Source organism: Aphelocoma coerulescens, chromosome 11, assembly GCF_041296385.1.
Source record: "Aphelocoma coerulescens isolate FSJ_1873_10779 chromosome 11, UR_Acoe_1.0, whole genome shotgun sequence".
NCBI lineage: Eukaryota > Metazoa > Chordata > Aves > Passeriformes > Corvidae > Aphelocoma > Aphelocoma coerulescens.
The window spans coordinates 5,215,313-5,449,252 of NC_091025.1; the positions used below are offsets into that span (position 1 = coordinate 5,215,313).

At 40.1% G+C, this 233,940-nt stretch overlaps 1 long non-coding RNA gene across 13 annotated transcripts; it reads left to right on the forward strand.

The window, feature by feature from the left end:
- Nucleotides 1–22,220: 22,220 nt before the first annotated feature.
- Nucleotides 22,221–219,426, forward strand: LOC138116896 (uncharacterized). 13 transcript variants are annotated; one of them, XR_011154378.1, is made up of 16 exons: nucleotides 22,221–22,287; nucleotides 158,929–159,003; nucleotides 164,908–165,147; nucleotides 166,037–166,233; nucleotides 166,485–166,554; nucleotides 166,653–166,733; nucleotides 167,715–168,031; nucleotides 170,266–170,909; nucleotides 173,402–173,591; nucleotides 174,062–174,204; nucleotides 187,448–187,571; nucleotides 190,300–190,361; nucleotides 198,175–198,325; nucleotides 200,541–200,653; nucleotides 202,905–203,010; nucleotides 219,233–219,426. It is a non-coding gene; the product is annotated as an uncharacterized lncRNA (long non-coding RNA). The 13 variants fall into 13 exon arrangements; XR_011154381.1 differs by lacking the exons at nucleotides 202,905–203,010; nucleotides 219,233–219,426 and adding an exon at nucleotides 191,495–191,558 and having other exon boundaries at nucleotides 200,541–200,891; XR_011154377.1 differs by lacking the exons at nucleotides 202,905–203,010; nucleotides 219,233–219,426 and having other exon boundaries at nucleotides 200,541–200,891.
- Nucleotides 219,427–233,940: the final 14,514 nt, after the last annotated feature.

The following is a 233,940-nucleotide window of genomic DNA, read 5'->3' on the forward strand; positions in this document are numbered from 1 at the left end:
AACCTGGCCACTGAGTAACTCTCATGGGAGAATATCTTTGTATTTTGACCCAATACAAATTCTTATCAGGACAGCACACTGTTTACTGTAGAAAAGATCTGTGGTTTTCCTCCAAAAGTAGGTGGTCACAACCCACCAACTGTAAATATTCTCCCTGGACTCTCTTAGGCAGCAGGAATCAAACAGATGAAATTCTGCCTACTTCAAGCTTTAATGAATGTCTGAGCAATATTAAGCCAGTAATTGAGTTGTACTGTAGGTCAATGAAGAAGTGAAATCCACAGTTAATGTCTCTGAACGTGTCTTGCTGGAAGCCTGCACCAGGCCAGGATGCTCAGTGGAGGCTCTGCTATCATTGAGCAGCCACCAAAAATAAGCAGTTTCATTCATTTTAATATGACTACATTGCTGTGGACACACAAACAACATCTGGCAAATGGTGCCTGAGCAGTTACACGGATGACAGCCCATTTAGTATTTGGTACCTAATAAAACATTGAGAAAATATCTGTACAGATCAGTATCTCTCCTAGCGGGGCTCATCCTAAGTTTAATCTAAGGCCTTGTTAATAGATGTAAAATGGTGGTTTGGATCCTCTGTTACAAAAGGTGTAAATTCCTGGCTTGATGTACTGTGGATGCTTCTTTCAACCCTAACAACACCAGAATTGTTTGTGGCTCACGTCAAGACACTTGCTTCTCCATCTAGTAGAAGACATCAATGACACCAGTTATCTGGCTGATGCATTGATCCCACTGAAGTTCACTGTCTATGTGTTATACAATAGTCTACATTCAGAGCTGTGTCAAGATAAGTTGACCTCTTTTTTGCCTTGGGATTCTATTTCTTTCACTGCTTCCTTTCCAGAGTCCTTTTGGTCCTGTTGCTTCTTTCTGTTCCATCTTCTTTCTGGGCAAGAGAAGTAGTGGACATCAGGAAATGGTTCCTACGTGTTATTTGTTCAGTGCTGCACTTATGGCTCAAATTAGACCTCTGAGACCTTGGCTTCAGGGAATTAGAGCAACAGGGACCTTTCTTCCTAGTGCTACAGTGGGAACAGCCCTTGTATTGAACTTGAGCAGAACGTAGGGTTTGCATTCAAATGCATGTTAAAAATTGACCTCTGTTTTAATTGTAGTAATTCTGAGAAACACCGCTAAGGAATTCTGGTTTCCTACAGATCCTCAAGGAGCAGAAGTTCTCTCTCTGTTCAGAAACATTCTCATCTCCTTTGTGCTGTAGTAAATTGAGGGCAGTGGTGGAAGATGTGTTTATAGAGGAGCATCTGTGGAGAGATTCTGGCTCATCAAATGCTTAAAACTCTTGCAATATTTGGATGTTGTCTGCATAAGCAAAGAGTTTTTGAAAGATCCACATCTGGAACACACCTGTTTTTGCCAAGCTGGCTAAATCTCTTTCCCAGGGATTTTATACTGGCATTTCAGCTGACTGTTTGTCTCTATTTCAGTCACTTCATTTTCTGCCTCATGCTTGAGGAGACAGGATTCTGTCATTTCAGTTCACCTTCTCTTCTGATCTCCGAAAATGAGTTTTCCAAACCAGTTATCCTTGAATGCAGACGATCATGGTGCTGCTTCCGTATTGTCCTGGCCATCTGTCTCTTCTCTGTGACACTTTTCCAGGCAAGAAGATGCTCTTTTTGCATATCCATGGAGCAGAAGAGTCCTGACACGAGAGGGAACCACGTGGCTTGTGCCTATGGACACATTTCCTGGTCAGAGCTGAAGGTTCATGACACTTACTGTGATTCATTCAGATCCGTGCTCACGTGACAATGTCCAAGTGATTTTGCAAGCGTGTTAATTGCATACACAAGCAGAGAATTAGATGTGCATTCCTGACCAGATATCAAGCTGTTAATGCCCAGCTTATAAATTTTAAATATTTGCAACTAGCAGCTCCCAAGTAACTACAGATCAAAGAACTATCTGTAGGAGGTATTTGGGAAATAATTTTAAATAGTGAATACTGCTAAGATGGTCATGATCTACTTGCCAATGACACTTGCAGACAAGTGTAACTGCAATGAATTATTCATCCAATTCTATTCAAAATTATATATTTTTCTTAGAACTATAATTAATGATCCATAACAGTAAGTATGAGACACACTAACAAAGGTCTATTCTGTGCTACTTATGAAAGATTAAAATGAAAAGCCGTTAGTTTGGAAACCACAGACCTTGTTTCAGAATTGTCGTCTGCTCTGTTTACTGACAGTGACTTTTGCTGCTTGTTTACTGCAATTTACTTAGTTACAGCATAAGTTACACATGATTATCTTCTAAATATGATGCTAAGCTGACATCCGTCAAGTTTAAAAGCCATAATGGGTGCTATTAGTCATTGAGATGATCCAAAGGCATAAGGATTGGTATGACAACAAACCTGCATAGTCTTTTTTAAAGATGTAACAATTCATAAGGAGAATTTTGGGTGGGTTCTACCTGCTCAGAAGTGAGATGATTTTAGTGCCTTAAAGGCTGGAATAAGCAGAAGTCAGGCAGAAGAGTACAGCTGGTGGTCATGGAAACAGTTATCAGAATAATATCAATTAACCAAGCAAAATACATTGCTTCTGTCCTTCTTTGTTTGCTGCAAAGGAGCAGTAAGTTTAGGCTCTCTGCTATTTGTGTCAGAAACCTCATTTCTCATGGGCTTATAAAGCAGTCCCAAGCCATACCAAGCTGCTGTTGCCTTGCAAGTCATCATCTCTAATGCTAATTAATATTCCTCTAACTTCCTTTTCATTTTTAAAAGAGTTCAAAATAAAATTTCTTGGATGTCTCAGATGCTTTTTAAATTTTAATTTAAGGAAAAAGCACATGCTTAAGAGCCTTGTTTTCAAGCCATTAAGGCTTGAGGCAGCTCCTAATGAAGTCAGAGACCAAATATTCTCTGAGTTTAATGAGTAGATGTCAGCAAGCCACCGACTTGCTGACTTGGTGTCCTGGACATCTGCGGGCAAGGAGGGAGTCACTGCAGTTACATTTGAAGCACAGTGTCTGTCCACAGCTTTTGGGAGTGTGGTCAGCCACCCTGCTCACACCTGGCTTTGCTTAGTGATGTCCTGAGTGCAGCCTCTGTCACCACATGGATGGTTACACTTCCAGGGGAACCTTCTGCAGCTTCAGAAGGCTGGACATTGTTTCAGAAGATAACCCTGGTCAGAGGCAGTGACTTTTCCTGCTGGAATGAGCTGTGGGCTGGAGTTATGTTCTTAATGGATATTAATGGCTTTATTTTTGAAGTCTGTGATAAAGGAATTAGTTGAAAAGGATTTAGTTGATGTACTGACAATTACCTATTCTATATTTATAGTGTATTCCTGCATGGAGATTTTTTATCTTCTTTTCCCCTTTTCTCACACTCTGCTATGTGGCTAAACCTGTAAATGGCCAAAATCAAATGATCTAAAAAAGCCAGAAAGGAAAATCTGAACTAAATGCACCAAAGTACTGTAGCAAGAAAAAAAAGAATGTAATAATGAGAGTGATCAGTCAAGTTAAAAGGGTCGAAATGGACAACCCAGCCAATAATTGAAGAGACCATAAACACAGGAAGGGAAATACATCTAGTCTGGATGGTGTAGAAAGAGAAGTCATGAACATTTACCTTAGAACAGTGATTGCAGATTTAATAATTCAGATTCATGGATGGAAATATGGCCAGCATTGAAGTATGTATTTTTCTTTGTGGAGTTATAAGAACTCCTCCACTCCATCATCAAATCATTGTTAAATCAGTAATTTGTAGTCTAGAATTAAGAATAATGGCTTTTAAAAGATTTTAACTGAATTTATTCATCATGAGGTCTTTCCATTTCTTCACCGAATGTGTAAAATCATTCAAAAATAATTTAGAGCAATTACTTCCAGTGACAGGCCACTGTGTGTTCTCCTAGGCCGAGAGTGAGTATGTGAAGATAAATTTACTTTAATATCCTGCTGAGATAATTTGTGCCGTTGGAAAAGAGCTGTAGGTACAAACTTTTTGTAACAGGAGTGGTAACACACAAACACACGTGTAATGATGATGTAGAAGAGTTTTAACACATCTGGCTGGACTAAACTGAAGGTACAGAATTAAATCAGGAATGGTTTTTACCATAAAACTTCAAGTTCAAAATTTGGTCAGGTTTTCAAAACCTCAGAGAAAAATGCTAAAACAGATTCAAAAACTTGGTCTTTAAGATCATGTAGGTGCTTTCGAAAACTAATTGTGGCTCATATTACGAGTGTCTTCAGAACAGTACAGCACTGATCTGGTATTAGTGGGTCCAGTTCAGCAACACGATTTTAACTCAGTTAAAATTTTTAGTGCTGCTAAATAATGAGATATTAAAAGATAATCTGGGTGTACAGTGCAAGGAAGCAAGGGTGGGACTAAGGGTCTAGTGAGGTGGAGGTAACATGTTGCAAGGGTTAGATCTGGAAATCTGGGATATGGGAGTAGCAAGGAGATAAGACCCTAGCACAGAGTGATGTTTGTAGATGATCACATCTACAATATGTACTGCTCATGTTTAGTAATTCTGCACTGAACAATAACCTGCATTGTTGCGATTTTCTGTGGTAACTTATGTTGGGACATGTTTTTGAACTCATAGTTTATATAACTATGAGTAAACTGGTTTTACACCATAGTCATGGGAACTCTCAGTCTTCAAGCACTTTGTGTAATGAATAATATATTACAAGAATATTCACAAAGATTTCTTGTGTGCTGTAATATTAACAATTTCCCACATGTGGGATTCATATTTATCCCTCTGTATATTGAAGGATAGCGTAAGAAGATGATATCTATTGTGCAGCAAACGCACATAATCTGATGTAGTATTTGTTAAAATTATTTCCAGAGCATGTGGAATACAAGCCATAAAAAAAATCTCCTAATCTCCTAACATTAATGAAAAAAAGTAGTGTTATTCATTACTTGCTGGGAGAACTTATAAATAAACTCCACATTTAATTCCATAATGGCAGCACATGCAAGTCTGCACCCAGAGGCTGACAGGGGTGGGCGCCAAGGTTGGCCATAGCCTGCCTTGTGCTGTGTTTGGAGAGCGTGGTGCAAGAAGCTTTGAGTGGCAGACAGGCCCCAAAATATCCTGTAGGCAGGACTGGGCACCAGCACCTGCAGTCTCTGTTTCTCGGGTACATTTTCAACTCCCAGCTTGCCAAAGTATTAATTTCTGATCACGATAATGTAGTGCACAGCCCTTGAGTTTAACGTGCAGAAGTAATTGTTTCTGCAGCAGACAGCTGAATCCCCAGCTCACCGAGTGGGTGTGCAAGGGGGCAAGGTGCATCCGACGTGTGGTTCCATGCTGAGTGAGGGATGAGGTCTGGGCTGGTTAACTTCAAATCCAGACCCTCGTGGTGTTGAATCAGGAGCAGTGTCTGTTCCATGAATGTTCAGCTGTGCTCAAGGATGGAGCTGGTGTGGGAACCGAGCAAGGTACGTGGGCGAGCGACCCTTGCAAACCAACCGACAGTCAGTTGGTGCTGTGGGTGCAGGAAAGTGAAATGAGTTTTCCCAGTTCTTGAGAGGGCAATACAGGATTTATTCACCTCTCACTTCTTAACACACTCAGCTCCTCTCCAATTTATTGCCCATACTGAGGCCTTATGGGGAAGGGCTACATTAGCAGAGCTTTACTGGGGCATGGTGGATCAACCCACACCTTCTCAAATAATAGAATTCTGAGAAGTCAGAATGCAGAAGCATAACTGGAGAAAGACTCTACTGCAAAGTGTTATGTTGGGCTTCTCCTCATACAATTTTAGAGTCAGTTTTTATGCCTTTTATGTTACTTGAAGCATGCCCCTCCATGCTTCAGGTAACAGCACATAAACATTCATTTATTTCTCTGAATTGAGGATGACTGCAAAGGGTCCTGGACTTTTTAAGAAAATCTTTTGGAAGTTTATTGTTGGATGGGATACAGCTCATGAATGACTAACAGATTATGTTGATGTCTGTTGATAATAACTTTTGTAGATCTGTAAATCACTATGACTTTTATAATGCCTCCTACCTCTGTTGTAAATTTGTTCCTGTAGATACTTTACCCTGACTGCATTTTCGAAAGCTGGCGTTGCTTTCAGTGCTGTCATAAAGGAATATAATCCATGCAGTGTGTGCGGGTACATGTGTGTTTCCATTATATGTACTCTAAAATATCCCACAGATAAAGATTCCCATTAAGTTATGCTTGTCTGTGCCTTATACTGACATTATTCAAACACATCATGAAGTTGGGCTGCAGAAAAAGCCACACAAACCCGACCCTGCTTGTTTTACAGCAGCTTCCGTGGATGCAGGACTTCCATGTAGATGCTCTCAATGAAAGGCTGTGCAAGAATGGGGGTTTTTGGTTTGATTGGGCCATTTATATGGGACAGAAGCGATAAGTAATCAAGATCTATGTGAAAGTCAATTTCCACAGCTCATATTGGCGAGGGTTTCTTGTGCTGTTGATGCACATGTTCACAGCTCTGTCACCACTGAGAAAGTCACACCACCAGTCACACCTCATTCAAATTACACTAGTTGGGAATTTCCTGGTTTTGATGTGGCAGAGGGGAGCATTTTTCCATTAATGGTTTGGCATTCTTTGAAGATTAACAATGCAATTACACCACAAAATGGGTTTTCATATGGGAATGTCTGAAGAACAGGAATGGATTGCATTTGTAAGACACGTTTCCGTGCACAGATCTGTTTCTGTGCATTACAAATGTGCTCCCGATGTCAGCAGTTGTGCATAGATGATATCACTGGCTTATGAAAAACAAGGTCTGTTTGGCACAGGTAGATAAATGACCTTGCAAATATAGCAGTGCTGATCCAAAGAGGAGGCTCTGAGCATGCAGTTGTACTCCCTTGCTTAAACAGCTCTTTACCAGGAGAGCAACGTCAGGCATTTTCTGTCCTGCTAAGAAATCTTGCCATGGGGAAATCAGTCATAGCTCAGATGAGACCAATTACTTCATTGCAGAGATTAATCCTGAGTGCACAAATGTTGGGGAATGGAGGGTGGGATGATGCTTTCTGCTTAAAGTTGGGTGCAACTGACTGTCAGGAATAGAGGAAGGAATGGCAGTTTTGTGGTTTTATTGCAGGGTTTGGGTTGCTGCAATGTGCTGTTTGGGAGTCAAAAGAAGAAAACGGACTTTGAAGGCTTTTGGGATGCTGTGTATGTCATAGTGGATGGCAAGTGAGCTCATTTAGAGAGCAGCAGCATTTTCCTGCTGATTTCCTGATCTGAAGGACACGGAGCACAGTGAAGGCTGTTCAGCTGCCTGCCATCTAATGGCCAGAGCAGAGAGCAAACCAACCTGGCTTCAGCTGGGGGCTCCCTGTGGCTGGGGATTCTTGAGCTAAACACACGTAAAATTCAAAGGAAATGCAAGCTTTTGCTCACAGATTTACGTGTGTTACACTGGGGCTTTTGTTACCATCAAAAAATGGTGTGATTCCACAGTAGAAAACTGCTAAAAACTAAGAAAGAAATCCCACCTTTGCCTGCAATATATTTTTTATAAGCATTGTATATCTGACAGCAAATATCAGTCTGTACATGAATGAAAATGCATACTTTGAGATGTTTTTAATTTTCCTTTATTTACTTATTGAGCAATAATTCTGTTCTTTTTTCTTTTCTCATGTTCTCCATTCCACTGACACTTCCCCCCCCTTCCTTCCCCCCCATTCTTTTATTATAATGAGCAATATATAAGATCTCTCACTGCTGGGGAGTGTTAACACACCGATGCCTCTTCCTCCCGGGCAGACCACGGTGGCACCTGCAATAACTGACACCAGCTCCCCAGCATGGAGAAAGTGCTCGAGGTAAATCTCTGCTGGAATAACAAAGAAGAGATGGGGAGATGTTCCGCTTTAATATCCGCTCCATCTTTCTTATCTATATTAGAAACGTCTGTCAATAAGGGTGTCTGAGTAGAGCTGAAATTATGAAGGACCTTCTAGATTCCTTTATCTCCTGGAGCAACATTAATACTTATAAGTATTAAAGGATGCTGGGTGAAGGAAAGACCATCATTTGTTTGAGCTGGTGTGTTTGTTTAGGAAATGTGCCTTCTAGTTTCTTAATGTTATTTGAAATGTCTTCCTCTGCTCTAAGAAAACATCCACTTTTGTTGTTCTTTGTGAAACAGAAGCTGAAAATTGCAAGCTTACTCACAAAAGCCCTGATTTGAATATGCTAATGTTAATTTAAGCAGTTGTCAAATTTTCATATAAGGATATTTTTTGTAGTGTGCACATTTAATATTTGTATTTCCATTATTCCCCGTGCTTATCTGATCCACAGGCAGTGAGTAAATATTGTCTTTGAGTTTGATCTATAGAAGTCAAAAAGGACACTGTAAAATGGAACTCTTTCTAAATATGGATCTCCTTTTTCCTCTTTCTCTGGAAATTCCAGGAAACTACTTCCATACACAAGGGTCCTACAAATTTTTGAGAGGAATTTGCCACTTTCAATCTAAGTACCACAAATCATAGCAATTTCTAACACGGAATCTGGTGGAAGTAATGATGTGTGTGAATAAATTCCTCTCCCCTTGTAGCTCTGCTTGTTTTGAATGCAAATGGTGCAAGTAAACATTACCTCCTTCAGCAGGAAAAGGTGACCAGTGGAACATTTAAAAATAAATTTCTGAGTAATAAAACTGTGACAATAGGAAAAAAATCATGCCCTTATCTTACAGAACATCAGCAGGGGAGGGAAACTGGGTGAAAAGCTTAACTAGAAGTCGCTGAAATCAAGATCTGATGTCTTTAAAATGCACTTTCTGATGTTCTAACCCAAAGCAGAAGGTGAAATGTGCTGAGACACTGTGGGTGTGAGGTACACGGAAACCTGTTAAACATCAGAAAGAGAAATCTATCCATTAGCTACCTACCATAGTGCTGACTTCACTGAGGCTGCAATGTATGAAATTTTGCAAATCATGGGTATATCAGTGCTGCTTAGTCTTTTCAGCAGTCCAGTGGCTTCACAGCTGCCCTTTTTAAAACCCACAGCCTTTTTCATATCCTATCTCTGAAATGAACCTACAGCTAAGGGGGAATTTCTTGTATTACTGCATCAGCATGGGCACCTCTGCAACAAATTAGGGAAACTCCTACTGCAGGTAGGCAAGGGAGAGTTAGAGAGCTCTTATTAATGGATTGCAGTCAGGTAAATAAGTAGAAAATTTCTGTAGTTGCTCTGTTTCCCTCAAGGAAAGGAGTAAAACTGCTTGCAAAAAGGCACCGATATTGTGTGGGCACTAAATTTTCCTGACTATAACTTCTCCTGTTTTGTGGTTTGCTGAACCATGAGCATTTATTTTATTTCTCAAAGTCTTCCAAAGTGGAACACACAAGGGGAAAGTAAATCATGTATGAATGCAGAATAATTTCATTTAAGTCTGTGAAGTTATTCTGCTGAAACACTGGCAGAAGGGAGAAAACTGGCCCTGCAGACTGTCAGCCCCTAAGGCCAAGGATGGTTTTGTCGTGTGAGATGGACTATGGCAAGGATATTGGGAACGCTCCTGGAATGCTACACTGGGAAAATCCCCTTAGAATATTCTACAATTAACAAAAATCTGGAATTGTAAAGATGGTGGATTAGTTGGTCTCTTTTTTCCCTCTGGATTATTGTTTAGCTATAAAGTCCTTTAAACAAAGTAAAATAAAGCAAAAAAATCTCTGCTTAACCAGGACCAATTTTCCCTTTTCCATCTAGCTCCATTCTTTCACTTACTTAGAGACAAGAGCATTTCCAGTTTCTTCTTCACAATCCTGACATATGTCATGGCAATCCTGAAGTTGGCTAATATTCAGCTGTGGACTTACAGCTGTGGGATTTTTTTCAGAGAAAAATAATTCTCCTGATGGGCACTGGCACTTATAAATCACTCATTGGCATATTAGAAGGAAACGTGCAGCTTTGCTCACCTGAAAGTAAAAATTCCTTACAGAAATGGTACAGCTTTGTTACTAATTTATATGTCCCACATTATTTATTATCTCTATTTGACTTTACTGCTCTGGGGTTCAGCCTGAACCAGACCGTGAGATACTTCAAGTCACATACAGCTCAGAAGTCCTCATTCAGAGGTGACCATGAGATTTCAACCTGATTTTAGAAGAAGAATATGTTTAAGTACTTAGCTCAGCAGCAAGGGTTGCATGGTAGGAACTGTGGTTTAATGTGGAAGAAGCAGACATTGCTCCTGGGACCAGAATCTGAGGTAGCCTCAGGCAAAATTAGCAAGTTTGACAAACAGATGGGTTTCTCCAACAAATACATATTCCCCTTGGGACAAGGGGCAAGAGGAGGAAGGAATCATTTAATGGATCTTAGAGTTTTCCTCCCATGTTTGAAAAGTCACTTTACATTGTTTCAGTGGTGCTAATGGATGCATCCTTTGTCCTTCTTTGCAGTCATCTTCATTGACTGAACTGTGGAGTTTGTGTGTATATATATAGTGTATATATATATATATAAAAATACCAAAAAAGCTGAACCTTTGTTTCCCTTTCTGTCATATCTGAGATGCTTCAGTACAACATTCTTCTCTGCATTCCTATAGTGCTTTGAAAATGCAAAGAGCCAGTGAGTGCTATTTTTTTAAAAATTATGAATCATATTATAGTAAACTTTCTTGGCCTGGACTGCTGTTTTCCTACTTTGCTGCTTGCAATCATGGCCTTTGTACAATCCTTAGTAAACCTATTGCCAGCTGGTAACTCATGTTGACTGCCCATCTTCACCAAGTGGTCCAGTGCAGTTGCTGTCTTGCAGAGTGTCTCTTAAAACAAGGAAGTGAAAGGATGTCAGGATTTCTTCCTGAACCAGCTGGCTTTGACTCAAGGTGATGTATCTTTCCTGCATTATTTTAATTGCTGTAGATAGAAGGAATTTCACTGAAATCAATGGTGCAGATGATTGCAGGGCAACTACAAGGGTGCTCAGGTCAAAGGCAGGCATACAATTTTGGAAAAGAAGGAGAATAGTCCTTACCACAGCATCATCCAAAACAAGCTGCAGAGCTGAGAGCTGCAGCTGTCTGAAGCAGGACATGGGCAGGTACAACCCACACCCTCTTGTTCATTCACTTTGGAGAATTTTGACTTTAATCAGTGTTGCTCTTAAAAATAGTGTATCCTGGTCAATGTAGCTGTAGAAAATTCTTCAGAAATAAATTCTGAATACTTTCTTTATTATTTAAGGATAATTTGCAGAGATGGCAAAAATTGTGTGTGTTTGGACTGGCTGATTTTCTTCTTGGTTGCATCCTGAAGGAGAATTAACCTTTTTCTCTCAAATTGTCTGCAAAGATCAAGGAATCATCAGATATCCCTGTGGCCTTTACTTTCCTGCTAGTTGCTTCTATTTTTTATAGGGGTCTGTTTCTAGTCCTACCAAGTCCTACCTTCCATCCCCAAAGATGAATGTCCTGAAATTCAGAGAGTTTCAAATCAGTGCCATGATCTGAACAAATGTATGATGCATCTCTGCTGTTAGGCTTAATTAACTTAGGACATTCTAAGCTTTCTCTCCAAGCATCAGTCTTCCTTTCTCCCATGGATACTGTGAAGTCCTGCAGTGAACCTTGTTGTTATGACCTAAATTTTCTACAAACTGAGAGATTGAATTTGTTTGGGTGCCAGGCAAAAGGAACACAAACTTGGAATTCTCCTGGCTATTCTAATTTAGCTGCCAGAGATTTGGAAAAAAGAATCAATAGGGGAATTATCTTGCCGTCTCTAGATTGCAACTTAAAAATTAAAGCATTATTAAAAGGATGACATGAGTCTATTCGGCAAAACTGGCTTTTTCTGTGGGTCTGCCCTAGGACTTGTGTCTTGCTGAGTTGAGATAGTGGAGCTGGGATTGACTGCTCTTCTTAGAGAAACCCTCTGGTTTTGAAAGTGCTGCTGTCACTATTTCCAAAACAAACTCAATAACTCTTGAAAATAACATTAATTCCTAGCTGCATTTTCAGATTATTTTTGATATTTTATCAGTCTATTTTTATTAGGTTCATTATTATCAACACTTACCTTCAGGTAGTTTCTTCAGAGAAGCCAGTGAGATCCAAAAAACCTCTCAGGAAGTTAACAGTAATTATATAGACATGCCTTATATACATATATGCAACTATATATGCCCACCATGCATGTAATACTGATGTCTACAAAGCCTTGTGTCATCAGTAAATCTGAGGAACTTCTCACTGGAGTTGTGTTAGCAAGTACAATTAATATATGACAAAGTACAGAGACTGATGGATGATTCATTCATTGGCAGTAGGGGAATTTCATACTTAACATCTTAATGAATACTGTCCACTTGAGTCCATTTTGACTTAATATTTTAATACTACCTTTCTCACCATTACATTCTCTTCTAAGAATTCTGTCGCAAGAGTGCCCTTACCAGACCTGACAAAATGCAAATATAGAGACAAAAATATAAATTCATGCACATCTGCTCAAGTGACAAATAATTAGCAGTTCATTATCTGACCCATGCTTTATCACTTGCAAGGTTTGTGAATCACTCTAATTGTATTCCACTGTTATATTCAATGAAATAATGTACAAACCTAAGACCCACAGATCTACATAAATCTTGAAAGTATATCTGGAAAAGACACCATTTGATACTTCCATATACATTGTGTAAAATGGATTAAATGATAACTGTATGTCTAAAAACCCAAACAACTTCAGATAAAGCCAAGTGCAGTGAATGTGCATTAATTGAAATATTGAAAAGTATTTAACTGGCAGATGAGGAAAATACAGAAAGAACAACTGCCTTGACTGAATCAGCTGTTGTCCAACAAGGGACCATGCATTTTGAAAAATATGTTAAGGAAAATCCAAAAGGCTTTATTTCTAAAGCTCCCCATGAACTTTCTGTTTTAATTTATTTTGAGGACTCCAAATGCATGACAGTGACATTATTTATTCCTTGGCAGGTTGCCCTACTGGCATGTTCCAGCTCAATCCAGGCACTGCTGTTCAATGAACAACAGCCATTCCTGCCATTCTCAACATTCCCTTGATAAAATGTTCATCTATGAAAATAATCTCTTTCATGCTACTTTTTTCCTCAATGTCCCCCCACTTAATTGCTAACTATTAAAGTCTCTGCTGGTTTACATAAATGACAGCTTAAATGACTTGGTGTAACACTTTCATGGGTTTCAAATAACTTAGAAATTTATTTTCCTGTATTCTGTCTGGACAATTCCATTCCTTTTCAGGGGGTCACCTTTGTTCAGATCAATGTGCTGACTAAGGGTTTCCACTGGGACTATTTAGAGACTGGACTATTGTTACTTCCATTTTCCACTGAAAGACCTAAATGAGAAGTTTACACATGTTCAGCTTGCTTTTGCTAACAGAGAATAGGAACAAATTACCAGGGAATGAAATGGACTATTTCAATTTCTGCTCCCTAGTGAAGATGTTGCCAAAATTGTATAATGCTGCAGTGCTTTCAAGGAAACCCGATTAGAGCCGGCCCTGCAAGAGGAGCTGGCAGCAGCACAGCTGAGCCCGTGTGTTTGCAGAGCCTTTGTTGCTGCACACATCATTATAAAGGGGCCAAACTTTGCCCTCTTATCTGCATCTACACGTCTCATAGGAACGGGGAAAGGAACTCATTTGTGAGCAGTGTTTGACCCTTGGAGAACTACACACATCTGCTTCGGGCCATTTTTCCACACAAAGACCACTTTTCAGTAAGATGATTTAACATGTGTTTAATTTTAATGATCTGGCTAAAGAGTCTTTTTGAGGGCTTTATCAAGCTACAGCAATCATGAGCTGTTTAATAAATATTGGATTTAAGTCTGTAGAGGGAACAAACACGTATCAGAAAGACAAAAATGAGAGGACACTGCCAGATACCAAGCCTTTCTCTTTACAAGGCACTACCGTGTTCTTGGGGCTGAAGGACATTTTTCAGTGATTCTGGAAATTGCAACAGCAATATTATTTTTGACAACAGAAAAGTGTAACAGGGGCTGCAATTCTGGCAGTTTTCTGAACTTACACAGTGAAACCTCCACTGAATTGAATGCTGCTAGAAAAAAACACAGAAACAAAATAATTAGCCCCAAATATACATTAAAAATAGTTGAAATTCAGCAGCAGTTTTGGGTATGTGCTGAAATGAAAAATCTGGGCTTTGAGTTGGTAGGCGTTTGATGTGCCAGGATATTAATAGGATAAATAAATGCATCATAATGCAGGTTGAATTTTTAAAATAATCACAATAGAAGCAGAGAAGATAACAAATAAACCTTATTTTTTTTAAAACGTTGCCACACGCTGATATATTGGTTCATTACAAACAATTCAATATGGTTGTTTCACAATGCACAATTAAAAATCCCTCCACTGGTAAGGAAATTCTTCTGGCACAGCCGTGACTGCAGTAAGTGCCACTCATACTATCCTGTTGATTTACATATCCTTACAATTCTGAATAGCCCAGCCCAGCTGGATTGCTGGGCTCAATTTCCATCACACTGGACCTCTGTGGCTTTGGGTTCACTTCCTCTCACTCTGGTGCTGAATCTTCTGTGGTCCCCACTGCCCGCACTGGGCCTGGGATTTGTGTGCCAGCCTTTGATATATGAATGCTCAGGAACTTGCAGCTCCCAGGAACAGGACCAGCTCTCCCAGCTTGTCCAGTGAAATACAGCTTTTCCAAACTACTCAGCTAAGTCAGAGCAAACAGTCAGATTTTAAAAAAATACCACCAGACTTTGATACTCCCCTTTGTGTAAGTTTTGAGTGATACATAACATGGTCCTAATAGGAAATTGCTGACTCCATCTCCACCGAGACTTTCAGTGATTTATCAGTTTCATAACCCCAGACACAATTCATATGATGTACAGGATTCAGCAGATTCATTTTTGCTTTCATCCTCATAGCTGCCTCACATATTTGGTGTTCTCCTTCCTACACATGGTAAAAAAAACTCTTCTTGCAAACAACTGAAGGCAGTCTGAAGCTTAAAAGTAATTAATAAAATTTATATATAATCTACATAACCAGAGAAGATTTGTAGTACAATTATGACTGGATATTTTTTTTCAAGCACAGATCTGGGGTCAGATCCAACTCCCTCCACTTTGACATTGTTTCTGCGCATCATCAGGTGCAAAGCTCAATATCCAGTCCATCATTACTGACGTGAATGTCACTTGTGTTCTTTGGTTTGTGTAACTGTGGTTGCTCTGGTTTATAGGGACACATTCAGAGATGTGTGTATATACTTCCCAGGACGTTTGATTTTTCCTCAAACAAATGTAAGATTTGTAAAGGGGATCATTTAATTCAGAATAGCTTGATTATCCATTAAAGAGAGTTCTAAGCATTTTGCTTTTCTACTGCTCTTCTAAATATCAAGATACACAAACAGTATTTGAATATATGCATTAAGATTTTCTCTAAAACAAACTGATACTACCAAAGCAGGGAGCTCTAAATTAGAAACATGTCAGTCATGACAGTTACACTTTATGTAAAATTACCTAATGCTGTGTTTGATGTTAGATATCAACAGGTAATATTGGCTCAACAAGTAGAACCACATCACAGTTTCTAAAGATATTACCATAATAGGACTATTCACATGTGTTCTGATAAACAGGAAACATGCCTTAGCTGAAAAAAGATATAAAAATGTTTAGTTAAAATATTTTATTTTATTTTCTGATCAATAATCTTTATTCATCCCCTCTCAAACTTTTAATTTGTTTAAAAATGTAAACAAAAGTAATGGCATTTGTATCTATCTATATGTCTACATATATATATACATATATCTCAAACATTTAGAAAATGGAAGAACTTCATATAAAACCTGAGACTACAGAAAAATAAATCTGTATAAAGCCTAACTATACCATATTTAAGCTCTTTTAGTAAGAAGCAGATTTGCTTTTAAGCAGTTATAATGATATTTAAACAAGATGAAAAAAAGTCACAAGAGAAACACCTGGAAGCCAGCGCTTGATACAATAAAAAACTTTTGACATCTGCAGACACTTCGGCAGGTGCAGAGAACTTCTTTCAGATCACTAACTAGTTTATTCAAAATGGAGAACCCCATTTAGACACTAAAAAAGCAGAAAAGATTTGAATAGACTTCTACTATGAATAAATTCTAAGCATGCCAGATTTCGCCTACTAATTCTAAAAGCCTGGGGAAGTTTTGGAAACAATTCAGTTGGAAGCTATTTCACGTTGTCTGTTTTAAATGAAACATTTTGTGAAAGTATCCAGTGAATTTAGTAGGGGCATATCTGCTTTGGAGAGTTAAGAAGCTGCACTCCTGTATTGTCATTTTTATCCAAAAGCCACTTAATTTAAATCACAGGTGGTTCATTTGCCACCTCCTAGTAAGTAAAATACAATCGAGCCTTTGAACAACTGATCTCCCTTTAGCAAAAAGGCTTCACATTTTACACCACTTATATTCAGGTCAGTGTGCTTTAATCGTTGCTAGTCAAAAAGTCGCCTCTAAAAATAAGTGAAGGGCAAATGCAAAATGAGAATCAAGTGCATCCATTTAAATGAATGAGCAAAAAACATGATTTAAAATAATGCATTAGCTTTATACTCCAAAGTAGAAACTAAACTAAAAAATTAATCTTCATTTCAGCTGATGACTAATGTTAACATTTAAGGACAGTGCCAGACTTCTGTCACACACACTGGTTTCATAGCAACATGATAGATAATTCCAGGGAGGTATCACACACATAGTGCACCACCTCTGCTCTGGCATCAAGACTTTGGAAGATGAGGAGATATCCAAATTTTCCTTTTCATTCTGTTTGCCTTCTGTATCCCAGTTTGCTGGTGCAGACTCTGAGTTCTCAACCCAAACCAGTCATTTCCACTTTGCCTGATTCACCTTGTACTGGTCCCTGGCCACAGCTTCACCACAGTTCATCCTCCCTTGTTATCTATTTTAGAGACACAACTAAAAAGTTAGCATTTATTTGTATTAAACAGGAATGAAAACCAGGTTGTTTTAAGGAAAGCAACCCTGCTTGTTTTCAGGAAAGTAATTACAGTTACTATGCAGTGATAATACTGCACATCTGTGACCCAATCCCACCCAGGACTAGGAAATCATAAGAGCACACCAAGTAAAAATAATGATAATAAAAAATAAGTTTTTTGCATCTGTTTGGAGCTAAAATGGATTTGCACATTTCACTACTTGAGATGTATATTTGTCTAGTTTTCCTTTGTGGGAACCCATGGAAAACAGAACATTATTCAGATCTAGACTTGTTTGGTTGTCTCCAGGTTTGAATACTGTAAACCCTCTACTGTTAAAATCCAGACACATGGTGAATATATGATTTTATTTTCATATACTTATTTTCAAAGTGCATTTTCTGTGGTATTATTGAAGAATAAAAGAAACTCTAAAGGACATACAATTTTACTGTTATTGAAACAGAAATATTGACTGGAGTAACATAATTTCATGTTTCTTTGATATGATCCTAAGACAGGTTAGATCATTCTGAGGATCAGTACCTTTTACTGTGCTCCTTGTTTTCATGGGGAGCTGATGAAGAACATTTGAATACTGAACTGCTGTAGACTTATCAAGAGTTGCACTTATTGAAATGCTTGTAAATAAATAATTTTCTAATAATCATTCAGTTAAGCTGAATATTCTTCATATGCAGCAGATTCTAAGTGGAAAATCAATGCTTTGTTCTTTTCTGTTGTATTGATTTCAGGTATCTATATGTTTTAAATTATAATTTACATGAATCAGTGGCAATTAAACATTGAACGCCTTAATGAAACTTCTGAAAAGATCCTAATGACTGTTTCAGGCTCTTTAATCCTATGAAATTCCATTGTGCAGTACTTAGCCAGTTGTCTTGGTTTGAGACAAATTAGGTGGAAATGTCCTGAGATGAACATGTGGAGAAGGAGAAGGAGAAGGAGAAGGAGAAGGAGAAGGAGAAGGAGAAGGAGAAGGAGAAGGAGAAGGAGAAGGAGAAGGAGGAGAAGAATTGCCTCTGCTAACAGGTTAGCTAAAAGCCCTCGGCTCTGCAGCAGTGAGAACGCACGGGAGCGTGTGAATCCTTGAACGCAAACCGCGCTGAAGATTTTGGCTGGTTTCTCTTCCCCCTCTTCTGGACCCAGGTTAAAGCTGTGGGACCCATTTCTGGGCAATAAGCAAACAACAGGGAAATACAGCATTATCATAAAATCACCCCAAGACACCAGTTGTGGTGCTTCACCAGTTTAAACACCATCACTGAATTTGTAGCCTGGCTGCAAGAATCGAACTCACACTTTCACTGTAGCATTTGGCACATGCAGGGATAGAAATTACACATTCCCAGGAAATACCAAGAGCAATCAAAGAGCAGACGTGGTGTGTTTACACTTGGCGAGGAAAACCACCCTTGGAACAATCCCTTCCAGTCAGTGGCCAAATATTGACAATTGGTGGTACACAGTGTATTGATCCCAGCTATTAAAACATGACCACATAAGTCAAGATTAATTCTTGATAATTTAATGAATCATTGCTTATCAATGATTTGTTAAATCATGCTTTTTATATTAATAGGCTATTGGGTGAAACTAAAACCAGGGTTCACAGTAATCCTACAAGTGTAAAACTGTTTAGCATTAATAAGCTTGTTTCACTAATAAAAAATTTATTTGACCTAGTAACAAAGACAATAGATTACAAGCTGGCAAGGCAATTTTCTCTTTGCATACACTTGTATTGTGTCTTCCAGATGGACAGGACAGGAATACAAAAATAGAATAACACGATTTAAGTTGAAGGGTCTGATTATGAAAAGAGAACCCACATGCAAAAATGGGGAATGCCAGGTAAAGAATTAGAGGCAAAGGAGTAAAAGAAATGAAAGAACCACCTCAGATATTAGACTATTCAATAACTTTCCTAGTCATTTGAATTACGTAAAATCTGTGTCATCACTTGAAAAATAATTCTGCATTGTGTAGTGTGGGGAAGTGTACAGAATGACCCACTACATCCTTTGTGTCTAATGTTTATTACACAGAGATTGAAACTGATGTTTTATGGAAACAAACAGGTGTTCCCAAGCACTGCATTAGCATAAGAATATCTATATAATCACAGCATTAAACAGTGAGTCACTGAAGAGCAGGGATGAATTAATGTCAAGTTTATATGACCTTGTGTCTAAATGATTGCTTCAACAAATATAGCACTTTCAATGAAAATGGTAAATGTTAAATGATCCTCCAGTGTCTAATAATTACATGAAAATGAGTTGACACTAGTGACATCCTTAGATTAAAGCTGAGTTATGCTTACTTTAGGACAAATTCTCTTTGCCTTTGCCACCCAAATTAGAGAAAGGCAAATAAATCCTTCATTAGAAATGCTGTGTTGTGATCCTTCTCAACTGTGAGAGATAGCAGCAGTTTATGAGATTTTCCAAATAAACAAGGTACCCTGAGCAGAGTGTTTCAATGAACAAATCAACTTTGAGCATTAAAGCAAAAAACTGGCAATGTTTCTATCAGGAATCTTTCATTTGCTTGTTCACCTGCACAGTATTACACCTACGCTATTACAAAAAATCTCAATAAAAGACAGCTGTTTATGTTAGTGAAGAACAGAGGGTTTCATCTATTCAGGGAACCTAAACAGCATAATAAACCTCACTTCTGCACCACTGGTTTGACTGTTTTTCTGTGATTAATTTGTACACTTGTTTGAAATGCTTCATACAGAAATTACACTAAATTTTCTCCAGAAAGACTTGAAGTAATTGGCTTGACTGGTGCTACTTATGGATATTTTGAGATCTAACAAAAACTTTTGACTACACATTTTGAGGTTTTGTTTGTGGAATCCAGCTCTTTGGCACCTTGAATGCAACCTCACAGCTATAGACTCCCTTGTATTCACATCTGGCATCTGGTGTTGAAACATTTCTAAATGATCAACTAAACCCAAAACTCCTGCACTAATCTTGTCCATGCGTGTCACTTGGGTCACATGTTCTAGTTTTGAGGATGAGGAAGTCTGAACAGGACATGGGGGCACTTGATACCTTGATACCTGTGAACAGTCTAATGTGAGGAAAAGCGGAATGTTTTTCCTACTATGAAATTCAAAACTGAGACAGAAAGAATCCAAACCAGCTTTTGTAAGCAGCACATTGTTGTCTTATCTCTGCACAGCTGTTCCTGAGCTTTCCCTCAGTACAATAGCATGGTCCCAGGTAAAGATGGACTGCAGCTCTACACCCGAGTGGGAAGGCACACATGACCAATATTGTGCCAAGAAGGAAACAGTTCTGAGTAACAGAACATAAGAAAATAGGGTTATTTTTTTTTTGTTAGATTACAGTGGTTGTTTTGCCTTGAGAAATGTATCAGTCTGCAAGCTCAAAAAAGATCATTTGTATTATCTAAGTGCTGGATTTTGTTCACTTCTCATCTGCAGCTTATTCCAAGTGTTCATTGGATCAAGACACATTCTATTTACTACAACAGAATACAGAAATGGCCGAAACTGTGCTTGTTCTGAAACCAGACTGCATTTCAGCTTAGTGAACAGCCATATCTCGACATGAGCAAGTGCAGGCACAAAGCAGCTTTTCAGTTTCCATTTGCCAGGCTACATGCTTCCCTCTTGACCTGCATCATCTATTCTGTGAACAAAGGCACATTTTACTTAAGATGCCTAGGCATAGGAGTGAAATTGTCCACAATTTCTAAAGACTAAATAACATTTAGGTTTCCTTCTTGGTGTTGTTGCCTCCCATTGCTAAACTGTTGCTGGTGCAATAGATTTTTTGGGGATTGGAAAAGCGAAGGAGGTCAACTAAATTATGGGCAAGGGAAATTTCATGAAGTTGTCTCCTTTGTAAATGAAAGATTAAAAGAGATTAACCTGTGAAACCTGGCTTCGGTAAACTGATTCTGTGACCAGTTTCACTTTTGGCTGGCAATTGGCAGGCTCAAAGCCAAAGATGGCCTGATGGGAAACTTGGTCTTCCTCCTACAACAACACACCATGACACAATTTTGTGAATATTTAGCAGGGCCAAGGAAGATCAACACTGCTTAGTAGGTGTTATTGTCTGGTATTTTTTTTCTATCATAACTTTTCAGAGAAAGAGGTGGGGAGTGAATTGCTAGTGATTGTTTTTGTGTATATGAAGAATTTTGGACAAAGAGTGCCTGAAAAAGCAATGGCTCAGTGCCACACATTTTCCTTCTCTATAATGAGATGTTCAAGATCTGGTTCTGAGATAAATATTTTAGTTAAACAAGGGGGATAGGCACCAATATGGGACTCCTTAAGTTAAATGAATATTATGATACTTGTCCTTATTTCTTCAGTGAAGACATATCAAGGCTCTGCTGTCCAGTTTTCTTGCTTTCCATTAACTTGAATGAAAAAACTACATCACGTGGAGAGCTTCAAGGAATGGCCACAAACCAAATGTTCATGTCTTCAGATGACACAGGTGTTCTTGAAATTTGCAGTGCCTTCATGAACAGTCATGGGTGGGTGTGATAGCAGCTCACACTGCAACTTTGTGCTCAGGAGTTATTACACTCGTTGCTGCTACCAAGGGGGATACTTGGAGAGAGCAGAGGATGTTTTACCCCTGGTGCTCATGACTACAGGTGTGACAATCCCTCTGTGGGGTTTTGTGAGGAGAGGGGACATAAGAGGACACCACAGTGTCCTGTGAGGATGCCCAATGGCCCTGTGAGGAGGCTGCAGGGATGCCATGTCCGAGAGCAACCTTGGGGCTCTTCCTTGTGCCCCCCCATGGCCCCATCCCCTGTCCTGTTGTTGGGGAGTAGGTGGTTTCATCTCCACTGCCATGTCCCAGCTGCTGCTGCTCTGTCCTTGCTGTGGAGCAGCACAAGTGATACCCTGGGATCCACAACTCATGGCCAGGAATAGCCAGGACAGACACCCTGAGGGGCTGAGGGGAGGTGGGATAACAGAGCCCAGAGACTCAAGGCAGCCCCAGGTGGGATTGGGTTGGGCTGATCTGGGCTGGGCTTGGCTTGGCTGGGCTGGGCAGGGCAGGGAGGGATTATTAATTAGTGCCCTTGAGGGGCCCACAGCTCTTGGTGTGGTTTTGGCTGTGGGAAGTTTGTTGCTGAGTTCTGCTGAGGGATTCTGAGGTGTGGTAAGACCAATTTAAGATGCCTTAGTTGTTGTAGCAGAGGGGTTTTCTAGTTAGTTTATGTAAAGCTGAGGCTGATACTACAAGATACCAGTTGAGATACTGCTGTTAGAAATAAGTCTTTGTCTTTTCCCTGCATGTAAGTGTTTTCTGGTCTGCTGTCTGTTTGTCCCCAGGTGTTATGTGTTGTGTGGGTGTGCAGAGCCTGGCTTGCAGCAGCTTTCCAGTCTTGATGTACTGTGATCATTATGTATAGATGTAAATCACCTTCAGAAGAAATCTAGACTTCTTCTGTTGGTGTAGATTGCTTTTACAATGCTGTGGTATAAGCAATTTACCCATGCATTTCTGTTCTCTTTTGCCAAAACAGGAGGGGAAAAAATTTTGTGTGAGACATGTGAAGAACTCTTGCCCCATTCCCAGTAAATAGCACTGATGTGTTCAAAAGACTGTTATTTGTCTTTTTAAGAGAAGGAGATTATTATTAAAGTTGTATCTGAAGATTCTTGGGTTTTTGTCACTGAGTTGACTTCTAGTTACTCTGCTCTGCAGTTGGCAAGTTTGGGAAACCACCAGCACTTTTTTTTTTTTTTTTTTTTTTTTCTTAAGGTAGCTATTTTAAGATTAATTTAACAAGCTAGTTATGTATCTGTATCCCTTTAAGGACACAATTGTATTTAAAACCACAACTCTATATCAGCACATAATTTAATGCAGTTGCTGGCCCTGTGTTGGAGAGAAAATAACTTCAGTGTGTGGGATTGCCTTATCTATTGCAACAATATTATTTCAGCCATTTATTAAGTTTCAGACTGGCAGGGGCCAGCATAAATCATACGTTGAAGTTGCTGTGTTCAGATAAGTGTGCAGCTGAATTGAAAATCTGGTTTATGAGGAAAGGGAGAAATTATCAGGAAAAACAGTATCTTTATTTCAAAAGCTACCATTTTAGAAGCTAATCCAGCATCCCATGCCATGGAAGGCAATCAAGAACACTATGCCTAGAGCTGACCCTCATCTGTGTGAGTTGTTTCACCTGTGACCAGCTTAGCCAGTGCATTGCTTCACCTGTGCAGCTCAGTTGCAGTGAGAAGTGTGGTGGTCTGGATTTTTGGAAATGAGGTAACTTTACTTACAGGTAGTTTTTCATGTTTTTGAACAATTGGAAGCACTGGTGTGTGATTATTGAATCTGCCTGGAACATCTGCTGGGCAATTTTGTTTCAATACAGCCTGTAGATGCTCTTAAATGAAAACTTATAGATTATACAATATAAACCTGGTCCTACTGCTGGTGTTAGTGACTTGCTATTACAGTCCAATTAAAGTAAGCACATAGTGTAAGGGATAGTGGTGATCCTATCCTCAGTAATTGGACTGGCAATTCCAGGGATTTAGAAAAATGAAAAGGACAAGTTTTTATACTTTGCTGCACTGTTACTATTTCTTAATTTTCAAGGCTTCTTTCAAGACCACTGCTTTCCCTCATAGATGCAAGATACCTATATGTCTTTTTAAAACCAATAAAAATATCAGCTCAGCTTTGCAGAAAATACTGAGCTGGAGCCAAAATGACAGCTAGCATGATGCAGGTCTATTCTTGGAAGCATTATTTATGCTCAGCATGAAAGACTGAAACCCACAGACTTTTACAGATATGCAGATAGGATTTGTATCAGAGCTAGACACTTAAAAAAATAAAATCCTTTCTTGGTTACTTCAAAATTAACTGAGAATTCAGATTCCAAACAATGTAATTATTCTTTCAATATAGGGTAGTGAATCCAGTATTAGGAAGAAAGTGCTAATTCTTGAGAAATAGAAATCCGTCTTAGTCTAGGACTGGAATCTTGCAAATACTTATCTGTGCAATTAAGTATTTGCTGGGAAAGTAAAAAGTGAGAAGCTTAAACTTCAGGTGCCTACATTTGACTGTTTAAACAAATTTCTGCATTTATAGTTAAGACTAAGGAAAAACCAATCAACTGAAAGATGGAAAACACTCAAAAGTATTAGCTTTTTTCCTTTTTTTCCGCCCCTCAAGCGATGATAGATATGTAATTCTCTACGTGGAAACTAGGAAGAGGATTTTGCTGGTAAGTACATGAAACTTTCTTTTGTTCCTTGCTGCTTGAACCTGTGTAACAAGGAAGAGGCAGGAAGGGAGTGAAGCACACTGAGGGACACACTGAAGGACTTGAGCTATGCTGAAGTGCTGTAAACAATCCTTATTTGCTGCCAGCTGTTATCAAATGGAACAGATCAATTCAATTCAGGAAGAACTTTGCTTTTTGTGAGGAGTAATCTTGATTACAACTAACTGTAAAGGTCTGCCACCTATTACAAGGGCTCCTATACCAATGCCACAGGGTATCTCCAAAAGTTTTAGGTTTTGTTGGCCTGTAAAGTGGAATCAACTCATCCATGACCAACTTTAATGCTGCTGATGACCAGACAGCTGGTCTTTCTTTTCCCTCTATGCTTTTATTTCTATCCCAGCAGTCTCCAAGGAAATTGGGTGGAAGCAGATAATTTGGTATTAAATGATTATTTTGACACAATACTGACAGATACACATTGTATTCAGGTGTACAAAAGTTTGAATTTTTAATGCAGAGCTGTCACTGTATATCATGCTGCTGGTCAGTCACGTACCCAGCAACCAACAGGAGCTACAGTTTGGATTTTTTGCCTGCAAACTCTGTGGAGTAGTCACACCATGAATATTCTCAATTCCCAGTCTTTCAGCATCTGGGAAACTAACTCAGAATTTTATAAAAGCAACAGGGATGGAACTTTTCTATCCCAGAAGGCTTCAGGAGCAAAAGTGTTCTTTTGTGTCTGTAGCAAAATTAAATTATTGGGGAAGAGTGTGCCAAGCTGAAAGTACTCAAAGTGATGTTTGGGGTGTCCAGGGGCTCCAGGGCTGTGCCTGTCCATATCTTCATCCTTTGATAGTTCTGCAGTGAGCAATCAGTTGTCAGCACATCCTTGTGTGAAATAAAATAAAAACCATAATCTCTGTTATTCTGTTAAAAACCTCTTTCCTTTTCCTGTTTGAAATTTGGCCTTGGTTTTACTCAGATAAAAAGGTGAAAATTAAGGAAACAGAACAAAGTTAGTTATCCTTGTAAGATTATAAACAAAACTCTAGGGAAGGACTTGCCTTCTTCTCCTGAAAAACATCTTGTAGCAAGCACGTGACTTGGAAGGGAGGAGATTGGGAAATATCTTAGACTGGTGTTAAAGTATTATTTGTTATTCTCTTCTGTTACCTCCACAAAGCCTAATATTATAAATACTTTCTTTTGTGTGGATTGTTTTTTTTTTCACGAGTTTTGAGTGCAGTTTCCCATTTATTTGCCCATTGTGTGAGGAATTTCCAGCTCGAATCCTCTAGATGGTGCCACAGCCCCAGCACACGGAGGTGACTCAACGTCAGTTTTGTGTCTCACTTGTTAAAATCTCATGTCACTGAAGTCAGGTGCTGACTGAAAGGATTAATGACTTGAACAGCAATAAAGTTTGTAGGTCTGTGTAGGGAGGAATCAGCATAGGTGGATGACTTATCCTCAGCTAAGTAAAAATAGTTTTTTGTTATGTTTGGGGTTTTTTTTAATAAATACAGAAACCTTGTATTGACTGTTGTGTGGTCAAGTTGCCCCCTCCTCTCTTGAGGCCTTACCTTGAGTGGTGCCAAGGACAGGGGTGACCAGCTGTGGCCTATGGTGCTGGTTAAGTGACACCAGTGAACCTCTTGAAGCACCTAGCAGATGTTTCTGCTTTTCTGTGCTAATAGGAACTTCACAAACCAGTTTCTCTTCCTTCTAAGAGCAGATGTAAGTACATGAAAATGGCTTTCTTGTATCGAAAGCAAATAAGTAATAACCTTGGTTCAGTTGTAAGGTGGAAGCTGTAGTGGCAATCACTCTATTTGGTAATTGCAGAAATCTTATACAGAGCTTCATCAAAAATAATTTTTTTATGCTCTCGTTTTTCTTGCAAAATCTGAATTGTGAGTACATTATTACCTGGGCTTTTAAGCCATCCACTCAGAGACTTTTAGACTGGTATGTGAATCTGATTCAATCCTTCTGCCTTATCACCACTCCCTTTCTGCCCTGGTTGTTTCAGTGGGTAAAGTTTAGTGAGAACAGGCATGTCAGCTCATCAGTTGTACTCCTGAGCTTTTGGTGGCCTAATATGAAGCTTTGTGTGGTCTGCTGTGAATGTACAGCACAAAGAGCTGTGCATCCAGGGGAGGATGCTGGGCCATATCTGCTGAAGTTCCACGGTCCTGCTTTGACAGGAAATACCCACTGAAGCAGGAAGAGTTTAGAGAGTGACTCTGCTGATGCCTGAATCTCACTGAGATTAGGACTTGTTGCTGACAGCAAGGGCTGTGTTTGTGATTAACTTGTATGGAAACACTGGGCACCAGAAGTGTGGAAACAGAGAGGCAAAATTTGGGAAAGGCACCAACTCTCTAGCCTCAGTTATAACTGAGCCTTATCTTTAGTTCAAGGGTATAGACTGTGTCCTTTGTAAGGACAATTTAAGGACTTGGCTGTCTTTGTGGACCTCTGCCTGTAAAAGGAGTTATCAGGCAATAGTAAAGGAGTAACCTGAGCCACGGGGCCGCATTTTAAAATTTCATTTCACTTGGATAATTGCATCCTTTCTGATGTACATTGACACCCTGTGTTTTAGATTCTTTGCAAGTCTGGAAAAAATTCAGTCAGAATCTTCCAAATGAAATATTTAAGGTGCTCTTTGTGCTTCTGTTTTATGAGATGAAATACTGGTGTCCTCTTCACCTGACACTATTAAAATATCTGTAATCTTCATAGGGGGTTTACTTACTGGCCAGATTTGATTTTGGGTAGCAGCAGTTTGTACAAAGGTTAGCTATAGTTTCTATTAGACGCTGCAGTAGTGATTCTGAAGTGATGAGTGACAGCAGCTAAAGTTCAGTTTTACTTCCTGTCTTAGATCTATTTGATGATCTTTGCCCTCCTTAAAGTACAGATGTCTTTCTCTACAAAAGGAGTGGCCAAAGCCCAGCTATAAATTAATCTGGCTACTGCTGCAAAACACCATAAAAATGTTTATCTATACATCAGCAACAAAAGGAGACTCTCCTTCCTTTATTGGATGAGGGGGAAACACAGTGATAATGGATAAGGAAAAGGCTGAAGTACTTAATGCTTTCTTTACCTCAGTCTCTGCTGGCAAGACCAATTGTTCTCCAGGACCCCAGCCTTGGGGAGCAGAATGGAGCCCCCCAAATCCAAAGGGAAAAGGTCAGTGACCTCTTGCAGCATGTAGGTACACACAGGTCTGTGGGGCTGGATGGGATTCCCCCCAGGGATATTGAGGAAGGTGATGGAAGAACTCACTGTGTCACTGCCAATCATTTATCAGCAATCCTGGCTAACTGGAGAGTTGACTGGAGGTTGGCAAATGTGATGCCCATCTACAAGGATGGGCAGGAAGAAGGATTCAGCAAATTCAGGCCTGTCAAGCTGCCCACGGTGCTGGGGAAGCTCACAGAGCAGCTCATCCCAAGTGCCACCACACAGCAGGCACAGGACAACTGGGGGATAGGACATGTCCTGCTTGACAACTGATCCCCTTCTGTGACAGGGTGACCTGCTTAGGGGCTGAGGGAAAGGCTGTGGATGTGCCTGTCTGGACTTTAGTAAAGCCTTTGTTGTCATTCCCACAGCATTCACCTGAGAAACTGGATGTTCATGGCTTGGACATGTGCACCCTTTGCTGGGTGAAATACTGTCTGGATGGCCAGGCCCAGAGAGTAGTGGTGAATTGGGGCCAGTTTGGTTTAATGTCTGTATGAATCATGTGGGCAAGAATCAAGTGCACCCTCAGCCAGTTTGCAGAACGACACTGGGTTGGGTGGGAGTGCTGATCTGCTGGAGAGCAGGAAGGCTCTGCAGAGGGATCTGGGCAGGGTGGATTGATGGGCTGAGGCCAATGACAACAGGTTCAGCAAAGTGAAGTTGTGGGTCCTGCCCTTGGGTCACAACAACCCCCTGCAGGGCTACAGTCTGGGGACAGAGTAGCTGCAAAGTGGGCCAGTAGAAAAAATTCTGAAATAAGTTCATGACCATAGGACCTGTAAAGTTTGCTGATGTACTTTTCTTATTGCTGAGTCAATTTCGTTTGTAAGAACCAAAGACAAAACCACAGGTTTCTGTGACCTATTCTGGGTATAAGTGTGCATAAGCACTTTCAAAAGTTCAGCAGAGATAACCAGAACTTAGACAGCTCCCTTTCTTCCACCAGATAAATGAAAAATGCTGGTTTTAATACCTTGTGTATCTTTAGTGTAGTGGCTAACTTTGGGATGCTGTAGGTGCTGATAGAAGGTGGGGATGAGGCACTTAAGAACAGCCTTTTACCCCCTCTCTGTGAAATGTGAAATACAGTATTAGTTTGTCCTGTCCTGTAGTTATCACCTTGGGAACAAGAATTGATACAGCTGGACACTTGGCAATTTGTGTCTTTATATGTAGTAATTAAAAGCCTGCACTACAATGGATGGGAAGCAAGAGGATTAGAATGAAACTTATTATCTGCAGTTTTTGAATGAGAACTGTATTTCTCATTACTTGAGTGCTCTCTATCGTCCTTGATGAAAGAAATTAAACTATGGTTCAAAAATGTAAACTGTAGCTTGATGATGCAATGTTCTCTTTTATTATTTCTTTAACTCAATTTGGCCAGGAGTATGAGTTCCAAAATATCATAAGGAGTCAGTATTTGTCATCCAAAGGAGTCTGAAAACACCATAGTAAGTGTACATACATAATTAGATATAATGAGATTTCTTCATCACTACTAGTACCATCTCTAGGGTAAGACTGCTTGGAGAAATTTTGCTCTTTGGAGTTTTTGGAGTATAAAGAAAGTTTACAAAGCTAGTTGTGAGAGTTCCTGGGACCATTGCTCATAGAACAGGAAAGTAGTTAAAATAGAGTATGAGGCAGAATAAATTTTAATTTTCCATTTGCAGTTTTTTCCAGAAAAATCACAATTTCTGGTTTTAAAAAAAAAAAGCAGTTGTAGAGTTTATTTTACATCAGTAATCTGTTTGGACAACATGACACTCCCTAAATGATGCCCCTATGTGTGGCAGGGGAATGCTGTAACCAGTAACTCCCAGACCAGCTTACCAAGCCAAGAGAAGAGGAGCTCCTGGTAGAGACACTTGCTTTGATATTCACCCCTATTGCTTGTCTGCCAGAACTCAAGTTGCTGTAAACTTTCAGTCCAGTGTGGAAACTGTGGGGGTTTTGTAGTTATTATAATAATCAGAATTAGTGCAATCAGAGGTTTGTTCTTTTGGTATTAAGCTTGTACTATTTTTAACTCTTCTTTGTCTGCATCTCAAATTTGTGTGTCTGGGTCCAAAACCAGGAATAAATCAGCAGGAAACCAGGAAACATTCACAAGGGGGCTTTGTGGCCATTGTAAAACTCTTTGGAAGGAGTTAGGATTTGCACTAGAGTAATTTGTTTTCTAGTCCAGTGTCACAGCCTCGCCAGTTATGTTCTTCCAGCGTGTGTCCCTGTAAATTAATGAACCTTGAAATGTTTTAGCCACCTTCTTTAGCTCCCTTCCAGTGACCAGCAAAATGCCATTTTCAGTTCACGCTTCCTACAACTGGAAAGCTTAGAAAACTCCCAGCAGAATGGTGGTTTTAAGGGGACACTGCAGTGACGTCAAAGCAGCTTCCTGTGATGAATTTCTGTAGTGTTCTTGGAACAGGCAAACTCTCCAGCAAATGTAAATATGTGAGTTTGACATTAGAGTGGAGCCAGAAGCCACAGTGAAGTACTGTGCATGATCTTTCATGTGGTGGAAATGTTTCTGTGAGTTTCAATATTAAAAAATAGCCATTGGCACATGGTTTCCAGGTAACCAACGTAAACGTGGGTGCACATTCTCTAAACACAACTTGCATTATGCATCAGTCATGTGTGGTGGGATTCTGTGGTCTCTTTCAAGTGGATGCTTCAGTACATCATCAATAGCAGTGATCCATGAGGTGAGGGTAGGAGCTGCTGCCAAGTGCCAAATGTTGAAGGCACTTTTCATCTAATCCAGCTCCTTTCCCCCTCCTTTTCCTACTGCGTTTATATTAATTTCTCCATTTCTTGAGTTTAAGTTTTCACAAGGGCTTGCTGAGTAGGGGGAATTGTTTTGTTTCTTCTGGGAAGATCTCATCTCCTTTATAAACTGGCCTTTCCAAAGGTGCTGGTTATGGAATGCCTGAATAAATCACAGGCAGGGTTTGTATATCCTGGTACCCCTTGAGCTCAGGGGAAGAAATGAATGAGGAAACTAAAGCATCAGAAGGTGATGTCCTTCCCTTTATTGTAATATTCTAGTATCTTTGCTGGATTTAAGGCAACATCCAACTCTTTGTATTTGAGGCAGGTTTCTCATCTTCCCAGTGGTTGTTTTAAGCCTGTATTGCACTTGTTTTGTGTGGCTTTTTCAAATCTCTCTTTTCGCTGCTGTTTACTTTGACCCATTAAATATTTAAGTATTTTTTAGAGAAGTTTTCTCATTTCATATCCTGAAATTGCACATGAATGAAAATTCAAAACTGTTGCCAGCTTCCTTACGTAGAGTAGCTATTATAAGAAAGCAAGTTCAGTAGCAATTCAGTGTTAAACTGTTATCACAATTTCTAAGTGATAGTGCAGAGTGCTGGTATTTACAGGTTTTCAGGCTGTGATTCTCTTGATCAAAGAAATGATCTCTGCTGAGTTATGAGTGTGGTGTTTGACAGCATTTGTCATAGTGTCTTCTTCCTCCTCTCTGACAAGTGAATGTGAGCCCCTTCAGCTTCTGCAGCCCAAGGGTTTATACTGAATAAACCCTGCTTGGAGATGCTCATGTCAATATAATAAACATCTTTGGTTCTAGACTGAAAATCCTTTTAAAAATAATGCTAGTGATGGTTGCCAAACAAATGTTGGAAGGAAACCTGAGAGAATCTTTCTTTGATGTCTGCTTTCCAATAAAATCTTACTGTTGATGCCAGACTGAGCTCACTGGACATAAGGGGAGTTTTGGTGCAGGTGGGATGCAATTCAGGCAAGTAGAACGTAGCTGTTAGTCAACACCAGTGTAGTGTAAAAAAATCCCAGAAATTAAAAAAATATAGTTGTGGTCTTTAGTTGTGTCAGAGGGATGTGACTTTGTTTAGAAAGTCAGCTTTTCACTCTTTATGCCAGCAAGCTGCTTTCCTAATGTTTATTCTGATTTGCTGCTCTGTCTTAATCTAGGGAACTTTATTTTCTTTTCAGTTGTCAGTCCTGCAATGCTTTGACTCTGCTGACTTCAGTGGTTGTAATTCTGAATGAGAGAGTGATGAGAATTGGCTTCAAGGACGGCCAGGTGTATGCTCAAATACCATATCAGGTATTTGAAATCTCATCCTGGGACGTGCTTAGCTGGCTTCCTCCAGTGCCAGCTGAAAACTGTGTAGCTCAGGTTATTTAAAATGTTTGATGCTGTACACTGAGCGAGTCATCTTGTGAGGTTTTTTTCCTCACTCTGCTTCTGGTGATGCAGCAATCACTGTCCATGACAGCATTTTACTGAGCAGTGTGACAGTGGTGGCATTGATGCATTAGGGGTGATGTTTAAATAGCATGTACTGGTGAAGCAATATTGACATAATGTGGAGCCACGAGAAGGTGAGTCTAAATTCCATGCCTGACAAATATAAGGAAGCAGGAGAAGTTGTAGTTGGGTCCCCAATGCTAGGTGTGTGCCAGCAGTCAGTTCCCTGTCATGATCTCTCCATGTGCACATATGCACATTCTTCCCTCCTGATCAAATCTTTTCTCCTCTTGTGTGATTTTTAAAGTGAGTTTCTTCACCTTATCCCTTTCACCCTGAATTATGCAGTCCTGGTAAATTTTCTGTGACACAGTTACCACCACACCTCTCCACCACACAGTGTCTTCTGTGCACTTGTCTCTTCAACTGATAACATGATGAAGGTGGAATGGCTACACAGTTCTGAGAAGAAACATGTCCTGAACACTTTTTACTGGAAATCTTAGAATTTCTGGGAGAGAAGTGAGTCATGCAGTGCATCTTGCATTTGGGAAAGTGCTTTATGTGACATTAGAAAAGGAGCCCTTTGGGGTGCCTGCTAATTCATGAATGACACACTTGATTAATCTTCATCATCAGTCACAAGTACCTTTTACTTTGGATTTAATCAGCCACTTGTGCCATGGAGTTGTATCTCTATTTCTGGTCTAGTTCTGTGCTTAAGTGAGCACTGTATCAAGGCACAAGTATCTTAACAATTTTAACCACATGCCAAGTTTTCTAGGAAGTATGCATAAGAATTCCAGTTCTAAACTTCAGAAATATCAATTAGTTGACCACTCTGGTAAAAGAAAATAACTTTGAAGGAAGGCTGGACTTTGTTGTGCAGCATTTGAAATCCCGGCTGGGACTGAATGGTCCTTAACAAAAAGCCAACCAAGGCTACAGATTGAAGCCAGTCTGATACAGATTCTTCACTTCTCCAACCATTGGAACTTCAAAATCTCTTAGGAAAAGCAATAATAATTGACTCAGCAGGTTATTAAGTACATTTGCTATCACTGGTTAGGGTGTTTTCATGCTCAAATTTCAGAGAACAGCATTTCTTTGGAGCTACTCAATGTATACTTCTCCCTTGAAACACATTTTGTGCTTTCTTTGGCAAAAGAGATACTGAGCAAAGCAAGTCATTTGGGTAGTCAAGTTGTGCAGTACCTGTGAGCCTGAAATCCCTGTCTCCTTTCTTTGCAGTCAGTTCTCTTCCCATTCAATTCAATAGCAAAACTATAATTTTAATGGGAAAACATCTATTTTTTGAGCGCTGGTGCAAGTTTCCCTTCCAGGAAAATAGTAAATTGGTGTAAATATTTGTAGTGCCCGAAGAGAACTGGGTATGATGTGGTGGAGACAAGGCAAAGGCAGGCGCTATTTGCTAATGCATGCAGAAATGCTTGGGTCAGTACCTAATCCTGAAATCTGCCTTCAGTTTGAAGGCCAGATGGAGTATCAGAACTTCCATGATGGATCAGAGTTGTGATTATTCTAGACCAGTGTCTTGTGTCTGAAAATACTCAGTACACTGTGTTTTTACAGACTGGTGAGGGGCTCTTTGCCATATAAACTTTTAAAGAGAAAGTATCATTTTTCTGGGCTAAGAGTTCACCTTGTGCAGGGGATCTTTAGCTCCTTAACCTGATGAAGAACCAGAAGGTCTTGGCCCCTTAACGATGTGTTCTGTGATCTTGAGCATATCGCTTCCTTGTGCCTCTGCCTCCCCTCCCACTCTCTTCTGTCTCTTTTCCAGAGCTCAGGCCTTCCATGTGCTTGCACAGTGTCTGCTACAACAGGGCCCTGATCTCTTCTGGGGCCTCTAAATACAAGGCGTGTATAAAAGTAAAAATAATCCTTCTCACAAATAGGGATGTGGGCTGGGAATTTCAAAAGGGCAGAAGAACGAGTCAGTTTTCATGGACTCCTTTAAAAGTCAAAGTTTTATGCTCAGAGGCTTAAGGCAATTTTCTGAGACCAGTCCTGTTGCTGTTGGCTTCAGTGATGTAGGACAGCAGAACAGACTCCAGAAATCTTCCATTATATCTGTCTACCTACCCTTCTACGTCTCACAAGGGAGATTTTTAGTGCAAGAGATTGAACCTTGGATAAGATTGCATGCTGTAATTATCAGTGGGATTTATGTGTCCAATTCTTTAAGCACTAAGTTGAAAAATGCACGTACATCCCTTAAGAAAAGGGAGCTGTGTGCATTTTTCCACTCCAAGCTGACTAAGTTGACGTGTAAGCACAGATGGGCAAAAATATAAATAAAGTTGTTTGTCAAAGCAAATATTCCTGTTTCCCCTGTATGAATATGTGGAATAGAGTTATAGAATGGCTGTAAAGTTTGGAGGTTTTTTAGCTGTAAATGTAGACTAAATTAAACTGTTAGTTTTGATTAAATTTGAATTGACTGTGGTATTACACCACCTTAAAAGCCACTGGAGAGACTCAAGTTGCATTTTAAATATAGTATTATAATTAATGGTATCTGCATTTATTATTGTGGTAACTGTACTTTAACGATGGTGTTCAGTACTAAACAAAGCTACAAAATCTAAACAGCTCTTAAGAGCACGTTGATGTCAACTATACTTTATTTCATTGGTCATCCACTTAGGTGAACTCGGATACTAAAATTAAGCATTAAAAGCTAATAGGGAGAAAGCATAAAAGTTATGGCATAAAAATCAAATACTTTTCCTTGAAGTTAAATACAGGTTTTCAGGGGGAGACTTCTGATCTTATCTTCCACCTCTGTGTCTAAGGTTCTGCTGTACTTCCCCTGCTAACGTGTGTACCTTGCAGACTTTCACGTATGTTTTCATGTGGTGTCCCAGGAAGAGAGAAATCATAGTTACAGTTAAAATTTTGAGTTCTTGGGTGCAGCATCATTGTTTATCTGTTGGACCTAGTGTGACTTTCTCAGGCCTGTGGAAACTGAACACAGTGGATGGTGGTGGGTTTATTCTGTCATTTAATTTGACCTAATATCAGTGCAAAATAGGGTGAAACATAACTATAATGTTATTCTTGCCACCACAAACATCTTTACTGTGAGGCTTTTGTTCCTGCAGGAAGTTTTATTAGGGTCTCCCTGTGTTCATGAAACTCCATCAGTGATGGTCCCCCATGGTTACTTTCATTGTTTGAGCCTCACTTGGGATTTTCAGGATATATTTATTCACCTGTGAATGAAAAGCAGGCTTTGTCCTGTTTTCCACATCTTTGACTTTTCCATATTTAGCTTCCTATTACGTGAAGGAGGTATAAGCATGAGGAAGTGGCAAGAGGCAGTATTTTACCAAATTTAGCCAGGAAGGCCAGCTTTTCTGTGGGAATGTTAGATTGGATGTGGTCCCCTAGCTGAGATTGACTTCCCATATGAATTCTATGGGTTACTTCTGTAAGGACACTGTCTCAAATTGGGAGTAGAAAAGCATTTGAGCTTTCCATGTACTAAGCTACTGGAGAGGTTCCTGGCATGATTTGATCCCTAGCTAAATTGCATCACATCCTGACCCCTCAGTTTGATGCTGCCCTCTTCTTCCAGGTGCAAACCAAGTTGTCACAAGGTCTCAGATGTGCTCTCCCTGGGGATATTCCCTGTGGTTGTAATCGACCACTTTAGGATCCTCTTGTGCTGCTTTGACCGCACTGTGCACTGCAAAGGGACTGAGATGGGGGAGAGGATCTAACTAAAGGTTTTGGAATAATTTCTGCAGAACCATATTGATTTCATCTCTATTAAATCCATTGAGTTTTCCCATAAGGGCTTTTTAATTTAACTGTTGCTAAAAAATGCTGCACAAATTACCTGGCAGGAATGCTGTGGACTTATAAGCCCTTCAGGCAGCCCCTTAAAGGCAAAGCAGTAAAGTTGGGTGAACTATTCCCAGCCAGGAGGGTTGGTTTTCCTTTATTTATTTATTCAATGAATTTACCACTCTGTCTGTTCACAGATTACTGACAAACAGCCACTGATTCTTTATGAATTTGTTCATTATCCCAAATTATTCAATGCCTGGTTTATGCAATGCAGTTTTAACATACAGGGCTGCTGTCAGTCTGATCCACAAACATTGTTTGAATAACACTGTTTGTAATTCTTACAGAAAAAACCCTATAAAACTCAATAGAGGCCTGGTGTTTTATTTCTGGGCACATCTATAAAACTTAGCAGAAAATTATATCCTTACCATAAAATTCTACAGCTTGGTTTAAAGTAGTTATAATTTTCTACTGATTTCTGTGTTTTTAGCAGCATTTATGTAAATAAAGTCTTTTGCATCACTGTTACTCTGAAATTTTTGTAGTTTCTGGTAGCAGAGAGGGTTGATAACATGGATATAAATCTTTGGGAACTTGAGTTTATTTGGTTACACTGAAGTTATGCTGATGCTTGTTATAAGACACTTTTTTGCTATTGGGCTGTAAATGATTATCAGATCCTACTTGGTTCTGCCTATCATTAATCCTACAATGCAAACTGAGGTATATAAAAAAAAAAGCTATCTAATATGCAAGTACATTAGATTTCTCTGTTCTTCTTTGGGTGGAATTTAATGCCCACGTCTGTGATAGTTCCTCAATGAATGAGATTCCATTAATGAGTATCAGGCTCCACTCAGATTCCAAGAAATCTCCCAACTTAAAAAGTGTTTTCTTGGGTCCAGACATGCACCTTTGAAGGTGTATGATTCTGCTGGAGACTGAGTGTTGTTTCCCTGGGATAAATAACTTTGCCTATTTGCTTAAATTAATTGAAGGTATAAAATTCTCTTCAGACAGATTGTGTTGGCTTTCATTTGCTGTATTTATGTTGGTTTAAGCATGTTCCCTGCTGGCTTTGTCTGGTGTAACAAGGAAAGGTAGAAGTCCATGGAGAAGGAATTAATCCTCTGATATGTTTGGTAGACTGTTACATTCTTCAATTTGTAAATGTGCTTAAGGAACCAGAGATTTACCCGATGGGTTGTGCAGAATCTGCTTTTCATGTAGCAATAATGTTATCATGGATCTCATTAACTCCTGGTGCTGTTCAGGGAGTGGTTTAAGGAAACCTCCCTGCAAGCACTGCCCCTGTAACAGGCTGGATCACACTTGTGTTGTTAAGTTGTGGTTTGCAGCCGCATCACTGCTGATGTGTCCGGTGAGAAGGGTGGATTGTAGGTTTTGTGCTCTTTTGGAACTTGCCAGTGTTTCTTTTATCCTCCCTGAAATACTGGTTTCCAGTGGCCTGGGGAAGGGAAAGTAGGGTGTTCATTTACCTGTTAACTCCATTACTCTGGAACAAGATGTCTTTAGCTAGTCAGATATAAAAAGATTTAAAACATCTCTAGATGACATTTCTATAATGCGTTGGTGTTTCTGTAAGACATAATAAAATATTCAGTGCTTGAACAGATGGATATAGCCTCAATCCTTCTGAAGATGTTATTTTAAGGTTGTGGATTATACTGGATTAATACACCAGTAGCTTGGCAGAATGCAGCATTTTGGTGTTTCAACTTGTAGAGGAAGTTATAATTTCCAATGAATTAGCTGCAAATTGTGCCAGTTAAAAAAGATGAAAATTAACTTTTAAAATATGGATTATTTTTTTCCTTTAATGAAAATTCTGTTTCGAGAGAATTCTAAGAACTTTAATTCTTTTAACTGCCAAACTCTTTTCTCTGGGCTAGACTTTGACAGATACTTAGGATTATCAGGTTAATGGGCAATGGATAAAAGATGGTGAGAGGCTATGGAAGAGAAAGCTTTTGTTAATGAACATCAGTTTTTAGTAGTGGGTTTTTTGCTCTATCAGAAGATTTTAAAATCTTGACACATGTCAAAAAAGTATTACTGACTGTGATAAATTGTATGGGCTTTAAATGCAATATTTAGCAATCCTGGAATCCTGCTGAAATTAATGGTATCTTATTCAACAATAAGGAATAAAGGTTATACTGAGATCTCTGGAAACCCATACTGCTGTAAATCTTAGGAGTGGTGTGTATTTCTTGATTTAGGTTTGAAAAATGGAGCATGATGCCATGAATTCCTCTCCAAAATGAGCCTAAATTTAGCCTTAGAAAATTCATTAAAAGGGACAGGGTTCCTCCTGTCCATTTTAAAGATAGAAGGCATATAAAGGAAAACTGTAATCTATTCTTAGGCTGTCTCGTAAAATCGGAAGAAATATTGGCACAAAACTCAAGCATAGGTCTGTGATAGTAAAATTCTTCAGCACAGCCTTTTGAGAGCTTTTGTCTTCTTGGGATACTGTGTTGTGTACAATTGTTTCACTGCTGTCCCACCATGGCACGAGAGGTGAGAACTGGCTTCAAAGGGGAATGGTGGCTTTTATGTGATTCGTTTTAACTTACAGAAAAACAAGTTTAAATGGATTAATTTATTACCCATTGCAGTTAAAAAGAACGTTAGAGATTTTATCAGCGTTAGTTTGCTACATTATTAATGAAGTTATCATTAAAATCTCAGCAGTTACTAAGAAATGCTATTTGAACTATCAGAGCTCTTTTATACCTAGCATGGGGATAACTGCAGCCAGTGTGTGATGGTGCCCACATTCTGGAGCTCTGGTATAAATGTGGCATGTGGTCCTTGAATCTGCAGTATCTGAGTGTTTCCCAGCTGTAGTGTGTAGCTGTGCTGTTTTTTGGTAATCTGGTAAATCACTGAAATAAAAAGATAAGAAAGTTGTCATAACCATATGACAGGAAAATGTACTAATTCAGATGTAATATTAGGATATGTTCAGAGATACCAGTTCTGGAAGAGAACAGACATGGCTCATTTACATGGTTGTACATCAAATAAAGTTTTACCGTGTAGTTAATGTTTCTCAAGTTTAATGTATATTACCTTGGGAAGACCGGTTAGACACTGGGAGAAAACCCATAAAAGACTTAATCTCAAATATTGGTCCCTTGAGATCAGAGGATAATACTGGATAGCCCAAAGATGGAATGATAAAATGTTGAGATCGTTCAAGGAGAAACCATATTTTATCCTGTCAGTTTGCAAGGGATTTCCTGAACTGAACTTTTGTCTTTAGGACTGAGTAAATAAACATATCTATCTTTTTCCCTTTTTTTCCTTACTTGAAGTGTTTACCAGGACTGAGGTTTTTTACAGCTTATAATTGTGCCTTTGCTAAAATAGGTAATTGTGCACCTGCACTTGAGGCAAGCTTTCGTGAGATGTCTGGAAATAAATTTGTGAGAGAAACTCATATATTGCTGTCAGGGTGCTGTTTTATCATTTGTTTTCCTCAGTATACTTTGAACTGCATCTCTGTTACTGAGTGTTTCGGGTATCTCAACTTCAACTGCCGTGGATTTTTTTTTTTTTGAAGTATTGAAAAGTACACCATGACCTGTTGAGGCAATCTGACATTACTCAGTGTACATGTCATTCACTGCTCAAGTGGTATTTAAACTGCTTGTGATAATGCACTAATTGGAGGATGTTTCTTGTGTTCTCAGCAGAGAATTCATTCTCCAGTCTATAGGATTGTTCCAGAGCACCAGTTAGTGTTCTTAGTGTACTTTAAATGTGTGTGGCAGAGTGTATTGTTGTCAAGGGATTATATGAAGTGAAGAACATGGCAAAACAAAGCATTTTCACTTTTCCCACTATTATTTTTTTTCAAGTCATTGGGAAAGATGATTTTAAATGTCCTTGCCTGCTCTATACCCCCTTTACATGAGTTTTGGAGAATTTTGGTCAAACTAATATGCCTTTTATTATCAAATTGAAGTGTCTTTTAGCCCATAGAGCATGTAAATGTGATGATAATGGGAAGGTCTCAGTAAGACAAGCATAAAGCATCTGGAAGTATTTATAATGTACATTATTAAAATGTACTACCCTAAGTACTGCCCACCTACCTCCTCTTTGTTCCACCTCACTATCAGGATAAAAGAAAATAGTGCTTGCAAAGCATCATGTAGAAGTATTCTTGAGTTGTGACTGGTGTTGCATAGCAGGGATTCCATCAGGGACTGCCATCCTGTCAGCTGTCTGTGACAAGGAGCTTTCACAGGAAATGGCACTAGCACAGACTGAGTCCATCACATTTTAGCAGCACATCTGCAAGAGGGAAACAAAAATTGCTCCTATTGTTTCTGGTGCTTTCCACAAGCACTCCAGCAAGCCTTCTTGGGTTAGAATGTATTGTCTAGAACAGCTTTCACTTGATGACTTAGTTTACATTGTCTTGCATGAAAACACCACTGCTGCTGCCTCTGGGCTCAGCACCAGGACAATGCAGGCTCCAGTGCTGGGTCTGGTGGATTCTTCTGGGGAACATCTGCCATGGGAAGGAAGTAGTTCTCAGCTGGCATCTGTGAACCTCGTCCTTTGCTGGGATACTTAAACTGGTTGCCTATATTTTTATTCTCCTAACATATACCCCCCCCCCCCAAAAAAAAACAAAACCAAACACCCCCCAAAACAAAGTAACCTAAGCTTGGATGTCTAATTCTTCTCTCAGAACTTCTGTGCTCAGCTCTGCTTTGATTTCACTGCATTCCCTCCTGCTGTGTGCTGGGATAAACAGGAAGATCAGGCCCTGTGTGTGTTCATTTGCTTTGTGATCTGATTTATGCTGCTTACATCTATTGCTGACTTCAGCCTCTCATTGTGAGCCAGCACAGTTTAGGAAATGTTTAGGAAATGCTCTCCCTGGCTTCAGCTGGTGGCAGAACAGCAACTGAGAAACAGTTCCCCTACATGAGTCCAGCACTTGCCTTTCCAGTCTTTTTTGGAGACTGAATCCTGCTTCTCCTTTCACTCATCCTGTTTTGAGCTATAGAGGCCAATCTATAGCAAATACTCACCTTTGTATCTTGTCTAAAGTCCTGAGTTGTTTGTCTGCTCTACTTTTTTGGCTTCGCAAATGATTTCTCTGAACTAAATGGGGATGGAGTAATGTGTATTCTTTTGAAATTTGGCTGTATTCACCACTTAATTCCTAAATAACCATAACTGATTCATCCTGCACCTTTCAGCATCTTTTGTCTTTCTTGCCTTTTTCTTTACCCACATGGCTTTCTCTGCTAAGGAAACAAATTCCTAATGAGGAATTCTGAGCTGATTCTACTGTCAATTCTCCCAACTCCATACTAGTGTAATTTCAGTATTTTACATTAATGATATGTTCAAATATAGTGGTACTTCTGAGGATTTTCGAGAGCAAAAAGCATAAAGAACCCTAATCCTGGGACTGATTTCCGAAGGACCCCACAATCTTCCTTATGGAAATAATTTCTAAATAGGGCTATTTTGACATTGGGGAAGATTAATTACCCAGTGCTAACTGATATCTGAGATTTCAGCTCTTTTATAACCAGCATTTCTGTATCCATCATGTAACAGAACCATGCTCCTGTTTTTAACAGACTAGAAAATGTGGAAGTATCTGGCAACTAGTAAATGAGTCACACTTTATTTCTATAAGATATCTGTCTCAGCTGACACCACCTCACTCAGAATATAGTTCTGATGATGCTTCCTGAAGATGTGCTAAGCTTCTGAAAGTGCCTGTTCATAGCGTGTCTTTTGGAGCTATTTTGAGATATCTTTAGAATTAATTTATGTTCTCATGAATTTTGTCCTTTGGCAGTTGCCCTTCCTTCAGAAGTCTCAATCATGGAAATGTTCATGAAGTTTGTGTGTCAGCAAAGTTCATACAAATTCACTTCACTGGTGAAGGGAAAGTTCATAGAAGATTTTCAGTAGTTACTTCAGTGAGGAAATGCCTGTTTGTACTTCAGTTCTGTTTAGGGTCAGTTTGTCAGATGCTGAAGATACATAACCAAGGAATGTTAAAACGCTTAAAATCTAATTTACCCTTGTTGATGCTTTTCTTTTTCCAATCTTTCTCTTGTCTTTGCTAATGGGGTCTACTAAAGATCTGTTACATCCTTAAGGGTGTGAATTAGGAATAGAAAACTTTTCCATAATGACCAAAATATAATGTTTATCCTTATATTTATTTGGATTAAAATCTTTCCTTTTGTCAGAAATTGGAACCCATCTGCTTTGACAGAGCAGTCCTGAGCTATGAGTAATCTTGTCTTCTTAATCACCTTTTGCTTATTCATTTTCCTAAATGTACTTTTGAAGGTTTTTCATCATCAAAGGCTTGGTGTTTATCAGCTGATTGCGTTCTTCTGTATGTTTTGTGTAAAGAGACAAATCTCAGCCCTTTCCTCAGAGGGGCTGATGGAGCTGAGTTCATTGTCAAGGTAAGTTAGAATCCTCTCACTGGATATGTGAGCTCATGGAAGTTAGGAAAAATACTGTTCAGTGTCAGTCAGCATGAAAGATCCTTCATTTTCCCACCTCTCAGCCTCTCAGGAAACATTCTGACCTTCTCAGACTGAAAAAAAAAAATGTTCCCTGGGATACTGGAAAACTCTGACATGTTTGAAATGAAGTCCCACTAGAGAAGAATCTACCAAACACAGAGACATTGTTGAGGTTTGTATTTCTTTAAGATACATATTTTGTCATGTGTGGCTTCTCAGGAGAGAAAAACTGCACTTGCTGATTTTTTTCAGTGGAATTTCCTGTTCTCTTCCCACTTTTTTTTTTTTAATTGACTCTGTATTTGGAGAAAAAGGTACAGTCCAAAAAAGATCAAGCTGAGCCCAAATCCTGTGCTTTAGAATGTGATTAAAGACTTGCATTTCCCCAAACAACCATGTCACAAGATGCCAAGTGCAGAAGGCATTAATCATCTCTACCTTATCTCTATGAAAAGCCATCTTCAAAGCAGAAAGGAGGAGAGTTCTACCCTCTAGAGATAAATGGCATATCGTAAATAGCGAGAGGCACTCAGATACTGTGATTATGAGCTCTATAGAAATGCCTATAAATAATACTAGGAGGTGCCCAGATACTACAGCTTAGTTATGAAAATAAATAAAGCACATAAAAATCTGACAAGATGCAAGCTTCTCTCCCATATGAGGACACTTTACTTTCCTATTCCACTTTCTATTCTGAGAGCTGGACCTGTCGTGCAGGGATTAGGTCCTCATCCTTTACTTGCAGTCTCTTGAGAAATAATAAAGAAAATCACTATGTAAAATAACATGAAAGCATTGAGGTCAGAAAACTTTTAAAGGTGTACTTATGTGTATCCTTTCCAAATTTTGAGTTTAAAATAAGAAAAGTGTAGCTAGGCAGAAACTTTTAGAATCTGAAATTTGAGAGTATTTGAATGTGAGAGTGTGGATTCTGGTATGACAGAGGCAGATTTGGTGCTCACTTCAGTGGGAGTGAGAGAAAGATTTCACAAAGGTGCTCAGAGCAATAATGCATTTGCTTCTGGTGAACACCCCACTTAGCTGCTGGAGAGCTGCACCAGTCCCACAACAAGAGCAATATCTAAAGAAAAAGCATTGATTGGAATTGCTTCTTCTTGTATGTATTTTTTTTTCCTAGGCAATTTTTTGCTGTTCTAGTTCTGGTTAGTTTTGCTTTCTCATCAAACGTTTTTCTATTAGTATTATTCTCTGATAGGCTACAGGTAATTATTGATATTGTTTATATGATGAGCAGTTCAGGAACTCTGCAGTTTGTGTTGGTAAGGTCTCTGAATTACCCTGCTCTGTGATCAGCAGCGTTAGTGAGTGCCGCCAGCGGGGAAATTTGGTTGTAATGTGGATACTGGAGACCAAAAAAAGTATTGCAGTGAACTGAATAATTTTTAAATTTGAAGTATTATTTGAACAGACATTACTGTGTTGGCCTAACTCAGTTTGGCATGTTTCTAGAGGAGCATATACAAATCACAACTGTCTCTTTTGTACAAAGACAAATGCTTTACAATAAATTGCCACCAATTTTTTTTTTAGGTCTTAGCAAATACTTTTATATCTCTCTTCTGACAATCACTGTTTCATTAAAAAAAAAAAATAATGTTCAATCATCATTTAGTATAGGGGATGAGAACTTGCTTTTATATCCTCATTTTTTTTTTTTACATGGTTGCTTGTAAATGAAGAACTAAGGAAATGGCCAGTGCACAAATCCAGTTTTACTGGTGTTCTTAATTATATGCAGTGCTCTGGAACATCTTAGGGTGTGGAATTCATCTTGGATAATGCTCTGGAGCATACTGAGAACGTGTATGCTCCATATAGGTATGGGAATTTTATTTTAAACTCACTGAGTTTCGGTTTTACACTTCCAGCTTCAAAGGCAGTGAGTCCCTCAGTCAGGTTTTGAGGAAGACATTGCTGAGAAAATTAAATTTTTCTGTCTGTTGGAAATAATATAGGCACAAGCATAAAGTCTGTATGAGGTGTTGTTTCTCTGCAGGTTTCCTCCTTAGCATGTAGTACTGAAGTCTGGCCATGTTCTGTGCAGAGGAAGGAGTTACACATACCAGGCAATGAAAGGAACCGGGTGCCTGAACTGCTTGGTTCACTGGTGTAGTCTTGGCATCTCCTTCCCTTGGGTGAAAATTGAACTGACGTGGAAAAATCTGAGCTTGTCAAGTAGTTAGAACAGGTTTATTTGTATCTTTTTTTTTTTTTCTAGAAAGATAAAATGAAAGACTTTGGAAAGGCATTTGATTAAATGCCCTTGAGATTTGCCTAAGTTGTAGCTATGAGAATTGAAGAAATGTGTGCCTACCTGTGCTTCTTTTGCTAGGTTTTTTTTAAAAAAAAAGCTCTCAAAACTTGTTTTGGTTAAAGTATCTGTGTGTCAGTGAAGTGCAAAGTTCACTGAAATCCTGCTGAAGATGATGTGAGTTGATGGGCATGGAAACCTGTCCAAGAGCAGTAGATCAAAGCTAAGATTTGGACCATGACTATCCTCAGTTTTGGAATTTTATTTAGTCCCATCATAGTGATGATATTAAATTGTGCTTTCGATTTGGGAAAGCTTAGGTGCAAAGCAGCAGTTCATAGCTTTTGCAGGAAGGCATTTCCTCTGGAAATGATTTAAAAAAATTGATACACTTCTATAATTCTACAACTGCAAGGAAAAAAGTAAAACTGTTTAGAGGAATCTGTTGAGTAATATTAACAGGAATTGGCAATTCTAGTGTAAGCAGCACACTAAAAACATCCCTGTGCATGGCACTCTGAATGTCAGGAGCAGTGTGAGGTTACTGATAAACTGAAAACCTTGCAGAAAGAGGAAAATGAGCTCTGCGAGAGTATTTAGGCTTGGGGCTCTTGTAAACTCTTTGGTTCTGCTGCTGCAAACATGAAATTATTTGTAACACATAGGCCACATTCTCCACTCACTAATAGTGCTCTCACCCAGTAAGTTGCTCTATGTGGGTAATCCAGCATCCAGGAGTCTGTGGGCCAAGTACTTCTTCAAAAAAACCCTTCTCTGTCTTACTCTTGTAACCAAGATGTTTAGGTGGTAATTCACTATGTAGAACAGAGTAAGCTTCCAGTCCTGCAGAGCTGTTCCATCTCACTGAAGTATTAATAGTATATCTTAGGAATTATGTCATAAATCAAGGAGACTTTCAAAAGTATAGCTTGCTTGTATATAGATGGATTGAGTAATTGATGATATTTGTTTTGATTATATGTATAAATGTCAAGCAGCTTCATTAGGTAGTAGCCTAGTGGGCATTTATTGTGACCAAATACCTACTGGAAATAGCTTATGGCTTCAGAGCACTTGTGTGTCTGATGGGGTCTGTGTCACAGTGCCACGAGCACTTCCTATCTGTGTGGTGCAAGTGTCAGCTGATCCTGGGGTTCTCTGCAGCAGTAAATGCTGCTGGGGGACAAGGTCCTACCTTGGGCCAGCTCCCTAGAACCGTGTGTTTGCAGCTGTGTGCAAACCTGAATAATTATGAACACGGTGTGTGCACCAGGCAGGACAGCTTTGTGCTTCAGGTCTGTGCTTCCCAGGAATACCTGTCCTTCCTAGGAGCTTGAAAATTAAGTTGTTTCTACATTAACTTTTCCTCTTCTGTGGATGTGTCTGCTTCTTGATTTGTGCTATTTTGAAATTAGCCAAAAAATTCATGAGTTTGGTTAATGACACAGAAGGAAACTCAAGATGTAATTTTTTTGTCGGAATTCTTAATTGTTATGAGATGTTGATAACTAAATGTTGATTTTTTTTTTTCTGCTCTAGTCCTCAGATAAGAAAAAAATTTAAGTGAGGTTATTGCTGCTATCTTTTTTGAAGACCTGAAAATGCCTATTCTTAGGAATTGTTCCAATTGACAGTATGTAAGAGTAAGTAAAATTAGAAGAAAAAGAAATGTGGAAGTTCCCAGTCATTAAGTTATTTCACTCTGGACTAGACTGTCAAATTGCCTGATAGATCCAAAACAAAGAGCCATGCTTTGAAAACATGTGAAAGACAAAAAGAGGTTAAAAGATTTTCTGGGATCTCTGCACATTGAATAGTTATCAATTCTGTTGCCAGCATGGCTCCTGGAATATGTCTGAAGTTGCTGGTGAGAACATGGTCTCTCCCCTATGATTAAATTCTCATCTTTGCCCAAATGGTTGAAAGGGCAACTGTCTTAAACCTTTGAACTTTATTTGTAATACAAAACTTCAATTAGATAAAAGACAATAATTAGCAAATCTTTTATCTTAGGGCATAATTAAATCTTTAAGGCAGGACATCTTAATCAATGACTTGTAATGACAAGTTCATAAATAAATTAATTCTTCCAATGAGTGTCTGACAGAAATCAATGAGTGTTAAAAGAGATTCAGGATGAGGGGACACCACTATAGAAACACTGTAGCTCAATTATACTTGGTTTAAAGATTCTCATCTATAAAGCATTAGCTTGTTCAAAAGATGGTGTATTATTTAAAGAGAGATCATTAAAATACTAACATCTAATTTTGTAGAGCCTTTTTTGGAACTTCCATCTTTACATAGAGAAGTCTTTCACCATGGTTATGATTAGCTTTTTGTATAGGCTCTCTACAAAAATATAGTCAGTTTGGCTGATTTGCTGTCCTTGTTGAGTCTGAACAGATGTTGTGTGTAACCTCCACTTCACTGGTAGGGATCTCCCAGCCAGGTCAAAACCTGTATAATTGCCTCAAGACCTTAAATGTTCCTACTCAAGGGATTAGTACATTTCTCTTCATTTAACACTTTATACCACAGCACAGTACATGGCCATTAACTCAAGGGCTGTCTATGGATGTAGGAATGGTAAAGCAAGGACACAAAAGAAAGTCACAAGGGACCTTGTTCTGTTGGAGGGCCTGTGAGATGTTAAGCCCTGGAAGCTGCCTCTTGCTGGAGGGAATGCAACAATGGCATGATTGCTGCAGAGATGTTGGCGGAAATTCCACTTTTCTAATATTGCATACAACAGTGTTCCTTCTAGTTGGCACTACTAAATACACTGCTCTGCCTCCTGTCTTCCACTTATCCTGATCACCTGGTTTTAGTTGACCAAAAACCAGCAGCAAGTTCATGCTACTTGTGTGCTGCTCTTAATCATGACTTTTTCCTTACTTATCTAAGTATCACATTAAGTGTTAAAAAAAAAAAAAAAATGTAGTAGCAAATAATGCCAGTTTGACTCCCTTTTATGCAGCTTCTCCTGTGGTTTGTGGCATTTAGAGTATCTCTGACAATAAACACTCAGATTTTGAATATTTGGTACACGTAAGATGAGAATAAGTGCTGTAACTCTTGATGAAGCTTTATCAGCATTAGACAAAGGAGCTTCAGACTGTCAGAATAGGTGCTAAATCACTTTTGTTGCATTTACCAAGCATTCCTATGGATTTCTCTTTCTGTATATCAGCTGGGCTCCCTGATTAAAAACTGCAACTGGTCTTGAGCATGCTGTTTTCTTCCATCAAGCCTGGGCTGCCTGCTGCCAGCAGGCTGGGAGCTGTAGTGCCCCCGATGTCTCTGGCAGAGCTGCAGCAGCTGAAAGGCTGCTCTCATATTTGGTTTGCTTGGCAGCCAAGAGGAAGAGCTGTTTGGCCAGTCTGCACAAATAGGTCTGGTTTAGTCATAGCCAGCTCCACTCCATCTGGAAGATCCACCAAAACTATACTAAACATGAGGAGGTATTGTGGTGGAGACAAGCTGGAGAAGGGAGCTTAGGCTGTTGCAGTGGAGAAAGATCCAGGACATGCTGGAGCTTGAGGGTACAGGGGTAGGGAGGAAGGCAGTGTGAGCAGGAACAGAGGAAGCTGCATTCCAACCAGAGGAGTCAAAAGCATGGAAAATTGGGCTATGTTAGACTGCTGCTTTGATCTCTTTTCTAACTTAGGGGATTAAAAACCTCATTAGTTTTACACTGCCCCAACAGTATTAATTAAACAATTGCACTTTCTCCTAGTTTATTAATGAGCTGCACTACAAATTTATTTTGGTTTTGGGTGGTGAAAATCTGCAGCTTCTAGAATGATCAATTCTTTCTGTTGTTGTGTGGGGCACTGAATATCAGATTAAGTTGAAATGTTAGCGATTTCCTATTTGAAACCTGTTAAACAGCACAACAGATGGAAAGTTCTGCTCAGGTTATGAGTGTCCAGATCTGTCACTGATTAAAAGAAGGGTGCTGGTGTTGATGGATATCTCTGTAGAATAGTAAGACACGTCTCACATCCTCATAATCCAGTAACTCTGCCCCTGACAGACACTATCTTCTGCCCCTCACACCATGTAAAGATCAGTTGCTATTCATGTGAAACTGGGTTATAGCTCAGAGCATCCTTGGACAGATTTGTTCACAACCTGGGTGCTTGCTGATCTTCAGAAGGATGATGGGAATCTAAACCTCTTGCCTCTTTGGATATACTCTCCCTTCAGAGCTGTCATCCAGGTTGTCAAACTTATCCTTAGCAAGCTTCAGCTTCCGAGGTCCTTTTATCCACCCTGTAATGTTCCTGTCCATCCCATTATGCTCTGTCAATGAGGGTGTTTGTGTATTTCATTTGAAGCAGTTTAAGAGTATTTTGCTAAATTCCTTCAAGGGAATTTAAATAGCCCTAATGACTATATTACCTTACAGGCTTTTAAATGTTTCCCCAGCTGCTTGATTCAATGCAGTATAAATTGTGAGCCTTCCCACAGTAATCTCAGCATTTGTTTAGGAGTTAAATATTAACAGATTTTTTTGTCTTTCTCTCAGACAGTAGTTTCTGCACCTGCTTAATTTGCTGTAGGGTTTGTTAGAAGGAAATGTTGCTTTCTTTTCAAGTGCTCTGGGTTTTTTTCTCTGTATGTGCTTTACATGAGGTCAGTTTGAAGAAGCCTTGGACTGAAACACTTGTTATCTTGCAAACGTGATTCTGTCCAGTAAAAATCTGGGATGGGGAAGGAGCTCCCAACTGTACAGAAACTCGAGTGGTGGATTTGTTGCAAACAGATTAATTCAATGTTATGCCCTGTATAAAGCTTCAAAATTACTTTCAGCATCTTTTTCAGCATGCCAGTACTTTAGGTCATCGAGAAGAGAGGGGGAAAAAAACAGAAAAAATATGAATTAAAGAAATAAATCATGTAGATGGGCTAAATATTGGAAGCAATGTGGGTGGCTAAGCTAATATAACAGACGTATCTTAGGTATTTTTATTTTAAAGACAAAGACAGTCTGCCTCCCACACATTTCAAAATGAATCTCAAATGTATTTTTATAATTTACAATTATTTCTGTCAGGGAATAATAGAGATTTGATGCCTGGGGTAATTAATGTTCTGTGATGTCTATTATAATAGCTATTTTAAGTGTAGGAAATACCCTAATAAGAAACAGTTTGCTAGTATGCTGATCTGGTTGATTTTTATCATAGCTTTCTCTGTAAAATAACAATTGGAAGATATGACAGTAGATATTTTGATTAAACTCTTAAGCATCGGATAAAACTTGGGCAAAGATAAATCACTTGCAAAAGAATATTTAAAAAAAAAAACTCTTCACTTTGACATTTATTTTTATGCTACCTCTGTTTTAAAATATTTAGTGACATTTACTAAACTTAGTAATTGATGAATTGCAATGCTTTGAAACTAATTAAAACCCAAAACATGTTAAATGTCTTTTAATGAAAGAAGTCTATGGTGAAGGAAGACTATACTTTATAAGGAATATTTAACTGGTTGTAGATCTATGTCTTTTTGAAGTTATGTATTGAGGTCATTACAAAACATTAGACTTATAATGTCCTTTTCCTACTCCTCCTGGTTTCCCCTCTCTAGTCTTCCCCCTGCTTTCCCCCAAGTTGAAAAACTGTTTTGTGTTGTTGTTTCTTCCCTAGTTTCTTGTTTCTGATGTGGAAATTGTAGCTGCAGTGGCTTTTTCTTCCCTGCTCATTCAGCACATATCATTCTGTCCTTTGTCCCTAGTGCTTGAGGTTTTTTCTGCTGTATTTCATATCTCTCTCTTCCTCTTCCACATTCCTGTATTCATGACCTTGTTAGACTTGTTTGCTTCCTCATGTAACTTCATTTGGTGTCTGTGCCCCATACAATATTACCTTTCTTCCTTGTACTTATATTTTCTTGAAGGATTTATTATATTATACTTTTTTTACAAGCTCCAGTTCAGTTGAATTCTCAAAGAATTTAGTGTCATCCTGAATACAGCTACTCAGTTTCAGATTTGAGATTTGTGAGCATGAGTTATTTTAAAAGGAATTATGCTTTACTTTATAGATGCCTTTTATAAGTAAGTTTTCTCTTTGTCAGCCATGTTATCATATTTTTCCTGATGATTTTATTATCTGATAATTTCTATTGGTATGTGTTGGTTCTGGTTTTGGTGTTTGATCTTTATAGTGTTCAACCTCATCTTTTCATCCAGTCTGTTTCTATTCAGCTTTTCTAAAGCAAATGCCACGCTTTCCTTAAGTTTCCAGTTCCAAGTCTTCTCACTTCAGCTTCCCAATCCCAAAACTCCTATGGCAGCACTCCTTACCAGAATTGTGACTAAAATTGCAAACTGGCTTGGCAGTATGCTTTGATTTTTCCCAGCAGGGCAGTAAATGTATCACCCTGCTGCAAAAATTCTGACCTCAGCATTTCCAAATTTCTCTACAAGCTATGGACCAGATACACAATACAGAGTGCTTGATGCAGAGATTTAAATTTTCTGTGTCAAAATAAGTATTTCTGAAAAAGTTTTCATTGACTCCCTGTAAGATTTTTCTCAGATTGTCAGCTCCTGGTATGCTGAAGCTTTGCTGTGTTACTGGAAGGTCAGGCTGTGCCTGAAACTGCAGTTACAGTTAGCTTTGAAGGTGTTAGAATCTAACCCAGCCCTGAAAACCTGTTTCCTCTTCAAAAAATATTATTCCTCCGATTCTGTTTGCTTGGGTTTTCAAAAATTAGAAAAGAGATTTCAAAAACTGATTTGGTTTAAAGTGACCATTGTCATAGCAGCACTGCTGAGTTTTTACTGTGTCTTCATCCATCTGAATAAATGATGTGACAGTTGAGTGACTTCATATTGAAGACTCTCTTCCCTCTCTTTTAACTCTCAGTCCTTGATGCACTTTGAGACTTTGCCTGCCCTTAGCCTTGTGGGAGCTAAATCTGAGGACTTAGAGCAGTCCTTAAGAACTTCTAGGCACTTTGGATTTTAGGGTGGTGGTGGTGCTGCTGTGTTTGTGTAGTGTTTTTTGAATCATTTTTTAATTCCAAAGGCAAGGATGCCCAGCCCTGCAGCAGGGCAGTGACTGTATTAACGTCACTGACACCGTGCTGCACCGGCGGCATCAGCTCGGACAAATGTCAGGGACTTCCTTCCCTGCCAAGTCTGAACTGAGGACTCAGCTTTCATTTGTGAGCTCAGGGCTCTGGGGCTTCTCAGGGACATTATGTGCTTTCATTTTCATTTTTCCAGGCTGGAAATCGGCACTGCTTGGGAAGGGTTGGCATATTTAACATCCCACCCCCAATCACAGTGCTGCCAATATATGGGAGTCAGCTTAAATATATCCTCCTACTAACTACTGAGGGACTGGTGCTAAATGTTTGTTTTGGCTTAAAGGGGCACTGTTGAGATGTAATCACAGGATGATTTTGTTTCAAATTTTCCATTGAGTGCATAGTTTTCTGGCTGACTTACTTGGCTGTGTGTTTCAACAGATATATACATATACATGGTTATCCAGTGGTCTTCATGAAATATAACAACATTCCCTTTGCACATTGTTAATATGTATTTAGAAATGAATGACTAACTTAAACAGTCCCTTGGAGATGTTATGAAAGTGCTCTGAGTTAGAAAAAAAAAGATAGGGAAAAACTGAATGTACTTGTAGCTATTTGTGGGTTTTGCTTGCCCTTTTAAAGGCTCCTTTCTGGCTTTAAATGCTGTCTCTGGTTTTGGCTCTTAAGCAGCTGTACAGTGGTGCCTGTGCATGAGCATTTACAAAGCATCAATAGAGGGTAGTGGCTTCTCTTTTAATAATTGCAAAATTGTAATATATTTCTCTGGTAGAGAGCAGCTAGGGGTCAGTGGCATGTGTGAATTTTTGATGTTCTGTAATGGCCCTCAACATTACAACTCCACCTTCTGGCCTTGGAAAGTAAGGGCTGGGTGCATCATTGCCTGTGGGAGGAGATTTTTTAATGCATATTAACAGAAGGGCAGAAGAGAAGTCACATTCTCTAGTAGTACTGAGAAGTTATTTTTCTTGCCATGAGTATGCATTTAGCTTCAATCTGAGCATGGCAGTGACCTGGACTAGTCTGTCAATACAGTATTTGCCATTTTCCATGATGAGGTATTAAGATTTGTAAATCACTTAAAACAAAAGGTTTTGACTTCATTTCTTGATTTAGGATCTAACTTTCCCAGCACTCAATCTCTTCAATACTGAGAACTGAAACAAAAAACCATGAAGGATCCACATGTAAATCTCTCTACAGAGCACTATCAAATGGATGGAATCATATTTTTAAAGAAGTCAAGGTCTCTAATGACTGGCATTAAAAGGGTAGGCCCTATAAGCAGTTCAAGGTTATGTTCATCGTGATATTTGCCTTAGCTTAGTCAAGAATTGAAGCAGAATAAGAATAAATTTCTCTATAGCAAAATATGAACCTGCATAAGGAAACTTGGCCCTTGAATTTGGAATAGATAGTTAAGGTGATACCAGTGCCCTTGAAACTGGTAAGATCTGCTCAAAAAACACCTAATTTCAAATGCCCTTTTTAGAGCTTTACTTATTCATTAAGTTCTGGTTATATCCTTGGTCATCTTTCAGTCTTTCTGCCTGGCTTCTGGTAGAAAAAAAAACCTGAGTATGTGGGAGGAAAAGATGAACTGAGAAGTGGAAGAAGACTGTCTTTTCTTTCATAAAGCATGTGTCTGTTCTCACTTCTAAGTCAAGCAGCGGTAGAGTGACACTTTCCCAATTACGCTCTCCACGCAAGTGATGCTATGGCTACCACATGGTGGTTCTATAATTGTGAGGTGATGATTGTGTGATGCCAACTGGGAGGCAGAAACGAGGTTAGGCAATGCTGAACTGGAGGGGAGGGGTGCACTGACGCAATCTGCTCATTGCCTGGGAGCTGGTGGAGCAAGGCAGCCTCCCTTCAGAGACCTGGCTCCACAGGAAAAGTGCTGCTGTTGTCCTTCCAAGTAATAAAGATAGCAAGAATTAGGTTTGGGGTGGGTTTTTGTTAGTTTATTTTCTAATATAGCTCTGCTTAGCTGTAGATAGTGATGCCCTGATGGAAGAGAACTTAAGGGCCTGGCATTGCAAACACTTCTAGCTCTGTGCTTCCCTCAGCTGGGAAAAGGAGTGAAAACAACTAAACTTCAGGCCTAGGTTAAGTTTTAGATGTATTTCCAGCTTCTTTGGAATACTGCATGTGGCTTAGAATCTTTTGATGTATTTTGAGTTAAAATTGGTAGTTTGTTGTCCTGAAAAATATGACTTATTTCTCTAATAAACACCATCTGAAAAGACTGTGAGTATGCCTATGGGACAGCATCTTCATGTCAGCTGAGCTGGTAGGAAGGAAGGAGATCTGCGGAATAGCTTTTGGGATTTGGACTATTTTTTGATTTTTTTTTTTTCTTCAAAAGTCCTCGGAGAGGAAAGATATGGACAGGAATAGATGCACACTCCCCTCTAAGAGACCACAACAGAGCTCTGAGGTGCTAATGTAAAGACTCATATTTGTTAATGTCCCAATCAATTTGGTATCTCATCTTAGAGGAGCTCATGTATTAACAGATACCCTTTGGCCACTTTAAAAGATGTACAGATCAGTTGAGTCATCCTGGCTTTGAAGTCAGTTTCCCTGGTAAACTTCATGAAACTTGATGGCTCTAAAGCAGCAATTAGTCAAATTAGAATTCAGAAATAATTAAGATTTGATAGAATACACAGACTTTCAAGATCTATAAACCTGAGTACTTCTGACTTTATGGGCTTGAGCCAGGCACAGATGCAATTGCTGAAGTGCCTCCAACAATTCATTACTCAGGTATGAAATATGGGCACAAAGTTTAGGTAGGGGATTGCTTATGATAAAAATCTACAGTTGACAGTACAGTCAAGCCTAAATTTTGGAACTTGGCTCAAATATACCCCACCTCTAGCAATAGTACATAAATTCTTAGGGGAGTGAGCTGGTGATACAGCTATATTACTGTAAGCAGAAATCCTGAGGGTGGGACTGCTGCCATTGGCTTCAGGGGAGCCAGAAAGTATTTTCTCATCCTTTTACATGGGAATTGGGGTTGGCCATGAAGTCAGTCCTCCATCCCTCTTCAACCTTGGGGCCACTAAAGCCAACCACATAAATGTGGCTCTTGTTACTCCAGAGTGGTGCTGAGCAGTATCACAGGTGTGTAGGGAAGGGCTCAGCTCCCAGAGGAATTGGTCAGCAGGCAACTGTTCTTTCAACATATTTTCAGGCAGGAGGAAAGGGGTCTGGACCCAAGAGTGTCTGTAGTTTTGAACGTAGTGGGACACAGCAGAGACTGACCAGTGTGGATGCAGATCACACCGTTCAGGTCCATGCTGGATGACTACAGAGACTGTGATTTTTGATTTAATAGTTGGTCTAAGGAGAGCTATGATGCTTTGATGTTGGCCCTTAGTATCAGCAGAGCATGCTGGTAGTACCTGAATGACTCACCTAAATTCATGTAAGAAGCTGGTGGTGCTGCAAGAACAGCTTTAATTCAGATTCTCTGGGATTTTAGGTTATTGTAAGCCCCAGACCTCGCTTCCCTGCACTTTCTTTCAGGCCCTGTCTTTATCAGTGACTTCTGCAGCTGGCTGAAAGCAGGATTTACACAAAGCTGAACTACATTTTAATACTTGCTGTCACTTTTGTAAACCCTCAAAATTGTGACTTTTTCCAACAAAGTAACAAGAGACATTAAAATCAACGAAGGAAACAGTTAATAGACTGCAGGGCAATCGAAGGGCTTTGGCTCCTACTGCAAAATATTAACGGCTGTAATTTGACCTCTTAGCCAATTAATTTTGGCCAGTGTAAAATTCCATACACTAAATCTGTTTACGATACTTCACTATTCTAGGCATCTGATACTGTGCCAAGACCTTAATATGTCTCTGAACAGAGGTCAAGTCATGGCCTTAAAACGAAGACTTGAAATATAAGCTGTGTGTGGGTGGGTTGCCTTATGTCCCTAAGGGGCTTATGAGTTCCTTTTCTATTGCTGTATGATCTGAAACTCTGGTCACTGCTCTCTGTATTACCTTCTTGTGTTTCTTAATCAAAATAAATCCATTTTGCAGCTCAGAAATTAGCCCTCTTTTTTTGCAATTTGTCCATGCCGTTATTTGTCGCATGGTTCTGGTTAAGCATGCCTGCTGTTACCTGTTGTCTCTGTTGTACATCTGTTCAAAAACTCGTCTTTGATAGAATTCCTTGAAAAGTCTAAGTTATGTCCGTCTTGTACTTTGGGGTGAAACAGTTGTATCCTGGTCATTCTGCCTGTGCTACCCAGTCATTTAATACTTTGTTTTCCTAGCTTTGGCTTTTGGGCCTGGATTTCTCTCTGTTAAAATATATGAACACCAGCAAAGTAGTCTGATTTTTATTAGAAAAAGATACAAATGTGTGTTCTTCCTTCCCATTTGCAGGGTGAATTGTGTTTGTGGCTGCACAGGAACACATTAAGAACGGCAAGTTTTTTAGGTTCCAATGAATGCTGGTTAGTTCTGCATGTGTATATACTGACTGGATTAAAGCCTAATTCAGGTTGGGTTTTTTTATGGTTTGTGCCAAGCTGTACATAACTGTTGTTAGGTTATGAATCAGCTGAACTTAAGTCCATGTTCTGTGAAACGCCATATCCCCAGTGCAGCATCATATTCCCAGTGCCTTGGAAGGGTGCAGCTCATGGTAACAGGCTCAGGGCAGGCAAAATCTAAAGTGCATCATATTCTGTTCAAGTTGTCTGACTTCCAGGAGAAGTCTTGGACCACTGCTTTTTTCCCCAGAACCAGCTGACATGTGTTTCATATCATAACTGTGCAGTTTTCTGAGAGACCCTATACCTCGTGTGTCATTCTTGTATTAAAATCTACTGTTGGCATGTTCTGCATGGACTTTTGTGCAGGCTGGAAATCCTGTGCACTTAAATTAAAGGTGTGCCAAGTAGCCTGAAAATGAAATATGAAAATAATGAAAGCATGAAGTATCTGCTGTTCCACATGCGTGGATGTACTAGCAGTTGTGCCTGAGACCTTGAGAAACAAAAGGGAACAAAGCCTAACAACACTGAGTCAGTGTCCAAAATTTTTGAAACTTTAGATAATGAAATAAAAAAATGCATCTGTCTTATTACAATTTGGATTGTCTTCTAAAGCACTTGGGGATCTAGAAGTGCGGAAAACAAATGATAATCCAGTTGGAGTCACCCACTGCTGAATGCAGATTAGGATTAACTCAAGTGTAGGAATGGCAGATGACTGATAATTACCTGCCAATTAGTGTGCCCCAGTTAAATGGCAAAGTAGAACATCCATCAGGGACTGACCTGTATCTGCTTGCACAGCACCTGATACAACTATTTCTTTAACAGCAACCACTACAATTATTTGTCTGTTACATTTTCTTTTTTCTGTTTCCCATTGTGGAAGATATTACTGTTTGAAAGATCAACTTGAAAGGCTTATAATGAAGAATACTAATAATAAAGCATCTAAACCTGATACCAGGAAAAAGAAATTTTAAAGCCAAATCTTTGATTTGCTTAAGCCTGATTTATGTTTAATTCAGTGGAGATAAACTGGTTTGCCAGAATTCTAGTTCTTGACTAAAATGAATTTTTTTTCTGGAGGGGCTGGGGGATGGGGAGTGAAGAGACCAAAATTAAAAAAGCACAAGAACAAATTGCCTAGTCATTTCCATTTTGAATTTACTTAGCCATTAAAACAAATGAGATTGTCTTTGTCTGTGATATATAGTTCCCAGCTGATGTAAAGGGTATGAAAATAGTTAATGGCTTAAAGAAGAGAAACAATAGGGTTTTATATTATATAAGGAGATTGTCTTTGTAAAGCTGTTCCCTGGGTACTGACAGGTGGTGTTGAATTTTGCATACCTTGTATACTTGAAAGAATAAGGTTTTAGTTGGAAGTAAACTGCAAAACCCTGTGTAGCAAAGGTTGCTTTTTGAAGTGGAAGAAGTTAGTCAAATTTCTCAGCCCCCAGCTGGAGCTATATAGGGTGAATGAGGCAATGGGACTGAAGCTGGACTAACTGGATCATATATCCTGTAGGAAATTACACTTGCATTAAACTTGTTTATTTCAGGGTTTATTTTTTAACCTGTCTTGGCAGAGACCACCAGCAAAGTTCAGACTGGAGTGTGCAGGCTGAAATCCTGTGTTATCTGGGACAATTTGGGAGGAGTGTTCCAGCTCAGCCCCAGCTGTCAAAGAGCAACCTGTGCCTCAAAGCCTTCCTTTGCTCATGATGTTGAGGGACAAGAGCTTGGCACATCAGGCACCTTCTCCCACCTTTGCACCTCACTCCATTGTGCTACATGGAAGTAAGGCTCTATCTATTGAGTACAAGATGTGGACTATCCCAGTATTTCAGAATAGGACTTAATCAAATTCCTTTTGGGGGGGGCTAGGAAGGAAGGGGGAGAACACAGATCATGCTTTTCCAGCTTGGGTATTCGAGGCTTCTTCAGTCCCAGGAAAATTAACTGGACTTTTGTAAGGTGTTAGGCCAGAAGGAACACTAGATTGTTGCATTAATAAAAGAAAAACCAGTCTTTTCAAACAGACCAGCAGATGGTAGTGTTTGCTTTGTAATTACAACTGTGGCTTCATAGAAGCGACTGCTCTTGTTTGGCTTAGGTTACTCAAGGACTGCTCAATATGTAGTAGAATTAGAGAATTGTAAGGAGCAATATTGGTTTAAGCAAGCAGAAAGGAAGGGGGGAGCCCAGCCATAATCTTCAGCCAAGTGGGACAATAAAGGACTCAGTGGAGCAGAGGCTTGTGTCCCGTGTACTGCAGATAAGCTGCCTGGAATTGCAGAAATATCACAGGTGATTAAAGCAATAACTCAGGGGGCAACCTGAAAATGTTCTGTGTTTTGCAATACCAGAAGTTACTGTTCAACTGCAGTGCTTTTCAGAAATCTCAGGCATGACATGATTTTGTTTAAGTGGGATGCAGAGTATCTCTTATTGCACAAAGTTTTGTTGGCAAGTGGATAGAGCACAGAGGTGATGGATTGAGGAGGTAAAATTAGCTGGTGACATGTGGTCTTGGGCAAGTGTTTTCAGGCAAGGATGAAATTACTGACAACCACTGTCAGGTTCTTAGAGTGAACTAAAACATTACTCAAGAAGACTGTATATTGTTTCACCTGCACATGCCTTTCCTTGACTCTTTCAAATCATATATTTGGGTCACTTTGCCTACATGTGAAAGGCCTCATTTTATTCACCCTCTGAACTGGAAAAAGAAATTGTACCACACAATGTGACACTTCACAAGAGAAAGTAATTCTAAAAGCAGTCTCAATGGAGAGCTTCATACCAGGAGTTTTCAATTCATTTCTGGAAATAAAACAATGGAGAAAGATTGCAGAAAGAGTGAATGTTTTGTTTTTAAATTAATTATTCCAAATCTGTGTATGATTACTTTGTTTTTGTTTTGCTGGAAGGCTCTCAGAAATGCTATCAGTTTTGGAAACTTCATGGATGCAAGGGATTTTTTAAGAGGAGATGTCCCATCTAGATGGTATTTCCAATTACTGTTCTTAAAGAATACAGGTCTGAGCCTGCATGTGATATGATCATTCTCTCAGGACAAGGGGAATGGCAGTCATTCCAATCTGTCTCAACATCTGGGTGTAAAAAATTTCAGACACGTGTTTTAAAATGAACTGCTCAATCAGTGACCTTCAAATGAAAAAAAAAAGAGGCAGAATTATATTGTGCATTTTCATGGGCTGGGATAAAGAGCAGAGAGTTTCAGGTGGTTGACCCACAACAAAGGATAAGAAAAGGGGAAAAATAAGAGCACCTCCTCTTCTTTGCATCAACTGCTCTCATTGTCTGTTCAGCTGTGTCATGAACAATGTTAGTGAAATTTTTTTTTAAATTTCATTTTAGTAGGAAGCTCCATGGGAGTCAGAGTTCTTCTCTTGGCCTTCTGACCTGCTCTTCCCCTGACCAGCTGACTTGTGTTGTCTTCTGTCTTTGTTCCTGAGAATCCTTTTTTTTTTTTTTTTTCCTGCCTGAAGGACAGATAGACTTCCCCTGGAAGTGCTTTCTGCACCTGTGAGGATACAGACTCTGTAATTTCAGAGCTCTGGGTCTGCAGTGTTTGGGTTCTCCTGTGCAGCGCACTGTAGGAGAACACAGAATAAAATATGTATCCTGGCAGCAAAATAATTTGCTTTAAATGTGAAGTACACTAGTGAGGTTGTGCCTCATGGCCTTGGTGCAGACTTTGCTTTAAAATCTACGTTTAGGATATTTAATATCCCTTTAAACTGACGTCTGTGCTCTGAATGGGGATCTAAAAGGACATGTTTGGAAACTTTTTACATGTTCAACAGAAACAGGTTCTGTGGCACTCTAAAATGGGCACAAGTAGGCAAAGTCTAGACCTTGGGATCAAACCCTTGTGAAAAATTTGAATTCAGTGGAGATTCAAAGGCAAAAGCCAGCAGCACCTGTGCAGTGAAGGGAGGTTCAGAAGTGAGCAGGTGACTCATCAGTGGAAATGTATTAGGATAGCTGGAGATCCCCAAGCTTCTTGTGCCTCCTGGATTGTGTTTCATGTTCTGGGTGTGATTGCAGCCCTTGGTGTGCATCATTTTTAAACCACTAAAAAATGAGCTGATTTTTGTGGGAGAAGACTTTCAGAACTGAGAGCTGATCCTGCTACCAAATAAAAAAAATATTAGGAATGTATTTGCTTTTAATAATGTTTTATTAGAAATGCATTTTAATTGTTTGAGGAGTCTGTTTTTAAGCTGCAAATGGCTCCTGTAGAATTTCTCTGAGATGGCTAGAGGCCATTTTTATTGCAACACTGTTCAGTTTTGCCTGTTGTATGTTTGTCAGAGTTTTAGGGTTTTGTTACTATTTGTATTGTAGTGTTTAATCACTCATTTTTCGACTGCATGTAACAGAGATGATTTCATTTGGGTATTCAAACACTGAATTACTGCTTCAGCACTGCTTTCGACACATGGTATTTGAGTAAATGGGTTAAAACAAGAGGTTAGCTAGGAAAATAGGAGACATATTATTCCCACTTCACGTTGTATTTTAGATTTTCTCTGATGATCATGAGTTCTTTCAGCTGGGCTTCCCTTGTGTCTGGGAAGCAAGGGTGTGGTGACGGAGAGAAGTTCAATTAGATGAGCAGCACACTCCTGTTTTTACACTCTGGTTTTACATTGTGTGAAACACTTCAGTTGCTTCATTTAAAATGTTTTAAAAACATTTTATATACTTCTGTTTAGGAGCTCTCAATTCTGTGTGGATCAAGCTGATACTTGGCTGTAGAGTATGTCACTTTAGCACAGACATGGATTTTAAGAGAAGATCCATAAATATGATGTGGTAGGTAGAGAATACTGGACCTGTAATCTATGTTTTGATTAAAATAAAATATTCAATTATTCAGTATCACAGGAAGGCTATAGCTTTCTCTTTTCCCCTGGACAATTAAGGCTTGCATGTGCATCACACTGTGGTATCCGTGCACCTCCTCAGCTGCACAAAATAAACAAGTTAAAAGTTAATATTTAGTTAACATTATTTAAAACAAGTGACTTTATAATCAGGACACAACGAGTCCTGTCACTGGCCAGGTTAGAAGGACCCTTGTAGATAATTTTTAATCCAGAATTCCTTAACAGTGATAAAACTCCCTATTACGTGCTATAAGGTGGTTGAAATAATAATAATAATAATAATAATATCATCTGTGGAGAAGGAAGGATACTGGTAATAGTAGGTGAATATATCTAGTTCTAGAAAACCCTACTAAACATCACAATAGGGTAGATTTAGTTGCTGCCTCTTGTCCTGGGCCTTTTTGTGGTGAGAACCCTGGTACTGAGATGGGATCAGCCAGGGCTGTGTTTGTGCTTAAGGGAGGGGAGGTGAGTGTGTCACAGTGGCCTTTTTCTGCCACATGGTTCTGCTTTAACATTCTTTTTCCTGCAATCTTTGGACATGCAGTTATAACCCAGTGGGAATTGTTTTGGTTTCCAGAGTAAGGATACAGTCAAGGTTTAGCTGTTGGTGTCGCCAGGAAAAGTTTTGGTTTTGTTTTTCTCGTAGGCTGAGTTGAAATAAGCAAATTATGGCCATCATCCCTCACAACTCGTATTACACAAACCTGTTGCAGGAGTGAGCTGCAGGGGGATCCCAGCTGGGGCTATGGTCAGGTCAGGCGGCAGAATTAATTTCTGCCCAGCTCTGTCACACAAAATTAAATGGCATTTGAATTTGGTTCTGGTGTAACCTCTTGAGATTGATCAATCAGAATTAAAGGAAAATGGGAGCCAGTTCTTCTCTCACTACCTTCAGACCTGCTGCTGTCAAAATTATTCTCCTTTTTCTTTATTTTGTTCAATACAAGATGTCCATCACAGGCCTAAATCTCAGAAATACTGATTTTGATCAGCTAACCCTCCTTTATTTTCAAATACATTCCAGTTGCTGTACACATTTGATTGGTGCTTTTCCCCAGGAACCTAATGCTCAGTTTGGAGTAATGGGAACACAAACCATTAATAAAAGATTAAAGAAAAAGCAAAACACCAGGATTTAAAATTCCAAACATATCTCTGTAGACTGTCTTTATAAAAGGCAGTTTTTTTGGCAGGCATTGAAATGCAATTCTTCCTACACATTAAATAATAAAATCAGACATGGGAACTTTCAGATTGCTGTGCTGAGCAAAATGGATGCAGTTCTTTTAAGTCCATAAAAGTAAGGAAAATCAGATCTTAAGAACCAAGATCACACTTGATCACAGTTGGAAAACTACAGCATGTTACCAAAACCTCATTAAGCTGTCATAGGCTTTACTTGTGCATTTTCTTTCCTAGTCTTTTGGATTACCAAGATATTTGTGTGTAAATATTCTTTTCTAACTCTATTCCCCCTCCTCCTCTGACACTGTTTGTGACAACATGGGGGTTACCATGGGGATTGTGACGTGTGATGTCATACACAGCAGAGTGACCTCGGTGAGCCTGCTGAAGGATGGAGATGGACAGAAAAACTAAGGCAGCAAAAATGGAAAAACATGCAGGAAAAATGAATGAATTTTAACAAGATAAGAGTGAAACACTGGTGTGGTGGGGTGGCTTTTTTTTTTTTTTTTTTTTTAAAGTTCACCCAAATGAGTATTGTGGGTCAAGCTTTTGGGTTTTTTTGCCTGATAGTCTCTGGTTTTGGAATATGTGCTGTGTGATATGTATCTAGAGAGAGACCTTTCCTGTACCAAGTCAAGCAATATGAGGTAAGCTTAGAATGAAAATTGTAACTCTATCCCAGCTTCCAGAAAAGGGAGCATTAAATCAGACACTATGACTGCTTAGCACTTCTCTAATGCTTAGCACGTGGAAATGTTATTGAATCTTCAAAACACCCCCAATATGAAAAGCAAGCAGGTGCCACTATCCCCAGGTAAAAACTGGTGTGTGTGTGATAATCTAAATGGGAGGTGAACTCCCATAAAGTGACTCATCAAATCACTGCCAGCAGTGGGATGAAGATCTGGAAATTCCTGTCTTTATAGTCCACGTTTGTTTCACTGGATCAGATTTGCCTTTCATTGAAAACACAATGTTCAAGGTTGAGCTGTTCAATGAAATGACAGTCTCATACCAATATTATTACACTTTTCTAGATACAGGTAAGGCTGTATTAGCACAGCATATTCATTTTTGTGCAAAAGATGGTGCATAGAACTCATGCAAAGGCTTTTGCAACAGAAGTGAGCTGAATAGGGCTGAAATGGGCTCACCCTTATAAATGTGGATGCCTTCATATTGAGCATCATGTGTGCAAAGCAGCCTTTGTTCTTTTGTTGTTTTATTTTTTTTCTTCTCCCAGAACCATGAGTCTCTCCTCCTGCATGGCATGTGTGCACTAACTCCTGACTTATATCACTTCAAGTGAGGAAAATCAGGGTCTTTGACTTGTAAATCTCACTCAAAACACACTTTTATGGTTGGTGTTATAATGGAAATACCAACAAACTGATATTTAACTGTAAGAGCTCAATCTGTGACATGATAATAAAGATACATTTTACTGCCAAGATTTCTTGTATAGACAATAGGGGAATTATGCTTTTTAGTTTTCCTGTTGTAAATATACATACTTAGGCAAGGAAAAGGTGTTTGCCAGGTCAAAGTCATTGCTCCAAAAAAAGAAGGCAGTAATGAAATAATATAAATAGTGAAGGGCCCAGCACCTCCAGTAAAAGTTATCAACTGTGAACATCAAACTGACCCATCATTTCTTGTATTCATGTATCAAACTGATACATCTGCACCCCAGTAATGCAGTGTCAACAGCACTGCTTCTCTGTGCATGTAGCTCCTGTTGAGATCATTAGCTGGTCATTTTGTGCAAGGTCTACAGGCACTCATGTCTCTAAAATGTATGAAGTCCGTATTTGTAGGGAGTTATTTCACATGTGGAACTAGAAAAGAAAGAACCTCCAGTGTCCAGAGAACCTTCACCACATATCTCCAGTCTTATCAGTAAAAGGCTGTGATTTATTTCAGTCTGGATCAGACAAATGAGGCTTTCATCCAGTAAAGGTTTGAGTTTAGGGGGAATAGGGCTGGGTTTACTCCTTAAATATCTTTTGTAAATAGGACTTTTCTCTATCAAAACTGAATTATTATTTTTGAGGTTTTGTTTCTCTCCTCCACAGTGCTAAAATAATGTTTTCTCTTTTGGAAGATCTTTTTAAAAATATATTGTTTTGTTAAGCTATACCCCCACCTCTCCACACCCTGCCCTCTGGTCTGACTGTCAACTGAAGGCTGAGCTTAATGATGGGGAGAGTTTCTTTATTTTTTGTCTATTATTTTTTGCCAAAATGTCCTTTAATATCTACTCTACTTTCTCACTTTCTCTTCCTCCCAAGAGCAAAATAGAGGCTTACTTGCTATAGTGACATTTTTGAAAATCTGCATGGCAGCATCACTGTTGCCTATGGAATAGTCATCATGTTCAATTTTGTTGATCCTGTATTTGTTTGCTGGAAAGCAAATCCATCTATTTATCTTCAAAGTCTATTTTCCCAGGTTTCCCTTGCTTAAAGAACTATACTCAGCTAGAGCAGAGTCCTTGACTGCAAAAAGCTTATGATATTAATGTTTTGCTCTGCTGTTCTAATGATCAGTGTGATGTTTTGAAAGTGTTCTGTCTTGTCAGCCCTGTTGTTTTTGCAGTCTGTGTTGATTTGGATGTCAGCTATGTTTCCAATAAACTTCTGAACCCTGAGTACTTTCTAGCAGGGAAGAAAAAAGATGCTTTGTTTACCATGCTATGAAAATTAAAGACCAAGAACTTTCAAAAATAGGAGCCTATAGTTAAGATCCTCTAGCCTATATTTAGATTTCTAAAGCAGTGCACTAATTTTTTAAAGGGCTGAGGATCCAGAGGGTCCTGTTTGGCTCAATACTCTGGACAGGTTTTTAGATATTCCAGATGAGGAGGGTTTAATATTTAATATAAAATTGGCTTAGTTGTAGATATTTGGTGTTGCTTGGGATGTTGAATGGAGTGCTACAACAATAGTCTGAACTCACAGCTCAAACACAGTGCAGCAGTGGCACCCTACAGCTGGATCACACCACAAATGCGATTTGCATCACAATATCTCCCCAGGACTTCTTCAGTGTAAAGTGGACTGTGATAGCTCCTGATGGTCATTAGTGTGTAGTGGTATTTCAAGGACTTCTCAGTAGCAAAATCTGTAAATGTTGGTTGCAGTCGCAGATTGGATTGTGCTTTAGTACCTGCTTGTGATTCTTGGGAAGCTTGGAAGGTGAGGAAAAAAATTTCCTGGGCTAAAATGGGGTCTCTATTCTGAACAATACTCTTCCATATTTATTTTTAGATAAAATTTCCTGCTGTGTTTTAGGCAAGAACAAAATAAATATGCTTAAAAAAAAAAGTTGGAATGGATACCCTTCACTCTGTCAAGTTTTATTTATGGAGGGAGTTTTGACATATGAAATTTGGAGTAAAATTTCTCTTGCTGTGTTTTCAAGCAAAACCAAAGCAAATGGTTGTTGCAAATACATAGTTGGAAACAAATGATCTTGCTTTCATGCCAGCAGTGCGAGGGCTGAAGGAAAGAAGCTTATGATGCTTATGACTGAATGTAATTTTATGTAAGGAGAACAAGATACTGGCTAAATCAACTTCTAGGACAGAGATGAGCCTAAATATTTTATTCAGGAACTTTAAAGCCTTGGAAGAGAACTGGACAGGGAGAAGTGAAAGCTCAGGTACATCTTCTCAATTCCCAGGCAGCAGCAGACTTTGAGATTTTGCAAGGGTTTCTTTTCCATCTCTAGCTTTTTGGGAGGTGTCTGCATAGAGAGGAGAAAGCACTCCTGCATTCTCTTGTGAATGTCTTCCAATCCTCATGCCCTTATCCAACTCTCCCACTAAAATTCACCTTCTGAGGAGAGGCACAGCAGAGAAACCCATTTTCTGGAGCTCCTGGGCTGGCCCAGATTGCACCAGAGATTGCAGTGTAGCACGGGCAAATCTGCAGAGCATTCCCCAGGGTCCAACTCCTGTGATGTACTGATGTGGCAATATCTTAGAAGTGTGAAATGAAATTGTATAGAACATAATGACTGTCTTCTGGATGTTTCCATGTCCTTTGTCTTTCTACAAACAGCTGCAACCCAACTTGAACTTGGCTATTTTTACTGTAGAGGTCAGCCTTAGAAATGCGTCCTCAAGTGCTCCTTGGCAACACCAGGCAGCTGGGTTTGCCAGTGGATAAACTGGATTTCCTAGAAGCTAGTGAGAATCTAAGCAAGTCACCCAAAAGTCGGTACCTGAGCTGGGAGAGCAACTGTGGAGCCTGGATTGCTCCACCTCTTGCTGGAGACAAAGCTCCTATTGCTAATATAAGCAAGAGGGTCAGAAACAAACAGCAAATATGATAATATTTAAGGTATCGCCATTTTTTTCTTTTTGTTGTTTTTTTATTTTTTTTTTTAAGAATATAACCATTTAATACATTTTTAAAAATTATTTTTTAACTATAGCACATGCATCTACCATTTTGAGCATTAATCTTGAAGCCAAGATATGCCTTTTGGGGATTTTCCTATTAATGAAGTAACTTGCTGCAGAGATGCCATAATAGCAATCTACATGCTCTCTGGCCAAAGTACCACTTAAAGTTTTAGCTTCTTCTTGAATATGTTGGTTGGACACATGCCGTTTTTAGAAGCCAGATATTTTTTATTGGATTTGATGGGAAATATAAATTGGGTTTGGAAAAGGGCTAACCCTTCAAGCCTTCGATTCTCCCTATTAAGATTTTCCTTGCAACTTGGCCTCTTTTAAACTCCCATCTCGTGCATACTCTTTTCTAATCTGATACCTCAGTGTACATATCTAAACATGATCAGTGACAGTTTTAGCTGCGGGGTGAGACTTTCTGTGACAAGGGCAGTGAGCTCTGATTTGAGACCATTCATTGCAAGTGACTTCAGCTGTCTCTTCAAGTGACATCCAGCTACTTGAGGAATGGGGGATGACGAAAGTTCTTTGGACAGAAAACTTTCACTGACAAGAAGGTGACAGGTCCTTGCACAGCTGGTCTCTGATATGCCTTGGAAGAGGCCTACGTAGTTACTAATTTAAGTTTAGTGGTGGCTGCAAGCATGGAGCAGACAAGTTCTTGTAGATTTGTAACTCATCTGCAGGAATGACAGGAGTTGGAGCTACACTTACGGTGCTGGCGTTGTTGTATAACATTTCCAATAGCCCATGTTTATTTAAAGAGCTAAGTAAACTGAACTGCAAGCTATTCTCATTAGTGCTTCTGAACGTGTAGCTGAACATGGTGTATTCTGTTAATTTGTTCATATATTTAAAGTGGATACTGACCTTTTTTTAATGGTCTGTCAAGTTATAGTAATGGTATCCTCACTCTTGGGGCTGTCTATTCCTTCATTTTTTTTTTTTTCCCGCAACCTGTCCTAATTTTCACCAATGTCTATCAGTTTTTCCGCTCTTGAGGTGCTATCAATAATGAAAACTCTAATGCTTGGGAAGTGGGTGGCTGGTTGTGGTTTTATTTTATAGGGGCTTCTTGCCTTGCTCAGAACAAATGCATGCAACTCCTCTCCTAAATCATCGTGTTCCCTGCCACCATTGCTCCTTTTGGCACTAACACTGGAAGGAAATCAAAAGATCCTTCCAAACCAGGAGAGTGATGTGGCATCCTGAACACACACACAGAGGTGAACTCTTTCCAGTGCATGAGGGGTAAGTGCTGCCCATTGCACGGGGAGCTGTGATACTTTTTTTGCTGTCATCTAGTTGGGAACAGGGGTGTTTTTATGCCAGCTCTGCCACCAACCACTTGTGAGCCGCTGTCAAATTGTTGTACTATGGCACATAAGTACCTGCTGATGGCTTACATATCTCTGTACATGCAGTAAGGCTTTAAATGTTGAAATCATCTGCTGTGCCAAGTCCTCACCAATGAAGGAAGTGATTACCCTCTGAATATCAGGTAGCTCTTGGATGGTAACCTCAAAAACTGGAGGCCCCTGAGGGCCAGCCATAACCCAAAGAAATAAGGGTACTCATTGTGGATGTTTAAATAATGCTCTTCTGGCAGATCTGATTTCAGAGGCTCTTCCTTTCCCACCACCATGTGTGACTCTTGCTCCCACTTCCCACTTTGCCTTTCCTGTTCAGCCTTTTGTGCAGTTGGGCTCTAAGTCTGTATCAGTCATTATATTTTATTTCTGAAGGATATCCTTTCACAGACCTGATTTAGAGCATGGCCATAGGAATGGCCATTTGGCAGAGCTGAGAGGGTGGTCACGTGCAGCATGTGGCAGTGGAGAGGGAATGGCAGTGAAGGGTGTGGCTGCCAAATGCATCTGACTGCTGAGGACAAGAACAGTGAAGAAGCACTGTCAAAAGGGACTATTGGGGGAAGATGGGACTAATTATTACAAAGGAAGTATTGGAAACCACAGCAACAGAAATGCTGGGTGGTCCTGAGCTGAGCTCCAGGAAAAGTGTGGCCATTTACACCACTTGGAAATTTGGCCTCTGCTGTGTAGGGGAGTGTTTGTCACCCTATCAGTACAGTCTCAGCTCTCCTTTAAGGTCTTTGCATTTTGTATCTGAAGTACTGCCTGGTTTACATTGAAGATTGCAGCAGTGTAATCTGTTTCTCAGCAGTTGTGTTTCAGTCCCCAGCTGGTGTAAGGCAGCAGAGCTCAGCTGCCTGCACAGGAGTTGCACCATTTGCAGCCACCGAGGCTTTGGCCCTCAGTAAACAAACACCAGTGTATTATTGCAAAGCTCTGACCTCGTTTGTTTTGTTTTTTCCGTCTCCTTGACACATCATTGAGCAAATTGTCACTGATGCAAGGGAATAGGAGAGGAGATAATTAAATATTACATAAGGATAATAAGGTGTGAGTAAAATTATTTTTGTGGTTTAACTTGTATGTCTTTTTTAGTAATTTCTTCGCTAGCTGGAAAATGTGAGCTCTGTGTAACACCAAATAAACAGTTTGCTGTAGATATTTAAAAGGACCAAGTGCACCTCTTACAGATACTTTGTTGACAGTTAAAAAATGACGTATCTATTATTCATGCTGAGCAGCCAGACAGGAGGAATGCTGCCCTAACTTTCACATGGTAAAAGAGGAAATGAGAAGCAGTGTAGCTTGTAAAGGCAATTGGGTTTGTTTAAAGGAATCCTGTCTTTTTGGTAGCCTGATTTGTAATATGACTGAATTGAAACTTGGTAGGCTCAGCACTACAATGGCAAAACTTCTTTTGATTTCAGCAAGGCTGTAATTTGGTTTTGTGTATCCATATTTATGACTGAGGTGACAGGTACAGAAACCTGATGCAGACAGGGTGTTTATTTCCCCCCCCCCCCCCAGAAGTTACTATCTGTAAAGAAATGAGTGATGCTTGGCTTTCTGACAAAAAACCTTCGATTTTTAATGACCCATCTGCAAGAGCTGATAAAATGTTGTGAAGCCCTTTCTTGAAAGGTTGGCTTAGCAGGATGTGTGAGAAATGTGTAGAAACAAAAGAGCAGCAGTTGCAGGTCTCTGGGGTACTTCTTACTGAAGCTGATATGCTGGTTTTTTAATTTCATCAGAATTATATGTGTGCTGGAAATGAGTATATTGAGATGACTACTTTACATGATGATTACACATTGCTCGCTGTTGAGATGTGATATGGGTTTTGTGTGCCAAGGGAAACTTTTTAATGCAGGTTACCTGTGATGTGACAGATGTAGCAAAGAGCCCATCTGAGCTTACCTAGAAAGCTGACCAAAATGAAGCATTCATATTCCTTCAGTCATTAAGATCTGTGTGATTTTGGTTTTCCAGTTACTCCTTTGCTTTCAACTGTACGTCCTAGGCCTTTTCAGCTTTTGTGCATTTTCTGCATTTCTAGGGTTTTAGTGCATGTGCATAATGCAGAAGTGCATGTCAATGGGAATTGTTCAATTCAGCATTGAAGTGGAGAGGATTAAGATGTGGGAGCAGCCCTAGAAAGTTCTGGTAACAGGGAAAAGTTTGCTGTCAGAGAAGGGGGTGCTACACAGAGGTTTGATCTGAATAAAGACTGTGTGGCCCAGGTCTGCACCCCTCTGTGAGCACTGTGGTTCTGAAAGGTACACCAAATTGTGTAGGACAAGGAGCACAGCTTTGTCTATCTATTTAACTCACCCAGCAGGACTTTGGAATGAGATTACATCCTCTTAAGCCCTGGGATGGCATCTGACAATGGCTAAAAGTCACAGGTTGAGCCAACAATATTTCATCACTACATGATTCTTGTAGTGTGCAAGTGAAAGTGCCTAAGGTTTCAGATTTATCTGTGCCTGGCTTCTCAAGAAACATAAGCATAGATTTATCTGTATAAGGAAATTAATTTTGTTCAAGGGAGAATTTGAAGCAGAATGCAGAAGTGATTCTGGAATAAGGCAGGTAAAGTTGTTAGTTAAATCAGCTCCGTCCCTTGTGATAAATAGATCAAGCAGCTGGACAATTTATTGAATAAATTGTCCAGAGATGTCTAAATTATTTGCAGTGTTGTTTCACCTGAGCCTGAGGAATGTGAGGCCAAATTTCAACTGGCTGTATTGCATTCGTCTCTAGAGCCAGAAATAGGATCTCAGCTGTTATAAATTGATTAATGAAGGTATTGTTATTTAGACCAGACCCTCAGGCTTGTAATGCCTAGTTTTAGCTTAAATGACCAAACTGAGCTATTCTTTAGAAGGCATAGCTTAAAAAGCTATTTGTCTAGTTCAGAAGCAAAAAATATAATTGCTTTCATTGCTTTGGCACATTTTATTGTCTATGTTGCCTCCCAAAATGACTTACTTTTATTTCCTCTTGAACCTGTGTGGCATCATATTAACATGGCACATGAAGATCCTGAGGTGAAAATAAATCCACAAAGATAAATATCAAACTTTGAGATGCTGTTCCATGTAACTGAATGTTTATCTGAACTTCACACAGCATCCAGTTAGATAATTTGCCCACGAGGCAAGTTTGTTTCATTTTTCACAATGTTCTGCTACTTGAGATTATTTATTCACTGCAGCAGAGCTATGGACTAGCCTGATTTGTTAAGCAAGCACTGTGAGGATAGATACTGCAGTACTATCTTTCATGGAAAACTTTGGAGCAAGAAGCAAAGAACTATGTCCCAGTGCATCCAGGATGGGCTAGAAAAACTGGTGATGGTGCAGCCACAGAGGTAAGGGGAGAATCCTCCTTTGTGGAAATGTTTTTTGCCCCTCTAGTCCCTTCTACTTGCCCTATAATAACCTTACACCCATATTTCAAAACTCTTGATATTTTTTAATAAAGAAAAAAGGGCAAGAGCCTGAATGTTTCTATAGTTACCTCCCTGGATGTATGTTTAGTTGGCAAGAGAGAGAGATGAGAGGTGTTTATTCCACCAATAAGTACAAAAACTTTATATCAGGCTGCTTAGCTGTAATTTGATAGTCAGTGTTAGACAATTCTTTACACTTAACAATCATTCTTGCATGAATGTGTTTGACAAGGGAAGCAGAGCTCATGTGCTGCATTAATTGTAATACATCTTGAGAGGTGTTGTCACGGGAGTTCTGTTCCTTTCCACCTTTGTGTAGATGAAGTTAAACTGCCCACTAAAAATGCAGCAAACCTAAACTGCAGCCAAAGAAAACATCTGCTTTGGACATGACTTTATTTCCTAGCAGGAGGGCTCCATATATCAATGCCTCGCCTTGTCTAATTTCATTAATGTGATCTTGTGTCCATCCTGTGGCACTTTAATAGCCATTATTTGTGGCCTCCATCAAATAAAGCATTGACCATAAATCCAACCTCACGTAAATGAAGATATAAATGTCAATCTGCATTACTGTACAATATTTATTATTTTAATTAAATGAAACTGATTGTGACATTTATTAGATCACAGGTTCCTTGTTAATGGCAATGAAAAGGAAAAAAAAAAGTGCTTATTTTAGAAAGGCAAAAAGCCTTTTTATGTAATTTTTAGAAATTGTCCTAATGTTATTGTCTTAGGTTATCAGAGCTAGGAATCTGTGTGTGGAACACAATGTTTGTGCATCTTCTTGGGACACAGACAAGTTAGTGAAGCCAAACATGACATGTACAGTAGAAAAATCAAGGAACAAATGCATTAGGAAGGTGAACACCCTGCTTTTGTTACTCATTAAGCAGTACAAGTATTTGCATTTAACTGAACCATTTTGTTTCATTTTCTCTAAATAGTGGGAGTTATCCCAGGTCAGATATCTGCGGTTTTTGCTGGTAGTAATTAAACTTCATTCAATGTGAACATACTTATTATCCAACCTATTGTGAAAAATACAGAAAGTTTATAGCTTTAAAATACTGAGGTCAAATCCTTTGTAATCCAATCCCAAACATACAAATCCAGTACAAATCAGAGACTGTTCTTATTTACTCTCCTTTGGTTGTTCTGTTCACTGTGCTTTTAATGTACAAAAACATCTGTGGTGTTTGCATTGGTCGTAGGAAGGGATAATGAATAAAATTCTCTAGTCTTGATGCTGGCAAAATTTTTTAATCTGGCAAATCTTGTATGTCAATAGAAAGTATAAGACTGAAGATTTGATATTTGGTACATTTCTTCACTTGCAGGGAGTTGGGTTTTATCAAAACCTACTTTAGAGCAGCCTATTTAGTGTCTGAACAGTCTTTGTACCTCGAAGAGGTCACAGCCCTCTCCAATAGACTGTGTTCAGAAAAACCTCTGAATGACGGAGATGTTAAATATTATTTAGGAAAAAAAAAGAACTGAGTAATAGTTTCCTTTTATGTTGGAAAATATCGATCCTGTTGATAATGAAGTCAGTGGCAAAACCTTAATAAACTCAGTTGGAAGTGCAGAAATCAGGATTAAAAGGAGACTTAATCTTTTTGTATTTAAGCTTAATTTCTGTGTTTTTCACAAGGATTCCTTGAAAATAAACAAAAACACTCACACTGACCTAAAGGGAAATTGATTCAGTTCTTCAAACATCTTGAGACTGTTTTCAGAGCAGTTTCAAATGTTTGCTACAGATCTCTAAGATCTGTCCCAATAACCCTGCAAGGTTTTTAAATGAAATTATCTTTATTTCAGATCACTTTTAACCAAAAATATTTATAGTGTATTTGTAACAAAGCTGCTCATGAGGTTTGTCTGTATCAAATCCTATTGCTCAGATCCATATTAATTCCATTAAAGAGGTGAAAATACTTCTCTGAAGTTTATCCTTTTGGTCAGTATGAACCATGCATATTCACAGCACACTTTAAGTAATTATTAGATGTCTTTTCAAGCTAAGTGCCCAGCATTGCATGGCATGGCACAGAAGAAATTGATTTAGGAAAAGCAAAGCTGAGAAGCTGGTACAGAAGAGAGACTGGATTTAAAGACAGAGCTTTGTTTTACTTGGGGGCTGGTCTCCTGTATTTATTTCAAGGCTTCTTTCCTGCAATGAAATAACCAAGGAAATGCCTTTTTCTTTTACCAAGATCTAAAACCAAATAAAGTGATGCTAAGAATACTTCTGGAGTCCCACTTTTATGTTTGGCAATTTTAGTTCAGTATTGCTTTTTCAGTAAGTACTCAAAACGTTTTTTCTGTGACTTTGTAGGCCACTGTGAAGACACACAACCGTGTAACACTTCTGTTCTCCCCCTGAGTTACTGGAACGTATTTTTCTTAATTTTTTTTTGTTTATATACACAATCTGTGCTTGTATAGGTTTGTGATATTTCCTTTCAAACTTTCTAGTACCGAAAGCAGAGAGATCTTGGACTTGTTTTGCACACTAGGAATGAACACACTTTTTCTGGGTTGCACCAAGGCAGTGAAAACGTCCTTTTCACTGTTGCAATGAAATGAGAATTAATATTGTTGAAGTAACCACTGACAGTGGGCTCCACTTACTGCTCCCTCCAAAACTGGTCCAATGTTCCCTCTTGTTCAGAAGCCCTTGAGAAATTTGTGCAAACACACATTTTGGGGGAAATTATTTCATCTCCAAATGTTCATCCTGACAACCAAATTTCACTTAGAGCATCTGCTGCAATGCCTCATCTGAATATTGCAACACTATCCCAGAGTCTTTTGCTCCAAATTCTTGCTGGCTGGCAGATGAAGGCAATTTTTAATGTCCTGGAATATCGATGCTTTTTAAGGTGTTTGGTTGGCCCTGTTTAAAACCAGTAACATAGTCCAGGTAAGTTCACTTCCAGAGTTGTATTTTTTTAATATTGTCGTGTTTGCTAGACAAGATCTTTCTCCTGTCATCATGTACAAAACTGAGTTCTTGAATGTTCTCAGAAGCTGTCTTTGTTTACATTTGTTTGTTCTTATCTACCAAGACTGCTGTGATTTCCTCTATCTCTGCTTGCCACCCTGAGTTTCAAGTCCATTTCAGTGTCAGATGGGGTTGTGTAATTCTCTGATAACAAAATTATTTTGAAGGATTTTGTCAATACTTTTCCTTTTGTTCTAGAAATTCAGAGGAGTATGTTCCATTCATCCAACCAGATTTCAGTTCAATTCTGATTTCTTGATTTCTTGTTCTAACATGATTTCAATTTCCTTTTGTATTTGTTCTTCCCCGGGAAATGAATCTGAGTTATGACACATGTTCTCTGTCATCTTTTTTAAATCTGCAAGCCAAAAAATTGATGTTCTCAGAAGTGGCTGTACCTCCTGCCAATAAAATCCACTTTTTGCTCCTTTATTTTCTTCTATTGGTTCTTGCTCATGTACCTAAAAATAAACAAACATTGCTTTTCTTGTGCTCTCCTCAGTCTTCTCTGAGTGTTCCACATCTCTGCAATGTTCTGATCCATCCAAGTCCTTTCAAAAGCTGATTGACCCTCTCATCCCCTGTGCATCTATTCTGTGCAAAGTGTGAAGGAGTCTGGCCTTCTAGGCTCGTTTTCTGAAGTGTCACTGATTTGTTCTGTTACTTTGGGCAAGTCACTTAATCTCACTGTGGTGTAGTTTATCCACTATAAAATAAGTCTAATAATCCTTGCCCGCTTTGCTGAGCCCTGAATCTTGTTTGCCTTCTTTACATGTGCAGTCCTAAGGGTATTATAAAGCTTCAATTATTAATGTTTGGAAAGTGCTTTGAGATCTTTGGATGGAAATCCCTGTATAATCATATTTAGCACTTAGCATTTCACAGCACAGTGCAGACGCTACGTAATCCTCAGAATACTCCTGTGAGACAGAATTACCTGTCAATACAATTATTATCCTCACTTTACTGGATAGTGAGGCAGAAGGATTAGGACCTAATCCTGCTTCTCTTCAAATAAATGGGAGATCTTCTCTTGACTTCAGCAGGAGCTGGAAGAAGCTTCTGTGACACATCAAGTTTTGAGTTCAGTCTAGGATGTCAATCCACACTGAACCTCATGGAGTCTCCTTCCTCTCTCTACTACAGAGTTTGGCGTTTCTTGGTCATGTTATCTAGACTTTCTTGCATGATTCATTTTTAGTCTTCCTTACCATTCTGTTTTGGTTACCTTCTATATTATTTTCTGGTTTTTAGTATATTTTCAAGCCCCAGCATGTTCTTGATGCTGCACGTAGCCCTGGGAGATGTATAATCCATGAATTCTTCTGTACCTTTGCAATCTTCCTTCATGGATTTATCCAGTACAGTTCTTTTGCCTATTTTTAATAACTTTATTTTTCTGCTGGTCATGTTATTGCAAACTCAGCTGCTGTCTACTGCAATGCTGTTTCTACATAGTTGACCACATCAAACTCCTTTGTTTTAGACCAGTTTAGTTCTTGTGAATACAGTCCACAGTACTCTATCATAGTTATAATAATTTCATGGCTGTGATTATGCTAGCCTGCCCTTTATCCTTCCCAGTTATTTTAGTCTCTTCCAATATTAGACAAAGCAGACCTGTCTCACACTGTAGGTGCTCAGGACTCATATTCTTACCCTTGAAATGATAACCCAAAGCAGTGCTATAAAAAGACTGTGAGAAAAAGTATTTAAAATTTGAACTAAAATTATTTCAAGAAATTGCTTATGTGAAGGAGAGATAAGTAAGTTCATTCTTCCCAGAAATAAGTTGAATTATACATCTTCTTTTTCAAAGAAGACTCCGTCTGTCTGACACGTAAGAGAAGCGATTCCTCATTAATATCAGTTACTAACCACATATTTCAGCATCACCAAAATGAGCTGAATCCATCTTAAAATAATGAGGCAAAGTAATTTCTGTTATGTCAGATTCATGGTGCTTCTCTACTTCTTAGCCTGCTTTGTTCAAGGGACCATTTTGGAGTTGACTGGCTGGCAGTGTAAATAAAGATCCATCCACACAGGTTCATTTCTGAAGACTGTCCCAATTTTAGGTAAAGAGACGCTCCATGAACCTGACACTGGTGGCTTTGGAAGAGGGTTCAAGGCTAGGGCTTTGCCACAGGTGCTGCTGGTTGCTCACCTCTCTGAGGAGCTTTGGGAGACCTTCCACACCACCTCTGTACAGAGCTGGAAAAGGCTCTTGGACAGGAGCCAGGTTCTACACATTGCCATGGGCTCTCAGGGGCCAGTAATACCTCTGGCAAAAGCACTATAAAGCTAATTAAAAGCCAGTAGCAGTGGCACCTTACTGCTAGCAATTTCTTAGCTTGAAACAGCTATTATTGAGCATTAAAGGTAAAATCAATTTTATAAGGTAAACAGTTTTGTAGTAATGTGACCCTGACCTATAAAATGACAATCTGACATTAATTTTTAAGGATCATATATTCACATATGCTGTCATTGTAGAGCAAGTAACATGACTGGTAGTAGGCCTATGCATTTTGAGAATGCATTTACAGTTTAACATGCTGTTACAAATGTAAGGAGGCTCCTTCTCTCTCCTCTAATTTTTTTTCACCAGCTTGACAGTTTTTCAAACATATTCACTGTCAGCCCTAACAACCTGTCAACAACTGCCATTATGTGAAAATTGCAAAGACTTGCTTGAGCACTGTGAAAACTGACAGACATGCCACAAGGATAAGTTCCTCAGAAACAGAGGGCTAAAACTTTTGAAAGGTGCTCCAGCCCTTCCAAGGCAAAATGAACAGTCAGATATCAGGGGAAAAAAACATACAGTTGTCACATCTGATATCTATTTCTTTTCCCCTCAAATTGAGGTGTATGTGAAGGAATAAAACATAGATTAGGACAAACTGTGCAACTTACTAGAGTTGGTGCAATTTTCCTCACTGTCAAGCAAGAGAGGCCAAATTTATCCACTGTGTAGATCTGCTGTGTGGCTGGTACAAATCCAGGGATAAAATTCACCCTCTTAGAGTATTTGTAAATGAAATACGATTTTCTCTGTGTGGCTTAGTGTAAAAAAAAAACCAAACCTCAGTTAATGTTTACTATATAATGTAATATATGATAATGTTGGTGGAGAAGTGACCCTGCAATGCACTTGATAGGGCTCGTTGTATTATTCTGCACCTGAGAGTTAAACAGCTGCAATTGTGCTGACACCCATGAATTTGCCACCTTCTGAAACTGGTGTAATGGAGAACATCTATGTTTACCACTGAATCAAAATGGTTTGATCATGTCTGTCAGGGGGAGAATAAATATGGATGATCCACAGTGTGTAGGACAGTGCCAGACTGTGTCTGTGTTGTGCACTTATGCACCACGTGGGAGTAGCAACACAGCCAGAGAAATCTTTGGGAGTTCTGCCCTCTGAACATCCTAGGGAAAGGTATCTTAAATCTTCAGTAAAGGCACGGGGAGATGGTCAGGATATTCACACAGCTAGGATAGTTCTCAAACTGTGTATTTCCTGGCTCTTGGTTATTGTTTCATTCTAGGTGTTGTTCCTAAGTCAGGAGCAGTTAATAGCCATTGAGGATGTGATCCAGTCTGTGCACCCCTGCTCAGATGGGTGTAACTGGTGGCCTCCCAAGTCACATCTCCTCCTAGTCTGAAGCCTCAACTGACTTTAGTAGAAGGGCTGTGAACTGAACTTAAGTTAGCTTTGAAATGCTAACATGGTGCTGAGCTGCTGGAAGAGTTTTAAATCCTAAACAGTCTTCATTTTTGTCTTTTACTATCAATCCCATGGAAACACAATTGTACCTTGATTTATGTATTTCTTCTAGTGGGATTTCTGAACATAAACCTGTGTGCACTAAGAAGAAATTTGCACATGCCCATGTCTGTTGTTTTCATTTAAAGAAAAAAAGCAAGCCAGTGTCAGTGAAGTTTCTTTCACTGAATTTGTATGAAATGGCACGTGTATGACTGGAGGAAATCATAGGCATGAGTCTTCTATGTTACATACAAAATTGTAGCTAATTATAGTCTCATGGAAAAGTAAGTGGAAATACCTTTTCTGCTTTACCATCTAAAAATGAGCTAAAGAAATGTTTAGTCTGGGTTTCATGCATTTGGGGTCTATCTGGAGAGCCATCACTCTCACTGAGTCTCAGAAGATGCTCAGCACCTTGCTGACTTACCCAGCAGAAACTATTAGTGATAGTGAAGCATGTCCCTGTGATCCAATGTTGAGTTATCGGCTCTTTCACAGCCATAATCTTTGACCACAGGCAAATAATTCAACTCTTTAGTCTGCATTTCCCAGCTGTGGGACAGCATAATGATATTCCTTTGCAATTTGGGAACTGTGAGAATGAAGTTGGAGTTGAAGGTGCTGAGATTATGTAGTGAAGAAGCAACAGAAATGCCAAATGGCAATTAGAGGTGGTGGTTGCTTTGTTTATCAGAAAGGACAGAGCTATGATAAAAGAATAACTAAAAAAACCTCCAACTCCAACCACAAACAAAGGCAACAGCAAGAACCTCTGGCAGGAATTACTTCACTGTAATTCCATGGTAGGATCTGGCTGAGGTGTGTTTTGGGGCTTGGGGATGGTGTCTGTGCCTATCTGTGCTCGTCTCTCAGCCCACAGTGGTGCATTTGCAGGGCTCTTTCTCTGGTGGAGATTGTTAACTCGGGAGGTTGTGCCCAGGGCAGAGTTGCGTATGAGCTCATTTTGGAGTGGGCTTTGTTCTGAACAGGCACAAGAGCATTTCCTTGGAAATGTCTCATTTTCTTTAAATATTCTGTGACACAAACTTAGAAAAACACTTCTAAAATATGCTCATAATAATCTAATGGCAGCTCATTTTACTTATTAGCAAAGTGAGTAAGTAAAGAAGTCTCTATTGTCTTTTCTGTAGAAAATACTTAATTCCCTGTTAACCTTAAGCTCAGAGTTGTGCCATGCAGTGTATTGTGGTGCTCTAAAACCATGTTTGCTGTTGGGAAAGACACTGTAAGTAATCTGAAATAACACAATTCTGAAAGAGAAAGAGACCTTACACTTCTGTTTTAATGGCTTCTCTTATTTCTTTGTTCCTCATGTTCTTTTTTATTGCAATTGTAAAAATAGGAGTAGTATTCATAGCATGCCATTTTTTTGGGTAGATTTTTCTTTTGGTTAAAAAAGTATCTTGAGCCTTTAAAACTCCTTAGAGTAAACAGGAATTAAGGTATTATTATTTTGCTTTTGTAACTCATCATGTTAATTTCTTATATAGACACTCTCCCAGTAGTTCTTGCTTTTTTTTCTTTTTTTTGTTGGTTGTTATTTGGTTTTATACTTGTGAGCTACACAAGGACGGGGCTATCCATTGGTTTAATGTTTATCTGGTGGTCTAATCTTGGGCTGCAGATGAGCTTAAATCAAAGCTTCAGTGATACTTATCTAATTGAGTCTAAGTGGTGGCAGCCTGTTGCAAGGTTGTGATGAGCTCTGAAAAGACTCATGAGATGGTCATCTAATCCTCGGGTTACAAGGGGTTACTTTTTGTCTCTTCCCTTGATTTTGCTATTCTTAAGATGGAGATTGCTCAGGTAACAGAGTTGGCTGAAATGGGATCTGGTTTTTATTAACCAGGAGACTGCCTGTGTGTTTTGAGTGTCTTTCAGTGCATGTGGGAATATGTAAGGTTATAAATTACAGAAAGAAAACACCGTAGCATTTCAATAAAACATCCTGAACTAGAGTGTCTGGGACAGAGAACATGAGTGTTTCACTGCTTTCATGGAGCATAATAAGTCACTCAGAAGACAAAGTGCTTGTAATTTCTTGTTCTAATGTCTAACATGGGCAGGATTTCCATCCAGGGCTACTACCTAAAGGCACAGGACTTGACACTTCAGAGTAACCTCATTTCTCTGGGAAGGATGCACATTGAAACTCAAGTTTTGCCCCTATGTCAGGAAATTCTTGCCGTTGCTGTTCAGCGTCATGGAAAGTGATTGCAAATGTGTAAAAAAGCTTCCTTGACCATTGGCTACTCAATTCAGAGTGCTTTCCTCTCAAACTGCACTTATTTTGGACCAATTTCTGTGGTCTGGTATTCATGTTGACTTGCTCAATCCACAAAAATATCCTGTAGAGCTCTTGGAATTCTTGTAAATTAACTGCAGGGTACCAAGACCTGGCTAGACCAGAAAAGGACATAATACACCTTTCCTACAAGGACTTTCACTTGCTCAGGCTGGGTTTCACTTGTCCATCTGCACATCTATGAAGAAGTATTGATCCCAAGGATTCCAGAGATATTTGATGGCTTCAGGAAGGAAAGCTCATATTTTTTTCATCCACCACCATTCCAGTTCATCATTTTTAAACCTTGCTGTGACTCTGGAGTTCAGGCACCAAGCGTTACTTGTCTGCCTCAGCCAGTCACTTTTGACATCAAGTGTACTTGATCTGGGACTGGTAGTTTACTTCAAACGTTGTTCATATGAATGGGTCTGGCAGCTGGGAGACTGCAAAAAAAGTGCATGAACAGTGATTCTTGTTTTCTGTCTTCAAAACAGATCTATTGTACTGTTTCTGGTGGCTGTTTTGAAGAGTGTTGACTTTGAAGCTGGAAAGAAATCATTATCTAAGTCGCATTCATTTAAACTTAAGGCTAGTGGTCTCGTAAGTGATCACTCCCATTAGCCTTATGAACCTTCTCCATGGATGGGTGAGAAGAATATTGCTTTATTGTAAGATGATTTAAATAAATAAAAAAGTCTATGGGATCTGAATGTACCCAGTATATTACACATATTTATACATTATGCATCCCAGCTCCTATAATTTGATTATAAATCACAGCTGTTTCTTTTCTCTCTTGACCTCCTTTAGCCTGTGACATGCTCTGCTATCATTCTCTCATTCTCCTAATACTTTTGCTATTGAAAGTACTATAATTTTCTTTTTCTTGCTGTCAGGTATTCAGTCATTTCTTTGTCCTGCCTTAGAGCTTAGACTCGGAAATTGAACTGTCTTGGTTTTTTTTTTTTTGTTAAGAGATGACAACTCATGTTTATTTGATTTTAAAATTTATGCGGCAGGTCTTTCTCTAACACTCAGATCTCACCTAAAGCTTTTTCCTAAGGGTCTAAAAGTGCCTTTCAAAAAAGGAAAATCCATTTTTTTCTAGTTAACCCGGGGAAAATCATCATACTGAGGTGAATGCTCTGCTTAGAGAGAAGAATGATATCAGAGAGAGCACAAAAGCAGAAGGGGAAAGTGTGATATTATCAGGCAAATATGAGGACCATTGCAGGGGGATGTTTCTATGCTAAAATCACACTGAAACTTGGACTACAAACTGGTCATTACAGCTTGAAAACTTTGCCTTTCTGGGATTTAAATGGATCAATTCCATCCCAGAGGTCAGATTTGGGTTGATGGTCAGGACAGAAACTAGAGCAGGATGGAAAGGGTTGAGGTGAAAAGGATGTGGTCATATTAATTCAGAGCAGCTTCAGACAAGCAGCACAAGGAGATTTATAGGACTGTTTTTGAAGGGGAAAAGTGGGTATGATAAATGGGGTAAGTCAATGTCAATTTGTGAAATTACACCTTTGTGTCACAGTCTATCAGTAACTTCCTCTTGCTATATTTGGATGATTTTCCGGTAGCAGTAAGAGGGATCGAATGGTGACTAACCCACCTTTCCAAATGGCTAATTTAGGAAAGTAACAAAAGAATTGGGCTGCAGCATGTGAATCATCCCAGATAAAGGTCAGAAATTACTGTCCTGTTTTAGCTAAGGATACTCGAACTTTTTAGAAATAATTACCTAATAACTTCCTTTGTGCATGAGAAGCCCTGAAAAAATTGTGAAAAGGCAAGGAAGCTGAAGAAGCAATCAGGCCAACCCAAGGAGGGATGGGAGGCAGTTGTAGTTCTGGTGACACTGATGTCCCAGCAGTGCCTGGAGCCCTGACATTTTGGGTGCCATCTCTAGAGTGGTGCAGGCAAAGCTTTGCAGGGAGAAACAGAACAGGAACTTGAGAGTTTTGTAAGATCACGCTGCAGGACAGAACACATGAGGATCCTGATCCCAGCAGCTCTTCCCATGGAGCCTTTCCTCCCTAGTGGTGGTTCCCAGCCTGCCCTGTGTGTCAAGGGCAAAGTCTCTGATACTGTGCAGATCTGAGGAATATGGTTCAGCCTGGCCCCACTAAGGAGGTGTCTGAGTGTTTCTGTCTTAGTGCACTCCTGCTCTGTCAGTCTGTTAAATGTAATTGCTTAAGGGGTAAAGTCAACAGAGATACTGATTTTGGTTAAATAATAAATGCTATCCCTGCTCAGGTTTGTTGATTGCCTATCACGCCTCTCATGTGGGAGGAAAATTCTGCATAGGATTCTGTTCTTGATGTATTTATTTTTGTGGTTAATGATAGTGTGTGGGAGTTTAGGGTTTTTTTTTTTTTAAAAACAAGCAAAAATGCATCATAAAGCAAAAGACCCTTTCCTGAAGAATTTTGTATTCTGTATCAAACAGACACAAACCACTGGGATCTAAAGAAAGAAGTTCTGGAGAAATGTGGATAATAAGGACTTTCCAAAGGAAAAGTAGATTTTGATAAGTGAGGAGGGTGGCTTTTTGGTTCAGAAATAGGGTATTTGTGGAACATCTTATAATGCACTTGGTGCTGCTGCGTGCAGAGACAAACATTAATCTGGTGGAGCAATTGCCCTGGTTGTGGAATCTCCCAGTGATGAGTCTCTGAAGAAACAGTCTGAGTTTTTTGCTGTTGTACTAACAATTTTTTGACTCACTATGTGAAGTCCATTAAATTATGCATGAGATGTGCATTTTGCCCAGTTTGAACTGTCCACACTAATGGAAGCACTAATGTTAGATGAATGGGATCCTCAAACTAATGTGGTTCTTAACTGGTGAGCAATAGGCTGTCAGGGTAAAAATGCAGGAAGCCTAAATACATGGCCATGTGATGAAAAAAGGTGGTGCTGTGAACAGGTATGTGCTGCAAAACGGATAACTACAGGGCACTCTTAGATGAATAAACAAATAGTCTGAATAGCCATATCCTACTTTGATTAATGGATGCAGAACTGCCAGAGTGTAATGTAGGTAGGGGGAAGCTCTTTCTGCATCAAACTGTGGTGGGGTGTCAAGAAATGAAATCTCAGCATCTCCTACCCTGAGATCCAGCAGGAGACAGGGTCTGACTGAGCCCAGGAGACCTCAGTTCTCAAAGACACTTATTTTCATGCCACATAAAACAGGACTTTTTTCAGGCTTTGAGGGACTCCACTGGCTCAGCCCATATGGTGAAAGGCAACCTTTCATTTGAGAGCAACAACACTAAAGTGTTCCAGTGCTCAGAAGCATATTGGGCAGCGAGGCCATAGGAGGAAGCCCAGTATGCTGTTAAACAGCTGTCTGGACCCCTGTTTACAGGAGAGTGATGAGATTAAGAGTGGTTTTGTGTAAGAGTGGTTTTGTGTTTTCCCCTGGACATGTGCTGTTGCAGGATTTCCTCAGACAGCTCGAGATCTGCTGTGTGGTTTGACAGGCTCCCCTGCTTCTCTCTCTGCAGTTGTGAACGTTTTGGGGCTGTGTTTGTCTTGAGCTTTTTTTCTTGCATACATGACTTGTGGGGTCCCTGCATGAGGCCATTTGTGTTTCTTGTGCAGGGCTGCTCAGCAAACTGAAATAGCACATCCAGGAACTCTTTAATACTTGTAAAATCTTGTGTTCCCTCCTTCCTTTCTGTTGCTGCAAGGATTTCATGCGGAGGGAAGAATACCAGAAGAGCAAGTGATGGCTTAAACTGCAAAAGCTTTAATTTATTCATAAATAACAATATAAATCTGGGTTTAAACCAATATTTTTGTTGTTTGGAGAATTTTACTGTACTTCAGTATTTATTAGGTTTCATCTTGAACCACTCAAGTTAGGAGCATATTTCACTGTTAGAGAAACACTGAAATTCTCAATTGTAGCAGGACCTCAGGAGCTAAAGCTTTAAGAATCATCCTGGGTGGCAAAATTCTCCCAGCAGTTATGGGAATCATTGGGGAAATCCTTTGTGAATGTGTTTGCTTTATTCCATCTCACTTCCTGTTTTTTTTAGTGACATCAGTATTGACTTTCTGTGGTTTGTTGTTAGAAAAGTCTTAATTTGATGGAGTATTTTAATAAATAGAATGTTTAAAAGGAACAACTTCATGAACAATAAATTGTTCCCAGATCCTGACAATAAGAGAAGCCTGTGCCTTTATCAGCCAGTGTTATAAGCCCTCTCCCTACGGGTACTTCCCCATTGGACCAGTTTTTCCAAGCCGATTCTTGTTTATTTTTATATTGGCTTTGTGTTCATGAGCTACTACTTGAGGTTTTGCAGGTTGTTTTCCTCTTTTTTCTTATTTTTTCCCCTGTATCTCTGTTTCAAACACAAGATAAGTTATTTTCAGTAATGTGATAACTTTGATGACTTGATTTTTCAGAGATTTCTGGCTCCCAAAATTCCTCAAACTTCTTATAGAGAAGACTCACTACTCTGTATTTTAGTGGGTTTCAGACTTACCTTCGTGTCTGGGGAAGGCTGAGAGGGGGCAGGTCAGACATACAAGAAAGTTTTAAAAGAGCACTTACCAAGATGATTGGGTGATTTGTAGTTGGATTCCTGAAAGCTCTCCTACGTGGTTCAAGAGGAGCAGATTCTAATGTGTGTTTGAGTCTTCACATTCGCTGCTTTTCAGAAGCTCTGAGGGAACACTTCAAATGTGTGAATTCGGGACTGTAGCCCTTGCTGCCCTTCAGTGGAACTTTGTATCCTGAATTCCTCAAGTTGGTTTAAAAGATAATTTATAAAATAAGTGTATGTGATACTTACATATTAAATTGAACCAGACTTTATAAATGTATAAAGGAATGTGTGTCAGCTTTTACTGCTGTTGTATAGCTAATCAACACCTCTAAAACCAATTTCTAAAATAAGCTCCTCATTTTAGGGGTAAAAGTGGCAGAGCAAAATAAAACAGTTTCTGTTTTCCCAGTATCTTTGACATGAAAAAGCAGAAGATTGCAAAGGTCATGGAAACAGTTAAACCACAGTTTAAGACAGTAGTTTTGTTCTCCATATTCTGTTTTTCTAACCTTGTATTTGCAGTTATTTTTTCAGCTGCTTTGCTTTAGAATCCCTGAGATAAATAATAAGAGGTGTGGTAGTATCCCTGCTGTTGAAAGAGTATCAGCAAATAACCCATGTGAGTCCAAGCCTTTCCTTGTTGAGAATCCAAATTTCAGAGGGCATGGAAGGTTTCTACTTGTCTGTTGCTCACAGCAGCCATGTGTGCACCTAGAAAGATCCTGTCTGTACCTGAAAACAAGAATTTCTTTCCTCTTCTTTTGGGAACCTCTTCAGCTTGAGTAAAGAAAGCAAAGTTCTCTGATGAACAGCAGTTGAATAAGTAAAAAAGTAATAAATTAAGTACCAGGATTCTGTGCTTCTCTCAACAATGGTAGAGGTCAGTTTTGGAGGTTGTACTGGGGTTTATAAATATCAGTGGACAGACCTGGGTTTGCATAGACTTTTTGATTTTTTGCTTTATTTACAGGCCGTCGAAGTTTAAAAGGGGAAAATAGAGAGTGGTCATTAACAGCAGCAAACCTAAATAAATTGCTGCCATGCTGTGGGTCAATACCACCTCTTTGGTCGACTTCTGAAAAGGTGGAGATGGGAAATAAAATCCTGTGGGATTTGGCTAAACTTTGAGTCCAGGAAGATCATGGGCTTTTAGACTTCACTGCAGACCTTTATAGGATAAAGATTGTTTTACAGCCCTATAAGGGTGCAGGGGATGCTTTGTCAAGCCCTGGGAGAACAAGGTTACTGCTACAAGGAATTAAAATTTTATTCCAAACCTTGTACGACAAAACAGGACGTGCAGATGAACTTAACCATGTATGAGGCACATCTGGGATGAAAAAGGTGGAAGTAGTGGATAGAGAAGTGTCAAGCATGGAAGGTATTGAATTTCCTCAGCAAAAACATTAAGTGATCATGAAGAAATAAGTTCTGGTTTTGTTGACTCCCTGAATGTCTCACAGGAGAACAGAGCATTCAGAAGGCATTTGAGGAAGACTGAGGGTCTCAAGGCAAGTTCAGGAATAGCTTTCCATGAAGAGTAGCACCTGGCCAGTGCAGGGAATATGGGAAGATTGAAGATGGCATTATTTGGCACACAAAATACTGGAGCCAAATGAGAAGTAGGAGTCGATGAGATTTTGCAAGTATTGCAGTGAACACCTGTGTGTCCTAAGCAGCATTGCTAATATGCCTGGAGAACAAAACCAGCAATTCTGCAGTCAGTGTTCTGTGGCTCTAGTAATCAAGGAATGCCAAAAATTAGAAATTAAAAGTCCTATTAGTTCATCTCCCCCTATAAAGGGATGTTTCCTTTGTTATGTATGATGGTAATTATCTGGCTTGCAAGGGGAGGAGGTATGGAACAGCAGAGATTTAAAATAGGGGTGGAGAGTCCAGAGCTGGGAGGATGAAACTGAAACAGAGGGTTATCAGGACTGAGAGCTATGGTTTAGTACTTTCCACCTCCAAAACATTGCATAGATATTAACCAATTAATCTGCACAAATGAGCCATGAAAATGATCAGTAGCTTTGTTGAAGTCCAAACAGTGAAATCATGTTTCAGATTTAGCACTTAATGTTCCCAATATTATGGCTTAGACAGGAGAGGGAGAGTCTTGAGATTTCCAAGAGCTGCTGGCTCCAGGTGAGTATCCAAGACCCCCATCATGTTGCCATGGGGTGTCTGGCCAGAAGATTCTTTCCGAGATTTAAAGGCAGCAAGGACTGCCTAGTCTGAGGCATAACAAGCTGTACAATTTCACTAGTGATATTCCTTTTAAAGTTCTTTTGCTTGTGGTTGAACTAAAGCACATCTTTTCAAAAGAAGGTTTTGGATTCAGTATTCGAAAACTTAAGTGATTTGCCACATTTCTTTAAAACTTGTTGAAATAACTAGCTAGCTTTCCTCCCACTCTCTCCTTTGAAGTAAGCAACAGTAAAGGAGAGATCTTTAAAGACTGAAATAATTGTTCCTTTCTATGTGGATACTGAGTAGAGTTTTGTTACACCTCTACTGCTTGTAAGGCCAGAAATATAAATACTACACTCTTGAATGTTTTCCAAATCTTTTATACAATCCCAGAAACATTCTGGGTTTTCCCAGCATTTTAAAAATTATTTTTCAGTTGCTGTGCTATGGCTTATGGAGCAAATAGCAGGTGTGTGTGTTTTCAATTCTGGGATTTGCTCTCAAAGAAAAATAATTAACACTGGCAGGAGTTTGATTGCATTAATTCACAAAAAGAAACACCCAAACGATAAATCCATAGTGGGAGAACTGCCCATATGTTACAGATTGGCTTAACATGGATGAGGCATTAAATAAACTAAGTCTGAAAAATAAAAACCTTATCAGCTTTATTAGCGTTGAACTCTGTGGCTTCCACTGGGGCTGACACACTTAATTAAAGATGCTCTGGTCTAATTAGGTTGCACATCAAAAATACAAGTACAAGTTGGATTTTTTTAAAGACCTGTCTGAGCTCCAATTCCCAATGTTGTGAATATTTATTTTATTCAGTTAGTCTCCACCTAGACCAAATGTTGCTAGGTTAGCTAACACAAAAATACAGGGATTGGAGCATTTAGATTTCTTGCACTGAATGAGGCTGGCTCAGATCCTGAATGTCTATATATCTGAGGAAGACAAGTGTAGGCTAGGGAGAAAGATGACTTTATTTTGAATTTTAAATCATTATCTGATTCTGTTTGATTGGCTTAATTCTATTGGTGACTAGCTCATGAAGAAATCTATGGCCTTCATTTGTTTTACTACCTGTGGGATTGATTCCCCTGTGGGTCCAGTCCAACCTCTATGGAGGTCAGTGGGAAGACTGCCATTGATTTAATAGGAGATGGTTCAGAATCGATGGGAATGCTGCATGTCACAACGGGGGAGTGTTCCTTCCTTCTACCATCGCCCGTGCTTTAAAAGTGGAATTCTCCTTCTGTCAAACAGGGCAGACCTGTCCTACCCTGTCATACGTTCCCATGATTTTCTCTGTGGGCAAGGTTGAACATGAAAGTCTTTGATTCAGCCCCTTTTTTTCCTGTATATAATTCTTTCTTGCAGATTGGTACTGGAATTCTGGAACCTTGTCATCCTTTTGCTGCTGTTTTTGTACTAGTTTTTGAAGTTTTTTTTTCCTTTAATTTGTAAATTTGTAATTTTCCTTTATGCAAGTTGCAACTTCTTCTGGCATCAGTGAATTTGTATGATCTTGTGTCAGGACAGCAGGCCTGAACTTCACTTCCCATCTACCAGCAATAATTTTCATTCCTGGTGATGGTATTTGTCTATCCTAAATCACTGTGGACAAAATGCTTCTATTTCTAATGCCTAACCAGATAATTATTGCTCAGCCAAACACATATTGGCTGGTGACAGGTATGGCATGAGAGCATTTCTAAACATTTTGTTAATGGAAAATGGAAGCCCATACACAGTTTTCAGAATCTGTCATTGATTTCTGGTCCTGTTTTGGTAGCTTTAAATCTTAAGTGACACTTGGATCTCCCTCAGTGACAGAAGTGGGAGACATCAGCAGCATGAGGCCTGTGGCTCTTGATGATTTTACTCAGTTTGTGAAGCTTCGATCAATGTGTTGGCAAATGGACACCTAAAAAGAACTGGTTGGCCACAGTGCTAAGTCTGGACTCATTTACAACTGTGAACACAGCAATATTTCCCAAATATTATCACTGTCACATCCTATTGTGGAGGTGTTTTGCTTTCACGCATTCAGTGTTAACGTTAATTTTTCTTAGCCTGGGCTCTTTCTGGTCACTATCTGCCTTTTGCACTTTGCTGCAGCAGGGTTAGTTGCTGGAATAGGATTTTAGAATCATTTAAAACTGTTTTTTGAGAAAGGAGACAGACAATTCTGATTTACTGAGAGTAACTTAGTGTTAAATGGAGTGCAACTCCAGGTTGCCTTGAGCTATTTTGGCTTTGTTTCCTGCTTTGCTCATTGTATGTGTGTATCTGTGTGTGTACATCCCTACAAATCCTAATCTCACCCTAGAGCTGAAGAGAGCAACGCAGTGTCCTTGCTCAAACACTGAGCCACCTAGAGACAGCTGAGTGCTCTGAGTAGATGTGATGTCTCAGGAGCTGAGTTACTCTTTTTAATAATTTCTCCTGAACATATCTGCAGTAATGACACAAGTCGTCCTCACATTCTGTGCCCTGTAACTGAGAACAATTTCAGGATGCACATTCCCTGTTATCTGCCTGTCTCAGGACATAATTACACCTGCAGTAGGTGCTCCAAGGCAGTGTGAGCAGAGGAGAGGTGCATCCCTGCTGGGAGTGATCCTGTGGAAAAACTGGAGAGCATTCTCAGCCTACCAAGGGCTACCTGCATGGGCAGGGGGTGGGACCTGCCAACGTGGTCACCACTGCTGCTTTCAAGACCCTCTTTGCTTGGAGACCACTCTCATAATTTTATTTTTCTCACGCTGGATAACATTGACTGCCAAGCAGCTGTAATCAGTGGTGTGATTTGCTGCTTTTCTTGGTGTACTGCTGTCTTCAGGCTCTTGAGAGAGGAAAGGTCTGGTGCATAAATTGTGAGCTGTGACAGGGAGTGTGGCCTTGTGTGTTTTACTATTGGTATCAGCCATCTCAGAATGGAGTGGCAGCTTTATCAGGGAATATCCAGCATTTTTTTTCAGATGAAGTTAGACATTTTGGAATAGATGCACCTCTTTCTACTTTCTGAACATACATTTTGTTATGGCACCTTACGGAGCTCATTTTAAACCCTGCTTCAGGGCAAAAATATTTATGGCATACTTTAAATAAAACATATTATGTGTTTTGTACAAACATATGTATCATTGTCCCCCTCGCTGGAGCTGATATAATTTCTGACACCAAGTACTGTGCCTCATGCAAAATTCATGACATGTCATTGAATAAGAATGAATGTTCCTTTAAAATACAAGCTTTCCAGCCATGATAACCACTTAGTTTTCAGTTTCAGGAACCAAAATCCTTCCTTGCTGTGACTGTTTGAGTGAAACACGGTGTCAGTGACTGGCAGCTTCAGAGTCTGGTGGCAGGTTGAGCATGGTTTTCTCCTGCAGATGGTTTTTTACTTCTAAGTCACTGGTATTTGTGGGTCTATATTCAACGTAAATTGTCCCTTAGAGCAGCAACAGGGCTGGTCAGTGAATGCTTGTTTCACTCATGGATATATAAGCATCCCATTGTTAAAAGCTTTCAATACTGCAACTCTTCACTTCTAATTCTTATTTATAAAGAGAGAGGAAAAAAGTCTTTCTGCCAACAACATACATGTGGTAGAAAATTATCATAAAGTCAGAATGTGTTGCTGCAGGGTGTTACAGGCGTAAATTAAAGAACTAATTAAGACTGAGGGGAGACTCACTGCAGTTAACACCCTCCTTGTGAGGGGAAGAGGAGGGACAGGCATGATCTCTGCTCTGTAGGACCAGTGACAGGACTGAGGGAATGGTCTGCAGTAGAAGTGATCATCAACCTCATGGATAAACAAAATGAACAAATAAAAGAGCACAAATATAGTGGGGAAATAAATGGTGATTTGAGAGGGGGAAAAAAAACCCCAACAACAAAACAAACAACAAACCCCAGCACCATTCTCCAGAGGGTGGAGGGAGAGGAGCTGAGCAGTGTCAGGTATTGCCTTCTGGAAAGCACCTGTGCTGATCTGGGCTCCTCTGCTCACTTCCCAAAGGCAGCAGCCTCTGCTGGGAGGTGAGGCTGTTCACTCTTTTCTCATATCTATGGAGCCAAGAAGCAGAGTTTAGAAAGTTCATTCCTGGTCTCCATCAGTTCCTTAGCAGCTTCATCTCTGCTGCAGAAGAGGTGGTGGAGAGTTCCCTTAGAGGTGACTTCAAGGCCACAGAACAACATGATTACATTTTGAACAGCTCAGGGGGTGATTAAAGCTTAACTTTAAAAAGGAAATATGAGTTAAAAATTAAAGACTAGAAAGTCAAGACTACAAGAGTTTAAAATAAAAGCACTGTCCTTACTCCTTCCTGGCCTACCTGTGCCATTCACAGGGTGTGTGTGCAGTGTAATTGCTGGTGCTTGAAGAGACCTGGGACATGGCTTTCTTGCAGGGAAAGTGGCTTCCTCTGTGGCTGGAAGGAGGGCTGGCTGGCACTGGGCAGTCATGATGATTTCTAAGGCCATGTTTGTAGCACTTTGAAGGCCCAGTACTATGACAACTACTACCCCTTAAAACCACTCTGGGGTGTTGGTGAAGCACAGCAAAGCCTATTGAGTCCTATTAGCTGTAAGGGCTGGAGAGTGTTGTCTCTTCTTGAGCAGTAACATCATCTCCTTGTGCAGAAAATCACTGCTCTGACACACCTGGCTCTGTCTCCCTGCCATTAAACCGATTAATACAACAAATGGCATTTTATAATAAATACGTGTCACTTTCATGATTTTAACCGGTCTTTTGATTTGTTTCCCATTTTATGTTGTTTAGACAGACTGATTTAGACAGTTAAAAATCCACTTAACCATGATACATTGTGGCTGCCTGACAGACAATAACATTGATATATATGACTAGATGAGTCTCTAATTAGAATTTGGCAGCACTGTCACAGTCAGGGAAAGTTTCCACAAGTAGTCCATTGAAATGTTATTTTATGCAACCTCATGGAACAAAGGCCATTTTTAATTAAGCAGGTCCCCTCAAGAAGATGTTAAACTTAATGTCATTTTTTCTTACTGGCCTCTGCCCTTGCAGTATCTGCCTTCTCAAAAACACTCTTTGGTAGCATGTTTTAAAATGCATATTTAAAAAAGTACATAAAGCAGATAAAAATAGGTTAAAAAATGATAAGTGAAGCTTGCCCTGGATGTTATATTTAAAATTAGTAGTAAACATGGAAGAAACAGTCATTTGATAAATTATTCTTGTTCTTTATATAGGAAAGGAAAAATGTAGAACCAGGGACCGATTATGTGATTATATAATAATATCAATATTCTGTAAATCTCAGTTTTTATGAACACTTCAAAGTAACTGTAAAACAAAAGAGGCTATTAAGCAAATGGGAAACCTATTTCCAATAACACCTCTCTAAAATACTTCAGATTAGTTTCAGAGCTGGAGAGAGGCCTCTCAGAGGTCTCTGGATCCCAGTGCAATATAAATGTGAAATAAATACATAGAGCTGTGCTGCAGTTAATGGAGATGCACATCATCTTCTGTCCTCCAAACCTGCCCTGGGCTGGGGGTTGGAATCTGCATCGCTTGGCTTCACACTTGCCATGGCTGCTACACATGAAAGATGTAAAAGAGGTGATCACATTTCCCCTTCTGGAGCTGGGTTGTTGGTGAGGTTTCACCATGATTGTAGAGAGCAGAGCACGAGATGTGGAGTGTAATCTGGGAGTATCCAACTCTCCCACTGGCATACAAGTTAAATAAAAGTTCTCCCTGTGGGTGTTCTCCCAGGGAAAAACAAACAATAAATGTACTATTCCTGTATCCTGGCATTTAATGAATAGAGACCCCTTTGTTCCTAAGTATATGTTGGGACATCTCTAATGATACTGTAGGAGTTGTGTGTGTGGATTGCTCTATGTCAAGGAAAAAAAAGAGTGGAGGAGAGTGGTACTGTGGGGAAGGGCCAGGATGTCTGGAGTATATAGAATGTTTTCAAATTGCATCAATTTCAATGGCAGCAGGACTTTTTTTTTTTTTTTTTTTTTTGATCCTATGGAGATGAATCCTCTAATAAGCAAAACAAGGGCTGTTGGACATTCATTGATGTCTGCAGCAATTTTGTCATTAATTGCAAGAAGTACAGAATTACATGTCACTGAGGAGGTCAGTCTGTGTGTTAGCCTGTGCAAAAAGGTTACTATGATAATTTCAAGTGTGAAGGCAGAATGTGTCACACCAATGTCCTGTGTGGGTGTGTGGTGCCCTTTAAAGCAGAGTCAGGCTATGGCTTATTTTCATACAAAAAATAATACATGTGAAAATACAACTGGCGATTTACTGTTCTCACTCCATCTGTATTAGTTTCAAAGACAAATGGCAACAGCAGTATCTGAGAAGACTTACTTGCTCATCTCCCATGCCAGTGAACAATTCGTTACAAAACTATCTTTTCCATATATTTTTGAGGAACGGGAGTGTAGTAAACCACCAAAACAGATTCATTTCTTTGCAGAAACAAGTTCTGTGGACCCTGTAACATGGTGTGATCAACTGAACTAAAATACTAAATATCTTAGAACTGCAAGAAAAAGGTAATTACTTACCTCTGCTCTACCCTTTGATTTGTGAGGAAGGCTTGGTTCAGATCATCTTGTAACACCCAAGGAAATACAAAGTTTCCATGCATGATTTTTAAGGGAGAATACTTGGCACCTACTAACTCAGTGCTGTCATGGAAAGCCTTGCCAGAAAAAAAATACACCCTGCAGTGCCGTTTCAGGTGACCATTTCTGGGATGTTTAGCTCATGTTCTAGTCGCCCCTCTCTGTCTCCTCCTTGAGCTCTAAATTTATTTCCTTTGGTATTTAAGTCCTGTTTCAAGGCAGGAGCTTAATTTTCCTCAATAACCCCAATTTGCCTTTAACAGTAGATCTGATATCTTCTCTACTGATGGAAAAGATAGGAGGCTGTTAGCACTGGTATATTTATATTGTGCTAATGGGTTTTAACTCTCTTACTAAGCGGTGCTGATGGTTTAAAATAATGACTAGGCAATAAATTTTTATTGGGACAGGTGTACAAATAGTACCCAAAAGAGAGTGCTGCTCAGGGTCAGTCTATGAAAAGAATGGTGTCCCAGATTATAGTGCAAGATGAAACTGTTTAATATGCTGGTAAATCCTGATGACACATGATTTTAGCTTGAGCCACCAAGACTTATTTGCTATCATTAACAAGATCCACATGTATCCAATACTCAGGTCCATCTGAGTCAGAGTCATCTCTGCTTCTGTTTCAAAATGATTCATCTAAAGGGAGCGGGAGTGTCCCTACCACCCATCGACTGCAGTGGGAACCAAAGCTGCACCCAGAAAAGTCCTGGTCTTGTACTGTTTGTTACAACCCTCTGACATTTCCAAAACTTCCATGTGACTCCCAGAATTCCTATTGTGACTGTACCAGATGTGGATAGTGGGAAAACAATTAGTGAATCCTGACTTCAGTGCAGGACAGCATAACTAGTGCTGATGTCTTACTGTTATGTAGATGTAACTGATGTTACATTATGTAGCTGATGTCATACTCTTATGTATGGTAGCAATGTTTTTTTCCATCAGTGAGGATATTTTTTATAAATACTTTCTTGCTAGAAAATGATTAAAAAAAACCCCAAAATTTTACTTTATATTGTTTCTATTTTCAGCTCTACACTTGAGTTTTCTTACTAGAAAAAGTCAGGTTTTATTTTCACCATTTAAAAAATGTCTGCACTTAACCAGCTCTGATATTCACACTTCAGCATCTGCTTTCTGACAAGTCACACTATTTGTTTTTGAATAAATGAATAAAGAATTTGGAGCAGAAAGTGGAAAGTGAATAAGTTTAAACCAGATGTAAAAAAATCATGATTTAAAGTCTGAGCAAATGGGTAGATCCTTTTGACCTAAGTGGTTCATCACCTGTTTAAATCACTAACCAAGCTTAAGTGACATTTCTGTACCTGGATACTACTCTGCTGGCATTTACTAGGTTCATGCTACATGAAATTTGAAGAATCCAGGAACATTTGTTTGTTCAACAGATACAGATTTTGAGTTCTGTAGTTAAATGGGAGCTATTACAACCTTGCTGAGCTTTCAGTGTGATACAATCAAAACGTTGTGTGCCCCTGCTGAAGAGAGCAGTGTCACTGCAAAGGCTGTGTGCTTGAGTAGTAGTCTTAAATACCTGTACAGCTCACACTTTTCCCCCTCAGGACACTAGGCTTGTGAGATAATAAATACAGCACTTCAGAATGCAATAAAACAGTCATCAGCTGTCAAATGTAGGATTCACCCACCCCATGTTCTAGTGTGGATTTATGCCATCTGATTTAGAGGAGCAATTAAAAATTCTCAAACCACCAGTCAAATGGTTTTATTCTGTACTCAGTTATCATCGTGTCAGAGATAGACCACCTATGGCAAAGATGTCAGTCTGGCAAAATATGTAGTTGACCTCTTCGTAGTGCTTGTCTGTCCTTCCAGATAACTTTTTTGTTTGCTCTGTTATCACTGTACAGTTGTGAACATCACATGACTGGTGTTTGAGTTGGTTATAATGTTTTCTTTCTTCTGGTTAAATTGTAGAGAGAAGTGGCTGTTCAGTCCAAGGTCTTGGATTTTAAATGAACAGGGAGCTGTTTCTTCATTCATCACTTCACACCTAAATGACAAACCACGAGCATGGAAAAGGAAGGTAGCACAAGGGTCTTTGTCAGCAAATAGGGACATCCTTCAAACTGTAGCTTTGCTGAGAGTACTTGGCTGTTATAGAATATTGTCTACTCAATAATTCAAACCACTTTATAAATACTTCTCTTTTAAGCTTCTTGGTATTCTTGTGCATGGAGGAAATGTCACTTTCTGATTTGCAAATGGGTTTTACAGAAGAACAGGACCTGGAAAAGGCTGAGTATCTCTATCACTTCCAGAGGCTATCCTTGTAGCAGGCAGTGGGTTCATAGGACAGGTACCATGATGTGAAGACCCTGACCCGTCAGCCTCCTTTTGTTTTTTACCTTTAAGGAGTAATTGATCATGAGCAGAACAAGTCTCTTCTAAGCAACTTCAGGTGGAAAGACACAGCTAACAAAACGAGAGATTCTTGAAAAGAACTTACTGTCCTTAATCCTTCTTTCCTATCACAGACCAATTTTCTTTCTTTTTTTTTTTTCATTTCAGTAGAAAATTATCTTTAGGGGAAATCAGAAGGAAGAGGAAGAACAGAAATTGTGCAGCTGTTTTTCTCCATAGAGAACAGTTTTGAGATGGGCATAGGGGTAAAAAGAAGAAGGAAAAAATCCTGTGCTTGGAGTTGGCAAGTGTTGCCACTGTGGTGGTCGGTGGATGTTTTCCACATGTGTACGTGAGGGCAGCAAGGATCCTGGAGCTTGTTTTTCTTCTGTGTGCAGCACAGCACGTTGGCCTAGATTTTATTGCTGTGACCTGAACTCATCTTTGTACCATGGGGGAAATACTTGCAGTGCTTTACAGATCTCAGGGACAGTCTCATTTTCTCAGCACAGAGCTAATATATCAAGCTAATTTACTGCCGTGGTGTGTTGCAAAGCCTATATAATATTGAGTAAACATTGTTGGCTTATACATTAACTGTAACTAAAACCCAGTGCAAACTTTATTCTGGCTTCAGGATTTTCCTTGAAGGAGTGACTAAGAAAAGAAGCATACACTTCTCTTTTTTCCCCCCCCGCCTTTTCTTTTTTGCAGTGAGAAAACTTTACTCTTAAACTTGGCAGTTCTCTTAATTCTAGGTCAAGTGGCAGGCATGGTTAGGAGCTTTCTGTGTGGCTCACTCGACTCCTTTTCTTTGTCAGGATCCCTTAGCAGTGTTTAATGTGGTTTCTTTTTAATGTGTGGTGTGCAACTATAACTGAATAAATAAGAATCTAGATGTCTGTCTGCTTTGGAAACTTAGTAGAGCTGCTATGCCTTTGTATGGCTAAGGATTATAATGCTTTGGGTTATCTGAAACAAAGGAAACCAAATACTTCATTGAATTTATGTGGGAATCCTTGTTTGAAGATTGTAATGTGCTTTACCATAAGGATTTAATTAGAAAATAAAGCACTTGTGTAATGAACATACTTTAAGAAAAAGTCAGGACACCACCAAGATATTATTTTATTTGGCAAAAATCAATATTTGTCTTTTTATAGGTTAAAACCATTAAAATTTGATGAAAGAAATGGTGATAATTTCCTATGGTTCTCAGTGATCCTGATGACTGAAGTTGTAGATCTTAAGTAACTGCCTAGTATCAGACTTTTTATCCCCAGTATGTATATTTCTAAAGTTTACAGTAACCATATGTTCTATTTTGACTGGGACTTTCCCAGTTTCATATGTGATACTGTCCCAGTGTCCTGGGAGCATGAAATAACATTAATCAAAAAGTGTAAGGGCTTTATTTGTATTCAGGGCATATTGCTCTGCTGAGTAAAATTCGTTCTGGCTTAACTGTGAACAAACTTTTCAGTGGATGAGTGTTAATCTTATTGAACAGTGGTAGGAATAAAAATAAAAACATCATCAGAGCTAGTGTTTTGCTCAAAGTGAATATTAATGTTACCTCTTCTGTGTTTTGTGAGAAACTCAGTGCATTACTGGAAAAAATTCTCTCCCATAAAAAAGACCCAAATGTTACTCCCAAGACAGATTCTGACAATAGGGACATCAGCATTTATTCCTGAAAAACTGTCCCATGTGTCTTCTGCAGCAGTCAGGGAACCCCAAAAATGAGTCACTGAAAAGCATCCCACTCCTTTAATCTCACTAGGTTTCTGATACATGGGGGCAAATTTCAGTGGAAGGAGTAGTTACAGACTTTCCCTCTCAACTCACATCCTTCACAGGAATTTACTGCTGCTGGGGTCTGATGTGGAAGTGTCACAATGTGGGCTGTGATCCTTTTAGAGTTTGCTACAAGACAAAAGATAATTTCTCACTGTGTTTTCTCGCACTGTGGGGAGGGAAGGAAGCAGCCTCTGGGTTGTTTTCTGTTCATTCTTCAAAGGAAGCCAATTGAATTGTGGTTTTGGTTTTTAACAAGTGCAGTCAATAGAAGATTCTTGTATTGAAGATGGGTAAATGGATTACATGGAATCCCATTTTTACTTCTTTTTGAGATATGAATTGGACTTGGACGTGAATTTTGGTGTAGGGGTTTTTTTTTTGTATGCTACTTAATTTTCTGATGGAGCCTGGAGATCTAAGTTGTACAGTGGATCAAGAGTCTTTTCTGTTCCTGCCTAAACCAGGAACAAATGGATACTATAGATCAAATCTAAATCCCAGTGAGGGCAATGGAAAGGTTGCCATTGACTTTGGGATTTGGATCAGGTGCCTGTTAGAGTCTGTGTTTTTACATATATAAACTAAATTCTGGAGGAAATTACAAGCTCCAAATTTGTACTGGTCTTTTTAGACCTTGCTTGTGGAAACTGTTATTATAGTGTAAGAAGTGTAGAGATAATGTTTGATTCATTCAGACAAGAAGAAGAACACTACTTACCACCAAGGAAAGAAAGCCAAGGCAGCCTGTTACATGCAGCTATGACTCCACTGCATTTTCTTCACCAAGATTGCTGAATTTCAGAGATCTGCTTTCCCAGTGCTTGGGAATCTAAAATCCCCTATGATTTTCTAACATTTTTAAAGTTTCAAAATCTTTAATGAGTTAAAAAGAGCTTTTGAGAAGCAAAGTCATATAATGATGGAACTGGAGCATTACTTATATGTTCTGTTTCCCTGTCCATGACTTTAGTCATTCAGTTACCATTCTTCTCATCATTTTACAATCATCTAGCAACCTTTTTCAATGCCAATTGGATTTTTCGGGTAAAGCCACTAATTTCGATTGTACAATAGAAATCAGCTTTCAATGGTATTTCAATTAACCTTGCTATTAAAGAAATTGCTTTTTGCCAATACTCAATGGTTGGTTGACATTCAGAGAACACACAAGTCCTTTAATACAATCTGTATTGAAAGAAAAACCTGCATTTGTTGTCTTCAAACAAGATTCTTGTAGTTTGGGGCTTTTCAGTATAGCTGACACACAGCAGACTGAAAACAAATGCACAAAGTATTTTGAATTACAAGCTTTCAAGAATTCTGTGGTATATTATATACTCCATTCTCTTTGGGCATATATCCTGTATTGGATGTCTTTTTTTGTAGATGATGTCAGTTATTTACTGAGCCCACTGCTGTAAATAATACACGTTTCTTGAGGTGCAGACAAGCTGCCACCAGTGCAAATCCAGGAAAAGCACTACATGGGGGAACAAATGAACATTTTGGAATGGATTCTGAGATTTTTTTTTTTTCCCCAGCACGATAAAGACTTTGAAGGACTCTGGTGCTGGAATTCCCACTGGACAGATGACATCTGTATGTGTGCTGTAAATTGTAATTGGGCCTCACAGTGAGAGACATTTGGAAGATTCTGAACACAGGGTTGCAGACTTGATTGCTTCACTCTGCCCATCCTTGCATTTAGCATAGCATGAATCAGTGGGAATTTTTAAAGTTGTGGGTTTTTTTAAGCAAAACATGAAATAATTAGGGCTAAGCTGCCCAAAATGCCTGTATTCTGAAGTTTCAATGGCTTTTCCTGTAGCCATATTTGCTTTTGAAGGAAAGTGCACAGGGTCTGATGTTGGACGTTCACACATGGGGCTGTTTGCAAACAACTTGCAACGAGGTTCAGTCTATGAATGATCCAACAAAGAAAATGTGTGTGAAGGGAAAATGCATATGGAAGTCCTGCACATTTTACCTCTGAACTGCTTCATGCAAGAATCTGATAATCTGGCTCCAGACATTGTTCAGGGGATTTCTAGTTGGCATCTGGCTGAGTGGAATTTATCAGCTGTGCTCAAAGCAGTCCATCTTGCTTTTAAAATGTCATTGTTTGTTTTCAAAGAGTCAAACCCTCGGCTTCCAATTTGTTTTTTCATTCCTGAAGACTCCAAATGTTAAAAATATCCCAGTTAAAAAGTGCCCTTTTCTACTTTTTACACCTTTATTTGAAATCTGAGCCAGTCAACCCTGCCAGGGTTGGAGAACTTGAATTAACTGAGAAGTAAAGACCAATCTGAAATTGGAGCAGATGATAGAATAGAGCTCTAAATAAGAATACAATAAAATAATAGAAAAGAGACAGCCAAGTTGTCAGCAGTGTAACAGTATTTCAGATAATCCCCTCTGGGCCATTTTCTTAACAGCAACCATTTGTGTTTATCCGAAGATTAGTGCAGAGACTTTTGATTTTACAGTGCATGTTCTCCATTTACTTTTAAAAAAATATTTATGTGCTTTTATATATATTGCTTAGTATTCCATGTGAGGCAAGTAATACTACATTGCTTTAGGTTTTATTGGTAAGGCATTTAATGTTTGGGATGGGGTCTGAAATAAAAAGAAAGCAAAATTATTTGGTCCTGTAGGCTGTTTAAATGAGGATTAGAGCCAAATGTTTGGGTCCCAGGAAATTGGCCAAGCCTGGATCCTCACAATGTCAACTTGCACGTACAGCACATAGTTTAATATTTTATTATGAATTTTTTTTCTAAAAAAAAAAATAAAGTAGCTATTTGCCATTTCATGCAAATGTTCATAAGACATTTCAGCTCTGTTCATAAGACAAGAAAACAGCTGAATCAGTTAAAAACAAAAATATTCCTTTGGCTTAATGTGACAGTAGGGTTTTGCCCAAATAGGAGTACAGATCTACTGTGCTAGAAAGAGGGAGATGTGGAATTATGAGAATATGGCTTTCACAGTGCTTCCCAGTCCTGTTCCAAAAAGGAGGGAAGGATTTGCCAGCACTGGCAAACAGGGGCTTGGGTTTCTGCTGGCTTTTAAGACAATTCTCTCATTTTCACAAATGTGTGAATAATAATATTAGTAATGAGCTGTCAAAAAATGTTATTTTTGCATCTGATTTAAACCTCATTCAAACAGGAAAGGTGCATTAAAATAGTGGAAATCCTGGAATAAGAGTGGCTTTATCCGAACTCCTCTACTGGATCAAATCCTTGATCAATTGGAAACAGGTGTAAGTTAAAATGAAGCAGGAGTGTTCACACTGAGATTGGCCCTGGTTTAATTAAATTGATTTTCAGATCAATTTAAATTGAGCTGATGCAATTTGCCCTGTTATTTAAATTAGGCCTGCAGGAGCAGTCTTGGAATGAGGGACTGTACACTGTATGTATAAGAGTATCTGAATCGGAACCATTATTATTATTTACGGGAATCTACTTTTCAATGAATTATTTTTTTCAAATTAGGGGGTAGCAGCCATAATAGTCCACTGGTGTTGGCTCCATTGATAATTATACCATTTTTCTCCTTTTCATAATTGTCCTAGTCTGAACTGTGCTATTTTAGCAGAAAGTGTTAATTATTTTATCAACAATTGGCAGACCCTGCTTCAATTTGCTGTTTTCCCTTTAACCAAAACAAAGATTACAGGCCCTGTTCCATAGCTCAGCTGCTGAATCTTTGCTAAGAAACTTGGGAACCCCTTTCTCATGAAACACTGTGTAAAGCTTTAAGCACTCTTTGAAGCTGAGTTGTATTAAATGATAGACAAAAAAAGCCCTCTGAAGAATTGGTGCTTAATTACAACTTAATTAGCATAATTATGCATGCTAATAGCATCTCAAATGAATAGCAGTTGTCAGGAGGTTGGGACCATCTGTAAGAGTGTCGGATTAATACATCATTTTTTATTTCTAACAACGCTGTAACTCTTTCCCTGAAAGTGATTTTCATTAATCAAGTTCATTTTTATTATATAGAAAATTTGGCATTTTTCATTATGGGCCATTATCCGTTTCCCCATGCAGTCCTAATACAATACTAATGAGACCCCATGTGGCTACTCCACACTGACAATGGTAGTACAGGTGTATTATTATAATTGTTACAAACAGCACATTGTACCTCAGGACTAGTAGAGTTCTAATCTCAAGATATCAGGGTTTCCACTTGGTACCTTCCCTTGGGCCCAGTACAATTTCCAGAGCTTTATGAAAAACATACATGTTTGTGGTTATGAGGAAGCAGATTTAAAGAGATAGAAGCGTGTTTGTTTTAGAGCTGAAAAACTTGGAAGTTCAGTAAGCTGCTTTGGAGATTTTTGCTTCTACTGAGTCTGCTAAGCTTTGAGCTTCAAAGAAATTGCTTCCTCCAAAGAGCTGCTGAGGGGCACGGGGGTGATGCAGTGGATGCTCTGAAACCATCAGCATTTACTTGAGAATTTGTGTGAGTGTGATCAAGTTCCAGTAGTATTATTCACTACAAAATTTAGCAAATAGGCAGTGGAAAACATGTCCTGGATATATGAATGTCAGCAGAAGGAATGCATGTAGTAGACAAGTAGTCAAGTTCTAGTGGGGCACAGCATGCACATGTGCACAGAAGGTGGATTTTGAAAGTTTAGAACATCTTTTGTGTTCAGTCGGCAGCCAGGGTCTGCTGTCAGCCCTGCTGCTGGAAATCCAAAGCATGATGATTTAAGTGTCTGGACTTAGTTCAGATTTACAGTGCAGGAGCTTGGTGCATGGCTGACCTTAGTGCTCGTGTTTTAGCTTTAACTAATTGGTTAATGTTTGCTTTGTAGAGTCAAAAAGCTCTGTGTAAGCTCTTAAGGATTATTTTTATTTAGTGGCATGTTGGTATATTCATGCCTAATGTTTATATTTGATTTTTTTTTCTCTGAATGCACTATGGTGTTTTTTTCAGATGAGACTTTCCCAAGGGATTTTTCTTTTTCCTCTTACTTTCCCTAAAGAGCCTTCTGAAATCTAATGGCCTTCCGGTAAATTCTGATTTCCTTTGGTGGCCTGACTATAGAATGAATGGAGCAGTTTTGGAAATGCATCTTTAAGGAGAGGGAGTAAAATGGTACGGAGAGGAGGACAATCAACAAAGCTGCTGTGCTTGTATTTATCAGGCTGCCAGTGGGAGCTGCTCAGTTCAGACTGCACTTCTAATCAACCCTAAACAAAAGAACATTGAAAATAGCTCAACTGACACAGTTCTCGTCATAACTCAGGACTCGGTGGCAGCCACCAGTAAATCCTGCTCTCTTGCTGTGTGTGAATATGTTTGTGCATATAAACCCCTCTTCAACATCTACTGGGGTTTAGGCATCTCCATGGAGGTACCCCATCAACTTTCCTCCCACTATTCCATCAATCCAGACTGAAGACAAATGCCCTGTGACACGGGAACAGGTGGAGGTTGAGAAAATAGGGCCTGGCCAGGACAGAACGAAGATTGCATGTAAATTAGCAGTTATTAATATGTAAAACAAAAGCTCAGCAGAGGCTATTTGTCCTGCTGTACAGCTACTCAAATTGTGATAGAGACCCTGAGTGAAATGACAGCAGCACCCCAAGATGAGTCCAATGTTCTTGAATGTCATTTTATGCTGAAAATTCAACGTAAACAAGCAAGAAGGTGTTTAAGCTGGGAGTAGAAATTGCTAGGACAGTACCACAATTTGTGTCTTCCATTGGTCTGCTCCATAATCTACATCAGAGTCCCAGGGAAAGCAGTCTGTGCTTTGAGCCATCTGATGGTCTATAATCCCATTATTTTGAGGGTACCAGCACAGCCTCTCTCTGCTAACTCCCATTATCTGAAGTGTCTGGTTTTTAAGTTAACCTGGTAACTGAGAGTTTGTTACTGTAGAAATTGAGAGAGAGTAATTTGTGTGTGAACCGAGCACCCAGAACTGTGACAGCTGAGGGTGCCCACAGTGGGATCAGCTTTAAACAAGTGAAAATCTGAGCCTGCTCTGAGTTGCCCCCCACCAACACGTAGGCGAGCATGGGGACCTGACAGCTCACTGTATCCTGGGATGTGTGCTGGCACTGGACATCTTTTGTTCAGGGATTTTACAGTAGGCTTAATTGTATTGCCTTGGATAATGTTTTCTGATGTCATTAAACATCTACTGGAAAGCTAAGAATAGAACTTCAAAGTAATGTCACCTGTAACATTTGCATTCAGATTTTTCTAAAGAGAAACACTAACAGTTGCTGGAGCCCTGGGATTCTGTAAGTTATGTTTAACTCTAGAATATAGAGTTTAACTCTATTCCTTGAGCACGGCAAAAAATGAAGCTCCTTAAAAAACAAACTTTCCCCAGAATACTGAAATGGAGAAGATTATTGATTAATAAAAATCAATAAACATGTTTCCTTCTTTTGCTTAGATTTTCCTAAATGTTGGATTTAATAATGGATTTCTGTGAGAGGGGAGGTTGCATATGAAGATTTTAAGTCTAATTGTTTGGTTTCTGTGTGCTGAAAGCCTTCAGTGCCAGTTCTGTCCTCTGTAGATTTTAAATCCTGTGCATCTTTGGATCCTTTAGAAGGTCATTGTAGTATGGTCAGAACCTGACCACACAACTGAGCCAGGAAAAGTTATGGCAGCTCCAGATATATACAGTCAACCAAACTAAAAAATGCATCCATGGTTTTTTGGGTGCAGTTGTTGTGTTGCTACAAAAAACTGTGATATATAATATAAGTGAAACACTGTGTTATAGATAGTTTATCCTAGAGAGGACTGCAGGAGTGCTGCAGAGGTGGTGGGGCCTGTCTGTGGAGCCATGTGAGCAATAAACTGCTCTTGAGCATCTTGCACAGCATCTGTCTGATCTGAGGCATCAGGTGAGGGTGGTCTCAGGGCACCTCAGACTGTTTGGTTCACTGCAGGGCATGGAGAGATGTTGCCTGTCCTGGCTGGAGGGATCTCAGTGAAAGGAGAGTGCCAAGGAATTTGGCTGTATTTTAGGGACATATGACTTATTTATCAGTTGGAGTGTGGGTTTTTTTCTCTTTTATTTTTTTTTAATGTCTCAATCCTCCAAAAGATCCTGACCCCCTTGCTCTGAAAGATAATCCTGAACAATTTGTCTCTTCCCTTTTTCTGTGGCTCCTCCTAACCTTTTGCTCTACCACAAAATGCAGAGGGGATTAATTTTCACTGATAGCACAGAATTTCATGATGGGGGGGAAAAGCAAACCAAAGAGTGAGAAGCCCAGTGCTGCTGAAATCTCAGATGGCAAAACACTGCTCAACCCAGGCAAGGCTCTGTTGTCATCTGTAATTTGGCTTGAATTGCCTTCTCTGTGTGTGAGACCCAGGGTGTGCAGTGACTACAGCAGGGAATGGGTGCAGGATCCGGGTCCTGGCACGTGGGAGCTGGTTATTAGTTTGCATGAGGAGAATCACAGGGTGGAGGTTATAAGTGGAAGCAAAATATGTGCTGCAGATGGCTGTCTGTTGACATTGCTATAGACAGATTATGCTTTCCAGAGATAAAAGAGTAATCATAAACTGGATGTCCAGCCAGGAGAGTATGTAGACTTGAGTAATAGACTTGGACTATGGGGTTAGACTCCAAGTTCATATTAAGTACATATTTTCAAGAAATTTGTGGATTCTTGGATTCAGGATTTAGTTCATCATAAAAAGAACTCCAGGCCACAAAGCTTGGGCCTGAATCCAAACTTTTGCCAGATTTAGCTGATTTGTAACCTAGTGTTTGCCTTTTTAGCTGGAGTTTTGTTGATGATGATTCTTAAACAAAGCCCCACAGACTCCTGTGTTGTGCAGGCTCTGAGAGCACTTCTGTACCACCTAGTAGTGAATTGCTGATACATAAAATGTGTCTGACCACCAGACTCAGGGCTTGAAGATCAAACTGGGCAGTGCATGTGTTAGCGTGCTCTTCCCTGCTGCAAACATGCTTTGCTAGTCTGGGCCCAAGTAGAAAACTTCCCCAGACAAAGGGATTGGTAACACCCTTCCTCTGGTTTGCTCTGTTCTTTTTCAGCTTCTGTGCTGAGCTTTATTCATGCTATAGTTTTGACCAAAAGAGGCCCTAAATTGTGGCTGTTTGGCTAAAATCTTCTGTGCAGTGTCTATGGAATACTTGTCTGGCAACAGCGGTGGGATTTTGCAGCAGATCTCAAACATGCCCTTGAAGGTTGGTAACGTGTTGGTAAAGTACTGGGGTATGGCTGGAAGGGTTCTCCACAGCTGACGAAAAGCATGCTTGTTGGGCTTTAGTAAAGAACCTGTTGGTTGTGTGGTTAACAGCGTTCTTATTAATGCATGAAACTTCCATTGTTTCTTAATTTACTTGGAAGTGTTGTTTAGACCCTTAATTACCCTATAACTATATAGTGATACTAAGATTTCAATCAACATACTCAGGAATTGCCAGTATTTTAGCAATAAATTGCTGCTAATAAACTTGAAGCTTCCTTTGTAAATGCCAGTTAGAGGCCTAAACATTCCTCACAGAGTTAATTGCACATTTAGTACTCATGTAATTTTGAATTAATTACATGCCAAATGGATTTATGTTGTATGTACTTAATAAACCTTGGTAAGTGGCCTTTTAACAATCAGTTGGTATTTAGGATTCTATTTGTGTAAAAAGAGTGACTTATGACTCTGGGTCATGACGTTTTTACCAGATACTGATGTGCTGACTGTGGTGCTTGGTGGATTCATGATTAGAAGCTGCAGAATTAAATGAGCACAGGTATGAATCCAGTGCTGGCTTGTGAAGATTTATTGTGTCCCAGCTTGATCCCATAGTCAGGAGATGGAGTCTGCACAAGCCTCCATGATCCAGAGCCCACTGGAGTGAGCAGGAGGCTTGGTGCTGGTTTTGCCTTAGGTTTGGGCTGTGTTGCCAATGTAGAACAGCTCTGGAAGCAATTGTGGCACTGCAGCAACAGTAAGAACCAGAGGCAAAAAAGCACAGCACACAACACCCTGCTGAAGTGGAAGAGAAAATCAGTGCCTGACTGTTTATTCCAGGTCCTTTTGTAAAATATTATTTAAATTATGTTTCCTTCCCAGATGAGTATTTAATATGTGAAGTTTTAAAAAACTTTAAATCTATTGACTCTGGTAGTTTAGACCCACATTCCAAACAGCAGAAACATGGATGTTTAGGTAAATAAACAGCTAAACTAAATTTCCATACAAAAATTGCTGCCAGGTTTGATCTTTTTTAGGTCCTTTTGCTTTCAAAACGTTAGGCATGAAGAGCTTCACTCAAATCCTTGTGTACCTGTTGTCCGTAAGTTCTAGGGGCTTTATTTTGGTTTTGACATGCCAGGAGCAGTATGTAATGTGTTTGATCTTGTGGCTTTACATACATGTATTCAGGTTTTTTATCTGAGTAACAGCAACTGACTTCTAAAAGGTTTTGCAACCTCTAACACACAAATGATAACCTGTAGGCTGCAGGCTCTTAAAAATTTAATTATTGACCTTTATTCTTTTGCTCTCTTCTACAGCTAACACATCACTTAGTGCATTTAAATATGGAGTGAGTACTCAGAAATAACTTTTCAGGGAGATATCATTGTCAGGTTGTAGCAGTGTTCGAGTGCTCCTGTGACAGGAATTCCCTGTCAGAATAGCACACGGAATAGCAGGCTTTTGCCCTCTTTATGTAGAGATAAAGGCTGAGCAACTTGGGAATACAGAGGCAGGTCAGGGTGAAGAGAAAAGGCCAGCAATAAAATGAAAAAGCAGGTCCTTAGGGTCTGAAGTGGAGTTCTGCATAAAACAGAATGGTAGAAGTTCTTCCAGTGCTGTGAAAATGTCTGATTTCCCTTGTTGTCAAGAGGTCGGGAAGGCAGGTTTACAAGCACCAGATAACTGATGCAGCAGTATTGCTAAAGATGTTCTTTTCTTTCTTTGTCCTGGTGAATGCCATTCAGTGAAATGGTTCTGCCGGCAGACTTGAGGTGTCTGAGCAGCCAAGGCATCTGCAAAAGTGTCATCTCATACATTCCTGGATCCTGGAAGGATTTAAGTATAAATTTACTAACATATTGGGGAAAGAGCTGCTGTGTTTTGAAGTGTTTGCCATGTGAGATGTTGGTGGCTGCGTGACCCAGCAGCAGCACTCCACGGAGCAGGTGTCAATGCAGGATGACAGACCACAGCACCAGTTCAGTGTTCTGAGTGAAGCAAAGGTACCTGTAGACTGCTAAGATCAATGATGATTTGTTAGTGCCAGTTGCAGAGCAAAGCCAGGATATCAGGTGTTGAATTTTGAGTTGAAGAACTCCCTGTTTCCATGTGAAACTTCAGCAGATAGGAATGAAAGAGGGAACCACATCTTAATCATCTCCTAGCATATGTTTTTTATGAAATGGGGAAATTGGGCTTTGTCTACTGTCAGATATGGTCTCTATTACACTCCAAGCTCAAACTCACAATCAGGATTGATTTTGCTTGCTCTGTACAACAGAAGAAGCAGGGAAGCAGATGTATCACATATATTAATGAGCAGTTCTGCCCATCAGGGAAGCAATATTGCCAATCCCAAATGCTCAAAGAACAAAAGATTGAATGATTGTGGTAATAATACGAGTAGAGTTCTCTTTTATTCCCACATTTCCAAGCACCTTCCTTAATTTTTTTTTTCCACCTCTGAGTCTGTATACCCATGTGAGCTAGAAGTTAAGATTTTTAGGTGTTTTCCAAGAGATTTGTTTTATAGTCCACCAAAGCAGAGCTTATCAGTTAAAAAACACTGTGCCCTGATCTCCAGGACCTTTTCCTGGCTGCTTACAGAGAAGGGCAGGAAGGCTTATCTGTCTGCTGATCTCTGTAAAATACCCTGTGGAAGGACACCCATCAGACTCTCCTTAAAATTGTTATTTTCCTCTGGATGTGTGCTCAGATGAGATCATTAACCAAAGTCTTCCTCATCAGAAACCCTTTTCTTGCTGCAGCTCCCAGAGCAGCAGGGTGGTGCTCCCATAGCTGCTGGGCTGGTGTCTGTAGCTTCTACAATGTGGGTTTTAAGCCCAGTGCTGTCCAAACATGTTTCTACAGCTCTTGCTGCTGCTCTTGCCAATCGTGGTGGTTTACTCTGATTGTATGATAAGGGTCTTATAACACTTGTGTCATTTGGGTTAGAGGCACAGTAAAGACCTTTCTCAAATTTTGTTCCAAAGTTCTGTTTTCCAAAGAGAAAAAATGGTGACATACTTCCTTATGGGGGGTGGAGGGGTAATGTGTTGAAAAAGTCTGCCTAGAGATTTTTTTTTTTTTTAATTAAATAGTTCTGGTGTAGATACTAGGTTATATTTTGACATTTTCAAGGTAAATTGACTTCCTGAAGTAGCTTTGGTTAGTATAAAAAACAAACTGAACAAAAGCCTCCCCCCCAAACTCCTACACTAGAAGAGAAAGTTTTATAAAAGGGCTAACTATTTTCTGTTGTCCCCAAGTAAATTATTTTCTCTTTGTTTCATTCTGAAAAGTGAATCTGCCAAGAACTAATGCAGTGTCAAAGGTTAAAGCATAAACTAGTGCAGAGGGAAATTTAGGGAGAGAAAAAAATGTGTGACAGTCACTGAGGTGAGGAGATAAACAAAATTGTTCCCTGTTGGCAAAGGTTCTACAAAGGGCCTTGCATCTGTTGTGCTGGGGTTATACACAAAGACTTAAAGAAAAGCCTGCTGTACAGACAAGAACACAAGTTGTATTAATTATTCTGACTGATGTAACAATGAGAATTTGAGCCAGGTCCTAAAATGTAGAAATTTTTTATTGACCACGTAAATACTTGAATACACTGGCACTTGGAAGAAAATGTAAGTGCTCACCTGCTCGCAGAACTGCAGGTTTTGAACTGCAGTAAATTCAGGAAGCACTTGTTTACTGCCCTTTTTTCTCTGAACCCCAAAGAAAATAAAAATGGAAGTTTAAGAATTAATAGAGTTAAGCTGGAGAGCTTAACTCTATTACAGCTGTTATCCTCTGTGGTTCTCCTTTTAACTAAGCTCGGTGTTTTTGTTTTGGTCCCTGGTCAGTGTCTAAAGGCCTTGCTCTTTAACAGGGCACATCTGTCACAAGTATTTTCAGAAAGTCAGACTGCGGCTTGTGGAGCACCTTCCTATTGCTGGAGCTGTGCACGGCGTCTCCTTGGTAATTAATATAGATGAATTTGCTGTGAGAAGAGGAGGGAGACAAATCCCTTTCCAGCAGCACTTCTTTCGGCAGGATCCTGTGTTACAGCAGCACATACACATGACTGTGCAGTACCCTGTCCCATCTGCCCCGACTCAAAGCAGGTCTTGGCTGTCTCTCACCTTCCCCATCAACCCAGAAGCAGCCTGGGGTAATGTAGGTCTCCCTCAGCCCCCTGACAAGCAGAGGCAATTTCAGGAGTTGCACTGGATCTCTGGGACCTTGGCTGTTTTTGCTGTTTCAAGGCCTAATCACTGCACCCCATGTATGACCTGTTCTCTCCTTGAAATCCATGAGAAACCCCTCAGAGCAGGAGTCCCAAATAGTTCAGATTTGCCTTGCAATTTTGGCTTGCTAAATGGCCTAGAACAGCAATGTGTATCACTTTGCAAAAGTATAGTTAAAATTAACAATGCAAGATGCTGCCCAAGAATTGCAAAAGCCAGACAGGGACTCAACTGCAGCTTGTTATGCTACACAGAGGATTTCATGTGTAAGTGAGGTTACTCACATCATTAAGCAGTTGCACGAATGTTCTCTGTTTTACATTATCAGCCTTTATAATCTTAGTCCTGACCCCCCTGGAGCTCTGCTTTGAGTTCAGGTGGAAGCTCATGCAGGCACTTCGTGACCCAGTTGTGTTAAGTTCCAACTTTTCTGTGTTTAGTACAAGCAGTTGCATGCAGTAAAATGGCCAAAAGGTGAAAACAAGTGAACTCATCATATGCTGGATGATTTCTGTGTCTTGTAGCCAGAGCCAGACTGAGAGGAGCCAAGGGCTCCAGGTGACCCAAGATCTCCAGGTGGTTTTAGAGTCAGGCTTTTCATGCTGATGTGGGATCTCACTGGTAGGTCAGAAAGGATCAAAGTGTTCTTTTCTGTATAATTTTAGAGGCTTTTAGAGAAGCTGTTGCAGTTACTATCTCTAACATACTACATGCCTGTACTCCTTTTGAGAGTATGTCAGCCCAAACAGAATTGCTGTGTGTCTTAATTAGAGGATGGAAATAACCAGCAGCTCCATCTTCTGTGGAAAGTTCTCATGCAGAACAAAGGGAAATTATAACCTTATGTGCTTATTTTCTTGTCATTGCAAACTGCACACCTTTTTTTTTGATACAAAAATCACCAGCTGGAGAGGGTCTGAGCAAAACTAGAGTTTCAGATAATTTTCCTTTATTCAAACTTAAAAAGCTTGATGCTGTAAAATAAGACTGGAATTTTCAGTCTAATAATTATAGGCACTGCCGTGAAACTTTGAATCTTCAGAATTCAGAGTTTTTCTTTTACTTGTTTTATCAGCTATCCACTTTTATAATTTTTCTGGTTTCCTTTTTATCATGTTTTCCTAAAGGCTTATTTATCACTCCTTTTAGACTGCATATGTCTGTTGTGACATATGTCCCCCAGTGACTTCCATGTTGGGGCCTATTTCCCAAAATGTGACAGATAACATGGGTTTCAAGGTTCAGTGCTTTCAACTTTTGTGGAAAATGATGTGTGGGTGCACCCAGCTCCCATCAGACACAGGAGAATCCTTTCAGAAGCTCACATTTGAGACCGAGGGGAGGGTAGAAGGTAATCACTGTAAATTCCAGTGCTCACAGGATGACTTGACTAGAAATGTTCTTTTTGATCCTATAATTTTCCAAAGCTCATTTTGTGAGAAAATTCTTTTCGGCCTAGAAAAAGAAATCAAGTGGAAAACCAGACAGGTAAATTTTGAATCTTTTCCGCCCGATACCCTCCCTCACTCTGTCATCACCCAAAGCACGGTTTGGTCTTGTAATTGCAGAGCTTCCTGTGAGTCCCCTTTTATTCTTGTAAAACAGAAGGCAAGAGTGAGTTGTGGAATCAAGTCTGAGCTCCATCTTCAACATCTGGAAGAATTCAGCAGCAGATACTGTCATGGGACCTGCTCCAACGCCCACGAAGAGGGAGTGTTTTCCCTGAGGTCCTCCTGGCCTTTCATAATGGGCATCTCTCAGGGTTTCAGGTCTGACAAAACTCCCCGAGACAAATACCCTTGCTCCTGGATCCAAAAGTCAGGGATAAATAAACTTGGCACTATGAGTTCTTGTCTTGAGGATGTGTCAATAATGCCCACTTGTTCTTGAGCCTGTCAAATCCACTGACAAATTGAGGTAAAGACAACTTTCTTTCTTTTTTAAAAGTCATTAAAAAATCCCCTTTTTTACTGTTCCCTTAGCTCCATCGTCATCGTAATGTAACACAGGCTTGTTGGAGTAAAGCCTAGTCAGGGCATGTTTGCTCTTAGAAAAAGCTTTTTGGATGAGACTTTATCCTACTGCTAGATAGATTTGTTTTTATTCCCAGCCCTCATGTCAGCGTGTTTCTGTCAGGTAGCTCCTTCTGCCTCAGTTTCCCACCCTAGACAGGGCAGGCAGTGACATCTGCCCATCTGAGCAGTGTAACACACTGCTCAAGCATTGCACTTCCATCTCTGAGAACAGCTGGGTCCTCTTCCAATGGGACCTTGAGCTCACTGGATAAAGATGCTTCCTCTGTAAGGAGGGGGAAGTATCATTATTGACTAATACTGTTATTGGCTCTAAACTACCAGCTTGACTTGCTAACATACGTTTGTGGTTATGTGAGATTCGGCTGTAATGAATGGGATTGATTATAAGAACAGGATACATCATTATTGATTAATATAATTAATAATGTTTTATTTATGTCGTATGTGGCAAGGCCGGAATGGGAGGGGGATAAATGATGGACTCCTAGAAAGGCAAGATGAGATTTAGAGTAAATACCTTGAAACAAAGGCAGCCTCCATGGTACCAGGTAGTACAGCTGTTCAGCAGTGATGGCTGTCACTATGATGTCTTGAAGTAGACATTAGGTATTACAATGCAGTGCTACAGAAGTTTCTGATTTTTTTTGGTGGCAATTTTTTTTCTGGTTTGCTGAGAAAGGGAAAACTTAATTCACATTCACTGCAGACAGCTCCTTCCTCTGCTTTTGACATTTAACCCTATGCTAAGGGGCCCAGAGCCTGCTAAATCTACAGCCGCCACTGTTAGCACTAACACATCGTATCAAAATTCTTGACTTCTAGCGACCAGGGATTAAAGTGAAACAAAAGTTGGAGAGAATGAGTTTCTCACCATCTCTCTCTTTCCATTATATTCAAGCCACACTTCCTGCATCTGCTATAAATATTTAAAGCAGCAGTAGCCAACGTTTAAAGATTAGAACGGAAGCAGAAACCCAACCGTGTCTGCGCCTTCCTTTGCAGCCTGTGGCAGCTCCAGCACATCAGCCAGAGGTCATGTGCATTCTTAATGAGGTCATCTACCCTCTGCTTACATGGGAGGCAATATGAAATGTCAGTGAGAGTTTTGTTTGCTAACCATGGTTTATAGCCTGGGATGAGTTCGGGAAAGCTTTATAATAACATATGTCCAGGCCTAGCAGGCAACTGTGGTTATGTAAGAGGTTGTAATTAGTGAAAAGCCTGGAAAATATGTCTCTGTTTCTCCAGCTTCCATACAGTAAGTACTAATACAGTTCCTCAATCTGCAACATACTTTTATCTCTCTTTTGGATGCCCATTGCTTATGGAGGGATAGACAAAAGAGACAATACTAGGAAGACACAGAATTAAAGTCTAAGGCCAAATTCTTAACAAACCCAGTTTTTTTGATTGGAGTTTCCAGCTAATGTTCCTGAACTGATTTACTTTCCCTCCATTTTGGAAACAAATGCCTCTCTTTCTTCTTCTATATCACATTAGCTCTTTTCTGAGAAATTATTTTGGGCACGAGGGTTTTGCTCAGGAATTGAAATCCATGACCCCTCCTTTAGCTTCTCAACAGCCACTTTAGAGGCAATGGGACTTTTAATTATGTTACACCACAGCACTGGTTTAAAATAGTCTAAGAACTCATCTTCCATGCACACTGAGGAAGTTCCACAGACAAACATGATAGCCCTGTTAGTGTTACCTTTTCTTGTCTCTGTTTGATGTTTTGGGATTCGTTCATTTGAATGTCTTTCATTGAAAAGTAGAAAAATCTGTTTATTATTTTGCTTACAGCATTTAGTTTGAGTTTTGGCTCCATGGTATGTGAGGCATGAAATGGGACTGACTGCTCGTGCCAAGAGAATGATAACAGCCTGGACTAACTTTCAGGTCTGTGGATCCATAATCCAGATCCTTGTATGAAAGACATTTGGCATCACACTTTTCATCCACACCACGTGCTTAATGGGTTTATTTTTTCCTTATAAGTGGGTCTAAGGTTTCCCACTGAGCCTTGGAAGGGCTCACTTTTGGACAGTGCACAATGTTAAGGTCTTAAAGACTGATCAACATGAAGTCTTGCTCTTGGAAGACTGTATTGACTTTTATGGTGAACAAGCTTGTTACTGTGATTTTATTCTGGATAAAGTCATCTGTAGTAACTCAGTGCAGCCTGAGAGAGGCTCCTTAGGACTTTTGAAGATGACATTTGATTTTCAGCCAGAATAACAGAGTTCCACCTAGACGACACATAAGCCTTTTTTTCTGCTAAAGTTCTCTTTTGGAAGAGATTATATCATAAATGAATTGAAGCATTTCCTGGGGCATTGGGTAACATCTTTAAGAACCTGATTTTAACCCCCTGAGAGGTCAATGGGAATTTTTCATCTGGCTTCAGGATGCTTAAACAAGGCATCTCTTTTCTGTTCTTTAAAAACAAAATCTTCCTGACTGTTTGTATTATTATTCCTGCTTTCGTTTCTAGCGCTGAATTCCTCTCTGGAATTAGTCCTTTAATCTCCATGGTAAAAAGAAAAGGAAAAGAAAATGTGCTGATAAGTGGAGACTGGACAGCAGATACATCAGCTCTGTGATTACCCTACTATATTTGGACATTGAAACTGAGAAGTTGCTGCCAATTGCAACCAGTCCATGGGGACTGGTGAGTTCTGTCAATGGATGTTGTTTGATTCCTTTTTTATCGGCGGCTGTCGCTATCTTTTTGGCCCTACTAACACCCAGGTCGATAACTGAAAGGCTGTGTGGATACCGAGATTTCCTCTGCTTCCCAAGTTGGTAGCAGAGGTTATGTGCTATAAATCACATGCTGTTACGTAATGAATCTGGATCATAATCTAAAGGAGACAAATACCTGGATTAATTAATGGTGTGTTTATAGATGCTCTTCAAAAAGAAAGGCTGTGAAATAATTCCTTGTAGAAAATCGTTTGACCCTTAGTCCTCAGTTGTCTTTTTACAGGGGAATGTGAAGCAATGTCACAGCTGGTCTGCAGGGAAACCCACAGATCAGCCAAAGCTGGAGAATCCCTCTAATTTTGGAAAGTTCATCTGAAGGGTTGGTTAGGCCACCTATAAATCCAGATACATTTAATTCAGGTCAGGATTGGGACGTCTCTTGATGTTCAGGAATATTTCTGCACACACACACACACACACACACACACACAATCCCCCCTGACATGCTGTGTGGGCAGTTCTCTGGACAAAACTGATTGAATTAAACCCAAGTCCTTTCATGCTGTGTGGTACCAGGAGTTAATGAACTGTTGCCTGCAATGTTTAGTGCTGTGTGTAATCAGTCACAAATTGTAGAAACAACTGATTTCAGGGAGTTCGTGGCAATTATGAAACACTCGTAATGGCAGCAGTGTACTAAAACAGAATAAAAGGCACATCTTTTCTCAAGCAAAACCCAGCAGCCCAGTAGTAAAGTGGATGGGGTTTCAGAGAAAAATGATAGCCTCTGCTCTGACACTCCATAGAATCAGAAAGTATTAAATATCTGTCTCAAAAAAAAAAAAAAAAAAGTAGTGGTTCTTTTGCAAGTAGTGTTAATCTATAAAGTTTGGAGGCTATCTTGGTTTTAGTTTTGAAGGAATTTATGCTTTGAGCTCACCTGAAGGCACGTCAAAGTGTTAACCTGGCTCTGGGCACGCATGTGAGGGAAGCAATGTGTTCATTTCCGTTTCATTGTGATTCAATCGATAAACAAACTGGAATGTCACTATAAATCTTAGAAAAATTGCCTGCTAAGAAAATGTGAACATTTTTATACAGTTCCTGCTTTCAGAAGCTTGAGTAAAGGATAGCCCTGAAATATGTTAAGTGTGAATGCTAAGGTTAAATCAGCAACATAATCAGTCAGACTGGCTGGGTCCTCACCATGCAAAATTAATATCACTGTTGGATCTCTCTGTCTTAGCTCTGTGCCACAGTGACAGCACCTCAGAAAAGGTGGTGAGGCAGCACTCACCACCTGAGCTCTGCTGGTGCCCTCTCTGCTTCTGCTTGATGCAGATCTATCACACTAACAGGCTAAATCTCAGCTAAGCTACAGAGAGCTTTTAAGACAATTATACTGCAGTGTCTCCTTTCTGCGAGAGTCACATCTCACTAAGCAGAGGTGGAGGAGCGAGTGGGATAATTAATCTGCAGTCTTTGCCTTTCATTCATAATGAATAAGTTGCTTAAAAATGTAATGCTTCTCCTAGGTGGCTTGTCTTCTTAATGTAAGTCCTTGATATGTACATTTTTGATCTGTGTATGTTTTCCTATGGTCACAGGTAACTGCACCTCTGCCCATGGGCCTGTGGGAAGGCAAATGCAGGACAGTGTGTGCACAGTATTTCCAGACCTGGGATTGTAGGTGATTTATGGATGAAGTGCTCAACAGCTTCCTGATGTGCTGAAGTTTGCACAGTCCAGAGACCAGGGATATATGGGAGGTTGTAGCTCAATGGGAAAAGCTTTGGCAAAAACCTTGTTTCCCTACTCCCCACCAAATTAGGCAAATTAGTGTGTGCTCAGCCCCAGCCTGGAGGAGATGTTTTCATCTACAGTTCTAACATAGTTTTCTGTCAGTGGAGATCTGGAAAAAAGGTATATTGTAGTGTTAGATTGCATGGTTAACCCAGCATTGCTTTCTTTGCAGTTGGTTGACATGTTCAAAGCTTTTTTCCTGACTACCTGGGCTCTAAAACTGTCCTGTCAGGTAACAGGACTTATTTTTTTAGTGAATGCTCACCAAAAGAGGAAATATTGCATTAAATAAAAAGGTATAAAGAGCCCCACGCAAGACGTGTTTCTGTTTCAGTCAAGTATATCAGAATTAATTTGTGAGTTAAGTAATGCTGGATTAACAGGAGATAAGCCAAAACCACTTATCTGTTGGTGGATCCCTGTCAACCTGCTGATCCAGGGACTTGTATCCTATCTGTAGTTACAAAAATCAGTAAGAAAAAGGAAAGAGCTCATAGGAACTGAGAGGTACTGAGCCAGTGCTGTTTGTACAGACAAGCTCTCCACGTGACAATTGACCTTCTGCTAGCAGGTCTGGTTTTGTTGTATTTTTCAGAGGTTTGGGGGAAGAGCTCAGCTGCAGTAAGTGCTAGTGGAACTGTGGCAGTTTCTAGTAGCTGATGGTCTGGTATTCCCAGATTTTAGAGTGGACTGTTTCATATTAATTTTAACAATAGGCTGTATTGGAGAGCTTTTCCTTTGGCAGCGCTTACAGAAAGGAAGAGAGAAAAGGGAGAAAAGTATTTATATCCTTCAATTAAGCTTTTTTGGCATCCTTACAGACAACATCAGAAGTTGAAACTGGGGCAAGAAATATATTAGGTATATCCTAATGTAATTTTTAAAATAAAAAAAATTATTGAAATTCCACATTTTATTCCTTTTCTTTTTTTTTTTTTCCTTGAAATTACAGCAGGTCCTGATAATTTACGGTGTTGGCAGCTTCCAGTGTCAATTAATGTTTTCAAGGCTGCATTTGCCTAAACCACCACTAATAATTTTTAGTGGATTTCCTGTGAAAATGTAATCACTAAAGAAATGCAAAAAAACCCAAAACGTGTCTTCTTGGATTTATAGCATATAAAACACAGTGTTTTTAACACATTCAAACTGCTGGGTTAGCTGGTGGCTGCTGAAAGCCCGGCCAGGCTGGGCAAGGGACCCAGAGCTGTGTGAGGTTACTGGGGGATGCCGCGCCTGTGCTGGGGTGGAGAGGCACATGGCCTCATGGTTTACACACCAGCAGGTGTGGAAATGCACTTGAAAGTAATTTTTCTCTTTTCTTGGGACTTTGTCTTGCTTCCCAGAGCTGTGGAGCAGGGATGAAGGGACTGGGGCCATGCCTTTGACGTGTGCGTGCATTTGCAGCTCGGCTGAGGTCAGAGCAGAAGAATGCTGCTGTAATTATGGCTGCAGGCAAGGGCTGAGCATAATGGGAATCAGGGCCTGGCTCAGCCAAAGATTTTCTGTATGATCCTGGTCAAGTCACTTAATTACTTTTGCCTCATTTCTCAGTTGTACAGTGTATATCCTAAGGCTTCAGTTACCTGCCTTGTCTATTTAAATCAAACTCCCTTTGAAGCCAAGACTGTACAATGAGACTATACTGTTAATTGGAGTCTCTGGGTGATAGTGTAATTGTATTTGGTGTAATAACAACATTTCCCTGCACTTTGCATCAGTTTTGCCACAGAATCGGCCCTCTGCACAGCTCACAGTTTTACACTGCTCCCGTTGAATACCAGTGCATGAAACTTAACGCTGGCCCATTAAATGGGGGCTAATCTCACTCAGGAGACCTAGCACTGAGTGCACTGAAGACAAAGACAGACCTGTCATTTACTATTTTCTGGGGCTGGGATTTCCCCCTAAATCCCTTGTTTTGTTGGAGAAATGGAGCAGAAGGCTTGCCACCATGTCGATGTGTGGTGGCCCTGAATGAAGATGCTGGTGTGGTCTAGTGCGGGAACAAGCTGTCAACTGTTCCACGCAATATTCAGGGGTAGGGTTTGTGGAACTGGGCTCACACGGTGGGATGCAGTTCTGTGATTTAAAGCTATGAGGTAAGAAGTTAATAAAAAGTTAAACCAACCCTTGTTCTTCCCCGTCGAAGCAGCGTTGTTTTGAAAGGCTTCTAGCAAAAGAAATAAATAAGCAAGTAAAGTTTCATTTGATTTTAAGAGAAACAAGCAGAACACAGAATTAACAAACTAACCATGGCCATGCAATTTCAGTGACATTTTGAGCAGTGGTTCATGATTTGGGATGAACTGTCCTGACAGAAATTGCTGTTTTGTAACTGTAAATACTGCTGAAATCCAAGCTTACATAAATATTTTTAAATGGGAGGAACACAGACAACATGCAATGCAGAGTTTGGGTTGATTCTGATAGAGATTGGATCTGCTAGAGTAACTCAGCTGGCTGTGATGGGGTCTATGGTAATTGGGGCTGAAGTGAATGGTTAGGAACAGATTGTTTTCATAATTTTGCATGGTAGTGTGTGGTAAGGGAGAAATCCAACCCTGTGTAAAGGGCCTGCACGAATGCCATGGATCTCACATATCTGCCTTAAACCCCTCAGAATAGGGCTTAAATTGGAAATTCATCAGAGAAATCAATACAAGGTCAAATGGTGTTTGTTTACCCCTGGAGTAGGCAGGAGGGAAAAATTAATTTGCAGTGTAAGAATATGAAGTTGAGTGGGTTTTGCTGACTTTCAGGATGAATTTGGCTGGGAACCCAAGTGAATAATAAGTGGACACAGATTAAGAAAGCTTACAATTTTTTATGGTTTTTGAGCAAAAGCTTCCATTTTTTCCAACATTAGAAACGCATAGAAGGAGTACTCAGATTCAAAATTTCCTATTTGTTTTTCTAAATGGGAATATGTAATCCAGCAGAAGAGTCACAGAATTCCCCATATTTAAATATGTTTCAAGTGTGTATTTTTCCTCACCTCAAAGGCAGGAGAATATTTTATTATGGAAGAGAACCTGGAGAATGAGGCAAGTTTTTGTCAGTTGTGAAGTGTCCCATCTCAATCTGGCTGCACACTGGGCAGACTCTTACCTGTTCCCTAACATCTTTTTTCTGCACCTTCATAAACCAGCAGAGAAAACTCTTATAATTTTTGATGGTGGGTGAGCAGTTTAACTCTCTAAATAATATATGTACCATAGTTAAATGTGGAAAAGGTGGGATCTGAAGCTGCAGATGGTCTGCAGTTGCCATTCACCTATGACTTAGTCTATGTACATCCTTGACACTTCACAAGCACATTTATAGTAAAGGTTCTTCCACTTGTTGTGTGCACACATGCAATATATGTGTAGAAGCAGCTAAGAATTTGTCAGGTGCACCTTCTATTAATAACAGGGGAGAGTTTCCTCCTTCAGCACAGCCTCTGTTCTCTTTGGATAACAGAACTGTGAGACACTGTAAAACAGGCTAAATTGTACCAAAGTGTGTGTTAATAAAAGTGAAAGTGTAGGTGACTATGAATTTAAGCTACTGAATAATTCATTAAAAGAGCTGTGTAGTCCTGTCTTACATGTTTATATGTGCACGTAAGTAGACATGCATGTAGACAGTCTCATGGGTTTAGTTGCAGTGCTGACTTCCTAAAATGAAGCCACATGCAGAGGGAAAGGAGCAGGATTTTGTTACTCACTCTGAACTTTGGTTTATGAGGTTCCTGTCACAGGCAATGATGGGAGGTCAGTGCCACCAGACAATAAAGCAAGGTGCCTGCACAAGTTAGGCCATTAACTTTTTTCCTAGCAGTTATACTAAGTAGTGAAAGTATTCCATGAGTTTCAGACATGCCAACAGTGGTCCTATTTATATCTGCTTCATCAGAAAAGGTGGGGCCTGCCTGCTGTGGGACGATACAGACACGTGGCAGTAGTAAGTTCATAAAACCCTGGCTTGACTGAACAAAGAGCTTTAATAAATATGATGGGTTTTGGAGTCTGTAGCTTGGAATTCTTCCTTCTCTTCAGTTACACTAATTTCTTCTAGAAATTAACAGCTATAGGGATACCTTAATGCCAAACAAGGAATTGCTGCTTCTTGCAGTCCACTGACATCTGTAGCTGCTTCTGGTGTTTTTGGGAGTTTTGCTCTTGACTTCACCAGGGCCAGGATTTCTCCTGAGGAGAGTGTTCCCAGAAAGGCATGAGTGAAGAGCATCTGAACTGATTTGTGTGTGCCTTATATTTCCTCTTAGCACTATTTGTGTGTCCCAAGAAGTAAAATAGGTGCCACTGATGCATTCATATGCTTTTCAATTTGTCTAACACAAAACAATAGTTTCCACTTCTGTGTGATTTATGTTTCCTTAATGCACAACTGGTGCTTTGACATGCTGCAGAAGAGAATTTGTTGGACACGGTAATGCTGATAGAAAAATGTTCTCTCTGTTTAGATGTCATGACTATTTCCTTTTTCAAGTGAAAATTCTAGTGTCACATACAAATGTTACCTTTTCCCCTGATTATCTTGTAGAAAGCTAATAGTTTTGGAATAGATACAGATTTTTAATGCAATGCTATGGTTCTGGTTTATAGAAAAATGGATCAATTACCAAGGCAGGCTTCAAAGAGGGAGACTGCCCTAAGTTATAAATGGCTCAGTCCCTTAATTCTGTCATAATCCTATTTGATATATAGTTCTCAGTGCTGCTGAATCCTTTTAGGGCTCTTTGATCAAGTGAGTACTTTCAAATGTGATGCCTCCTGTCATCTAACCCCCTAAAAATAACACAACTTGCCATTTAATTTCTGGAAACATTCATTTTTCCTGCCTTTTTTTTTTTTTTTTTTTTTTTTAATAAGGAAAACAAAAAGCCTCACTTTCATATTGGCTAATTTAAGGAGAGAAAGAAGGACTACCAGAAACAAGAGATTTGTTTTTTTAATTTATCAGAGGTCCACTCCTGTATTCCTTCTTAGGCCGATTGCCTGAGCTGTAGCAGAGAGAGGACCTGGTACTTGGATGCTGATGGGTTTCACTGAGGACTTAATTAATGGAGGATATCAGATGTATGAGACACCAGAATATCATGGACAGCTTCTGTTTTTCAAAAGTCACAAATGGTTTGGTAATTATTTTGGGGTACCTTACTGTATGCTTTGAAATTCAACAATAAGGAGCAGATCTCTGTGTAGTGCCTCATGTCTGGCTTTTTTCAGTATCCTGATGAGTCTTTTCCAGATTAGGTCATGGGACTCATTAGATGTGCATGTTTGACACAGATCCTTTTCTTCCTCCCAGTTTTTAAAAGAACACCAGGAAATTGTACAGTTACTAAGCCTGAGTTAATATTTTTTATATTAGGGTGATGTGGTGCCAGAACTCCTGCTTTTCTGTTGGGCACTGTAACTGCTGTCACTGCTAGTCAAAATCCAGCTCTGTAAGGAAGAAAAGCATGCAAATGGAAGGTTTAATATTTGGCATATGAGGAGTTCTTTGTTTTCCTTCCCCTTTGCAACTGCTGTCACTAAGTTACATTCAGCATTGGTGTTCTTTCTTCCTGTAACTGATATGCACCCAGGTAAGCAGATCCATTGACTTAACAAAGACAACTCAAGAGAGTGAGGGATTTTAGGATCAAATTGTCCAGACCCGTGCAAGGTTTTTCGCTCTTCTGGTTGGAAATTGGCAGCTCCTGAAGCTACACTTGGCAGTTTCCTGCAGGAGAAGCTTGGTCTGGGGCACCAGAATCCCAGGAGGGAAATTTGGCTTGCACACAGGCATGGCTAGCTCAGCACCTCCAGTTTTGCCCAGCCAGTCATATTTCCAAGAGGTCATTTATATCCTGGAAAAGGAAAACACTGGAGGAGCGTGGCTGAGGTGAATCTTGCAGACCTCTCCTCAACGTGAAATGCATTTGAACTTTGTCCTCATGGAAGCTTTGGGTCTGTGGGCTCCTTGGGGAGCCGTGGCTCACATCGTGCACACTCAGCAGTGGCAGCCTGCAGAATTTGGCTTCTTTTCTATCTTTGCATCTCAGCTCAAAACCCAGTCAGCTCTTGGCTTTCTTACACATGGCTGTGACCTGTCTTCCTGCAGACATCTCCTTTTGAAAAGTAATGAGGAGAGGTTAAATCTTCAGTGTAGTTGTAAATACTCTTAAAAGGTAGATTAAATGTCCGTGTCTGTCCCTTGGAGCAATTAGATTCACCTACAGCCCTCCAAATGAAGTGATGGGGGCATGACAGCCAAATGCTGTCATGATGGAACCAGGCTGGCTTGTAAAAAGGGCTATGCAATGATGCAGCTGCTCTGTGACTGTGGAGGACTAGATGCTTTCTCCCATAGAAATAGATTATCCCAACCAATCCCATATTCCAGTTTGAGACCAGCTCTCCCTCAGCATTTAACAAGTAGAACAGACTATCACAGACATAGTTCCAACCTGTTCAGATGTTATTCTGCTTCTGCCTACAGGTTATTTTATGTTCAGCTGGAAACTTGAGCATTTTGAACTCCTGAACCACCATCTGCTCAATCTATAGAGTCTGTTTATCAAAGGGTTTAAGTGCACTGTAAGGTCCAAACCATTTTATGGAGCCTTGCCAGCTGAGATGAAATATTAGTTGCTGTATATTTTGAAAAACTGTCGCTTTGTAGGCCAAAAGAGCTTGGAGATCCCAGCTGGAATCCAAGAGCAGTGTCACATTTTTTATGGTTAGGGGCTCCACTGGTCCCAGATTCTTTAGAAACTGAACTGATAAATTAGCCAATCAAATTTATATCTGACTTAAATCCAAAATGCCATCACTGAAGACCTGTATCACCAACAATAACCACTGCAAAAAGTCAGACCTTGTGAAAGTAAACATGTAAAGCATCTATGCAAGATGTTTAGCTTCACATTCAATAAATCCTTTCTTAGAAAACAAAAGCTAAACACCGACACGATCCTGCAAGCACTTCTGCCTGGGTAGAGATGTCCTAACCTGTCACCATAAGGATCTAAAAGGGTTTGCTATTGAACCTTGTGGGTTAGATGTGAGGGCTCTTTATTCCTCTCAGTCCACAGGGCAGATCGCTGTGGATAAGCAAGGTTTAGGAGGTTCACTCCTTGGTCCTGTAATACAATTAGTGACAATTAAGTTTGATTCTGCACCTCACTACTCAGTACTCGGGCTAATCCAGTGAAGGCCATGCTCTGAGATGTTGTGTGCCAGTGGAATGGATTGCTGAGCCTTTAGCCCAACCTCATGTTAAGGGAGAAACTCCCTCTTTTAGAGCTGGTTTTACTGGCAGTGTGGCAGCAGTGCCTCTGGCAGCTCTGGGCTCATGGGAGCTGTGTGCAGGCTGTCTGAGGGTGGGTCAGGTGTGCACAGTTCCAGGGTGAGAGCAAGGCAGAGGTGAACATGGTAGCTGAGGCACTGCCTTTGGAAGGTGCTTTCTCTAGCATTTTCCCAGTTTGACAGGCCACGCAGCCTGAAGGAGGCATCTCTTGGGGGTCTTGGGAGGTGAGGACTGGAGTAAATGAGGAAATTGTAGTGCTCTCTGCTTGGCCTGGATGCTGCGTCTTGCAGTGGACTTGTAAGCAAACCCAAAACCTGTGACATCTCCTGCTGTGCTTAGCCCTGCTGGCTGGAATGTGACCTGGCACTTGGCAGGACATCTGTGAGATCAAGCCCTGGGGTTTAGCAAGAGGGAGAAGGGGAAAGTGGGATTACTCCTGAGATGAGCTCCGAGCACACAGCTGTCCTAGCTGAGACACTTGCCAGCCTTCTAAAATAAACCCACGCAAGGCACTCTTTTCTGATCAAAGAATGAAGTGGCTTAAGCTGGATAAAGCCTGTGTTGGTGACAGACTTCACTGCTAGGGCCAGCTTGTGAGTCTCCTTCATTTAGTGATGGCTTTTAAGGATTTTGATTTAATTCTTCGGGTCTTATACATAAGCAGAAAATTCTTACAGCTAATCGTACATTTTTGTTTTAATTATGGAATTTGGCAGCTTCAAAACAGAATACCCTCTCTGCAGTGTTTCCTGTAAAGTGTTCTATTAAGATGTACAGTTCTGTCCTTTTCCTCCAGCTGAGTTTAGCACAGGGTAGCTAAAGAGACCACAACAGAGCAGTTTGCTCATGACTTTTCAAGGAGAAATTGTTTCGAGAGACTATATAACCTCCAGAGCCCCAGAACACATCTGATTTCCCCTCACCTCTGCTGTGACTTGTCCCATGACATGGGACTATCAATAATATATGTATCTTCTTACTGTACTGCTCAGTACATTCTCCTGGAGGTAGATCTGGTTAGAAAGCACTTGAAGTTTCCTTACACATCTCCACTTCCCCAAGGGATCAATGTCTTGATGGATCGCATTCAAACACATTCAACATCTCACGGAGGGTGTGTGAAAGGACAACAGGATCACTTTCACTCTATCCATATCCATTTCCTACTGCACTCCCTGTTTTACAACTATTGGCATGCCTGGAGGGAACAGCGTTTCTCAAGGTCACAGGAGGTGGAAAATAGCCACAATCAAGGTACAGAAACTTTGAATCAGGGTGGCAAAGGCACGACCTTTATCTAAGTCCAAGGAGAAGTTGAGATTTGCAGAGATGTACAGCATGTCTGTCTGTACAGTGGGGTTGTGGTGGGTTGGGGATTTTTTTAGCCTTTTTAAACAAGGTTAAGTGCTTATTTTTTTAAAGGGTGATAGTAATCTTTGCATTTTCAGGGTAAGAATAATTTCCTAACCTCCTCGACTTTACATTACAGGAGTGAAGGACAATGAGATTTCAGCGTTACTGTGTTTCACCCTTACTTCCCAGTGTGATCTGTACATGTGCCTTACAAAGTGCAGTGCAGTTTTAGGCACTGCACACTTGCTCTTTCTACTATGTAGAGTTGCTTTATCAGTATTAAAAAGGAGACTCTGACAGACCATAGCCTGGGAATATCCATCAGTGAGCAGTCACTTGTAAGAGTTTTTTTCTGATGCTCGGAGGGGGGGGTAGGAATTAAACCTCAATTTTCCACATCCAAGAGCCCCAGCCATTTGGTTTCAGAGGAAGAAAGGAAGAAGCATATTGCTTCCTTGTAGCCTTGAGATGAAATGTCAAGTGCCTCTGAACCTATCCTAGCAGAGCCTCTCCCAAGTCAAAATGATGTATTTTGGATCTGCCAAAAGGAATATTTGTCAGTGTCAGTGCAACTCAATCTAGCTACATGTGATTGAGAGTGAATACAGACCAAGCAAGTGCATGGAGCATCCTGCAAGGGATCCAATTACTTTTGGAGCTTTTTACCACAGATTTTTCTAAATTTCTTTTTTAATAAAAAACATGATTTATGGAATTTTCTGAGAGGAAATTTCATTATTATCACAAACATATTCATCCTCCATTGGGGAAAGCAAATGAAGTATCTTGTTTCTACTTGGACTTCTTGAGTTTGTGGTTTTTAGAGGCAAATTAAGTTTTGGGTCTCTTTGACATGTAATCTGCTTCTACCCTGACTGCCAGGATGTCTTATGGGAGTTGTAGTTTTCTAGTACCAGAGCTCCAAACTTCATCATCATCAAGCCAACCTTAATCTTCCACAATCTTTAGCTGAACTAGTGCTCCTACCACAGGAACCTGCTGACTCTCCGCTGAGTAAGGGGGATCTTTGACTCAAATCTAGAGTCCATATGCCAGAAGGGCTGTATTAAACAGGGAACAGCTGATTTTGGTCTGCAAAGACCTGCAGACTTCATAGCCTTGTAAAAGCAGGAACCAGATGTATATTTTAATGAAATTTAATGAATTCAGTATTGGGCTGCCAGGAAGAGAGGGAAGTTGAGATGATAGGAACTGAAGTGAGGTATTTACTCATTTCTTTGCAGAATTTATTGGGTTGAAACCAAGAAATATTGAAGCTGATCTTTTGAAAGGGCTGTATGTTCTCAGTGCCCACTGGCTGTCAGGAGCTGCAGGGCATACACCCTTTTGCTTTTTCTGGAAAATCTAAATGGGCTCAGTGGATTCTTCTTTCCTTCTGCTATTTTTTTTTTTGTCCTTGACGTGCTGAAAAACATATGTGGTGAAATCCTTCTTCCCTGAGAAAAGGTGGTTTAGATATTGTATAGCATCATGCATAGCACTCTCAAAGTGCCAGTCCTAGAGCATCTCAGGTGATTCCCTAACTTAAACTTGCCAGAGAGGGATGCTTAGCTCCTTATTTTACAAACTGGAAAACCAAGAGACAGAATAAATTCTATGTAATCACACAACTGGATCAGAAAGATATTCTGGATTTCTCCGGACGTTTATTTTTCCTGCGTTCTGTTGTCATTGGCTCAAGTGCACCTTGCAGCAGTGATGGCATTCCCTTTAGCACATGGCTTGGATGGTGGGAGCTTCCACACAGATTAATGAAGAAGCAGAGTTTCTGTGCAGGCTTTATAGCCTGAAAAGATCACAGCATTCCCTGTGTGAGGGGAGCTGCCTAAAATCTTCCTGCCTCTTCTTGTGTGGAAGAGATATTTCAGCACATTTGACTTTGCCCAACTTAGATGTTTGTTTCACTTTGCAAGTGATATTTTGTAAATATTTGTCAAGTTTCCAATGTTTGTGCCTCTTGCAGCCTTAAACAAAGCTTGTTACTGTTAGTGAACATATCTGCCTTTTGGCATCTTTTCATTTCATTCTTAGGATTCCATATGTTTTTAAAACACTAAAAATAAATTATTATTGCTGTTAATTCTGCTGCCCTTAAAACCTTTTACGTCTCTTATCACTTTTCTACAGTTCTTTATTTTTCATTTTTATCTATGGTTTTCAGTTCTTTTCCTCTTTTCACCCCTATTCGTTATCTGTTTTATTTATACATACTTAGGATTCATAAATAGCTGCATTTCCTTCTCCCTCCATTTTTCCCTCTGGTTCCTTCTTTACTAATTGTGTCCTTCTGAGCTAATTAGCAATGTTCTCAGTATCAATCACAACTTTCTGTTTACATTCTTTGTACTACTGTAAGTGGCAAGGTTGGTTTTGCCAATATCTTCACAAAAGCAGCCAGATCCAGGGCAAGTGAAGGTCCAGGGCAGAAAGAAATCTAAAAATGTCCTTTACATTTGACTCGACTTACTCTGTCCAAATGCCCTGACAAATTTCCACTTGTCCTTAGGATGACTGAGGTAGATATAAATAAACCATGACATGTGACCTAGCTAGGAGTGTGAGGGGTTGAAATCCCATCCCAAATAATCAATCCCACTGCAATTTCCTAAGTAAGATTGGAGGAGGGATAAGAGTCAGCTGTACTGAGCAGCAGTGATTAGCCTCATTTAGCCTGAATTGCCTAGGAATGGCGAGGTTGTGTGATTATATAAGTCACCAGCTGAGCAAAAGTGTAGAGGGAGAGGATGGAATGAGGGTTTGGGTTTGTTTCTAGGTGATAGAAAGCAGTTGGCCATGAACTGCACAGCTCTGGAGTTCCTGTGCAAGTTGCTATTACTTTGTGGCCAGCTCAGTGCTGAGATTTTGTGAATTGCTTGGGACTTTAATATTTTTGTTCAATTTCTGCCATATTCTTGCAGTAACCGTTGGGGGTTTTTTTGTTCTCAAGTGGAGACCTGCGTGTTTCTACCTTGAGTTTTGCAAGCCGTGTTAAAAGCACTCTTAGGATAGACTGAGAGAAACAGGGTAACCCCAGCCTGGTCTCTAGGATGCTGCTGGCTCACCTTGTGGAAAACTAAGGTCGGCTTTGGCTCGAGAAACAGGCTCACATTGAGGGGCCCTGGCAGTGGAGGAGCAGGTGTGTGCTCGCTGCAAATGAGTTCCCCTGGCAGCAGTGCAGGGATGTGTGCCTACTGCTGATCAGTGCTGTGCCTGGCTCCAGCTCATTCCATCAGGATTTGCTCTTCTGAGCACTTAAAATCAATATAAATTAATAAAAAGAAACCCAACAGCCCATAAACAACATTAGCTATGGAGCTGTTAAAATGCAAGCAAACTATATTTAATCCACTCTCTCACATTAATGCTGGGCAAGGGTGCATTTTTAAAATGCTGCTATTGGATTAATAGCAGATATTTCTCAAAGCAAATAATCAATGGTTCTCGTGGAGAGTTGTTCTGGAGGAGGCTTCTTGGGGCCATTTGAAGTAGTCAATGGTGTGTGCACCAGCTGCCCAGTGCAGAATGACTCTGGGCTGTGTCAGGGCCAGCCTGGCTCCTGTGACCAAGAGCCCTCCTTTGGTGAGACCCAGACAGACCCCCTTGCAAGCTGTCAAAAAATGGACTGAATTTCATTATTGCCCTGAGATCCATTTCTTCCCAGCTCAGCCCTTGTCTGGCTCCAAGATATCATCTTTGTAGTTCTCTGAAGCTCACCAGGGGTTTCCATGCTTTTGATAAAATAACAGTGTTTAATATTGAATTATATATCCACGTTCTTTGGGAAGTGTATCCTCTTGTAGGGTTCATTTCAGTAGAGTCCTGCATCCAGTGTTAAAATTTCTTCCCTGCTTTGTGCATGTCAGACTTCTCTGGTCTGACATAATTGGCCAGTTTTAATTATTTTATGAGTTCTGGCATAATCTAGTACAGTGCTGAAGTATCTCCTTCCTATTTCATTTCTGTGGAGACATGAAATTGTTCCCTCTGCAGTAACAGGGCTCAGCCTGGTCACGCAAGTTCCGGAGAGCTGCTGAGAGCACAAATGTCTATATACCCCTGTTGTAGCATCCAAAAAGTGAGTAAAAACATGTTCTTCCTGTGTGACACACGAAAGAAATACCACATTTTGGTGTAGACACAGAGTGGAACATTTGCCCTACAGCCTCAGTGTCACAGGGCTGGAGAGGGTGGGGGAAAAGGGGAGGGAGGGATGTGGCTCTACTCCATACACTTCTGTGGAGAGCTTCCCTGAGCTGTAAACTTTGGTGTAGGATACTCACAGCTTTGCTACCGTGTCCTACTTCAACCCCAGTGTCCCTAAGGCACATGAAGCCAGCAGCTCCTTGGCTGGTTGGGACCTTCCTGAACAGGAGAACTCTTTAGAGCAATGGAATAAGCTGAGAACACCTATTAGTACAGCAGGTTTGAGGCTTTCTTTTGGTTGAAGCAGAAACCAGGCTTTGTCTTCAAGATATCTCAAGGGAACATCCTCCCTTCTGCCTGAAGTGGATTCCTATTGAGACCTCTCTTTCTCTGATACCCGAGTGTGGGTGGTTTGTATACACACACACACACACACACACACACACACTCCTGTATACCACAACCTCTTCCTATTGTAAGGATTTTTAAAAACATTTGTGATTATACAGCATCTTGTAAGGAATTAAGAAGTTCATAATTATTTATAAAGCTAATACTTTATAATGAAATGGTTGCACTTTGATGTCTGTATATGTTTTCTAAGGTAGGATGACCTATATTGTAGAGGTATTATGTGTACTAGGTGATGCAGGGATTGGCTTGGGAATTACCCATGTTTAATGAACACTAAAATTAGAATTTGACTGAAATCCACATAAATGGCTCGACAGCAAGTTCGACTGCCCCTGGGGAGCTGTGGGCAGCTCAAATTTACCCACAGGCATTTTTGAAAATGTTTTTTTTGAATCAGCATAGTGTGCTTTTTGGAGCAGAGAGTGCAGCTTGCACTTTAAACTCCCTTCTCTTCACCTTGTCCCCCATTTTGGTGTTGAAAAGCCCTCCATGGAGAATAGAGCATGAAGTGTGTTGCAGGTATAACATATGCTAGCTACACTGGTGCATTTTCTTTCAGTACTTGTCTTCTGCTTTCACTACATGGTGGCCTTGTTGCTTTTACTCTCGCTGTTTTGAATTTCCAAATATTTGGCCTCTTCTGTGGGTATGTGTACTTTGGATAGTGCAGCACCTGGTCTAACTGTTCTCTATCTTGCTGCCCACCCCACTGAAGCACTAAAAGCCTGAAGCCATAGAGAATCCCAGCTTTCAGAGATGAAGGCTTTTTTGTTTTCATGTTGTTCTCTCACTCTGAGGAAAGATGAAGCTGTGCCTTTCTTTTAACATAAAAGGGGTATAATTATCCTTCAGGGGACCTGTTTTTATAATGACTATTAATTCCTGGTCCCTGAAGGAAAAAACATTCCTGAAAGAATAATACACCATGCTTCCCACTTTGCATAGGCCTGGGGAAAAAGACTAGTCTTAATTTCCTTGCATCACCCCAAAAGTGGAGTCAATAAACACTGTTATTTCTGGTCAGGATGCAAAAGCAGGCAGCCCTTTGCTCCTTTTGCTTTGTCCCAGCAGCTGGCTGGTGACACTGAGCTGTGCCATGGCCATGACTTTGGGGTGTCTGGGCTGTATGGGACAGGACAACAGCTTTTGGCTGCAGAGTCAGGCAGGAATGGTTCGAGCTCATGGCCTCTTTAATTCACAGCCCAGTTGTGCAAGTGGAAAAATATTGCAATTATAATTGTCGCCCACAGTCAGTGCAAGAATTCTTCATAAGATTCAAGGAGAAATTTGCTAATTTAAGAAGCCAGCATTTTTCCAGAAAATCTTCAAGCAAATGAATATCCCAGGTTTCAAGGGGGAATACATCATGTTATTGGTGGGTTCACCTGTAGGACTTTGGTTTAGGAGGCATATATCTCCTTTTAGGATGTGCCTGTAAGGAAGCTCTAGGTAAAATGGAAAAGTGCAACACTAGTTTTAAGCTGTTTAATTGGAGTTTGTCAAATGACACGACTGTAAAGAATTAAGTCACCCAGTGCCTTCTTAGTTGGTGTACTCTGGATTAATTTTTTTTGCAGTTTTATGTTCCTGAGCCTGAACTGTAGCCCAGCCTTTTAAAACCTAAGTCCACATTGCTGCTTCTCTCCTTCTTCCTCTCCTTTTTCCCCCTAATTTTGTCTTGCCTGATAGCAGTAGGATGTTGGTTGGAACAGACAAGCCTTTTTATTTCTTTTGACTGTTTCTGCAAAGCTTGATGGGGAATTTGCATAATCAATGAGGTAACCCTGTCACCCCAAACATGGAGTCTTTAAAGAGAATAGTTTTATGCTAATTAGATATTGATAGTGTAATGATTAATTGGCCCCAAGCCTTTGTTAATATGCAATTGTTGTAGTGTAACATGCATTTGTAATTATTTTGGTCTGGTTGTTCAAACAAGTGGTGGGCACTTAATTGCTTGCAGCAATTGAAGAGACAGGATATCAGAGAGAAAAACAAAGAGCTGGTTAACAGGTTGCCTGATATAATGTTAGATTTCCTTGGTGCATATGGGGTTACACGGTCAGATCCTCAGGTGATAAAAATAAATAGAACTATTCTGACTTGTAGCAGCTGAGGATGAGATTTGAAATGTTCCCAAAATCCAATTTCATTGTTGTATTTGGATCATACAGAACTTGGGATGGTGAGCTGTGTTGTTGATTGCTGTTGATTATTATTATTAAAAATAAACAACTTTGGTTCCAAGGGTTGCAATGAACTAAAAGAATTCATTAGTGAGAAGCTGCTTCAAGCAGCTACTTTACAGTCTCCAAGGTGCTTATCTGCTGTATGTGACTTTCCAGCTAGTTTGGGAGCTATTTTCCATGCCCTTTGCCTTTAGATCTGCATTTAGCAGACAGGAAAAAAAAGTCTGTATTTGGAGGTGAAATATCCTACACCTCCAGAACTGTACTTAAGCTGTCGACTGCCAGGTGTTTGCAGTGTATGAATTTACTGTATTTTTGCTCAGAGAATATGTTAAAGTTGTGAAGTTTCTCTCCTGGGACATCTGGAGGAGATAGCAGAGGGATCCACTTAGGAAGAGTTGACAAAAAGGTATATGAGTATTATTAAGATCTTTTAAAAATGAACTCAGGTCATAATTATAGATACATAAATATTAACTTGGTATATAATTATAATTTGATAATTATTGCCTATGTAACAATGAGCACATTCAGTGAGGACAGAATCTACAAAACAGAATAGAGAAATGGGAGTGAGTAAAGGGTAACATCCTTCTTGGCAGACAGACAGCAAGATGTCATTTGTCTCATCAACAGAAAACAGAATTACTTAGAAAAGACACAATTTTTGTCCTTTATCTCATCAAATGAGACATGGGAAGTGGGAGGACTGTGGACAGGATTTGCCTTAGCAAGGATACATTTTTGGGGCTTAGAGTGCAATCTTTTGGGTTCCTCAGTCTTGTCTGATTTCCCTGAAGCTCTGCCCCAAATTCCTATGATATATAGTTTATTCTTGGTTCCTCAAGAGGTACAAAACCCAAGGAGAACCCGCACCTTGTTTATATCCCATTTAACAGGACAAATGTGTGCATTGTCCTGAATCTGGTGCTGATGTGTAAAATAAAATCTGTTTTTAAAATAAGTTTTTGCATGGTCAAAATGAAGACAGAATTTTCCCCAAATCATTGTTATAGAGTGTCTGATGAGATCTAGGTTTTTTTAAATTAATGGTGTTATCACTAGGAAAAGGAAATGTAGAGCTTTGCTTTCAATCGTTTATGAAATCTCTTACTTTTGTTTAAACCTACTTATGATAGCGGGGATTAATTATACAGATCCACTTTATTTGGGTTAGTGTCCTTTGACATAAGGGTCAAATATAGAATGTGTCCTGTCTTCTTTTCTGTAATATATGCTCTGCTTCCCAAGTAGAAAAGTACCATTTCATCTCATTATGGATTCATAGTCTTTTTTTTTTTTTAAATGTAGAACTAATGGACAAGACAACAAATTAATGGTCATATCATCTATATAAAGAGTTCAAGTAGATGTCTTTGATCTTTTCATTCACTGAGAGACACCGGTGGCAAATGGTTTTAATTTGAAATTGAATGTGCTAAAAAGCTGCTCAGGACTGAGGAAGTGCAATCATTAACCTGTGCAGCAGCATCTGCTTTACCACTCATTTCAAACTCAGGGAAACTCAGCAATGCATACCCATACGTTTCATCCTAGAAAGGATATATGGAACATGTCTATTAAGGCCATAACCTGTAAAAAATCCATAGACCTATTTTACAGATGCTACTGTACATCTGAACAAATGTTACAGGAGTGCATGAAGTTTCTCACTTTACACTGGCCCAAGAAATCTAATCCACAGTCTTTATTCTCTCTAACACTGCACATATATTTAAAGTATAATATATAATTTTAAACTGTGTATTATTTATCTGAAAGAATGTTTGTAGGATAAATAAAACATTTGCATGATAAAGCAGACGAGCAATTCGGAGACATTCTGGTCTCCTGGGTAAATTTGAATTTAAGCAGGTATTGTTATGCATGTTACAGAAGCATACATTGAGAGAAGAACTTTCTTGAAGAATTATACCAATACCCCAGAACATTTAAGCTTCATAAACTGCTTAACTTGTGGTTTTTTTAATACTCTCATAGTTTAAAAGAGCTGGAATGTTTTATTACTATTATTCTTTAAAATGATGTTCTCTTCAACGTCTCCACCAAACTTCAAGCAGATACTTATGAGCAATTTACAGAATAAACCCCAAAAGAAATGTTTATCAGTGGAAACATGGACATGTTATTTACTATGGCAATGAGGAACATACAACTCTAATGCCACATTTAGAATCAAAATGACAGCACCTCACCTACCTGGAACATAAGACATGAGGATACCAATTCCATCATCAGTCTTTGGATATATTTCATCAGAATGGGGCTGTTGTCTGTACTTGAGATAGTCTAGCAAACTACAGTAATTATTAAACCAAACCATTATATTGCTTACTCCTAAAAAGGTAGTGACAGGCTTTCATGTAAAATCAATCTCAAGATTAAAAAAAAAAATCATTATGATAAAAGAAGAAAGATAATTTAAATAACTGATTATGTGAAGGTGGTACAGAAGAATTATCCTTTCTGCTCACACTCTTCAGTAGCTCTATAGGAACGATGTGCAGCTTGTGGTCAGATTGTTTAAAATGCCAGACTGGCCTCTCCCCGAGGCACCTTGTGGTGCCTTTGTTTGTGTCACTGTAGCTATTAAAAGGCTTAGCCTGGAGACCTAATGAAGATGAGGGTATTGTGAAGCTCGTTGTGGGAATGATCCAAAATGGTAATGAAAGGAACAAATCTGGGAGTGGGAAGTAAATGCCAACTGCAGTTTTTTATCTTTATTTTCAAAATCACATAACTTAAGTTGCAAAGGTGCTTTCGTCACATCCCACAGACCAGTAAATTCAGCAGCCCGGAGTCAGGAATGCGGTGGTTGTCTTAAAGAGTAGGATTCTGCTGGGTTGTGTAGAGTATTGAAAGCACTGGCACCAGGCTGGGACACTGGGAGCCCTGTGTGATGCTTGGGGCAGCAGGCAACCATCAGAGCACTTTTAGTTAGTTCATTATCATTTTCCTGGCAGGTAGAAATCCAAAATGACTGACTTCATCCATGTTCCAAAGAGAAATGGGAGGAACAGCAGTTCAGAAAGTGGATATAGCAGTACCAGTGTTTGTAGAGTGGATTATTTTAGCTTTTTCTGTCAGAGACATTCTCCTCAGAGCTGCCTCTCAGAAACATAACAGAGTGAAAAGTGTATGTTCTGCACCATGGTTGCTGTATCCCTGTTCTCAGAAAACAGGGAAACCCATGACCCTGTTAGTTACCTCCTGAGCCAAACCCAAAGGTGGCATCTGTGGTATTGCAAATTACATGTTGGTAGTTGTGATTAAGGGACTCCAAATCGATGGAAGTTGAACAGAGACCTATTTTGACATAAACTTCTACCCTGTTATTAGCAGGTTTTTGCACTTCCTCCCTGCCAGGTTCCCACCACATAACAGAGAGGTGGCAAGTCCTTCTGGCTTAAGCTGTCCCTGAAGCTGGTGATTTACCCAGCCATGCATCTCACCTTTGGTGGTATCCCCAGGAACTGGTGTCAGTCCCTGTCCTTCACCACTTCCTAAGGGCTCAAGAGATGTTTGTTTTGGCAAGAAGCTCTCAGGGCAGGAGCACCCACTTGTTAAGCTGCAGTGCTGGTGGGACAGGGGGTGGGCACAGTGCTGTAGAGTCTGTAATAATTTGCTCTTGCTGGAGAAAAAAAAAAAATATAACTGGATCTGTTATGGTGAACACAGAGTAGGAGACTTAAGCATTTAGTTTCTGATGGATGACTGTGTGGAAGTGATAAATGTTAGAATGGTTGCAGAAATAATGATTCCATGTTGTCCGAAAGGTTGCATTAATTTAATTGGATTGGGAGTCTGAGATGACCTGCCTCTACACAGTCTTAAGCAGCTAATGTGCACTGGAGGTGTACAAGAGAGAGGGGGATGTCTGTCTTTTTTTTACTTCATAGACAATAAATTCTAGATCAAAGCAAAAACAAGCAATGATATGTGTAATTTTTTAACAGGAACTCTATAAATATTCAGTGCTGCTGTTTGGCAACATTAAGAAATCACTGAAAAATGCAGTCATTGCTAAATGTGTTCATTTGAGAGGTTTGCTGCTACAAATGTGAATCTTCAAAGGCCGTGAAACTTAACAATAGCTTTTTGGTATTAGACAGAGAGTCAATTATAACATCTATCACACAAGCAAAGTAACTAAAAACAAATCTGTATCCCTCCTTAGTTTTCAGCTTGTTGAGTGAATGCTGTCAGAAGGAATTTGCCTCAACGTATGTGCTTGGTGATGTTATCAAAGTGTCTGTCAGGGAGAGCATTTAATACTGTTCAGAGGCCTGAGCGAGCGCACTGGGATTGGCAGAGACAGTGACAGAGGTGACCACAGTAGGTCCTGACAGTTTGAATACAAAATTATATAGTGCAGTGACAAAGTGTTCAGTTTATTTAAACTGGGGACAGGATGTGCAGGAGACAAAGGGAGAAGCAAAGAAAAGGTTAAGTTACCAAAATTTTAATTGAGCTCTGAGTGACTGTTTTTGAATAATTGGTTGTGTCAAAATGTAATGATCATGGGCCTGGGAAGCTGCAGCCTTTCACCCTCAGGTCACTGGCTCAAATCTGGACTGTGCTGGTTGTAATGAATGATGTTCAATACCAGCTAATGTGAAATGAATTGCTGATCTCTGCCCAGCTTCTACTGGATAAGGATCTGCATCACCAACAGTGTGTGCTGGGAGCCCCGGCAAAGGCAATATCCAGAGCTAATCTCCTCCTTCTTATGTGAGTTCCCTGCTGGGAATTGGTTCTTTGGTATGTGAGACCTTTCACTATTGCAACTATGATTTTATTAATGCAGTGAAAAGATGAGAACTTTGCTGTTCAATGTTTCCTGCCTGTGACTTTTTGTGAGTTGGGCAAAACCTTAGCAATCCTTCACTAACTAAGGAGCCTTTCCCAGCACTCCAGGACTGCTGGATTAATCACCAAGGATTGTTTTCTGAGGTCTGGACACAATCATTTCACCCCATATTTAAGAATGTTCTTGAGTTTTTATCTTCCAGGGATAAGGAAATAAAAATAATAGCCATTGCACAGACAACATTAACCCACACTATCACTCCCCAGCTGTGTCATGAGCCATTTTTTCTGCTGCTGGAGTGTGAGATCCATCGCTGGAAGTTTCCTGGAGCACACTGGATGTTTTTGAGTATACCTGTCTCTGTATAGGTCTGTTCCAGAGCTGCTCTGCTCAAAAACATGCCATACTGTAGGCACTGGGTTCTCGGAACAGGGATTTGCTATGACGTTCAATAGATCAAAGCAATCCTGCAGTTGCTGTTTTACCTTCTGAAGTGTAGGATCCTTGGAATAGCTGCCAGATGAAAAGTTTATTTGTGTGTCCCAGAATAAGTTGTAGAAAGTTCCTCTAGGCTGCCTGAGTATTTTCTATGAATACAAGACAGCCTTTAAATATCCTGAAATAACTTGATTTTTCTGGTGCCTTTGAAAAGTTTCAAATCTTCTGGACAGGCAACCCAGATGAGAAAAACTCATAAACTTTAGGGTTGATGTTGATTGTTTCCAAAGAAACCAGCACAGCTTTAGCAGCAAAAGCCATTCCAGGTTTGTATACCCAGGGAGAAAGAAATACCCTTCCTGGTATATTTTTGACACTGATTTTAAGAGTTGAAAAGGTTTCTCCACTGACTCAGCAGGCCTGCAGAGGAATCAGTACCAATTTCATGAGTTCATGAAATCTTTTTTCTGATTACCTGGGTTATTTGGTGGTGAGTCACTTTATATTCTTCAGTGAGAACTGAGGAGGGTGGAAGAATGCATGCTCTCCAATTTCCTATTCCACTGTGTTACCCAAACAGCTGGATCTTCCCTCAGACTCTCGTGGGAAGGGCGAAGGTTATGAACCAAGCTGTTCGACTGGGTTGTGGGCCCTCTCCAGACACATTCCAGCTGAGAGTGCTGGCATTTGAATGAGAGAAGGTCTTGACATCTTAATTCTGGACTAGCAGGTATCACTCCCCATGCAAATATAATTTCTTACAGCGTGAGCAAGTAACATATGTCCAGCCCCCGCACTGTGGAAGCCCCAGGGAATGGGCAACTGAAGTCCAAAAGCCAAACATATTTCCTGATTAATTGGGCCCTTGAGGCTTTTGGGTGACATTAAAGAATCTGCCAGTCATTTTTACCCCTCTCACCTCTTCTTTTAGATAGTAAGTAATAAAATAACATAAAATCTGCTTTCAAGACCTCATTGCAATGAGTTGTTAATTCCAGATGCTTTGTACCTTCTGTGAGACCTCTTCCGTAAGGGGCAGGGTGCATATCTTGGATGCCTACTTCAACTACAGAAAGAAACAATACAAGCTCAGCTGCTCCTCTTCCAGCCAGGAGTACTGGCTTGGACAGTACCCACCATGTTGTGAAACAGATGGAATGAGAAATTGCTTTTGGGATAAAAGTTTGGAATTAGTAAGGCAGACATTTTCTAAAGACAGAAAATATCTGCAGATTTAAGAGTTTAGTGGAGTATTAAAAGTGTGTGATTCTAACTCCTCATTTTGGGGGGAACGGCCTTGAGACCTTCAGAGGCCATGGAGATCACTTGAGAAGACATTTTATCCATTTTATCTCCTCCACACAGCAGGAAGGTGTATTGCACCTTAGGTTGGCATGGCTGCATTGGTGAGAAAGAAATGGTCCCATTTTAAAGAATACAAGCAGCACTGTGTTTTATCTTTTTCTCGCATAATAGATCATTTTCCCTGTGTAGCCTGGTCTAGGAGTGGTGACTGCCTAAACAACAATTCAAAATTTTAAGGAGTCCTATATTTTTATTTATTTAACTAGTAAGAGTGGCATGACTGATTATGAGCATCATGTGTGAAGAATCTTGTCACCTCCAGCATACTGCAACAAAGAAATTGGCTGTGTGGGTTCAACTGACCATTAGGATCCAGCTCTTGACTGCTTGGCCTTTGCCCAGCCAGGATGAGAAAGAAAATCCTAGCAAGGTATCAGCAAGAACCGTGTTTTTTTTTCTGTTGCCTTTGCTGCGGGATGCAGCGTGTTTTTATATGGCGTGTGTAAGGGGGAGTTCCCTGATGAGGGATAACACCAGCGTGCACAGACAAAGTGACAACCTCTTGGTACCCTTGTAAAATTCTGCCCCGTTAAAGGGAACTGGAGAGGAGATATATGGCTATTAAAGTAAAACATAACTGCCTGTCAGGGAAAAGTAGGGACAACATGCACGGAAAGCTCCACCATCTAATGCCTGTCAGCAGGAGTGGGTAGTTTTTAACATTGTTCATATTCCTCAACAAATGTGCAGGAATTGGCAGAGACAAGGATGGAGTTGACACGGGCAGGTTCTGTCAGCTCAAATCCAGAGGTGAACTGTGTGTATCCCAAACCCGGTCCTGACAGCTGCATCCACGCACAGGCATGTTTGGGAATCGGGAACCGCAGGAGGGCAGGGGAGGGACCAGTCAGAGCTGCACCTTCTCCCAAAGAGGCAAGGTCCGTGAGTAGGAAAGGGAAGGGGGCAGGGAGAGAGAAGGAACAACAAAAAACAATGCCTATTATGTTTCATGTCAATGTTGCTGTCATTAGGTAGTCGGAAAGATTTCAAACAGATAAACTCCCCTTTGGTATGGCAGACTGCCTTGGCAGCCAATTTTAGGCCTTGATTTGATTGATAAACTCTTTGTGACAAGGAAGGATAAAAGAGGCCCCTAGTTTGGTACATATAAATAGGAAATTAGCTGGCAAAGTTGTCAAAGATAATTAACTCTCTGATTCTGTGTGTCTATTCAGGTTGACATACTGAAATTATTTAGAAATGCACATGTCAACGCTCTGACAGAATTTGGTGCTGATCAGATAAACAGTTTTTGAGATGCCTGATTGTAAAATGATGTAAGAGCTTAGCTGGTGGTTTTATCATTATGCATTCTCTTAGCAGCAGCAGGTATCAAACAGCAACACCATCCTTTAATGTGTGAGATTCAGAGATCGGGAGACAAAGTTAAGCACTACTTCACAGCATTCAGCTCACTTGTTTTGTTCCTTGCCCCTAGGTTAAACAAAATACTAATAACGTGCTAAATTCCTGGGTGTTCATCTGCTCCTCATCCTTTCCCCAGGCACAATTGGAAGTAACAAAGATAAGGGTCTATGAGATAAGAGGTCTGAAAGCCGAGGCATTTTTTTACTCCTTCAGAGGAGATAAAGTACTCACTGCTATAATCCCAAACTCAAAGATTGACAAGGTTAGGAAAGTGCAACAGGAAAAAGTCAGTGACTGAACGTCTTTATAGTGGCTCCTATTAAAGCAATGACAGAGAACAACAAATATATTTAGCATTGCAAACTCAGCGTCTCTGCCACTGTCCCTTGTTTACAGATGTCTGCAGTGGCTAGTGCAGCACTGTGTGTGGAGTGTACCTTCTGAATGGGATTTGGTTTCCAAGTCCCATCACTGTCCTTGGAAACATAAACTCGATGTGTGTATGTATTGTACAGCAGATGTGAAGGCACCATAGTCCTCCAGAGCAACTTGACTTTGATACCTTCTTGGAGATATTCTCCACCTGAAAGTGTTTTCCAGCCTCCAAAACCAGCTGCCTCTTGGCAGTGGGAAGGTATAGGCTCCAACCTTTGGGTTGAATGTGGTATCAATGGAACACAACCTGCCTTAGCTTTCCTTAAATCACCTGGAGCTTTGTGTGGCTTTACAGATTGGTACAGAAAGCACAACTGCCCCAGTTCTGAGTGAATGCTGTGGCAGCATTGAGTCAACTCACCTTTCTACTCCCAGCTGGTTGGGATTTTTAAGCCTCTGGAGTCTAAGCTCACACTGGACACTGTATATCAAACCTTGCAGCTTTCTGTCATGTCTTGAAAGCTGGCAATCAGTCCAGCCTTTCACCCTGGGATCCAACCCCCAGACAGGCAGCTTTGTCTGAATGCTCACCTTTCCAGAGTCCTGTCCTATGGGGGTTAACTACAGAAGGAAATGGAAGGAAAATGAATATAGGGTTGGTAGCACACTCCCTTGCATTTACTTTGGGGGAGAAAGGGTGCAGTGTTACAAACCACAAAAAACAGGCATCTCACCTGCAGAGTTTCTGCCTGGTGTGTCAGCAGTGCAAATAGCTGCCTGTAACCTGCTTGAGCTGCTGCTCTCTGAAATACTGGCTGCTGTCTGTCTCCTCCCCTTTTTGTGCCTTTCCTACCACGGCTTTCAAGGCAAGGTGAGCATGTGAAATGTCTCTGGCACACAGAGACCAAGATGTGGCACATTCAAATCATGACTCTTGTACCTCTCCACCAAATCTCCGCCTTATACTCAAGTCCTGGCTTTGATCATGCTGTTGATGAGGAACTCCAGGATCTTGCAAGACCTACCCCAAAAACACACCACGTACTTAACCTCTCACAGGATTCACAAAGGGTAGGAGCAGGTTCTCTGCAAATCAGTACTGGTGAATGTGCTACTGTCCTCGGTGTCAGAATGATAATGGCACATGCATTATTCTTCCTGAGAGCCCTACAGTTCCTTTTTATGACATTTTGCACTCATTTCTACAATGAACAATGTCTTGCCTCCCATCACTTACATACCAAGAAGCTTTTTGTCTGTTTATAAAGAGGGTCCCACTTGACATAACAAAATTCATGATATTATTTCCTCATCTATAAGCATTTCTGTAGTGCTCATTTCTGCATTTACATTTTTCAACTAGCTTGTGTAAGTAGGCACCCCAGGGGCCAGAAATTTGGCTTTAGCAGTAAGATCTTATTTTCTATTTTTTGCTATTCACCTTAACATGAGATTTTAAGAATGATGGAGGTCTGTGGTGGTTAGTAAGGGAATGGATGCAGGTACCTATTCAAAATGCAGGGACAGGGAAGTGCTTTTTCAAAGTTATCCTAAATACAGGTGCCTTTGCTTTATTATGTTCATCATGTCTAATTCAGCCCTCCCAGCACATGGCAGTGGGGGGCTGTTCATAAAGAGACTGATATTCTCATGTATAATGCAGCATTACCTACCCTTCCATATAGATCACTGGTTTAGTATGAATTATCTTAGAGCTGTGTGCCACTGTGTTGTATGGTATCTATCTTACAATAGGTTTGTAACTTATCACAATTGAAACCAAAGGAATAAACTGGAAGGAAATGCACTTTTCTCTTGAGTGGTTCTTGTTAGAGCTTAGTTGAAATGTAGCATCTTACAGAGACTCCGTTTATACACAATTTGATGATGAAGGCTTTGCTGCAGGCAACCTGGAAACATGAAATAGGGCTTTAATCATAACACTTCCACTTCTCTCCATTGGGAGCTGTAGGTGTGCAGTGCCTCGGAATAGAAACCTGCTTTTATTTTGATGCCCAATATGGATTTATGTGCCTTGAGCTTAGATATGCAGATTTGAAAACAATGTCACTGTAAACCAGAGCTACCCAAAAGACAGAGGTCTCACAGAAGGACACGGGGCTGTGGGTGGGTGACAAGCTGACCATGAGTCAGCTCTGTGCCTCTGCAGCAAAGGCCAGCAGCATCCTGGGCTGCATGAGGAGGAGCACGATCATCAGGCTGAGAAGGGATTATTACCCTCTGCTCAGTGCTGGAGAGACACATCCAGGATCTGTGTCCAGACTTGGACTCCCAGTACAAGAAAGGGTTGGTGGTACTGCAGCCAGTCCAGTGGAGAGCTACAGAGATGATTAGGAGGCAGAAGAATCTGACACCTGGGGAGAGGCAAATAGAACCGAGGCTGTCCAAACTGAAGAAAAGAAGATTGAAGGGATATTTTGCCAGCTTGTATCAATATCAGATGGCAGAGTAAAGGAGGCAGAGCCACTCTTCTCAGTGCTGCACACGTTGAAATTCAGGAAGTACAGTTTAAATGCAAGGTGTTTTTTCAATATGAGGGTGGTCAAACACTGTAACGAGTTACCCAGGGTGTGCATGGAGTCCCTGTCGTTGGAGGGTCTCAGAACACCATTGGACATACTCCAGGGCAACCTGCTGTAAATGGCCCTGCTTGGACAGAGGGGTTGGACTGGACTATCTCCAAAGGTCCCTCCCATCCCCAACTCATAGTATTGAATTGTCTTTCCCACAAAACCCAGGCTTTCCTCTGAGGAGAAGAGCATAGGTGCTTATGTCCTGAAGCGGGAATAACTTCCTCATAACTTATTGGCAGATGCTTGACACATCTGTTTGCTTTAAACTTCCACTGAAAAGACATTTCTGTTCCTGCATCACATGTGTCAAATTCAGCTTCTGGGGAAATGTACAGATGTTCACACAGAGAGAGGAAAATAACATGCCATGGGAGTATGTCATGGTCGTTGATATATCTTACACTGTATTAATGAGGAAAATATGTTTCCTTTAATTAAAACATTTCGCCTGGGCTTCAGATATGTTGCGATTTTAACAGGCTTTTACTTCAGTGTGGTTAATAAACACGTTGGGTGTGTGTGTGTGCACAGTGATGCTCACATGCTGCTCTTTCCATCTAGCTCTAAGAATGAGCCCAGTGCTGATGGTGAGGTTGTTGTGGGGATGTTTTTAGGAAACTGCATGCCAATACTTCTGTTGCCTTTCATCTGCTACTTCTTTGTGTGATTTTGCTCAGGAAAATAGATCACTTATGGAACAGTCTGAGACTTCTTAGGAGTTAAAAGTGGCAGATATCTGAAGGATGGGGAAAGTGCTACATGTGCCATGAGGGCTGGGGAGGCATTGGGTGTTTGGTGAAATAAATAGGGTGAGAAAGGGGTCTCTCACTCATCTTCAATTCATCGCTCTTGTGGAGCTTAAAAACCAGTAGCTATTCTGTTTTATTTCCATATGTTGGCCATATGATTGTGCCGTCTGTGCATATCCTTTTTCCATTTCCCTGCACTTGATTTCTCGACAGCATTATGTATATTTTGAAGGTGCAGTAAATTTTACTGTTAGTGGGTTTGGGAGCTTGAATCTTGTCTAACAAATTATATAAATTTTTTTTTAGCTTGTTTCCAGAGCTAATCTCCTCTCCTGTACTGATAAGTTTTATTTTTCTATCAAGTAGGACAAAATGTGTGGCCTTAAATGCTATGAGCGGGCAGTCTGTGATTGTTCTGCTTCTGCAGTCATATCATCATTTGGGGATTTTGTAGCCTCCTGGTCTGCATATGGGGCCAAAAGAGTTCCAGCTGTGAATAATTCAGTCTCCTGCCAGTATTATTGAGGTGCCTGCTACCTAGAAAACTCAGGGTGCCCTTGTGATATCTGTCTTTCATCTGTGCCAGAAGCCTTACACAAGTCTAGGGAAGCTGGTGTCCTGTTCTGGGCTTGCTGAGGTATTATAGGTAAATTCTGTTCTCCCAAAAGGACAAATATTTAGGCTTTTCAGGTGACACACTTTAGTAACTGTTGGCATATACATTTCCCTAAAAATTTGGATTTGTGTTACACAGAGAGAACAAAAAATCTCAGAGTTCAGGGCCCACATCTGCTCCACAGCTGCTACAAACATCAACTTTATCACCAGCTTTTGTGATACAGGGTAAACTATGGCAAATATTGTCTTCCTAAGTAATTAATGAAAGGTCTTGGGAGTATCTCAGTAGGAATTCAGGAATGGAAAAAGGGAACAACTATGGAAATTTTTTTACAGAAGAAGGCAAAAATGAGCCTTAGTAGCAAAAATAAGAATAAAAAATGGATTTTCCAAAGTTCTTTTAGAAAATAATTGCAAAATCAGGGGATAAAAGACAATTTGCTGGATCTACTCATGATTTTAGTAATGCATTTGATGTGGTTTCTCATGACATTCTTGCTTGCAAAACAAGTTTACAACATTGGTTTGGGTATAAACATTGTGTTGCAAGGACTGCAAACTGGTTGAAGGATAATTATTAACAGTAACGTGTGGTGTTTTGGGGAGGTGTTTATCAGAGGCTGGCACCAAGATGGGATTTATGTTGATTCTTAGCTACTGGTAATGACTCAAAAGCAGGCTGTGCTAACAATATCTTTAGATGACAGTCACTTGGGAGATGGAGAGGACAGTGGAGCTGGTCAGGTGTGTCCAAACAGAGCTACAGTGGACGGGCACTGGAAGTGCTGTGCAATATGGAAAATGAGAAGCCAATATATGAGGAAAACCTCATTATGGGGGTGAAATCTAGAAGAAAATTTTGCTGACAGAGACCTGAGGTGATAGATGACAGAAAATGAAATAAAAATTTGTGGTGCAATGACATGGCAACAAGAAGGTCCCAAATAGGATGGGCAGGAGGCAGGAATTTTTGATCAGAATGATAACCTCTCTGAAGAGTGGGAGCTTCAGATGAGGCTGAGTGAGAATTCAGAGAAAATCGCCAAGTTTATGTGTCCATCTGTGGATGTGTTTATGTGCACCCAAGTGACAGTGGCTCAGTTTCTGAGAACTGCTGAAACTGAGGGCGTGAGCATATGACTGTGAGTAGGAATGTGAGGGCATAAACACCATGGTGTTAACAAAAACCAATACAGGGTTTTATTAAGGGATTGCTAAGAATAATACCAATGAAACTATCAACTGGAAAACTGAAGCAGGATATTAATGAAAACATCCTGAATGAATGAGGTCATTTAGAGTGGAACATTCTCCTTTGGGTCTTTTAAATTCAGTTTGGGGCCCACACTCAGCGAGTGCTGTGGGGATGCAGTTCTGCCTTGCTTCTGGAGGGTAAGTGAGTTGAGCTGGTTTTTAGGTCACAGGAGCTTCTCAAATCTGCAAGATACTGTGTTTCCTGGGTTTTATTACTGGAAGTTTTCCACAAGCAAACCCCATGTCAACTACAAGTGAAAAATCAAAATTGTCTTCACCGTTTGACCAGAGCAGGTCACCTGAGGCCTCGCTGGGTTATGTGCTTATGGACATTTGAGCATCTACACTTTCAGAGGTTTGTGCCATGGATGAGTGGTACAAAGTGTGCAGGGCAGTGTGGCCCTTCTCACACAGGTCTGCACACTCAGAGGCCTCCACCACTGCTGTGTGTAGAAGCCTCAGTCTGTGCAGACAAGGCTGAGGGGGTGTGGACAGACAGATTAATGTGAATTTGTGCGGTTCGTTGGTTGTGCAGAGCTTGAACAATCAAATCCCCTCAGTTCACTCCACTAACTGGATTGCTTATGACAAAATCACAGCTTTTTCTCCAACCCTTTTTAATCTCCATTTTGAAAAAAATTGGAAATGACATGGTAAAGTAAGACCAATTAACATTAACAATTGCAGTTTATTTGCTTCCACTGTTTTACAGCATGCAGTCTGGTAGAGCAACATGCATTGCTATTTTGGAGACATCAAAATAAATAAGTAAATAAATACATAACCCTGTGGGCTTACAGATTGAGTCAAAGAGCAGGAGATTATTCCTGGCACTCAGAAAAAATTGTTGCCTTTGAAAACACCAGACATTGACAGTTTTGCATCAGGACAAAATTAGGATGAGGTGGAATCTCTCCATTCGCATTGTGCCAATTCAGCAGATGTTTCAGGCAATTCTGGAAGGTAAAAAGAAATGAATAGAGACTAGAAACCAAAACCAACCCCAGATCCCTTGAGACAAAGGTTACAATTCCTCCCTCGACCAACTCTCCTTCACATGTAGTGCGATAGGGTTATCTAAGCATTTATATTTGTATTTTAGTGCTGTGTGGCACTTTCATATAGAAGAGATGCCAAAGCTTATAACAAAGAGGGTATGTGTCATTATCTCAATTTTACAGGTAAGGAAACAGAAGCACACAAAGGTGCTAAGACTTGCTGGCAAAGCACTCAGTAAACCACAGCAGAGCCAAGCACCTGACAGATGATCCTGTGTGTTTGCCTTTGGGCCATGTCATCTGTCATCTTAATGGTACAAACATTTTGGATTTAGTCACACTGGAAAAGCAGAGGACTTAGGAAAAAAAAAAAACCAAAACACCCACTCCAGAAATTTGCCAACCACAATCAAAATATCTAGTTTAAAAACTTCCAAGAAATAAATGTCATGTTATTGTTCTCTGTGAGGGAAATGCTCTCAATTAGAGCTTTATGAATGTGAAGCTATGCCCACCCTCCTTCCACAAAGTAAAACCAGCTACACTTGAGAGAAGCTCCTAAGAAGAGTTACTCAGTAAAAATACCAGTAATTATTCTAACATCTCATATTCTTTTACCAAAACAAAATAACATAAGCTTGGAGACTGACTGACTTCTATCATAAACATTAGCATGCTGTGCTTAGAGCTCTGGAGATCTGTCAAAAACCAAAATGTTTTGTCTCCACGTAGGTTTCTGCTAATGGATTTTCCATGCATCCATTGTTTCAGTTTCTCTTACCATGTGTGGGACTCAGAAACTCATTGCTGCTCTGGGCAGTATCAGTTCCTGCTACTACCTTAAAAACATCAAGGGGCTGATTGCAAGTTACATTTTTTATTATGCTCTGTGTATTTTTAGAGGAGAAAGGAGCAGTGTTTTTGACCAATTTAACTTAGTGTTGTGAGTGAAAAAGATATCAGCCAGGGGAAAGAGCAAGTTTATCTTTCAATCTCTTACAATGTGTTTTAAGTGTGCTCTTAGTAGTGAATTTCATATTCTGTTTTAACAGTATTTAACACTTTTATCCCCAGCCTTGAAGAGTACTCCACTGCACAGGTTTCTATGCAGTCAATGAGGGGCAGGTAGAAATAAAACCAAAAAAAAGGAAAAAAAAGGCAATCACTGCCTAGGGAGTTTTGAGTCTTATTTTAAGCATTGTCCTTGCAGGAGAGCTCACAGGCAGAGCAATCTGAAGATGGAATCATTCTTAAAAGAAGGAGAGATCCTATTGCTGCATCCTTGCCTCTTTTCCAGCTTTGCTAATTGTGTTGAAATTGCTTCTGCTTTTCACTGAGGCAGAGGTTTTCCAGCTTCAGCACACTGTGTTATGTTAAAGTTTCAGAGGGCTTTAGGAACATGTTTTAAAAGATTTCTTTATTATTTGTTCTATTTGAATTTAATATTTGCTTACCTCTAACAAATAAAAAAACATGTACCAGGAATATAATGAATAATGACACTGAGATTTTTTAAAAATCGTCTCTTTTCACATATCATTCACCTAACATTTTTCAGTTTTTTTCACAACCATATGGACTGGAAATTCAGACTTAAGCAAAAACCAACACAAAAAGCACCCAAGCTTGGGTTCTTGTGCAGTCTTTTGGTTTAAGCAACACTTTAAAAATATCAGCTGTTGCAAGGTTCCATAAAAGAAGTTGCAACAGAGCGGGGGCAGTAGCTCACCTGATCTAAATGTTGCTGCTTTCCTGAAGTGGGTAGAGCTAGGACTGTGCACCAGCTGACTTTGTTGTGATATATTTTGACTTGCAATTTGTTGATTTTAAAAGTTTTTTTTTATTTAAGGGAAATGCTTGAAGTGTGGGTTTCTGTCTCCCACTGACACTGGACAGGGAGTCTCTGGCTCTGTTTCCCTTACACAGAAGTCAGCCTCTGAATCTTACTAAAAATATTTTAAAAAACAGCACACAGATGAATACAATGAGATAAGAAACAAATGCAGAATGAGACCCTATAAATGTTGCATGATGAAGTGCTTGCACACAAGATACAGTTAGAACTGTGTGTTAGAACAACATGTCCCCTTTCTAGAAAGGTGAGGACTGGTGAGAGTCATCCTTGAATCCGTGGTGGGGCTTGAGGGCAATCCAGAAGCTTAGAGAATTGAGCTGGTGGTCTGGGAGCCCTGGTGCAGATGAGAAAATATCTCAGCTGTAACTGAACCAGATTTTATACTGACCACATTGTGGAACAGAAGTCCCCACATCAAGTAGGGCTTCCACGAGGGATAAAAGCACAATCTCCACACCTAGTGCCTCCCAGACCACTCTGTATGACTGGATCAACCTCTCACTGCCCAAGGCTGCTTTCAAATACACATAAAAAACCCCAATCTTCCCCTAAGCAGTGAAATGCACTGGCACAGGAAGGTGTTTTGGTAAAAGTTTCAGGTGGAAGAGGCGTGGGTTGCCATAGTTACTGTTTGGTAAAGGCATAAAACTTTGTCTTTTTTTTCCATTTGGGTTTTGACTAGTTTAGTTCTTATTACTTGGTATAGTTTCATGATTACTGTTGTTTCCTGTGAATCTCTGTTTTTGCTAGCATGCAATGTGCTCTGCTTTAGAATACCCAAAGTATTGGCAGTATGTAGAATGCTGTATATTCTTGAAAAATTACATAGCCCTCTGTTTTCATTTGAAGTCTCTAGCCTAAGATTTTCACCTGCCACAAGTGGAGAATAATACCAAGATAAGCCCTAGTTAGTTAATGCCACATAATCAAATATCACAGGTATTTTCATAGTATATTAAGGGTAGTTTTTGCCAATCATATTTTTGTCTGGATTCTCCTTACCCTGTGAAAAACCTCATTACAAGAATTAAAGCTTCTACTGGCACATGTGCTAATTTATGTAAACAGGAATGCAAGAATATGACCTTTGCTACTGATACTTTTGCATATTTTTACTGGTGTAGAAAAAGGTCTTATTCTGTGAACACAGTACCAGTTCCAAGAGAATTGTAGGTGGTACCAGAAAGGTAATTGGAATCTATTCCTAAATATTATTACTTTGATGAATTGCAAAATATTTCCAGTATTTGTCATCATTGTCAGTAGCTATGCACCTGGCTTCTGCTGCTCCAAGAGGAAAGCTGCTCTATCTCTTTTTCTTTTACCCTTTTTTAAAAAAAATGTTTATTAGTTTCTTTGCTTTTGCTATTTTTTAATGCCTTTCTGCAATAACAAGCAATGAGCTTCTCCTCAGCCATCCAAGCACAGCACTGTGGCACCCCACTCACTGCTGCCTGGTGATGTGAAAAGAACAAAAGCCAATAAGCAGTGATGACAACCATGTAATCCAGTGTTTCTCAGCTCTCTATCTCAGGGAAAAAGCTGCCTTCCAGTGCCACTCTGGCACAGGTGAATGTCTACTCCTGTCTGAGACTCAGCAGGAGGCAGAGATACTGCTAGGATGACTCTTTCCCTCTGCTCTTTACCTGTAGTTGTGCTCAGGCCCTGCAGTGCACTGATATGGTGAAGAGTCCACATCAGAATAGTAGTCCTTTTCCTAATATTATTCCTCAGTCAGAGGGGTAAGACAAACACCAGGATTGCTTTGTGGAGAGTACATGCAAGGCAGATGTGCTGCTGGGAATGTGGTTTTTCCCAGTTGTCTTGCAGTCATTTACTCTTCAGGGCAGAACACAAGCTTGCCAAGCGCTTGTCCTCAGTTGTGAAAAATCTCAGATGCAGGAAGAAAAGGCATAAAAGGGAGTCAAGGGAATGGACCAGGGTTTCATGCAGAGGCTTTCTTGCTTATTTGGAAAGCATGAATTACTTCTTCATATATTTATTCCTAAAATACTTAGTTTCTCAGGATGGCTGCTGTGTAGAGACAAAACAGACATCAGACAAGTTCCTATCCAGCCCGTGCTACTCAATGGAATTTCAAATGCCAAACTTCAATGGGATTTCAAATTTTCAAAAAAGGATTTTGGTATCCTTTCTGGCCAGCCCAAAAGCACTTTTCCTATTTCAAAGTAAAGCCACATGACCCAAAAACAGCGAGGTTCTGCACCACCGTAGCAGCATGATGATGTGCAAGTGTATCTGAAGGGTGGTACTACGAGATCTTTGGTTCTTTGTACAAGCAGCACTGAGGTTGCTGTACTCCTATCAAATCAGAATAAGGTGACTATCCTGAAAATGGTTTTCTTTAGGGTAGAGGTAGCTCATAATCTGCTGTTGCAAAGGTACTGTCCGTGACTATTCCCAAGTGTGTTTCTTGCTTTCCCTTAGAGCAATAAAGTTGATTCAATTGGAGAAAATAAAGGGAAGGCTTCATACCCAGCATGTCTCTGTCGTTTTTGTTTCCCCCCAGAGACTGAAGTTACAGGCTTCTTCCTGCTGCAGAAAACCAGCAGCAGCAGTTCTGATTTTCTTGGGCAATACTTAAAATTTCCGCTTATTTCAGTGCCTCTGCTATTGGTTGAGTGTTCCACTGTATGTGATTCTCTGCAGCCATTCCAGAGAATGCCTTCCTTTGCATTAATCTTTCTTACTGTTTCCAAAGTTCTTTTGCTCTCATTATAAGCACAGACCTTGATGTGCAGCCCTCAGCCAACATCTCAAAATTACCTAAGTAGAGGTGGTCTTTGAAAGAGCAATGCTGTTTCCTCCTGTAGGTGTAATTATAATTGCTAATGCATTGATCCATAGGAAAATGGGTCCCACACAGTAACTGTATGGTCAAAGCTGTTGAGGGGAGTAGTTGAGAGAAAGATGTGCCACCTTAGATTGAGGCTTGGAGCACAGAGAGATCTCAAGCTACACTCTGTTCTTTGAGCTGCTGAATTGCTTTTAGGTCTAACAGTTCTCCTTTGTATCAGCCTATAAATACAGCTGTGTCTACTGGATTTTGCCCAAGGGTTCGTACATCATAGTTTGCTAAATTTTAATCATGCTTGTGTTTGTGTTTGAGTGGAGTTCACATGTCCTGTAGAGCCCTTAATCCTCAGTTTGCCATCCCAGGCAAAATGCCCAGTCTCAGCTGAGGCCTTCCTAGCAAACTGCTCTGACTCTACTCACTCCTTGCTGTGTCCTCTAATGCATTTATGGATCTGGTGAGAGCTCTGCTGCAGATCTGCACTCCTTAGACTGGCAAAACAATCTACTGTTCATACCCTTCATTAAGAAATATCTTGCAAGCATTCTGTCAAGCAATTGAAATTCATCCATCTCTCCAGGTGATGTAAAAAAAAATAAAGTATCTTCCTATCAATGTGCAGGCATATTGACAGCTGGAAAATATTTTAGCACAACTGCATGGCAACACCGGGTTTGCTCTAAGAGGTTTGAAGAGCACGTTGTAATTACTGTTTGACTCCTCGGTAGATAGTGTTGCAAGGTTACTCCCTTTTTTAAAAACCAAATTAACTGTGCAGTTTATATCCAATTTCTGCATGCAATTGCCATGATTACGTGTGCAGTTCATATAACTGCACATAGAAACTGTCAGAGTTGTCCATTTGGATATGTGAAGGGGAAAGGCTGTTGTCTTTTGCATGCATTGATTTGGCAGCTGATTTGCAAATCTGTCCCTACTTGTAGTCTGCTTTCCAGAGCAAAGTATTTGTTTCAATTTAAATAAGTGGTATCTCTCAGTCATTCCTTAAAATTGACAATTATAGACTGGGGTGCGTTCATTTGACAAAGACAGATCTTCTCCTAGAACAAATTGTTCAGAGGAATTTCATTTGTTGTTTCTTTTTTCCCCCTCTTTGATGTATGGTAGTACAAAAGAAACCAGGACATGGCTTTTCAGGAAAGAAAGATTTCTAAAATATCCTGTGGGCAGCACTTGATTCCTCTGTAGTACTATCCACAAAACACTTGAAATATTGCAGATATGCATTTTAAGATTTGCATGTGCTAAGAGCAGTGAATTGAAACTCCCCCCGCAACGTGTTTTGAAGTTAAAATAGTGCTCTGATGAAAATACTTTATATGAAAATGTAAAAAAATTATGATGTGCACCAGCCCAGGATCTGTCTGAAAACAGAGCAGTTATGAGGACTATCACTTTTGAACCTGTTAAAGAATCAAACCAAACCAACCAACAATATTTTATAGTTTCCATTTGGTTTTGCCTTTATATTATAACTTAAAAGCTTCAGTTCACAGCAGAAATCGAAACCCCTCAAACTATGAAATACGAGTAAGAAGAGAGAGCTTTCACCTCAATGACATCTGAAACACGCATGTGAAGGGGATCTGTGGCTCAGAGAGAGACAGCAACTTCACCAACATCATGCACCAAGGGCGTTGTACAAAGTCAACACTGGAATTAGGTCTTCTGGCTCTCAGTCTTTTGCTTTTAACAGTGGGCCAATACAATAACATATTTTTCCCATATATTTATTTTTATATTCCTCTCACTCTTTTCCAGGTTTTTCTAAAAACTTTGGAAATTATTGATTTTTCTTGAGTTCCCTAAGAATCCTTCTCACATCCATTTAAATACCAGCACCTTTCCTGTTTGCATCCTTTGGCCTCTGCAAGCCCTTTTTATCTTCATCTAAAGCTCCAAAGGGAAATGCTATTCATCTTTATTTCCTTGGTTTGTCCTTCTCTTAGAAAAGCTGACCAAATTATTCTGATTTCCTTTATTCTAAGCCAGATTTGGATACTTCTGAAGCTCCAGATCTTGGGAATATGGGTAGTGAAGGGGCAGAATTTGAATTCCTCGGTGAAGGTAGCCCCAGATAAGGGTCCATCACTGACTGTGCTACAGAACTACAGAATTACCCTATATCTGCTGATGCTCCTTAAGCAGCTCTGGAAAAATGGTGTATCTGGAAATATTGAAATAGGGTCTCTGGAAGGAATTATTTTGGATCCATTGAGTCATTGCTCAGTTGGGAAGTCAGGGAAGACCTTGTTGCTCTCATTGCTACTTGAAAGGAGATTGTAGTGAGATGTGGCTCATTCTCATCTGCTATGTTTCAGGCGAAAGCATGAAAAGAAATGGCCTTAAGAAGGGCCTTAAGTTGCACCAGAGGAGGTTCAGTTTGAATAGTAGGAAAAAATCCCCCAAAAATTCAAAGAGCAATTGGGCATTGGAATAGGTTGCCCAGGGAGGTGCTGGAGTTACCATCTCTGGAAGTGATCAAGAGGTATCTGGATATGGCACTTGGGGATATGATTTAAGGGTAATTACTGTGGTGCTGAATTGATGTTCTCGAAGGTCTTTTCCAACCTTGATGATTCTGTGCTACACCAAAATTTTCACACACTCATCTCTAATAGATCACCTTCCTCAGAGCTGAGGATGTGAGAGGTCAGCATGGGAATTGCTCCTCAGAGATCTGTCTGCTTTGCTGTGAGACCCTGCTGATTTTCAAGTCCATTGGATGCTCAAATGGACCTGGCACTATTGCTTTTATGACAATCTTTTAACTCTTCTCTTCCAAAGACAGGGATTCAGGGTGCACGGACACCCTTGATCTAACACAGCCTTGCTGGGTCATGTGATGAAACCCAAAAGCTCTGTTTCACCTCCTTCATTCAGCACAGGTAACACAGGTCGTCCACTTGCAAAAAGGGGCTGTTGAGGAAAGAGAAAAAGGAGCTCCTGGTAATGCCATGTCTCAGAAATTACTGTATGACTATTTTCTTGGTTGCTAAAACAAGGCACAAAGCCTCAGAAGGAAATATTTATTAAGCCACAGATGGCAAAGCTGAGCCTCTGATTTCCCTAAATCCTTAAGAGGATTGTGATACAGCTTATAGGAGCATCTTAGTGGCTGGATGCTCAGCTTCTTATTAGATATGTCATCCATCTATACACCCACAGTGACTTGAGGAGAGACAGTGTTTGCATTCCGGCTTTGCTAATTGCACACCTTAAATTAGGGTAACAGATTACTTTTTCTTTGTTTTTTATGTGTGTGTAAGGCGAGGCTTCTGAGTACAATGCAGCAATCCCATTTTGTATGTCTGATTTTAGATATGCTGTATCTATCTTCTTGATTTTAGTTACAAAATTGGGAGAAAGCTGTAGCAGAAAGGTGAATGATCAGGGTAGTCACACCTTTGTTTTGAACAAAGCATAGAAAAGCCCAGGATCATACCAGATAAGTACAGAAAAATAAAGGAAAAGATGTAATTACTTTTATTGATGTGTCTTTTTTTCTGAGATGCTGTTTTACTTGCACTCCTTTGTTGTTCCCTACATTCCCTGAAATGCCTGTCTCTTGTTCTCCTGTTCTTATTCATCCTTATTTCTTCATATTTTACAGTTGAAGAGAGATGAGGACTGAAAATGTGTTTGGAAGAGATCACAGTAATCTGTGTCCAGTCTTGGCACAGATTATTTGCAAGTCCTGTCTCAGTTGTCTTCATTACACTGTCTCACACACTGCTGGGATTCTCCTGGTGCCTAGTGGTGTTGGTGACAGTGGTTTTTCAGCAAAATATGCTCAGTCCAGACAGTTGACAGTACACCATAATTTTGTTGAAAGTTCCCTCACTTAAACCATGACTTTTCTAGAAAATGCAGGGCAGCTTTTCTAGTGAAGACTGTGAGGAGATGGCAATAAAAGTGGTTTTTAAAGGAAAAGCCCGTGGAAAAGCCAGATTTTTCTGTTTGTCAATTTTTAGATGAGGGTAGCTTGCACATATCCTGAATGAAAGAAGACATGAGCAAATGTGAGAAGGTGCAGGAGAGATGTACAGCAGTCCTGTGATGCCACCCAAGTGGGCAGAATCAAATCTGCCCTGCTGCTGGACCATGTTTCTCAGGTTAATTCTCAGTGCTGATCTTGTTTACCATCCATACCTTTATTACTGAGAGAGTCTTTGAGCAAAGTGCTGCCTGGAAAAGGGCTTGGACATTTGGCCATATTAGCTATCTTCCCTTATTTATCTTCTGCACCTTTAGGGAAATGAAACTTTATATGTTGCTTGATAAGATTAGTTGGATTATAGGAAAGTAACAGTTGAGTTTAGATTAATGTTATCTTCCTGTCAAATGAATAGATTCCAAAGTGCTGTAAGCAGCCAGATCCAAGGAAGAGAGTCACTTTATAAGCACTCATGCAGTAGATTTTGACAAGCTGCAGTTAATTTTTGAACTTCACTTTTTGCAACAGATTCCTAGAAAAATTTTGTGATATCCCCTGAAAATTACAAGCAGCACATTTTTAGTGGCTGTGCTGTTGTCTCTTCTTCATTCTGGGGAGATCAAAGAACTAAATCAATGCAAAGACTTAACAAAGTCTGGTTGTTCTTCTCCAGAAGAGACACAGAGACAGTCCAGCATGGATGCAGGCTGAATGGTCAGAAAAAGGTCTTGGGTTGCAATGGAGAGTGAGAAAAATGAGCAGTGTAAATATAACTGGAGAATTCAGCCCTGGGTACATTCAGTTTTCAACTGCCATGATAGTAAACCAAACAGTAACAATTACTGTGAAATGCAATTATAAATATCTGAAATAAAGTTCGCTAGGATAAAAATCAGATATGCTGTAAAGTGTATGGAACCATGATTTCTCCACTCCATAACTGAGGCACACCTACCAAATTCATAACTATGACAGAGGAAACATTAGTTCATAGAATAAATAATAGTTTTTCCTCACTGACTTACCAGAATTCCTAATTCATGCAAAACACAGTAATACAAAGGGAAGTTTTTTGGATGTTGAATTTAAGAATACATCTAGTTCATCCAGTTTTTTAATTTCAGAAAATCCGCTGGAAAGTGGGTCTAACTCTCCTGCCTCAGGTATCAGCTGAAATGCATTGACTGTCTGGATAAAAAAGAAAGTGCTGCTTATTTTTGAATGGCAAAAGAATGTTGTGGTTTCTGGTTAGCTCTGAACAAGCCATCAAAGATGAGTTGTTCCTTAATAGCATGACTGGTTATGTCATGAGCAAATACCCTGTGCAGGACAGAGATCATCTGTGATAAAATGGAACCATGCAATTACCTCAGGGTCCTGAGCTGCCAGCCTGGGCCACTTGTCCAGCTGAAGGGCAGAACTGCTAAAGTTGTGGAATTTAAAGGTTGGCTTGTGTAAGGCTGGATTCCGATTGTAAACCTGTTCTGTTGGATAATTCGCCCTGTAGAAAAACCTGTGAGTATTTATTGGTGGTTGCAGTGTTCTGGAATCTGTAGGAGGACTCCTAGATTAGCTGCTTTTCAACCTCATTCCATTTTTTGTAGGGTAGTTTGGGGCAATTGTGTTCAGAAGAGTCAGGTGAAACTGGAGAGCTCACAGGGAAGGTTTTGTGCCTGGCAAAGGTGTCTTTGAGATTTGCTCAAGACTTTTCTCCCTAATTAAGTGGGTGTCTTCCTTGACTTTGATCTTATGAGTCATTAATCTAGAAACTACTTACATTCTGCAAGACATCCCTGAATAAGTCTCTCCATTTATTTATATCTGTAAGATGATTTAACACTAAGTTAATGATTTAGGGACCTATCTGATTCCCAGGAAAGCAAGTCAGAGGCTCTCACTGTCCCTGTCTAACCAACTGGGTATAATACCTACTTACATTTAAATACGTTTACATTTCCACAAAAGAATTTATATTGCTTTCTAATACCTTGGATGCAGAGCTTTTTATAGATTACTACCCCATAAATCGTTAATCCTTACTTTTTCAGTTATCTTTCATTAGAAATGGAACAAAAAACAGAGCTACAAGTACAGACCTAAACCCTTCACATTTTGAGAAGTTCCAGATTCAGGTACCTTGAACATAAACTTCATTCTGTGGCTTTGGATTTAGACTAAACAGAAAATAAGCCTATTTTCAGGTTCCAATTTGAACATATGGTAAATTCTTAGGAGATTATTTGGCCTGATGGGTTTGTGACACTGGAAGAAAGTTGAAATCAGAAAAGGTAATTTTCTTGCTCTATACTGAAAAGCAGTAAAATTGATTTGTTGCTGATATTTTAGGGAGATTTGTTTCTAGAGACAGCAGGGAAAAGCTAATTTAGCCAGAAAGTCTTCCTGTTTTCCAGGACAAATCTGTCTGTTTTTCTGTTACATTGTCATTGCCTTCAGCAGATGGGGAATTAGTAGCCAAGGAGTACAGGAGCTGCTAAGAAATTCTGTCTTTGACTTTAGAAACCTAATGCATGGAAAATTAATTTTTGACTTGGGAGCTGCTGGTTTATACAAGCTCTGGTGGCACATGCCTGCCTCACGAGGGAATCTGGAAAGATGCTTTGGGAAATTTAGGAGCTGAGCAGCAACTCTCTTTGGCTGTTGGTGTCACTGAGGCATCCAGTTCCTCAGGAGGATGCTGTGCTGGGCTGATGAGAGCATGGCTCTGGATGAACACATAGGAGAGCAGAGATAATAATTAGTGCAAAGGCGTGGGGGGGAACATCTCGCTCTCACCGAGGACAGCACGGAGCCACACCACCCACGAGGCATCACTGGGATGATAACTTAATTGAAAAGAGTTGCTCAAGCATGTACCATGCCTGGCACAGAGGTAGAAACTTCTGCTCCAAGTAATGTTTTAACAAGTTGTTTTCTTTTTTCTGTTGTCACCTGAACCAGAAGATTTGGGTGCTTGCTTACTGCATAGATACACCGTGGGTTAAGCCTGATTTTTTCTTTCCTTTGTTTTGTTTCTTAAACCGGTTGCATTGATGTGCTCAGGCCTCTTCAGCACTTCAGATCCCAAGTGAAACAAGAAATGGGAGGATGCAGAACAAAGCCACAGTGAGTACACAGGTGAGAGGTGGAGTGTTCTACTTCATTCCAGAGAACAGGAATCATATCTGGTCAGTCAAGCTTTTATTCCAGCTCAAATTTTTATAGAAAATATTTGCAGGAAAAATAAGCATTTGAAGCTAGACTCCTAAATTGAAATTACATGGGCTGATTTATAACAAGAATTAAAAGTCCAACACTTTCTTCTTGATAGTAATTTAAGGTTAAATAGAAAAAAGTAAAATTAATATCAATGATACACACCAAAGTAAAAAGGAAAAATGCCCTACTCTGCCTGACAATTCCTTCTCCTTTGAAGGCACCCCTGCCTCTTTTTCTTTCCTCCAGAGAAGCAAATTGTAGCATATGTGGGAGAATAACTAATTTAAGCTGTTTTGGACAAAGAGGGGCAAACCCATTCCTATATCAAGTGTGTTCAAACAACACTGAAGTTCCTAAGTATTGAATGGACTGGAACTTAGATGTTTAGGGTGATGTGCATTGTGGCTCTCCCTGGTGATCTGGGTGCTTGCAGACAGAAAAATTTACTCTGCTGCAGCTGCTGCTTTGCTGGTCTGGTCTAGTCTGGCATTGCACAGGGACCTGTGGCCGAGGAGAGGGTTGGTGTGTTTTGCACCACCTTCACTTTCTGGGTGACTTCAGATGGGACTCCTGGCAGCTCATGTCTTGTGAAGTCCACAGGGAAGAATATTTTATGTCATTGTTTGTGGAGGCAAGTGACTAAAAACTGTGGGAAGCTGGTTCTCCAAAAGAAGTCGGGGATCTTAATTATATTCTCTGAGTTGTGAAACAAGGTGGCAACCAGGCTCCAGTATTTCTGTTCACAATCTGTGCCACTTCCAGACCTGATCTTACCCAGCCAGGTCAATAAAAGACACATTCTTGCCTTCCTGATGTCATCAGAACTGACACTGCCTCCCTCCTAATAGCCCTGTGTGCATTTAGTGAAAGGGAGCATAAATTTGGAACTTCATAAAAACACCACTTAGAGCACAGAAGAATTTATAATGGTGACAGATATGCACAGGTGACCTCCTATCAGAGAGTGAACATTTGTCTTTTCTTAACCCTGCTCTAAGAGGAGATGATCAGCTACCCTGATCAGCACAGCCTGTACCTAATGCACTCTGGTGCTCGGATTGACAGAGATCTGGGTGATCCAAGCCCCTGGAATGTTGCTATATTTTCTTTATGGGGAAAGAGAAGAAAAAGTTTAAAACAAATATCCTATTGCTCCTTATCTACATCTTGGTCCAAAATGAAATCACAGACTTGTTTCTTTATGAAAGCACCAGCAGTGGTTTCATTTCAGTGACCTGGCAGCCCTACTGCCCACCGAGCTGTCTCATAGGTAGAGGTTAACTTCAGCCTCACTCCCCTAGCCCTAATCACTTTTGAGAAAGTTAAGCACTGCCGAAAGCTTCTGGTGTTGAGTAGGGAGCCTGCAGCTATCCAATAAACCCCACTAAGCACAGGGACTGTGAGGGTCTGTTTGCAGCCCCTTGTGTGTTAAAGCTGCAAAGTCTCTGGGCACAGTCCAGTTGGATGTAAACAGCATTCCTCTGCTGGGGCAGCAAACGATACCTTCCTCCCTGCTGGGCCTCAAGATGTAGCCAAAACTTGTTTACTCTGTAATTTAGAGTTCATTGTAATCTAAATAGGGATTTTTGCAATGCAAATAGGGCTGTACAGAATGTAATACATTTTATTTATCGCTACTGTTAATTATGACTGTATAGCTTATCACTCATCACATAACCTGGATTGCAAAACACAATGTTTCAAACACACTTTAACTCTCAGATCATGATCAGTAAAGAGAATATATTATACTTTTAATATGCACTTTCCCCCACAGTATTTTACAATAGCCTGCATAAACTCCATTCTGCAGAAAAGGTTTCCAAGAAACGAAAAAAAAATATCTTGGTTCATGTGCAAAGGTAGTTTCTGATTGCATATAGTGGGTAAAAAAAGTGTCCTTTTATTTGATTTCCGGGAGTGCTCACTTGTCCTGGCTGTTATACATCTATGAGGGAGCCTGCTATTAAGCCCAAAATTCTGAGTATTAGAAGATCATCCCATAATGATATAATGCTAGGATAAATAACTGCAGTTCAGCATGGCTAGAACAGTCTGATGGACTCAGTGCTCTTTAAAGGTGCTGAAACTAGAAATGGAGTGCAGAGGTTCAGGAACAACAATATTCAGTGAAGGAAAATCTCCTCTCTCCTTGGCCTGTAGGAGGTGATCTAGGTTTGCTTCTTCTATAATTTACACCTGTCATAAACTAATAATCAAGCTCAATAAAAAGCGAAATTAAAGTACTGCCCAGTGAAGAGAGATGAAGTGGTTAATATTTGTTACATACCCTGATGCTGGACCTTGGCCTTCTGACAACACCCACCATTCTCGAGGTTCCGTTGCAGATAAATGATTCCCTCTGGCAGAGATAAAGCACTAAATGCTTCACTGTTGTCCATCAAATACCATGACCCTTATGCACCAAGAGGTTAGAAATCTTTTATTAGCCAGTTACTGTTCTAAGTAAAGGTTTTTAGGCTAGGTCTAAGAAGCCTGGTTCCATGAGTTTCACTAAACTCTCCATCTCTTCCTACACCCCACTGCATTTCAGAGGGCAGTGCAGCTGGGAACAGGTCACCCAGAGAGACCTGGAACCATCCATCCAGGGAGGCTTTCAGGAGCTGCCCAGGCAGAGACAAGTTTGATCTATAGTTGGCAATGTCCCCATGCTGGGAGGAAGGTGGAACTAGATGGCAGCTAGAGATTTCATCCAGTCTCTGCATCTCCTTTCAGCTCCCCAACTCCAGTAAGTCCCTGATAAATGCCGGGGTGTTGTAGGTCTTACACAGCACTCATCACCCTCATATCTGAGATTATGGCTGGTCCTGCAAGAACTGCAAAAAGTGGGAATGTGCCAGGAGATCCTAATGCCTCGGGCATCTCTCTAAGTTCCCATCCAGCCCATGCACCTGGGCTCCTTCTCACAATAAATGAGCAAGAGGGTTAGGTTGTGATGTGCTTCTGGATTTTGGCCTAAAGTGGAATTGAGGGCATGGCTCAAGAATATGCATAGATTGAGGAGATGCTGCATCTTCTACAGATCAGGCACAGCCCTAGTGCCTAAAAGAACTGCTGATTTTAGCTGAATTTTGCCACAATAAATTTTTTTTCAGCAATAAACTTAGTGGTGAGACTGGCCACCATAAGTGAGCATGATGCTGGAGGGAGGCACAGAAATCAATGCAGGTATTTGGCAAACTGGAATATCTGACAGTGTTGGAATTAACAAAGCTGGTTTAGCATTTCCCCTGCCAGTATCCACTCTTGTAAATAAGAATTTCATTTTTGTTGATATAATTGTAGTCAGCAAAATGTTTTGTAGAGAGAGAAGTTCTGTCTACAGTATTTTCTCTGATATCTGAAATTCAGAGTGGACATGACATATTGTTTTGCTTTGACTTTCATTTAATTTGAGCATTATGATGACACTGAAATAACGGGAAAGTGGTAGCATTTGAATATATTATCTTAGGTCTCACCAGCAGAAGTTGCATTTACATAGACAGATGGTGGTGTAAGAGCCACCACTACTGACTGTTCCACAATGTTAAGTAGTTTTTCAGTGTGTATAAGAGGCAGTGCTGATTGTGTTAGGAGTACTAGCAGCAACCTGTTTTGTTTCTTCTTCTATAATCCAAACCCCCAACAACTCCAAAAACAATAGTTGCTCTGGAGTAGCTGGTGTAAAGATGGAAGCAGTAAAACTGTCATGTTTGAAAATGCCATTTGGGAGCTTCCACAATTTATTTTCTGAATGATTAGGGAGGCTGTCACAACGTAAAATATTTGGAAGTAAGCTGTCCAATATTCAAAGGTACGCAGCTTGTCACAAGAGCAGTTACACTGCAGCTAAATCCTTGGTGATGTAAACAGCTGTCAGCTCTCAATTAAATAGGGATCACTCCATGGTTTTGCCTTGCCTCTGAGATAAGGGAGCCTTGTTGTTTCTGTGCCAGAGCATCTACCTGTGCACAGTGCTGCTCAGCAGATTGCTGCTGCCAGTTGTTTTCAATGAACAAAGTTCTGAGTATTACCAGGAAAGAAAAAGCCTGACACTTCTTCCTCTACCTGAGGTGCATTGCTGTACAAGGGTCAGGAAAATCCCTCCTGGCTGAAGGGCAGGGACCAGCCCAGCTCACACAGCTGCTGGCACAGGTGTGTCTGGCACTGGTGGTGCCGTGGCCTCTGCCTCGAGGTTACTGTTGGTCATGGGAGCAACAAGTAGCTCTTTCATGCTCTTGGTTGAAAGGAGGCAGATTGCCTTGGTTTTGGTCTGTGCTGTGCTTTCTCCCTGTGTAGGGTACCCAACGTAGTCATGAACATAATTAAATATTTGTAACCACGTACATGTACACAGGGTAGTCTGGATTAAAACGTAAAATGAACAAGCTTTACAGGATTTTCTCCAAGAACTCAATTAAAAAGATGTACTTTCCATCACAAAGATGTTATCAACCCAAAAATCTTACTTTATATTCCCAGGACAGATCATTAATAGTATTTCAATCAAAATTTGATTATAATAATCCTAACCTGTTTAGTATAAGATGTGCAGAGCCTTTTATTTTTTTAACTGGATGCAAACAGTAACAATGCCATCATCAAAAAAGTTAAAAAAAAGATGTATTTGATATTGAGGTAATTTAAACTCATTTCAGCAGAGACTGTAGACTAGGAGCAAATGTTTTCTATAAAGCTGCTCTTTCTGAAAGTCACATCCACTAAATCTGTGGCTCTGTCTTGTGAATGTTTTATCTAATTCCAGTGTTACTAGCACGTCAGAGGGTTGTGCTTTTTGGGAGGTTTCCAGTTGTCTGGTAGAAATCCAGTTGCTTATTCATGGATGAAATCTGATCAAGATGGAAGATACTGTAATGAGTGGAATTACCTTTTGGCTTTGATGAGCTGGTCTAAAACTGGAGAGAGAAGCAAAATTCTATTATACATGATTTTTCCTCTCCAGTTTTGTTTATTTCCTTTCCCTCCCCTCCATCCTTGCACTTTTCTCTGGGCACTTGGCAAGTCCACAAGTGCCATTAATGTTGCTCCTTGACTGAACATTAAATGTGTATTTTTGAACACAACCTCCCTATCTTGCGCCTCCCTGGAATGCCCCAATCCTGTTGGCTCAGGGATTGTATTTGTTCTTGGAATATCCCAAGGGAAATCCCATCACTTTTCTCCCATTTGCATGACCTAATGATTGTTTGAAAGTGCCTGATTTTGCAGCTTCTTTCTTTTAAAGTCTGAGTTTTGAAGTTTAAGTATTATATTGGACTTGGGAGAGCTTTAAGCCAGTTCACTTCTTTCAGCCCAGGCATGAAAAACTTTACTGGACATTATGTGATGTCCATGTAAATGCTGAGATAGAGTTGAGCACTGGACATTTGCCTTAAAGACAGAATACAAACAATGAAAATACACCAACCTTTAGCCCACAGTCATTATCTGTGGTACCTTAGTAATAGATGTAATGCCTTGTGCAGAGTTCAAGGCTCTCATATTTAAAAACTGAGGGATTTTCTTCCTACAGAATTGAAAAGAAAATGTTGTAACTAAAGACAACATTATTTTTATTAGTTTAAAATGGGTTGTGATTAATCTGAACAAGTATAAAAATGCCCCCATGCCTGCCAGTCAATACAGGATATTTTTATCTGTCATTGCAGTCTACACCACTTCTGTATTAACCATCTTAAGCAAAAATATGCCAGACCATTTGGGCCTTAGGATAATGATGATGTGATTTATTGCACTCTGTGATTCCATCCTGCAGCAATTACCAGAAGAGCTGATAATGGTCTGCAATTTGTTTTCCAGAACTGGGAATAGCTGCCAGCAAGAGCCACTGTCAGGGAAAGGCAGTGGCTGTTTACCTGCCCTGCTCAGCCAGTCCAGGGAGGACAGGGCAGTGAAACCCTTGGGAATGCACAGCAACGTGCCAGCCTGTTAACTGAGAGCAGCTGTTTCTCATGAGGTGCTGCAGTGGGACCCAACAGTATAAAAACTGACTTGTTACTGAGCTTCTATAAAAAATATGAGACCTGACTAAAAGAATGGGTACTGTATCAGTTTTTTTACCCTTCAGTTCACTCACATCAATTTAAGACATGTTCTTGATTCCAAGAATCAAGTCACACCACCCTGTTTTTAAAGAGCTCACAGCTCTAGCTATTGGTGGAGGTTCCTTATATTGGAATTTACTGTAAGCACTTGTCATAGTTATATGGAATCTTTATAATCCGTGGGGTTAGAGATGTTTCCTGTTTCGAACAGGTTTCTTGATGACTTTGGTTCAATGTATTGAGGCTCCACACTCATTTTTCAGGACTTGATCCTGCCCTGCTGTGACAACTGTTTGTCAGCTGCCAAGAGATGAGTCTGTGAATCTCAGTACAAAGGACAAATATTCATCTTCATATAAGATGATTTCATACTTATGGAAAGTTTTTGGGTTTCCATTACTATCAGCAAGGTTGGCTTAGTTCTCTTTAATAGGAAAGGGATTGTAGGCTACACAAAAGTAGTTTGACAGAAGCTGTCATAGCCTAGGTCTTGGTAAATGACCAGAGTAGGATTTCAGCACTTAATGAACTGAGAGCATCAAGTGATACACAAATATTTTGCAGACTGAGAAAAAAATTTTTGGCTTCTCTAAGAAAAAGAAAAGGTTGGTCTGTATGTTGTCATTGGAGAATGAAGCTGATTTTTTAAAAAAAAGCTGCATTTAGATTAGCCTGTATTCTATTTCCTCTTTTGCTGGTTCTCCTTATGCATTTAGAATCTGCTCTGCTGTGCTCAGTACCTGGTATTTTTCATGAGCAGTCATATAAGTATGAGTCTGCTACTGGAGCATAGTAAATACTGGTTCTATGATTCTAACTTCTTTAGGCTTGGTGTCCCAAGTTTTAGAATGGTAAAATGGACTTTTACTGTGCTTTATTTAAAGGAGAACAATTAAATGGTTTACTCTCCTCAAAATAACTATTTTCCTGTAACATGGCTGGAAAGAAAGAAGAAATCTATTGACATTCCCGTTGGTGAAAGTCAGAACATAAGGGTCTGGATCTCTTCCAGTAACAGAACTAAAACCAGTCCTGTGTCAAGATGATGTAACCACCAGGGGATTGCAGATGCCAAGCACAGGTAAGAAAGGACTCTGCATTACCACTTCTTTCTTGTCTCTGCTTCCTTTCACACATACACTCCTGTTTGTGAGCATTCTCCCCTGCATTCTCCAAAGTCAGTGGTATTCCCAATAAGTTTTCAACTACAGGCACTTTAATGCACTTTCCCTTTGGCAAGGAGACATAAGTATTTTCCCACCATTCTTCTCCCCATTAGCAGCAGCTCTTTTTTTTTTTTTTTTTTTTTTTTACTTTCTTTTTGTCCCCCAGGTCATTTTGCTCCAACACTTCTGAAGGGTTGTACTGAAGTCACTCTTCAGTGAGTAACCAAAATAATCAGGTATTAATTACAGCTAAAGAACAAGGTCCAAAGTGTGATTCATTATAATTCTTCAGTTCATCTAGAGTAAATAGGACCTTATCTGTGGGGCTGCCTAGGTTTTTTACTTCAGTGATATGTGGAAAATATAGCTCAAGATCTTGGAGGAAACTTTGAACCCACTATACCAGTTTGAACAGGTTTGTGGCCTTTGGCTTTTTAATTTTTGCCTTGGTTCATTGTTAGATTTGAATGATTGCCAAGTACTGTAAAAGCCTGGAAATTGGATATTAATCTTGAAACTCTTATTTAGATTCTTTTCCCAAGGAGGAAATGTTTCCACAAGAAACATTGCCCGTCCATCTGGTCATGGGAGAGTGTTTTCCACTTTTGTTTCAACTCTATTGTCAATGAGAATGGAAGAGACTCAGTACTTTGCAAGAGTAGACACTGAATCTACAAAGCAATATGAAGATGTCATTGTTTAAATGACTATATGGTTATTTGCATTAATAATATGGCTTTGCACTCATGTTAAACCTTTCCAGTAAAAGGTATCAAAAGGTTTTGCAATTTATAATCCATGAAGCAAATACTTTTATTTTTGTGTCTTCACAGAATAAATTGTGCTTGAAGTGGGAGGAGATTACGATATTTAAGTGCCTTAATTGGCCTAACAGAAAATATTAACTACTTGTATATTATTTTACTCACTGTTACATTTCTATAACTCTTTTGGGAAAGTAGGGATTTGAATAATGTTTTAGTTTCAGTTCTGAATAGATATATGTTAGTACTTCTATAATTTCTATGGAAGTACATTGGAATTAAGAGTACTTAATAAAAAAAATCTTTTCATGTTGTAAGTCCAGCTTATAATTAACAAAATTATTTTGAAAACTCTATCTTGCATGGCAACCTTTCAGTCTTTTGCCCACATAACTTCTGTTGGTTTAAGAAATCCAGCCAGTGCTCAGTTGATATGAAACCCAGACAAATAGACCAAATTAATAATACAAGTGGTTATTCCCATGTATGTATGCATTTATAAATAATACTTAAGATTTATGCCTGGTAGTGTTTTTTAGCTTCAGCTGTAGTATATGAAAAAAGTGGGTAAGTATTACCATACCCTGGTTATTTCACTATATTTCCTTTTTGCGCATTTATTTGACAAAAAGTGGTACTTCCATTCATCCATGGCAGAAGGTGGTATCCAGGGCTTCTCAAGAACTTCATAGGCCTTGAACTTTCTCCTGCTCTAAGGACAATAGCATCAATTTTTCTTCCTGGGAGATCTTAAGACTTGAATTGAGCTCTCACTGATTCCAGTACACTCAGTTTGGGCCCAAGGCAGACTCTGATCATCTCTATGAGGAGGTCGCACAGAAAAGCCCAACCTAACTCCTAACTTGAGTGAGCGATCCAAAAGGAGAGAGTTCAGCAAGGAAGTCTGTGTATTTCTTAAAAGGTGGTGTCTTCATCAAGTGCAAATCAGGTAAGTCCAGGACTTAGGATTTGTCACTTGAGTTCTTGAATCTGTGCTGATTTACTCCGCTTTTGGTCTGACCCTTTGCTCCTGACAGGCTTGCAAAGAGCAAACTCTATTTGCAAGTCTAATAATGTGGCTGAAACTGGTAATTACTATACATACTTCTGGAAGATCTATAATATAATTAGCAGCTGCTTTGAGTTGCAAAATTACAATAAGAGAAGATTTATGTACTTCCCTTTAACTTAAGCATGGTTTACTTCAATAAATACGATTCTGAGATAAGAATAAATGCATTGGGCAATCTTCCCTGTGACACTGTATGTATTACCTCGTTGCTCCAATTATCCAAAATGATGTTGCTTTCCCTTTTTCCCTGCTTTGATTACCTTTTCAAGTGTTCTGTACCACCCTTGCCAAAGGGGTGCAATTATCCCTACAGGGATACCTCTTGACTTTGGGTGGAGAAGTTATGTAGACGTGTTGCCAGTGTGGTGGCTCGGTGAATCAAACTCTGCCCTTTCATAACTTCTTTCATAAGGAGTCCCACCTGAGAGTCTGAAGAAGCCTTGGTGTTTTGGGTAGGAAAATGACTGAAGCCAGTGAGCAAGAAAGCTGTTCCTGCCTTGGTCTGCCTGGTCCCTCACCATCGCTGTGCTTCCCAAGCTTTCTGGTTTGGCTCCTCCAATCCTGGATGTTCCAGTGCAGAGGCAGTGTCCCCCAGGTGGAATTGGAAGCCTTTAGACAATCATTTACCACTTCTCTGGAGCTTCATTAAGCAGAAGCTGACCTGAAGTAGTGAATGAACTGTGTCCAGGGCCTTCTTGGGCTTTGAAACTCGAGGCAGGAGCCTTGCTGGCAACAGGTCCAGCCATTTGCATCTCAAAAGCCCAGAGGATTCTCAGTTCTTAAAGCCAGCTCCACCACAGGGAGTCCTTCCTGACACAACCTTAGCAAAAAAATGTGTGAGAATGCCCTCGCCAGAACTTCATCCTTTTCAGGCATTGTGTCTCCAGCGGGACCAATGACTTAAGTTCTTCTGCTGAGGTTTAGGATGGCAGAGCTCATTACAGGGGTCTAAACTCTACTAAGGGTCTTCCTTGATTTCCACTCATGTCTAATATGGTGAGGACAAGTTTATTCCATTGCCTTTCAAGCCCTCTGTCCTCAGAAGGGATTAAGATTTAAACCTTCTACTGTCCCCTCAAAGGTGGAGTGAACATCAAAACAGCCTTGTGACTGAAAGTCTGACTGAAGCTAATAAAAACCTGTTCTCTTGAAACATCCTTGTTACTGCATGAGGAGCACTTCTGTAGCCTGCCAGCCTTCAGCTCCATTGTGCTGCTGTGGTGCAGTTCACTGATTAGGAACAATACTAGATGCACTTGTGATAAACTCTTTGTTGGATCTCTCATCTGTGCATGCCTGTGCTCTCCTGAAATGGGGAAGCACAGACTACGTGCTGTGCAGCACTGCTCACCTCACTGAGGTAACAGCTAAAACGCCAAAGAGAAGATCATGACAATAATAATAATGATGATGATGATAATGATGATAATGATAAAAATAAAATGACACACTTGGAAAATTGCTCGTATTACCTTTGCCTGAGAAATTTATAGAAAAACTCCCAGTTCCCAAATCTTGAATTGGGAAAGAAACTCCCAGACGGCAAAATTGGAGGCACAGTTATAATTTATTTAACAATGGAGTGGCTTTTTGGAGGTAAAAGAGGAAATGTTTCAGATTTAAAACATTAAAGTTGCCTGAAGCACAGGGAGAGTGAATTGATGATAGTGTGGAACTCTGGGTTTGACTCTTCATGAATGTGTCCCTATTGCCAGAACTTCAGTCCCAATTCAGAAAGATTTTAACTATTTTTCAGAAAGGGATTAGACCCAATGAAAGCTTTTCTGCTGATTTTGAAAGGATTTTGGAAAAACTCCAAATTATAATAAGCTTTAACCAGTGTATTTTCTGGTTCACTCTTGTAGTAGTAACACTGCTCTCCCTAAAAACTGCAGGATGATCTGGGACTTCATCCAACTCATGCTGAAGTCTTTCCAGTCAGATAGAATACTTGGTGAAAAAAATTAGAGGTGATTCTTCAGTAAATGCAACACATTGTCTGTGATGGGTCTTGCAGTTACTCTTGCATTTATTCCAAAGCCTGGTACAGAATGATTAGAAGAACTGCACAATATTACAGGCCTTTGAATTCTATCCTTTTTATTTTGCAGATTCTTTTTTTAATATAAAAAAAGGAAGAGGAAATCTACGAAAATGAAGACCGTGTCAACATAGTTCAATTTCTCAACTTGTCATCTTGTCTCAGTTCTAACTGGAAGAGCCTGAAGAAGGCCCTATGGGCAACTTGTCAGCTCTAATCACCCCTTCTACTCTTAGCAGATATTTTATTAACACTTCTAAAGTTTTTTTTAAAATTTATTTTGTAGTCTACATGCTGAGGTAGCAGCCAGTTTGGTTTCCTTCATCTTCCTCTCGCTCTCTGCTGCCTGAGAGAGAGGTTGGCTCTTCTGCCATCAGAGTCCACAAATCACAGCAAAAGGGATTGTTGCAGTTTTCATAAATGTGGTGTTACTCGAAAATTATAGACTGCAACTGCTTATTGCAGTTCTGTGCAATGGCTGTAAATTGGGCCCTGTATCTTTCTGGTGACAGTCATTCCCGCAACAGGCCTTTTAGGAAATTGGAAGGGAAATTAAACAAGAGCAAGGGGTAGCTTTCGTTTTATCTTTGACATGCCTTCCTGAAATCCTTATCTATCATATTCAGGCAGAGATGCTGCTGAAATGGTGGTGGATTTAGATGTTGTCTGTCTCTGAAGCTACAGACTGCTGATCCTGCACGCTCTTTGAAGCAGGTCTGTTGACGAGGTCCAGATACAAATAAAATTTTATGAATGATGGACTGTGATGACATGACACCAGTGGAATATGTTATTTCTCCATTTTCACTGTCCATTCATTTAAAAATCAGCTTTCTCAACGCCATTTAAGTCTTGAGCTGAACACACCATGGTCATAGGTAGGGAATGGCTTGCAGAGAAGATTGAGTGGTCAGTAAAGGCAGGCTACATGGTGACTTTATTTCTCTTGCCCAGGAGATGAGTGAACTGAATGTTCCGTTGTCCCCTTTTTTGGCTATCTGGACTGTGGATCCAGGCATGCAGGAATCAACAAGCCTACCTGTTTGATTGTTCACTTCTTGCAGGATGTGTGTGGATGTGTGGACAACTGTGACTGTCTGCTCATCCACTGGCCTAATAGCTTCAGCCAGCACAAAGGATGTTAGGTAGTGCATAGAAAACTAATATAATCTACTTATATATATATATATATATATGTGTGTGTGTGTGTGTGTGTGCATATATGTATACATGTTATATATAATATATAATCTAATAACTATATAATACCATATAAGGAAGGAAACTGTATATGCAAGGTGGTTTCTGAGACTCAAAGCCTTCTTGAGGTGATGCACATTACTCACTGCCCTGTGTGCTGGGATGTGCCCAGTCCTAATCCAGCCCCGAAGTCCTGGCCTTCCTTCAAGTTTGGTTTGATGGGAATGGCTCCTCACCTAACCTTACCTTTCTCTTCACCACAGAGCTTGCCTGAAATGAACTCTATGTTGACACTCGTGCAGGCAGAAAGTCTCTGTCTGGAAAGAAAAGGCCTTTTTATATCTGTTCTCCAGAAGAAGAACACATGTTAATTCTGGCTATGGCAGATCCTCTAGGCCCGCACCTCTGACACACCCAATATAAAGAGAGTTTGAACAAGCACTTACCCTTAAGGGTGGGAGGGATGCTCAGTTTTATCACCTCACCACACCCCAGTCCTGGTTCCTCCAGGCCCTGTTAGAACAGCCAGGTTCGTTCCCTGTGTGCGGTAAGTGCTGAGGTTTGTGTCCCTCAGCAGTCACCTGCTCCAGGATACTCTGTGCTGCAAGAAAAGGGTCAGGTACAAAAGCACCTTTTTGCAGGGGTTGGGGAGAATCAGTCAGTGCTAGGAAATGATAGATTTAGCACCCTCACACAGCTCAAACCAAACCAGTAACCCGACCTCAAGACACCTGTGCCTCTCCAGCATTGCTGGTGCCAGTGGAACAGTGTCTCACCTGAACCCAGCAGGACAAACCCCAGACATGCCTGGCAGGAGCTGGCACCAGTCCACGGTTGTTCTCACCCTTCTGCCAGGGCAAAGCTTGGATTGCTCTTTGTGCCATGTTTAAAGGAGCATGGGCAATTTCAAGGCAGTTAAACCCAGTGATCTCCTTATCTTTGCTATTAGTATTGCTTTTGATTATTCTGAAAGATAGATGACAAGAAATCAGATTTGCTTTTGATCTATAATACCATGTGTTTACTTTTCACTAAGCACAAACAAGGAAAACATATAACTCTCTTTCACATTTGTCTGCCCTCTATTTGTTTTCATGTACGAGCACAGTGCTTCAATGTTCAGGCTGTAGATGATGCCAAGGAAAATTGAAGTCCAAACCAAGAAGCTGCTTTCCCTGGAATTTAGAAAAACAAATACAGAGAGCTTTCTGTTGCTCATTTTATTTCATTTTCAATAAATCTAAATTTTTGGTCAACTCAACCTGACAGTGTTTATCTAAATAAAAATGCAATGGTTATGTGAATGAGAACTGGTCCTTAAATCAGAGAAGGAGGAGACTTTGATTAGTGTTTGGCTAGGAAGAAGGCAACGGTCTAAAGAGGATTTGAGGACCTTGCCATGTTCCACTGAAGTGGGTATAAATTTTATCAGTACCTTTGAAGCAAATAGAATCAGACTCTAAATTGGTGATTCTGCATTACTTAATAACTCTTACTCAAATCTAGAGCTTCTGGCTAACTTCAGTTTTTAGCTGGAGAGCTAACTGGAGATGTTATTTGGAGTTGCCTTATACCTATATGCTACTAAATGATTTACTGGATATTTAGATACCTATAATCCTGGAATTAGACCTACTGGAATATAAATCCCTGAAGCTCACAAGCAGTTAAATAATGACTAAACGGAAAAAGAAAAACCCATCTAATCCTTTCCATGCTAAGGTATATAATAGCACAAAATTGGAAAAATCCATCTTCCACACCAAATAGAGTGATTACAAATGAAGGCGAGAACATTATCCAAAAATATTGGAAGCTGGAGAAGTACTGTGATCAAGTAGAACAACAAACAGTTTCTGAAAGAAAGGGAAACTACATAAATATTTATGTATGTGTTTTACAGGGTCTGCACTGACACCGAGTTCCTTCTGTACACGCTTTTATCAAAATTCCTAGCCAACTGAATTCCATGCGTTTATTGCAAACTTTTCCTTTTCCTTTGCCAGGAGGGCATATCCAAAGCTCTCATAAGGAGGCTGAAAGCATGGGCTGGATTTGTTCAGGTCTGTGAAACTTCTTCTGTCTTATTGGGAGCAAACACGGACTGGATTGCTGAGATGGAATTTTAGCAGCCTGCCTTCAAAGCCTGCAGGAGAAAGCTGCCTTAGGACTTCAGTGTCCCAGGAACCAGGCCCTGTGGGTATCCTTGCTCTGTGTTTTCCACTCCCTATGGGTTGGTAATACGGTTCTCATTGTAGACAGCCAAAATGTAGGAGCAACATCCACAGTTCTGGTTGCATTTTTTCCAGAAAAACTGGTTTTGAAGGACCTCAGCTTGATTCAGTGCTGATCCAAAATATTGCACAATGGTGAAGAAATGAGGAGAGAAAGTTTAAGCTTGTGGAATGGTGCTTTGCACAGCTATTGCTGAAAGGGGCCAACGGTGTTCATTTGATGGAGTGTGTGAGGCTGCGTGCACGGCAACATCTCTTGAATCGAGGGTTACTGTATGCGCTGCAGAGATCCTGTGGGAAAGGAGGTTATACACTTCCATCCTCATTCCCAAAGTGTTCCTGGAAGAGCCAACTGCTGAACTGACTGTGGTGCTTCCAGCACCTTGTCTGGTCATTCTGAAATTGATTTCACAAATATTTCATGTTTGCCAGGTGGGCCGATGAGGAAGAGGTGAACTCTAAGAAGAATTGATTTTACCCTTGCTCTACAGAACCTCATCACCTTAATATTGCAGAAGTTTGGCTGCGTCCTGCAGTGCTGGTGTTAAGAAATTGGGAGCAATTCCCTCAATAAGGTGACTTACATGTGACTAATGACAAATACTGCAAGCCCTGCACGACTTCGGTATAAATGTAATTTTGTACAAATAGTCACATTCATGTGCAGCCAGTGGATGTATTACTTTGATCATTTAACAAAATGAGTAGAGGCAGGTAATTAATTTTGGTTATTAGGTGTTTGCCCAGTATTCACAAGTAGGAGCAGATCATGGTTACTCTGCCTCTGGGGCTACTCATTTGCATAATTTGCTTTGTTTGGTAACAATGTGTGATCCAGACGTCGGGGAAGAGTCATATAATTCCTTTCTGGTGGAATCCATGTGTTTACTAATACCCATGCTCAGTTTGTGTGAATGTATTTTTGGCCAGTCTCTGCCCACTGGCTCTGGTTGTGTTCCCATGCAGGAGGACCAGTGGGCACCTGCCTATTTCAGGAGGAAGAAAGAGGCCTTGGCCAAATGCAGTGTGCTGGAGTCATGCGTTTCCCAAACTGCTCCAAATCTCAAGGCATTTCATGTGTTTTGCCCTTCAACATATGATTTATGTTAGTGAGTTGTGGAGTCAGTGCTTCCCTTGGTGAATTTTATTCTACAATGGGAGTTATTGAAATGGAGAAGTGAAAGAGGTTGCAGACCAGAGCTTCTCACGTGCAGCACTGCTCGTCCTCCTCCCCTGGCTCCTCAGCATCAGTCATTAGGGACTGGCTGTTTGATGAGCCTGCAGGATATGTAGCAAAGCCATCAGCCCCTCTGAAACTTGCTGCTAGCTCAAAAGAGCTTCCTCAGAGTTTTCTTTTTCCTTGGAGATGCACACTTTAGGAGCTTCTCCAAAAAATACCAACGAGAGCAGAAACAGATAAACGCTAAGTTTCCTTTGCATTCCACAAGAGGTCCCAGCTGGTCTTTCTCTTCCAGCAGTAACACTGGGGCAGAAGGCAATGTTTTTTATTTCCTCTCATACTCTGCAAAACAAAACCTTAACAAGGCTTGACACAGTTGTTCTTCTCCATGTATAGTTTGGGGGGTGTTCCCTAAAAATCTCTCTGGATGCAGGGTTGCCTAAGATTTTCTAAACACTTCGGCTGAAATTCTATTCAAGGTTTTATCACAGGGCTTTGCATGTGGATGAATTTCAACCACAGTTTCTATTTCACCTGATTTTTAAGGCCAGCAGGAACCATTATAATCATCTTGGCTGACTCCAATAAGCCAGAGGATTTTGCTTAGTGATTGCTGCATGAAGCTTGTGGTAGAGCTTGAGCGCATAGTTTAGAAAGGCTTTCAATCTTGATTTAAAACTCAAGTGACAGGGAGTTTGTCCTGGATAGTTTACTGCCTATCCTGGCTTGTTCTTGTGGATCAATTCTCTGAGTCAGAGAATTTAGGCTATACAAGAAAAGGAAGCAAAATATATCAGTGTCTCTCTCCACAACCTAAGCCTCAGATGAGACCAAAAATTGAGTATATTGAGATTTACTTTTTACAAATCAGCACACAAGCAGTTTCAGAATTTCACAGAAATACACATTAAAACAAGACTCCTGGAGATCTGAAGCTTTTTCTTTAGAATATTTGTAGTGAGCTTCCCTATATGTTATAAAGACCATCATTTTTATGGCAGTTTGAGTGCTTATTTATGTTCATGGAGGTTTGATTCTGGGAGATAGAGAAGGTGGAAAAAGAAAAAAGATGCTGTTCAGCAAGCCAGAAGAGAACTAAGAGTTGATAATTTGCTTTCAAGGAAAAAAATGAGCATTGCATGTGCTGAAAAAGTGTCTGGATCTGTGTTGGTTGTGCTGCAGTCAATCTTGCCTGATTGGACCTGTAGCCTTGCGTTCCAGTCCAGCCCCTGTGAGCTTGTCCTGGAAGTTTGCTGAGTTCACTCATTTCTGTGTTGATAAATGGGGTCCCAATATTCAGATTTCGTGCCTCACCCTGTTTGCTCCATATGGGAACACATGGCATGAGCTGCACAGCAGTGACCCCAAATTTTGCTGGCCTCTTGGCAGTGTTTTGGCAAGGAGCAGCTGCAGGCACCACCTTTTGCCTTCCTTGTAAGCTGGACCATTACAGGAGCATTTCCTTTGGCATCAGGGAGTGCTGAAGGTTCCTTGGGAAATGTGCTGGCTGTGAGCTGTGAGAACACTACTGTGAAAGACAAGGACAAACAGAGGGCAGGGTACCAAAAAGTTATGTAACATTAGACAAGTCCAGGTTAAGGTCCTGTGATAATGAAATAAGGGTTGTCCATAGGAACAATCATTTTCTTAGTTGTTGGTTTGGTTTTGTTGTTTGTTTGTGTTGTTGTGTTTGTTGTTTGTTTTGTTTGTGGTTTTTTAGTTTTTTTCTTTCTTACTCTGTAAATGTCTTATCAAAGTTCAGAAAAGAGGTCTCTGCTAACAAGCATGGGGAAGAAAACATTATCAGCTGGAGGCCAAGGTAATAGTTGCCTATTTATTTAAGACTTTGCTTGTGGATGAGAAAAATAATTGCATCAATAGTTGATTAAGTATTAATATCTGTAACATCTATTAAACCACTAGGTACTTGTAAATGGGGTATAAAATTGGCCAGGCGCTGTTTGACTTCAACAAACCTTAAGAAACCACCAGGAGGTGGTCAGGAGGACAAGGATGTTCTGCAGGTGTTGCTACTGCCTCTCCTCTGCTTTTTTAGTCCAGATTTTACTAGAGGAAAATTACTTTCCTACTAAAAAATGGAACATCTTTGACTATCCAAACTTAAACTGAATTCAAGTGTTTCATTGTCAGTATGTTAAGGATTTCATCTTTTGCAGGTTTATCCATCACCTAAACATCCAATCTTTCAATATTTAACTGATATTTGGACTCTAATGTTTCTGTGTCTTTAATGAGGAGCATTTTATATGTTACTTGTTTTTTAAAATGTTTTCATTTACTAATTAGGATGTTCTCAATGCTTAGAATATTTGAATCACCACATGATGGGAGGTAATTTTTAATTATATGTAAATGTCAGTATAGCACATACATACATACATAAGTACACAATGAAGTCTCTAGGAGAGTGAAACACTAACCAGAGCTGAGTGGTAAGAACGAGAACAGCAGTCCTCATGTGGAAACAAGAAATCAGAGGGAAAAACCCTTCTCTGCATTTAATGTCAGGATTGATGTATGTCCTAGATTGTGTAGGAATGAGATTTCATTGCCTCTCACAATGTTCACTGCTGGCAATGGATATCCTCAGGTGCCCCAGCAGAAGTGCCATTGCTGGCAGTGACGTTGCTGGGAATGTGTCTGTGGCGCACGCGCTGCGGCTGCTCTGCAGGTGCGATTCACTCTGACCCATTCACATCACAGTCAGTGAGAATTTTCTCAAGGCTCCAATTATTTCCATCTGGGAAAGGAAGGATACACTTGACACAGGTGTCTGCTGGCCTTTTCAACTCTAAATGGCCCATCTCCAACTGGCTCAATGATGGGACTATCCACAGAGGAAAGGGGAAACATCCCTGCGTGCGTACTTCCCTTCAGAGCTAACCTTTAAGCCACGAAGAACCTAAGATGTTTCAGCATGCTTTGGATTGGTTATCTAGAGAAAAAGTTTGATGCAGGTATTTGTTGCCCATTTTATCTTAAACAGTCTGGAAGAGCTGGTTATCGTGTGCCCTAAACTCTTAAATCAGTATTCCCAAAGCAATGCCCTCTCTTTTTTTAATTTTTAAACTGAAGAGAACCCAGCGTGCTCTAGCTTTGCTTCTCAAGTCTTGCCCTTTCATTTCTTTTTTTCCTAACAGGGACAAGCCTTAGGCACAGGTGGCTGCTGTGGTTTTTTATTTCTGATGATAGCTATTGACCTGCCAACTGGCTATTCTCTTGGTAATAGTAAACAGATTCCTAATGGCTAAACTTTCTTCCATTTAAATTCTGTAGTCCAAAAATAATCTAGTATTTTATAAACCAGGGAACATATTATTAAACACATACATCATTTTTACCACACTGTACCTCTATAAAGCTAAGTATGTTTTAGGGTTTTGTTGTTTTGGGTTTTCTCCCTTTAAAAATTTTGGGATAGGCCTCCAAACAGTGGAAATGAAAAAAATGAATTGGGTGATTTTTATGTAGGTAGAAGGCCTGGGAGCTAGAAGCTATACACAATTTTGACAGTGTGTTTGAAACTACATGAGAAAGAGTATCTGTCTGACAAGTAGCAGACTCCTTGCTGGTTATGACAGACTCAGAATCAATAGGTGATTTCAAGGAGTGTACTTCTCTGGATTATCTTGTTTTATATGAGTTATGACACCTAGAATTTTCTTTTTTCTTTGCTATTTACATAACTTGTTTAAACTGTAAAAATCCATTATACTTTCTCAGCTATTAAAAGAAAGGCGAGACCTTCCTGGCATCAGCTGGATGACCCCTTGAGATAAATGAGTATGAAAATATCAGAGCTTTCTTATGTTAATGTGGCCTGGGCAGGATCCCTTCTGGTATAGCCAAACCATATGGAATTTATATCTCAGTCGGTACATTGGAAAATGAGATTATTTACTCCAGGATATGGTAATGCTCCCATTGACTCTCTGAATCTTTGTGAATGAGTGTGAATGCTCAGGGAGTTGACAGGCTGCTGTCACAGGCTTAGCCCAAGTGCAATCCAGCAGGCTCTGGTCAAGCTCTTGCACACGCTGCTCTGCCAAAGGACTTCAGCCTTCACCTACAGTGTCCTTGTTTTTCCATTACTAAGACTTTCCCAAACATACAGAGCCAAAGGGACACATTAACACATGCCTGCATGCCAGAAGGCACAGCATGTCTCTGTGACCAGGAAACACACTCGTTATTTAACAATGGATGGAGCTCTCCTGTTTTTCACCTGAGTTAATCTTGGCCACTTTAGTTAGTATCATTTAGGTCACCTAATATGTTATGTAAGTGAACTGTAGCTGGCCAGCATTTCCAAATTTCCCTTTCCCACAATAATGGGAAAAGACAGCTTTAGTTTTCCTCTTCTTGCCTCATTTGGATGTCACATGGATACAGTTCTGTCCTATTGTTCTCTTCTAGAAAAGTCCGTGGGTTCAGCATTGATGATCCAACTCATCTGGACATCTCTTTGCATGACTAAAAATACATGTGTTACTACAATCAGTAGCTTTTATTATTGGCATGGCTGCTGCTTCTCTTCACTGAAATTGTAATTTCCTTCTTTTTTTTCAAATATATTCATACTCTGCCTTAAAGGATGTGTATTTTTCTACCTTTCTACCTATCCAAGCTAAAAAAAAATAATCAAAATGGGATTTTCTGGATTGTTCAGTTCTTGAAATAACCCATGGCCACAAGTGGGTAGTCTCAATGGAGAAGAAGGCAGAAGGCTCAAGTGGGGATATTGCTAAATGGCATGAAGATTAGGTGGCCTAATCTAGAAATGTGGTCTGGGCCAAATTGTGGTTATGCAGGTTTTTTATTTATTTGGTAACTATTAGTGAGAGAAGACTGTTTATTCTAAAATATTTCCTTATTTTTTGAATAATTATAGTTTATTTGGAAATTTTCTTTGTTCTTCAAGAGGTGTTTTTGAAAATCGTAATTTTTTAGTAATTTGTGATACACATTCCCCTCTCAATACCTATAAAAGCTAAAAAGTGTATTTCTGATTTTTTAGTACAAACACAAACTTTTAAATCCACATGAGCTTTTCTCATGCATAATGAAAATGAAACCCAGTGGGAAGAAGTAGAGGAGAGAGAAAACATGGGCATAATTGTTTCAGGGATGGGAGAGCAGTGTGAGAGAAGGGACTGCTGCAGAAACCTTTCCCTAGCCAGGTGTCCCTGTAGCAGGGCTCTTCCTCCTGGAGCCATCCATCCCATAACACTGTTTTTTGATCGCTTCTCTTCCAGGGGTTGTGCTGAAGGGGGGTCTCTCACAGATGACTTGAGGAGAGCAAACTCAGTGTTGGATTGCATGGCTTCTACCTTTGCACTCAGTGTGGAATTTGGGAGCTCTGTGGGGCACCCAGTGCTGCTCGTTAGCCTGACCTTACATCTCAGCAGCAGCCTGGCCAAACCTCTGCTCTTTGTGCCTCTGCTCTGCCCCAAACACCACAGGCACAAGTAATTTCGGATAAGTCTGTACTGAAGTTTGATTTAATAAATCCCTCTAATAAGTGCAACAAAGGAACAGAAAAGATCCCTTTGGTGGCTGAGCCAGCTTAAATGAGCAGAATGCTTTCTAATTAACAATCCAGTGGTTCACTTCACATGCTTGGCTTTTTATAAAGAGCAAAGTGAAAAATATTTTTAAAGCATTCAAAGATATCTTTGTTTTAAAGGAGTAGAGAAATGCTGCTCTATCCACTGACCACCACCAGTGATCCTAATGCCATGCAGCCCTGGGTCACTCTCACAAAATGGTTGCCAATATTTTCTCAGCAAACTCTCTATCGATTGCATAAATACAGTACAGTACCCGTGAGGTAGTGTTGACCTGTCACATAGTAAAGATGTGGCAAGCCCCATAATTCATTACCAGTTGGAAATAGAACATCATTGGAGAGATAAGGATAACAATGACTTTCCATCCAATGATAAATTACTAGCAGCTGCATTATTTTCCCTCACTTATATATGGCTCTCTTTATTGAATTTAGCTTGAGATAAATAAATGATCTGCCAGGAGCCTGGTTAATATTACTTCTCTGGGACCCATTTCAGGCCCAACTAGGCTTTTGCTGATAATATCTTTAAGCTTTTCAGTAGGGAGAGACATAACATTTGTTTCTGACAAGAACCCTATGTCGCCTTATCTGTTTCATTTGAGAGGCCGTCGACCTCAGCTTCTTTAGTTAAAATGAGAGCTTTACTGTAGAGGCTAAGTTCTTGAACTTGACTCTTTTCTTACAAGGAGATTATATGTCCTGGTTGTAAATTTGAAGCCACACATGATATACAGTTATTCTTAGCATTTCCTGTTGATCACAGGGTGGTATTGTTTGGCCCCTGCTTTTGAATCTTTCTCTGATTTGTTTGAAAAGGAATTCCACCTCTTTTTTGTATTATTATTTTTCACCCCATAATATGTGAGCTTGTTGATGCACACTTATATTTAACTTCAGGCATATGTTCCATTTGCAAATGATGGTGGGTTTTTTCCACAACCTCTCCCTCCTCCTTCCACCGTAGGAAAGACATCTTAGCAAACCTATCCACATGGTTAAAAATAAAAAAAAAGCCAGTCTAAGAACAAAAGATTAACTCTTTCTGTGAATCAAGATGCTAAAGAAGGCACTTGAGTCCCACAATTCTTTTTGTTACCATTAATAATTCCTGTACTGCTTCAGTGATCCTGTCTTTGCAGGTTCCATTGGAAAATTCGAAGCAGGGAGGGGATGCAGTGGAGCTGTGAGGCAGCAGGCGTGATCAGCCTGTGCTGCACTCCTCCAGTTACTGTTTGGATACCTCCATTGTGGTATTTTTGTTATTTCTGGGAAGCCCTATCATCAGGTTTTAGATTAAAATCGAACAGCTGCCATTTTTCATACAGCGTGAATTAGAGGAAATTAAACCCAACCACTTCTGATAAATCCTCTCATAAATAAACTGGCTGGTGGTGTTAAATATAAGTCCAGCCACAGTTTGGTTCACATTGTAGAGAACAAAAAACAAGTTCTGTCTATTTTAATGCTCCATCATCTTTATTGTTATTTATACTACAGGAAGGCCTGAAGGCTCCAGCTGAGTTTGAAGACCCCATCTGCTAAGTGCATAATCAGACTTGCCTGGAAGTGTTTGCAATAAGAATAAGATATAAAAAAAAAAAGGGAAAGAACTGTTATACCTTCTTGTGCCTTTACAGTCAGGAAACTGAGGTTCAAGGAAGGAAAGCAGTCTGCTCAAGGCAGCGAGGAAAGTCTTTGGCAATGTTGACAATTACCAAAAGATCATCTGAGCTTCTGCCAAGTGCCTTGATGTAAGATCCTTTTCTACAATCTTTTTGGGGGGTCACCTGTCTGCTTTATGCTTTCCCACTAGGCAAAAGTTAGAAGATAAAATGGGAAAATGACGATAAATCTCTTTTATCTGATGTTAGAAGAATTTGCGGTTAGAAAAAGAGGCACACCCTAAATAGCAACTTGCATAAATTCATGTAAAAGAAGATATAATCTGTGTGCATTTTAATTTTAATTTGAACAATGTCTTGTCTTGAAATGAAATAAGAAAAATTTGCCTTTTTATATACTAGGAGCAGTTTTGGCATGCACTGGCCATTTACCATGTCACATCAGAAGATAAGATCTTGCACAATGCTCCTAAAAGGCAGAAAGGTTAATATTTATTAAATCAGAAAAAATAGGACAGTCACGTGATGTGAAATTGGTGTAAACCAGAACCCATTCTTGTTTATCTTGAGAGATTGACAGGATCTTCTCACCAATAATTATTAGCTAAACTCTTCAGAAATTATTTTCACTTACAATCACAAACACAGGCAGCAGGGAAAAGAAGAAAAAGGGTGTTGGATGTGAAATAAATTATTTGCTGCCAAAGAATGAGAATGCTTTTCCATTTCTGCTGTGCTGCCATTCTAACATTTCCCTGAGTACCCAGAAAGTATCAGGATGAGATTCACATGCTTGCACAAAGTCAAATTAGAGAGGCTTCGTGCAGAGCTTTCCATAGAAGACTGAGTTGACTGTGTGCTCTTCTGTATACTCTGTGTGTGAGCAGAGGAAGGGGAGGGGACTGACAGCAGTTGTAGCAGTCCCCAGAGCAAGCTGGGACAACAGTTCCAGGGGGTTCTGACCAGAGATTCCAGTAGCTTTGTCACCAGATTTTTATCTCACTTCATATTCTGTGTGGTGATCCCTTTGGGCCTGGAGGTGCAGGGATTGCTTCTTGGAGGGGTGAAATCATCAGACACCCCTCACTTCTATCCAAACCATGCCATTGCAGCAGGGAAGGGTGATACGTATCACTGGAAAAGTTTACTCTAGTGAATCATTTTTGCTAAGATCCTGTGCAGTGGTGGGTAAATGCAGCCTCTCCTTTTTGTGAGCCTCAAAAGTGGAATGCTGAAGTCACTTGACCAACATGAAGGGAAGTTCAACTGGGAATAAAACTGTTTTGGATTTGATTAATAGAACACCCCTCCTTTCCATGCTAAGAATACACTGCTTTTTCCTGGTACATGGGTAGTGCCTGGATTACCATGTGGCATTCATCAGGACAGTTGCTCTGTACTTTGTTCACTCTGCCATGGAGGACTCTAGATCCATATTGTTGTTTTCACATGATTGGTTTTTCTACACAAACCATATCTATTACCTAAAGTAGTTTCTTGATCTCCTATGAGGCTACCATAGAATTTTATGTCAGTGAGCTGCTGAGAGGATTTACAGCATTACTGTCAGTACATCTTTGACATGGATCTTCTGCAAACTCTGGCAGAGGAAGTGCAGCTTCTGTATCTACCTCTAAATCTGGTTTGGTTCAGTTGAACCACAGACTCCTTCTCTTTTGGTGTTTAGTCAGCCTCCACGCCGACCACCTGTGTGCAGTGACACTGCAGTACCTCTCCGGCTAGTCACTAGATGCCACCTTTACAGGCAATTAGACCCATCTTAGGTGATGATTTTTATCCCTTCCACTGGAGTCACTCCCTTTACAGCCGACACACCAGTGTTTTGTGCCTCCTGCCAGTGTCAAGTGTGCAGATTTAACCTGTCTTCCTCAGTGGTTCAAGAGTGGTGTGGTGTCAGTCACTTGCAGTGTTGCTCACAGGGACCTGGGCCAAGGCCAACAACTCAATTCATGTTATTGGCTGAGTAAGAAAAATGCCACTGGTGCTGACCCTGTAATAAATCCACAGCCCCTGTCCCCACACCACCAACTGTCCAGACCAGCCTTTTGAAGACTGATTGTATCTGCATTCTGGTTGCTAGAATTGTTTGGGGTTTTTTGTTATTTCAACTCTGTGGTCTTGGAGGAGCAAATTCCTCAATAATTTTGCTTTCTCATCACCACTCTGTGCTGTGTGCCAGCAAGGCTGGAGAACAAGGCTGTCTTTAAATGAATAAGCCTTTCCTTTTCCTCCTCACAGTCATACAGGTTAAACACGACTTCTTGATTCTGTCATTCATCCTATTAAGAAAAGCCCAGACTGCCAAGTGCAACTTCATTTGCCAGTTTCCAGGGGATGGCAAGCATTTATACCTGAATCATAAACCCTGAAGGAAGGGCCTTATCTGATGTGGTACACCAGGCTTAATGGGCTGGTCTGTGCAGCTGCAGCACCTTGGGTAAGAACTTCAACAGTGCCTCTTAAAAATAGCCAGCTTGATGTTACGTTCACTGTGCTGAAGGACGTGGCTGTTTATATTTACAGAGCTCGCACTTCACTGCTGCAAGTGGTTCTTTGATGGCAGGATCTAATTGAGCAATATCCTAAACTGGATGGATTCAGTTTGAAATTCCAGCTCTGCAGCAAGATCGAATGAGGTTGGGCCAGTTATCAGCCTCTCTCAGCCTCACTTGTAGGGTAGAGATGCATGAACATGTTGGTGATGTAAGACTGAAGGAAGACTGCTTGTAGCCATTATTGCTGAACCAGTTGTTCTGATGCTTTACCCAGAAAGCCCTAAGTGTCCTTATAAATGTAAAATTTTTTTCTTTCTTTCTTTTTTTTTGTTTAATTCTTGAGCAGATGGAAGACTTAGATGGAAAGGAATAAAAACATAATTTGCCAAAGCCCTCAATTAATCATAATCAAGTTTGTGCATGTTATACTCTACAAGGATAACAACAATAAAACACAAGGAGAAAAGGATACTTTCCTCAGGCAGTTCTGGAGACATAAAAGCAATAAAGAAGCATACTTCAGAATAATGTGGAGATATATGACTGCACTAAATAAAAATGCTTCTTTAACGTACTGTAAAAATAAAGATGTTTAGTTAGATTTATCATTCTTGTTACAAACACAAATTGATCCCTTGGACTACACCACTGGCTCTGAAAGTATCCAAGGAATGGTTGCAGCCCAGTTTTTTCTTTAATTACTTAAACATTGTTTTACTCATTAGAGAGCTAACTGGATTATTCCATCTATTCATTCCAAGGTTAATATATGGGGCACTTGATCAGGCAGATATGGATTTTTGGATTTTACACTATATGTTCAAGCCATCTTTTAATTTTAATTTGGTATACTGAGAGGAATGGCTTGCTTATTACATTCCGTGAATCGCATGCAAACCTGTGAAAAGACATTTTTAAAACTAGTTTTACAAATAGCAACATGTGGTAATTGAAAGCCACCCCACTCCCCAAATCCGCTCTTGATTGACTTGAGAACATTCAAAACCAGTGAGATTCATTTCTGCAGCCTCATTCAACCATTGCAATGAGCAAATGAAACAATTGTTTTATTTGTAAGAGGAGATTATCCCTTGAAGGCAGATAGAAGGATACTGCCTACAGAACCCCATTTGCAGGCACAAAGAGCGCTTAGTCAATTTTTGGCAGTGATACTGAAGCTATTAGTTTTGGATATGAGTTCACTGATGTTCAGAGCTGTAGATTTCCAGTTAGTTCATGAAGGGCCTTTAAAATTACACACAGAGCTTCATTAATTGCCTCAGAAAAGAAGCAACAAATATCAGGCCCTTAAAGTGTGTGTGCACAGAATGGCCATTGATTTCAATGAATATTCCCCACTGGAGAGCTGGTCTTATGTCCTGGGAAGGCAATCACAGTTTGTACAGTAGTTCCATCAGCATTGCCTCAAAGTACAAGGGCTTTTGCAGGATCAGGCCCTGGTAGCTGCTATTTTTTTTTTTTTCTTTCTCTCTCTAATTGTCTATATGCATGGTTTATATACATGTCCACACACGTACACATATATAATCCTGATTCAGTGCACTAAAAGTGTAACAGTGAATGTGTTAACTCAAGTTAGAGACCAATACAAGACGACAAAGTCAGGGTCTTGCAAAAAAAAGAAAAAAAAAACCAGAAATCCAGTTCTGTGGTCTTGAAGGCCTTCTTTGTTTTTCCTTTTTCATTTGGTAGAATATTGTCTGAACATTTGTTCTGCAACCAGCTATCCATAAAGGAGAATTTCCTATGCCTTCCTTGCAAACGGCACAACCTCATGTGATCCCTGATCGCAACAAATTGATTTATTTAAATAAAAATAATGATCTTCTTTCCTTTCTCCAGTCCCAGCAACAAAATCCCATGTAACCCTGATCAGCAAATTGATACAGTTATCTTCTTTTGCCCTCCTTTCTGGGACCCAAACAATACCACCCTGATCCCCAAGTAATAAGAAAATGATTTATGCAAACAAAAATAATTATCTTTCTTTTCTCTCCACCCTCTGACTGTATAATCTCAGAAGCTCCTTGTTTAACAAATTGATTTATTTAAATTAAGCAAATAGTGATCTCCTTTTGACCTCTGTGGAGCACCTCTGTGGCGGACTCCTACCACTGCAACCACCTTACCCATATGCTTAGAAGGATGTATTTAAAATATAACAGCACTTCAAACTAACCTTGATACTCTGTGATTCCTTTAATCAAAGCTCGCGGAAACTCTGTTCCTTGAAATGAAATTAGGACATGTGACATCTGAAAATTAGGAAAAGTAAGTTAAATGCCACTGAACCATCACTGGCAAAACTTCCATAGAGAATAGGCAGAGTCCTGCTTGTCAGTGGTTCCATTGACATGATCTTGTTCCATGTTTGATAGCCCTGAAGGTGTATAAATACACATAGATGTACATGTTATCTGTATATTTTTTACTGTGCTGGTTTTATATAAATTTGTATTTTCTGTTCTGTCCAACCAATGCCTCTGTTTTGTGCAGCTGCTACTTAAACAGTCATTTGGGCATTATACAGAATTACATAATTATACGTGCTATAAGCAAAAGTGCAAATAGTCCCACTTAGCACCTAATCAGATGATATCTGTTGTGAAATGCTGGTGAAGGAGCCAATAGATATGACTTACTTTGCTATTAGCTCTGCTTCTTTGGAGGCAAGTACGGACTGCAGCTGGAATTTGGCAGAGATGGAAGAGGGATTAAGTGATAGCAGGGGCCTGAGTGTATTCTATACAGAAACATTCTTTCCTTGACCAGTTTCTGTGGTGTGCAATGCTCAGAGCAGGACAGTGGTGTTAACCAGTCTCCCAGATTTTGAAATACTTTGTTTTTTTGCAGTTCATTCACGCTCTGTGTCTGCTTTGGTTTCAGACCCATGGTGCATTCCAACAGAAGACAGTGACATGACAGGAAGGGTGACACAAGGCTCTTACTTTTACATTCAATAATTGATTCTCCTGGATGGATTGTGACTCCCTAAAGGTTGCAAAGAGAGGTAAGAATGATTGGGCAGCTTCAAAAACATTAGTTCCTTACAAAGTCAGAAAGTTTTCGCTCCCTTGCATTGCTCTCCTTCACGGTCTAGCACTCTTTGGGACTGTTTGGAAATACATGGGAAAATCATTAAGAGAGATTGTTTTATTAACCAGGCATTTTCTTCTTTTATTTTTGGGTAATTTTGAGTGGTTTTTTGTAATGTTGAACACTGAATTGGGAATCACCATATGAAAATCCTGAGTGTGTCGGTTTTTACGATTGTCACAAAGTCTACATGGGAAATCCAAGTGGAAGGGAAAGCATTGCAAAAACTGCTCAAGTTGCAAAAAAAAAAAATATAGATACCTCTGAAGTTTATCAAATCCCACCTTTTTTATTTTGTCCATTTGAAATACATTTTTTATTCTTCCAACATCGAAATAATTGAGGTTTTTGCATGTGAACACCGTTGGAGATCTAATCTCAAAATATACCTGGATATTTGTTTCAGAATATTCTATCTTAAAGCTCAGTCCTTCCCATGCATTTTCATTACCTTTACTCCTGACTCACACTAATAAAATGAGGTGAGACTCACACTATAACATTATGCAAAAATGGTCCCATAAAAAAAATAATAACCTTGCTCTGAAATTATACACAGGCGGTTATTAGAGCTGCAACCTTTTAAAAAATTCGGCCACTCTCTATTGACTTGCCAGAGAGGCAAGTGTTTCTGCAGATGGCTTGGAATTAGTAGAACATGAAATAATGTCAATGGTACTGGTAAGAGGATTAACCAGCAGTTCTGATGCTATTGAACCGTTTGCAGAGACCCTATTAAACAGCCACATCAGTCCACAGGTCAGCCCTGCAGTTCTTCTGCTAAGCAAACACAGATGTAGAGCTCCCTTTCATGGCCATCATTTCATGCCTTTGACATATGTTAGGCTCTTGGGACTCAGTGGCATATTTACAGCCTGAACATTAAAGATTCCTTTTTTTTAGATCATTAGTGGACACCAATGTCTGACTTGGCAGCAAAAGGAAAAGCAGGAGCCCAGGACACTGGGGATGGACCCCAGCAGCACAAATTCTCAGTGAGGAATTAAGCTGCTAGAAAGTTCCCTGATGAGATGCTGGGGCCTTTTTCAGTTGCTGACAAAAATTCTCCTTTAAGAATCTAGTCAGTTTTAAATATCTTTTTTTTTTTTTTCTGGTTGATCTTCTCTGTATTTTGCCAAAGCTGCCTATGAAGTCGCAGTGGTTGAGTTTCACAAGGCGAGAGGGTTCAGCTCATGTCAGCACTGCCAGGCCTCTGTGCTTGTTCAAAGTTTGTGCAAATCTGCTGGGACTACAAATTGGCCAGAAGAAATTGAGGGAACAGTCAGTCTTACAATATTTCTGTTCCTTTTCTATTCCAACAGAAACTTTGGCAGTTCTTTAACATTTTCCTCAGTTTTTTGTTTCTCTGAAACTAGGAGTCAGAATTGAATAAATTAAATAGCATAGCTATGGGATGAACAAGTATTTTTTAGATACACAAAATACATACCTATGTATGTCTAGTGAGAACAGGGTGGGCCAGGTTCTTCTTGTGTATCTGAATAGTTTTACTTCTCTTAATCCTGAAAACTTGTCAGTTTTCAGATAAAGATATAGGTATAGACATGCTATGTTCAAAGTAGAATTCCTGAATGTAAAGGAAAAAAGAAGGTCAATCAAGTGATAAAATACAGAGCTTCTGGTCAATAATTATTTAATATGGTGCAAATTTTTGGTGATTTCCAACATACAACTGGAAATATGTGTACATACACATGTAGCCACTTCTTCCTTCAAGAGGAAATAAAGACACAACCAGAGAGTGTAACAATGAATTACATTCAACCTAGAAGTGCTTTAGCATGTCTTCAAGAGCTGCTGCCTGCTTCAGTGATGGATTGTAAGGTAGCATGGAATCCCACAGGCATGGCAAGGTATTTATGTAGTGTTCTGATTGCTCAGACATTCCCAAAAAAATGTACAGTCAAAGCAGAAATCAGTGTATCACTATTTCCCACTTTATTTCATTTATTTATATTTAGCAAGTGCTGGAGTATTACAAACCACTGAGCACAGCTGTAGCTGGAATATAGTTTCCAAAGCTTATTTACAGTAGCTCTCACTCACAATGGTATATTACTCCATAAGTAGTTCCATTGATTTCAAGAGATCCATTAGAGAGGTTCCATTCCTTGTACATCTGAGTGCATCTTGATTTTGTCTCATGGTTGAAATGTAGAATAAGCTCCTTTATTGCAGTGTTCTTAAATGCATGAACAGTTTGAAAATAGCTCTACTCCAAGCCCTCCCTCAAAAGCTCATAATAGTGCAAAATACTGATGAGGCTGGAGGGATGCAGGTTTTGCAATATTTTATTTCCTTGCAGAAGCAGTGATACAGGTTCTTCAGTTATACATAGATGAATGTGCATTGCATGTGCTGTTTTCAGCTGTGTACTTACACCAGTCCAAAATCCCAAAGAGAAAAGGAAAAGCTGAGATTCACATCAGTAGCAAAGAACATCAGGTGATGTTGATTTAAAGAAAACATTAATCAATCCAGATTTGCTTGGAATCGGGCCCAGGTTCACTCAACAGGTTGGTGAACCTTAGTAAATGTTTCTGTGAATCTGTTCTGTGTTTTGACTTTGTAACATGATCTGAAATCATCTGAGTTTCATGTGGTTTTGTTGTGCACATTAGGAACGCTCGTGGGGCGAATCCAGGGAAAGACAGAGGTGCTAAATTTTGCATGACGTGGTAAGGTAAGAAGTGTTTCACTCTTCCTGACACTCCCTGATACCAAAGTGAACAGCAGTTGATGCTGTCAGCACAGTTTTAAAAGGGGAGACAATCACTGTCTGTCAGGCTCCTTGTGTCTCCAGGAGTCTTTATTTTGGAGCCAACAGACAGTCTTCAAATCATATCCTGAAAAACCATATCATGAGTTTTGGACTGTTATTTTCTTTTCCTTTGTTTCTGGTAAATGTCAAAAGTTTTACTGCATAGGCAGGTACTGGAGTTGTGATAGCATGCTATGTTTCTTGATGTATATTGGTTTGAAGAAGTTTTATAGTGCTTCTCAAAATTAGGTTTTTGTGTTGAGTGGATGAACAACTTATGTTTTAACTTCATTCGGTTTGTATCTGAATTCATAAATTGGTGTACTCAGCCTCCATAGCTGGATATAAAGTATTTAAGATCCATCTACACCAATCAGGTAAAAAAATAAGACGAGGTGACACTTTCTATTAATTTTATTTTTAATCCAAACTAGAGCCCAGAGCAATAAAGATGTGAGACACTCTGCACAAAAAACAAAATCTAATTCATCAGAGGATGCCAAATTTTTAATTCTGTTTCAGGGTGAGCAACAGAATTTTGCTGGAGCTGAGATTTTGGAGACAAAGGCAGGTGGGAGGAGCTGTTTATTTTTTTACACTGATTCGCTGCCTCATAATTGAGACGTGTTTGTGGATCAGTGAGATGACAGGGAGAAAAGGAGGCTGGGGAGTGCAGCTTAGTGGCCTGGTGTATATATACAAGGTCAGACTAGATAATTTAACCATCTCTTCTGGCCTTAAACCTGAGGAAACTCAAAGGAGAAATGAAAGTCTGCAGATGTAATAAGTAAGAAAAAAATGTAACAGGCTGGAGTGTCCTTTAATGCCCCCGAGGTTCAGCATTCCTTAAACACATCAAGCAGACTGGGGTACAGCCACAGATGGAATGGCCTTGCCAGTCCATTCAGAAGTACAGTAGAAAGGAAGAACATCATGCCAGTAATATTCAGGTCTAAGCTGATCTCTTTATTCTCCTCAAGAGGAATTTAGTTTGCACCCGCTTGTATCGTTGCATTTTTCCACTGAGGTTGTCTCACTTATTTAACTTGACACAGGGAGCCCCCTCTGAGGTCTTTGAGATTCCAACCAGCATTGGAAGTGACAGCCCAGATAAGGCAGGTAATCATATCAGACCTTGGGGGACCGCACTGACTACTTTTTAATTGATAATTCCAAATTTCTGTAATAAATTTGTCTCTTAATTATATATATCATGTCATACATGGTAGCTAATGATTACCACTAGTCTAAGTCTGCAGCCTTCAAGACATCCTTCTCCCTACCATATAATCATAATTTCCTTCCAAATTAAGATTTCCTCAGAAAGAAAATGAACAAAACCTGCACATTAAATCCAATTCTTTCCAAATAAAATAAAAGTAGGTAAGTTTAAGATACTAAGTAAGTGATTTTAATTAACGGATCATTTCAGGAAGATCATAAAACATTTAAATAACACTGAAGTTATGTATATTTAAGCAGTTTTATGGAGAATTAAAGTCTTAAATGGTAAATTTCAAATGTAAATACAAAAGTTGATAGAGGAATGTTAATTGCTTTTCCTAAGTTTCTCACATGGCCTAGATGTTACGGAAGGTATCCAGAGTTACATTCATAGTAATAATGTGCCCAATTCAAAGCTTATTAAAGTCCTTGGAATTTTTCCATGGATTTTAGCAGTCATTGTATGAAAACAGAAAACGCTTTTCAATGTCTGACTTCCAGTACTGTGGAAGTCACTTATATGTCAAAATGATACACGTGATGTCAATATTCTAACGTAATAGTAAATTTTTAGTTCAAAACTCCTTTTAGTAGCCAAAAAATTTAAACTGAGAACTTATCCACTTATCTCTCAAACAACTAAAATTACATTTTCAGTAACAGACATTTTACACCAGCGGATTAGTTTACATAGAAGAAAACTTATACACCAAGAGAAGCTGCTGCAATTAGACAACAAAATGTGCCAACAAATTAAATTATCAAGAATGTGAGTTCTCACATGCCTGTCTGTAGGTCAGCAGTACTCTCACATTATTTTTGACTTAGATCAAATTGAAACTTAATTTTACAGTTTGATAATAATGAAATGCATAAGGCTTGAAAATAATGAAATTAAAATCAGAGGTAGTAAGGCTGAAAAGCTGTGATGCATACATTTTCTAAATTCCTTATTGTAAGCCACTTGGAAATTAATATCCCATTGGAAGAAAGAGCTCAGAAAGTAGTCCTCAGCAGTTTTCCTCGATTCCCTGAAAACATTTGGTCTTCTATGAGAGTCTGGAAGAACCATGGCCACATTTCTTCGCATTTCAGTGTCAGAATGAGGATGGAAGTGGTAACTTTCTATGTAAGTTTTTTACTCCATGTAGACATAGGAATCACATTGCAGGGACACCAGCAGTCAAAAAAAAAAGTGGGAATGCTGTCACTGGGGTCTCCTTGTGATTAAGTTGTCAGTGTGTGTGAGAAAAAGATACCTCAAGGGACTGGTAATTCTTACTGCCCCAAAAAATCCAGAACAGATTTTCCTCTAGGAAAGATTCACCAGCAGTGGTGGAATGATTTAATTCAGAACTAGGTAGCAGTATGAAGTTTGTTTTCATTTGGTCCCTGGTGAGCCAAGCTCCATTGTTTTTTCCAGGGAAAGCTGTCCTGGTGCAGATGGCAGGTGAGGCAGTGCCCACCTCTCGTGTGTCCCGGTGCCTGGTGGAGGTGATGCCAACCTCAAAGGCTGTCCAGAGCCTCCATGGGCATTTCTGGCAGAGGGATGTGCATGCATGGCAGGAGTTCAGCCTCGTGGAGAAGCCACCCTGCCTGTCTACGTGAGAGCAGGGCTGGAGGCAGCATAAACCTGGTCTTTTCTTTCTCTTCAAAGCATTTAACATCCCCATTACGCACAGTCCGAGGCACGCGATCCAGGATGTTGCTGTGCCTCTGTTTCTTCAGCTGTTGGATGGGGATATTATTATGCTCTTGTCTCAGATGCTGAGAGGGTTAATTAATTATGTTTATGAAACCCTTTGAGATTCTCAGATGAAAGGTGGCTTTGGAATTGTTAGGTGTTATTATAGGAAAAAAAGAATGATTTTATTGCTTTATGTTAATGGTTAACATCTGCACCACAAAACCTGCTTGATCACATAAAGATTCTGCTAAGCATTTAATCCTAATTTGCAGGCTGATGCATATTCATTTTATTTAGAAGATTAATTTAGTCATCAAAGGTTAATCTGCCTCGGGTTTGTAATTAGACAGAGCAGTGACTTGGCGTCTCTGGGCTCACCCAGGTTGTGCTGGGTTTTCTGAGTGGGCAGGGCTGTAACTGTCACCAGTTTTCACTTCCAGATAGTGCTCAGAGAGGGCTTAATTGTTGGAGAAATGGTGAGTGGTAAAAGCCTTGGCCAGTTTGAAGAATAAAAATAAAAGGAGAGGCACAAGCCAATGAACAGTCAATATAGTGAATCTCAGAATGCTGCTTAAATTCATCGCTGGCACGTTTACTCAATGAGATGTCAGGGGAATAAACAAGGGATTTTTTTGTATATGTATATGGAAAAATGATTTAGCAGATTTCACAATCTTTGCTGTGTGAATCCTGCCCCTCTTTCAAAATTAATGATTAGCAGTATGCAGAAAATTTCTGAAATGAAGAACTGTGAGGCTTTCAGCTGAAAATCTCAGATTTTAACTTTTAGCTGCTGTTAGGAGACACTGTTAAAAGGTTATAATATGTGACCTGTAGCTGCTTGTTCCCCTGAAAATTAAGCCTTTTGTGCTTAAGGTTGGCTCCTTTAATCAGAAGTCACTAAAGAAAATGTGGTCCTTGTGGAGAACAAAAATCATGTTTCCTTTGCAGGTACACCAGAAGGCATCTTTAATTACTGTTTATAAAGCTGGCTGTTACTAAGTGTGAAGGATTATTAGTGCCAGGGTATTGTCTTTTGAAGTGAGGAAGAACAGTGGCTGCCTCTTTGTCATGTGCTCATCGTTTCCCCGTTGCGAAGCAGTGGGGAGGGTGATATCAGAGGGTGTGTGCTGTGCCTCTGTGCCTCAGCATGGCGTGAGGCAGCGAGGTGGCCTCCAAAAATCTGGGGGATGGGACGCCAGGGTGGCTTGGGACGTGCTCATCCTCACTGTCAGCAGGGATGAGGTTGTCAGGGGGCAGCTCTGTGCCTTGGGGATGGAGCTCACACAGGGTAGGATGTGGGGAGCTCAGTAATGGGAGATAGGGCTGGGAATTGGCAGAGGAAAGCCCAGCAAATGGAGAATTTGTCACAAGAACAGTGGTTTGCCCAATGTGGAATCAATACGTGCTGCAAAATAAGTACAGTAAATGAAAATCATGATATTAGAATTCAGCAATTTGGCCAAAGTTTTACATTTCATTGCAGCTTGGCTTTGGTTGAGTTTAGAATCCAGATTCCATAGCAGGGGTTGCTCTTTTTCCCCAGAACAGCTCTCACATCTCTATCATGATTTGCCAGTTTTCCCCTCCTCTTTCTGGTGCAGAACCTCAGAAGCATCCAGGAAAGGATTTTGGAGACCATAAACAGTTCTTAATTGAGAACAGCCCAAAATCAAGTTTAGTGCTAGCTTGACTATCAGAATATAAATGAAACTCTTTTATTAAAGCATTGTATTTTAATTATTATGAAGAACAAGTGGCCTAACGTGAAAAAGCTTTTAACAGCAGTTATTTGTTTGATAGCTGATAAGTTAGTTTTGGATGGATGATTACAGCTATTGCTTCTTGTCTTCCTCACTTTCATTTTACTTGATTTTCATTTGGATTTGTGGTGAACTTCTAATTCAATTGCTAATAAATTCAGATTGGTTTAGGCCTGTTATTGAAATCAAGTTTCCTATTTCCAGTTTAAAAGGCCAGTGGAGTTTTTCTGGTGTTTTGAAGAAACTCGGAAGTGTTTTGAAACTCACGATTTGCAAAGCTGTTTGCAGGCTGACCCTTTGGTAATCAGCAGTAAACACTTCTCACTTTGTTCTTTACAAGAAAGGTAACCAGCCATGCAATGAGAGTACATGATGGCAATTCACTACAACTGGGGAAAAAACCCCAAACAGCCAGAGCAGGTGTCACTCTAAGTAGGTACTGAAAAGTAATGTTACTCTTGCATTGTTCAAGCCCTTCCTTTGTAGCCAAGAGACTGAAAGTGGAATTACACACATGTTTGCCACAGATTTTAGACTGTTTATGCTATTTTAGTTCTCTCCTCATCCTGAACCTTTAGTGTCTTAACTTGCATCTTAATCCTGAGCTGATTTGTCTGAATGGTAGACGGGTACCACTGAAATGTGGATCGTGAGCTTCATCTGTCATCCTTGCTGCTGTATCATTAACTTCAGTGAGCTTCCAGTGGAATGAGTCTGGCCCACAAGAGGATGTGAACTGTCATGAAAACAAACCCCTTTCTCACCCATTTGAAATGTTTGTGGGAAAGAATGCCCTAAATATTTAGCAGGTTGTGTAATTTGAGAGGCAATGCAGGTTTTTTTGTTTAATTTTATTTTTCTCCCTACCTTTCCATTTACTTTATTAAATAGAAGAAAACCTTGCCTTAGGCCCAGTGTGCTTATGACAGGGAAAAAATATCTGCCAGAATCTCCATTATTGCTCAGGCCTGTATATATTGTTATTGCTCTTGTATTTGTAACAGCAAAAAGTGACTATGTCGCTTACAAAAAATCCTGTTTGCAGAAAATTATCCTCTTCCCTCCACCTTTTCCAAACCCAGCACCCTGTGTAAAGAATCCAGGAGCATTTTTGTTGGTTCTGTTAGTGCAGCAGGGCTCGAAGCAGTGTGGATCTAAGGGCTGGGCATGTGTGCCATTGCAGTGATGTACGAGAGTGATGCAGCTCCTGGAAACAGGAGGGAGCAGAGATGTTTTAAGCCGGTTTAGCTTCCTCTCCCTTGCTTGTTTGGGAGTCGGTGCAGCTGCACAGAGAGCATCACTCAAATCTGATGCAGGCCACCCTGGTTTCCATTAGAAAAACTAATGTGGGACTTCAGTGCTGCAAACTTCACATGTCCCCACTGCGATCACCAATTTCAGCACTTCTAAAAGGCAGCCAAACTGATGGCTTGCTTCAACCACCATCAAAGATCTTGCCCCTACGTATTTCAGCTGCAAGGAGCTGCAGTGAGTCAGGTTTGGGTGGAGGGGGGAGATCCTCCACCCAGATTGCCAGCTCAAGCTTGCCAGGGCTTTATCTTGTGTTCTTAGGCAATGTGCGAAAGTTCTGCTTCTGGAAGAGCTCAGGGTTACACTCTTAGAGCAAAAGCAGAGTCCATCACCAGAATGAACCAGTGCCTGGCTGCTGCCTCTTCAGTCCTGTGTGGAGCAGGACCCTGAGACACCCATGCCTGTGCTTTAATGGAGCTGGTTTACATTTCATACATGAAATTGTTGGCACAAGGCTTGTGAATAATGCTGAGCATGGGAATATTCTCCCCACGAGTGGGTCTAAGTGTCTATGTAAAAATTCACATTTATGCACCATTGAATTTACATAATATGATCCACAAGATCAACATTTTGGAGCTTTTAGGGTATTAGCATTTCTCCCCTGTGCAGGGTGACTCTGAAGCAGATTCTCCTTGACTGGGATATCTAGGCAGCAGGTCCCTGGCAGTGTATCTTTCTCTCCAAGAGGTGTGCTAGCTCCAAGATTGGTTGCTGGTACCTTCAAAGGATGAGAAGCTGGCATCTCCTTTGGCTTCTGTGCAACCAAGTGCTCCTCTTTCCCAGGAGAAAGATCTCTGCTTTCTGCCTTTGCCCTCGCCTAAGGCTGAGATGTCTTTATCACATTTACCCCCTGGGCACAGGAAGTGATATTATATAAGAAATAATTTTGCAACCCTATTTCTACTAATCATTGCCACTCCTACCGTAATAACAGGCAGATGGAACATACACGATTCATGTTTCTATTATTTTTTGCTGCAGTTTGCATGTGTTTTCCATTTAATTACAGTATATGAATGTCATATCTCTCATTTTTTCCCTTCTTGCATTTCAAATTGAATTTGATATCTATGATATATAGATAGGCCTGTGGTAAATCGTTTGATGCACTTTACACTCTTAAGTCTGTCTCTGCAAATCTCTTAAATGATCTGAATATTTTCCAGTTTTGTTGGTGATGCAATAGTATCTGGGATACTATTGTAGTAGCTTCTGCACAGGGCAGAAGAATAGCTTGAGCATTTAAAGAAACTTTACTTGACAACAGCGCCAACACCAGAACCAACCACAACCATTTTTAGTTGTTAGAGAACTCTTTGCACCTTTATATCTCAAAACAAATTGCAAAGGACTTTGCAGGAGGAGAAAACTGAGGTGTGCTGTTCAATGATGGATGACCAAGATGCCATCAACACAGTAGTGACAGCACTGAAATAGAAACCAGATTTTTGGTACTGACCTAGTCAGTGGGAAACATGTCTTAAAATAATTCAGGCTTGAAGAACCTGTGGTGTGCTACTTGTTGGATCCTTTCTTTACCAACCTGTATTGCCATGTTTGAATTGAGCATGTTGTAAAACTTGAGAAAGGAGATTTCAGTCCAGGTTTTACATGATAGAGGCTATCTGAAATAGAGAGAAACAAAGAAACATTGCGAAATGCTCATTCCTACTCTATTTTAATGTGAGTTAGTGGAAATCTTCTAACAGTGGGCTCTGCCTCCTCTGTAACTTTCCATGTGTTTCAGAAAGGGTTGAATTCAGAAAGGGTTGCTGCTTACCAAGAGGAGAAAAACAGCACAAGAGCATTGGTTAATGGGCATGCTTTGGATTCACACTGGATCCTGGAAGCAGAGTTGTCCCCTGTGGATGTAGAAGTATCATGGTTACTTCCTTCAGGTAACAGTCAAATCTTGTTTTTTCTGAAGTGCAATGTCTGATTGCAGTGTGTTCTACAGATCAGTCGATCAACTGTGAATGACACATGTTTTTAAAACAATGGGTAGATGCTTCCTTAGTTCACACATAACCCACAGAGGTTTTGAAGGCTTGATGCACTCTGTTGAGTAAATAACTATAAATAAAGCAGACTATTAAAAAATCTTTAAATGTGCATTATGCCATCCAGCTCTGCTGTTTGGAAAGAGCTGTGGTATATGGGAAAAATTAAACATTTTCAACAACTGTCCAAATACATATTTACACATAGTTTATGGTGTACACAAAGATATGTCTGTGGCAACTCTTGGGCCCCAACAAGTTTTATTAATTCCTCTTTGAATACAGTATTTTCAGTCACTTAAACACTGCAAGTAGACAGGAGACAGCTAATCATAGGGAGAAATGCTGATTTCAAGGGAATTTGAAACTTACTTCTCCCACAACCTTTAGCAGCAAATGGCAAAATATTGATGTGGGATATATGGAATATACCTGTGTGGGGAGGGGACAGAGAACTGTAGTTCATACAGGCTTTTTTAGTACAGATTTATTCAGCCAGGTGAATAAAAACACATTTTTCTTGGTGAGAACTCTCCTGGTCAGTTCCAGCTGGAGATGACCAGCACTAGGGCTGTTAACACTGAAGGTTTTTTCATTATTTGTATGCCATCTAGGACCTGCAGATATTTTGGTGTTCTGAATTCCCTAGACACCCGTGCTTTCAGTGTCCTAATTCCTGTTCAGTCAATGAGGAGCAGAGTCTGTGGGCTTCTGGCTTCGTTTAACAGGGGTATAGCATGATACTTGAAAGACAAAATTTCTTTAGATAAGAAACTTCAGAGTAGGGACCTTACTTTCCTGCTTGCCTGTGATGTTATCAAGCAGTAATCCTTGTTAAGTAAGGATTAATGTTCAAACATGATCACGCTGATGAAATGTCTTTTTGCCTGCAGAGGAGACCTGGCAGAGTCTCCCTCTGCCTGCCTTTGGATGGTTTTATAGACCGCTTTCACATGAGCCACTTTTCCTGTGAGTGGAGTGGGGGATCATCAGCTTCTCCCACTACCACTGAGGAGCATCTTGGACTGAGATCTCACCCACATCTAAGAACAATGCCCTACAAAAGCATCTTTTAGCTGTAAAGCTCTGAAACCAAATTCTCTGACTCTCTATCATCTCTAAAGTTGTTTTGGATTTCATCAGCTTGTTTTATCACATGGTAGAGAGCGCCAGTGTTAAGAAGACTTGTCTTAAGCAATCCTCTTAGTGTTCCTGTGAGAGGTGGTTATATTTTAAATACAGTGAGTCAATCTGTTGTCCATCTCTCATGGACAACTTGATCAGACCCCATGGGGCAAAGCTAATGTAGTCTTGTAATATCTGAAAAGCCCCTTTAGCAGCAGCACTGTTTATTTTTCAGTTGTACTGCTTATTTGCTAATTCCCATCTCGTTGCAAAACTTTCTAGGTACTCTGATTTCTTCATCTGACTTGTTAGGAGTGAACATGGCCCTTAAGGACTCCTCTATTTTTGGACAGTTGTCAATTTTACCAATTAAAAGAACGCCTTTGGATGGTTATCAGAAGCTGGAGCTGAAAACATGTTTGCAATTACTGATGACATAGCTGTTTCTATTTGCTGCTCTCTCTTTTAATTCCAAAAAGTGATATTTTTTTTGGCAGTAGATATGAGAAAATATGTCACTGTGTATAATTACAAAATGCTGTTCATTTCTGTCTTATAACTGTGGGGGGTTAGTTGGTACAATACATTTGGTTCATTCTTGGCTCACTCATGCTCACTTGGCATGACATACATTTAAGTGTATTATTAATTGTCATGTTAATATTCATTACCATGTTAATTTCCGTGGAATCATATAATTCTGCATGCCTCCAAATTGATATTCAAGGGTATATGGAAGCATGAAAAAACCCCACTGAATGGTTTCCTAGGGCATTGTAATAAGCCTTAAATAAAATCACCTTCTGAACATTTTCCTCTAGGACGCCTGGGTTTTTTCAACAGACTTTGACCCCACCATGATAATTGCTACAAAACAAGATTCATCCCTGGGAATGGCCTTTGTACAAAGCTACTTTAAATGTTTGTTGTGCTTTCAACCAGATTCAAAATACAAATCCACTGCACTGGCTTTACTTTAATTTCCTAGGTTGCATCTGCCATCTTATCAGAGCAATCTGACTGCACTGAAGAAGCTGCATAATATTTTTAGTAGCCCGGATTTTTCACTTGATATGTAACAAATATGTGAATAATGGCTCTGTAAGTATCTGTGAATTCTTCAGTAGATTGTTTTGCAAGAGAAAGTTCTACCAGTAACAGTAACTTAGGAAGAGCAAATTTGTAGGATAAGAGGTGAACATCAATTTAAATGACTGTTGCCTGGGAATTGAAAAGAAAAGTATTGATACAGATATTTTAGGCTCAACCTCCTGTAACCACAGACTCCTGAAATCAGTGAGATTTTTTTACCTGCTTTGAATGTGCATCAGACTTCCAGTGCATGTGTCTGTATAAAAGAAAGAGGGCACATAATGTCTGAAGTACTCTGTTTTTCCAGAAAATAGGCCTGTCTAACAAAAACGTATCCATTTTTGAGAAATCAGTTACAAGTGAGTGCACCTGAAACTGCAGACAGGTGGGTTCTTTTCTCTAACCCTGGTGAAGTTTTAAGAGGTTTCAGATATGTTCATTATCCACTTTTACTTCTATTTCTTAGAGAACTCACAGGCTTAGGCAAGAGAGAGAATGACTTTAGGTTCTTGCCTCAGCTTGGAGGTTGTCACTCTGAGCAGGTGTAAGGCCATGGCACGAAACCAGGGTGGGGTCACAGCACTGGAAATTTTATTGTAGCATAAAAATAGCTCCCTGCCAAAGTCCTCATAGAGCAATGTATTTCAAGGTCAGTTACACTTCACAATCATCTCAAAACATGCTTGTAAATAAATTGTATGGGCTTAGCTCTGCTGTCATTAACATTTCCCCCCAAGTAAATGCCAGGCCTGCTGCGGAGAAAATTCTACTGACTGAGAGCCCCACACCTGAACAGGGTTAGAGCTTCTCTTCTCAACTGGGATTTAGTAGTCTCGGTTCTAGGTGGCAGCAAAGCCCTTCTCAAACCCTCTGAGTTGCTTGGGGTACACCTGCCCTGGGTAACAATGAGCAGAGGCACCTGAGTCACTGCTGGACGGGGCGGCTCTGGAAGCAGCACGGCTGCAGCAGCCTGTCCGGAGAGCTGAGCTGGAAAAGCAGGGCCCTGCTGCTCCAACTGGTCCCTGCTGCTGCTGGGGCCGAGCAGGGCTCTGGAGACACAGCTGCTTCTCAGAGATAGCCTGTTTATTTGGGCAGGAGTTGCATCTTTTTCTGTGCTGCAGCTTCACTTCCCAGGGTAGGACTCTGCTGCTCTGTGTCTTTCTGTCTGGTGACAGTGTAGGCAGTTTCAGGCATAGGTGAACTCTTACCTAGCATTTGTGGATTTGCCTACAACAGCCAGCTCTGCTCTCAAAAGAGACACCAGCATACTGATACATCATCATTACTATTATTATTATTACTAATTATTTTAGTCAACAGCTTGTATTCAGAAGTCATAAGTCTTGTTTAAGGATAAAAGACCTTCTTAAACACAGCCATTTAGAAGTGTGACACCTAAATTAATATATTGATAATATGTTAGGAAGGATGTTTTAGAACTTCTTTCTAAGCAGAAATTAACATTTTATCTGAAAATAGTAATGGAAAGAAAACTGTGTAGTCTAGCAAGGTATATCATTTAGACTTGATGATAGAATAATTGTTTTCCATCAAGCAAACCAAAGAAGAATCCATAATAAAATTTTACAAGTTAGCTGCCACCAAGAATAAACTCAAGAGCACTATATGAAATGAATTGTGTGTTTTAACTGAATCTTCTCTCAGGACAATAACTCTAATGTAGAGCCAAGGTCTGAAGAGGTCACCTGCAGAAAACCCTCCTGGGGCATTTCAGAGGAGAAAGGAAATATTCTTCTCCCTGTCAGGTTCACTTCGTGTCCTAATATGTCTGAGGATGTGCATTGAAAACATAATCCACAGCCACCATTCTGAGTCAGGGTTTAGATAACAAGGGTCATTAAGAAATCTCTGAGGATGACAAACTTAACCCTGTATGAACTTAAGGATCATATCCTGCTACTAATGCGAAAAGTAAGTCTGGTTGATTGTAATTGTGACTGAACTAAAATGTCACTTACCATTAAGATCAATTTCTCTTTTTTTAAGGATTGCACCATTTCTCTAAAAATATATGTAAGATCATAACTGGCATCTATTGAACATGGTCTGTACTGATCTTTTCCAGTACTACATGAGAGAACATCTGGATTTCCGTGTGTTTCCAAATGTTTGCCATATCTCACACTGTGTTTGCAGGACCAGGGTGTGGCAGTTCCATGCAGGATCCCAAATTAAAATACCTATTGAGAAAGCTTTACATTTGTCATCGCAGATATCTAACTCCACAACTTCTGCTCAGGCCCTTCGGGTAAACCAGGGTGTATCGCGACTCTTCCTGTGCCCAAAGGATGACGTGTGCTCCTGCAGAACGTGCAACAGTCCTGGCCCTGAATTCAGAACCACAGGTACTGCTGGGCCCTCAGCTTGCTGCCTCTCAGCTGGCTGTACTGGGGTGAAATGCTCCAAACATGTTTTCAGGGATTCCCATGCTAGGTCTCTGGGAATCTCAGGATGTTTGGGCACTGGAACTGGCTCCCCAGGGCAGTAGTCACAGTCCCAAGCCTGAAAGAGCTCAAAAAGTGTTTGGACAATGCTCTCAGGCACATGTGAGATTGTTGGGGTGTCCTTTGCAGGGCCAGGAGTTGGGCTTGATTCTTGTGGGTCTCTCCCAGCTCAGCCTATTCTGTGATTCTGTGATTCTGTATGCCATATACAGTGGAGAGAGTTTGAAGTTGCCCTGCCAGTGGCAGTGTGAAAGATTCCTGACTGTTGGCACTATAAAACTCATTCCCTGAGCATTCTCAGACCTTTATTACAATGGCCCAATTTATGCCTGAATGAAGCAAAGAGGCCACTTTAACTGCCTTTGCCCAAATCCCCATGCTCCATCCTACAGGCATGCCTTTGAGCCTTGAGCCTCGTGTAAATTTTTATAGCTCCATTAACTGGGATGTCATCAATTTGAACAATTACAAATTACAATGATATTAAAGTATCCAAGCAGCACTAGCTAGAAGTCAGCAAGGATGAGAATTATCACATTCCTTGCTCTCCAGTCGTGTTGGGGCTCCTTGCTTGGTTTCTGTGCCTCTTGTCTTGCATCAGGGCGTCAGCGTGTCAAAGTTCTCATTTGCATTTTAGCTTCCTTGAACTCCTAAAAGTGAAGGAACTTGGCTAAGCACAGAGTTTCAGGATATTGTGTTTACTTAAGGGGATTTAGGTGCTTACAGAAAATGCTGGGTAGATAGAAACTAACTACAAGGATTATGGGTGAATTTTATTTAGTTCTACTTCTCGCTCAGTTCCATTCAGTGAGGCTTTTTGGCTTTCTAAGCTGTGGGCATCTTTTGTTCTGAGTAAAAAAAGATATAAATTATCCCTTGGGTGTCTTTCATGGACAAGAATGATATAAAGGGCCTTCTTTGCTTTGCAGCAGATTCAACTCTGTGCCCATTTGTCAGTAGGGTCCATCTCTGCGTCGCTGAGCTGGTGTCAGGGTGCTCCAGATGACAAAGCCATCTCCTTTCTCCTGGGATCAGGATGAATTTTTGTCTCATTGGATTTTTTTTTCTCAGAAGGCTTTTTTGATTCCTGATGATTGGATGCACTGCCTTTATAGCTTTTTCTCCCCACTTCTTTTTCTCTTGGTTTGGTCACACGACACGGTTACATTAATTTTTAGAGTGGTCCATGGTGCAGTATATAACTGAAGGCACTATGCAGCATAGTGTCTTTGGGATGTTAATAGACACACAGTCACCAGGGAGGGACAAATTTGAGTCCCTGGGAGACTGGAAGCCCTACTTTTTGAAGGACTTGTGGTCTTGCAGTGAAATAGGCTCAGACTAATACTCCTCTCAGTACAATAAATCAGGAGTGATTTCCTTGAACTAAAAAGGGGTTGCAAAGAGATAAAACTAGTGACAGGAGAATCATTGCCCTTCTCTCTTAAGAGCAGACAGTTGGTTAAATTCCTTTGCTCCTCAGACAGTGTTGAATGTCATGCAAGTGATCATTGGGTCTGTGGGGAGTGGGATACAATCAGGATGTTAATGTGCTGGGAGTGCAGCTGTTTCTTCCCTGGTGTCGCCCGTGCTTTGACTCACCTTTGCTGCCAAAGAACTCATTCACTGCTCTTCATTTGTAACTCAAATCTTTACCTACACACATTTGCGACTGAGATTTGTAAGAGACAATTTTATGCTTGAAAAGGGAGAATTACTTTACAACTGTACCTGTTGTCTGTGCAACTGCTTGACAACCTCGCAAGAATTCCTTTCACTCTGTGCCTCTGGTTCTCTCTGTCAGTAAGAAACAGAACATGTATAGTTCTAAGTGCTGAAAATCAAATACTGGTGTGATATATTAGCTTCTCTCTCCCCCTGCCCCAGCCCCCCCCCCAGTGTTCTAAATATGGCTCTACTTTGAAATTAAGTGCACTACAGAATATTCGGTTGCAGCACATTGCTGGCATACAGTTTATAAATTGTTAGTGTTTGGCAGCCCTTGGTTTTTAAATTCCTACTGATCACAAGTAGCTGGCACTAATCAGCTCCAATAGAGTTATGGTACTGTGTACCTTCTTAAATAGCTGGAGTGGAGATATCCATCTAAAACCCCATATATAATAGCCACATGTCAGAAACACTTTACTCTGAGCAGGGTTTTTATTTTACTTTTTACATCTCTCACATTTTACATCTGGTTCAACAGTTCTGAAGGAAACTACATCTGATGTGATAGCAGGAGATCTATATCTTACATCTCAAAACCTGCCAGAAATGCAATTTAAATATAGTTTTGGACAGAGTAAAAGAAGTATTATTGGTATCAGATGTTTGGGCAGTGAGAAGTTGAGCTCCATCTTCCCCTTGATTTTTTTTTGTACAGAAGGAAATCATAATGTGAAATCCTAGTTCTGCTAAAACTTGTGAGAGCTTTGCTCTTGATTTCAGTCCTCAGTTTCACCTTGCAGCTGTAAGGTGTCTGCCAAGTTCAAGCAAAACTGTGAGGCTGGAGCAGCAAAGACAGAGCTAGATGTGGCCTTTTGCAGAGATGAGCAGGGTTTGATCTGGTTTCAGTGGGGATAACTATCATCTGTACTGTGACAGAGACTTCAGAGAGACCTTCTCCAGTATTTGCAGCCACAGAAAGTTTGGGTAGGGCAGGCTGGTTCTGGTAGCATCACTCCATTCCAGTTTATTTTCACGGCGCAAGTTTAGAAATATCTGAAATTTCAGATAACCTAGTTCAAGTCAGGAGTTTTATGCCTTGGTCATCTGAGAGTGCACATAACACCTGAACTGAACTTCTGAAGTTTTTGGGAATCATTCATCAGCAGTGGATGGAGAACACGACCTGCTGGCTGTGTCTGTCACAAATTAGCACCTCCCATGGCTCACATCTGAAGGGGCTGCCTGCATGTCCTCCACACATGGCAGTGGGCTTAGTTCCTTGGAAATAGGATAGCCTGTGCGTTAAAGAGGTGTAATTTTAAGAATGTTGGTACTTGGGGTTTGCTGAAAAACAGACCTCACTGATCCAGGGTACTGAAACCTGCTAATCAGAGCTGTCAGTCAAAGGCTTGGGAGTGTGTTCAGCCACTTGTGTGTCAGCAGTGTGCCAAAGCACCTATGCATGTGTCCCAAACGCCTTTTGTTCTCGTGCTGGGTATGTAAGAGATGTCATTGTGTGAGTCTGGGGTTGTCTTAGCAGACAAACCAAGATTCCCTTGGTTATTAGGATCCTAATTGTTCCTATTTCATCACTCCAGAGCCCTAACGAAGGGCAGGAGCCTCAGTGTGATGGACTCAGTAAGAAGATGAGCTTCAGCTCTTGCTTTGAAGCACTCTACATTTTTTGTCTCATTATTTCTGATCATAATCCAGCACCAAAAGAAATCAAAAGCTGTCTCTGAATTCAGTGAGAGCTCAGGGCACACGAAAGCTCTCAGGAAATGCTCAGTGTGTTGTCAGGATCAGGCCTGTAATGTGTAACTCCAGCCTAGAAAACTCATTTCCTTTGAAGCTCAGTTGAGTGTTACTACTACACATCAGCATGTTGCACCACACAGAGTATATCAAATTTGATGTCATTTTTTTTTTCTTCCTTTTTCCCTGGGAACCTGTAAATATCCTTTGGTAGCAAAACCAGAGAAGAATAAATTCTCCTCGATGTATTTACAAATGTGAGAAGCTTTTCAAGTTGTATTTGCAATTCTCTTTCTTGCAATGACCTCTATTTTCATAATCCTTCATGGAATATCATGGTTTAAAGAGCTTTCTCTCCCTGCTGTTTTTGTTAAAAGGTTTTTGGTGTGATATTTGGAAAGTCAAATTCTGCATTTAAATGTTGTGTTTTCACAGATATAAATGAAAGAGGCCATATTTATCTTTTTTCCCCTTTTCTGAGAACATCAAGCAATTCCACTTTTTACATGTATTGTTAACTAAACCATGAGAGCATACAGCAGCTTTAATAGTAAAGCAATTGTGATTACATCTTGCTTGTAATTACATTTATTTCCTCACATATGTCCAAAAAAGCAAGCATTAGTTTGGCCTGTATAGGCATGTGCTAATGGCAAGAAAATTGTCTGGCAGCTTGACAGCAAGGAAAATAGCTTACAGTCACTTAAAGTCTTTCATGTCATGGACACTTGCAAAGACTCTGAGCACTCAGGCTTTCGCTCGCATGCTTTTAAAATCGATTGAGTTCTGAGAGAGGGGGAGTTTGCTATCTGCACTGGATTTGCATCTAAATAATCCAAATATGAAGAGATACAATTGGCAAGGTATGGGTGTGTGATCACAAGTTTGAAAAACCCGGTAGTGGCACTCTACAGGACTAATCTACAAATATCCGTGGGCCCCGTGCTCCACTCTGTGCCAGCCTGGCAGAAACGCCTGCAGCTGTCCACAGAAAAAAGGTGGGCAAATAAGGAGTCCCTGGTATCTGGAAGGACTCTGAGGCTCACTTGTATCCCACATACCATCTAACTGATTTAATCGACCTCTGTGTACAGGACAGTGCAATTCAGAGTGACCCAGAGGGTCACAATTTGTTCCTGTTGGAACAGGGCTTTGCCAGCCCCACATTCCCGGCACGAGATGACCACACTGGTGAGTTCTTTTCACTTTTTAACAAAAAACTGGCTAGAAATTTTACAGACTGATTTATGACAAAGCTGAAATCACATGCATTTTCGCAGTGCAGAAAAGTTTCTTATTGGAAATGATAAATGTTACAAAGTTCTTCAGAAGCTGCATAGAATGTTAAATTGAGCAGTGTCCCAAATGCTGTCTGGGAAGAGTGAGAATTTTTCACTGTCCATATAAGCCACAAACTAGGGCAATTTGCAAGATTTTCTGAAACAAGAGGTACATTTGTATCTTCTGTCTAGTCTGCTTGCCTTCTGGTACTGTGTTTACCAAGAATCTCAACAAATTCACTGTTTTCTCCACTGGAATAAGTCAGTGCCTAGCCAGAACAAGTACACTCCCAGAAGGTATGCCTTGATCCCGTGTTAGATCTTTCCCAGATTTGTGGGCACTTACATTTGATTGCCAATATCCATGGTCTATGACTACACAAGTTATGTCCACAGCTGTAGAGATCATTACTGAAAATTTGGCCAAGAGTTGGTAAATACATGAACAAATGTTAATCTGCACACTGTACTCAGGAACTAAGTGCACAGGCCTGCAAAAATGTCCAATTTGGTATTTTTCTTGCTTAGCTAGAGAAAAGCCACTGCATAAATCCTGTAACCCTGTGCCAGGTGGTGACACAGGCAGACAGACAGACACATATATGGGTATAAATGACCCAGCTTCACTGACAGGGCTGGCAGTCCCTGAGTTCCCATTACCAGATGAGCCATCAGCCCACTGGTTTTTGCTGAGTAATTGGGCTGGGCAACCAGGGGAGCCAAACTAATGCTCCTACAAGCTGGCTCAGCCCTCCAGGCATCATGGACAAAGAAACAGCAAAATAATAATGGAAGTTACTCACTGGGTCTGTTGCTGTCTGCAAGGGTCAGGCATGTTCCACTTTTCTTGGGGCAATAAAATTCCCAGGAATGCTGGGCACAATCCTGGTCCTCTTTGTACACATCCCTCATCCTTTAGGTGCTCACAAAATGAGCAGTCATTAAATCTTTTAAAATGGAGTTTTTGAGGGTAGCTGAGAGCCACTACAGGACTAAAACCCAAGGGTTTTCTTTATTTTAGTTTAGTTTTAGTTTTTGGCTACTTTTTAGCTTTATTGTGTTTATTGTTCTCTGTCTCAAACTTCCCATTGAGCTAAAATCTCTCAACAGTAAGAGCACAGAGTAACTATAGTTAGTATTTATAATCTACCTCCCAGAAAAAGAGCCTAAGCTTTTTCCTCCAAGCATTATAAGGAAGGTAGGATTATTATTTGCCATGGAAATGGGAGAATGGAAGAATTAGTATGGACACAATGATAAAATAAAGGTTCATGATCTGTGTTACGCTACAGAAATTAGGTTTGTCTTCTGGCTAGAATCGAGGTCAAATTACAACATCTGAGTACTGAGTGAGGAAAAGCAGAAGGTTGGACTGGAGTTTTGGTCTGTTCTCTGTGCCAGAATTTAGGGAGTGCTGAGAAATCTGCCTTTAGATCTATTTCTGGATTTGTATGCTGTGTCTCTAAGAGTTATATTAGCTTTTTCCATTCTGCCATCTGAAAATGTTAATATTTAGGGGATTTTTTTCATAAAAACAGCAACAACATGGAAAATATTAACAGGAAACATTTTAGATGCTACAGGAAATTACAGCTGTGAAGAGTGCTTCATATTGTATTAGCAGGAGATTGAATGAGGCTTCTTCCCATCCAAACTTTTAAATCCATGAAGAAGAGGAATGTCTGTAACCCCATGTACCTGCTCTGAAGGGGTATGAAATCTACAATGAACAGGTATTATTGTTTGTTTTGCTTTCACTGGCCTGGAAATCCGCAGAAACACTTAGGTTTTGAGACAGCTGTGTTGCACAGTTCTGGGAATTGTGAATGAAGTGACAGAGACGTCACAGCCGACAGTCTGATATCCCGACTGGGGTGCTGTCAGTGGGACACTGGCAGGCAGTGTTTGCTCCTGCCTGGGATTCTGCTTTCCAAAGTGAAGGGTGGCCTGCCCTCTGTCCCTCACATCAGGGAGGGCAGTTGGCATTTCAGAGCTGTTCTTGTGGGACAAGGGGGCTGTAGAGCCACCTGAGTCTCCAGCTCACCAGCAGCTTGGACCTGGCAAGGTCAGAGGGAGCAGTGAAGCTCCCTGAGCCTCTGGTTAATGAAGCAATGCTGAACTTTGTTTTGTTAGCTACCTAGCATAAGTCTAGTCTGGTTATTTCAGTATTAAATTTGCAGTTGCATGGTTTATATCCCTCAAGCATTATGGTGACTCACACTGGGTGACTGGTTTGCTCTCAGATCCTTCCCATGTTCCTACATATGTGGTTTGTTTTCTGACTTGATTGACCTAGAGAGAACATTGCTGCTGGATGAGCCTTTTCATGAGAAGAACAATGCTGCTGGATGAGCCTTTCCATGAGAAGATGATGTGCTCATTTCATCCTGTTTAGAAATCTCCCCAGACTCCGTGCACAGAAATAGTAACAACAACAACAAAATAATTTAGATTATCTCGAGAGAAATTCTCTACTCTGGAAAGTGCATAAAATCAGAGATAACCTCTGCTGCTGTTGTGCCTGTCCTCAGGCCTGTAGGGAACCACCAGATTCGCTGTGAGCTGAACCAGCTTTGCTCTGTTTGCTGTCTCAGACCAGCCACTGCACTGGAGAAGTCAACCCTGGCAGTGTGGGAGTGTGTTCTGTTCTCCTCAGGATCGGCTGCCCTCCCTGAATATCCACTTTGCACACCCACAGGATGGCATCCCTTCTGCATGTACTCATATCCACAGAACTGCTGTGCTCTGCAGTCTGCAAGGGGCGGATACACCTGATCTGCCTCAAACTAACAAATCCCCCTGTGCTTGGAAATAAAACAAACCTCAGAAGGGGGGAAAGTTCCCTCTTCTGAAATGATCAGATGCTATAATACAGTTTCTTTTGAGGTGAATTCTGTTGGGCAGACAGCTATTGATGTGGTCCCCATTGTCACTTAGGTATTTGGTCTATTCATTATTTTCATTTATATTGTTTATGTAGAGCACCTAGAGGCCTGTGATAAGCAAATTTCACCAAATAAAATAAGCCAACTTTAGTAGGTCAATTAGCATTCTCCAAAGATCATACATTTTAGCAGGGAGTTTTGCAGTTTACTGCTGTTGTCTAAGGAGAAAATGGAAAGTAGACCCCTCCCCTCATATACAGTGTCAAATATCAACTCTAAATTAGAATGTTACTTATTCTTACTGAACCTGGGAATTCATTGTATGAGCTGAGTAATCACAATGCTGTGCTCTGATTTCATTTCTGGAGATCATCCAATGAAAACAGCCTGTTGTTACCTACTGGGAAGAAATAGGCAAATACAGTCATGTCTCTAATATGTGTACACAGTATATCAGTGCTCTCCAGGTTGCTTGCTAAATGCAGCTTAAGAATGTTCTAAGATACAGACAGGGAGATTTGTAATGAGACATGTGCAATGTATTTCTAGTGTCTGCTGTTTTCTTTATAGTTATAAAATCAATAAAACTTAGGTGTACCAAAGAATATAGCTCCGTAATACACCGTTGCAGGCTGATGTAAGTTGTTCTGATGGGGAATTTATTTTTGATTTGAACATTATGAGCTTCCTGCTTTCCCTACTTACACAACTTCTGACTGTTTTATTACCCCTTCTTTTCACTTGGTTGTCCTCTTTAAGGGGTACTCTGAGATGCTTTTTCTTCTGCATAAGTTTTCATTCTTTCATGATGCCTCTCTGCTTAAGACTCCTTATTTTAGGTATCTTTTGGTTGTGATTTTTTTCAGTGCTGATAGTTCTAACTTTAATTAGTTGGTAATACTTCTGCAGCAAGACAATACAATATTTATACTTTGTGTGCCATACTGAGCTTGTGCCTTTCATCCCAGTTTACAAAGGTCAACCTGCCTAGAGTTGGGTATTTTTACCTTTATAGCTCTTCATCTGAGTAAGTGATCTAATCTTTACTCACAGTTTTATTGACTGCTAGGTCTTGACTTGAGCCTGATGATGTGTTTCTGGTTTGCTAATTTAGGCTTAAACTTCCTGCCAGATCCAGCCAGACCAAGCCATATGAGCTGTCTACCTTCACAGTCTGCCTCACGTCTGCTCTTCCAGTCACCTGTATTTGGGAAGCTGACCTTCCCAGGAATCCCTTCCCAGGAATCAACCTCAGCAGCTGGATTTTTTTTATTTTTTTATTTTTTTTATTTTTTTTTGGGTTTAAGCTTGTTCTGACAAAAGAAGTCACAGAAGAGGTGTGTGAGTGAGCAGAACATCTGGGAGAGAACAGGGAGTAGCAGGATTGCTGCTGTCTAGACTCCTGGGTCCAAGATTCATGATCCTGGGTCCAAGATTCATGATCCTGGGTGAATTCCAAATGCACACAGAAATGGAGTGTGGGAGGAGCTGTGCCAGGGTATGGTCAAATCTGAATGCTGGGGTTCAGAGGTTTAGTGTCTCCAGTTCTGGAGTTTTGCCTCAGGGGTCTCAGTGTGATCAGCAGATCTGTCTATTAAGGGGACCTTTATCTTCCCTCTGGCACTGCAGACATTGGCCAATGATTCCAGGCCCTGAAAGGTATTTAAGTTTCCGGCTGCAGCTGATTTTGGTGTGTTCAGTGATGGCGAAAAATGAATTGTTAATGAATCCATGAAAGTCACACAGCTCTTGTTGGTGAGAGCAGAAAAACAAACTGAAGAAAGGAAAACCACCATTTAAAAGATGTCCAGAATGACTATATTAATGTAAAATGTGAAATATTTGTTTTTTCCGAGAAATGTGGGTCTTGAGTACCTAAAGCAGTTCTCAGTTTTAACTCAGATAAACTGATTTTTTCGCTTTGTTGTTGGTGTTTTTCATCAGCCTCATCATACAGTGACTGTTTTTGTAAACCAGAACTTTTCCATTGCAGTCATAGATATTTCTGCTTCCTACCTTATTTATTCACCAGTCATACAAAAGTCACCCTATGCTACATTGCTGTCCAAATATTCCATTTATAATGATAATACATAAAATATTTTGATTTGTGACTGCGTTAAACTCTGAAAGCTTGTCCTTTGCTCATGCCACAAAAATCATCCTTAAAGATATTGCTGGTGGCTTCAGGACTTAATGATTCTTATCAGTGCTGAGAACCAAACCAAGAAAATTAGATGCACAACAGCCAGCTCCATCCCAAGAACATCAGCTGCATCCAACTGCTAATACTGTATTGAAAGACTTTTAATCCTAGAATGTGGAATACCCAGCCCAAAACAAAACTGAGAACCAACTACCACCCTAAATCTAGTGAGGTTTTATCTAATTTTTTTCCTGGGATATAATGAATTAAACATAGTATGAAATGCAAAAAGGTTACATTGAGACATATAATATTTGAAGGTTTAATTCATTTTTCTAGTGTATAAGACACAAGGCTATTAAATTTTTAAAGCAGTGATCTCCTGAAGTCCCTACTTTATGAGGGCTTTCTTCATAAAGATAAATGGTTTCCTTGCCAAATCAAATGCAGATTTGAAACAAATTAAGTTAATGTTCAATGGTACAAGGTAGAATGGATGGGGGAACTGTTTTATTTTGCATTGTAATAACCATATACACCTAAATCAATAGCTGTGGAAAAAAAAGGCAATAATATCACATAACTGCAGGAAATGAAATATAGTGAGATGAAGGGGGGAGCGGGTTGCAGAATGAAAGGATTTGTATTGGAATAATGACATTTCATTAAAAAGGGAAGGAGTGCTATTGAATATAAGTCCATACCAGTAAATTCTATTTCTTATAATAACACTTGAGATGAGTTAAAGTTGCCCAAGTATTGTGATAAAGTATCTTGCTGGATTCCTTTCTTATATTATGCTGTAATTTTACGTTAAAAGAAAAATTTGAAATGTTAAAGAGGCAGAGCATGTTTTCTAAAGTGCTTTCTATTTCTCCTAATGTTTCATTTAACTTGTTATATTATCCTGTGCTCCTGCAATCTAAGCAGGAGGAAGTTTATCAGTTTCCTTCTTCTGTAAGCTCGTATTAAAGAAACAAAACAAAATGGGAATCTGGCAGTGGTGAAAGGCACTGGATTGAGAGTCCTGGGGATTAAAGCCCACTATTTATCTGCAACACAGGCTCAGGCTGGTGAGTAACAATGAGGACTGAGAGAGGGTGAATCTTGGCAATACAGGGATGAGATTCCTGCCTGGTGCAAATCAGTAGCAGCCAGGGCTGATGCACTGGGTAATGGTACTGAACAGGACTGGATGCAGCCTTTTTCAAAGTATTGCACAAAGAAATTTTTGTTCCTCTGGAGTCAATGGCAAAAATCCCACTGATTTCATGGAAGTAGGGATTTTAGCCTTGTTTTTATTTTTTGTCACTCTGAAGTCTCCCTGAAAGACTCTCCAGATAGAAAGGAAAATATTCCATGTGCTTCCCTTCAGTCACTTCCCTGATTTGTTTCATTCTTTTGAGGTTGCCCACAAAGGGAAGAGTTCCACTGACTGGGCAAACTGAGAGACATGTGGCTGCTAGAAATTAAACTGATACCCTGCCGTTCGTGTCCCATGTGTCAGATCAAGAGGAGTTCATTAGAGGGACAAATCCATTTTGTTCTTTTGTGGAAAGAGTATCCACTGAAACAGGACTGTGGGTGTGTGGGCACCTCCATTGAACCTCTGCCAAGCAATCATCTGGGAAATCACTTGTGCTAGTAAGGGGTGTAAAGGATTGTAAAGAAAGTAAGATTGACAGTGTCATAGTACTTCTGTATCAGTGATAGAAACGTTGTGGAACATGGATGTCATCGGTGCCAGAGCTTTTCTCTACCCTTCCCTGCCACTGTCTGCAGACTACATGAAACCATTGTTATCTCTGTCAGGAATTTTTGAACTCCATCTTCTTTTACCAAAACCATAAAAGTGCCATGGCGGGGGGGCGGATCTCTATGAAATCGAAATAGAGCTAGACCTTTACTTTTATATTAATGAGGAAAAGGTTTGGAACTTAACTGTAGTTCATAGAGCTGCTCCTGGTTGGGTACAGAGGAGCCCATCATGAGAATGTGGTACCTCCTTGTAGTATTCTCATACCATAATATCCTGTCATTGTCTGGTTCCTGTGGTGTATTTTTGGCAATTACAAAAATCGAGTAGTACTTCACTTAGATCTCCTGGACTTATTATGCAAATTTAATGTGGTCAGAAATGCATGAAAATCCAGACGACATTTGGATAAGACTTGGCTTTTTATTTAGGGCCTTAGAAATTGTTGTATCTTTTCTCTCCATCATAGAAGAGGCATTTCTGTGACTGAAATTCTTTTGAGCAGACATCTGAAGAATCCCCTGTGCACTGTTAAAGGATAAAACTTGTCCATACACACACAGCTCAGCATCCTTCTGTCCCCAGTGCAATTGGCATCTGTGCTGTTCCTCCTTACACCCTGCACAGCCAATGAACCATCCCTTTGTGTGAGTCAGTGGGGGTCTTGCTTTGAGTTATTTTTGTAGTCATAATCAGCTCTGTGTTTCACTCGTTGGTTCATTTGTTTCAATAAGAATGGGTAAAGCATTCTCAGGCAAATTTCAGACCTCATTCAGTTTGAAGAGTTTCATCCCTGTGAGCATTATGAAGAGGTACATAACTGTACTTGAGGTTGTCTCAGTTCCTTAGTCTGCTTCAAAATAAGATCCAAAGAGGAGCTCGCTGAAGCAAACCAGCTTTTCAGGGCTGCATGTTGTGAAATTGGTACCCATTTCTAGCAGCAGGAATTGATACTGTGTGCTGAACAATCCTAATGATGTACCTTACCTGAGTGTGTCACGGGCTGCACTTTTCACGCAAAAAGTATTGGTTTCAGGAATATTACTTATATTCTCTCCTTTCATACATTCATCAGCTAAGGTGTCACCAGATTTTGCCAAGGGGCCAGGGGTAACTGATAGCATCTGAGGAGATTTGGCTGTCTCCCACTCAGGATATGAGTGAAATGGTTTGCTCAGTGAAATGGAATATATTTTTTTTAAATAAAAAAAGGGTACCAAATATATCCAGGCTCTCATATAAAATGCCACAGGGAGTTTTATTTTAGAATATGTACAACTAATCAACCTCTGATTTGTGCATTGCTATCACATTTTCTGGTCTCTGTTTCCTCTGGATAGGAAACTTGGGATGTGATCCTTTCAAATTGCTTTTAATTTTACTCCCCGTGAAATTACTTATTGACAAGTCCCAGAATCTGAGCCACTCTAACCAACTGTTCATGGATTTGTCATGTACAGATACCAGTAAAATTCACAAGTCACATTGTACTATGAATTGTGTAATTCAGATGGAGAACAGAAAGAGTGCTGCATGGTTTATCTAAATAATAAACACAGTTGTAATGGTAAACATTCACTCTGAACTTTCCAAGAACATCTTGTAGCATAAAAAAATTTACTGCAGAAATTCTTGGATAGTGTTTTTAGATAATGGTTAAATGTAAGAATTTCATTGTGTTGCAGGAACAGTAAAAAAGATGAAATATATTGAATAAAGATTTTATTGTGAGTTATTTGCTCAGCTCTGTAGCACCATCAATTTTTTCTCCCTATATAAAAATAATGAAGTCAATAAATGTATTTAGGTGACCTCTGAGACTTACAAAAATCATGTTATGAGATGGGTGAATACTGGATACAGTATTTCATTCAGATGCCGAACAGCTGTTGTGCTAGACAATGCTGGCATCCTATTTTTCACCACTGGTGCTAATGCAAATTGTGCTTTGATTGTATTTATATTCTATCATATTGTGGGAATGTGAAAAAGACTGTTGGCCTGTCAACCCTTGTGTCCCACCTGGTTATGCCATTTGCTAATGTGTAATTGCACACAGAGAGTCAGGAACCTTGGTGACCAGTGTGGGAGCCTGCACACAGACTGGCCCAGCCACTGCTGACAACCAGCCTGGTGGCTGAACTGGGCTCCAGCCTCTTCCCAGAACCACAGGGCCATATTGTCCTGATGATTCCAACAGGCACGTGACAGAGGTATGAATGGTTACCTGGTTTTGGTTTTTTTCCCTCTGGAAAAATAAATTTTATTCCAATGCATTTAAAAACATCTGGACTCTATCCTGACCCTGTCACTGTGGGCTGTTAATTGTTCCATCTCTTTTCCAAATGAGTGATCCCAGCTTGCTGCACATCATGTCAGCGAGCAGCAGAGATTTGTTAGGGATCAGATTTGTTTGTATGTGTTACAGAACATCCCCCATGAATCACAAAATAGGAGGGGAGTGATGCCTTTTCCTCGTCTTAAAATCAAGAGTCAAACATGGTTAGAAGGGGAAAAGGGATTTTACCTTGGTATTTATTTTAAGGATCCTTAGGTGTACACGTCCAGGTCAAATGCACTGAAATGCACCCCGCAAATCACCAACGCAAAGGATCTGGTATAACATGATAGGTTTTACTAATTATCAAAAACTCTCCAGTGAGAGGCTCGAGTGAGCCCCCCTCCCCAAGGAACCTTCCCCTGGATGGTTCTATCTCAGTTTACAGAATGTGTTCTGGAGAGGACCTTGGGGTCTGGGGCACACTATCCTCTACCTACGAAGCTTCTAAAATGTTGAGTCTCTTAGCTTGACAAACAAGTCCAAGAATGTAGGCAAAAAGCACAAAAAATACAGAAATTGTAAAAAAGGTATAACAGGGGTATAAAAGAAAAGGCAAACAATCCTTCATGGCATCAGGAGGACCCTTTGTGCTTCCCTTACCTGTGTGGTGCTCCTGTGAGGTTGCCTGCCCTGGTATCTGTCTTGTCATCAGTGCTATGTGTTCACAGAAACTGTAAAAGTATTTTTCAAGGAAATATAAGAATTAGCACTTTAATTCTTATGTAAATTTAGTATTTATACCTGTGGTGACATTTGCCTTTGCAGGATGATGAAAAAGAAAATATGCGTTAACATTAACAATATGATGAGGATTCTGTGTTTGCTTAACCATATATTCTATATATTTTCTCTGAGTTCAGTATTTATTTTCTTTTCAGTCTGACAGCTCTTCAAAAGTAGGTGCACACCTTGTCACTTACAGAATGGCCTCTGTTGTAAATCGACTGAGGGTGTGTGATTTGCCCTGGAGCATCTTTTTTAAGTAATTAGTATAAATCAGTCAATAGATTTGTGTTTGTGACACCTGAAAAATTGCAGTAGTTTGGAAAACACTGCACTCTATTATATGTTATCCCCTTTAAGTGCCATTGGTTTAAAATGTGGGAGAATTATCAATTTTAAAAAGTAGATCACTAGTACTTTGATTAAACAGCTTTTGTTTTAGAGAGCTCTATGCATTTATTCAGGAGACAGCTGATACTAACTGCAGTTTTCTGCTTGTTTCATGGAATCATGGAATCCTGGAATTGTTTGGGTTGGAAGGGACCTTTTGTTCCAGCGAGACACCTTCCACTTAAAAAAAGTACTTTCAAAATGTTGCTCCATAAACTGCTCACACTGAAAATAAGGATAGAGAAGGATCATTTTGACCTGCATACAAGTGACCTCTTCAAAACAAAGTTTCCCACACTCAAGAATGTTCCAGCTTCTCCATACTGTGGTTTCTGCAGTTGCTGAGTTATGGTGGTGATGATCCAAGGCTCTCCTTAATGTGGGAAACAAGGGAAAGATGCTGGTTGTAGGCAAGGGATTGGTGATGTCAGCTACAGAGAAAATTTTCGTGGGAGTGAGGGATTTGTTAGTCAAAAGAAAAGTTCCAATGGCCATTTTGGCATGCTAGTGAGTCATTCAGGCCTGTCAGGCTCCAGTTTAACTTCTTGGGTGCACTGCTTTCATCCATAATCCATGGATTCTTCTTTGCCACTTACTGAATTCTTTCTAGTTGAGTCCAGCCTTTTTTTTTTTTTTTTTTTTTTTAAAGGCAGTGGGATATCACTTCGGTCTCTGCCTTTGTCAGAAGTTGTGGTTTTGCAACTCTGTGTTTCTGTTTTCTTTTCAAAGTAAGTCTGCCCTTTGTGACCGTGGGGAGACTGTCTCCAGTGAGGCTGACTGCCATGAGAAATGCTCTCAGAAGCACTCCTAGGAGCTTTCACTCCTTTACACTCATACTAGAGTCCTCTTGCTTGTTACTTGTGTGAATAACTAAAAATGGCCTTTTTTAGTAGTTTAGCCAATTTAATCAAAACTGAAAATAGGTACCAGGTTTGAAACTGCTGATTACAATAGCTGTGTCATCACCAACATAAACCTTGCCTGCCTTCCTAGCCCTGCACAGAAAACAAGCTGTTTAGACGAAAAAATCGCCAGGGATTTTTTTTTTTTTTAAAGATCTGTAATTAAGCAATCATAGCCGCCCTTTAAATAAATACAGCTTGCATTTACATTTTAATATGCACTTCTAGTGTTTGTTTAACTTTATTTCTTTTTCACCCCATTTTAACATAATAGGAAATGTACAGCAGGCTTCCTGAGTGCCTCCACTGCCCCAGCCTGTCACAGCCTGTGAGCTGTTCCTCGGAGCCCTCTGGACTCAGGCTGGCAGGATGCCTGACGCTGTCACTGCTTAGCAGAAGTGGGTTTGAACCGAAAAGCCAACCATTTAGAAAGCTACATTGTTCTGCCCATCCCCAGATCAGAATCTATTAAAGCAATTAAAACTTAATTGTGATCAGAAATTGTGTGTGTTTGTCTCAGGCCTCGGCTGTGGAAAGTTCAGCGTTCCCTGGAGTTGGAGATCTGGGCTGGTTTTTCACACGAGCTCAGCATGCACCAACTCTTGTTGAGAGCTACAGGGGTGCTTCTCAAGATTGGATGCCTTTGAAAATCTGATCATGTCACTTTATTTATTTATGTAGATTTGTGTATGCACAAATATATACAACATGCCCAGAAACAAGCACGCACACATACATGACAGCTCTAGGGTCTGGATTTTCAAAGGAGCCTAGGAGGATTCAGTGAGAGATGGGTGTCTAATTAAAATTCATATCCTTCCTGCCTTTGGCATGACTTAAGCCTACAGCTAAGTTAATACCAAAACATGGCTAAAGGGCAGCAGGATAATTCAGTAAAACCTACAAGAAGGAAGCCAGGCAAATTAGCCTTCCTTTCACCAGCCTCACATTTTCCCATTTCTTATTTTCAAAGATGGAAGTAAAATTACAAATGAAAGCCAAATCTCTTAAAATACTGCCCTTAGGTGGGATGCTTTAGATTGTCTGGGGTCAGGACTTATCTCTGGTTATTTGTGTGTATAGACAGCAAAAAGTGACTGATTTTTGTTGGGACTTCACTGTACTGTTGCACTGGTGTATGAAAATCAGAAAACCACAGCCAGGTTACCAAGGACTTTTGGACACCTGTAAAATCCTAATGTAAGCTCTAAAATCATAGTAGAAACAGTGCATCTTCCCCCTTCAATATACTGGAAACCAAAAAATCAGACAAAAAAGCCCCCTGGTTTTGGATTTCCCAGAAGGTTGTTCCTTATCAACATGAACAAAAAGAAAATCCTGCATCCTGGAAGATGTTTTACCAAGCCAACATTTTTTATGATAGTGCACAATGCAGTTTGCATTCCAGCCTTGTTCCCAGGAGGGAGGAGGGCACCGAGCTCAGTGCCCAGCATCTCTGCTTTAACCAATGTGGATACTCCAGACAGCCCACCAGGGTACCAAATGGAAAAATGGAATGCATTCTTAAAAAGGGCTTTTACACCACCATGGATCTTGAATTCTTTGCTGCCCAGGATATATCCTCAACAGGTACTTTGGGAAAAACAAGTAAAGAAGATGATAATTTTTGTTCTCTGGAGACCACTGTGGGGAGGGAGGAATCTGAACGCCCTTATTTTCTAGCCTGGGTTGCAAACCTAGAACAGAATTGTTTCTCCAGCCACTGAATTTTAAAAGGAAGTGACTGCAAATACATTTTGCAAGGCATGAATTCTTTCTGTTTTCCTTAGAAAAGATTTACAGGGTTGAGCGTCTAAGGAGAGAATTTTTAATTCAGGTATCCCGCCAAGGCTTAGTAAGAAGTCAGTCCCAAATCAGTCCCCCTGAGCTGGTACTTGGATATCTAAGGAGGCAAATCATGGCATGGGGTGAACGTGGGCAGGTGTCAGTTTGCTACCTCAGAAGCACAGGACCCGTGAAAGGGATGAGGGCCTGGCTCCCAGTTTAGCATCTTTCCTCATGGAATCTGCCTGAGTTGTATTTAACCAGGGGCACTGAGCCCCAAGAGAGAGCGTTTCAAAACTAACAGGGTCTAGTGTTTTCTTCCCTGTTTGTTGATGTCAATCTGTGCTTTTTTTTAGTGTGACCTGCTTTATGGACTTAGAAGGAACGAATCCCAAACCTTTTTCTTTTCAACAACTGGTCAGGTTTTCTGCAGTTCTCTCACTTGTGCTTTTGGATGGTACTGACAGTGGAGAACGGATTTTTAATTAAAGGGAAGAAAAGGTATTAACAAATACCTTACATCAAAGCAACTGGTCTCTAACCTGAGTAGCCCAGGATGCTTGCCCCTGCTAGGCTCCTGGACAAACACACTTCACCACTGTGATCTTAAGAGGCTGAAGTATCTTTCAGACAAGCTCATTCCTTAGACTTAATTAAAACCTAGTTCTCTCCTTTATTCAATTTATGAGGCCTAGCCAGTAGGATTAAGCGATTACAGGCAAAAAGCCCCATTTGTGAAACACTCATAAGCTCAAGCTGCTAGACTGCTCAGTTGTACTCCATTAAATTAATAAGGAATGAATAGACTGATCCATTATGAATAAAGCTGTGGGGAGCCTCTGCATTGCCTCAGACTCTCTGCACACTCCTTAGAGAACATTTGTGCAAAATGATTATGTTCATATTCATTCAATTGGAATTCTATAAAAGTGGAATGCATAAATTACTCTAAAGATGGGGAGTTTATCTTAAACATTAACTATGTGTGTGAATTAATAAGACTATTATAAAACCATTAGCATTCAGTGTATTTACCTACGTATGCTGCATACCTAAACTAAATTCAACAATTGTTCCTAATTGCTATTCTTGTTGTGTGATCAAGCTGTGGTTCATTTTCCCTTGTAGTCATAATATTTATGAATTGCAGTCTCTCCTGTTAAAACTTCTCAATCTCCCCTTTCCCCCCCCAGCCTTTCACTTGCTCCTGCAGTTTTTGCATTGAGAAGTGAAAGATCAACAGATGCCTACAGATGTGTTAAAATAGAACACTGGCTATCACCTGCAAGTATACATGTCAATCAAATTTTTATCTTTTTCAGAGTATTAGTTGAAGAAGGATGGCAGTGACTCCTAGGTGAGTGTCCCCTGAATCTGCTACTGTTCAGCAGAATCCTGGTTTCAAAATGCAGAGGGTACAAAACTCATCCACCATTCTTTGCCGTGTTGTTAGCATGCACAGTCTGTTTCTTCTGGAAGAACTCCAAATGAAAGGTAAAAAGCAAATCCAAAAACCAAAATGAAGGGCTGGCTTGATGGAAAAAAGAAAAACAACAAGCCAGTTTTTAGAGGACTTGGCAAACAAGGAGTTAAAATGAATGAACATGGGTTAGTTGCTAAGGTTATAAAAGCAAGTGCTCAAACAGGCAGTGGTAGGGCTGTGCTGCAGGATGAGAGAAGGGCTCAGGGCTGAGCTGCTGGGACAGTCACTTTGAGCAGGCAACCTTTCCTCCTGCCCTGCATCTCCCTTCCCATCCTTTGACACTTTCTGACAGAGCGACCAGAGCAGCAGACCCTGTGGGGTTGTTGAGTGGATTCACCAGGGACTGGGCTGAAGCAAAAAGACTGCATTACTAGGGCTGATTCGATGTGATCTCGATGAGATGGCAGGCAGGGGTGTCTAGGCACGGTGTTATTTTCAGAGCTGTTCCTGAGCAGAGCGAGGAAGTTACGTGTTAACACAGGTTAGCTGGCATGTCTGACCTTCATTGTTCCCAGTGGAAACAGTGACAGTCTATTAGTCCTCCACAAGGGATATCACTGTCTCACAGCAGCTCTGAAAATCCCCCAGGACACTCCTGGAACAACAATAATTCTGCAACAGTTCACACAACGTTAGAGCTCTGTGAAATGTTTGCAGCAAATCTTGCCTGGATTGGAGAGGGGGATGTGGTGGGAAGGGGGAGAGGGATGGCTTTGAACTCAGCTGCATTTGAGAGAAGACACTAACCTTGCAGGCAAGTCAGACCAGGTGGGACTTTTGCAACAGGAAAATTTTGCTAATTCTCTTGAAATGAAACAGCCAAATAGATAAAAGAAGGTGGAAATTAGTTTTTTAGCTTAATCTTGCTTCTGAAGTAGAATATCAACCTTTAAATCTGAATTTTAAAGTGAAAGACAAAGAATTTAAACAGTGAAACTCGTAGGGGCTAAAAGCCAAAGAAACCAATTTTCAGCTGAACATTTAGGAAATGGAGTGATAGAGTTTTAATACAGCTTATAGGAAGTAGAAGCTGAATCAAAGTATGATTGCCTTTGATATAAAAATTATGCTATGCATGGGGAAATACGTCTGTAGATTTTTACACATTGAGGAGCTGCTAAGATCTTTTCATGGCAGTACTTTTAAAATAAAAGGGTAGGAGTAAAGAAACTCTTAGGTCCACTACTGGATTTCTTAGACCAGATCCTCTCCTCTTTGTTTACATTATCCTTTCCAACACGTTGTGCCTTTCAAAGCTTCCTGTAGCCTGGGGGACAGTGGTGTGGTGTGCCCTGGCCTTAAACTCAGCACAGCCTGTGGGTGCCCACAAGGGCACAAGTGATGCCTGTGCATGGATAACCTCACCAGGTGTCCTAGGATTGAGTAAAGATAAATATGGACTATGTTCAGGGTAACCTCAGCTTGCTGCTCTGGAGATTTTTTCACCTGGGAGGTGTACCTCAAGGCACAGAGTTACTTCATGTCATTAGGGCCCCTGGATGACTTAATCCAGGCTTGATCGAAAGGATTAATAAATGAATTCTTGACAGAGCCAGCATGTGAAGTCTGTATTGGAGAAAGGCTTATTCCTTGGCCTGGCTCCAAGAGAAACTAATCATCATGAACTTCATGCAGATTTACGATTATTCTTTTTGTAGAAAGAGTTAGGCCAGCACTCTCTGGCAGTGGTGGAAAATGTGCAGAAAAGGAGAAAACCAAACACACACAGGACAAACGTTGCATGTGGGCTTGTTTCCTTGAAATCCTTCCCTTGGATTTTCTACATTTTCACAGAAAACTGATGTAAGAGCAATATCATGTATTAAACCAGATAGAATCATTACGCTCCTCTCAACTCCAGGAGACAGAAATATCATACAGTCTTATTTTTCCAAGGGAGATGATATCATGGAATAAAGTGATAAGAAAGAAAGCTACCGTGATAGTATGAAATATGTCCACTGGCTGCCTTCAGCACAGTAATCTTTTATGTTCAAACTATTACTCAAAGTAGGGATTGTTGAAATGCTGTTCTTCTGTGGTGCTCTCTTGGGTGATCTATGGAAGCCTGTAGAAGTCAGTGAAAAGAATTTTAGCATTTCTTCTTGTTCCTTAAAAAAATGGTAATAAAATTATCTATCTATTAAATTTCAGAGCACATATGTATTGGAAATGCAGTATGATAGTGGGGGTTTAAAAAGTGCTGTTTCATTATCAGATTTCTAATATTCTTTTAAAATATCCAGGAAAAAAAGGAAAAACTGCAAACTGGTCATCCAAAATTTTGGGCTTTCTTTTTTTTTTTTTTTTTTTTTTTTTTTTAATTGGAAGCTAGTTGAAGACATTTTGTAATCTATTTCCAACAGTGCATTTGCAGATATGCTTGGATTTGTGAGGTTATCTCCTACTCATAGGATTTTGTTGAACAAGGTTGTGGAACAGTCATTAAAATGAAGACCAAAGCTTTGTCCAGGAGGGTCCTGAGATAGCTTTTTGCTTTTTCTTTTTAATGCTAAATTTTTCACATTAAAGCATTATTTTCCTGCCTCTTACACACAAAAAAAGGACATAATGAGGGGACAGAGATAATACAGGGACTGAGGAATTCTTTCATTTTATAAGGCAACAGACCAGTGGGCTGTAAGATCCAATATCTATCCCAAAAGAAAATTAAAATCCCTTGGTCAGCCAGGCAGTGCAAGATGATCAAAATTCTGTGATCCCTGTGCATGATTAAGGTATTCCTAGAGCCATGGGGATTGTTAATCCTTTTGACTTAAGCTAAATAGTCAAACTACAGATGTTACTACTTTGTAGATTCTGCATTATTTGGATCTCATTAGTGTGTGACAGGGTTTATGAGCTACACAATGTGTGTTGTGTGAATGGGTGTACAAGGACAGGGAGTGGCTCCCACTTGTGGGGCTGCATAAAGGCCGAGTTCATTTTGTGCACATGCACTAATTAGGCGTAAAATCTAATATCAACTTTTTGAAAGATGGATTTGATAAATGGTAATACCCCAGATATGCCCTAATGAGTATCTATGTCCCAGGATAGTCAGTTTTCCTGTGTTGTTATGATATGTATGGATTTTGTATGCTCAAAACCACTGACTCCACCGTGACATGGAAACAGAGGAGCCACTGCACGTGGAACTGAGGAATCATTTCCTCCTGTGCTCAGGACAGGTATTTATTTAACAGTTAGTCATAGAAAATTAAGTGAGGTGATTTTTCTAGTTAGGAGATGAAGGAGAGAGACCTGTTTATTCTGCCATCTTCTATAACCTTTTTGGGCAGTATGGATCACTTGCATTCCTTAAGATGGTTGGACAAAACATTCCTGTCCAACTTCCTTAAAGAGATTCCTTCCATGTCTCAGTGAAGCAACAGGTAATGATATGGACACACTTAATAGACTTGTCTTTAGAGGTTTTTGCATTCCAGTGTTAACAAGCAAAACAAGCAAAACACCAAGGAATAGCACCACCCATTCTTAAACATCACAGCAGTCTCAGGGAGGAGACTTCAGTAATAAAGCTTTCTTTCTTGGAGGTACACATTTAACTGTATGATTATCCTGGGACTATGGGAGGTGTAGAAACTCAAACCTGGTGGAATGAACCACCCTCCTCTATGACAGTCTCATGAGTGCAGGCTGGAGCTGAGGTAGAAGAAGAGGTATTTGATGTGTGAGGAGCCAGTACGTCCCAGTATGGCCCTTTTTGTCTGTCACATTCACTGTGGTGCTTGCTGATAGAAATCAGTGGGAATCCTTCTAAAGTGGGGCTTCAGTGGGTCTTCTAATAAATTGACTTCTCTCAAAAAATACTTCTGATGAAAGCACAGTGCTGTCAGGAGAGGGATAAAGGTCACCTTGGTAATAAATGATAGCTATGTTGCAGTCTAGGGAGAAGTTCTAAGGTTTTCCAAAGTTTGAATAGGGATAAGTGGCCCGTTAGGTAATTTTCCATTTCCTGTAATATCTTGCCTTTTTTTTGGCCAATTTGCCCTCTCCCTACATGCTCTATTTTGGCTAGTTTCCCTGGAAGTCTGCTAGAAACCCAGCATGTACTAAAGGCCTGCAAATCAGATGATCACATAACAATGATTTTCCAGTTCCAGCTGCATGTATCTCTGACTGCCTGGTACAAGCAGGATTCTGCTGGGTACCCAGCATGTCACACCAGTCCCAGTGTACTGACATTTTGTTGTCCTGTGGCTGTATCATGATTTAAGGGTTGAAGCCACACTGGCTCTGCTGGTCTGCAAGCACGTAATTCCAATGAGCAGTATCCCCCACAGGGTAATAAACTCTTTAATAACAGTAATGTAGCAACCACAATAATGAAAAAAGTGATTACATTCTACATAAAAATATAAAAGCTCATTTGATCCTGAGGTCCCCAGTGGCACATTACCTGGACTTTTATTTAAAATATAACATTTCTTACATCTTATTCAGGTCCTTTGTTAACACTAATATAAAACACCAGTAAAATTGTCATTGGAGGAATTTAATAAGGAGTGGGTATGGCTCAGTGATGCACGCTGCTAATTCAGAGTCCTTCCACGAATCCAATGTAGAAAAACACAAGATGCACTGCTTGAGTGTTTCAGTACTGAACCCCTCTCTGCATATGCAAGGCAGATCAGAAGATCCCTTCTTTAGAAGCAGGGCTCTTTCCTAAAATAGATGTGCTTCAACAAGCACATGAGTTACATGAAATGTGAGAGTCCCTTCTTGTACTTTTACTTGCTCTTCATTCTTGATGGTTTTCCTGCAAATTCAGGCTAACTCCAGAGATCTAGAGTGACACCAGGGGATTTTCTTCCAAGCATTTGTCAGGGGTTCTGAAAGCAGAAGCCAGCCAAACCTTAGTCTATGATCCACCTTGCTGCATTTCTGTTATATCTAATGCTGTGAGGAAACCAACCCTTCTAAGCATTGCTTTCCTCCCACTATAGATAGTACAGACATTACTGAGCCCATGGGCAGATTTCAAAAGAATGAGAGTTCCAGCAGCAATTTTTTTTGCACTGTCCCTTCTTGTAATCTGTACAGTCGAGCAGAAATATATCCAGACTTCTCCCATTTCCTTTATTTTTCTGTCAGTACCACATTATTTCCTGCTGGAGACTCTAGCCTTCCCATCCTGTCGTTGAGGAATTAATCCCCTGCTCTGTAAGTAAGAACATATGGCAAATCATTAGTCATCAGCCAGTGCCCGGACACAGTTTTGTTCTAGAAAGTAGGCTGGCCAAGATGGTGAGTGGAAGGATGGGGTTTTTAATAGGAGTTTTTATCAGGGTTTTAAATGTTCTCAAATCCGAGACAGATCTGAAGATTTAGAAAGTTTATGAGCAGGTAAAGTGCATTAGCAAATCCCCCTGTGAGGTTTAACAAGGGCATTATGGTGGCCTTTGAGATTGTGATGTAAAAGAAACCTCTACCTCCCTTTGTATGGAAGCTTCACATGTTCTCAGAACCCAAGGGCCTGCCCTCATTTCTATGTGTGCAAATTGCTTTCTATCAAATGGAAGCAAAATAATTTAGGTAAAGAAGTACATTGCTGCTCCTTTTTCAAGTATATGAATGTGTTGGCTGTCATTCCAGAAGCTCCCTTAAAAATTTGTGTGGCCATTTAACATCATCTATACCTTCTCCTCACATGATACAGTCCCTCTAGCAGTTGGTGAACCCACAGGAAATGTCATATATGTTGTAACTCTCTTTGACCCTGTTCTTCCTCTTGTTCTTTGATCATATCCACTGCTTGTCTCACAAGATGTGTACGGTCAATCACAGCTCTAGGGCAAGGATTGCCTCTGTTTTAATATGCAAATAGGCATGTGATGCAATAGGACTGGTGTTGCTGGGTGTTAATGAAAAACAAACACATGATGGTAATCAAGGCAATGGACTGCCTGAAGTGGAGGTGATAGAAGGGGATGGCTTTTCAAGATAGCATCTGCCAAATATCCTTTTACCTGAAGAGAAAGAGAGAAGTCCCCACAAAGAGAGAAGTCCTGTTAGAAAGCTTTGTTTTATTCCTTTCCAGAGAGTGACTGTAGCACCAACCAAGATTTTTAAACATCTTTGTTTTTTTGAAGTGATGAGCCTTTTAAAAATAATATTGCATGGGTAGCCATGGTGAATAGAAATTGAGGGAGATGTGCTACTGTGCTTGTTCTCTTACTAGTCATTGACTGGAAATGCTCACAAAAGGAATAAAATGTACATTTGCCTTGTTAATACAATTTGTATTACATATTCATAAACCATTTCATAAAGCTCCCAAGGAAAAATTCAATTGTACTGAAAGCACATAATGGTAGAGCGGCCATACAGAAAACAGGCAGCATGTTGCAGAATTAACTGCACAATGAATGAAATGCAATGTCTATAATAAACCCATTCAGATATAAATTATGGGAGAGTAGATGAAATGTTTGTTAAGCAATAAAGCTTGCAACCGTACATATGAAATTGAATGGGATTTATCATAAAATATTGTGGAGGATACAGTCTGAATATGTGTTACAAATTGACTGAATTAAAAATAATCCAAGGAAAGCAAGCTTTTGGGAGACTGAAAATTTTAGGAAATGAGTTCATAAGCTGTTTAGCTCTGACCCAAGCTCCCCCGTTGCCAAGAAAAAGAGAGGCAAGAAAATAAGAACAGAATAATTTCTTAGAGGACCGCAGTTATGTTGTCTTAATTTTAACCTCCTAAATTTTGTCCAATAATCAGACTCCCTGTTGAACTAACAGTATCTCCCTGGAGTAGAGGGTAGAGAATTTGGTCCAGCAGTGTTTGGTTAGTATGATTTACAGTGGAAGATTTTTTTTTTCCCCCAAACTATTTATCCCAGTAAGGCTGTTGTACTGAGGGCAGGATAGATGATATTTTGGTTGGACCTTAAAGAGATATGTGGTATGTTTTCCCAAAAGACTTTACCAGCTATCTCAATACAAACAAGAGAGTTGCTGAAGAGCACATTCTGTGGGATTCCATACCAAGCTTGACTGAAGTCCACTTCTCAAAATGACAGAGCCTACGCTTTTGCTCAATTTTCGAAAATTGAAAATACTTACAGTTTTTACAACATGATGGAAATATTGTACTTGTGAACAACAACCAAGAGAATCACCAAACCCTTAGTATTACATTTAAAATTCAAATAGAGGTTTATGGGGTAGGGGGATAAAAAGAGTGCATAATTTCCAATCACAAATAACATTTGTAGCTATGGAAACATAGGACAACCTAAGAAAAAGAAAGAAATAAGAGCTGTAGAATCTGTGCCTGAGAGGGTTAAGAACATTATCCCTTTCTTAATCTCACCTTGATTCTTTTCAGGTCTTTTCTCTCCTTTTGAAGCAGTGAATAATGACCATTTCTCGAAGTAGTTAAATGTATACAAAGGAATGTGGAAGCCAGAATACAAAGTGGTGTTTCTGTAGGGGCTTTAAAATGGTTGCTCTGATTTATAGGCAGAAGATCCAGCCCCTAGACTAGAGATGAGTGCAACCAAGTGACATGGCCTTTATAGGTCTGTTGACCCTAAGATCTTTTTGACTGTAGGTGTGTGTCACTGTGGTGACATTCTGATAGAGTTTGTCACACTGAAGGAGTAAATATGTAACTTCACCCTGAGTAACACACCTGAGTCACCAGTAGACCTCCTTTAATCTCTTTGCCTATGGAGCCCAAGAGAATCATTTTTGGTTTGCCTCTGCTGCTGTTTAATAAATAAATAAAGGGGTCCCCCTTCTCAGAGCCACAAGGAGGAAACACTTCCAGTTGTTATCCAGCAGCGTTTTAATTCCAAGAGATAATGCCAAGCTATTTCAATGGACCATTATTGCAGAGTTAAATATAAGTAAGTGAGGAGAAATTAACTCAAGTAGACTCCATTTTGCCTCTCTGCCGAATGGATCTATTTTCCCATGTGTAAGAGATTCTGTGGATTTTTTTGTTCCCTTTTTTTTCACTTGAAAAACCACACTGAGTACAAACATACATCGGCATCCCGCAGTGTATCAAGAGGCGCTGGTAATCTTACCCTTTTAAGAAACGTGGCATGTGCCCAGCACTTTTGCATTGCATTTTATTTGTAGGAATACAGGCTATGAAATACCTCTTCCCTACTGAGGAAGAAAAGCCTGTTAACTTGTCAGCCTGCATCTGAAAGGCCAAGGGTTCAAAGCTGCTCATCAGTGTTGGTTGACATTCCCCCTTAGAGCCTTTGGAAGTATCAAGTTTGCCAGTTATTGACTGCATTGCTGAGTTATCTGTTGTATAAGCACAATTTCCATAAAGGATATAAGGCCAGGGACATGTTCACCAGGAGTTTTAAGACATGGTTGATTTGATTTTCTCATTTCTTGTTTTCTCTAAACATATTTCCCTCAAATATTAAATTGTTACAATATTATTGATTGTGTTCTGCTAATGGAACAATAGCATCTCTTTGGGTTTTTACATTTTTTTTTCTTGATGATTTGCTTGGAGGGTGGAAAGTAGAGGTGATGAAATACCTTTGTCCCTTGGAGATGAGGGCATTCCAATGGAGACCAGCAGCATGACAATACGGGATCTGTTAGCACCATGACAGACCAGGGAGAGCCCCTGAACTCAAAACCTTCCTCTGCATTTCAGAAAGAGATTCAGGACTTCACATCTATATCTTAATAGTGAATCACCGTGTTTTTCTTCAATTAGCAACTAAATTCCTGCATGATTTGAATAAATCTGGAGGAAAATTCTCTGGGAGCACAAGAATTGTAAAGTCAGTTGAGGGGAAAACATGGCATGTATAATCTGCCTTGGGCAAGGACAACGCATCAGGTTTTGAAATGCTGCATGCTGGCAATTCAGCAGAAAGTGAGTTGTGGACATAAGCAGAGTGTTCAGCTGGTAGGACAACAGCGAGGATCTTGCAGCCAATTCTGTCTTTTTCCTGTTTACTGTGTGATTGCAAGTGAAGAGGTAATACCACTCAATGAGGCAAATTTCATTCTGAGATTCATGCGCATAATTATCAGTGACCTTTTGTATCCGAGAGAGAATTGATTTTGATGAGAGCTCTACCTCCAGCTCTTCGTGCAGGGTCTTACCCAATTTGTTTTACACGCTCAACAGTCATTATTTGGATGAACCAATCATGGAGATGGGCTATTATTGATAGATCTTCCAGGAAATATGTCAAAGTTAAGTAAAAATAAATAAAACATGAAATTAACATGAACATGGGTTTTTCCTAATCAGATACATGTTTCAGCAGGACTTGCTCAAGAGGCACAATTTAACCAGGAGGATGCAATTGATATGAAAGGCTTATTAAGAAAAGCAATTCAACATACCTGTCATTCACAAGGGAATACTGAAAAAAATTAAAATTATCCTCTAAAAAATGTTTGTTGAAAGATGCACAGACCTGAATCAAACCATCTTCTAAGGTTCTTCAAAATGCTATAGCAAACTTTGTTATTCTGAAACAGATCTTATCCTGAGGAACTGCCAGGTTTTCTGGCACACCAAAGAGGTCAAAAGACTTTTATGACCCGTATTTAATGCCCATTTAGCAGGTGAGAGAAACAGGGATTGCTCAAGCTCGTGTGTCTAGTTATTTTTGGTGTAATGATGCAATGCCAAGTCCTGCATCTTCTGGAAGAATCTTTCTTGGGCATAGGAGGAGCTCTCATCTTTCTGACTCAGATGGAAGAGCACTATGTGTCTTGCAAAATGAAGGTCCAGACCTTGGTCTGGATGGTTGACAGTGGTGCAGTGTATGCCAGAATATCTCTCGGGCTTTATAAAAAGCAGTAGGTGCTCAGTGCTCACGTCTCTACTTGTTTATGCACAAAATTGGGCTCCCAAAATTAACAAATGCTTTTCAAGAATTTTGTGCAAACAGTTTGCTTCAGTGAGTCAGTAGCACAGATATGAATAGAGCCCAGGGCTCCTCACTTTTGGCCCTGTGCACCAACCACCAAGACCATTTACTTTTCTAGCCAGCGCCAGAGTGAAGATGTGAAAATACCACAAGCAAAACTTTTTTTTTTTTTTTTTCAACTTTTCCACTCAGTTTTGCAGACTCAGGCAGTTTGGTTAGCTCTCCACATTGAGCGAGAGGTTAATATTGGCTTTGCCATGGAGTTTTTCACTTCTAGGTGTATGAAAGATGAGTCTTTCCTCTTGCTTTCCCCACTGACCTCTGCTTGAAGGTGAGTGGATATGTGTGTTGTGTTACTTCTGCTTTGAAGAAACTGGTGCAGAAGGAGAGGAGGATGAGGAAAACTTGGCCCACTGGGGATCCGGCCCCAAACTCCCATTGGCAAAGAGCAAAGAGGATGGCCAGGAATGGTAGATAGTAATAATAGTAGAAGAGGGAGGCCAGGAATAGCAAATGGTCCACAGTCCCGGTCTGTGCTGCTGATTCCATCCTCTGGTGATCCAGCGAGGGGATCAACAGGCCAGTTGTGCCCAGTCATTAAGGAAAGGCATGTCTGTAATTAATGGCAAAGGGCCTGATACAATAAAAGGCATGTCTGCCTTCTGCACTGCGAAGCCCGCATAGGGCTGCGAAAGACGCCAAAGAAAATCAATGTTAAGCAGCTTGTATGGATTTGTGCAGACCTTTACAGTGCCAAAGTCCAGACATATTTCTCATTGAGCTGAGTCCTCATATGTTTTATTTATAATTTAATGCTAAAATTTATGAAGGAGGTGCATGGCAGAGGGAGAACCCATAACCTTGTCATTTCTTTTCTTAAAGCAGCAGCTACTATATCTAGGAAAGAATTACGTCCTCCTCCTCCTTCTATCTGATTCCCCAGCATAAAACGTAACATGATAAAAATTTTATTCACTCTGAGTTTGTTTTCAGTGAATTGGCTGTACAGATGAGGTGCCCATTGCATATCACACAAGTTTTTATCAAAATCACTAGCTGCCAATCACTTCCTCTAAACTAAATCACCTCAGCTGTTATTCATCAAGCATGCCATGTTGCATTATAGACTTTCATAACTCAGACACTTAAGGTATGAAATAAATTAATTGCCTGTATTATTTTCCATAAAAACAAATGAACAGCACTAGGTGCCTTTTTAAACTCAATCGGAGGATTGATTTTTAAATCAAATTGTATTTCATGAGAGTTCAAGCACTCACCACTAGAAGCTGTAATCTTGGAACTTTAAATATGGATGCTGTAATTCCAGAATGTCACATGCTTTAAACATTGAAATATAAACCATTGCCATAAGAAAACATTGTGGTTTAACCCCAGCTGGCAAATAAACCTCACACAACTGGTTTCTCCCTCTTCCCCCACCAGTGGAATGGGGAAGAGAATTGGAAGAATAAAAGTGTGAAATATTGTGGGTCGAGATAATTTTAATAGGTTAAGCAAAAACCACACAAGCAAGCAAAGCAAAACAAACCAAGGAATTCATTCACCACTCCCCATGGCAGGTAGGTGTCCAACCATTCCCAGGAAAGCAGGGGTCCATCATGCCATCGTGTGTAACAGTGACTTGGGAAGACAAATGTCATAACACCAAACATCCCCCCTTCCTTCTTCTTCCCTCACTTTTATATGCTGCAATATGTTTCCACATGCCCTGGAATATCCCTTGGGTCAGTTGGGATCCGCTGTTCCGCTGTGTCCCCCCACAATCCCTTGTATCCTGCCCTATCT